This window comes from Equus caballus, chromosome 20, assembly GCF_041296265.1.
Source record: "Equus caballus isolate H_3958 breed thoroughbred chromosome 20, TB-T2T, whole genome shotgun sequence".
Classification (NCBI taxonomy): Eukaryota; Metazoa; Chordata; class Mammalia; order Perissodactyla; family Equidae; genus Equus; species Equus caballus.
Window position 1 is genome coordinate 8,720,137 of NC_091703.1, and position 231,256 is coordinate 8,951,392.

General features: G+C 45.2%; 1 protein-coding gene, 1 long non-coding RNA gene and 1 other non-coding gene across 22 annotated transcripts; all 3 read left to right on the top strand.

The window, feature by feature from the left end:
• The first annotated feature begins 42,962 nt into the window (after positions 1 to 42,962).
• RREB1 (ras responsive element binding protein 1) lies at positions 42,963 to 216,044 on the top strand. 20 transcript variants are annotated; one of them, XR_011429472.1, is made up of 14 exons: positions 86,844 to 87,163; positions 146,145 to 146,262; positions 149,972 to 150,094; positions 150,724 to 150,936; positions 155,620 to 155,709; positions 156,971 to 157,134; positions 178,411 to 178,555; positions 179,104 to 179,240; positions 193,740 to 193,929; positions 194,953 to 197,866; positions 205,233 to 205,397; positions 206,844 to 206,954; positions 210,355 to 211,179; positions 212,639 to 216,044. XR_011429472.1 is itself a non-coding variant. In XM_070244056.1 (14 exons), exons 5-14 carry the CDS (start codon positions 150,766 to 150,768, stop codon positions 213,157 to 213,159), a joined length of 5,322 nt encoding a protein of 1,773 aa, XP_070100157.1. In that variant the 5' UTR covers positions 125,213 to 125,379; positions 127,495 to 127,636; positions 146,145 to 146,262; positions 149,972 to 150,094; positions 150,724 to 150,765; the 3' UTR covers positions 213,160 to 216,044. The 20 variants fall into 20 exon arrangements, 19 of the variants coding, with proteins under 19 accessions (XP_023480173.2, XP_070100162.1, XP_070100165.1 ...); XM_070244056.1 differs by lacking the exons at positions 86,844 to 87,163; positions 206,844 to 206,954 and adding exons at positions 125,213 to 125,379; positions 127,495 to 127,636; XM_023624405.2 differs by lacking the exons at positions 86,844 to 87,163; positions 206,844 to 206,954 and adding an exon at positions 42,963 to 43,097.
• Positions 115,535 to 115,675, top strand: MIR8916 (microRNA mir-8916). Its single transcript, NR_127902.1, has one exon. It is a non-coding gene; the product is annotated as a microRNA mir-8916 (primary transcript).
• Positions 216,045 to 226,265: 10,221 nt separating the features above from the next.
• On the top strand, positions 226,266 to 229,496 carry LOC138919590 (uncharacterized). Its single transcript, XR_011429888.1, has 3 exons — positions 226,266 to 226,895; positions 228,344 to 228,648; positions 228,735 to 229,496. It is a non-coding gene; the product is annotated as an uncharacterized lncRNA (long non-coding RNA).
• The last annotated feature ends 1,760 nt before the right edge of the window (positions 229,497 to 231,256 follow it).

Here is a 231,256-nt window from a genome sequence, read left to right on the forward strand (position 1 = left end):
AAAAGATGTTTTAACTGTTCACAGTAATTCCATTTGTGGTGATGGTAGCGGTATCGTTAGTCTGAGAATTTCGTGTCTTCAATATGAGATAAAATAAATGAGTAATTATAGGACATTCTAATTACATCATCCCCTGTATTTGGGGGGATCAAGATGTTCAGTATGAAAGAAAGAACATATAGATTTAACGTAGAAAACATTAAGTAAATTTGAATTGGAAGTACCAGTTATAAACTCATGACTGCTTTCTTATCTTTTATCTTAAAAATATATTATTTATGTATATATTATATATATATTGTATCTCTCTATATATCTCCTGGCTGTGACCACTGAAGAGATCTAGAAACAATGGCCAATCCAGTAGCAACGAACATTATTAGTGGCCAGATCATGGTCTTGAAATGCCACTTCTCATTAAAAGAAACCAGGGCTTCTTGGAGAAATAACTGACTCTGGTCTGAGGCACAAAATGAGACTGAAACTTCTGTAATATCTGTTAGTGAGGAAACTATTAAAGACCACAAGTGCCATGTCAGAAGGACCCAAGAGCCAAGTGAACAGGCTTCCACTAGCAAAAGACAGAACAATCTGAGCCTCAGAAATTGCAGTTGCAGGGGTTGGCCCAGTGGAGCAGTGATTAAGGTCGAACATTCTGCTTTGGCAGCCTGCGGTTTGCTGGTTCAGATCCCAGGTACAGACCTACACGCCACTTGTCAAACCATGCTGTGGCAGGCGTCCCACATATAAAGTAGAGGAAGATGGGCACAGATGTTAGCTCAGGGTCAGTCTTCCTCAGCAAAAAGAGGAGGATTGGTGGCAGATGTTAGCTCAGGGCTAATCTTCCTCAAAAGAAAAAAAAGAGAACTTATAATTGCAATTGATTAAAACTCATCAAATGTGTTTTGATTCAGGAAGTCATGATGATATATTTTTTAAAAAACTAATTGGTCATCTTTAGAGAATGAAAGGGTGATAGGGAACCAATTCATTGAAAATTAATAAATAAAGGGAAAGAATCGAAAATCAAATATTTATCCTGGGGGCTGGCCCCGTGGCCGAGTGGTTAAGTTCGTGCGCTCCTCTTCAGCTGCCCAGGGCTTCGCCGGTTCGGATCCTGGGCGTGGACATGGCACTGCTCATCAAGCCATGCTAAGGCAGCATCCCACATGCCACAACTAGAAGGACCCACAACTAAAAATACATGACTATGTACTGGAGGGCTTTAGGGAGAAAAAGGAAAAATAAAATCTTAAAAAAAATATATATATATATATATATATATTTATCCTGCCTTTCCATTATGATCTGAACAATTGCATAACGCAGAAGTAGATAAGGGGAAGAATATCTTTTTAAAATTATTCCAACTAGGGGCTGGCCCCGTGGCCGAGTGGTTAAGTTTGTGCGCTCCGCTGCAGAAGGCCCAATGTTTTGTTGGTTCGAATCCTGGGCACGGACATGGCACTGCTCATCAAACCACACTGAGGCAGCGTCCCACATGCCACAACCAGAAGGACCCACAGCGAAGAATATGCAACTGTGTACCGGGGAGCTTTGGGGAGAAAAAGGAAAAAATAAAATCTTTAAATTATTCCAACTAAAAATTTTTAAAGAAATAGTAAAATTAGAATATCACCATTTTGCAACCCCCAATGAATGAATGGATCTAGGCAATGATTACCAACAACTGCCATCATCACAAAAATAAAGACAACCAGACATCTATGCATCCTGATAAAAGAAGATTTCATAGGTGATGTTGTCGTATGTCATAATACATCACAGAGACAAGCTGTAGCAGATTTTGTCACTATTAGGGATGCGAATTTCATCATTTGGTTAAGGTGCTGAATGCATGAGATCCTGATTTGGAAAAAATTGTCTAAAAAATTAAAATAGAAGGAGGAACTCACTAGAATCCATTGCAGCAAAGTGGCAGAGCCCAGGGAGGGAAGGCATCTAGCTTTCAGGGACAACTTGGCAGAGGTTCTAGGAACAGCACCTCATGCCCAGTGTTGGCAGCAGTCAGTTTTCTACTGGAACAGTCTGGCAATGTAATCAATGTAATTCAGCCATTGTTTTTAAGTGCAAAACTCTCCTGGAAATTTTCTGAGATACCTAATTGCTGTTACTAGATTTCCTCCATAGAATGGATTCTGTTGTTTGTGACTAACAGACCCTGACTGATACAGGATCCAAAGGGTTGACAACTGTGTGTGTGTGTGTGTGTGTGTGTGTGCGCTTAAATTAATGAGTGCCCAAAATGCCATTAATTTCTCCAAATTTATTTTAAAAGCCTCTATTGGCTGACAAAAAGGAGCTATTTGCTTTGATCAATGTTTGCCTCTGAAAGCCTTCGAGAAGATAAACAGCAGCCTGGCTGCCATAGAACTCTGTGTATTTGACAACCGTTGAGGGAGTATGTACAGTAATCTTTGGTTTTACATAAACTTGACAAGAGAGTGACAATGACAATCCTTTCTCAGAAAATCCTCAAAGAATCGTTTACTCTGGAAGCAATTAAGCCTGAAAGCACACTCAGTGTTAATGTTTACTCAGCATTTACATGTCTTTTCTGTACCACACATTCTGGTACTTCCTACAGCTTATTTTGCATATATCTTGTGGTAAACCGTAATAGTGTTCAAAACCATTCGCTCCTTTGCCTAAAGGAGAATTATATATTTTCTCTTCCCAATCATGTCAGGCTTGGCCACGTGATTTGATTTGGCCAAGGGAAGGTGAGAAGTAACGCAGGGCACGGCAGCTCTAGGGCCAGCCTGCGCTTGGCCGAGCTCTCTGCTTCCTCTGCCCGGTGCTCCGGAGAGAAGCTTCTCAGTGAGCCCGAGTCCCCAGGAAAGGCGACTGGGAGCAGAGCTCCAGCTCACCCACAGTGGACGCAAAGCATAAATATGTAGAAGCGAAGGGATAAGCCACTGAGATTGGAGCCCTTTTCACCACAGTGTCACCTCGCTTGTTTGTTAATTATTGATATTAACTTAACTTATTAATTATTGATATTAACTTATTATGGATAACAGCTTCTACTTTGTAAGCACTGTTTATAAACCAGACACTGGCATTCTTACATCCTTAGGAGGTAGATATTCTTGTCTCCACTGGGGAGACAAGCCCTGTAGAGGATGAAGAACCTGACACCCAAGTAGAAGCAGCGTTGAGATCTAGACCTGAGTGAGTTTAATGCCAGAGGCTCCCGCTCTTAAAACCAGTACCAAGTTAAAAACTCCTGACGACACAGCCGTCTCTCTGTAGCCTCCTCAGCATTTCCAAAACCTTCCCTGGGCTCACGGAAGCACTCAGCAAATGCTTACAGCCTGCAGGCTGAGGGACCACGACTGAACCACAGTTCCAGAATGTCTGAATAAATGCATCCATATTTGTTGAATGCCAGTTGACAAACTGCATTGTCTAAAGTTGTTTAGGATCTTGCACAGAAGACAAAAAAGACGTAGACTGCAGCTTCAAAAACTAAGGAGAAGAACAGACCAAATATCAGATTTAGAAGCAGTGTTGGAAGTCGGCTGGGCAGCAGACAGAGCACAAGACCCAGAGTCCAAGGACCTGAGTTCTAGTCTCTCCCACCACTGTGTGATGTTGGCCATCACTGTAACCTCTTTGGGCCTGTTTCCTCACATAAAAAGATACTATAAAACTGGTTCTGGGGGCCAGCCCAGTGGCACAGCGGTTAAATTTGCACGTTCTGCTTCAGCAGCCCGGGGTTCACTGGTTCAGATCCCGGATGTGGAACGCACCACTTATCAAGCCATGCTGTGGCAGGCGTCCCACATATAAAGTAGAGGAAGATGGGCACAGATGTTAGCTCAGGCCCAGTCTTCCTCAGCAAAAAAGAGGAGGATTGGTGGCAGATGCTAATTCAGGGCTAATCTTCCTCAAAAAAAAAAACCCACCAAAAACTGGTTCTGTAATCCATAGAAATCACTTTAAATTCTATAATGGTCTGAAACATTGAAATGGGAGGTGGCTGGACAGGGAAGTGAATCCAGAAGAAGTCTGGAAAGATTTCTCATCCAGGGACATTAACCCCAGACTTCTGTGGCAAGGCACTTTGGAAGTAATAAGATTTTTGAGTTACTGAAATGTCTCTTTTACAGAATATGTAAAACACATTGATTTTTTTTTATTTTATTAAAACTTCTTGATTAAAAGATACCACATCTTAAAGTGTTATAAAATTCGAAAAAATTAAGGGGTTGCTAGATTGAGGCATTTCACACACAATCTAAAATTCAAGACCTCTTATAGGTGGGCGTGGTGAGAGGTCGTTTTCTCCCTGTTGTCACGGAGAGGCATGGAGCTCACGTGTAAACATAAACACTCTAAGCACACATATGGACATTTGCAATTAGGGTGAAGAGTATGCTGAAGCCAGCCTAAAGGCTTCGTGCAGAAATGGACTTGGCGCTCCGGGTTACTGAACTCCAGTTTGGGAAAGAGCCTCAAGGGGAAGAAAAAGGAACTAGCATGTATGGAGTACCCTCCGCATGTCGGAAACTTTACCTAAGTTATCTCTAATGTTCCACACCAACCCTGCAAAGTCTGAAGTTTAAGAGGGTTGTATAACCTGTCCAGGTCACACAGCTAGCAAGTGACAAAAGCCACTCCAATCCTTATCTGTCTGACCCCAAAGAACAGTCTCTTACCACTAGACCAGGGGTTGGCAAACGACAGCCCACGGGCCGAATTCGGCCCCCCACATTTAGTTTTGTTCCCCATGTGAGTCAGGAATGGTTTTTACATTTTTAAATGGTTAAAAATAAGTAAATGAAAGGGAGAATGTTTTGTGACATGTAAAAACAATGTGAAATTCAAATTTCAGTGACCATAAATAAAGTTTTACTGGAACACAACCACGCCTATTTATTTACACATTGTCTATGGCTAATTTTGCGCTACAACAGTGGAATTGAGTGGTCGTGACAGAAACCATACAGCCCTCAAAGTCTAAAATATTTTCTACCTGGCCCTTTGCAGAAAAGTGTGCTCACCCTGCTTTCGACCGTGTAGCCTTGTAGGTGATCCAGCCCTCTCCTTTTACAGACGAGGAAACAGAAGTCCATACAGATTGAATAAATGTGCCCTGAATTAACAATTTTGGGAGAGACACAGTTCTGGCAGAGGAGAAATGCTAAATGGTAAGCGTGCAGGGTGAGGAGGGGATCACAGATCCGTCCGTCCACGAGGCTGGCTGCGATGGAGAGGGTGAGCGGGGTGCAGGGGAAAGCGGAGAAGCCAGCCCGCTAAAGAGGGTCCTGGAGTTTACAGTGGAAATCTAGACCCTCGTGGAAAATGACAGAATCATTTTGGGAAAACGGAATGACAAGGATGCAGGGTACTCAGGGAAGACAATCCCCTTGCAGCATGGAGGCGGGACTAAAGGGGAGCTAAAGGGGAGGATAGTCACCGACGGGGGCAGAGGAGTCCCCCTCAGAACCTTCTATTTCAGTCAGCAAAATGACAACAAATGAGAAAGAACACAACCACAAAAGGATGTTTATAACATAGTAATGAGACAAATGGTTTACAAATATGATTTTTTAAGAAGTTACATACGTATATCTCCGTACAAAAAAAGCAGAGAGATTCCCATTGAACTTCTAACAGTAGTTAATTCCACCGAGTGACAGAGAAAGGAGGAAGCTTTCACACGCTACACAATTATACACAATTGTATTGTTTGAATTCTTATCTTGACAATGTAATATTTGCAAAAACTTTAAAATGAAAGCCCTATCATCTACAAAATAAATGGAGCCTGAAAGATTGTTAAATGTGTCACCGTGGAAGTAACTCGGAGCAGCCCCCTAAGCTATTAGGTTGGGGAAATCCAAGTACGACCTGTAAACTCGTCAAGTGCACAGTGCCAACGTCAGCGTCCTGGTTTTGATAGAGAACCATATCATGTAAGATGCCACCACTGGGGGAAGCTGGGTGATGGGGACATGGGACTTCTATTTTTGCAACTTCTTGCTCATCTATAATTAAATTAAAATTAAAAGTTTAAAAACCTATTAGGTCGAACTATGTGAAGTTGTCAACACCGGGCTGTTTTTGACCCACAAAAATGGCAATTTTATATAGTTAACTGTATAATTAATCTAACGGAAAGCTTTAACCTGATCAATTGTATTTGACCCTGTCTGGAGAATTTGGTAACAGATGTAAGCTGGTCTGTGCAGAATATGAGGACTTAACGGCTTTGTGGGGCAGGAGTGGTCATGAGACTTTCTCAGAGGCACCAGCTCCCTTTGTTCCGACCCAGCTCTTGCTACGCAGCATCGGCACTAGCGGCGTGGATACCCCAATTCTCAGGCAGATACACACCTCTTGACATGCAGGCTCACATGTCCTTTTGCTAAGAGTTTCATTCTCACAAAGCAGTTAGAACAGTTCTGAACGAGGGGACAAAGCTAAGTTTCAGGATCTACAAAGGCAAGCATAGCCCTGACGCGTGTGATGGTCCCCTGCCAGGCCACCCCTGTGAGGACTTGACTGCAGAGGGCAGCTCGACTGTCTGTGACATGGCTTCTGACTGGTCAGCTCAGGCCAAGGACATCACTAGGAGAGTGGACCTTGAAGGGATCCACCACAAGAGGTGGGAACTTTTAGCAGCTACTCTACAGAACAAATGATCCTGGTGCTCTGGGAGCGCTTCTGACATGGCTAGGAAGGGAGGGCAGTAATCAGGGCAAAAAAAAAGGAGTTCATTGTCTGTTAGGGAGAGTTTGACACAAATCTCACAGGTAATATAAACTCTGGGACCAAATTGATGGATAAATGACCCTAGGTCTGTAGGCTAAACAGGAGAATGCCAATAAAGTCCTTGACAAAATTGTTAAAGAAATTGCTTTAGAGAATGTTTTTCATTCTGTGTCCAAAAAAACCTAAAACTAAAAGTCTTTAAAATTAAATTGGATGCTTACTTTTTCCCTAAGTTTTTTCCCCGTTACCAAGCTCTTTTCAGTACTAAGAAAAATATTTTCAAGAGCATTAAATACATGGGTAGGAGAAAAAGCTGACAAAGACCACACGATGGACAACCAGCGCGGTGCTCATCTGAGAAGGGCACCAGGTGAGGAGAGCACGTGCGTCTGCTGGGGCTGCTCCAACCAAGCACCACAGACCGGGTGCCTTAAACAGCAGAAACTTGTTGCACAGTTCTGGAGGCCAGCAGTCCAAAACCGAGGTGCCAGCAGGATTGTTTCCCTCTGAGGATGTGAGGGAGAATCTGTTCCAGGCTCTCTCCTGGCGTCCGGTGGTTTACTGGCCACCTTTGGCGCATAGGAGTACCACCCGGATCTGTGCCTTCATCTTCACACGACGTGCTCCCTGTGTGCGAGTCTGTGTCCAGGTTTCTCTCTTTCTAAGGACACTAGTCACGTGGGATTGGGGACCACCTGCTGCAGTATGACTTCATCTTAACTCATCACATGTGCAGTGACCCTATTTCCAAATAAGGTCACATTCTGAGGTGCTGAAGGTTGAGAGTTCAACACATGAACTTGGGGGAGCAACACACTTCAACCCAGAACGAGGGGCAAAGGTCAATACTCACACCGAAACCTCCCAAACTCCTTCTCTTGTATTGACTTTTTTTGTGGTTGTCTCTAGTTACACCTCCATCATTACATATGAAATGTATTAAAAGTAGCATATCTGAAGCTCCAGGAAAGCTGCCAAAGAAGAAGAGAAAATTTGACAGAGGAGTACTGAACTTCGATGATTTCAAGTATTAGAAAGCATCCTGGCCGGGACATCAAAACGTGTGAGTTGTAGTCCTGGTTCTCACTCCAATCATCTGGAGGACTCGAGCAAGCCCCTGTGCTTGCTGAGCTGCGCTTTTCTACTCTGTAAGACGGAGGGGCTGCCCCAGCTGCCGTGCAGAGGCTCTGAGGGGGTCCACCCACCCGCTGTGTCAGGACCAGGACTAGAGCCCAGATTTTTGCCTGGAGCTCTTTCCACCCTGTATCTCTCTGAGACTCCAGGCCTGGTCTCTTGAACTCTGAGATTCCAAACCCAGTCTTTTCAACTCTAACTACATGCTTTAAATCTAAGCTTCCCTCAAAACCCCTGACCCACCTAAAGATCAGTAAGTCACCCCATAATCTTTTCAGAAGGTCTGGTGGCTGGGCAGCCTATAATTTCCTTGACTCGCATCACCCATCCCCACAGAGCACAGAACTGTTCTCGGCAGGACAATTGCTGGTATTTAGTAGACTCTGGATTTGCTCGTCTCAGCAGATGGTTTTCCACGGCCACAGTCCACAGAAGGCTGTCTGGACATCTCATGCTGAAACCAAGTGTGGGCAGTATTACAGGTTTGTATAAAATCAGTTCCAGCACACCAAAGATTGGTTACTCCCGCTCCTATGCCCAACAAGGATCTCCACAGGGGTTCCACACATCTGAAAATGGAAAAAGCACTCGAACTTTAACCATTTGTCTTTCCTTAGACTGTCTGCCATTTTCCACTCACAAATAGCATAAGACGTTCTTTTTCTCGCTCCCCATGAGGACAGTCTGAAAATGGTTAACATAGATTGCTAGTTAGCATTAACCACAGTGAGGGAAAATGTAAGATATTAATGTCACTTTTTTATATGGCAGTGTGAGCAGTTGAGGATAATAATAAACTCTTATTTACAGGGTCAAACACCACAATATGTACATATCACTCAAGTGTGTTTGCAAAATAGGCAATAAGTGCTCTAAATAGGCTGTCTCGGAATGACTAATAAATAATAAGCGTCTTGCCTTCAAAATTAACAACAGAGAAGCAGCATATTATTTTGGGTACTACCGTCAGAAGTAGCTTTCCCTGGCCGGGGCGGGGGGGTTGGGGTGGGTGCTGCAGCAGGAGGTGCTCAGGACTCAGTTCTTGTCCTCACATTACTTCCCGTACAGCGGGGAGGCAGGGCCACAGAAAGTGGTGGCGAGAGAAAAACCTGCAGAGTAAACACTGCCTGAAGAGGTCACGTCAGAGAACTTCAGAATCTAGATCTGGAAAGAACCTTCCCGTCTGCTGAGCTCCAACCTGCCTGGTCCTCAGTGTGCGGTACCTCGTCCAAGTTCACAGAAGGTAAAGCAGGAAATACCCACGGACTCTTCCTATCCAAGGACGTTCAGATTCCTGGGTTTGGTAGAGAGACACTGGCCTTGAATGCAGGAGTCTTGCATTCCAGCCTCAGCTCTGCTGCTGTGTGACCTGGGATAAATCACAACTGCGTGGGACATCATGTGCGTCGGTATTAGAGGTGGCAGCACCTACTTCATGGGGTTGCTGTAGGGATTAAACGAGACAACATACGTAACAGAACTGTGTAAACACAAAATGATATTAAATGAAATGCATTAAGCAATAATATGAGTAAGAAATGCTGTATTTTTTAAATGATACTGTTATGATGATAATAAAATCTGAAAGCCAGCTGCTTTCAAAGTTGATAAACATCACCATCTCTGCAGCACTAAATAATTGCCCTTGGACTAATAATAACACCGGATATTTATTTAGAGGTTTTCTAGTTTCCAGGTCCCTTTAATACAGTCATCTGAATTGATTCTCCATGGGGAAACCAAAGCCCAAAGAAGCCAGTGACGTCTCCAAGGTCACTGAGTTAATGAATGGCAGGGCTGGACTTTCAATGCTAAATGAGGTGCTCCACTGAAAACACCATGTTGCCTCTGGACAGAAACTGACTTGTCTGGGCGGCCTGGTATCTCTAAGTGGTTGCCCATTGTTGACAAAGATTCATCAGGACCGTTGCTAGGCTAGTTTGTCACATCACACAGAGAGTTCCCAAGGGGGAGGCTGAGTGCCCAGCCTTCCGCCTACGCAGCACAGACCTCACACCAAGCATTCAAGTGGGAGACACTCCATCTCAGCTTCACTCTCAGGGCAGCAGGAAGTGAGGCTAGACACAGCCCACGTGATGGCCCAGATCTCACATCCTCCCTCTGGCTGTCATCACCTCACACAAATCAGCACAAATCCCTGAGCCCTCTCCAGTCCCTGATCCCAACTGGACACTCACGTAGGAGCATTAGTTCTATTCCCAGGTGAAGAGAAATGTTCAAAGTACCAAATCTCTGATAGATCCTAGGGGAAAAGAAATCAAACATCCAGTATTTTATTTGTGTGGTACCAATAATATGCACATGTGAAATTACTTAGTGGATATGTAAATTCAATTTTTATCAGAATATTTTTTCACTGTAAAGAGAGCCACAAAGACACAAGGAAACCCCTCAGCTCCTCAGTTTCCTTGGGTTAAAATTACAGTTATTCCTGGACGGTGGTTTTGGCATTATCCATCAAGTGCTTTGAAAACGTTTACACCCATTGGCCCAGTGATTCCCTTTCTAATAAACATTATCAAAAATTGATGGGGGGCCGGCCCGGTGGTGCAGTGATTAAGTTTGCAAGTTCCACTTTGGCTGCCTGGGGTTCGCAGGTTCCGATCCCGGATGGGGACATGACACCGCATGGCAAGCCATGCTGTTGTAGGCGTCCCACGTATAAAGTAGAGGAAGATGGGCACGGATATTAGCTCAGGGCCAGGCTTCCTCAGCAAAAAGAGGAGGATTGGCAGCAGATGTGAGCTCAGGGCTAATCTTCCTCCAAAAAAAAAAAATCAGACAGAGAGACATGTATGAAGGTATCATCTCTTATGATTGGGAAGAGCTAGCCATAAATGCCACTGTTCCCCACTAAAAGGAAGTGTGCCAAAATGTTAACAACAATTGCCTCTCAGCAGTGGGATTATGCTAGAACTTCATTTTTTTCTTTTTCTTTATATGTCTCTGCATTTTCCAAAATTATCTGTAATGAGAAACAACCCAAATATCCACTGACAGAGGAATGGATAAACAAAACGTAGTATATACATACAATGGAACATTATTCTGACACATGTTACAACATGGATGAACCTTGAGGACATTATGCTAAGTGAAATAAGCCAGACACAAAAGGACAGATACTGTGTGATTCCACTTATGTGAGGTTCCTAGAGTAGGCAAATTCCTAGAGACAGATAGTAGAGTGGTGGTTGCCAAGGGGTGAGAGAGGAGGGATGTGGAGTTAGTGTTTGACGGGTACAGAGTCTCAGCTGGGGAAAATGAAAAAGTTCTAGAGATGGATGGTGAGGATGGTCATATAACAAGGTAAAGGTACTTAGTGCCACTGAACTGTACACTTTAAAAAATGGTTAGTGGTCGGCCCGGTGGCACAGTGGTTAAGTTCCGCTTTGGCAGCCCGGGGTCTGCCAGTTCAGATCCCGAGTACAGACATGGCATGGCTTGGCAAGCCATGCTGAGGTAGGCATCCCACATACAAACTAGAGGAAGATGGGCACGGATGTTACCTCAAGGCTAATCTTCCTCAAAAAAAAAGGTTAAAATGGTAAATTTTATGTTATATATATTTTACAAAATAAAAAATTTTAAAGAAAAAATCTATAATAATTATGTGTTTTACTCTCATACTCAGGGGAAAAAAAATTAAAGGGAAATTAAATTAAAATGCTGTTTTTGACATCCCTTCCAGCTTTAGCCTGCTATGCCTTAATGCCACGTTCAACCTTCAGCTTCAGCACAAACGTGCTGAGTGCGCCAAGGCTGAGCTACAGAGAGATCTCAGGGTCAAACCTCAGAGGCATGGAGAGGCTCTTATTTAGGTAGAAAGAATTAAGCCTAATTGTTTCTTTTTAATAAGTTGCTTTATGTTTTATCCTAAGTATCAGCCAAAAAAGAAGAAGAAATTCCAAATTTAAACTCTGTTCTTTGGGGGTACAAGATATACTTGCCTTTTTAAAAAAATTTCTTTCATAATCACAAGAAAGAGAAATTGAGGAGAAGGTCACATTACCTGTGAATTTCCTGTGCTATGTCACATTTGTTCCATTTAGATGAGTGACAATACTTAGCAAAACGTGCTACATCTTCCTGTTCAATGATCTGCAAAACACAGATGTGGCAAAGTCCTGACTGTGTCCATACCCGTGTCTTCCCGCATCAACCACGGCTCAAGAAGCTGCTGTTTAAAAACCAGCTGAAGAGTTGTGGTAACGTGGTTCAACTACATTGAGCAGGTGCAAACCAATACAGTAAAATAAGATGACTACACACTGAAGTATGATGCATTTGTGTTCACATGTTGATCCATTACCAAGTATTGAGTACTCACTCTAAGTTCAATGTAAATTTTTTTTATTGTGGTAAAATACACATAAGATAAAATTTACCATTTTAACCGTTTTTAAGAGTACAGTTCAGTGGCATTAAACACATTCACATGGTTGTACAACCATCACCCCCATCCATCTCCAGAACTTTTTCATCTTCCCAACTTAAACTCTGTACCCACCAAACACTAACTCCCCTTTCCTCCCTCTCCCCAGTGCCTGGCAACGCCTTTCTACCTTCTGTCTCTATGAATTTGCTTACTCTAGGTACCTCATATAAGTGGAATTGTCCAGTATTTGTTCTTTCGTGACTGACTTATTTCATGTAGCATAATGTCCTCAAGGTTCATCATGCAGTAGCATGTATCAGAATTTCCTTCCTTTGTACAGCTAAACAATATCCCTTTATATGGGTAGGCCACATTTTGTTTATCCATTTATCTCTTGATTACCACTTGGGGTGCTTCCACCTCTTGGCTATTGTGAAACATGTTGCTATGAACATGGGAGTCCAAATACTCAATGCAGGTTTCAAGAATTGGTGAGCCATATGTGTCCAGGAAAATTAAGTGGGTGACCTCCATCTCACTGGTGCCAACAAATCACTCATTTCATGGAATCAGAAAATGGCAGGGCAGGAAACTTATAAAATCAGTAACTATATTTATTTACAGATGAGGAAACAGCCATGAAGCGACTTAACGAGGACGGTTCATAAAATGTTCAGTTCCTATTTTGGGGAGGAGAACCCCTCTCCAGGGCAAAAATATCTACCCGACTTGTCACGCCACATGCCTCAAATTCCCAACACCGGAGAATTATTTACTTAGATGAAGGCACTGGTACTTTTACCAGGAATCTCCTAGTAAAATGAAAATAGCTCTGAGGGAAAGTCATTATTGACCCACACCCCTTTGTCTTGAAAGACTGGTTTTCCAGAGAACAATAAGCTTAGAGTGAGGTTTTCAGGGAATGGAACGTGGACAGGTGAGCTCAAAAGGAGAGCAGGCTGTGGTATCACCAGGAATTTTAAGCAGAGATACTCCACAAGGAGACAGTTATCTCTTGAGGAGCTCCAGGCAGCCAGGGGTAGGCAATACCAGTGTGGAGAGTCTGAAGGCCCAGAAAAGTGAAGTTAGAAAAGGCTAAAGACCAACTCAGACAACATTACAATTTACTCTCTGGCTAGCTCATTGCTATATATTGTACTTTGTGCTAAAGTATAGGTCTTCTATAAATGACTGGGGGCCATGACTTAGTTCTGAATGTTAATAAAATATTTTGCTTGGTTTTCTCAGCCATATCAGGAAAGGCTTTTTCTCCTTTTAGCAAGAATGGAGGATGTCCAAATGTGTCACCAAGTGAGGAAACCATTTTGTTTCAACAGCTTTCAATCTCTCCAGCTGCCAGGTGTGTTTCATGATGGAGTTGAGGTAGCTCTGTCAGTAACAGGTAGTGCTCAAAGACAGGGAGAACTCCATTACAACACAGCTCATTAGCACAAGCATCTGAACATTCCCCAGGTCAGAAGGTGCTCTCTATAAACACAGCAACTATATTGGCTCCATAATAACAAGGTTGACGCTTAAGGGGCCCGTTATTTCTACCTCTAATTCCAACACTGTGAAGTGTCTCCTCTACACCTGTGGAAGAGCAATGAGGGTTGAAAGAATTATGGTAGCCCAGGGAAAGCATACATCTACAAACGTATTTAACAATAACCACAAATGACGTATAGAGCCTTTTGCAATCCTAAAAATCAAGGTCACTGACACCAGAAACCATTCTATTTGTTCAAATAACAACAACAACTAATTGGGCAATAGGACATGAGATTTACTTTATTTCTGCAGAGAAGTCAAGAGGATAGAGAAATTGAGTAGTTAAATCAAAGCCAGATATTAGAATTAGGGAAGTTTATACACATTGGTTATATAGTTCATGAAACTAGGAATCTATCACACTCTGATGAAAATCCAGAAGACAGTATTTCCAGGGTCTTGCCATTGTGATGTGTATAGTATCTGATAACTAAAGTCCACACTAAAAAACTAAGTTCGCACCAAATTAACCTGAACGATAAAAATAAAATAATAACATTAATCCAATTCCCATTGTGGTGATGTTTGGCTTGCCTTATTGGCGAGTTAATTGAGACAACATCTGTTTTATTTCTTCACATTTCCCAGTAGACCAAGCTCATACTACTTATTAAAATCCTCCCCAGAGGTCTTCTCACCCTGTCTCGTACAGCCGAAGGAAGCACGCTGGACAGTTTCTAGCTAATCCCTCCCTGCCAGAGCCCAGAGTACGGTCCGCCCTGTGGATCCCATCATGGTGTTAACAGCTACCAAGGACCATGTCAGGCTTGTTAGAGATGCCGATAAATGTTAGCCTCTCCAGCACTGGTATGCTGGGTTTTATTTTTCCATTAAAAATATATATAAATACAAAGCACATTATCTTAGTACATTCTGGTTATAAAAGATGATAGGAGGAAGCACAGAATACTCCTCTTATCGGTTTGGTATATATTCTTCTAGCACCTTGTCTAAACACTTATACCTGCCTTATTCACAGTTCTACAACCAATGTGTTTTAAGAAATTTGGCTCAATCATAGGTCTTCCAGAGGTTCCCTGTAGGCTTTTTAGCAGAAATATGAGAGGGGGTTTGGCCTCGATACTGCCCTTCCAGAACCTGTCCCTTCAACCTGTCCTCTCAATCTAGCTCCTCTCACTTGAGTAAAAGTCACATAAAAGCAAAGGAACCGCCTAGCTCGACAAAATGCTGTGCCAGGAGGGACTGGCTCTGGCCAAACCAGAAACCATGCCGGAGACAAGAGGTCCAAATAGAGGTGAGAAAGTACCACATCTAGGAAGGCCAGAGGGAGATAGTGTTGACCAAGCTGGAGTTCAGAGTCAAGGGCTCAGAACCAAAAGGAGAGACGGAGCACAAACACGAGCAAGGTGTGATGTACAGACTGCTCCGCCAGATTTAAAGAGTCCAGGATGCGACAGGCTAGAGTGCAGGCCACTGGAAGCTGGGGAAGGGGACGATCGAGTAATGAAGCAGGAAAGTGAGGAAAGAAGACAGCTGTGAGAGAGAATCTACTGGACCTGCCCAGTGGGCTCTGGGGAAGAGAGAGCAGCAAGGAGGCCCACATGACCCACGAAGGGGAGAAGGTGATGTCCCCATAGGCAGGTTTGGAGGGTATGGATGAGACAAGCATGCTGGATGGGGAAGATAATGGTAGATTTTCCCTTCTGGTTCCTTTTCTGTCCCTGACACTTTTTGCTATGGTGAGTCCACGAAGGAAAGGGGTGTCTAGTGAGAAGTAAAGGACTTGCACCGCCCTAGTAGCTGCCGACACACCTTCCTTTGGGTTGTCATCCTTGCTTAACTTCTCTCACCCCCTGCTGTGCTCTGTGCTCCCTAAGGGAAGCCCATCTGTCTTGTCACTCCTGCAGCACTTGATAGAGAATTCAAAGGCAGTTTCAGGTTTGGAAAAACAGCCAGCCCCATCTTTCATACCTAATGTAGAGATTCAGTTAGAGTTGTAGTCAGAATAGCAGAGGCTCTGAAGCCAACCTAAGCTTTCCAAGGGCCACCCACTCAGGCAACTGCACCCGGGCAGGCAAGTTGCAGGCTGCTCAGAGAAGTATCTAGCAATGATCAGAGGCGTGGAGTCTGTCCAAGATGTCCTCGTAACAGCCGAGCCACAGAAAGGAGGAGGGAACAAAAGAGGACAGATGGGGAAAGGCTATATAGAAGAGACAGAAATAGGAAATTCCAGGCCCTTTTCACGGAGAACCTTTACAAAATATGGTGAAGCTTATACCTCAGGGAGAAAAAAAATGAGGAACAAAATCCTCATAGCTTAGCAGTATCAGAAGCCACATAAAAACCTTTGGAACCACCGTGACTCCTCTTTGGCATAGGAGCATACGTGAAAATCGAAAGGTTAAATTAGGACCTTGAGTGGCATAATGCAGACTCTACTCTGGAAGGAGCCTCCACAATGTCCCTGGAGGGACCTGGGCACGAGGTCGACCAGAAGGCTCATCTGAGAAGCCAGGCTAAAGGTGTCCTCAGTACCATTCATCTCAGCCAAGGCCTGGGACAGTAAAGGTCAGGAGTAAAGATGAAGTAAAGACACTTGTCAAGGAAAAAGCAGACTCTGGCAGGGTGGGGATTAGGGCCTCTGAGAACCTTCGTCCCACCCGACTCTGCCCAGCCTGTCTAAAACACAAGTAAACATAAAGGTGGGGAGGGGTACTGTTGGACGTGCTTTGCAATGTAACAAGAGTAACATAATGAGGCTACTTTGCTGCCTACACTTTTGGAAATGCATTGAGGAGCCTACCACAGAAGGGCCTTCCTATGGCATCGCAGCACATGGAGATGAGCCGCCGGTCCCCTGGAGTTCTGGGACACCCCGTCTCTCCCAGCACCGCTGCCCATGCCCCGGTGGGAGGGCCTGGTCAGCTCTGGGGTCAGTTGTCTCTGGGCAGTTGTGTGCTGCTATCCAACCCTAGATAAATAATAAAGCTACCTTATTTTGCTATTTTCTCTCTCATGGCTGCAATCTACCACAAACGTTTTTCCCTTGCTTCTGTCACAGCGAGACTCACAGCCTGAATTCCAGCTGTCGAGGTTGTCCCTGGGCTCTAATTTTGAACAAGGAAGTGTGACTTGGAATCAAACTGTTTTTGAGGTGTTGGAGGTAAGAATTGGGGGAGGCGGGGAAGAAAAGGGGTGGAGATGGTTAGAAGAGAGAATGATGGACGGGGAATGAGAAAGGCCAAAGCACACGCATTTCATTGGCTCTACTTTTCTTTACCTCCTTCATGCGTATGCTCTGCTTAATTGTATTTCCCCTGATCAATAAGAACCGAATATCTCCCACCCCACATTATATAATTTTACCACCTCCGTTTTAGCACCACACTTAGGAGGTAATGTGGTCAATGCCCAAGGGTGGCATGTTTTTTAAAAAAGCAATCTAAAAAGCTGTATTTTAGTGATACTAATTCTTAAACAATGTTTGGCACTTAAAACCAGGTATTTGACTTTTAAAGTGTTCATGATTACTTCACCAAAATCAGGTTGCATGGAATGGTTCTACAGATGGTCATTGTTAAGCAACTGTACTGTTCGATTTCGCACTATACAATTTCACTGAAAGGCCCATGGATAAAAATCAGCCAGGCTGGTTTCTGGGCATTACCATCTACCCTCCAGGACAGGCCTCCAGGGCAATCTGTACCTTTTGACCTATCCTCCCAGGGACATTCCACCCACCTGGCTTTCCCAGGAAGATTTGCTGGTATTGCCCGGAGCAGTCACGCGGGAACATGGCGTGGCCAGGGGTGTAGGTGGGGCCTTGGCTTTGGAAGAATGGCTGCCTCCTGCTTCAGCCTGGAGGAGGGAGCTGCGGGGGCCCACATGTCTTCCTGGAGTCCCAAGGAGAGGGGACTCCTCTCTTGGAGCTGCTCTCACTTCCCCCTTCCTCCTTCACTCAAAATCCAAAAGACATTGGCTGCAGGTCTGTGCTGGGCAAGGAGCTCGGCCACACACTGGGAATAGCAAGATGAGCTATCCTGGGCCTCCAGGCTCACTGGGCAGTGGGGCAGTCAGACAGGAAGACAGTTACAACCCAGTGTAGAAGGTGTTGGACCCAAGAGAAGTCCAGACTCCATGTGAGCACATCAGAGCAGAGCCTATACCAGGCTGGGGTGGGGCAGGAGTCAGAGAAGACTGCCTGCAGAGGCAACCCTGGCACCTACATCCATTCAACTGATATTGAGTGCTTATCACGTGCCCAAGCCACTCTGGTCCTCCTCACTAGAAGCTCACATTCCAGGAGGGAGAGACTCGCTAATGCACAGAGAGTGTCTGCAGGACCTGGGTGGCTGGAGGAGGTAACATTTAAGCTGAGACCTTCATGATAAGATGGAGGGAGGGGTCTTTCAAGCAGAGGAAATGGCCTGCAACGACAAGCCCGGTGTGCTGTTAGAGTAGGAAAAAAGACCAGTGTGGCTAGAATTTAGTGGGCAAGGAGCAGCATGACGGGACAGAGGCCAGAGAGGTAAGCAAGAACCAGATCACTCAAGGCTTTCTAGATTATGGTGACAAGTTTGGATTTTATTCTATGCACCGTGGGAAATTATTAAGGGATTTTAAGCCAGAAAGTGACATGATCAGATTCATGTTTTAAAGTGACCATCCCAGCTGCTTGGTCAGGAGAGGGAGCAGGGAGGAGAGAGAGTGCTTGAAAGAAGCAGCACACACAAAGGCCCTTGAGAGGTGGCTCGTTACAGGAGGTTCGAGGCCTTCTGTGTGGCCAGGTGCAGAGCCCAGGTGGGATGGAGAGAAGTGAGGCTGGAGGCGCATGCCAGGGCCAGACCACCAAGCTTCTCACTTAGCCCTGGAAGCCTTCCAGCAGGGCTGACGCAACCTGGATTTACTAGACCCACTCAATGGCTTTTGGATTGGTGGGTGGTGGTAAAGTCCTGGATTCCCCAAATAGCAAGAACTTAGCTTGTGGAATGAATACTGTCTTCAAAGACCCAAAATGCACACTGTCTTTCAGAGTTCCTAAAATGTGTTAATAGTCTTCACACTCTTACACACGAAACACTGGTTTTCTCATTCTCCACAGTTCGGTGGTAAAGCAGGAGTAATAAGCCACTATGCGATTGATGACATTATTTTATTCTTGCTGCTATTTACTTTCCTGCTGCATTTCACACTTATCACTTACTTCCCTCTTCAAATGCTGGGTTACTCCGATTTTCCTACTTCTTCCTTGGCTGCTCCCTCTCAGATTGTTTTCTGGCTTCCTCTTCATCCTCTCCCTCCCTCGGAGTTCCTCAAAGCTCTGGCCTGCATCCCTTCCTTGGGAGCCCCACCCACATGGCTGTCTCCAGCTGTTCCTTCTCTAAAACAAGTCCCAAACCCTCCTCTGCGGTTCCACCCTCCACGCTGAGTGCCACACCCACGTTTCCAACCTTGCTGCTCCATTTGATGTCACAGGGGTCTTTTGGTTGGGACAAACTGCTCACCATCTTCCCCAAACCATTTTCTTCTACAGTTCTTCTTGATAGTGTGGCCCTCATTCACCCAGAAACAGTCCTCAATCATTCTCGACTCTTCCCTCTCCCTAGTGCTCCACATCCAACTGATCAACTACACCCCATTTATGTTATTTCCTCACTGTCTTTAGAATATGTCCCCTCCTTTTCTTTTCCACGGCCACCATCCTAATTATAGCCGTCATTCACCTATCCTATTGCAAGAGTTCACAACTGGTTTCCTAGTCTACGATATTTATTATCTCTACATTCTCTCCTCAAGCGCGAACACCATATCTAAACTGGCCTTATTCTGCTCAGAGTAAAAAGAGGCCACTAGATTTGAATTTTCTCAACTTTCCATCCCAAAATATGAAGCCAACAGAGATTAAACCATGGAAGTCAAGAAACAGCAGCAAGCGAAACAATAGTTTTACTCTGGTAAACCTTATGGTAAAATCTAATTACGTACTGTCCAACATGGTAGACAAGGGCCACCTGACGTTACTGAGCACTCGTAATGTGGCCAGTCGGAATTGAGAAGTGCTGTGAATATACCCTTAAAATATACCTTAAAAGACCTTATACAAGAAAAAAGAATGTGAATAATTTTTGTATAGAGTACATATTGAAATGATAGTACTCTGGATATTTTAGGTTAAGTAATATATATATACTGTTAAATAAAACATACTATTAAAATTAATATATTTGTTTCTTGTTTGTTTTTAATTTGGCTACTAGAAAATGTTAAATTATATGTGCAGCTTGCATTTTTAGCTAGCATTGTGTTTCAATTGGACAGCGCTGGTCTACATAATTGGGGATAGTATGGCTATGAAGCTTAATGCAATTGTCTAGAAATTGTCCCTAAGAAAGCAATGGAATGCAACAATGAGAAGACAGCCCACTGGAAAAATGGGCAAAGGATGCGAACACACATTTCTCCAAAGAAGACATACAAATGGCCATCATTACTCATTAGGAAAATGCAAATCAAAGTCATAATAATATACCACATCATACTCACCAGAATGGCCATAATGAAAAAAATTAAAAATTACAAGTGTTAGGGAGGATGTGAAGAAATCGGAACCCTTGTACATTGGTGGTAGGAATGTACAATGGTGCAGCCACTGTGGAAACAGTTTGGCAGTTCCTCAAAATATTGAACATGGAGTTACCACATGACCCAGCATTTCCACTCCTAGAAAAATGAAAACATATTCACACAAAAAGCTGTACGGGAATATTCAAGGCAACATCATTCAGAATAGCCAAAAAGTGGAAACAACCAAATATCCGTCACCTGATGAATGGATAAACAAAATGTGGTATACTCATACAATGGAATATTATTTGGCAATAAAAAATGGAGTACTGATATGTGGGGCAACATGGATGAACCTTGAAAACATTGTGCTAAGAAGCTGGTCACAAAAGGCCACATATGTATGACCCTTTTATATGAAATGTCCAGAATGGGCAAATCTAGAAACAGAAAGATTAGTGTACAAGGTTTCTTTTTGGGATGATGAAAATGTTCTAAAATCAATTGTGGTGGAGGTTGCACAAGAAATGTTACAATTGTTTCTGGGAAAGGGAACTTGACAGCTGGGGGACAGGGGTGTCCCTGTATATATATTTTTACTATATATCCTGTGCACACATTGTATTTTGTATCACATGTATAATAATCTATTCACAAATAAATAAAATAATATTTTACAAAGAAATTACATTAGGAATGACAAAAGGGTCATAACTATAGATATGATAGAGATTCAAAAGGTATCAGAGAACTTCATTTAAATATTTATACCAACACATATGCAAATCTAGATGAAAAGGGTAATTTCTAAAAATGTATAAACATCAAAAATTGACTCAGGGGCCAGCCCCGTGGCCAAGTGGTTAAGTTTTCGCGCTCCGCTTCGGAGGCCCAGGGTTTCACTGGTTCGGATCCTGGGCACGGACATGGTGCCGCTCGCCAGGCCATGTTGAGGCGGCGTCCCACATAGCACAACCAGAGGCACTCACAACTACAATATACAACTATGTACTGGGGAGATTTGGGGAGAAAAAGCAGAAAAAGAAAAAGATTGGCAACAGTTGTTAGCTCAGGTGCCAATCTTTAAAAACAAAAAAAAGTGACTCAAGAAAAGGGTAGAAAATCAGACCACGCTGTTGGCCAGATAGGAAATTTTAAATAGATAGTCAAAAATACACCTCATTCCCCACTCCCCAGAAAAGAACATCGAACGTAGACGGGTTTACAGGTGAGTTCTTCCAATCTTTCAAAAAACAGCTAATTCTTACTTATAAACTGTTTCCAAACATAGGAAAATATCCAAGCCTTCCCCATTCATTTAAGAGGAATGAATATCACTGTACTAAAAAATGAGTGATAACAGCAAAATGGAAGGGAGGGAGTAGGGGGGAGAGCACACAAGCGGTTTCATTTGACCCACACTATTGGCTCTACCTATTAACTTTAATTGGCTGAATTCGTTGCCAATATTTAAAAACTGGGATGTTTTTTCATCAAAATCACACTGAAATAAAACACATGTAACAATTGTAATAAAAGATTAATAGAATATTTTTAATTCTTATAAACCAGTAACAACGATAATGATGGTGGTGATGACCACTGACATTTATCCACTACTTAGCAGACACCAGCACCTTCTTATCCTTTTTTTCACAGAAGAAAAAGACAAGCAACTTTATAGAGTGAAAAGCAAAGGATATTTTTGTCAAAAACAAAAATGAGATTCTATTTTTACCCGTCAGATTGGCAAAACTTAAAAACTGATAATAATCAGCGAGAGTCTGGGAAAATAAGACACTTTTATTCTCCACTGGTGGGAATGTGAGTTGGTGCAGCTTTGGGGGGAACAGTTTGAAAATACTTATTAAAAATGTAAAGGTGCATACCTTCGAACTCCAGGAAATCCATCTCTCCATCCTAGAGAAATACTGGAAAACGTGTTCAAATAGTCATGGTATTAGTTTTCTACGGCTGCATGACAAATTAGCACAAATGTAGCAGCTCAAGACAACGCAAAATCATCTCATGGTTTCTGAGGGTCAGAGGGAGGCACCTTTCCGTTGAGTCCTCTGCCCAGGATGCCACAAGACTGCGGTCAAGATGTCAGCCCAGTGCATGCTCACCTGGACATTCAACTCGGGAAAGATGTATTTCCAGGCTCCCTCACATTGTTGGCAGAATGCATTCCCATGCAGTTGTACAGGGACATTCTGTTTTCTTGCTAGCTCTCAGAGAGTGACACTCTCAACAACTAGAGGTCACTCTCAGGTCCTGGAGGTCACCTGACCTTGCCACCGTCAGTCCCTTTACATTTCGAATTTCTCCCTTCAGGGACCCACTTTCACAGGATCCCCTGTTTAAGCCAGGCCTACCCAGGATAATCCAAGTTGGTTACCCCAATCCAGGAGCTATATCCCACCCTACTCACAGGGCTCGCCCACACTCAAGGGGAGGGCATCACACAGGGCAGGTGCAGCAAGGGTGGGAATCTTGGGGCTATCTCAGAATTCCACCTGCCACACCCATGTTCAAGGATGTTCCTGCCACTAGAGCTTTAACAATGAAAAATTAGAAACAACGTAGAAACAGACGGAATGGTTACACAGACTGTACATCTATACTACAGAATATTGGGCGCATTGTTAAGTTGAATGAGATAGATCAAAATGACATAAGTTTAAAAAAAAGGCACGTTACAAAACAATACATACAATAGGATCCCATTATGTATAAATAAATAAATACCAACTTCCTGCCATGACTCTTGTTCTCTGTAATCCTCTATTCTGCTGCCAGAGAGGCCTTTTCAAAATTCAGATCTGATCTTGTCACCAGCCCTGGGCCCACCCTACCGCCCCAGCCCCAAGCTTAAAACTCGACCTTGGATTCCCATCATTCTTAGGAGAACTCCTAAACAAATTCTTATCCTAGCCTACCCCACCTTTGCTGTGTGCTCCGCCCCAGCTCCCTGGATGTAGGTCTCCAAGTCCTAACCAGCACCTCTGTCTCAAATGCTCTCCAGTCACCACTTTTCGCCTAACGCCAATTCATTCTTCACATCTCAATTCAAATGACACTCACCTTTCCCCAGTGCCTCCTCTGGCTCCCTAGACCAGCCAGGTCCTGTGTCACAAGCTCTCCCTGTGCTCCCTCCCCCTCACCACAGTTTGTAAGTACTCGTGTACATTTGTGCTATTTGATTGCGTCTGTCTCCTCCAAAAGACACTAAACTCCACAAAGGCAGGACCTAATCTGGTTTTGCTTATCATTGCATCCCCCAGGGCCTGGGACACAGTCTGACACAAAGTAAGGGCTCAAGCAATATTTACTTCATGAAACGACAAATGAATCTCCTTCTCAGTCCCCCGGATCCCTCTTCGCCGTTCCATTTCTGTACATTGGATGATCCCTGATCTGTGTCTCTCCGTCTCCTAGCACCCAGTGTTCTGTACCAGATCATTTGCTCACAGACCAAGCTTCCTCACCAAACTGGGAGCTCCCCCGCATCGCAACCAGCCCAGCACTCCGCCCACAGACGGGCTGGGGCACTGGGCGATGGGTGAACAAATGGACAACATGTCTGCCTGCTCCCACATCTCCACTACCCCTCCATGGATGTCCTGGGTGGGGGTGGCCCCGTGCAGATGAAGCTCACTGCTGCGGGCTGGCACCCCTGCTGCGTGGAGGGTGGAGCAGGCTCTGGGAGAGGCAGCTGCTGCCACAGCTGGAAAGCAGGGAGGCCCTCTCAGGAGGAAGAACATGGTCAGTGGCTAGTGTGGCAACAGGCCATGGGAAGTGTAGTCAGCATCGAGGAGGCCCAATGCAAAGGGCAAGGTGTCTCACCAGGCAGGAGAGCCCTGAGAGCAGACCCTGTTCTGAGTAAGAGATCAGAGAGGGATCCCACAGGGCTATCCCAGGAGAGGACTCTGCACTGCTGCCCAGCTGGACCACAGCCCATATCCCAACCCCACACACACATTTGCAAATACTGTCCTCTGTGCCTCAAATGGCACCCCACGTACTCAAATGGGTGACCTTGGGGAAGGGGTTCTGAGGCCAAGTCCAACCAGGAGCCTTGTTTTCTCAAGACAGTGCAGAGGGAGAAGGGGCCTGAGCAGGTGGAGAGAAGACCAAGGTGGGTGTCCACATGGCTGAGTGTCCTGCCCCAGGCTAGGCTGTAATGCTCAGAGTTGAGAGCAAGAAATCAGTGGGAGTAAGCAGCTCAGAAGGAAGCCTGTGAACACAACGACAGTGCTGGGGGTGCCCTACCACAGGGTACCTGATACTCAGCGGGGTGGCTACTTAAGGGCCTTCTGCCATGGTGGGCAGCTACCCTCCTACTAAGCATTCCCCAGCCTCGGCTAGAAACATCTCCCTCCTCCCCCTCCTGCCGCCAGGACGAACCACACGACACTGCCGACAGCCACTCTGTTCGTCCTACAAAAATGGCAATTTCATATGGTTCAACGTAATAGACCAAGAGCTTCTGATGGCAGAGCCGCTGTTGATTTCATCTGTTTCTCCACAAGTCTTGCCATGTAGTGGATAAAATGAATATGAACCAAAGCAGTCGTTGGTTTTATGAATTTAATTTTACTTTGCCAAGTAGTTTTTTAGAGAGTTACTCTAAAGCCCTTAAGTAAAAACTGGTGTGTACACAACCCTTTCGTGTAAATTGGTGCTGCCCACCTGCAGTCCAGGTACAGCAAGCACAAAAAGAAAGGGAACCGAGATCAGCGAAGACTCTACTGGTGCCACTCATGGCACTTTCATTCAGTCACTGTTCTGTCATTGACTCTGTCATTGACTCACAATAACAATCTCGAAAGGAGGATATTGTAGGTCCCATTGCAAAAATTAAGGAACATGCCTCACAGACCAATCTTAAATATAATAAATCACACATTCCATTAAAAAAAATAGGGGGCCCCATGGCCAAGTGGTTAACTTTGTGCACTCTGCTTCGGCGGTCCGCTGCTTCAGATCCTGGGTGCGGACCTACACACCGCTCATCAGGCCATGCTGAGGCGGCATCCCACGTAGCAGAGCCAGAAGGACCTACAACTAGAATATACAACTAGTTACTGTGGGGGAGAGGGGGGAGCCTTGGGGAGAAGAAGAAAAAAAAGAAGACTGGCAACAGATGTTAGCTCAGGGCCAATCTTGAAAAAAAAGACCAGGGGCTGGCTCTGTGGCTGGGTGGTTAAGTTCGCATGCTCCGCTGTGGCGGCCCAGGGTTCGGATCCTGGGGGCGGACATGGCACCACTCATCAGGCCACGTTGAGGTGGCATCCCACATCCCACAAATAGAAGGACCTGCAACTAAGATATACAACTGTGTACAAGGGGGTTTGGGGAGATAAAGCAGAAAAAAAAATATATTGGCAACAGTTGTTAGCCCAGGTGACAATCTTTAAAAAAAAAAAAAAAGACCAAACAAAAGAGAGTACAGAGTTTCTTTAAAAAAAAAATAAAATGGGGAGCTGAGGATCCCAGATATCAAGAAATATATTGCACATCCCACAGCTGGTATGAATGACAGTTCTAATTCAGGTCTGTACTGTTCTTAGGCTGATGATCTTTCCACCCACCACTAAAGAGACTTTCTTTTAAAGCGTTTCGTTCATACCTAGTGAATGAACACACTCTGAAAAAGACAAGTTCGTCTGAGAGGAAACAAATACACAAACGCAAAGCTTAGGAAGAAGAAATCATTGAAAAGTAACAAAATGCCTCTTAAAGATTCTGAGAGTATTATAGTTTCCTTGCTTTTGTAAAAATATTCCGTTCTGGTGTAAAATGTGCATGGCTCCTGTGTGCTTGTGTCAGGGTATCATTGCTCTACTTTTGTCCTGTTCCATTTTGTGTGATTTTCCTTGTCATTCTTTGGTACTTGGGAACTACAGGCTTGTCAAGCATTTCTGGAAAGGAGGCAGCTTTCAAGGAAACATAGTCTAATACGCCATGTAGATTGAGGTGCTTTAAATAATACTGATGCGTTTACAAACTGGGGGCCTTGTTTCCGAGGCAGCCCACATTTTTGCACCTGTTAATGTTGAAAATATCCCCGGTCTCCCCTCTGCACACAGCAAGAAGCTCTCTCTTGTGCTTGTTAGCGCCTGTCAGTGAAGGACAAGGAATGGAACCTTGACCCTGAATTCTAAGCCCTCTAGGCCACTGTCTTCTGAGCAGTTTCACCTGCTCTCTCCTGGATCTGTGTTCTCTTCCTCCTGGGCTGCCCGAGTCTGAGAAACGAAGAGCCACTGCAGCAATACGGGGCGGGAAGTAAAAGGAAAATAATCAAGTGCAGAGCAGAAAAACCAACAAATAAAAACCTTAAGGGGTGAAAACGAAAACATACCTTGCAAACTGTTGAGAGGGGTGGCCTCCAGTCAAGACAGGCAGGTCATCAGCACACAGGTGCGAGTTACCCAAGTCACTTCAAACACTTACTGGGCACCACGTGCAAGGTGCCCTGGGCCAAGTGCCAGGCCCTGGATCATGCTGTTCCATTGTGCAGTCATTCAGATAGACGTGACTTCTGGAATCCAGACCCAGAATTTACAAAATGAAAAGAAGGCAAAAACTAGGAGAACACAACTTAACTTTTTCAAAGGAACTGTCAAAATAAGAACTCCCGTCTAATAAGAGCATTTGGGTTTTCAAGAACATTGGCCCTTGCCTTCCCAGCCGTTATTGGACAATAAGGAGGAAACATTGGGAGGCGTGTGAGCAGCAAGCCTACAAGGGATCGCAGAAGAGGAGTCAGCGCCAAGGGATAAAGGGGAAGGAGAGGGGAAAAGAGCCTTCCCACAACTTAAAAGCAGAAAACAAATCATGTCCCCACCGCCTCCCTCCATCTCTAAATTCTCTTAGTAAAATACAATTGGAATTGGGGTTAAATAAAGCCATCCGAGTTCCTCCCCCTATTCCGTCCATGCCACAAATAATCCATTGGTTGCCTGGGACCTTATCTGAAGTTTCTGTGTTAAATTATCTGTATGGGGGAGAAGAGAATCAAAGGAAATTTAGTTACTGGGATTATACAGAAAGTTGGACTTCATTTCTGCAAAATAAAGTAGCTACAGGGAATTTGTCTAAGGGAAAATTTCCCTTTGGAAGAATTAAAAGGAAAAAAAACACTGATGCTTTGGAAAATAACAAAGCACAAGGAAAGCCATCAGGAGAGGAACATAATGGAGGGGGGGTGGAGTGGGAGCCCCCTCAGTCACACTGGAAACTGCATCTGGCAGAGGAAGTAGCTCAGGGATTCCTGGGACTTATTTGCATAAATCTCATCATTTCTATCATCATCTTAGGGAATTGTAATACGGTTCTAGCAACAAATAAAATTATTCTTAATTAGCTTCAATTGAAAAACAATACTGGCAGAGGTAAAGTCACTAATCAAACAGAAAACAACATGACAAAGAAACTTCAAAAATTTAGAGAATTGTTGACGTAGTTTATGTTTCCTTTCTCAGATGCTGATATCCAACCTAAAAAAATTCCCTTCTCCTTTCTCTCCTTATGCAAATAGTTAAGGAGAAAGTGCCCCATCCTTTCCCCTTTCACTCTCCATGACTCTTGCAATAAATAATCAGTCTCTGTTCCAGCCTAAGTGTTCACCAGTAATCAGGCAAATTCACAAAGAACCCACCTCTTTCTCTTTCTCTCAGTGGTACAGGCCTAGGACAGGAGTCTCCAATGGGCTCATCTCAGAGGAAGAGCTCCACCCACACAGTCTCATAACCAAAAGCTGACAGTGAGGAACTTTCTGCAAAATATCAAGAAAATAGTACACATACACACACACCACCTTAATCTTAAACCATCCAAACTGCTCCTGGCAAGGTTTCTACTTCAGGGAAGCAAAAAGTATATTGTACTAAAAAAAATTTTGTTTTAACCATTTGGATTTAACCATTTTGATTTAGGATACAAAAATGAGGAAATGTAGATCCTCAGCTGACGTGGGTAATAAGGAATATTTTCCGTTTGCCTACCCCCCCCCCCAATAAAATATAGGCAAGGATGGCGTAATAATTGCTAATATTTACTGAGCACTTATCATATGCCAAGATCTGCATGGATTATCTCATTTAAGCCTCACAACAGTTCTGTGAGGTGGGTACTATTATCATTCCCATTTTACAGATGATCAACTAAGGCTTAAAGTGTCTAGCAAGGGGCAGCACCAAGCGATACACCCAGACAGTCTTCCTACAGGGCCCATATTCTTAACATCTAAGCCCTGCTGCCGCCGTGTAGAGAATGGGGGACAGGGGCTGGCCTGGTAGCTCAGCGATTAAGTTCACACGTTCCGCTTCAGCAGCCCAGGGTTTGCTGGTTCGGATCCCAGGTACAGACCTCTGCATCGCTTGTCAAGCCATGCTGTGGTAGGCGTCCCACGTATAAAGTAGAGGGAGATGGGCATTGACGTTAGCTCAGCAAAAAGAGGAGGATTGGTGGTGGATGTTAGCTCAGGGCTAATCTTCCTAAAACAAAAATAAAATAAAGAAAGGGGGACAGGGCACAGAAGAGGAGTCAGGAGACTGACCTGACCTGAGTACTACTTTTGTTACTTGCCACCAGCTCATTCTCAGACGTCAAGTAAAATGGAGGAAGCTCTGAAAATGTTTCGCCAAACCATGTTCTACTGCAATTTTCTAGCCCTTCCATTCTGATTTTCCGGAAAGCTCAAGTCTGCCTTCCCTGAGTCTTAGGGATTTCTGGAGAAGGAAATGAGGCAATCTTTGCAAAGGAGGATTAAAAAGTAGAAAGGGCTATGTCAGAGGTTGGCAACCTATCAAAAAGTGAAGTCAAGGTTCTGACACTTTACACGGGGCCTGAGGGATAGGGGCCGGGTGGGAGAAGGCTATGGATGGGTCCCCAATTCTCCACGCAACGACAGCAGCAGCAGCCCCCTGCGCTGTATAAACCAAAGCCACTAAAAAGTGTACACGCTCGTGCATGAGAGTTACACCCACACTGTCCGTTAACAGTGACCAGTGTGTGCAAAACTCTGTACTAAACATGATACACGTCAGCTTTGTCTTCCAAGAGCTGATGATCCAAGGAGATGTGGGACAAACTATCATGAAAATGGCTCCAAAATATACCTTAGAAAATAAAAAGAAGAAAGAGCTGTTATTAAAGGTAACGTGAGAGGAACAAACAATGGAGATGGTAAAGTCAGGATAGGAATTGGGATAGTCTAGGGTCAGTGATGGCAGGGCTCCTGGGGTAGAGCGGCCCTTTGGACTTTGTCACACACCTGTTTGAGAGATGAAGCACCAGTGCCACCTCGACTTTTATGTTTTCCACTCTTCCAGGGGAATTCTTGGCCTTCTACCCAGGGGAACTCCTGCAGCAATAAACGCTCAGCAAGTATCCAGCTGAATCAGTGAATGGAGGAGTCTTATCTTGGTGCATTTATCCAACACGTCTTCATTTATTCGACAAGTCCTGCAGTGGTTTTAAAATATGTCCACGAATTCTTTGATATTCCTCCCCTTCAAAGAGTGGAACCTAATTCCTCTCCCATTAAGTGTGACTGTATTCAGTGATGTCTAATGAATACAGTGTGGCCAATATGGCCAAAATAACGGTCCACCTCAGATTAGGACATACAAGGCTTAGCAATTTCCTTGTTCTTTCTCTTGGATCACCTTCTCTGGGGGAAATCAGCTGCCACGTTATGAGGACCCTCAAACAGGCATTTGGAGAAGCTCACCAGGTGTGAGCAGCTAAGGCCTCCTTCCAACAGCCATATGTGGGAGCCATCCTGGAAGAAGAGCCTCTATCCTCAGTCAAGCCTTCAGATGACTGGGTGACATCTTAACTGCAACCTCATGAGAGAACCACCCAGTCAAGCTGCTGATGAACTCCTGATGTAATAAATATTTGTTTTCTTAGGCCATTAAAGTGTGGGGTCATTTTTTATGCAGCAATAAATACCTACTATAGGCCTCTACCCCATTACATGCAAGGCTCTGGAGATACAATGGCCTGTAAGATTGCTCTGTCCCTGCCCTCACAGGTCTATTAGCCAACACAGACAAAAAACAATTAATATAGAGTGACACATGCTCTAATAGAAAGAATGAGGTACCAATGAGTGGGAGATTCAGGGGAACAGAAGAGGGTCATCTAGCTCCATCTAGGAGGTCACAGCTGAGTGATACCTGAATTTTAGATCTAGAAGATAAGCAGAAATTATCCAGGTGTACTAGTTGCTAAGGCTGCCATAACAAAGCATCACAGTCTGGGCCACTTAAACAACAGGAATGTATTATCTCCCAGTTCTGCAGGCTGAAGTCCAAGATCATGGTATCGGCAGGGTTGGTTCCTCCTGAGTCCGTGAGGGAAGGATCTGTTCCAGGCCTCTCCCCTTGGCTTAGAGACAGCCATCTTCTCTCTGTATGTCTTCACATTGTCTTCTCTCTATACATATCTCTGTGTCCAAATTTCCCCTTTTTATAAGGACACTAATATTATTGGAACAGGGCCCATCCTAATGAATTCACTTCAACTTGACTACCTCTGTAAAGACCCTGTCTCCAAACAAGGTCATGCTCTGAGGAACTGGAGGATAGAACACCAACATATGAAGGGAGGGGCTGGCCCGGTGGCGCAGCGGTTAAGTTCACATGGTCCGCTTTGGTGGCCTGGGGTTCGCCGGTTCAGATCCTGGGTGAAGACGTGGCACCACCTGGCAAGCCATGCTGTGGCAGGCATCCCACATGTAGAGGAAAGCGGGCGTGGATGTTAGCTCAGGGCCAATCTTCCTCAGAAAAAGGAGGAGGATTGGCAGCAGATGTTAGCTCAGTGCTAATCTTCCTCAGAAAACAAAACAAAACAAAAAAACATATGAAGGGAGGTGGAGAGGATGACACAATTCAGCCCATAATGCCAGGTAAAAGCATACGAGGAGAGGGAAGAATAGCCCAGGCAGATGGATTTGCATGTACTAAACACTATATAGGCAAGAGGTAGCATGTTAAGTTGGAGAATTATGAATGCGAAGTGAGGGAATATAGCAAAAGCTGGAGTCAGATCCTATAGGGTCTCACAAGCCATGTCAAAGCATTTAAATTTTATCCTAAGAGCAGCAGCGATCAGTGGAAAGCTTTAAGTGGAGGAGTCGCATCATCAGATTTGCATTTTAGAAAATTCACTCTGGCTGCCTAGCTGAGACGGCTGGGCAGGAGCAAGAATTCACTCAGGGAGGACTGGGTAGGAGCTTTCTGCAGGAAGCAGCCACAAATGATAGGAGCATGAATACAGCGGTAGCGATGGGGCGGAGAGAAGTAAAAGATTCAGGTAATTATAGAATAAGAAACAGCAGAACTTGCTGAAGGAAGAGCTGCTGTGGGGAGAGGGAAAGGGAAGAATCAGGATGACGCCAAGGCAAATGGATGGATGGCCAGTGGCACCCGTCACAGAGAGAGGATGCAAGAAGAGTGAGGGGGAAAGAGGACAAGTTCACTATTTATCCTTTTGAGTTTGAGGTTACTGTGAGCCACACAACTAGTTGGGCAAATGTTCCATACCTTAGAAGAAAGACCCAGCCTGGAGATAGAGACTTGAGAGAAATTCACATCAAGCTGATAATTGAAGCCCTGATAATGAAAGAACTCTCTGAAAATGAGAGGGCCCTGGAACAAGAGAAGATGTCTTTGGAGAGCACCAACACTGAAGAGACAAACGAAGCATTGCCCAAAGAGATAGGAAGAAAATTAGGAAAACAAGAAAAGAGATTCATTCGAAGGACGGCAGTCAGCAGCAAACGATGCCGAAAGTCGAGTAATAAGCACTGTGATGTGCCCCTTGAACATAGCAGATGACCTTGGCAAGCACAGCAGCTTCAGGAATGCTCATCTGAGGTCTACAAGGTAATCTTACTAGTTTTAAACACATGAGAAAGAATTTCTTTTCTTTGTGAATAGATAAAAGGGGAGTTACTCAGCCCCTGATATCATCCCAAAAAATCCCTTTCTAAGCAGGTACCTCTCACTGGGCCGGCAGAATAGCCCACAGTTTCCCCTAAGTCCAACAGAGAGCTTGCTAAGACAACCCTGAGGTAGGAATATAGTAGAGGAGCATCGATGCGCTTCACGGCAGAGCAACTCCACCAACAATCTTCCTGGGACACAAGAAACAAGCTCTTTCTTTCCAGGGAAACAGGTAAGAGATGACTTAATTTCCAGCGTGGTCACAGGTACAGGCAGGACCCTGTCCCAAAGGGCCCTGACAAGCCTTTATTTCTCTGGACAGCATAGCCTTGCTGCCTAAGTGAGAAATACCCTGCACTCATCACTTCACCTCCCCAATTCTCTGCTTCCTCGTGGGAAAATAAGGATGACAATAGAATCCAGCACAAACGGCCGAGTGAGGATTAAACGAGATTACTTGGCATAGCGCTTGACACGCTGTAAGAGCTCAGGGAAGTATTTTTGTTATAATAAACAATAATATCATGCTATGAATATTATTAGTACTGGATCCCAGGAACCTGCAGAAATCTTTCCCTTTGCACTGTAACTTACGAGTCCGTGGGTCTTTCTCAACCTTCCCCATCACCACCTGCACCTCCACCCCCTTCCCTGCCGGCGAAACAGCTCTCAGAGCGCAGGAACTCAGTCTCCCTACCCCATCACACACCCAGAGTCTAGTGTGCCTGGCACATGGCGGTAAGTAAATAATGCTTGTGGAATGAGTTAATAAATTTCACGTGTATCTAGCAAAATCTACGTAGGAGAGCAGAGAAACGCTGCTTCCAGGAATGGAAAAAGTCATCTCTGAAGAGGCACGGAAAGGTTGGTAAGTCTGAAGAGGGAAAGATCTGAGGTTTGCACATATCGTGGATGAGAGGCAAGGAGATCCACTCTTCAATGAAGTTCAGACAATGAGAAAGCAAAAGAGCAGCCTGGCTGCACAGCAGGAAGAAAAGATAACAGCAGTGTGGGGCTTTGTTGGTTTTTTGCCCTTGCAGGGGAACTCCCTTTATAGGCAACAGAACCAAGAGAGCAGTTACAGACAAATACATATCTCTTGGTAAATACTGAGGGCTGCAAATTTCTATCACATCATTAATCAGGAGGCAGAAGTGGCGAGGGTTCTGGTGACCAGTGACGACTTTGGGAACAGCAAAAAACAAACAAACTCCCAACATAATCCAGGAAAACCCAACAAATTACATGACATTTCAGACCCAGCAGGAGACAAAACACAGACCCCCCAAAGAGGAAGTGATGTATTCACTCTAGCCAAACAATGAAGTCAACACTTTGAAAGGGGAAAAGAAAATCAAGTACAAAGGGACAGCCGAAATTCCTTAAAAGAACATGGAGAGTTGTGTCTGAAAGGGCTGCCGTTAGCAGCAGCCTATCTCTTTCCTGGAAAACCTTTCTTTCTCTGTCTCTCTGTCTCTCTCTCTCATCTAATCAGCCCTGTGGCAGACATTTATGGGCTACCAGGTTCTGCAACGAGCACTGGGAAATTAAAGTCTCCTTCCCTTTAGAAACAACTTCATGCAAATCACATAACTCAAAGTCAACGTGGAAGAGAATCAAAGAGGAGGGACATCATGGAGTGGATAGTCAGAAAGGTGACCTGAGAAGAGACTCTGAATGCTATTTATGCAGACGGATGCCTAGAGCTGACAATACAGATGTGATCTTCCATGTAATGATGCTTTGAAGTAATAGGACCTCTTAATCCCAGTTATCTCAAGAAACGTAAACATTAATTAGGTGTTCCCAACGCCTCTAGGTGAATTCTATTTTCATTCTTCATTTAACTGAGAAACTGAGGTACAGAGAAATGAAGGAAATCACCCGAAGGATGACAGTGTGAGTCAGCAGCCCAACCAGGAAGCTGGGGCTTCGACTCCTCACTTCCTGCTTCCCTCTATAAAAGAGTACATTCCCCTGGAGAGGCAGCTTTCCAGGAGAGAAGGCATGGAAATTCAGGTCATTCTCGGGAGGGGCAGGATACCTGACATCAGGCACACAGCTCGGCGGATACTGAAATTTCTTCCCACATGGGGCTTTCCCCTTCCTTCGCCAGCGTTACTTAGCCTGGAAAATCAATTCACGCCAATACCCTGACTTCCTGCTCCTTAAATGAGTGTCCTTCCCGCTCACCATTCTGAAGCAGCGGCTGCACAAATTAGCAGCGCTCTTTGTCCCTAGAGCTCCAGAACCCAATTGCACCCCAGCGTGTGCCAAGAGCTTCTGATGTGTGCCATGCATTGTAAAACGTTGGCCTGTGCTTCAGCAAAGAATTTTGTCCTTCTTAATGGCCACCAGAAAGTTTGTTTGGCGATCTGTCCCTCTAAAGCGAAAAAGGAAAGGAAAGACAAGAAAAGCCTGTGAACTGCTTACTACAAGCTTCCGAAGCTGAGTGGAAGTTTAACCAACTTCAAGGAAAGCACACACACACTAAACCCCCAACTGTCTGAGGACTTTCCACTTTTTAATGCACTAGAGCTGGATTCTGGAGCAAAGGGCAGCAGCGATTATTCCAGAAGTCAGGTCATGGATGGTGTAAGCTTACCTTCTGCCCACTGGGATCTTATCAACCGTGTGTGCCTGGACTATTTTGAGACCCATCTGAGCCTGCTACCTGGGACACGGGTAGCGTTAACAAATCAACGTACGGCTGACAAGGGTTTAACCAGCCTCATCTGGTCAAGAACAACAGCCAGAGCAAACTGTCTCTTGGCAGCTGAATCTGTGGTTTGAAATACTGCTTTTTCTTGAATATGAAATTTAGAGGCACAGTGCAAACTGCAACTGTAACCCAAATTAACCAACTAAAGGGCGGTGGGGGGGGGGGACACAGATGTGCCTTTTTCCTTCGATTTCTTTGTTATTCAGGCAAGAGGACAAACAGTATTAAAAAGTTGAGCTCTTTTCACAAGGCAGGACTGAGAGCCGGAATCCCGGGCGTGCAAAGGCCCTGTTCATTGTCCTCATCTTCTGTGCGGGAGACCCTGGCTTCTGCCTTTGCCACTGGCAGGTGGCCAGTTCTCAGGGCCTCACCTCACGCTATATTTTCAGCCATTTCCACAAAGCATGCAGCCTCTCAGTCTCACCGAGGGGAGTCAGCTGCTTTAAGAGGGAGTGTTCCGGTCTTCCCGCTGTCCAGTCCCCCCGACTCCAACCCCGCTCCCCTAGGGCCAGCGGAGGCTTCTACCTGACGCTTAGCACACACTCTCTGCAGTGCTGCCTCACGGCTCCCTCGGGCCTGGAAACCACTGTTGCTGGCCTTGCCGAGACACGTCCCTTCCTCCCCACTCCCAAATATAAGAGGTTTCCCCTTATTTCTGTACCAAGGGAATGGTGACAGTTTATACAGTACACGGGAGATGTTTTAAGGTGTCAGCCCATCCGACTGCCTACATTTGGGTTTTGTCTTCCTAATGAGAGAGGGGGAAGAGTTTATTTCTGGCAGACAATCCTACTGGATTAGAAAGGCTTCATCTCCATCCATCTCAAAATGAGAGGTACACTGAGGAAAACCACCAGATAGTCCTCAGCTGATGGTAAAACAGCCTGGGGTCGTGACAAGAGTTTAGGAGGTGAGAGCGTGGGTTCCGCCTCAAAGCACTCAAGAGAGGCGAGGGGCGAAGTCAAACCAAGAAGAGGCCCCATTTTTTGAGCCACCATATGTGTTGAGTAGTGGGATCCTCCAGCTTCCACATGTCCTCACTGACTTAATAGCTATTGTGTGCAATATCCTCTTAATTATCTTCTTCTTAGACAAATAATAAATATCTCCCTTTCCACAGGAAAACTAGGACTCATTTGCCTCAGAATTAATTTCCCTCTTCTTTAAGGTAGGAAGACCTAAATAAGTCTTTCCAAGTCTTCCCTTTTTTGATGACTATTTCTAGAAGTGAAAAGTTAGACAGGCCAGAGTAATTAGGTTAAGTTAGAACTAGCCCAGTGCCATCTGTGCATAGAATGTGCCCATCATCTTGGTAACAGTTAAGCCACTTACTAACCTACTATTCGCTGGGAAGCGATAAAGGAACTGACAAATGATGGATGGTTCAAGGAAACAGCTGTCTTTATTTTGGTTCAGTTTACAGTCATTCTTGCCTTTCTAAAGATAAGAAAATGCAGGTGCTTAAGGCATTGGACCCAAGAGCTGGCGAGGAGGCCCACCATGAGTTTAAATTCCTCTCTGAGAAGGAATGAGTAGTCTGTGCTGGTTAAGGGTTTGGAGTCACACACATAGGTTCAGATTCTAAGTCTATCACTCACTGGCTGCTTAGATTATTTACTGCTTTAAGTGTCAAATTCTTCATCCGTAAAATGGAAGAATAAGAGTAGATTCGTTGTGAAGATTACTGTAATACACCAGGTGCAGAGGAAGGGCTTCGTTCAGCGGCAAATAATTATCGGAGAATAAATGAAATGAAGAGGATTCATTAACAAACAAGACTTCCACCTAATCCCACCTCCAATTATGATCTGGGAGCTCAGTGCATCATCCTTCATGCTGGAACCTCTCTCAGCAGTGATGCCATCTGCTTGCCCGCTGGCTGTAACAATCCAATACTAAAGTACCTTTTAAAAAGAAAAAGACACCGTGCTAAGGGAGAGCGTACAAAGAGCAAGCAGAAATTTAGAGAATAAACGTTTACTCTGTATTGAGAGCCTTCTGAGATACTCTGAACATTTGCGTTTCTAAGTACCACCCACTTTTTTTTTTTTTAAGATTTTATTTTTCCTTTTTCTCCCCAAAGCCCCCCGGTACATAGTCGTATATTTTTAGTTGTGGGTCCTTCTAGTTGTGGCACGTGGGATGCTGCCTCAGCATGGCCTGATGAGCAATGCCCTGTCCACGCCCAGGATCCGAACGGGTGAACCTAATCGCTTGGTCACGGGGCTGGCCCCCAGCACCACCCACTTTTAAGTTTCCATTATTGTAAAAAGTTCCCACAGGGATTCAGATCCTGGGTGTTTCATGTCTGATAGTGCGCACAGATAGTGAAAACTTTTCTTGGCTATGGACACTACAGCGAGTAGATTAGGTAAGTATAAAAAAGTAGCAAGGAAGGTATGCCCAGGACACCAGTTCTGGTAGCCAAATAATAAGACAAATCCGATGAGCGCACTGAATTATCCCCGGCACCATTTTATCTCTTAGGTCATATACATACAATAAAACAAAAAAAAGTTATTATCTGTTACACGGAATAAGGCGAGAGAGTGAATTTGCTTTGCCAAATTGATGAGGAGCTTCTCACCTAGAGTTGGCTCTTCTTTTCTGCCCTCCTCCATACGTAAGATGGTAGTTGTGTTTCTAATACTCATTGATTTAAAAGATGCATAAGGACAAAGTGACAATATAAATTTAGAGAGCTTTTACATGAATTTGTAGTTTATTAAGTAATGACAAACACATACACTGGGACAGAGTCCATTTCTCTGCCAGTCATTTTATTACTCAGTCTACACAAAGTGTTTGTTGTATGTAAAGCACTCTGAGCCCTTGCAATAACTCAGTGTCCCTGAGCGGGTATTCAGCCACCAACTGGGAACCGCTGACTTAGAGCAGAAACATGATGTGAAAGCAGGAAGGGATGCGCGACACGTCCTTAAAGTGCCTTCTGTAATTTAAGCAAGGTGAGAGAAAACTACTTTCCCCTAAACATCTGAGCACGTGAAGTCAGTCTCATCTTGAAATTAGTTTCATTTCTATGCGCTTGGAAATCCCACCCATGTTACAGTTTTCCAGCTCTCTAAAAAACAAGAAGTATTGCCAATAAAATATTTATTGAACAATAGTGATTTTGTTATAACCTCCATGGTGTCTATCCCTTTAATTAACCATATTCATTGTGCTGTCTTTGTGATATTTTGATAGCTTCCAGATGCAGGTACACCTTACATGAACAGAAAGGAGAAAAAACCCAAAGTCACTCAAAATAGAACCAGAACTGTAGCTACCACATGTGTTTTAAATATATTACCCATACAATTAAGAATACAGTATCATAAACCAGTTCTATAAATCTTATAATAAAAACAGTAACGCACCAACTCTTCTTAGCCACAAAGAGGCCCTTAATAATACTATAGATTCCATGATGATGTGGCTTTGGGAGTGACTTAATGATATTCTGTAGGAAGAACATTAGCTGGCTGAAATAAATCATAGCACATCTCCTTCTGCGTACCTAAAATGAAGGCGAAAAAAATCCTCTTGCGAGGCAGACGCAGCCTAATATATGCTAATCTTCAGAATTCCTGGAAATCCTGCAGATTTTTACTATCTTCTAAAAGTGCTAAGAAAATTTAATTTTCAGACAGGGCTTCGGGCACTGTTCTTTTCATGTGTGTGTGTGAGCTAACAGCTGTGCCAATCTTCCTCTTTTTGCTTGAGGAAGATTGGCCCTGAGCTAACATCCATGACAATCTTCCTCTATTTTGTATGTGGGGTGCCTCCACAGCATGATGAGCAGTGCAGAGGTTGGTGCCTAGGATCCGAACCCGCTAACCACCACTACGCCACGGTCCCGGCACTCAGACACTGTTCTGTAGAGAACACAGTAAAGGGCCTTTGCTTTAACTTCAGGCCTAAGCTCATCAGGAGAGTGAGGAAAGGTCTGTGTGGATGTGAATATGGTTTGTAAATTATAAGGCGCTAGCCTATGCAAATGTTAGCAATTAAAATAACTGATTATGCTTCTCCCTAACTTTGACTCAACTGTTAGGAAAAATACCTTTCTGAAACTTCCAACAAGAAGGTATTTCAGCACGATGAAGAGATTTTTTTCCGGGGCGAGGGGAGGACTAATAAATTTTTCTTTTATATGGACACAAAAAGTCTTTTTATTTTGGAAAATTTTGAAGATACATAAAAGCAGAGGAATAATAGTCTAATGAACTTTCCCATACCTACCCCCTGGTTTCAGTATATGACATCGTATTTCATTTATAGGCTTCGTTTCCCCCCATCCTGCACCAAAAGAAAGCTGGATTATTTTAATACCAGACATCATAAAATTTCAGTGCAAATATTTCACTATACATGTCTAAGACATGACAACTCCTTTTTAAAATAGCATAATCGCAAATCTACTCGTACTTAAACGAGCAAGAATAATTCCTTAATGTTCTTTAATATGTAGTTGTCAGCGTTCACATTTTCCCCAAATGTCCCATATTTGTTTTTTTTTATCAAATATATCTTCAATTTTTAAGGATAGTGGCCGTTTTTAAGGAACTCACACAGCTGAAATCCCCTTGCAGTTCCTCTTAGAAACATTTCTTTAAATAAGTGCTTAGTCATGGGGCGTTTTATCACAGATTCAACAATCGCTCTAGGCCTTCACTGAGATGGGCCCACGCCCGACACCACAGTAGAATCAGGCTCCACCACAGCTTTTTCTCACTCTCTCTCAGTGCAGGACAGCATCTTACAGCACAAAGAGCTGGGGGTCACCTGGGAGGCCCGAAACCTTGATTCTAATCTTAATTCAGTCATTATCTAACTGTGTAACCTTGAGCAAATCCATTTTCTTCTCTGTGTCTCAGTTTCCAGGCCTGTAAAATGAATGGGTTAGCCTATATAATCCCTAAATTTCTTTCTGGCTCTTAAAGTTTAACATGTATGATTTTATGCCTAATTAATTTCAAATACTATATCTACATGGTGTTATTTGCGAAGATGAGAGCATGTCTATTATAGAAGACAGCAAGGTATTTCAAATCCTAAGACCAGTCAGATCCTGACTCTAGTTTCCTTGGGTAAGTCATTAACCCTTTTAAGCCTCAATGTCATACTGTACTACAATTATTTATTTTACTTATCTATCTCTCCTACTAGACTTGAACTTCTAGAGAGCAGGGTATTCTCATATTCATCTTTCTATCATCAAAGCCTAGTGTCATGTCTGGAGTCTGGTAGGTACTCAATATAGGCTTATTACATAGATGAAGGGATGGCTACAATCTGAGGGTAAGAATGACAGCTCCATCTACCTTACAGAATTATTGTATCGTGAAATGAGCTAATAAATGAAAACATATCTTTTAGATTCATACTAAAAAATTAAATGTTATTATTTGTATTTGAAATAGTCCAAGTAGAACATTTTATTCATTTATAAAGATCTGATCTGGCCTCCAACTTTTGGTAAAGGATGAATGATAGGCATTTTTTTCTTGCCTATGCTAAATTTCACCTTTCTTTGGAAATTTTTATACGCTTTTCTTCTTCTCTTTTTAAAATTTAACTGAAAGTATACTTCTATACACTCACCATTTTTTATTTTTCCATAACTTTTGGGGGAATGTTTTGGAGTAATTGGCCAGTAGCTTAGCGCCAGTCTAATTTAAATAAGGCATTTTTATTAACTTCTACAAATCAAAACAACGCAGGAGATAGTGTCTCAGCAATTGTATACATCAGACGCGTGAATTTTCTGATGAGCTCAGTGTTCACTAGACTAGTTCCCTAAAGATGCTCCTGATTCAGTTTCTACTACAGCTGAATGCCAACAGTTCTGCCTTTGCATATTTCCTCAAATGGTCTCTCTCTTTTTAGTAATGAGACTAAATTTTTCTAAATTTAGTGTATCATTTAATAATTCCTGATTACACTTGGGTACCATTTTAAAATGTGAACATTTCCCTTAACTGAGTTTAAATCTAGTCCAACTTGAGCAGCGTTTCCTGAAAGGAATACTACTCCTAAGCAATAATGCTCACAAAAAACAGCCATGGGACAAACACATTTAGGAAAGTTTGCATATTATAACCTCTCCCCAGTGATTCACAAACCCCTCAGCACACTGAAGATTCTGAAAGGCCTTTATAAAGCCACGTGTTCCATTTCTTTGTTGTATAGCAAATAAACTTGATTTAACTTGCTTAACTCAGCATTTCTCAAACTTCCTTATTTCATGTGCCACTAAAAAAGAAAAACTGCCAATTAAACTGGGACTCCATGCTAAGATGCCATCAAATGTGACATCAGAAAGGTTAAAATTAGAAATATATGTGCATCTTGGAATCGATGAAATCTATGCCCACAGAACCCTTTTTCTCAAACATCACCTATGGACATCCGGAGGATCTAGCGTTCTCTGGAAACCGAAGCTCTAGCGGAGAACTTTCACAATTATTTCAGAGGAAGAGGGTAAAAGGCTGTTTTTTCCTATTAAGAAGTAAAAGAACTAAAAATTTTGAAGTAGAAATAAGAAAGAAAGAAATACTGGTCACTCATTTTCAGTATGAAATAGACCTCGTCCAGTTAAAGAGTAATTTCCAGGTCCACACCGGCATGTAACTGTCCAGCTGTCCTCACGCGCACGTAAATCTCTTTAAATCAAGATGGCATGTAATTAAATCGTTCAGCTGGTGGACAGGCTTCTCCGCCAAGGTAGTTCACTTTCACTCGGCGTGACCCCTCTGCCTCTGAAGAGCCCCACACCCTGAAGTGACTCAACTTCATAAAACCCCCATTAAAATCGCCAGCACTTTACAGGCAATAGACTTGGGCGTAAAGGATCAGTGACCTCACAGTGAGTCAGATGAGGTACGTGAGTGTCAGGGGAGGCTGGAGGATTAGCAAATCAGCTTCCAGGGCAAGGGTGCGGTGGACGCCTGGCTCTTCAGGCTTCCCGCGCAGGAGGGCACCCGCGTGGCCCAAGTCAACCCATTTACATCCCTCTCCATCTTGCCAATCCGAGTCCTGACGGGGATGTGGGCATGACTTTGGGGACAGCCTGTGCCACTTCAGGCTGGTCCAGGTCCCGTTGTCGTCGTCACCCCTCCCCCACCCCCCCTCCGCTTACGCCAAGGTTTAGCTCTTCGTTAGTTCTGAGTGTCTGAACTGGGCGAATCCATCTTTCTGAACACGAATCTAGAGGTTTCCCCAGGCTCTTCGGGTTGCCAGAACCCGCCAGGGCCTCGTGCCGTCATTCGGGCTGGTAACAAACAGCCGATGACCTCGGGAGGCCCGAAGTCACCTTCACACTCTCCTTTGCCCCACACCTCGCAGCTCTCTCCCCTCCCCCGGGGCCAGTCTCCACCACCAGCCTTCCTCCGAGCCGGGGCCTGCCTCTCCAGGAAGCGCCCACTTCCCCAGCCCGGAGCTGCAGGGCGGGAGGAAAAACTTGTAGGAGTTCGGCCGCGCTTCCAGAGCGCTGCATCCGCCGCCGAGATGCTGGCAGCCTGGGGACGGCCTCGGGCGGCCCTCTCCTTATTTATCCACCCGGCACAGTTTCCATGGCTCCGCCGCCATCCTCCGCCCCCTTCCTCGCGCTGAGCCCGGCAGCAGGCGCGGGCCCGGCCCGGTGGGGGCCGCGGGGGGCGGGGGCCGCGCGTCCTTTCCAAGCCCCGCGGCGCGTGGAGGCGCACCCCTAGTCCTACTCCCCTGGCAGCTGTGCCACTTCTGCCGCCCCTGCCCGGCCCCCTCCCTGCTCGCCTGAGCCCCCGATCTGTCCCCCGTCGGGCCCGGCGCCGGGGCCCCCAGGCACCGCGCAGCCCCCGGCCCAGCCCGGCGGCGCGGGGGAGGGGCGCGGCGCAGGCAAAGTTGCTGAGTTGCTTTGCACGCTCAGAAGTTGCAGCTGAGACGGCAGCTTCCCGCCCCCTTCCTGGACTCGGCGGCTCGGAACGCACACCCAACCCGTCACCACCCGCTACCTGCCCTCGCCCCTGCGGCCCCGGCCCAACCCGGCAGCATCCCCGCCCGGCGCTCGCCAGGAGCCCAGGTTTCCAGCGGAGTCGGGCTGGGGGCGGGCGCACCCACCTCCCCGCTCCGCCGGCGGTGGTGGGGGGAGGGGCAGAGTACGGGGGTGGGTAGGGTCCCCTCCACCCAGTCGCCGCGCGGCCGGGGCGCTTTTGCACTTTGCAAAGCTGAGCAGCTGGGCAGGCGTCGCCCGCCGGCCCCCGCGCCCTCCTTGAGCAAAGCAGGGTTTGCAAAACGTGAACGGGGCAGTGTTCCCATCTCCTCCCGCAGGGGGCTTCGCCGGGGCGGCGGGAGGGGCTCCGCTAGGGACTGTGGTCGCCAACAGGTGCTCGCGAGCCCATGTGACCAGGGAGGGGCCGCGCAGGGGAAGCCGGGGTTGGGGGTGGGGGCGGGCTGCCTCCGGGTCCCCTGCAGAGCCCGACGCCGGGTGCGCCCCGCCCGCGGAGGCCTAGGGAGTGCTGGCGGCTGACTCTCCGAGCATTGGTGCCCTCGCGGCCTGCCCGAGAGGAGGAGGAAGAGGAGGGGCAGGGAGGGGATGCGAAAGTGGGTCAGGAATGTAACTGGACGCTGCGCACCCACCCCCCCCTCATCTCCCCCCCCCCCCCCGCACCCCTCGCCGTTGCCTGCGGAGGCGGCCAGCACCAGCCTTGGAAAGCGAGTCTTTTGCTGTTGTGGTTCCCCAGCATTATCGGTGGACGGTTACCAGGGGATCCCGAGGGATGTGTTTCCCTGTGACCCTTTGGGAAGAAAAACTTAGTTGCCTCAGTAACCAAGTCTGGCTTGGATGCAATGATGCAGTGAATGTTCTAGGTGAGCCTGACCGGGAGGAGGCTGCCCTTGTTGCACTGGGGAGTGGATTAACTTTTCTCATTACTGAACCAAGACGTGAAAGGAACGCTGGGGAGGAGTGGGTTTTTGCCCTGTTCCGTGTTTGTTTTTCAGTTTTTCAGAAAAGATAAACGTTTTTGCGTTAAGAGTTTGAATCTCTCAAATGCGGCCCGGCCTGCCATAAATTGACCTAAGTTCCTAACAAACGCTGACTTGGTTGATACAGAGGTTTGAAGTTGATATCCTAGAGTTGGAAGGAGCAGGGGACAGTGACAGTTTTGTGTTTGGGAAAGGCCTGAGAAACAAACATGAAAAGGCCTTTATTGAAAGAAGAAGAAGAAGAAGAAGAAAAAACCCAAAAAACCCAGCCCTGGTCAAAGCAGAAGAAGTGAGAAACGCCGAGTTAGTTCCCCCCTGAGCGCAGTGGCACCTCACCCACCAGGCATGTGATTAGGGAAGGAAGGAATCAAGCTTATAAGTGATGGGCTTTGGGTTTGAATACCAGTGACAGGAGCAGAGTCAAGGAAAAAAAATTAAAAGAATTTGGAAAAGGAAAGCTCAGCCTTACTGAGTTTGCAGCCTAGACTCTTCCTGAGCACCCTTCCTGAGTATTATCCTGTGTGTGCTTGTGTCTGGCTTTGTCCGGTGGACCTGAGTCACAGAGTGCAGGGGAGCGCTGCAGAAGCAAGGGGCATGGAGCCAGGAAGCTGCAGACTTGGAGGAAATGTGCGATTGCTAGAGTTTTATTCGGAAGCAAAAAGGGGTGTGTTATCCTCTGAAGAGATCTTGAGAGTTATCTGAAAAGCTGACTTAGAAATCAACGTAAATTTGTTTCCAAGGCAACCTTAGATGAAGAATCCTAGATTGAGATATGTATTACATTAAGAGTATATATTCATAGGAAGCAACAATTGGTAACTTGGATCATATTCTAAGTATAAAAAAGAGGAGGTTATTTTGTTGTGGTGATCTATCCATCCTCAGTTTACTTTTGTTTTTTTTTACTTCACTGAGTTTTCTCATTAGTAAAATGGGAATAATAATAATAGTTGGTCTTTGGGGTATTAGACTGTATTTCCTACATTACTTTCTAGATATAGGATCTTCAGTTCAACTGGCAGAAGTCTTTATTTTCACTTATGGTGTTTGCCTAAACCGTAGAACAGCTATAGTTGGAAGCTGACAAATGCTACTCTTTACGTTGAATAGTCTTGCATTCTGAGTGAAAATGGCAGAGTTATACAAACGTTTTCTGGAAAGCTGAAAAGAATGAACACGTTCATGATCTTGGATTTTGTCACTGTATTAAGGAGCATGATTTCCTTCTGAGATGATTAGACTTTAAGATCTTGGTTCAAACCAGAATTGTTGCTAGAGAAGCAGATTGAAAGTTTAGGTAAAAAAGGAAGTGACTAACTTGCTTTTTCTTCCCACCTCTCCCCCCGCCACCAAATTTCATCTGAATTCACATTTATATATAGGGTGATCTTCATTTTAGTTACATATCAGGTTTATAAAGCAAATTAAATTAAGGAATGAGTATCTGTTAAGACAGGATTAACAATAGGGTCCTTAATATTATGAAGTGTTCTTGTATATTTAAAACATTTGTTGCATAAATTTTGAGGCACTTTTCAAGACATTATCTAAGTGTAGCAGGTTTTTACATAGATTATTTTGGACAATGCATTTATAACCATTTACTCACTGCCACCCCCCCAGATATTTTTTTGAGTGAACATATGCTTTAAACGTCTTAGTCACCTACTTTGTGTACAGAACTGTGTTGAGCACTGTGGGGATTATGGAGAAGCATATTCATGTTCCTAAAAGAGTTCAGTCTAATATGGTTTTGTTAGGGGTGACAACTAGATGACAAATATAAGTTTAACCTGGGGCCAGCCCCCCAGCCGAGTGATTGAGTTTGCGCGCTCTACTTCTGCGGCCCGGGGTTTCACTGGTTCGGATCCTGGGCGCGGACCTAGCACCGCTCCTCTGGCCATGCTGAGGTGGTGTCCCACATAGCACAACTAGAAGGACCTGCAACTAGAATATACAACTATGTACTGGGGGGCTTTGGAGAGAAGAAGGGAAAAAAAAAGATTGACAACAGATGTTAGCTCAGGTGCCAATCTTTAAAAAAAAAAAAAAAAAAAAAAAATATATATATATATATATAAGTTTAAGTGTTCAGGAGTCAAAAACACCAGTAAAAAATATGTGGACATATGCATAAGAAGAGATGGTAGATTCATAGGTGAAAGTTATAATGAGCTGAGAAGTATAATGATATGAGATTTAAAACATTTTTTTCTTCTATTTATTCTCTAAAATGTTAGCAATGAACCTGTATTGCTTCTGTGCAAGAATAAAGGTTTGCTCTTTTTAGGGAGATGTTGCCAGGCAGTCAGTGGAGAGGCCAGACTGTCAAGGAGAGGTCGGTCATAAAGTGCCCTGGGAGCTTCCGGGGGTGGGGCAGAGAGCAGAGGGTGAAAGGGAAAGTAGGACAGGACACACCCTTACTTAGGAAAGGCTCCTATGTTGCAGGGTGCTGGGCGGATTCTGGGAGGGTAGCTGTCAGGTGGTAGCCATCAGGAAGTGCTCCACAGGGAGATCTTGAACTTAGGCCTTAAAGGATGTCCGTGATTTTAGAGCTAGAAAGAGAAAGACTTTCCCAGTGGTAGATGTGAGATAAGCCAAGAGACAGAAAGTTGCAGGGCACATTGGGGCAATTTGAATAGGTCCACTTTGCTACAGGAGATGGATCAAGTATGAAATTAGTCATTTGAATGATAGGTTAAGGACAGACCACTTAGGGACCATGACTCCCTGGCCAAGTTTAGTGTTAGGACTTTATCTGCAGGTAATGGAGAATTATGACAGGATGTTGGCAAGGGAAATACATGGTCAAAGTTGGATTTGGGGGAGGTTAATCTTGTAAGTTAGGCTGAAGTGGGAGTTTAGGGACCATGAGTGGCTGTCACAGGGATCCAAGGGGGCCTGGATAAGAGTAGTGTTAATGGGAATTGGTTGGAAGGCAATGCTTCTGAGTTATTATAAAAGGAAAATCGACAGTGTTTTATAGTGTTTGGATATGGAGGGCACTGGACTTAGAGAGTCCAAGATGACTGAGGATTTAACTCGAGATGCCTTGAGAGGTGGTACTGTCAACAGAAATTGGAACAGGAAGCCAGTGTTGAAGGTAAATTGAAGGGTTGATTTGAGAAACGGAATTTGAAGCCGTGATTGGCAGCTGGGTTTAGGTGATTTAGGGAAGATGGATGGGTTTTGGCTGAAAGTAGAGATGCAAGATATCTACATAGAAGTAGGTGGTGGTTGGTCAGAGGTGGGGAATGAACTCCTAAATTTGAACTTGGTGACAAAGGACCAGTTTTAGGGAACATTCACAATTAGAATTTATATATATAATTTTTCAAAATTCTCCTCCTTGCTCATAAAGCTCGACAAGGTAGTCATTCCTGGGGCTCTAGTGAGAGCTGGTCTACTGACTCAGCACTGTTCTAACCCAAGTGCTTTAACTCAGCAGTTCCTGAACTTGGCTCATCAGGTTAAGGGGTCCACGCATAGGCACTGAATCAGAATCTCCTGGGCTGGCAGTCCGTATTTTTAATAACCTTTCCAGGCCACTCTGATATGGATTCCTTTTGGGCAACCAGTGCCTTAGCCAGTTTGTTCTACAGTCCTCCCCCCTGTGCCTTCTGTCTCTCCTTGGGAGAGCAAGAGTTCTTACTTTTCGTGTGTTGGTTTCAACTTCTTTTGCCTTTATATCTGATGGACAGTCATTGATAGGCAGTGCTTGAAGCTGTTTTTATCCAGATGACCTGCAGTTTTCCAAATTTAGCACTGGTTTGGAAGCGTGGATGGATGTGTCAGAAGTCCTCTGCCCTGCTAGGTAGGCAGGAGATGTGGGGTGAAGAGCTATGTATGGTGCTGAGTGACTCACGCTCTGTCCATCCAAGCATGTTGAGGATGACGCAATAACCCAGGCTCTGGGCACACCACTTCCTGCACCTTTGGATACGCAGACCAGGGTGTGGTATTTGACAGCATTCTCAGAAGACTATTGGCTGATCCTCTTCAAGGGAGCTGAGCAGTCAGAGGTCAGGCAAGGCCAGCTGTAGGCTCTAAACACACATCCTCTAGCTTAGACGGAAAGGGGTAGACAGAAATGTAGGGTTGGTTTCCTCAAATGCGACAACTATTAACACCTTTTTAAAGGAATACCTGTGTATTTATGTATCTGTTTCTGTCTTCATTCAAACAAATATCTGTCCTATTGGGTAGCAGTCAAACACTTTGTCACAGCTAACTTTCAGTTAGCCTGGTGCTACTTATCTGAGTACAGATTATCATTTGCTCTTCCTTTTCCTTTCTCGTTTCTAAGTTATAAAGAGACAAGGTCACGTTTCCATATTATTACATGTCTGGTGGACTAGCAGGCAGAGACGAGTGATAAACATTCATAGTGGAAGTTGTAGGAGCAGCATCCTCTGCTCCTCTCCCCTGTACACAGGATTTAAACTATCCATTTTTCTAAGTCTCAACTGTTGAAGCCAACGGTGGATTGTTTTGTTGTTGAGCCTCTTTTCCCCCACTGAAGAAGAGTAGATGATAGAATATGGTGCTTTTTAAAAGAAAATTGTGGTGAAATACATATCACGTAAAATTTACCATCTTAACCACTTTTAAGTGTACAGTTCTGTACTGTTAAGTGTATTCATATTGTTATGCAATTGAATCTAGATTTCTTAAATTCATTTAGAATATAAGAGAGCATTCGGAAAATGTCAGAAAGTGAAACCCAGGTTACATAAAAAACTGGGAATGAGCGCGAGTGGCATTAGGTGCAAACACTTAGAGCATTCACACCCTCTCCTAGAGAAGCGGATGGATGCTCTTCTCGTGGGGTGGGCTTGCCGAGTGTGTCCTTCACAGAAGCGAGTTGTGCAGTTAATAGAACAGAGGATAAAGACAGGTGTGTGCTTGAGGTTCCTTTAGGAAGCCAGAAATAGTGCTAGCTTCTTGATAGAGATTTTAAAGTTTTCTTGAAGTTGTGAGTGTAGAGTGAGAGAAGGCGCTCAGTCAAATGTGAATTTACGGAATGTGATTTACACAACTTCCTAGAGTTTTTGTATTCTGTGGAGTACATAAAGTTTTGTATACTCCGTGTTTTGTATTCTCTTGCTGCACACTGAGGGATAGGTACTATTTGCTGCTGTTGTCTTAGTTTTTCTAGTGAAATACATCTTATTGTTATTTGTGAAAATATGGGCATTAACAGCCCAGAAAATTCTAAATGAGCGAGAACCTCTAAATTTATTATCATGTACACGATCACATGATTAAATGAAACAAGTTTTAAGTTAAGTAGTGAAGTGAGATTCACAAGAAAGATTGGAAACATTATTGCTTTTCACGGAAGTTCTTAGTCAAAGCAAACCTATGAACAGTTCACTGCTTTTTTTTTACACTATAAAATTTCTTTTCACAACTCCTCAGTGTTTGCACTCAGTTATTCATGATACTCACAAAACAGGTTTGAAGCTGGTCAGTCCAACAGGATGCCAACGGCAGTTCCAAAGAAGTCGTGGGTTCGTGTTTTACCAAAAGAGAAATGCCTTCACTTCTCTCTCGTGGCTTTGGAAATCCATAGCTCATTTAACGAGCTTCCATTAAAAAGTGCTGCCAAATTTGAGAAAACTTATAGAATCGTTCTGAGTTTATCTTACTCAAAACTGCTTTAGTAAACTGTTGCTTATCAGTCCTGAGAAGATGTGTTAAAACCAGTTTGGCAGCTTTTTTAATATAGCATGCTAGAGGGCCTTGAGAAAAGTGTTTTGAAACAATATCAGTGTTGGAACTAAAACTGGGTGCTTTTAAACAAGAATATTCCTGATATATATGTTTCTATGTTTGGAGGACTCATCGTTTAAAAGCCAAGATTTCATGACAGGGCTTGATTACCTATGGAAGCTTTTCTGATGGTAGCAGTGCCATGCGTCAGCAATTTAGTTTCCCCAAGAACTTGGGGGAGAGTGTATTTTGTACGAATACCTAAGTATTCACAATCAATCCTGTGCCCACACACCCCTCCAAATATCATTTACTGAATTCTATTTAGAAGCAGACTTTCTGTAGACTTTTGGATTCTTGGGACTCTAATGGTATAGAAATACAGATTTCAGATGAGAGCTCTCTCTAAAGGATGAATTTGAGAGTCACGGAGTTATTTTTAATAAGATCCTGTCACTCGAGCGATTTGAAGGGTATCAATCGACTATTGCATCTTGCAGTCGTGGCATATGTTTGTCCTTCCCTATGCAGTGTAGTCATGAGCTTAAACTGATTTGTCACAGGAAAGTGGCAGTTAATTCATTTTGCTGCACCACAGATCTATAGAAAACCTAAGTCCAGATGGTCCTGGGAGTCTAGCATATCTCCATTTTGACTTTTCTTTTAAAGCTGAGGTCTTATATTTTACTAGAAGAATACTCCAGCTTTTAAAATCAAAGAGTCCAGCAATCTACAAGAGCCTGTTTTCACGGTGAAACTCTGTGGTGAAAGTGTAGGAAATTACTGTCCTTCGTGTTAGTACAGAAATATAGTGTTCTACAGCTCTGCCCCTTTGCGTTGTCATTCCTCTGCTTCAGCAGGCCTTCTGCCTCCTGAAATGTCAGCCTAGCCCTCCAACTCCCGTGTGTTTTACTTTTGATTACTTTGGTCCTCCGCCAGCCTCCTATTTGACACTTTGGGCATCAGCAGTGTAGGTGCTTCTTGATGTTGAGCTGTTAATCTTTTTATTATTTCCTGTCACTTTTTCCCATGATTGATGCTCTTGAGCTTGAGGCGAGGGGAAGTGATGAAAATGACTTTGAAAACAGCTTTGAAAAGGAGTATGTTAAATTGGACTTGAGTCTTACCTGAGAGCATAAATTGAGTGAAACAGCAGTCTGTTTTGTAAGGCAGGCACTTGCAATGAGTGAGCTGCCATTGCAATGGATGCCTTGTAGTAGAAGAGAAGGAGGGGGTTCCTGGTGTTTTTGCAGTGATTGGGATCTCCAGGTCTGTGGAATGAGGTATGACGAGAACTCACGTATTTAGTTCTATGGAAAGGTTACAGGAAGGGTTCCTCTTTCCTTTGGAATTAAAAATGAAATTCTTGGGCCGGCCTGGTGGCACAGCGGTTAAGTTCACATGTTCTGCTTTGGCGGCCCGGGGTTCGCTGGGTCGGATCCCAGGTGCGGACATGGCACCGCTTGTCAAGCCATGCTGTGGCAGGCGTCCCACATATAAAGTAGAGGAAGATGGGCACGGATGTTAGCTCAGGGCCAGTCTTCCTCAGCAAAAAGAGGAGGGTTGGTGGCAGATGTGAGCTCAGAGCTAATCTTCCTCAAAAAAAAAAAAGAAAGAGAAATTCTTTTTGAGGTGTAGGCATCACCAAAACTCGGACCCTGTTGTCTCCCCTGTATTCCCTCTACCCTGTATCCAGTTCACTAATTTTTATTCTGTCTTTGGAACCGCACCCTCCCCACCCACCACCCCACCCCCAGCCCCGTAGCATGCAAGGTGACCCACTGAAATGTGAGACCAAAATATTAGAACCTCTATTGTATTCTTATCTTGTCTTGTTTTTTTACTTTGTTAAAATATGGTAAAATAGATATAATGTAAAATTTGCCATTGTAATCATTTTTAAGCCTATAATTCAGTGGTATTAATTACATTCACAATGTTGTGCAACCATCACCATTTCCAAAACTTTTTATCACCCTAAACAGGAACCCCATACCCACTAAGCAATAACTCCCCATATCCACCTTTACCCTCTAAACTACTTTCTGCATTTTATACCCATTTTAAATATTTCATATAAGTGGATCATACAGTATATGTCGTTTTGGGCCTGACTTACTTCGTTTAGCATAATGTTTTCAAAGTTCATCCATGTTGTAGCACGTGTCAGTACTTCGTTCCTTTTTATGGCTGAATAATATTCCGCTGTCTGTGTATACCACATTTTGTTTATCCATTCATCTGTTGATGGACATTGCATTGTTTCCCCACTTTGGCTATTGTGGATAACGCTGCTGTGAACGTGAGTGTACAAGTATCAGTTTGAATCCCTGTTTTGAATTCTTTTGAGTATATACCTAAAAGTAGAATTGCTTTGTCATGTGGTAACTCCATGTTTTAACATTTTGAGGAACCACCAAACTTTTTTTTACAATGGCTGCACCATTTTACCTTCCCACCGTCAAGATTTGAGAGTTCTAGTTTCTCTCTGTCTTTACCAGCCCTTGTTATTTTCCGTTTGTTTTGATTAGAGCCACCCTAGTAGATGTGAAGTGGTATCTCATGGTTGTGATATTCATTCTCTGAGGACAGTGATGTTGAGCATCTTTTCATGTGCTTATTGGCTGTTTGTATACAGTCATGCATTGCTTAAGATGGGGACACATTCTGAGAAATGTGTCAGGAGATTTTGTCATTGTTTGAACATCATAGAGGCTACTACACAAACCTAGATGGTATAGCCTACTACACACCTAGGCTATATGGTACTAATCTTATGAGACCACCGTCACATATGCGGTCCATTGTTGACCAAAACGTCATTATGCAGCACATGACTATCTTCCTTGGAGAAATGTCTATTAAGTCTTTCGCATTGTCCATTTGTGTATATGTTTTATAATGTCTAATAGTAGTATATAAATAAAAATATGCATATTTTTGGATATATGCAAAATGTTTTTTAAAGATGGGGGATGCACTTTTAAAGTTTGGAGGCCATTATTATGGCCTATGACAATGATCCAGTTTATTTCTTACAGCCTAACATTAGCAGGAAACTATTGATGAATATTCATAAGCTTGGTCGGGGGAATCTTATTTGGTCAAAAGTAATGTGTTTACTGGTGCCTCCTTATGAAACTAACCTCAAGGTCCCAAGGCTATCTTTTAGGACGTTTCCTTTTGGCACTTAAGAAAGTAAATCTCCTTGGAAGGGCTTCAAGTTAGATTTGCCTTCTGCTCAATCCCATTTTGTGGTAATAATGGCATTTCAGAGTTCAGAGTTCTCTATTAACAGAGAAATGGTTTTTCATACCATGTCACATATGAGAGCCAAAAGGCATAGAATAAATTGAAAGGGAGAGGCTTGGCTCTAAAATAATAATCCTAATTATTACTGTTATCATTATTAGAATGTCATTTATTAGACTCATTTGATTATTTAGAGATTAGCTTTGGGGGGATGGAACCGGCCTGTTTAATGACTCAGTAAGAGCATTTTAGGTCTGGGGTGTTGATTTTTTTTAACAGATTGGTTTTCCCATTGTTCTTCTATTTTCTGAAGGTAAACTTTGTGAAGTTACACTAAAATGCCCGCTTTTATCAAGGGCATGACATCACCATCCTAGCCCATCCTGGTGTATTTCTTGGAAAGTGTCCACACTGGCAGGCGTTTTCCAAATAAAACAGTTGTTTCAGTAAACAAGTGTTTTATCCAGCAGCCCAAGTGGAGAATTTTAAAACCAGTGTTTGTTTTGCCAGCAAACATTTTGTTTCAATCTTTGCAGCTAAACAAGTGGGTGAGGTTTAAGTGGCCTCCTGGTAACAACAAATGCAGAACCATTTTCAGAAAATTCCGCTCTGGCAGAGCGAAATTTATTTGCTGTCAGAGTATGAATTTAGACTTTCGGGGAAATAATTTGTACTTTTTGTATAGTTCTGTGCTTAGTTGCAGTCACAGTGGAAAGTCTTAGGTTTGGGTAAGGTCTGTTAATTCTTTTTGAAGGCAAAAAATGAAGAAATATAAAAGTTATTAAATAAGAAGTGTTGTTATAGTGGTATATTTAAATTTTATAGCTTGCCTTTACAATGTGACTGAAATGTCATCAGGTATTTGCTCTGCTCTGCATTTCTTACCTCTTTTCTAATTATTTTCATGGTGATTCCTTTAGTGTATAATACAGTACAACATCCATGTTAATTATCAGCTTTTATCTTTTAGCTTTTATAAAAATAGTTGTAAAATCAGATTTTGGTGAACTATAGTTGCCTTTACTCAGGGTTCCTGTAGTTGAACGGTCTTGCTGTCTTTAATGGTTTATCTTTGGAAATGTGTCCTTGAATTTTTAAATTTGAAAGTTTGATTGTGGCGTGCTTTTCTTTTTAAAAGGCAGGCCTCTTTCCTATCCAGGAAGATGCAATTGCAATTTCTCAAGGGAATAGTGAGAAATTATGCACATAGCGTATGTGCAGAAGAGTGTAGGAAATAAATATATATGGTTTAAAGACTAATTAGCAAGTGGACATGCAAGTAACCCCATCCAGATTAAGAAATAGAACAGTGCCTTAGAACCTTCTCTACTTCAAACCCACCTCCCTCTTCTCTCCAAGGAAGTTCACAGCTATGTAGATATCCTTAAATGACATCACTTAGTTTTGCAAATGTCTGGTATGTATTAAATACTTAAACATGTAAATTGTTTGTTTTTACCAACAATATGATTGCAAGACTTAGCCACGTTGATGCCTTTGGCTGTGATTTGTTCCTTTTCATTGGTTAGTATTCCTCTGCGCTACGACGATGCGTTTATCCATTTTACTGTTGATGGACATTTGAACTGTTTCTACCTTTTGGCTCTTATGACAAAGGCTGCCGAGGACATTCTTATATGTATATATATCTGCTAGTACAGTTGTGCAAAAGTTTTTCTAGAGTGTCTTGGGAGGTAGATTGTTCAGTCATTGGGTGTAGTTTTAACTTGATGCTCTAATTCCAAATGACTTTCCAGAGTGCTTGTTCCAGTTTGTCCTCCCTTTAACAGTGAGTGAGAGTCCTTACTGCTTCACGTCTTCACCACAACTTGGTATTGTTAGATTTTTAAATTTTTGCCAATCTAGTCAATATGAAGTGATGTCTCATTGTGGTTTTAACTTGCTTTTCCTTGATTAATTATAAGGCTTATTGGCCTTTTGGATACCCTTTTCTCGGAAGTGTTTATTCAAACTTTTTGCCCATTTTTCTATGGATTGTCTTTTTCTTGCCAATTCTTTACTGATTTGTAGGACTCTTTTATTCTAGTATGAATCTTTTGTCAATTGTATGTGTTGCAAATATCTTCTCCCACTTTGTGACTCGTCTTTTTACCCTGTTTATGATGCTTTTGGATGCACACAAACTCTTAATTTTAATATCATTGGGTTTATCAGTCTTTTCCTTTATGGTCAATACTTTTGTATCTTGTTTGAGAAATTCTTCTCTTTCCCAGGTTCATGAAGATTTCTCCTGTATTCTCTATAGTTTTTCCTTTCACATTTTATTTTATTGTATTTCACTTATCTGAAACTGATTTTTGTGAATGTTGTAAGGTAGGGGTCCCTCTTCTTTATGTTTTCCTCCCCAAAGCCCCAGCACATGGTTGTATATCCTAGTTGGAAGTCGTTCTGGTTCTTCTATGTGAGCTGCTGCCACAGCATGGCAACTGATGGTTGATGGGTGGTGGGTGTGGTTCTGTGACCGGGAAGTGAACCCAGGCTGCCAAAGCAGTGAGCACTGAACTTTAACCGCCAGGCCATTAGAGCATTTTTTAAAAATCTAAATAGATATTTTGTTGTCCAGGCACTATTTATTGAAATGTCCATCTTTTCCACTTCATCTGGAATACTGTACGTGTCATATATCGATTGGCCATTTGTATTATGTCTGTTTCTGTGCTCTCTATTCTGTTCCTTTGGTCTCTTCATCAATCCCCGATCCAACCGTACGCTATCTTAATGATCACAGCTTCATAGTGAATTTGCGATATATCTGGGAGGGCCTGTTCTTCTATCTAGTGCTTCAAGCACGTCTTGGTGCTCCTGTTTTTTTGCCCCTCTATATAAATTTTAGAAACAGCTCAAATTCCCTAACAAAACATTCTGGAATTTTTATTAGGACTGCATTGAATCCATAGACCAGTTTGGGGAGAACTAACACGTTTACAACAGAGAGTCTACCACATGGAAAGGCAGCGTGCCTTTTAAAGGATGGTGCCCAGCTTCCTGGCTTCAGATCCTGGTTCCAGATCCTGGTTCCACTCCCCATTGGCCACAGGACCCTGAAGCATTTATTTAACCTCAGTGTGCCTCAGTTTCTTTACTTGTAAAAAGGGATCATAATAGTACCTGTCTTTTATAGGATAATTGAAAGGATTAAATGATTAAATGTTGTATATAATATGTATAAAGTGCTTAGAATAGTGTCTGGCACATAGTAGGCATTACATAAGTGCATGAATGCTGATTTCTTTATATCTTCTTCAATGTCCCAAGAAAGTTTTATAATTTTCTTTATAAAACTATATATAATATATATAAAATATATTGCTATATATGCAGATCTTCCTTGACTTACAATGGGGTTACGTCCCGATAAACCCATTTTAAGTGAAAATATCCTAAGTCGAAAATGCATTTAATCCACCTAACCTACTAAATATCACAGCTTAGCCTCACCTACCTTAAATATGCTCAGAACTCTCACACTAGCCTGCAGATGGGCAAAATCATCTAACACAAAACCTATTTTATAATAAAGTGTTGAATATCTCATGTAATTTGTCGAATACGGTACTGAAAATGACAAACAGCGTGGGTGTCTGGGTGCAGAATGCTTATAAGTCTGTTGGTTGTTCACCCTTGTGATCTCAGGGCTGCCTGGGAGCTGCAGCTCCTGCCACTGGCCCAGCATCAGGAGAGAATCCCACTGCATAGTGCTAGCCCAGGAAAAGAGCACAATTCAAAGTTCGAAGTGCGATTTCCACTGAATTCGAATTACTTCTTTTTTTTTTTAAAGATTTTATTTTTTTCCTTTTTCTCCCCAAAGCCCCCCCAGTACGTAGTTGTATATTCTTCGTTGTGGGTCCTTCTAGTTGTGGCATGTGGGACGCTGCCTCAGCGTGGTTTGATGAGCAGTGCATGTCCGCGCCCAGGATGCGAACCAACGAAACACTGGGCCGCCTGCAGCGGAGCGTGCAAACCTAACCACTCGGCCACGGGGCCAGCCCCTCGAATTACTTTTGTACCATTGTAAAGTTGAAAAATTATAAGTTGACCCATCATAAGTCCGAGATCGTCTGTACATATAACATATAGAAATATATATAATATATATATATATCTAGGAATCTTAATATTTTTGATGATGTTGAAATAGTATTTTAAATGTTTCTTGGGGTGTGTACAATATTGTGTTTTTATTTAGTATATTTTATGAGCCAATTATCATAATCTTTGATTAATAATTATTAAGTGCTTGTATGGCATAAGATGCTGCTTAGGGCAGACAAGAAATATGGACACTTCCGTTTGGGTGTTTGCCCATCACAATTACTGCTCTGGTCTCATGGGATTGAACATTTTACCCATTTTGCATAATTTTGAACTGTTGTATCCCATTGACTTCTGTTGTTGAACCCCGTCTGAGCATTTTGGCAGTCTGGTTCATTGTATCTTGTATATCAAGCAGCTTTCAGGTCATTATTTCTTTTAAATTTATGAGATTAATATATTTCAGTATTTGTTTATAGACCACCCACAGTGTGCTTGAGACCCTTCTAGGTTTTCTTTTCTTTTCTTTTTTTTAAGATTGGCACCCGAGCTAACAATTGTTGCCAATCTTCTTCTTTTTTTTTTTTTTCTGTTTTTTCTCCCCCAATCCCTCCAGTACGTAGTTGTATATGTTAGTTGTGGGTCCTTCTCGTTGTGGCATGTGGGATGCTGCCTCAATGTGTCCCGACGAGTGGTGCCATGTCGGCACCTAGGATCCGAACCATCGAAACCCTGGGCCGCTGAAGCAGAGCACAGGAACTTAACTGCTCGGCCATGGGGCCGGCTCCTAAGTTTTATTTCCGCTGCTCTTATTTTCCCCCAAGTTCTGTACTCACGATGCCACACCCCATGAGAGTGGAGTCCCATCTTCATACATTGACTTGCATCCAGTGTAAGTCATCTTTCTCTGGACAAAATCTTATATTGTTCCTTTTCCATTTGTCACAGACATCTCTATGGAGTTATAATATTTTTTTTTTTTACCAGAATGTTGATTTTCATTTGGTCTTCATTTATTCTCCTTAGAAAAGGCAGTAGTCAGTCCATGTCTAGCTGTAGCTTCACCACCCAACTGATTTGGATATTCGCCAGCTCTCTGATGGTAGATGCGCGCTGAACTGATTCATCCGCACGAATTCTGACGGAAGGAGTGTCAAGATTTTATAATTTTTTTAAAAGAAAGAAAGTAAAAGAAAAAAATATATCTGCACATCTACAGGTTCCCCTCGCCTTGTGTCTCCTCTGGTTTCAGTTCTGAGCTTTCTGGTCATGCGGTACCCCGCCTCACGTGGGAGGCGGAGACCCAAGCTGCGAGGCCCTGGGTGATTTCACTTTGTATTGCAGGAGGCAGAAACTCAAAGTGAAACCAATGAAAAAACCAATGTGTTCTTAATGGTTTTTACCCAAACCATAAATCCGTCTCTTGGAGGGAGAGGGAAATCACCCAAAATTTGATCCGGTTTCTTCAGCATGTTCCAGGCGGTATTTATCAGTTCAATGACCGTCTGCTGGGACTCACTCAACGGGTTCGTTGAAAGTGCAGATTCCTGGGCGTGACCTAGACAAGGGGTGGGGAGGAGGTAGGGATTTGAATATTTTAAAAGCTCCGCTAGGACCGACTGGCCCGGTGGCGCAGCGGTTAAGTTTGCACCTTCCACTTTGGCTGCCTGGGGTTCGCTGGTTCGGATCCCAGGTGCGGACACGGCACTGCTTGGCAAAAGCCATACTGTGGTAGGCGTCCCACGTATAAAGTAGAGGAAGAAGGGCACGGATGTTAGCTCAGGGCCAGTCTTCCTCAGCAAAATGAGGAGGATTGGCGGCAGATGCTACCTCAGGGCTAATCTTTCTCAAAAATAAATAAATTAATTAAAAGAATTAAAACATAAAAGCTCCCCTGGTGATTCTGACCGTCAGACAGGACCTGATGACAATTCCAAAGGTATGGGCTCAGGCTTTCATTGATCACGTGTTGCTTGGTGGAGAAATTTCATAAGAGATTTAATCTAACATAGCCAACATCTGTTAAGTGCCATGTGTCAAGCACTTCACATTTAAACTTACGAGTAGACTAGTATTATTAGCCCCATTTTATAAAAGAGGAAACTGAGGCACAGAGAGGTTAAATAACATGCCCAGAGTGAAACAGCTGATGCAGAATTAGCACGGTGTTTGTGGATCCTCAAAGCAAAATCCTGACTCTTCGTTAATTACAGATAAACTGGGCTCCAGCAGATATGGGCCCAAAGGGTCTACTCGGATCATAATCCTGTGTTGGGATTGTGTGTGCCTTATAAATTATTCATTGCATTAGTAAGTCTTTACTGAGCATTTAGAGTCCCCATGGCTTCGGGTAGGGATTCCACAAAAGGAAGGCATATACAGGAAATTGTGGTGTAGCAGAGAAACTAGTAGCTTTTCAGCAGATGCCCGTGCATACATGAGAGGGCTTTGGGGTGGAGTGGGGGAACTGCTGGCCTTTGAGCTGTTACCTTGTACCAAGCTCTGTGCTAAGTGTTTTACGTGTATTTTCCCATTTATTCCTCACAAGCGCCCTCTTCATTAACTTCTATTAATAATCTATTGAACAGGGAACTAAGGCTTAGAGACAGGAAGAAACTTGCCTGTGGTCATACAGCTTCTGCGTCGTGGTTGTGATAGGAAGATAATGCCTGTCCCTCTCCAGAAACTAGCTTTCATCCTCTGTATTTTCTGCTTTTCACTATGCAATTAAATAGGATTTTCTGTTTTCTAGAGGAGAATTGCTGTTCATCTGATAGTGACCCAGACAGCCCAGTCACTAAGATCACTCTGGGGTTTAAAGAGATCCTTTCAATGGCTTATAGTGTTATTCTTCGTTTGCTTGGCCTCCCCATTTTGTCCCCTGGTTCTCTTGTCCTTGCTGGCCCTTGGGCCAGGGAAGAATCCTTCAGAGCTGATATTATCACGGCCAGGTTCATGGCCTACAACAAGGCTGACGGATGCCTCGGGTCCGGAGGAGGCCCAGAGCTGTTCCTGAAGGAACGTCATGGCTTTGTCCCTAGGTGCTCCCTCTCCTTAACCCTGTGCGGCGGGGTCGCCGTCTTGCCCTCATCGGGATCCTTAATTTTCACGGAAGATGTTCAGTGTCTGGTACTGTGCCCTACGAAGGTGGGAATTCAATATAATTGTTTTGAACCACTTCAGAATTGCAGAGTGTTTGGTCGTGAAGAAACCTTAGAAGTCATCTAGCTCACTTTCTCCATCGTACTGAAAATCAAGTGACCGATTAAAAATAACTAGTTAGTGGCCAGACTACAACACCTTCCTTCTGCTCCTTTAATCTGATTTTATGCTCGCACTGCCCTCATCAAGCTGAATCATGTCATGAATAAGCCATAAGAATTTTAACTTCAACATGATTCGTATGGTAGGGCTTTCTTTTTAAAGGCAGATTTACCTTCTGTATTATGTATTATTTAGGCCGGTGACTCTCTTCAAATGTTACCAGGCCTGCCAGAGAGTATAATATCCAGCAAAGTGGAAAAGCCACTTATGGGTATTCCAGTTGCTCATACGTCATTTTTTTTTTTGAGGAAGATTAGCCTTGAGCTAACATCTGCTGCCAATCCTCCTCTTTTTGCTGAGGAAGACTGGCCCTGAGCTAATGTTCGTGCCCATCTTCCTCTACTTTATATGTGGGACGCCTGCCACAGCATGGTGTGATAAACAGTGTGTAGGTCTGCACCTGGGATCCAAACCAGCGAACCCTGGGCTGCGGAAGCAGAACGTGCGAACTTAATGGCTGCGCCACCGGGCTGGCCCCTGCTTACACATCTTCTTAATGCTGAAGAAGAAAACCTAACAAAAAGATAATAAAAGGAAAGGGTACATATTGTTGTTATTATTATTATTATTATTACTTTTTAATCTATTCCAGGCCTCCTACCTTATTGTCAGTGCCTCAGACACACAGACGTGGGTTGTAACTTATGCCATCCCTTGGACCTAATGTCCTTGGAGAATGGGCATATGAGTGGAGATATGGAGATTCTAATAAAGAATCCATTCATTAAACTGACTATTTCCTTCTTTAAAAATAACCCCATCAGTATCGAATAATTAAGGCAGTAACATCAGGGCCCAGGCCTCTGACCCTTTGCTTTGTCCTTCCACTCTGCTCCATTCTAATTTTGTCACATTGACTTCACACTGAGAAATAGTAGAAGAGCCCCATGGCCTTTTTCTTTTCTTTTCAATATTTTATTGAAGAAGTATAATATCCTCATAGAAAAGTGCACATATCATAGATAAATAGCTCCCTGAATTTTCACAAAATGAACACCCGTGGGAGCTTTTGAGTCCTGCCGACCTGGTTTCATAATCTGACTTCTCCACTTGCCATCTGTGTAACCTTAGGCAAGTTACTTAACCTTTCTGAGCCTCAGTTTTCTCACACGTCAAATGGGGAAGAGATAATAGCATTTCATAGGTATTTGTGGAGAGGGAAAATATAATACGGACATATAACTTACCTGGCGTTCTTCTTCCATTTCTCTAATCCCGGGGGAACTTCTGCCCACGAACACCCTCCAGGTGGATCAGAGTGTGGTAGGTAAGAGTGTGTAATGCTCAGTAACGGCTCATGTGTATCTGGAAACGCAGTAACAATATGGACAGAAAACACGTGGCCCCGGGCTTCCCTGCTTCTTACTTCGCTACAACTGATTTTGGCACCTTCTCCAGACCTCACCTGAGAAGGTTGGTTTCAAGTAGATTAAAGATTCACCCTGTTTACTTATTCATATATAACCTGCTTCATCCCAAAAAGCGATAATAGAAATACTCGTGGTACAACAGTATTTAAAACAAATACGTAAGTAGGTGATGGAGGCTAACGTGGAAATGTAAGCTAAAGCTTGGGGTAAGGTTGATACTCAAAATATGTCGTGAAAACCAGATCATTTGCTAGATGTGGGTTTCAGAGTTGGCTTTGAGCTTCCTAGTGCTCAAAGCAAAAAGGAGAAATGATTAGTAGTAAGATTCCGAGGGCCCTTCTAATATGACGACAAACCAGTTGTGCAGGAGAAATTCAGTTTTGTTCTGGGCACCAGGACCTTCCTTCCATGGGTCTTCACAAAGAGAACTTGATGTGAAGTGGCGGGATTCCCTGTAATAAAATTATCTGATTTATAATGCTGTGTCTTAGGCTCTGCTTCACTGTATACATGGGGCACAAAGCAAACGCCTGAGTTACTAAAAATAGTTTTATAAATGAACACGAACTGATAAAATTCTATTTTCCAGTTTATTTCAAGGATACAAAGAAACTTCATACAAGCTGGTTACATGTAACCAATAGATCCATTTATGAAGCTTCTAAATCTGCCCAGCAGTGGCTTGGTAAATGGGAATTCTGTGTTTAGGCTGGATGGGGAAAGAAGAATCTTCTACTACTCTTCCTAAAGAAGTCTCTAAGGAGGAAGCATGATTTTTAGGAAGTGCTTGGGAAAAGGAGGTCAGGAGAAGCCGAGGCAGCGTGGACTTTCTGGGTGAAAGCTACAGTCAGAGATAATGCAGGCTTGTGCCATGAAGGACTTGTCTTTGGGGAGATGAAAAATATGCTTACTTGAAAAAATTATAGTACCCTCACCACTGAGGAACAGGTTTGGGGGTACAATAAATGGTCAGTTTTGGACATGTTGGGTTCGCAGCTCCCCTGCTAGGGAAGTTCTGTTTTACACACACACACACAGGTATGCTTGTCATTGTAGGATCCAAGGATTACATCCTTGTTAGCTAGAGTGCTGGCAGATTCCAGCTGAACGAGGACGTATACATCGAGGCAAATGATTAAAAATAGGGTTCAGTTTTGAAATTTGAAATTCAGATATTTGTAAAAGAAGACCATCCTTAATAGAAACAAATATGGGGCTTTATTGTCATCATTGGTAGAACAGTGGGTCTCAGAGTCTGGTTTGGGGAACCCTAGGGATCCCTGACATCTTTTCAGCGGGTCCATGAGGTCAAGACCATTTTTACAACAATAAGATTTGTTTTTCCTCTGAACTAACCGAGAGGGTATGTGATGTGTGATATCTCCACAGATGTTGAGAATCCACTTATCTTCTGTAAAGTCAGCCTTTAAAAGGGATGTTCAGAAATGTAAAGCAATGTATTCTCACTAAATTTTCTTTTGGAAAATAGGGTTATTTTTCACAAAAATATGCTATTTATGTTAATATGTGATAGGTTTATCGTTGTTATTTTAGATAAATTAATAAATTTAACCTACCTTCAGTTTTCTTTTTTTGTGTGTGAGGAAGATGCACCTTGAGCTAATATCTGTGCCCGTCTTCCTCTACTTTGTATATGGGATGCCTCCACAGCATGGCTGATGAGTGGAGTAGGTCTACACCCGGGATTTGAACCCACAAACCAGGGCCACCAAAGTGCAGTGTGTGCAACTTTAACGACCTGGCCACAGGGCCAGCCCCAGTTTAAATTTCTAATATGGAAAATACCAATAGATGTAACCTTCATTAACAAAAGCTCTTTGGGGGTCATCGATAAGTTTAAATGTGTAAAGGAGTCCTGAGACCAAAAAGTTTGAGGACCCTTGTGTAAAAGGTGTGCTTACCATAGACTTTGTTGGTACCATGCACTAATAATGGTACACAGAGCAGTAATGTGGTCCCTGATATCTAAGAAATGTTCCTGCGTCACTGCCTGGACACAGACCTAGAAGTAAATACACAGAATTGTTCCAAATAGTGTTGGCATCTCCACTTTGTTTATCAGTGTGTTCATATAGCAGATATTTAGTTAACACTGAGATTATGGCAATTAATAAAAGAGACAAGATCTCTACTCTCCTGGTTACTTCTGATGAAAGTGTTGAGAAATCAGAATTGTTTATAGCATTTGCAGTATATAAAAGATCAGCATATACAGGTGGTATGCAGTTGCGACTCTGGAATTGGTAGAAAGTGAACCTCTGAGCAAATGAATACTGCTCTTTGCTATGGGCCAGGCCCTGTGCTGAGTGCCTGTGTGCGTGATTTCATTTTATGGCAATCCTATGTAGTATGTAATGTTGACATCTTTATAGGTGAAGAAATAGAAACTCAGGTTAGATAATTTGTCTAAGTTGTCAGCTAATGAGAAATAGAACCAGGGTTTGTGCATTTTTATAGCATCTTTGCTTTAGGTAGTCTTTCTCTTTTAAGGAAACAATAAACTTTCCCTTTAACAATCCCCACCTCCATGTTAGAGAAAGGGACTGGCCTTGCCATATGTTTTGCAGTGTATCTTTTGGACTGTGTTCTTGCCCAGGTGCAGAGAGCAGCAGTGAAGAAACTTCACATCCAGGGTGGGAATCTTCTATCACAAAAGCAGCCAGGTGAATCTAACTGACAATATCTACAGAGGAGTTACCAACAGCATGAAACAGAGAGCCCACCCACAGGGTACCAGACGCCAATAAGATAACCAGGGCAAGGCCTGTTTCCTTGTATCTTACTTCTGCTGCAGCCAATTAAGATTTGAAATCACTTCTTTCTTTGGCAGGGCAGATTATTGTCAAGCGTCTCTTAGAGGTGACCTTTCTGGGCCTATAAATGGTTTACTTTGGACCCTGAAAGGTGTGGCGGGCCCAGTCTACAGTGTGTTTGGATTCAAAGCCAGTAAGTTGCAGCCACTTGGGTTTTTGTGGGAGCTGCCGCGGTAGGTATTTCTGGTCCTGGAGGAGTCTCCTCTGAGCTGTCTGATGCACTAGGACCCCTCCCCCTTCCACCCTCCCAGAGAACTTTCCCCATCAACCATCAGAAAGACATTGTGACCTGTGGTCAGAGCCCAGTGTAGTGACCGCGTCTTGTATCAGCCCCTCCAGAAAACAGTGTAAAACCTGTGCCCAATTCTGGAGTCTTTCAGAAGCCTCAGGAACTGGAACTAAGTCTCTTCTAACTGGAGAGCACACGTGTACGTACCCACAGATGATCTTCATGTCAAGGTGCAATTAGGGCCCCTGTTTGCCAGGTTTTTGAGTTACATACTAACTCCGCTCATATCATTCTATGATTTGAAACCCTCGTTATAAGTGTAGCTGATGAAGCACGAAGAGGTAGCTGGTAATGGTAGACTGTGTGGAGAGGAACCACCAATTATCATGTATCTGAGTTCAAAATGTTCCGTTTTACCAGTTTCCTCTGGATGGTTTCTTCTGTTGAAAAATTACTAGCTCTAGCTAGCTTGCCCACGACGCCCTCTCCCTGTGCGTGTGATGGTTCATCTTCTCACATCCTCTCCTTTCCCGGGGCTGCTTACAGCGTTCACAGAGCTGCAGCAGCCTCAGCCGAGCTCTTGCCCAACGTGTCAACTGCTCCTAACCTTTGTTCTCTTAGCTTGGTGAAGTTTTGGTACATTCTCGGGGCAGGCAGGAAAACAATACCTCTCTGCTCAGAACAGTTGTTTCCTCCTTTCGTCCCACAGTCCTCCTTACCACTGTAACTTTTTAGAGCAGGGTTTAAATAAGGGCCGTTCTCCACCGTCCTCAGATCCGGTGCCTTGGTTTGCACGTGGGGAAAGGAAGAATAGCAATCCCAGTCCAGTATTTACAGCTCAGTGTGTTTTCGACTGGCAAGAGGCAATGGTGAGTTTACTTCCCTTTCTACCATCTCAGAAAATGGGTTGTCAGCTCCTCCTTCTGCCTGGCATTTCAGCAGCCCTCTTACTTCCCATCCTCAAGGTATCAGCAGACCAGTGCAGTTCAGGGTGGTGTGAACAAAGCAAGTCAGATTTTTTCATCTGTTTTAACCACCGCACCATTGAAGAGAGTCAGAATTCTTATCTCAAGTAGGGGCCAAGCCGGTCGGACAGACCCTCACTGGTGTGATGTCTGGATGGTGGTAGTAAAGCAGGGACTTGACGGGCTCACTCTGACCTTGAGCAATTTAACCTCTCTGAACCTCTCTTCTACAGAAGGGGGGGCATGTACCTGCCTCCAGGGGCAGTGGCAAGGGTTAAATGAGCTCGCCGAGGCAAACCACTCGGCTCCAGATTGAGTCAGGGCTTGTGGTACATATGAGCTTTTATTTGTGTCCAATTTCTTGATCCAAACGTGTTTCCAGTGCAAGTTTTTGTTGCTCTGAAATCCCCTACAATTAGCATTAATAAAGCCGAAGGAGACCATGTCCATGGGGGTATCCTCAGCTGCTTGGAAAGCTGGAAGGGAAACAGAACAGAGAAGGAAGTAAAAGCAATGCTTCAAGCAACTTGAGACGCAGTGAGAATTTCCCCAGAGAGAGGCTGGAGGCTGATGAGAGCACCCGCGAGATGCAAGCTGGGGAAGCCGTCCGTGTGTTTGCACCCTAGCCTGCTGGCCATTTGGGCGCTTGCCCCTCTTTTGCTGACTTCTTTTACTGCTGAACAGGCTGCCACCAGACAACTGGAGAGCTTGGCAGGGTTCCGGGGATCTGTACCAATGCCACGCCTCCTGATGACATAGCAGACACTGATGGTGCTTGCACACAGCAACGTGGCCTTGTCAAGCTCTTTCTGACTGATGCCAGCACCAGTGAGTACTTTCAGATCTCAAGTCCTGAGAAGAATACTCAGCTCGGTGCGTCGGGAGGCCCGCATCCAAATCCCAGCTTTGGATAGCTTTGGACCTTCAGCAAGTCTCGTCAGCTCTCTGAATCCAAGTTTCCTCATGCACGTATGAGTATTATGAGTATATAGATATGAGTATTACATTCATCGGGCCCTGAGATCCATCCCATGCTGACGTGTATGCATTTGAAACCTCCTCTGGGCCTTCTCCTTAGAAGCAGCACCACCCGTCAGGGTTAGCACCTGAGGCGCAGTCCCTGACTGCCAGCGCCTCTCAAACCCTGATCCATTTTTGAAAAATTATAGTTCTTGGACCCTGTGACACACAGCTGTGACCAAGGTTGCAGGAACAACTCAGCAGTTCCCAGCACACCCTGCAGCCCAGCTGCCCTACTGCTTCCCCGTCAGTCCAGCCCTTGTCAGCTTCCACCTCGAACGTACTTCTCCTCCACCACACACACGGTCTGAGAGCTAGAAACTCATCAATGAATCTTTCGCTTTCGGTGTGCTCTTCCTGAATGAGTCGTGACTTCCATTTTTTTCTAGCTTCCCTCTCTGATCTCAAGGGCCACATCTAACACAATGCTCGTGTTTAAAAAAAAAAAAGTGGGTTTTTTCAACATCTCTTTATTAATCAAAACGACTTCAGTTTAAATTAAACGCCTAACACAGAACTCGTTTAGAAGACTAGAGCTGTTCGTTAGAAAGTGAAAGTAGCTGATAATCCTTTTTGATATGTGAAAAAACTGACAAGTCATTTAAACCTCTTTCTTCCTGGTAACTTAGAAAAAATAAGCAAAGGTACTTGAATTTTGTCACCTTTGATTTTTCCCTCCTTGTGCCCAGGATAAAGATGTCATAAAAGCTTCTACGTTCCACACTCCTGCTAAACTCATAGGTAGGAGGAATAATTGGCTTTTTCCTTGAGAGGAGGGTAGTAACAGACTGTGTCTGAGCTATTCTCTTGCAAATCCCCACGGGTACTGAATAATAAAATCTGTCTAGCTTCGAGTCTGCAACTCTTCTCGCTTTCCTTTGAACAAGGGCAGTAAGTTGCTCTTTTTCTGCCCGGCTCTTGCACTGAAAAAATCCAGTAGGTGGCCAGAGAGTCTTTAGAAGACTAAAGACAGCTTCAGAGAGCCATTGGACCAGGTTTTAAAAAGAAAAGTGTGCTTGTATCTTTGTACGGCAAACAATGCTGAAGGAGTTGAATGGTGCTTCAGGACCCCGGCTTAGGGACAGGTGACTTATTTAGGCAAGTTACAAATTGACGTGTTTGACTGTAGCTAAATGAAGTTCTCAGAATAATCCCTGAAACAGGAGCTCAGAGCGCTGAAGCAAGGACTCAGACCAGACCTCTCAGCTGGCCTCATTTTTGCCTCTAATTTATGACGTGGTGTCATCCTTTGCAACTCCACACAAGAGCCCCTCGAGTATTCTCTATGGAACATGAAAGAACTCTGTCAGCACCACATGAGCCAAACCCCAGGAGTTCCCGTGGGCTGAGAACTTTGCCCTTTGTAAATCACTTTTTTAAAAATTCTAAGATGGGGAGATGGCGATAAGGAAATTGCTCTGCATTGTTTTATGGTTCTAGCATTCAGTTTCCTGTGGTGTCCCATGTTCTTTTTTGATTTGAGTCATACGAGCCTAAGGAGCAAGCCTGGCTGTGCTCTCAGTTACCCAGAACTGGCTGCGTGTACGGCTGAGTGTACATCCCGTTTACGCGGCCACGGAGTGTCCTCCGTCCCTGGGATGTTCCAGGAACTAGCTGCAAATCTGCGTTTTTGAATAAAATATTCACTGATGGTGACGGATGCCTTTAGTATTCATGAGGCAATGGTCTTTTCATATATATTATATATATGTGGTGGTAAAGTAAAATACACATTACATAAAATTTACTATTTTAACCATTTTTAAGTGTACAGTTCAGTGGCATGAGGTACCTTCACAATCACCACCATTCATCTCCAGAACTTCTTCATTTTCCCAAACTGAAACTTGGTACTCGTTAAACACGAACTCCCAGTCCTCCCTCCCCCAGCCCCTTGGCACCCACTATTCTACTTCCTGTCTCTGTAAATTTGGCTACTCTAGGAACCTCATATAACTGGAATCATACAGTGTTTATCCTTTTGTGACTGACTTATTTCACTCAGCACAACGTCTTCAAGGGTCATCCCTGCTCTAGTATGTGTCAGTGCTTCATTTCTTTTTAAGAATGAATAATATTTCATTGTATGTTTATACCACATTTTGTTTGTTCGTTCATCATCTATGAACACTTGTGTTGCTTCCAGTTTTTGGCTATTGTGAATTGTGGGTATACAAATATGTTTGAGACCTTGCTTTCAGTTCTTTTGGGTATATATGCAGAAATGGAATTGCTGGATCATGGCTGGATCATCACAGGGTAATTCTATTTTTAATTTTTTGAGGAACTGCATACCGTTTTCCATGGAGGCTGTGCTGTTTTAGATTCCCACCAGCGGTGCACAAGGATTCCATTTTCTCCACATCCTTGCCAACAGTTGTTGTTTTCTGGTTTTTTGATACTAGGCCTCCTAATGGGTGTGGGGTGGTATCTCACGATGGTTGTGGACAATGGTTGTTTTAATGTTGGTGTTTAGTGGCATGCACAGCTGAACTCTCCTACTGTGTTTCTGTGTGATGGAGCAGGCCACAAGGAGAAGGCTCCTTGCCCTTTTTGTTGCGTGGAGTTTAGAGATCTAAGCACTTGTTCTGGTCTGCTCCAGCTAAGCTCTGAGGCTCTTTGGGCAACTGCAGATAAGAGACGTGTGATCAGGACTTGCTCTTAGCTGTGTCCTGGAGAAAGGACGTTGTAGCGGCTTGGGGCGGGTTGGGATTCCTTAAAGATCTTCCTCCCCAGCACGTGGGCAGGGGCAGGGGTCCTTAATTTCCTGGTCCACTGAGGGGTGTGCTTTCACTGGCACATTTTTCAGTTTTACAAAGATATTCTACCCCTCCTGCTGCTTTAAAAAAAGACACTCACCTGCCACAAAGGCATTAGATTTCCAGAGTAAATGGAAAAATGCAAGACCTATTTATCGTAAGTTTATGTTTTAAGTAGAGTGATTGCTTTTTAGTTGATGTTGAAAATTGTGGCTCCAATTCCAGATTTTGGGTTTTATAAAAATCACTGAGATTCTGTAATCCAAGGATATAACACATGAAGTTCAATATGGGTAAGAATAAGTCCAATTAAATTAGTAAAATAATAAAGTGATACGGTTACATAAAATTTGGGAAATAGAAAAAGTATAACCTGTTCTCATCACTCTGACATTATTTCTTGATCATTTTGGTAAATTTTTTCCTGTCTGTTTTTACTTCTTTTTTTTAAAGAGATAATTGTAATAATATGTATGTAAAGTGTGTTAATTTACCCATTTGTATGTGCCCATTTACAATGCCATTTGCACTGTAGCATATGAAAGTATCCACTCATTTTGTGATATCCTGGTGGACTTTGGACTTTTTTTTCTTATTTAATAGAGAAAAATTAAAAACTGCTTAAGTTTTATTTCTTTTACAATTTTTGTTAGAGATGATTTTTTTTTTAGGTTTGTTTTTTGCTTTTTTATCTTTGACATAGAGAAGGTTCATGTTCATATTTCTATGTGGTCAGGTTATTTGTGGTCTTTCTTTTATTTATGTCTCTTTAATTTCTAATTTTATGTATGTCTAGTCCTTATTTGCATTTGAGTTTTAAAGACTCTTTCCCTTCCAGTGGTATGATACATTTTCTCTGTCCAAGAGTATGACAAATTTTGTTTTTATCTTATTTTTCTGTTTTCTGTTTTAAAAATACGTCTCTGTTTAATTAGTTCATTCACAAGGAATTTATTTTGGTGTATGGTATGAGGTAAGACTTTACTTTGATATTTTCCCCCAAATTGTTAACTAGTTATTCCAACAATAATTGACTACTGAATAGTTTTTTCCTTCTCTGATGATTATTGGTGCTTCCTTTATCATAAACTGACTTCTGGTAAGAATATTAGACAGATCTAGTCCTAGTTTATCTAATCTGTTCTGTTAATTCCTTTGTTTTTTCTTGCCCAGGCTCTTTTAATAATAGACTTATAACTGTTTTAATGTCTAGTATCTCTTCTTCCTATAATTCTGTAGCAAATTTTACTTTACTATTCTCACCTCATTGTTTCTTTTAGATGCACGTGGGAATTACTTTGTTACATTTCTCCTTATAAAATATTTTATCCAGTTGGAGTTTTGATCAGAATTGCATTTAACATGCAAATTAACTTAGAATATACGTTTTAGAAATGAAATTTTAGTCTTCCTATCTAAATCTTGCTTCATCTCTCTTTACTTATTATTAGATATATGTCCAGGTTGTGTCTGAGTGTCTTTTAAAATTTTATTGGTTACACACAAACCTTGTTGAATTTGTTGCTTTGTAAATGGGTTTTTAAAATTGTACTTCTGGATGTTTATTGCTTTCCTATAGGAAGTGTGCATGTGTGCGTGTGTGCATGCACACATTATAACTATCTACTTGACAGAGAAAAGCAGTAACATATTGGAAAGAACACAGCCTTTGGAGTCTTTGGAGTGGGTCAGAGTTGGGTTTGAATCCCAGCTCTACTACTAACCAGAGGCGTGGCTCTGAGAATACAGCGCTGCAGTGTTGGACATAGAGGATTTCAAGAAATGAAAGCTGTTAGGATTAGATTCCTCTTGAATATAGTTTTCCATTCATTTCTTTGGGATTTCTAGTTATACAATGATACCGTCTCTAATTAATGATAATTTTATCTTTTTCTTTCCAAACTTTAAATCTCTATCTGTTTCATGTCTTATTGCATTGGCCAAAAAAACTTACAGAACAATACTAAATAATTTTTTCTTTCTGAGAGCTTTTTATTCTTATTTTTAAAAGAATTCCTTTAGATTTTCACTGTGAAGTATAATCTTGGCTCTGGTTTGAAATGGATGCTCCATATGTTGGAGAAGTATATTTCAGTTCTTTTTAAGTGTTTTGAAATTAGAAATCAGTTATCTTGGAAGATTCATACAATTTGAACAACTTTATTTACAAATTACAGTATTAATGTTACCTAAGAGGAAGCATAGAAATTAAAGATCAATCCTGTCTTGAGTATACAGGTTATTATTTCCTCTAAAAATACTTGTCTCTGTATGAGGTCTTCATGAGTCCCCTTATGGATCTGAGTACTAAAAAGCAGTTAATCTCCTTGGAGGTGAGTTGGGGGCAGGGCGCATTTTCCTTTTAGTGGCCTAATCATCAGATTTTTATATACATAGAAATCTGTACTTTGCTTTTATATCTGGTTTGGGTCCCATGGGAACCTTTTAATCTTTGATTTTTACTTTGAATTCCTATGTATACTGAAACTTAGAACATTTAAGTTTTAAGTAGAAACCATATTTAAATTCTCTAATCTTAAACCAGGTATTCTTCTGGTTCAAGTTTATTGGTATTTTCATAACAATTGTTTTCCTGATGTAAAAGTAATATATATTCATTGTAGCAAATTTGGAAAATGTGGACAAGTGCAAAAACAAAAATTAGAAATAGCACGTACAGTTTTATAAGATTTTATTTTCCCTTAACTGTGTTTTGAACATTTCCCTCATTTTATGTAGCCTTCCACTTTATGACTGCTAATGGTTAACATGTTATTCCATCATGTGGATATTTTACCATTTCTGTACCAAAGCCCTATTAGTCGACCTTTAGCTTGTTTCCAGTTTTTCAGATGGCAAATAATCTAATGACAATCATCCTTATACAAATATCCTTATATACATCTCTTTAGGAAAGTTTCTAAAATTCTTTTTTTTTTTTTCCTAGAAGTAGAGTGGCTGGCTGAAAGAGGTACACATTTTTAAGGACATAATGCTTAAATTTTCAAATTTCTGTTCAGAGTAAGTGAAAACAATCATTCCCACAACAACATGTATCTTGTTTTCCTCAGCTTTGCCAAAATTAGATGTTGAAATTTGAAAACATTTTTTACCACTTTGATAGGGGGAAAAATCTTGCTGCATATTTTAATTTGCATTTCTTTTATTACTACTGAAGTTGAACATTTAAACTGTGTTATTAAGTATTTATGTTTCTTTTGTGAATTGCTCTTTTATATCCTTTGCCCATTTTGCAACTGAGGTATTCTTTTTATATTGACTCATAAGAGTCAAAGATCATAAAAATTGAGCGAAAGCATGGAACTCAGCTTTCTACATCCCGATCTCTGTTCTGCTACTTATTAGCTATGAGACTTGGGACATGTTACTTCTTAGCCACTCAGTGTCTCCATTTCTTTATTTTAAAAGTGGAACTAATTGTATCTGCCTATAGGATTGTAATGAGATATTGTGTGCAAAGTGCTTAGCATTCTTATACTTAATAAGGGCTCAATAAAGTGTAGCTTTTATTATATTGAGGCTCTTAACCACCTCTACCTGTAAATATGCTTTTTTCCTAGTTTGTAATTTCCCTTTCAATTTAGCTGATAGTGCTTTTTTAAAAAATGTATTTAAATTTAAATTTGTTGTGTAAATGAAAATGCACATCTTTTCCTTTATGGTTTATTCCTTTTCCCTAAAAAACCCTCTGTACTCCCAAAGATCAGATAAATAGTTAGCTATTTTTCTTCTGGTTCTTTTATCATTTTATATTTACATTTAATTCTTTAATCCATTTGGAATAAGTTTTAGCCTTTGGTATAAAGTTAGTTTGAAGTTGGTGTGAATTGTTTTCCCTTTCAATGGTTCCAACTATATTGACTAATCTATCCTTTTCCCCACTGATTTGAAGTGCCATCTTCATCATATACCAAACACTTTGAGGTGTTCTGTTTGATTCCATTGATAAATGGATCATTGCATTGGCACTATAGCATGGTATATAGCATAAATGCATTAGGTGCATTCTAGCTTTATTGCACGTTTAATATCTAGATGCACCCAACCCCTCTCCCTCCTGTCTATTTGTTTTGAAACTGCAAGTTTGTTTCTGTGTGTAACTACAGACATACAGACTGCTCACGGTATAAATTTTTTTGTCATCCTATACAGTGCAGTAGAAAGAACTTGGGCTATAGACTCAGAGGACTTGGATTCCAAACCTGGCCCCACCACTTACTAGCTGTTTAAGTTGGGCATATTATGCACTCTCCGTGTGCCTCAAGTTCTCTGTCAAAGTAATCACATGAAAAGCAGCACTTATTCCAAATTCATCTGAAATAACAGGACCAACTAGACCAATCATAGAGTCACATTACTCAGGTCTGTCCCTTTCTATAAAATAAGCCATTGTTTTAATGACTGCAGAACAGTTATAACTCAGTATTTTGGTTATAACTATTTTATTTTGTCTATAGTTACTATAATATAATTTAAATAACATTAAGAACGATTATGAGCAACTTTACTTTATAAGGATCTTATATGCACACACATGCACACACATATAAATCCACCTCTATAGACATAGTCATAAATGGATGATTATCACGTAGCAGTTAAGAAATAATGACCTTGATGTGGCACTATTCCGTTATTTTTCTTAAAACAAAAAAGATTGCATAGTGAATTTGATGTAACCTTAACACTTTTATTGAATTAAGATATATGTGTTTGATTGCAAAATGTCAATATTAAGCATCAAACTTTTAAATAGATAACAAGGGCTACAGTTTACTGTACACCTACCATGGCCCGGATGCCTTTTTTGAGTGCTTTCTACATGTCATCTCTTTTAATCCTCATGACAATGCCCAGGTGGTTATTACGTCTGTTTTATAGTTGAAGGACCTGAAGTTCACTAGAGTGAGACACCTGTGCTCATGACAGCTGGTAAGTGACAGAGCCAGGAGGGAACCCAGGGCTGTCTCCTGTCCTAATCCATGCTCTTTCCACTGTAACCTGCCACTTCCAAGTGTATTTGCAGTCCTTGTTTTGCTTTATAAAATCCAATTTCTGAGAAACTGGAGAAAAAAGAAAAACTCTTCTTTTAGTTGAAGCCTAAAACTTGGATTTCAATTTAGGAATAAAACATGATCCACTACACAACGTTGTGGCTGGAATGCCTAGGAAATATGAAGAGCAGATATAGTGTGGTGATAAACTGGCGGGAAGAGGACTGGATCTGATGTGGAGAGAGCCGTGTATTTTAAAATTTGAATGACCTATGTTGTCTGTTACATTCTGTACATAATTGCTCCACGTCCTTGACTTTGATAGAAATACTTATGACACTAAAGACAGTCACTTCATGTAATGGATTCAATGAAACTGTTTCATTTTCTTCCTTGTAACAAAATCATTGCATGTTTATTGCAGAAAAGTGAGAAAATAGATATAAGCCGAATGGCAAAACATAAAAATCCCTCATAATCTCACTACTCCAAAATAACCACTGTTTAATTTTTTGGTGTTTACTCCTTGTGTCTTTTTTTATTTGCATGTGAGTATAACTTTTTGTTGTTGCTTACAAAAATGGGATTATCTATAGGTAGCCAGCTTTTTTTACTTAAAAGTAAATCATGAACTTTTTAAATGAAATTAAGCATTCTTCTCCAGGGTTATTTTAATAGGTGTAAGGTCTTCTTTTCATGGATGTATAATAGTTTTAGTAGTTAATTTTGAATTCCTAAACAGATTGCTTCCAATTGGCTTTACTTTTAGGATGATCACAAATTTGTCTTGCCATAATATCTTCTAATCCTGTCTTGCTGCTCTGAGGTCTTCTCATTCTATTGTGTCTCCACATAGGCGCTTGTATCCCAACATCCTAGCTTATGGTTCTGATGAAATTGTTCTAGTTTACAAATATTCCCTATACTTGGGCAGATGAAGTTTAGGCTTTGGATGCTGTATTAGTCTGTTACAGCTGGGTAGCTTAAACAACAGACATTTATTTCCTCACAGCTCTGGAGGTTAAAAGTACAAGATCAAGGTGTCAGCAGGGTTGGTTTCTTCTGAGGCCCCTCTGCTGGGCTTGTAGATGGTCATCTTCACCCTGTGTCTTCACATGTTCTTCTGTCTGTGTGTTAATCTCCTCTTCTTATAAGGACACCAAGCCATATTGGATTAGGCCCCACCCTGATGACCTCACTTTACCTTAATTATCTCTCTGAAGGTCCTGTCTCCAAATACGGTCACATTATCAGGTGCTGGGGGCTAGGACTTCAACATATGAATTTGTGGGGACACAATTCAGCCCACAACAGAGGCATACACTGGCTTTATTGTAAAAGGTCCCACTGAGGAAGCAACTTGCAGTGTAGCTTTTAAAGTTTTCATGACATTGTATTGTTTGAAACCCAACAGACCTTTAGTCTGTAAAACCCACCAGGGCAAGGATCTTATGTGCTTTGTTTACTGTTATACGTGAAGCCTGGAACATCATCAGTGTCTACCAATTGCTGGTTGACTGAATGGGTAAATGAATGTCAAGTTTCTTTAGTAACATAAAGAAGTAACATAAGTCAGCCTCCATACTTTAAAATATCTTTTTTTTTTTAAAGATTGGCACCTGAGCTAACAGCTGTTGCCAATCTTCTTTTTTTTTTCTGCTTTTTCTCCCCAAATCCCCCCAGTACATAGTTGTATATTTTAGTTGTGGGTCCTTCTAGTTGTGGCATGTGGGACACCACCTCAACGTGGCCTGATGAGTGGTGCCATGTCCACGCCCAGGGTCCAAACCGGCGAAACCCTGGGCCGCTGAAGCAGAACATGCGAACTTAACCACTCAGCCACGGGGCCGGCCCCTAAAATATGTTATTTTTTGAGCGTGTACTCCTTTACTTACCTGAGGTGTGTATAAGATTGTGTGTGAAACTGCTAAGTCCATTGCCTTATGGAAGTCGGAGGCAGTGGGTAAAATTGTCCTAATTCCCTAGTCACTGTGCTAACAAGCAAGCACTAGATAATGACTTTCTTTCTTTCTGAGGGAAAGAGAGAGAATTTTCTGTCTGTTAGGATATACACATTGTTATTTTCAGTGTTCACAAATTGTCAGGGTTTTTCACGGCTATTGAGTTGTGTGATTTACTACAACTTCTTCAGCACTTTTTACCCTTGAAAATTCTTGTCTGATCCTTTGACCTGGGAACATAGGGACCTATTCTGTGAGCAAGATGACCAGTGGCCTGGCAGTGTGGACAGAGTCATTGGGAATACTAAAGCAGTGTCAGTGGTCTCCACTTACACGTACGGTTTGGGGCTCTACTTAACTGAAACCGAGAAATTTTCCTTTGGTTCTGTGCAGTCTCAATTTTACACACAAAGGTACACATGCATGCTACTTTGAAGACTACTTTGAAGAAGTATTCATTTCACTTACTTATACTCTGGTTTGTGAATGAAGAGCTCTGTCCTACAAAGAAACAAATATTGAATTATAAGTACAAGTCTTTTAGGCAAAGAAAGAAACTTCATCCAGTGAGAGTGGAGCAGTTTTTTCTAACATCTGCCTTCTTGTCTTAAGGCAGGAGGAGGGATGGCTGGCCCTTTCTGAGGTTACATCATTTTAAAATTCTAGTAAGCAATAAACTTATGTCATGGAAGGAAGGTTGGCTTAGATGAGTTATTTAACCTTCCCTCATATTCTGATATCTTTGAAACAACTTTTATAGTTTAGAAGTATGCTAACAACTCATCAATCTGAAACCCAACTGGGAACAGGAATAAGCAACTTTTGGCTTCTGGGCAGCAAAAGGAGATGCTGGTCCTCACACTTATGTTGACACATTTCTAACAATGTTGGTTATCCAGTTTCCTAACCACTGTAGATTAGAAACGCTCAATAAGAAAGGGAAGAGGAGATTGCTATGGGCAGGCACACTGAGTTCAGAAAGAAGTAACAGGGAATAGCCAGATAGTGAGGGAGGAAAAATAACAAAAAGCAGACCAAAAACTCAAATTGGAACTAGGATATGCTAGCAAATAGCTGTTACATACCTCAAGGATGAATAGTTTCTTAATGGATGTGACCATTTTGTGGCCTAGTATAAATCTTGCTTATAAAAAGTTATCTTTGTATGACAATCCAATGTAATATTTGAGGTTTATGATGTCATTTTCTTCATATGTTAACATTCTGATTTTTTAGAAAAGGGAGAAAAAGCAAGGGAGTTATAATACATTTTAGAAAAATTTCTACTCCAATTGGTTAACATGTAAAGGGAAAACCATCAAGCACCAGAAATAATTCATTCCTCAAGGTATCTGGGTAGCTAAAGTAATAACGTGTTTACAATGACAGAAGTTGTGTCAAGGTGTTCTTGGTAACCCATCCCTCTGACTGCACTGCTTGTCTGAGAGGGAGAGTTTAATTGGCCTCATTACTAAGGGGGTTTGGAAATTCTAAGTGACATTTCACCACCTGCGCCTCAGCCTTCTGCTATACTCACGACTCCTGGGCAAACACCTTCCTCCAGCAACTTCCCCTACGCCCCCAATCCTTTCCAGCGCATTCCCACCCCTCCTCCATGCCTCTTCCACCTCAGCACACTTCGAAAAATGGATTTATTGAGAACCTAAATATCCCAGTCCCTGTGCTAGCGCTGGGATGCAGAAATCGTCAGCCGAGACAAGTCCCTACTTTCAAGAGATGTCCCATCCATCTCTTGTTCTAAGACACTCTAATTCTCAGCCTTCTCCACAGCACTTCCCCTACCTCTGCACCCCAACGGAAGCTTGGTGTGTCCTTGGAGATACCACTTCCTTCAAAAGCCTTTTCTCAAGAAGACTCTCCCAGTTCACAGGGGAGGCCATGGAGTCTATGAACATATTTTCTACTGTCCCTTTCACACCAAGCTCACCATCTTCTTTGTGTCCCTCCTTCCTGTATCAATCAGCTCAGGCTGCCATAACAAAGTACCACAGGCTGAGTGGCTTAAACTACAGAAATTTATTTCCTCACAGTTCTGGAGGCTGGAAGTCCAAGAACAAGGTGTTGGCAGGGCTGGTTTCTTCTGAGGCCTCTCTTCTAGGCTTGTAGATGCTGCCTTCTTGCTGTGTCCTCACATGGTCTTCCCTCTTGTGTGTATGTGTCCTAATCTCTTCTTCTTCTTCTTCTTCTTCTTCTTCTTCTTCTTCTTTTGGTGAGGAAGATTAGCCCTGAGCTAACATCCGTTGCCAATCTTCCTCTTTTTGCTTGAGGAAGATTGTTGCTGAGCTAACATCTGTGCTGATCTTCCTCTATTTTTTTTTCGTATGTGGGACGCCACCACAGCATGGCTTGATGAGCGGTATGTAGGTCCACACCCGGGATCCAAACCCGCAAACCCTAGGCCACCGAAGTGGAGCATGTGAACTTAACCACTATGCCTCCAGGCTGGCCCCCCTAATTGCTTCTTATGGTGACACTGGTCATATTGGCTAGGGCCGACCCTAATGTCCTCATTTTAACTTAATTACCTTTGTAAAGGCCCTATCTCCAAAAACAGTCACATTCTGAGGTACTAGGGGCTACAACTTCAGCATAAGAATTTGAGGGGACACAGTTCAGCCCATAACACCTCCTCTGACATTGGTGCTGTCTGTTGATGCCTGCCTCTTCTCATCTGCGCCCCAGTCATCTACTGATCTCTAAGACACACTTCCTTCACAATGGCCTAAGTGACCAACTTCACATTTTCCCTCTCAAGCCATCCCCTTCTTCATTTTCAATGACAGGACCACGCATGTCAAGGACTCATGTCCTGTCCTTGCTTCATAATTTTCTCCATTTCCTCCATGCTGTGATTAGGATTTCTGCTCCATCTCACACAAGTCTTTTGGTTCTCTCTCTCCTGAGGTCTTCATCCGTTTCCCTGCTCTCAGCCCCCTTCTTTCCCTTGCCCCTTGCCTCACCCTCCCAGCCACTGAACCCGCTTTTCTTCCTCGTCTTCGTGTCCCTTGACCACGCCCAGTGCTTACAGTCTCAGCCCCCTTCCAATGTCAGCCCCTTGTGATGGATTTTATTCACTTCAATTTCCAACTGTCAGTAATCCCTACCATATGTTGTCTCTTCTCTGTGGCTCCAAGGCACTGAAGCTAAAACACAGCTGAATTTTTCTACCACCAATGCCTGATTTCTTCTCTCTTTAAGCCTGAGCCCCATGCTGCTCTCCTGCACTGCTCCTTTTCCATATTCAAAGCCATCAGAGCCGGGGCCGGCCCTGTGGCCGAGTGGTTAAGTGCATGTGCTCCGCTTCCACAGCCCAGGGTTTTGCTAGTTCGGATACTGGGCATGGACATGGCACTGCTCATCAGGCCATGCTGAGGTGGCGTCCCACATGCCACAACTAGAAGGACCTACAACTAGAATATACAACTGTGTACTGGGGGGCTTTGAGGAGAAGAAGAAAAAAAAAAGGATTGGCAACAGATGTTAGCTCAGGTGCCAATCTTGAAAAAAAAAAAAGGTGAACTCCCAGAACTTGTCTTTTCCCCCACTAATGTTTCTCAGTATGTGCCTACTATTCTTTTTCCTTCCCACCTGTATAGAATATGAATTATCCCTCTTTTTCTCCAAGGCTGATCTCTTTATTATTTCTCCTCTGCCTCATAGGCAGACAAACAGAAACACACACACACTTTCCTTCAATAGCTGTCTTCTGTTTCATATATCTGTATTCCCTCCCTGTCTGGATCTGCATTCCTTTCCTGTTGACATCAATGGTCTGGGTGGTGCACTCATTCTAAAACCCCTTTCCCAGACTCTGATGTTCCTAGAGGTGATTGTCAAGGCACTGTCAAGCAGAGTTTATCAACCTCGGCACTACTGCCATTTGGAGCTGGATAAGTCTTTGTTGTGGGTGCTGTCCTGTGCACTGCAGGATGTTAAGCAGCATCCCTGGCCTCTAGCCATAGATACTAGTGGTACCCCTCCCCCAACCAAAAATGTCTCTAGACATTGCTGAACATCCCCGGGGGTTAGAATCACCTCAGTTGAGAACCACCAGTGTAGACATTCAGAGTGTGGACTCTGCTAGGTCATCTCTAGCCTCACCATACTAGGTGTATTGGAATCCATAAGATATCCAGCTACAGCTTCAGATTGTAGTCTGCACATATGGAACATAACTCTTGGGGAAGAGGAAGAGGCTTGTGCCTTAGATTTATGTGAAGGAGGGATGGTTATAAACCAAATTAGCAATACTTAAAGATGCACATTCATTTATCTTTCCTATTAAATCCTTGGTAAACAACTGCACAGACAATAATGGCCTTTCAGCAAAACTCCGATCAAGACTGTTTTATTGAGGTTAGTCAAGACATCAAGTAGCTATTTTTTTTATTAGCAAACTATGTAATTCTCAGTTGACTAACAACACTAATAGAAGAGTGGGTTCTGGGTCTGCTGTGCAGCTCAGCTCTGCTGCGTCCCTGCTGTGTGATGTTGGGACTTCGTGTCAGTTTCACCCCTTGTAGAATGGGATGGTAACAGCACCTACCAGATTGGAGGGTGGAGGGGATTGAGCAAGATAAGACATGTAAGGCCCTTAGAACAGTGCCTGGCATGTAGTAGGTGTCCAGCAACTATTAGCTGCTGTTACTGCTGCTGGTGGTGTTTTCCTTTCTCTCCCTTCTTTTATGACCTCACTTCTCAGCAGAGCATGGCCTTCACTTCCTCTTCCTCCAGTCTTTCTTTACCCCCATGTTTTCTGGCCCCTGCCTGGTGCTCTCAAATCAATTTACTTTCTCAGATCGCACCCTTTCTTCAGAGACTTGCCTTGCTTTCTCTGTATTGTTAACAGTGTTGACCACCTTTTTGCTTGACAAGCCCCACTTCTTTGGCTGTTCTGCTTCTTTAGAGGAAAAAGAGAGAGAGCATTTGCCACTCCCCCCTCTTCATCCACCTGATTGCAGGCATTTCCCTGGGTTCAGCCCCTAGCCTTTTACTGTCCATCATCTCTGTCCTTTAGATGTCTCTCCAGGCCTTTTTCCTGGGTCCAACCTCCTCTCACCGTCCACACTCCACTCTCCTCTCCCCATGACTCATGCCACTGGGAAATGCCCCCACCACCGTCCAGGTACCCAAATCTGAGAGCAGGTTTGCTGCCACACCGCTTGGTCAGTGCTCCAGAGAGATTTTCCTTTTTCCTTTTATCAAATTGGTCAAATTCTACTGATCCTACTTCCTAATTATGTCTCAGATCAATCCATTCCTCTCCACCTCTACGGCCAGTGGCTTACTATGTCCTTTGTATTTCTTAGAGAGACCGTTCTATTAATTCCTAACTAGGCTTCCTGTATCCAGTCTTTCAGACCCTTCTCCACAGTGCCATGAGGGAGGCTCTGTCTACCTTCCTCCGTAAGCCCTTCCAGGGCCTCACCGGTGGATAAAGTCCAAGTCAGGTGCGAGGTGCGCAGAGCTCTGGGCAGTCTGGCCCACTGGCTGTTTCTCCAGCCCCATCTCTGGCTGCCTCCCCTCCTCCCTCTGCTCCAGCCACAGACTGAGGTATTTGCAGTTCAGGAAGCTGACCTTGTTTCACGCCTCTGTGCCCTTGTGCTTACTACTCACAGCTCCCTCTGTCTGGAGTGCCCTGCCCATCCCCACCCCCCACCCCCATCCCGACCTGGGAGACATCTACACATCTTGTGAGATTAAGAGGATTGTGTCACTGCATCCAAGCGGCCGTCTCCAACACCCACATCCTTTTTCTTTGTGATTCTCTTCCATGGCATAGCTCAATGTTTCCATTTATTTTACTTTGAGCTCAGTATCACCTACTCTGTCACCTTCCAACTCAAATGGCTTCGACCTCTGACTTTCTCATTTCGTCATTCTCTCAGTCACTTGGCTAAGACTCAGCCATCATCTTGGCCCTCAATTCATCAACCCCCATTTCTGATCCACCAGTTGCTTTTCTGTCAGTTCTTCCTCTGAAGTGGTTCTTGATCTTCGATTCTCCATTCCCTCTCTCCCTGCCCTAGTTCAGGCCCTCAAACCTGAGGTTTGCCGTGGATGGTATTCAAAGTTCTTAATGGTATAGCCTCAGCTTCTTTACCTTGTGGTCTCATCGCCTGTGTATTCCTTATATGTTATAATCCAGCCACACTAGAATCCTTGCTGATCTCTGAACAGGCCCCACGGCTTGCTGCAATCATGCCTTTGCATCTGCTGCTTCCAATTCCAATCTCCATCTACAAAATTCCTGGCCATTCTCATGGCTCAACTCCATTGCTTTCTCTTCCAGGAAGCTTTCCCCGATTACCTTTTCTTTTCCTCCCCAAAGGCCCAGTGCATGGTTGTATATCCTAGTTGTAAGTCCTTTTAGTTCTTCCTTGTGAGCTGCCACCACAGCATGGCAACTGACAGATACGAGTAGTGTGGTTCCACAACCAGGAAATGATTGCGGGCCGTGGAAGCAGTGAGAGTGCTGACCTTTAACCACTAGACCATCAGGGCTGGCTCCCTGATTACTCTTTTTTTTTTTAAAGATTGGCACCTGAACTAACATCTGTTGCCAATCTTGGTTTTTTTTTTTCTTCTCCCCAAAGCTCCCCTCTGCCCAGCACCAGTACATAGTTGTATATTTTTAGGTGTGGGTCCTTCTAATTGTGGCATGTGGGATGCCGCCTCAGCATGGCCTGATGAGCGGTGCCATGTCCATGCCCAAGATTTGAACCAGTGAAATCCCGGGCCACCAAGGCCCAAGCATGTGAACTTAACCACTCAGCCACAGGGCCGGCCCCTCCCTGGTTACTCTTAATAGAAGTGATCTCTTTTCTCTAACCCCCTGAATTTTGTACCTATTTAATGGTTCTTTTCACATGTTGGTTGATATTTCATGATTACTTCATGTGGATGCAGAGATTAGATTATAAACTCTTTTAAGGCACCAATCATAAATTTACCAATTTTGTATCACTTCTCCACTATAGAACCTAACACAATTTCACATATGTATATACATATCAGCTTTATTGAGATATAACTTGCATACCATACAATTCACTCATTTAAAGTATACGATTCAGTGGTTTTTAGTATATTCAGAGCTGTGCAACCATCACCACAATCAGTTTTAGAACAGTTTTACCACGCACAAAAAGAAACCCTCTACACATTAGCAGTCGATCCCTGTTTTCCCCCAAACCCTCAGCCCCAGGCAACATTAATCTACTTTCTGTCTCTATAGATTCGGCTATTCTGGACATTTCATATAAACAGAATCATATAATACTTGTCCTTTTCAGTCTGGCTTATTTCATTTAGCATATTTTCAAGGGTGATCCATGTTGTAGCATGGATCAGTAATTTGTTCCTTTTTATGGCTGAATAATATTCCATGCATGGATATACCACGTTTTGTTCATCCATTCATTAGTTAATGGGTATCTGGATTGTTTCCACTTTTTAGCTATTATGAATAATACGGCTGTGAACATTGGTGTAGAAGTTCTTGTGTGGACATATGTTTTCGTTCCTTGTGTATGTACCCAGGAGTGGAATGGCTGGGTCATAGACTAACTCTATGTTTAACATTTTGAGGGGCCGGCCCAGTGGCGCAGGGGTTAAGGTCGCATGTTCTGCTTCTCAGCGGCCTGGGGTTCGCTGGCCCAGATCCCGGGTGCGGACATGGCACTGCTTGGCACAGCATGCTGTGGTAGGCGTCCCACATATAAAGTAGAGGAAGATGGGCACAATGTTAGCTCAGGGCCAGTCTTCCTCAGCATAAAAGAGGAGGACTGGCAGTAGTTAGCTCAGAGCTAATCTTCTTCTTCAAAAAAACAAAACATTTTGAGGAGCTGCCAAGCTTTTTAAAAGTGGCTGCACTATTTTGCATTCCCACAAGCAGTGTGTGAGGGTTCCAATTTCTCTACATCCTCTCCAACGCTTGTTATTATCTGTCCTTTTAATTATAGCCATCCTAGTGTGCATGAAATGGTATCTCATCGTGGTTTTGATAGCATGACTTTTTTTACTTATAAGATGTTCAATAAATATTTGTCAGATAAATGATATTTATATGTAATATGAACAAACAGACCTTTGAACAGGTCGTTTGTCTTCCAAATTAATTAGCTAGAAAAGATGAACACAGGGCCCCCATATCATTAGAATTCAATTTATAAAAGAGACTTTTAAACTGTTTCCTCTCTTTTTAGTTGCCAGTATTATCTAAGTGACATTATAAAGGTGGTGACTTGTCATGAAAACTCATGTAGCTTTGCAGGTTTTAATGTATTTTACAGAATAAGCTAAATGACAAGCAAAATTCCAACTTTGATGTTGTTCCTACTCAAAACTTACCACTGAATGGAGAGACCAGGAAAGGCTAACTCCTGTATCCGAGGCAGGGCAAGGAAATGAAGTAGCATCCTTCCATGCCCCTTCCTGTGCCTTCTCATTGGAACGCGCTACAGCACGGGAGCTCCAGGCACTGATTCTCTGGTGACTGTGTGAACTATTGCTCCTGTTTAGAGGCCTGCCCATTTCCTCCACAGGCAGGCCTGTCTTCAAAAAAGCATTTGATAACATACTTAGGACATGGCGGGGGGGCGGGGTGGTGAGGCTTAGAAAAATGCAAGTGCTAAAGTTTCTGTGGGTAGAGTTTTCCTCAGTAAACAGTAGACCCTGGGAAACATAACAGGTTCTGAATACTTAATTTTGATGACTCTGGACGTGGAGAAACAGCCAGCTGAATCAGTTCCCTCTTGGGCAGTGGTTTAGCCTACTTATCTCAAGTCAGAGGTAATGGTCCAACTGCTTTTGCTTGGTTCTAGAGAGTTCTGTCTTGGCCAGAATCCATCCATTTAGTCCATCCCTAGATAGACACTACTGTCTGCAGCCTTGAAAACCAGAGTTCCATTGAAAGTGGAAAATTAAAGGCCCAAGATTGGGCTTGCAACTTTGTATGGTGTACAAGCATCTCCTCTGAGGAGCTGGTGTGACAGAGCCAAGGTCAAAGGTCATAGTAAGTGGCGAGTAGCCAGCTTTCGGTATGTATAACATCATCTTGCCAAACTAGTCTCAAATGCATAATTCTACAGTAGTATTCTCTGCAACTAGTAAGAGGCACATTCATCTTTAGAATTTGGGGTGTGTGTGATGTTTATTTTCCACAACCTCACTCACCTTTATTTGTCTGAAGATGTTTCCAAAGGCCGAGAACAGGCCACTTTTCAGAACCTCGGTAGGAAAAGTATTAACAGTTGGAAACATGTCAGCTGCTTTATGGAGGAAGCACAGCCCGGGCCTGGTTTCTCTCGGCTGGATGATACCTTGGGCCACTGCAGCTAGGGCGAAGCGCGGTAGCCGGAACATAGAGCTGGAGAGCAGCTCAGAGGAGGGCCCCTGCTTTTCGGCGTTGAAAGAGGAGCTCTCTGAGAAAAAGAGATACTGCGTGTGGCTTCCCTGACGCCTTGGAGGGCGACGTGGATGACACAGCATCAGCCGTGCCATCGAAGGGTGGGGACACAGTGGTGGTAGGGGCCTCTGCCATCCTCGGCCTCTTGGGGGCAAGGCAGCCGCCGCTTAAGCATCAGTTGTGGAGTGTGGGGAAGGGAAGGTGACAAAAGCCGAGTCAGCGTTGAATTTGTTGGACGGAGAACATGCTCCCAGGCGGCAGCCCCAGAGCTGGAAGGTCGGGGCCCTGGGAGAGAAACAGCCCAAAGTTGGGGGCGGGGTGAAGCGCGGGTTCCTTAATCTCATGCCCCATCATCTACGCGCCCCACCTGGCTGCAGTGCGAGGACCGCGTGGAAGGGAGCCGCGCGGGTGGGGCTCAAGGACTGCCGGGCCAGGGACCCCGATCCCTACGCCACCCCCTCCCGGCCTCCGGAGCATCCCTGCCTCTCCCCCTCCGCCGTTAAAATAGTGAAACAAACCGTGGAGTGAAGTGATGGAAAGCCGGGGGCGGGGAGTCGCCCGCAGTGAGGGGCTGGAGGGGAGGGGGCGCAGTGGTCCAAGAAGGTGGCCAGCCGACGAGCGCTGGGCTGATCGGGATCGCGCTCAGCTGCAGCGACCGAGACCCTTCCCCTGGGGCGGCCCTGCCCTCCCCTGGCCCGGGGCGCCTGCGGAGGGCATGGGGCAAACCTGGGGCTGCGGTGGGGGTGGGGTGGGGGACTCCACCTCCATCCATCCCTGGATGGAAACTGCGGTCACCCCGCTAAAATCGGGGCGGGGGCGGTGGTGGGGACAGGCGGGTACCGCGGTCCCCCCACCCCCCAGCCGGAGCCGCCGCCGCCGCCGCTCAGTAACACGTCCCCAGGAGACTCGCAGGAGCAACACGTGATGTGTCTACTTATCAGGGTGAGAGGGGGAGAGCGAGTCTCCGAGCGTGCGGGCGAGGAAGCGGGGCGGGGGGCCGAGGCGGGGGCCGGGACGACCGCTGGGGCGCCGGGGTCGCCAGATCCTCGCCCACCTCCCTCCCTGTGGGAGAAGAGGAGGAGGGGAAGTGACTGCGGAGTTGATGAACTTTGCACATCCAGAAACGCCATTTTGATTCCTTTTCCGGAACAAGTTTGCATCTCTCCTCGTTCTCTCCCCGAAGCCCACCGGTCCCCACTGCATCATGCCTGGGAGCCAAGCGCCCTGCCCCTCCGTAAGTACGCGCCCGGGGTTCCGGCTCGCGGTCCTTGGGTGGCAGCGAGATGTCTGGGGCTGAGCGGGAGCGACCTTTTAAAGAACTTTTGGGGATGGGGAGGGTGAAGTCTGCAGAGCGCGTTGTACTTTTTAAACTCGGCGTTTCCCGGAGCAGAGGACCCGAGCGCCCCACACCGCGCTACGTGCGCTCGGGGCGGTGGGGCCGGCCCGGGATGAGCTGGGCAGCCCTCTCCCCTCGGGCTGCGCGCCGGGCCGCTCCTCCTCCTCCTCCTCCTCCCCCCTCCTCCTCCTCCCCTTCCTCTGCTCCTTTTCCCCTTCCCGAGCTGCCGGCTCTGCCAACCAGCTCCCAGCGCGAGCCGCCGCGGCCGCCGCAGCGCCCCGCCGCTAGGACCTGATGCGCATCCATATTAGCCGTCCGAGCACAGGAATCCGGCCCGACCCGCGCCGCTGCTCCCGCCGCGGAGTTTATTTTTAACCAGCACCGCCGGGACTCGGATGGTGCGCGCACCGCGGGCCAGAGACATCTTCCCAGCGCTGCTCTCCATCTTCCGCCCTCTCTCCCCCGACATCCTCCCCCCCATGTGGGAGGGGAAACTTTTCTCCTACATACTTTCGAGTCCCTCCCGGGCCGAGAAGCGCGGAGATGACGGCGCCCGTCTGCCGCCGCAAGGTATCCGGGGTGCCCGCCTGGGGTGCTCGCTTGGGGGTGCCCGCTCGGGGCTGCGCGGTGGGAGCATCCGCCGCGCCCTGCTCTGCGGACTTTGATCCTCCCCGGCGGACGGCGCCGGCCGGGAGGGGGCCGCGGGCAGCCCTGCGCCCTTGCCCGTTCCCAGCTCGTGGCTGGTGGCTACACCGACCACGGCCCCCGGGTGACCAGGGGAGGAGGGGGCTGGGGCCGGAGCTGTGTCTGCGCGTATTGTTCCCTTGCCCTTCCGTTGGCGGTGTACGTGTTTTCGTGGGAGCCATCGGTGTGGAGCGGAGCCTGCATCGCTGGGGGTGGGGGGGAACCTCGGCGCCCGGCGCCGTCACGAGCACAGGAAGGAGGCCGGGAGCATCCGAGGCGGGGCCGGCCGCCGGGGCCCGCTTCGCCGCCCAGCTGTGGAGCGCTCTCGGAAACTTTTGTCCGCCGCCCGCTGGACCAATTTTTAGCGAGTTCTTCCTCCTCCCATCCCGGCCTGCAGCGCCGAGCTGGGGGCGGGGGGGTGAGCCGGGCAGACGTCGAGGAGCAGGGGACTCTTGCGCTCCCCCCACTCTGGCAGCCTCGGGCCGGGCCCCCCGCACCCCCCTCCCCACTCGCGGTCTCTTAGGAAACTGCGACCTTAATGGTTGCTAAGGAGCAGGGGAGGTCCTTCCCGTCGCCGGCCCCCTCCCTGGGAAGCGGCGTGTTTTCTGGACGGGGCCGAGGGTCGCGTCGAGGATGTGGTGACTCGCTCCCCGGCCGCTCGCGGGGCCCGCGAGGCGCGTGAGTGCGGGGCACGGCGGCCGGGCCCACTCCTCAGCGGGGCCACTTTTCTTTTCGGGGAGGGGGACGGGGGCGGCCCCGGGCTGAGGAGGGAGGTGGGGGGCGCGAGGACCCCGGGGTCGCGGGCACGGCCGGCCGGCTGGCGGGCCGGTTGACAGGCGCCGCGTGCAGCTCGCGTTCAGGTCCGTGGTGCATCGGTGATGGGTTATAAAAGAGGAGGAAAGTATTTCTCCTTGCTCAGCAGATTTGCCCTCCCTCGCTCCTTACTGGTTAGAAGATAGAACGTGAGCCCAGATCCGGACGAGCAGTTCACATTCCATTACGAAATTCTACACGGCTTCAGAGCCAGCAGCAGCACACATTCGGGGCACTTTAGAGTTTTTTCTTCTTTTTTTGGGTGGTGGTGGTGGTGGAGAGAGGTGGGGGTGAATAAAAAATATAGTTTTTTGACATGCTGAAAAACCTGTCTGAGGGTTTTCAGGAGTATAAAAAATTAAGCCTCATGCTTATTTTAGAGTTTAGATTTAAGCTTAGCCCTTTAAAAGCCAGTGGAAATAAAGTTTGCCTGTTGGATAGGGATGCTGGAAATAGCGAGGTATTTCTGTCTTGAAGAGGAGACAAGATGATTTCTGCAAAGGCTGAGTTGCTAACGCGCATCCTATATTTTTGAGATCTTTATTCTGTGCATGCGCACGAGTGTATTCCGAAATAAGTTTAATTGAAGTGGAACGTAGAGAAAAGGGAACTGCAAAGAACAGAATAGTTTTTGTTTTATTTTGGGAGGTGATTTCTCTCCATGGGCTTTGAAAGCATCCTCTAGATCTAGTGCTTTTTGGAGTAGGCAGGTATGGTTCTAAAACGTAATGTAACCCGGAAGTCTAAGTTAGAGGCTGAAGTCTTGGCTGAAACTTTTTTTTTTTCCTTCTTTTGAAGACATTTAGTTCTGTGCTTCCTTCAAGAGTCACATAGAACTTTTGAAGGAATGGGTTTGAAATTATTCCTCAAATAATTTATGCGAAGATGAGCCACTAATTTTTTTTTTTTTTTTTTTTTACTTCTGCCCTTTGGAGGGAGCCTTCTGGGTACCGGCTGATGGATCCTGCTTTGATGTGTTTTGAGCTTTGGTTACACTGATGAATTAAACATTTGAATGGCTTTTATCAAGTTTTAAATGTGTGAAAAAATACCTTCCCTCCCACCCCCCCTTTTACAAAAGAAAGGGAGAACTCTTTGATTTAGTTATTTGTTTAGGTAGTGCTCCATTTTAGGTTGTTAATGAACTTACCCTGTTTTATCATCCTTATACTACACGGGTTGCATTTTAGGATTTTTTGTTTTTAAAGAGGATTTGCTGGTTATGTGATACTCTTAAATGTCGCTGATGCTTACTGTTATATGCATATCATTCTCTGGATTTTTCTAGGTACTACTTTATTTCTCATCAGAAATTCAGTCTAAGCCCTTATGGCAGACAAGTGTTTGTTATGTGATGGGGAAGATGGGTCTGACTCAGCTGGCACAGGTGGTGCATCCATTCCTAACTATTTACATCATCCAGCAAGTGACCTTTTGATTGAGGGTCTTTTATTTTAGATTTCTTCAGGCAGAGTCCTGAAATCTCATTTGCCTCCAACACAGGCACAGAACGTTGGAGGAAGAAAATAAATCTAACCTTATTAGTCCTGCATCTGATCAACAGCTATTTGTTGGTTACCTGCTTTCATTTTTCACTCTTCAATTTTGAACTGCTGTGTTGGGGTCTACTTCCTTAGGTCAGTTTGGAAATCTTTGTTTACTATCTTAGGCTCACTTGTCAACATCATTTATTACCCCCAGCTAAGGAAACTTCCTGGTTAATGACGTTTAAAAAATTCTAGCCTTTTAGGGTTTTGTATGGCATAATTAATAATAAATTTAACTCCTTCAAAAATTGGTTAAATGTGCTCACTAGAGACAGTCAGAAGTGAAACCTTTTGATGTTTCTATTCATTATCCTTCTGAAAAGTAGGTGGTGCTTAAAAGGTCATAGGATAAGTGTTGCTAAGCAGCTAAACAGAAGGATGCTAAAATTAACCAAAGCATTTTTGAAAGAGAGTCCTTCCCTGTTTTACATTATTTGCTAGATTTAATTAATTTCCTGAATCCTCCATGTCCTTTGACCTTGGAAGGTAGGATGTTAAGTTTGTTTTCTTTTTGTTATCATATTTAAATAATCTCTCTCTCTTTTGTAAGTGTTTTTTAATTGAAGTTCGTGCTCTCTTGACCAACTCTGGTATCAGATGGCACCTTCTCTGGGCGGACTTCTTGTCTATTTGTCGAGTGTTCAGGTTAAGCCTTCCCTTCCCGAGGATATGTGTGGTTGAGGATATGTGTGGGTAACGTCACCTTATTTCATTTATGAGTAACAGGTTGTTTAGTTTGTTTTGGAAAATCTACCTCATCCATAAAGTGATGCCTTACTTTATGTCTTTATGTCTCTTTATTAGATAGATTTGCATTCAAAAGATAAAAATGCAATATAGTATCAACAGGACGATAGTTTTCTTCCCCTTTGCTGAGATTATCATTCCCTTAGATCAGGTTTTTGATACTCCTCCTGTCCTTTTCACTCTACCTCCTCGTCTACGTTTATTCAGTCCAGTTCTTTTTAAAAATAATTATATTAGGCTTAGAGTATCTTTGACCAAATGTTAGAAAACAAACAAAAAGGATTGTGATTTACATTTCATGTCTGCTATGAGTATGTTTAAGGATGTTGAAATTTTTCGTTGAAATAAAGTGGTTGAAATCTAACTGAAGCCAGGGTTGAAAGGCAAACCCACTGTAAGTCAGATGTTCCCCTGCCTCCGGGTTACTTGTGTACGTCTGACCTACTGAACAGGCAAAGTTGAGTAATATTTTTATATCGAAATATAATTAAGAAATTGGATGGGTTCTTGGGGGGGGCAGGATAAATGAGTTTTCTTTTTCTCTCTCTTTTAGACATAGGAAGTGATTTTTGGGTAGAAAAAGCCATGGCTTTCTTCAAAAAGCAGGGGTCAGATTGTGATTTCCACGCCCTGGGGGGCCTCGCTGTAAATCAGAGGTAAAAGGTGTACCATATGAAACACAGAGGGAGGCATGCGATGTGCCTCCTGAAATGCACCACTTATTTTTAATTTCCCCCACTCCTGTAGACGGCAGAATACAGAGAGGAAAACCGTCTGCTGTGCTTTCATTTCGACTGAGGTGGAAGAATGAGGAAGATGGGGAGTGAGGGTGACTGCCTTTTTCCTTTTCTGCTAGCCGTTCTGTGGGACAGTGTCATTGACGGGCCTGATCTCGGTTTCTCTTGTCACCTTCCCTGGGTGTTTCCTGTCCGGTCTGAAGTGAAGCCGGAGTGTAGCTGGAGCCTCGTGTAGCTGGAGCCTCATGTAGCTGGAGCCTCGTTGCTTGGTGGAGATGGGGTGGGGTGGAGAGGAAGGAAGGCACTGGGAGGAGGGCGCAGGGAGCTGTTCCTTCCAGCTACTGGTGCATCTTGTTTCTGATGGTACTTCAGGGTACAGGTGAGCCAGTCTGCCCATCAATAAAGGTGGCTGCCTGTGAATAGGTGTTTCAGACAAAAGAAGTGGGAGAGGGTGGGGACTGTTTGTTCAGTGTGATTCAAGCAAGTAATGCTAGGAGAATTTGAAAGCCTCTGTAAAGTCTGCGAGACTGGAGACTGGGTCCTGACTGCTGCTGCGGGACTCACCTGAGGCCTTTCAGACTCGGAGAGGGAGAGGGTGACGGCGAGGGCGAGGGCGGGTGGTCCTGGTGGGGTGGAGAAAGCTCATTGAAAACCCCTACATTCTTTGTCAGCAGGCCAGACTGCAGCGAAACAGTGTCAGTGGGGGTAATGAGATAAAGCTGTTAAATGGCTCTATTTGTTTTTCCCCTGGCTTGCTTGGTTTCTCATCTCGTTTGCCCCCCTTTTCAGAGACTGTGGGAGAGGATAGTTATAAGAATGTTTGAGACTTTTAGTGGTTTAATTACTTTCACAATTTCATTTTTCATTAGGGTGTACCTTGGACAAAGTTAACTTCACCCTGCTCTTGTGAAGGCCTTTCGAAAGATTCGAATTTTATCCTCAGAGAAACCCAGTGAGGGTGGCTGAGTATGTTAACCCATTTTACAGCTGTGCCAGTGTGCACCCGGTGGCCGGTAATAAATCAAACCTAGGACCCAGCACCCCTAACCCGGGCCAGGCTCCTACAACACCTGCTTTTTAAAGTCAACTTGGCCTCAGAAGACTTAGCACTAAGTATACAGTGCCAGGTTATCTGCGTTAAATTAGACCAGATCCTTTTCACAAAAGAAACTTTTTAGCCTTTGGTGACACTTCTGTTGATGAATGTGATTATATACATTTTTTTCAGTAGGTTTTCTACCTCATGGGGTTGTTATAAGGATAAAATAAGTGTTCCAGAAAGTCAAAATCTATATATGGAAGAAAGTGGCATATTTTGAGCTCAGGAAGCTTTGTGGGTATCCACTCTGGATTTCCTTTCCAGAACTGTGCACTGCTCCATTACTTTAGGCAGAATTTGCTTAGGGGTTTGTATTTAAATTAGGGAGATACAGAACTTTCTTTTTGCTTTGAGTGCCCAGAGACAAACAGAATTAGCAAATTATTATTAATGAATTTCACTTAGGGATGGATTTAAAGGAAAAGGCAGGTCATAAGGTTTGGTTGACCTTTAAAGCAGGGCTTCTCAACCTGGTGCGTTTGCCCCCAGGGGGCATTTGGCAATGTCTGGAGACAGTTTTGATTGCCTTCCTCTGGGGAGGGGTGCTACTGGCCTTTATTGGGTAGAGGATAATGCTCCCCATCCCACGGTACACCGGAGGGCCCCACAACAAAGGAGTACACAGTCCAGAATGTTAGTAGGTGGAGGTTGAGAAAGCCTGCTTTTAAAGATACAGTAGTTGTGGCCTGGGTCGTCTGCTGCGCAAGGAGCCTGGGTGTCCTCACTGTATTGCATGTGATATATTTGGAGATCTGAAATTTCATGAAGCAAGTAAGCTCTTATTACATGCCTGTGAGGTACCATGGTTGGCAGGGTGAAGATTTCACAGAAAATTTTCGGTTGGGGAAAACATTAAGTGGCGTTAAATATATTTTAAAACCCCGTAGTAAATAAAAGTTCTAGAACTCATCTGCTTCTAAAACAAACCAGATTCATTGGCACTGGGAGGCTGTTCTGATAGGTGGCTCAGCTTTCCGAGTCGCTTCTTCAGTTATGTAGGAAACTTGCTCTGGTGCTGTATCTGCTGGTTCTCCCTCATGTTTGAAATCATGTGGAGTGTACCCCCCCCACCCGCTTTTTTTTAGTGTTTGAACTAGCCCTTACTCGCTTCACAGTTAATGTTTCTGTACTCCTCATCTCCCTTATTTTGTTTTCTCAAGTTTTTGCAAAATCCTTATGTGACTCTCCACCTTTTCCGCAAGGCAGTGTTTTGGTGCCTGGTCTTCTGTCCATACATCTCCTTTGAGAGGATGGATGACAGACTGCTGCCACGGCTGGAAGGGCTGGAAGGGATGGCGAGGGAATGAAGGGGAAGAGACTCTGGCTATTTTTATGTTCTTGGGACTCCCAGACCTCAAATACTTGAAAAGGTGGTTGATCTAAAGAAAAATATGTGGCATACAAACATAAAACTGAATTTCCCCAGATCAGAAACGTCCAGGATAGTGACAGGAGTGATCTTTTAGCTACAGGTGCCCCCACCCCTCGTGTGCAATCCGGGAAGGAGGGAGACTGGATTCCAGAAAAGAAAGGGCTGCCGATGGTGGGAAGTGATAGTTGTCCCCAAAGTGACCTGGGCTCCCTCTTACCTTATAGAAATGTGTAACTCTTGAAGGTAGCTTTTTTTACTTCCTAAACCAGTGGCAGACTGTCAGGGTCCCATTTACGTCCATTTGTGCTGGGGGTGCTCCGTGCCCTCCTCTAAAGCCGCCTTCGCCTTCCTGTACCTGGTCAGAAGAGTTCTAGAGTTCTAGTGCTTTTCTGCCCTTCCCTCTAAACCTGTGAACCGGTGGCTGCCTGCTCTCTATCACCATTTACAGCTTTTCCCAAGCTGGGACCTTTGGCACTGGATCACCCTGCAGGTAGCTCAGAAGTAACTTGTAAGAATACAAGTCATCTCTTGCACTCCTAGAAGGTGATCTGAAATGCACCATCCGCCCGGTCTTCTAGGCCAGAAAGCACTTTGGTGTCCTTGACTTGTGCCTCTCTCAGCCAGTCACCAGACCCTCCCTGAAGCTTCTTTCCAGGCCGGCTCTGATATGGGTGGTCCCATTGCCCCTAAGGGCCCCATCACGTTGGAAACGCCTTCTAAGTTAATTTCCTGCCCCCAGTGCCTCCCTACTCCAGTTCATCCTCCGCTCTGCTCAAAAACTAAAGCAGCACATGGTGTTTGCCTGCTGAAAACATCTCTTGGCTCCCTGTTGTCTGCAGGAAGAAGTCCAAACTCCTCAGCTTGGCACACGAGGACCTTCGTCGTCAGCTTCCAAACTGTCTTTCTAGTTTCAGCTCTTGTCACTCTCTCTTCCCTGCTCTGCGGCACTGAATAGTTTCTTACTGCTTCTGCCTTTGCGTGGATTCTTCATTCTGTTTTGTCCCCATCCACGTCTAGCAAACATTTCTTAACTCTTGCAAGACGCATCTCAAATACCTTGCGGGGAGAGTTAGGTCCTCCATCCAGAAAAACTCTCACCCCATCTATCCACTCTGTCTGTATTGTAATTTACCTGTTGACATGTGTTCCTCACCTCAAGAATAGGGAGGGACTTTTACTCATATTTTTCCATCTTCTTCACCTAGCTCTAAGATGGCATAGTTGGTGCTTGTTTGATAATATGTGTCGATGGGATTTGTTTTCTAATACAAAAATGAGAGTTTTTGAAGAGTTGCAGGTTATCTTTGGAGAAGAGCACATATAATTTGGAAGCTAAGTCCTAAACATCAGCACAAATTAGGAGGAGGAAACAGAAGTAAACTAACGACTTCAGTACACCCATCATGCAGAAATTTGGTGCTAAGTGCACACTGGTGGGAAAGAATTTTAAATTACAGAAATTTTAAAATAAAACTTTGCTTAATTTACTCGGAATTAAAGAGAAAAAAAATCTTTGTTAATGCCTGATTGCACTAAAAGCTGTCACACTAGGGCCCTTACTAATTATAACCACTTTTTATGGCTCTTGGTTTGAAGTTTATATTAAATAGGAGAGATGGGCACACAGATCAAAGACCAGAATCATTTCAGAGCTCCAATGTGTGGGCCCATTTTCTCTGCTTAGTTAGATTTTTGTTTCATTAGTGGTATGAGTTAATAGGAGTGTTGGTCTGTGTATAATTTAACTTTTCTTTCTTCCGTTACTCCTTGGATTTAAGACAGAATACCAAACCAGAAACCTAGAGGGTATAGATCTTGCTTTGTTTGTGTGTATGTGCACACAGTATACATACTCGATAGATCATATTTATAGAAAGAATCATTTTCATTGTTTGAGGGGGGCCTCCTTTTTGCTGAGACTTTATTGTAAAAAAAGAAAAAAACTTCTGAATACAGGAAATCATCTTAAAATGTTAATTTTCTTTTAAAAGAGGTACATAAATCTTCAGAAACAGGGGCGATAGCAGAAAAATGCAGTGAGAGAGAGGCATTTTGCTTGTGGATCCTCCTGTACCCTGACATTTTGAATCATGTGAATGGGTTCCCATTTCAAACAAGGATTTAAAAAAAAAAAAAATTTTAGCTGCATGCTGGAAAGTCTTGGTATCCTTTATGTAAGATGAAATCCTAGTTGATTAAAAATACATTACTGTCTTGAAATATTTCTTAATATGCTTACCTGATAACTAATGTTTAGGCTCAGATCTGGCAGATGCATTCAGACATAATATTCTAATTTTATTTCTGTGGAGGCTTGTATATTTTCCTTTCTGATGTGAAAAACAGATTTTTTAAAAGCCATTTTCTCTTCCACTTTAGGGCTTTTAATTGTTTTGAGGGATAATTTCCTAAATCTGTTTAGTGAACATCTCAAGCAGGTTTCCCATGACTTGGTTGAAATCTATATTGGATTAAACTGTTCTACTTAAAAGTTTAAACCAAGTATAATTTAAAGGAAGCTTAACTTGCAGGTCTCTGAATTTAATTTGCACTAAAATCATGAAAATAAGGTTTCGGAGAACCGTTATTTATTCAGGAGCGTAGTAAGGCTTCACAACCCCCTTTTCCTAAAATACTACATCAAGTTGGATTCAGTATCAGATTCAGTCTCCTTTTGGAAACAGGCATTTTATTCACCCCCAAATTTGCTTGCTATGTAGTGTTATTTTTTTAACATCTACAGGTCTTTATTGATTGATTTTTATTTATTCGATAAATATGTGAATATTTACTACGTGAGGGCTGGGATAACCACCAAGGGTCCTAGTATGAGAAAGAGAGTTGCTAGCTTCGTGGAGGTTGAAAGAGACACATTCAACCACTAAGTCATTTACATCCGTGCTGAGTGCTAAAAGTTAAGCCTGACAAGAACATATGCAGTTAAGTTTGTCCTCTGTGTGTTGGGGGAGGAGTGGGAGATGCTGGGAGGCAGGTCAAGGAAGAGATCCCACAGAAGTGGCATTTGAGCTAATATCTGAAGGATGGTGAAGAAAGGGAAAGAGTGTGTTGGAGAACAAACAGCTTGTACAGAGGCTCTGGGGTTGGAGAGGAAGGTGTGTCCACTAAAGTGTGAGAAGCCTGGTGTGTGTGTGTGGAGGAAGAAAAGGCACAGAAGGAGTGAATGACATGCATGGTGAGGTAGCCAGGGGCTAGAGCATGCTGCTTGTAGCTCACAGGTATTTGGAATTTTTTGAAGAATTTGGGGAAGCCATAAAGGGTATTAGGCCAAGGACTGGCAATGATGAGATTTGCATTTTTAAAAATTACTCTTGACCAGAGTGGAGAATGGACTACACTAGAAGGAAGCAACTATTTGGCCTTCAGTTTGCAAGATTGGTGAGAAGACTAGTTTTTCAGAACTTTGAAAACCAGTGGCTGCTTGGAGTATGGTAGCAGTAAAGATGGGGAGCCTAGATGGGTTTGATAGAGATTTAAGCCATAAGGTGTAGGAAGGACTTGTTGCTGCTTAGGGTGGAGTAGGGTGGGTTAGGGAGGGGAGGGGAGGGGTGAGAGGGTGGGGGAAGAGAGAGATGACTTCCAGGTCTCTGGCTTTGTAGTGGGTGGATGGTGATGGCTTTCTTTGAGATTAGAATTCCGGATAGAGCAAGCTTCATGAACGAGGTATGTTCCCCACCCTTTAAAGAGTTGTATTTTTATGTTTTCGAGTTTTTTCAGCATTTTCTCTGCTTGTGCTGTGTTTTCATGGGTTAATGATACACCTAGCATGGATGAGGCATGAAAAGTACTTACATAAAAGTGAGAAAGATATTATGTTCTTTCCTACAGGAACAAATGAACGGCTTCCTCCTTCCCTTCCCTCCTCTCCTTTTCCTTCTTTCCTTTTAATTTCCTGATGCCAAAGGGAACCTGGAAGATTTCTTGTAGATGGCCTGAGTTTCTGAGTGATGTTCAGATGAGATATGCAACTAAAGCTTAAGAGCATTTAACTTTTTGTTTGTTTTAGTGATGGATAAACCATTGTTTATTTGTTTGACTTGTGAGCATGGAGGTTGGGAACAGGCTTCGGGAAGAACCAATTTAGAACTCTTAAAATTGCTCAAGCCTTTTACTTAGGAGTGTCAGGATTCCTTTCATGACCTGCTTTTCCAACTTATTTCTTAGTTCCTCAGTGGTCAGCTGACATTCTGGTTGTCTTAGAACTACATCAGTATTTTGCTCGACCAGTATGTGTGAAAACAAAGTTCATTCGGTAAACATTGTTGTGTATCTACTACGTGCTGGGCTTTACGCTAGATTGGTGGGTGCCAAAGGAAAGATTTAATCCTTTCCACAAGGAATGGGACTTTTCCCCACTGAGCGATTCTCTAGCCTGTATTTGAGCACCTCTGGTGATGGCAGACTTGCTCTCCCCAGGCAGTCCTTGGGTTTTTACTGTGCTAATTAACTTTTTTTTTTTCCCAAGGCAAATAAAAATCTTTGTGGAACGAGTAGATAGAAAGTGACGTGGTTTCCGTTGAGTTGGTAAAAAGTAGAAGCTGGAGCACAGACATGCTGCCTTGTGCAATCTGACCCTCTGAGGGTTCCGTCAGGGAGTGCTCTGGGCCACTCAGCGAGTGACACCTTCAGTTACCTTCTCCTGCACTGGAAATCCTGCCTCCTGAGTGGGTGTCTGCCTCACTTGCCTGCACAGCCACCCCCTGTATGTGAACTGGGACACCATCCTTTAAGACGATCTCACAAGAAAGTCTTAGCAGCACTCTCAGATTTGGGTAATGCTTTTCTCTGATGTCATCCAAATGTCTCATCAAAACCTCAGGTGAGCCCCAGCATGCCCCAAAGACGCTTCTCTTTTATGGTATCAGTCCTGACTGATGTAACCCCAGCGTCTCATTGGACCCCAGATAGTGCTGGTCCTTTGCCCACACTGGGTAGAACATGACTTTCCATCTCTTGCTTAGGAGCATGGATGTTTCGCATCACCGCGCCCATGAAACCATTAGAACAGACACCACACATTATTCCAGCCCTATATTTGATAAGATCAACTAATTAGGGGAAAAAAACTTAGCAAAGACCTTGCCCCCTCCCACTTTTTTCTAAGTGAAATAGCTTGGTAAGGAGATGCTGGGAAGAAAACTTGTAAAACTGGGTTTAACCGTATTTTTTGAAAATTTAAATCTGAAAGTACTGTGCAAACAACTCAGAGTCTTTTCCCTTGCTGTGACCCAAGCAGAAGCATGGATTTGGAGGTCCAATAAGAAGTTTGTTGCAAAGATAGCTTACTAGATAATAGCCTTGTGATAAATATCCAGAATTGGTGTCAGTAGTACATGCAGTAGCCAATGTCTGGTGACAAATAATATGCTCACTTTTGGATAACCCATCCATACCCGCTAGATAGTGGTGACAGTGCACGCTGTGTGCTAGGTAATTTCTTTTTCTTTAAACAGTTGTGGATTTGCATCCCTGCTGTCACTTGTTGAAGGGCTTGGTGGTGTTGGGTTCCCTGGGCTTTAGACTGTGGGACATGGCTACGTTCTGGAGTTGTTAGACCGTCAGCTGTGTTAAGATGAAGTGAATGAAAGTTGAATGTATTTTCTGTAAAGCTCCTGAAGAGGTTAATGAAACAACTTAATAAAGAAATACACACTTTGGAATTTTAGTGGAGTTTCTTCAGGGAAGTTCAAAGGGCAGTTAGGCCAGGTCATGTGTTGCTGCCTCAGGGTGGCTGGGACGTGTCCCTTCTTTGAAGCTAAAGCCATTGTCCTCTTGCTAAGAATGTGGCATTGGGAGATGTGCTGTAAAGGTGACTTTTCCTCAGGAAAGCGGTTGCTCTCTTAGGATGGGCGAGTGTCATACACGTTTGGTCAAGTCATGGCAGGAAGTGCTGAGAATGGGGGTGGTCGCCCCTCTTACCATTTTTGTTGTTGTTTTTGTTTCTTCTTTTGAGCAGCTCTTGATGTCACTGTGGGTGAATAATTGTGGCACGTGTCTTCTGAAGCTTGGCCTGTGTCCTTATCCGTCCACTGGAGAGGAGATGGTGTGTGTGGTCATGTGTCCATGCTGTGGTATAGTCAAGGAAAAAAGGGGGTTTTGTGTCTTGGGGAGGCAGTATGGTTAGCACTGGCCAAACTGTTATATTTAGAGAACGTGATCAAAATGGCCCGGCAACTTTATTTCATTGTTATCTTAAGTGAAGTTCTGGAAGGGCCTCTCTGGCCGGCTTGTCTCTGGGAAGTCTGATAGTAGCCAGTGCTGCCTCCTGTGTCTCCACAGAAAATGGGATACATAGAAATCCAGCCTGAAACAGCAGAAACTGTGACATGGTTATTCATATTACAAATGAATCCACCCAGGGTGCATCTAAATAAATTCAACAGATGGCATTTGAGCTACAGACCACCTTTGGTGAAAAGCATCACTAGACAAAGCCCGCCCGTGTTTGCTTTAAGTCAGATAAACCAGAAGTTAAGCCTTTCAGTTTCTCTTCTGTCCTTGCTAGACATAATCCATATGACTCCACTCTGATAAGTCAAAAATCTCAAGTTATCCTCTTTAATTTTCACCCTTATTTGGTTGTTAGGCTTTTCAGGTGGAAAAATTCTCAGCACGAGAGCAGTGGGAACAGTAGTATAAGATCTTACACTTATTGAGCACCAGCTAGTTACCATTGTCCTCAATTCTTGACATGGGTCCTCTCATTCATTCCTCACGACTTTCTGACCCTGTGATGTAGGCACAATTATTATCCCCATTATTCAGATGAGGACATTGAGACCCAGAGAGGCAAGCAGCTTGTAGGAATCAGAAGTGCAGCCTGTGCTTGTAACCACCGCCACACTGCCTTCCATAGTGACAAGATATAGTCACCAAATAAATATCCCTGAAAACCTGCTGTGTGCAGATCCCTGTGGTACACGTCAAGGGGAAAGATGGGCAAGAACACGTGTGTCATGGGGTTGCTGGGTTAAATAGCAGATTAAAACCTACTCATGAAACAGCTCATTCTCTCTGGTATTTGACAAAATGAGTCAGATCGTACCTTCTGTGGAGTATCAGGAGGGGGATGGGGGTTGGCTGGCGTGAGAGGTTTGCAGAGGGAGGGTTAGTTCACAGAAGTGGTTGCCCCCAGAGTGTGTGGGGCCAGCAGTGTGAGAGAGACCCAGAGGTGAGGTGGATGAGGCCCTCAACAAATCCTCATATCTAGGCGAGGATGGGCTTTCCCCCCAGTTCCCATCAGAGGAGTTCTGGTAGAACAGAAGCTGTGGTGGGAGATGCCCCTAAAGTGGAAGAGGACGGGCTTGGACTTGGGGCTTCTGCTGGGCCTCTGTGTGGTGGGTAGTGGGGCGCGAGCCTGGGCCTTAAATTCTTCCTTGTGGACACCCACTTTTATCCTCACTAAAAGTGCCTGAGCTCCGATTCAGACTAAGCAGAGTGTGTCAGGCCCTCTTGAAGAGCTTGGAAACTAAGCTCTGTAAGCATTTGGGGGATTTAGTGTCACCTTGGGTTTCTGTAGGGCCAAGGCCTTGAAAACAGGTCCCTTGTTCAATATTATAATAGGTATTGTCATTTTATTTAATAGATAAATTCAAGATTTTGCCTCAGAATTGGTACTGGGGATCAGGATCGTTGATCGAAGAGACCTAGTGATCTGTGGTTCTGGTGAAGTCAGCACAGCAGTTGAATCGATCTAATTACTAACCTAATCTTAAAATTTGTCCATATTCAAAGGAGATAGCCTCTAGGAGGTGTTGTTTCTTTGTTGTTTTGCTTTTAAGCAGTAGGAGCCATGTGGGCTGGAGGACAGTGATGGAGGATGTCCCATCTCCCTTAGAATATTTTGGGGGGGTGGTCATCAGTGTGCACTGTGCCTGCCCTTTTGGGGGGAATGCCTGAGCAAGTTATGGAGCTGACAGATCTTGAATTGCCATGAGCACTTGATGGTCTGTTTCCTGTTTCTGGTGAGTCTGTGGATTGTTTTGAAATTAGGAACAAATAGAAAATTTCTGCCTTATGTGCTACCAGCTCAATTATAACTGACCTGTCTTCTATTGCCTACTACTTTCATTATTATCGTTGCTATTTTGCTCATGCAATTTTGATAGTTTCAGCAGAAGAGTAGTGAAAAGAGATCTGGATTAGGAGACTAGCATTCTGTGCTCTTTTCCGTCATTTGTGGAACACCACCATCAGCTTCCCCGCATCAAGAACTGCTTCTTGACACCTACCCCAGGTACCAGGCTCTGGGAACACAAGGATGAGTGAAACATGGTGTGGTCCCTGTCCTAAAACTCACCAGTGCATCACAGCCAGCAGAGATAGCAGGACAGGCAGAGGACCGGGGAGTGGGAAGTGGTCAGGGAAAGAGGAAGTGATGTTTTCAAATGTGAAGGGTTGGCCACGTGGAGAGGCATGTGGGGAAGGGAAAATGAACTTATAGGCAAAAGAACAGCATAAGTACAGGCCCTGGAGTATGAAAATACGAGGCTTATTTGGAGACAAGCTAGGGCAGGAAGTGGAGTGTGACTGGAGAATAGGATTGGGGGTGCTCTGTCAAGTTAGGGTGAGAGGCGTGTCGAGATGTGACTCTGGGAAAATAGACAGCTAGGTTGTGTAGGGAGTTGTGAGCCATCAAATGCTGTGAAGGAGGGCCGTGATGTGAGCGGCTCTGTCTCAGAGAAGGGATGCTGCTAACCCTTAGAAAAATTAGGCAGGGGAGGAGACAGTGTCTTCAGCAAAGTGCAATATGAACTTGGAATTTGGTGCCTTATTTAATGGAATAATTTCTTCTCTTTTTTTTTTTTCAAGAGATTTTCCAGCACGGGACATGTGGGCTGTCCTCTAAAGCGTTGTCTAATGTTCCTAATTAGGAGCTTTATTTCAGTTCAACAGTGTTTAAACTTCCTTAGCTGGGTTTTATCAATTGGTACTTATGTAAGCTCAGCTGGTAGTGGAATTAGCTAGAGGAGAGAGACTCATTTCTTTTCCCTTGAAAATATTGAGGGTGGACACTGGGTGTCGGAAGGGGACTGTTTATTTGGGAGCGAATGCTGGCTTGGAGAGGGAGCAGGCAGAGGGCTAGCTAATTTGCAGTCTTGCTAACCCTGTGGATGAAGCCTTCAGGGGCTGAAAGCCTCTGGTAGAAATAGAATCTGTTCATACCTGTGGAGCCGACTTTCAGCAGGGCCAGCTAGTTCCCCTCACTGCTCACCTGCATAGCATCTGCGCTCCCCCAGGGAACGGCTCTGCCCCTTAGATGCTCCCGGTCCTCGCCCGGGTTCCACCTCCCTCACTGCGGACGAATGAGGTCAGCCAGGAAAAGGAGTGTTCTGTGCCCAAGACTTAAAAAGTCTGCAGCAGGGAATATGAAGAAAATCAGATAGCAGGCCCCAAACACAAATAAGTGGTTTATTAATTATTGTAGAGACACACTATTGGCTTTTAGGTTTTCAGAGGCCTCTCTCTGGGGAGGACGTGCTCTTTTTTTTTTTTTTTTTTCCATGTGTGACTGTATACATTTCAAAGCCTGTGCTCGTAGACTAAGAGACCTGGCTGAGAGAGTCGTGAAAAATCGGGTAGGCCTCCTGTAGATTTGGTAGGTTGGACAGAACACATCCCTAAATCACTTTCATCACCTAAAACTGATTTTTATATGTTACGATTTAACGAGTTGTTGGCAACCTTTTTTTGTTTAGTTTTGTTTTCTAACGTGTTCTCTTTGAGCTAGAATTGTGCCGTGTGCCGGGGGGAGGTGGGATGCTGGCAAGCTGTGGTGGGGCTTTGTGGCTCCAGGAGGGCAATTGGGGTGGGGTGGCATCTGAAAGCGCTGGTGAGCGGGTTCCTTTTGCCTGCCTGAGCAGCCTGGACACAGGGTCAGGGAAGGCAGGCTCTGGGTGTGCCCAGGGCCTCGTGCTGGCTGGTTGTATATGTTAGTCCACAGTTGAGGGGTAGGTATTTTTAAGGACAGGAAACCGAGGCTGGAGATGTTCACCTTGAGATTGTGCAGCTGGTGTCAGACCACCAGGAGGCTTTATGGCCCATCTGCACAGTCTTCAGAGCCATTCTTTTCTTAGACAAAATCTCCTTACACTTGGTACCTTGGTACTTGGCTTGATCATTTGTCTTGATTCTTTAACAGTTTGCTTGGATTTGAGGATAACACATTATTTGAATGCCTCAGACTTTGTCTAGAATATCCTTAATGGAGCCACTCCTGCATTTAGGACACTAGCCTTCCGCGTGGTGTGGAGCATGGTGGTCCTTGCGTTCGGGAGTTTACATTGTGAAAGGTATTCTCAGCACAGGGTGGACCCTGTGGGAAGCCTGAGGCTTAGGGAAGAAGCAGAAGCATGGGCTGAGGTCCAGGCGGGAAGGGGCAGGGTGAGCTTGGAGTTTTGGGTGCAATTTGGGGTTGAGGACTGTGTACTAGAAGATGAGAGGGTTGGAGGGCCCCCTGGGGCGGGGCGGGGCGGGGCGGGGCGGGGCAGGATTGGGGCTTTTCTTCTGTGAGTGGGAGGGAGTCCTAAGGTTTTAAGCAGAGAAGTGACCCGTTGGCTTCGTGAGGCTTTGGCAACACCCTCCGAAGGGGGAGCGTGGCCGCGTCTGTGCTTTAGGTGCTGCCGTGGTTCACTTCACTGTTTATTTCTGGCCCGAGGCGGAGGGCGCATCCCACGTCAGCTGGTGCGGGATGAACCAGCAGTGCTCAGGATCTCTGAATTGCCCAGAGCCATGGCGTGATGTATACCACAGGAGGCTTTATTTCTTTACAGCCATAGACTTGTTTAAAAGCTGAATCACATACTCTGGCTTAATATTTGACTTCTTAGTTACCAACTCCAGGTGAGCCACCCTTGAGAGGGTGATGTGTGGGAGGAAGGGGGCACAGGGCAGCCGTTTGGGCCCTGACATGGAAGGTTTGGGTTTGGACCCTTTGGTCTGGTATATTTCTTTTGAGTGCTTCTTCATTTATATACCACTTCACGTTTATAATGTTGGCATGTTGGTTTATATGTTCCTACCACTGGTTTACTCAAGGTCGGGCGGAAAACTTTCTTGGCACGTGTGTGTCCTGAGATGTGGTGTGTGAGAGCATCTGCTCGTGGCCCCAGGTGTTGCAGCCTGGGGTGGGACTTGAGCCCAGTCCACCCACCCCCCACACCCAGTTCTCAAGTCCTGTCGAGTGTTTGGCATTCCTGGTGCTGACAGATAAGCTGATGTTGTCTGCTGCAGCCCAAACGGAGAGAAGGGTGCCCTCACCTGTCCTAATTGAGGGCAAGAGGAGGTCTGGCTGTGTGAGTTTTACTGATAATTCCCCCAAGTCGTTGTTACCCTCCGCAGCCAATACACCTTCCTCTCGAAACCCGCCGAGTATAAATCCCTTTCCGTTCTTTCCTTTGCTCTTTCAGCCTTCTGGAGAAGCTGAAACTGCCTGAAAGAGAGGCGACCGGAGCCAGGCCCTACATAATCCACACAATCCGGATGCCACCCTGGGTGACTCAGATTCGGTTGGTTTGTCATTTCACAACCACCTGCATCTGATCCCGCTCTGGGGACACTGAGCCCCTGGGTTAGGAGCAAAGCGTTCTTCCTGGCTCCTAACCCCAGGTGTGGCCTCCCCAGCTCTTTCTCTTCTGAGCTCTGGCCATAGGGATATGACGTCATCCCTGCCCCTTCCTCCTTCATTTGTGTTGTTAGTCATTTTTAAGAAGCAAACATGTGTACCCTCGTACGCCAGTTGTGTTAAACGCTTTACGTGCATTATCTCCGTAGCCCTCACAACAACCCTACCAAGCTGGTGTGATTTTCCACAAGATGGCGTTTGAAGAGATGGTCCGAATCATGCCAGGTGCCCTTAATATACAGGAGGCACTTACCTCCCTCCCCTCCTTTTGTACTTTGTCTCATTTAATCTTTGCATCGACCTTATGAGGTCATTGTTATCTCCATTTTACAGATGGGGAAGTTGACGCTTAGTGGAGTTTAAATAACTTGCCTGAGGTCACTCCAGCAAGAAGTGACAGAGTCAGAATTTGAGCCTAGGCCAGAGGACACCAGCACAAATGCTCTTAATCTTTGCTCTTTGGTATTTGTTTATTAGGTAAAAATTTCTGTTTCGGGGCTGACTTAACTGGCTTCTGTTGGATTTGTTTTCTAATGCTTTTTCCATTTCTGAAGGGGGAAGAGAGGGCGCTAAGGTTGATCAAGCACCCCCTGCGTTCTCAGCACGAATTATCTGCTTTCCTTGTTCGAGGTATTATAAGCAACACCATGATGGCTTTTTGTCCTTTTAATCCATTTTGTTCACCAAGATCCCAAGCACCTCCCACAGTGCCTGGCACATCTGGGGTGCTCAGTCACTGGTTGTTGAGTGAGTGAACGAGACGGGCTATTTTCCTGTTGCATAGGTGGAGGCATTGAGACAGAGCAGCTGGGTGGCTTGCCCTTAGGCACACACCACAGTGGAAAACAACTTTTGCTCTTCACACCACAAATCTTGTTTTTCTAACAGATCTTTTTTACACAAGTAAAATTTAGGGAGTAATCAGATCTATGTCATGGGATTGTAGGGCATGATATAAAACACTATAAATACTTAGCCAGGATCTGGCACAGTGCGAACATTTGATGAGCGGCGCTGGGTTTGCTGCGTTTCCAGCCTCTCGTCTGCATGCCTTCATTTGGGATAGTGTTGCCATACAAATTAGCCAAGCTGAAAATTTGCTAGCCTCTGAAACTTCTAAAAAGTGTTGTATTAATCCAATGTTCCTATCTTTGTTATACTGTCAAGTGATAAAAGTAGTAAAATTGGCGAAATCAGTTTAAAGCTACCGTGGGCAAGTGGTTATGACCAGCAAGATTTGATTAAACTGTATTTGCATCTTCTCTGCTTACAGTCAGAATGTTGTGCTGGACGGGGCCTCAGGGATCGTTGTCCAGTTTTCCTCCTTACACCCCCTTCATTTACAGGTGAGGAACATGAGGCCCCGGAGATGCAGGGGTGGGGCTGGGGGCAGCCTTGGTCTTGCATATTACATTCTCTTCAGTGTCAGCGGCCCTGCCAAGTCCAGATGCCTGGAGTTTTGTAGTCAGTGGGCTTGTCCGAACATGTGTGTGGTAGAGCCACTGTCCTTCCTGCTGAGGATGTTAGGGAGCAGATTGTATCAATACCCGACCAAGCCAGTAAATCAAAATCACAGTACTATGGAAACATTTTTTCTCATTATAAAATGTTCATTTTTACTGTAGATAATACGAGGGAGCATGAAGAAAATAAAAACCACCTGTCATCCTGTCAATCAGAGATTACAAAGGAAATTTTCCTAAGTATAAAAATTGTTTTTCCCATTCGATTTTTGTTATTTTGTTGCACATATAACTCATATTCACCAAAGAGAAATTCTAAATTAACAAAAAAGAAGAAAAATCTAAAAACAGCACAAAGGAAAAGAAAGTAAAAATATTTCCTCTCATGAGTCAGAAGTAACTTTCTATCTCCTAGGTGCTCTTCTGTGGATACATATACAAATTACAAAAACGAGATTTGTTACATTCATGGACAATAAAAAGCCCATTCTTGTACATGCCTTTAAATTATACCATATCCATTAAAAACTTAACGTGGTATAAGTATTTTCTGATGTATTCAAATGTTCTTTGACATGAAAATCACATAATTTTGATGTGCCATATTTTGTGAGGAGGGGTCATAGGCTAATGTAATTATTCTGCGTTCCCTGGACACTCACTGTGTAGGGCCAGGAAGGGTATTTTCCTAATTTAATGAAGCCAATCTAGGATTAAAATTTTTACTGTAAATTATGAATATGTAAACAGAAATGGATTTATTCTAAAGAGAAAAATACTGAACTGACAATATATATTTTTTGACTAGTATATTATCTGTCCTCTTATTATTCGAAAGAAAATGAGAGTCACCAATGAAAAACAAATCACGCAATTCAGAAAGTCCTTCCAAAGGGTCAAATTCCCTTGAGAGGGAGGTGTTTTCCATCTTACGGCGGACAGTGTTGTGAATGTTACGGATGATGCCATATGTTGTTTACCTGTGGTTGTATTTTTAAGTGGGTATTTTGCTTTAATCAATGTCATGTTACTTGGACATTTTAGAGCAGTTGTTCCCAATCTTTTCAAATGTAAGGACCTCTTTTAATGTAAAAAATTTTTCCAGACCAAGCATAATTTTAGTTATATTTTTAGAATCTGTTGGAAGCCCTGACAAAAAGTTCTTAGAAATGACACTTTTAGTGGAATTTATGTTTATTAATTACAACAGCCTCTTCATACACTTGCCAAGTAATAGTACATACATGTGTACGATTTACTGGGTGTATAGATGCTTGATGAACTTACGAATAAGTGGACCCCCTGAGATAGCTCCCTAGAGACCCCTTTCTACAGGAAGACAGATCCTGCACATGAGTCACTCAAGGTCTTTTAAAGTCAGGGAAATAACAATTAGATTGGTTCTGAAGGGCAAGTGGACTCCAGGAACGACTGTGTAGCTGGAGGATCTGAGGGCCATCAGATGACCAGTTAGGAAGATGCTTCTCGTTCCCACCTGCTCACTAGTGAAGTTTCCAGAGCTGCCCACCCCACCGTGTTCTCTTTATCATTTCAAAGGAAGGAATGTTGTTGGAGAAGTGAATTGAATCAGAAACGGTTCAACATACCTCATGACATATCTCCCTGGCCCTTTTAATTAATTTCGTATATTCTCTTAGAGAAAAGCCTGGATTTTTAACTAGGAGACTAAGGTCCTAAATGCAAGCCCAACCTTGGTTACCATTAACTCAAAGACGTTACACTTTGTGCCTTGGTTCTTCCATCTGTAAAATGGGCAGTATCTCCTTCCGTTATGATATTCTTAGGAGGTGACATGATGTTGCCCCGGGCAGCATTTTCTTTCTATTTAATCAGTAAAAGCAAACAGAAAAACCTTTGTGAGGTCCTAGGCACTATTGTCCTTTTGTATAAAGGAAAAGTACCATAAAACTAGGGGAATTCTAAGCATCCTGCAAGCTGCTTTAAGGCTTAAGGGCAGCAGCCCAAAGACCTGCCAGTGAAGTGAGACCTTCCTCCAAAACCTTATCTTCATCCTCCTGTGGTCCTCTTTTTTTCTCTTTAAAATGGGAGTGTGAGTGGCTTAGTAATTGTTATGCAACAGCGATGCCTTTTATAACGCTATTCTTGGGCTCTGACAACGAAGTTCTTGCACTGCTTTACCCCCTCAAGATGCAGGTAGGAGAAGCTGCCTCATTTCTCATCCCTCCTTTTTATCTGAAGGAAAATCATCCCTACATTCCACCTTTTTCTAGGAGTCAGGGCTTGGCACAGGTATTCTGTTCACGTTTCATGTGGTGCCTCTGTATTTTCAAAAAATGCTGCGTGTAATCTTTATGTCAAACTTTATAGCTTTTTCAAGTTGTTCTAGGCAATCTTCAGCAGTTTCTTAGCAAAACAGGGTGTACAATAAGCACTTACCAGCCGAGCCCAGGAAAGAGCAGGGTTTGAAAGGAAGCTACCAGCCTGAAAAGGCCATGCCGTTTGTATTTTCTGCAAAGAATAAAACTGGATTTTTACAAAGCAGGCAGGAGGAACTACATTCATTAAGTGGAGCGGGTTAGAGAGGCAGCATGTGACTGGAGTCAGCTGACCTCATCACAGGGATGGGGCCTTCTGTACAATGGGACCAGGACGTCCCCAGACTGGTGCACTTAGACTCGGGGAGACTCCCGGGTGCGCGTTCAAGGTGATGGTTACTTTTGACGGATGCTCACCTCACAAGGGTTTCCAGGGAAAAAACCCTCCAAACATAATTTCAAGAATTCCAAAGCAGTTTTACAATTCTGATTCTAAGAGAGGTCTGTTTTGAATGGGAACTCCCTCAGTGCCTTCTCTTGCCTTTGTTTTATGGATGTTAGTAATTATCTTTAAAAAATAGAAAGGAGCTAGAAATTATATCTTAAGGATTTTAGTTTAGTTTATTTTGAAGAATTATTTAATCAGCTGGGGGTTTTCCCCCTTCAGTAGCTGGCACCAGGTCCCAGTGACTAGGCAGTATGGAGATAATAGTAAATAACTATGCTTTTTGTAAGGGATGTTATTTGAGGAGGGAGTTATGAATACATAATAGACTTAGGAATACAGGAGAAAAGATGATTTTTAGGTGTTATAGTGCACAAAGTAGTGAATGACAGTCTCTAAAGACAAATCTGTAAACAAAGCATAAATATCTTTATTCAAAATGGATTGAGTTCTGACCCTGATGCTTTCAGGAGTACCTTATTATCAGGTAGCTTCGGAAAAGCATGTTGTTAAACCTGTTGGTTTCCCACAGAATTTCATTAAAAAGGTGTGCAGTCAGTCACATAGCCCTTCCTTGAGGGGCAGTGAAACAGAAACTTGATAGAAACACTGAGGAGGGGAAAGATACAGCCGCTACAGCACCTGGGCCTCCATCTTTCACTTCCTTTCCCAACTCTGCCCCTTTGAGATGTACTTTGAGAAGATGGAGGAAGCTGCTGCGGTTGGGGTCATCACCCTGGATCTCGCTGCTCCTCTGGATCTGGAGATGGGAGTGGCTCAGCACTGGGAGTTCCTTCCCCAAAGCCCAGTGCTGACTCTTCACATTCAGTCCTGTCCCCCAGCTTTCCCAGGACAGCAGTGCGGGAGAGGAGGCAGGAGCAAGGAGGGACTAAGAAAGTGCCTGCCTTGGTCCAGGCTGCCCCCACCCCCCTACCCACCCTGGGCCACCAGGGAAGGAGCCGCCGTCTGGAATGGGTGCAGGGAGAAGGAGGGGGGACAGGGAGTTGGAATCCAGAGCAGAGGGTGGAGAGGCTGACAGCAGTTACTGCCATTGTTTTGGTACAGACTAAGCTATGGTTCAGAAGTTGTTGTCTGGCTGTTGGCTTTTTCTCTTCAGTTCTGGCATTCAGTGAATGCATTCGATAAATTTATGGTTTGCTAATATGAGTGTGATATGCATGTGCATTTTTTTTTTTTGGCTACTGAATAGGCAATAAAACTAAGAAGCCAAATGCTAAGATGGTTATTGTTTTACTGATTAATTGAAAGTAGCCTAACTGTGGGAGGCACTTGCCCACACTACTCCAGGTAGTAATTTTTGTTTGGTCTACTAAAAAAAACTACTTGGAAAGGTGCAATATCAGATAAAGGACTGGAAGGCTCCAGTTCTGCTTTCACTGGGCACCCGCTCGCTCACTCTGAGATGCTGGAAGGAAAGGATGGGAGAGGAGAGTCACTTCTCAGCGGCCTGCCTGACTCCTCCTCTTCCTCTCCCTGCCTGGAGCCACAGGTTCAGTTTTTAGAGTATGGGGCCTGGTGCTACGCCTAGCAGTGGTATTTTAAAGTATTTCTCAGTAGTTTTTACGATTATCAGTCTTCACTTGCAGAGTTTCTTTTTATTTTCAAGGGCACCCAGGATAACCATTTAGCTCCCTTTCAGTCGCCCCCTCACTCACTCATGCCCAGTCAGGAAGATTAATAATGTTAACTGATTTACTGTCACTGCAAAAAAAGCATTAGTTAATTAGACTTTTACACCTCAGTCAGATGGCATTAGACACCCTTTGTGCACTTTAACTCAAGGATGTTAAAGACCTAAATCTTTGAGAAAAGAGAAAAGAAAGGAAAAGGACAGGCACTTTTCCAGTTTAAGCTGCATGTTGGTCCATGTTAATTAGGCATTTGTCCCTTAGTCTGGAGGTGATAGAAAATGCCAGTTACTGTGGTATTTAACTGACATCAAACTCCTGTCCAAATAATTCAGTTGGGCCCAGCCTTCTCTCTTAATTGGTGGGAAGGAAAACGTCGGCACACACCCAGAAGAAGGAGGAAACTGTTACTTACATTTAACATTTAAAAATTTCATTCTGAAAGGATCGGAAGAACACTTGTATATTTTTTTTATTAACTCTCCAGTTGGGCTTTTTTAAAAACAGAAACAACAGAATCTTTCCTAAAACTTAAGCTACCCTAGATAATTAGCTTTTGTAAGTCTTCAATAAATGAAAGTTTAGTAATTGTTATCCAAGGTCAAAAAGTAGTTATTGTCATCCAGGGGCCCTTGTAGATTTATGTGTATGTTTGGCAGTGTTTTAAAAAATTGACATTTAATTTTCTAGCTTATGGTCAGATTTCTTTATCAATATCAGAAATTCATAGTGGGTTAAGGTGCCAAGCAATATACATGTTTTAAAAACCAGTAGATGGTGGCATATTAAAAGAAAAATGACTTGATGGTTTTGTAGGAATAATTAGATGTGAAACACGCTTTTTTTTTTTTTTTTAAGATTTTAAGCAACTTCTTCCTAGTTGCTGGAGAAGATAATGCTCAGTGACAAGAGCATAGTTTACCTTATTTATTAGGTATATAAAACAATTCCAAAAATAATGAAAAGATTTTTTTCTCAGCAGGGGTAGCCTTATTTGACTTTAAACCTTAGTCATTTTGTCTATGGTTCCTAGCCAAAGATTCACACATTTGAGAGCACTTCATTTTCAGTCTTGAACTACTTTTTCGTGCACTGAATGAATGCAATATGTTAACACTCCTGTACAGCCCAGAGTTGCTCGGCTGCCCCTTGGCCTGCCTGCCCGGTACTGGCTGAAAAGGTACCATTGTTTGTTCTGCAAACACTGGGTGATGTTTGTTTCCAAGGTGACTGGTTCTATTGCTGCCCTTTAAGCAAGGGGGGATGGGGGAGAGAGAAAGTTGGCGTTAAAACACCTGAGAGCATCCTGTTCTGGATACAGTCTGTGTGTGTGTATGTGTGTAAGTTGAAATAGTATTTTAACTGAAGTATTGGGAGAAAAGGGGATAGTGTGGAAATGGGGAAAAAAGAGATTATCAGTAAGTTAAAAATATCAGTAAGTTCTGATATTTAACTCCGTATACTCAGAACGAATGTAATGGTAAGAAGTGTTAGAATTAAACATCTGATTAGACTGAAATTAACTGTTTTTACATTTGAAAAACTAGAGTCAAGGGAAGAAAAAATATTTTAGATGGTAACCATTGAAATGTTAAATTTGTTTTTGCATGAAATAGTTCTTCAGCTATAACCTGTAAGCAGCTATTCAGATGAACAAATGTTTGGGAGTATAATTAAAACTGGTTATTGATCAGATAGCTGGGCCCTCAAAAAAACTGTAAGAGAACATGAGATATAAAGAAATTGGTTTCACTTTTAAGTTCTGTAAAAAAAAATTAGAAAAATGTTAAATAATTGAAGTATATTCGTGTCAAAAATTTTCCAAAAAAATAACAAAATAGATTTAAAAGCATTTTGGTGATGTATATGGACTCATTCATCAGTGAGAAATTTTAGGTTCAAACTAAGAAAAAGAAGATTCCTCCCTTCTTGGGCCCCCACCCCCTCTTTTTTTTTTTTTTTTTATTGTACGTGGATCCTGTTAACAGAACTTTGCCTTTTCACTCCTATCGGGTTTAGTACAGTTCATGCGCAGGTTTCAGTAAACATTAACTACTTTTATCAGGGCTTGCAGTGTGCTGAATGGTTAGCAAAGAGAGTGTACTGCAAGAGACAGATGAAAATGAGAGAGTCCAAGGTCACATGGACGTTGAATTTTTTTTTTAATTATTGAGAACATAGAGAAAAGACACCAAGTTTCACGCTTTAAGTATCTTCTCTTTGGTCATGTGGGCCTAAGACAAGGTTACTTTGCCTAGGCTTTCTATGTACTAGGGTTAAAACAGAGTTCTTCAGATGCTGCTTCTGAATGGCAAGGCACAAGTGATTTTAAAACATTGTTTTTTCTTTCCTTTCATTAAAAAAAAGTCTCAGCTTTATTCAGGGCCTCCTTCTAGGATGAAAGGTTCTCAGGTCCCAAAAAAGAACTACTGTAACTTTTCTTATGGTTTCTCTGAAAATCTCTTTCAGTTTTATAGGGATTTCCTTTTTTTCCTTTCTCAGATTATCTGGGATTGCCCTCTGATAACCAATTTCGTTTCTGGAGTCAGCACAGTCGGTCAGAAACCAAGGGCTAGAATGAAATATTGCCAAATACAGAATAAACATGCTTGTTTGGGAAATCATGTAATATTCTAAAACTTTCGCCTCTGTGTATCCTTTTCGAAAATAGGAATGTGATTTGTGCTCCTTTTTAGTTAAAGGACATGCAAGTTTTACAATTGCTGACTCACAATAAAAATTACCCTCTTCCCGCCCTTAACGCCGTCTGTGTGGCAGCCCTCGAAGTTCGCACGGGGCGCCGTGTCTGCGTCTGCCCTGGCGACCATGCCGCCAGCCCTGAAGGGCAGAGCTGCGACGAGGGAACTTGGCCCGCGCCTTAGGTCGTGTCCCTTCCCTGGAAGCCCTGCACTGAGGCGGTCGGGATGGATTTGGTCCGAGCCGCGGGCTCAGGGGTGGCCGGCCGGGCCCGGGGAGACCGCCGGGGCGGAGGGCGGCCTGGGCACGCTGGCCCTTGCCCAGGGTCGAGGAGCCTTTGTGCATAGGAGAGGCCGTCTAAGCAGAAGTGCCTTCGCACTGATGGAAGCGCGTCAGCTGCTGGCCCGGGGGACTCGCCCGTGCCCTTCCTCGCCGCGCGCTGCGACCGGGAAGCGAGCGGCCGTCGGCCAGGCCTGCCGGGGTCGGGGGGGCGCTGGTCCAGCCGGGGCCCTCTCGGGCTGCCCGCCCCATCTCGGCACCCGCGCTGGGCGGCCCCGTGAGCGGGCAGCGGCGCCGTCAGTCAGGGCGGCGGGCGCCGATTGGCCGGCCGCCGACGGGGGCGGGGCGGGGGCGGGGCTCGAGGCTGGCCTCCGGGTGGGCTGCGCCGGCGGCTCTTCCTAGAAGACCTTGATGCGTTCTTCTCAGCTGGCGGCGGCTGAGCGGCGACGTAAAGAACCGCCGGAGATTTGCGAAGAGCCCGTTTAGTAATTGAGCTAGTTTTTAAAAAGTGAATTCGTCTCAGGGAGAGATTAGGAAATGTATGTGTCCCGAGCGCCGTCCTCCCCCTCCTTTTTGGGGGGCGGGGGGGCGGCTGCTGTGAGGCCAGTTAGCCTGTGCCCACTTGGAAAGTTTCCGAGGTTTTGCATAGGCGTGAGCTTGCCCGGCCGCCTTCTGTCTGTATTTCCCAGAATAAGTCCGCGTTAGAACCGCGGATGTACCTGATGGCTGTTAAGGAGCTAGGAAATCCTCCTCAGAGCCCTTGTACAGGGAGGAGGGGCTGGAAGGAAGAGGGATGGGGGAGGAGACGAGGATGCAGGCAGGACCGTTCTGGTCCTTTCTGTGCGCTCCCGCAGTCTTGGGCGGCGTTCTGAAACGACCCGCCTTTTGAGAAAGGAGGCAGCGGGCCAGAGAGAACCGAGCCCGGCCGGGGCGTCGGGCCGGGAGTCCCCGCGCTGCCCACGGAGCTGCAGCTGCAGCTGCGCCTCTCCTGGAGGGCGGCGTCTCCCCGGTCCCCTCCGGAGCAGGGTGCTGATAGTCATACCGAGCCCTCGTCTGGCACGCGGTTCTTGGTGGTGTGTACTTCAAGTACGTGACCAGTGAGCACGACAGCTTGTGGGATCGCCATCAGCCTCTCTTGTGCCACCGGGGCGCCGGCGGAGTGTGCCCTGGCCTCCCCGGCAGGCCCCGCTCTGGGAGCTGGCCCTGGATGGTGCACGTGGCTCCTGCCCACCCGCGTCGCGTGGCCTGCTCTCTGAACCGGGGGCCCCGCCGCCTGCGCGGGAGACTTCGCCCCCGCCCTATGAGCGTCGTAGGCCAGCTCCAGTGGCGTCCATCGCACAGTCCCTCCACTTTGTGACTTGCTTCATTTTTGGTGTGCCTTCTCTGGTAATCAGTTTTTGCTGAGCCATAGCGTCCAAAACAGTGATGCTTGAGCGGGGGAAAAACGTTCCCCTGACACACGTGCCTGGCACACTCGAGGAGACTCACATTCAGTAGGCCTGTTGTAAGGCTGGCGTTTGTCCAGTCGAAAAAGCTTCCCTGGCGATTCTAATGAATACCCCTAATCTTTCAAAACTGTATGTATAAACAGGTTACTTGTACATTTATGTCTGATGAGACGAATACGTTTGAGTTACTGGAGATTTTTTTGAAAAGAGAGTTAGGAAACGATGCCTTAAAATTCTCCCATCTGATGCTTGTTGCAACCTCGAGTTTCCTATTAAGCGAGGAATTGTGGTACCTGTGCTAGAACCCTGATGGGCCGTCTGCACGGGCAGGTGTAAATGCCACTAATTAATTTTTTAAGAAATCGGCACTCTGACAGAATTATCAGGGATGCTGAGTAGCTGGTACCAGATGTTTCTTTTGTTAAGGCCGTGGAGAGGTTATGTCACGGGGAATAAGGCTATGGACATTTAATCCTTGGTCTGAGGCTGTGGATTTGGGGATGCTGAATATTTTCTTTAAAAAGGGTTGGGCAGGGTGTATGTTCTGGTTTTTAGTCAGCCTTTCCCCCTACACAGCTCTTGCAGTATTATCGAACGTGGAGGTGTTTACTCAATTATCATCAGGCCCAGCTCCTGTTAGGAGACGGTAAATGGTGCTTGAGGCCTCTTTATCTAGACTCTCTTGCTCACCATTTTGCCACAGCTGAAGGGACAGTCTGTGCCTCTAACTGAATTCAGTCCTTTTTTACTCCTTTACTGTGGAACAACAGGAAAGTCGACCGCTCATCATTTCGTGTGCAGACTTTACAGCCTCTGAACAGCCTCTGCTTTTGCAGTTTATGAATGCACCATTTGTTGTTTCGAGCACAACTGTTAGATACAACTGGCATTGCAGCCCACTCTGCCTGTGACCAGAGTACATCACTGCCGCCTTTTTTTTCCTTTTTTTTTTTTTTTTGTTTCTACATAGGCCAGATTTTTGCTTTAAATACCACCATTTTGTCCACACTATAGTTTCTTTGACCTAACTTAATTTTTGAAATGTAGGTTTCAGAAATGAGTTTTAACTTGCTCAAGCTGTTAGTACAGGGGTTCTAAATAAGTGTGTTTTACTTTATTAAAGAAGATTATTTTTGTGGCTTGGTTTTGCATACATGTTTTTTAAAAAATAATCTCAAAGAAGCATGGTGACTTTGAAATTTTATTTTAAATTGTGTTGCAGTTAGAAAGTTTTGTCTTTTCCTGGGGCATTATATTTCCTTCTTTTTAAGCTTTACACACAATCTCTTTGTCACCAAGTATTGCTAGGTATTGTCTTCAGTCTAGAGTTTAAAGGAAGCTATCAAAACTTTTAATGTGGTTTTCTAGAGTATTTTGAATATCATCATTACAAATAACAATTTATCATTATTTTCTCCTCTTGAAAAAGGGTCCTATCCAAGAATGATACCATTAACGTTAAAAAATTTTCACTTCTGGCTTTTTTTTTTGTTTCTCCTATATATTCTTGGGCCTTGTAATTATATATATTATATCTATATATACCTTGACATTATTCCTTCTTTACATTTTATTTAATCGTGTTTTAGTCAAAAGAGTGTATTAACATTTTTCTGCTGTGTTTTACATGTTCGACACCTGCACAAAATTGTTATTTCTGTTTTTAGGCCTTGCTCTGGCTAAGGAGACATATTTCTGTTAAAACAGCAGTAAACATCCTATAACAACTAACTCTACAAGACTCGGCATCCTGGAGCTTCCAAAAATGAAATAGTCATTTGCTGAATGTGCAGCAACTTTTCTGTATTTGAATTTTAAAGTAGATATTTGGGTTTCAAGAAATGTATTTATTTGTTGTCTTTCAAAGAAGTTATGCAGGCCTAGGGTTACATTTACATTTTTGTTAAGATTGTGACATACAAACGTGTTTAAGGAAAAAAGTGTAATCTTTTGTGAGATTCATCCTTTCCTTTTCGTCTCACTGTTTAGAGGGGGCAATCTGCCTTTCTGTGAAGATTAAGTCTTCCACGACCTGAAGAGTCCTTCAGGTTGATGTAAAGACTAAACGGCTACAAACAACTTCACTAGAAAGGGAGCCCCGGTTTTACTGCTTCCAAGAGCAGTTTTCTCAAGCTGGAGTCTGCTCTTAACTTTTAGAGCACATTTTCCATACACGGTCCTGCATTTTCACGCTTGGTTTTGAGCTGCACCTTTAAGGTGGGTAAACTCTCATTGGACCTTTCTCCCTTTACCGTAGTTTCTTGGCTGCTCATCTCATGTGATTAATATGTGTGTTGCTTAAAATGGCAAGTGAAACATCACCAGGTATTTTCACCAGGTAGAAACTGCTTTTCCTGTGTCAAAACAACCAGTGTGGCTTAGTTGATGCTCCTGTTGCTAAGCAGGTAAATTTCTGGTCTGCAGGTTGTCTGTTAACCCCGTAAATGCCTAATGTCAAGCAAAAAACATCAAGAGGAAGAAAAATCCCAGCAACTTGATGCTTTCTTCTTACATAGTGCTTCGTTCAAGTGCATGAAACTGGGCCTACCTCATCCTAACATTGACTTACCTAAATCGGAGGATTTACATATTTTCAGGGGGAAGAGGAGGGTTAGGAGCTGCAGAGGGCTGGGAAGTTGGTAGTTTACAGTGAGACAACAGTCCAGGGAGCTGTTAGTGAAGAGCTCATGCTATATGGTGAAAATTGTGCGTTTGAGTTCAGTTAGTAATGGGCTAGCGTTTTTCTTTGAGACTTTTCTCTACAAGTCTGCCTTAAATTGCACTATGGCTGTGGGGAAGACATGAGGAAAGAAAGGGGTTGCTGTTTGCATCCATTTGCCAGAAAGGAGTTAACAGAACATACCGCAGAACAGGTTGGGCAAGACTGTTAAAGCCAGTGATGAAGCCTTTCTCTCCCCCTCTCTTCACCTCCCCTCCCCCCTTCCCACTTTCCTCTCCCAGGAGTAAAACATCTTCAGACTGTCCCCTGCTCCCCCAGTCCCTCTCCCCACTTTGGTGTCTGACGTTCCTTCTCCGTGGCAGAACACTTGATGTGATGAAAATACTTTGTGGAGACGAGAGAGCCTGTGCGAGAGGCCTCAGCCTTGCCAGCTGTTTCTTGAGAAATCGATGGCGTGCTTGTCCTTGCCCTTCGTCATGTAACATAGGCCCCATTCAGCAGAGACATTCTTCACTGTGCAGTTATGCCTCTGTGGGCCTGTGGGGTGGATGGCCTGTGGGGGTGGGGAGTGGGAGGGGAGGAGGCGAGGTTAGGATGGAGACATGGAGGGCAGTGAGGGGGAGTCCCTCACTCTGAGTGCCAGCATGTCATGAGACCGTTGCTTCTTGAAGCTTCCGAAGTTAGCTTGGGCTTAGGGAATATCTTATGGCCATAAATGCAGAGAAAGCAAGCTCTTTCAAAGCCAGTTCTGGTCTGATATAAGTTCTGCGTGGTGTTTGTGTCTAATCCCTCTGTAAACATACCATATATAGTCATGCTTGAGCACACTATAACACATTGCAGGGAACTCTCCTAATGCACAGATCCTCTGGCGCTTAGAAGCCAACTCGGGCTATTTCTGGTGTGTCATGGCTTGCTTTTTTCCTTTTTGGAAGGAGGGGGAAGGGGCTTTTTCCTTTCCATCTTCACACTGTTTGAAACATGTTTCTGATCCTAGTGTGTCTGGCACTCTGAAAACTAAAGAAACTACTGTCACGTGAAAAGAAACTGAATTCTCTTTTTACATCTGTTTTAGAATAAAAACCTTGTTTCTCTTAGTGTCTTTCACACCACATGCGTTTTGTGTTTTATGGTCCCCGGTCTTCAACTGTTTGTTTTTGGAGCATCTTTTAATACTGTGAGGGTGAGCTCTGCTCTGTACCGTGCATTGTTGGTGGCCAGTGGAGAAGTGGCTTTTGTATACCCCTCTGTTTCCTCTCTGATCCTCCCTGAGCTGTCGTCGTGTGTTTACAACACTCCACCTTCGGATTGCCAGGGCAGAACACGCAGCTCTCTGCAGAACTGATGGCAGCCGTTTTCCACTTGGCAGGCCTGGGTCTGTGGAGTGGAGAGGAGACAGTAATAAGAAAGAAATGCAGTTGTTTTTTTTTTTCTTGGAATACCTAGGATACAGCTTGTTGGAGTGAGCAGCGGGAGGCATTTGTGGTTCAGATAAGGGACTTCTTCCTTTTCCTCCTCTTATTTTCTTTTCCTTCTTTCCCTGCTTCCTCCAAAGGCTATTGCTTTTATTCTTAGGCCACGTGTATAGGTAACCCGTGAAGAAAAAGTGGTTTGCGACGCTGGGATATTTGGGTATCACATAAAGAGACAAGATGGGCACTTTCTTTGCTTTGTTTTTTCATTGGCCTCATCAGAGTGAATTATATCTGACTGTGTGACAGTTAATTGTACCATCCTTCCCTTTTCTTAAGCTGATAAGCCCCTTTCTGTCTGCCTTCATCAAGCTTCTTTGTTTGAGAAGTTCCTAATGCAGTAGAAGAACAAAGTGACAGTTTTCTTATTTACTGAAGTCTCTAAAGCACGTTCATTATGCTCTTTATCATATCTTTTTTAGAACTTTCTTCCTTTAACTTATATAATTGAATCATTCCAAGTAGTACAAGTGACTGATAAGTTAAAACTTCCTTAAAAATACCAATGAGTCCAGAAAAGAAAAATTAAATTTTTTTTAGGCTATGTGTATTCATTTCAAACTATTAACAGTGTTTGATAGATGGTGTTCAGAGTAAGACACTGGGTACTGCCAGAGTGTCATTTACAAGTTTGGACACAGCAATTGATTAGTATTCAGTTGACTCAAAAGTAATATATCACTTATGTGGAGGTCACTGATTTCGAATTCTTAGGTGCAGAATATTCATGTGAGGGAGGGAGAACCAGCAGGGTGTGTGTTGGGGGGGTTGGGCGGGGCAGCGCTGAGCATGTAAAATAAAGCTTTCAAAAACCAGACAGGAGTAGGAGGTCCTGGATCTGACACTCCTACCCCTGGTTACCATTGGGGGAAATGGGGCAAAGTGATCAAGGAGCCCTGTTATTTTTTGCAATTGCATGGGTACCCACCATGATCTCAGTTAAAAAAAAAGCGTGGCCAACTAAGGCCATGTGGTGTAGGGGCAAAACTGAAGTAGAAGGGACGTTACACTAGTTTCCGAAGGCACCTTGTGTAATAGTTGTTCATTGTAATGATCCTGAGTCATCACCCAAAAAGGTTAGATTAATCATACGTTGATTCACTATGCTCTGCTTAAGGAGATGGGGAAGTTTGAAAGATACTTTAGAATGATTTACACCCAGGAGTTTTATATGGAAAATTAATTTCTGAATACTTCCCCCTACAATTCCTCTCAGTGATGTGCAGCTGCTTTATGAGTTAACATGAAGTGTTAGAATAAACCTTCCAGTGTCTTCAGATGTATACTAAAATATTATTTATTTTGTCCAGATTTGCAGGGAAAAAAGTGATTCGCTAACAGAGTCAAATGACGTCCAAATACCTCACTAGGTTATCTGTATTCCTAATGTGAGTTGTTCTTTCCCTTTTTTGGAGGTGAGGAAGATTAGCCTTGAACTAACATCTATTGCCAATTTTCCTCTTTTTGCTTGAGGAAGATTGTCACTGAGCTAATATCTGTGCTGGTCTTCCTCTATTTTATGTGGGATGCCGCGACAGCATGGCTTGACGAGTGGTGCTAGGTCTGTGCCTGGGATCCGAACCTGCAAACCCAAACACTACACCATTGGGCCGGCCCCTATTCTTTCATATTTTTAACTGACAAAATACACAAAATGTCATGGATTTTTAAATGCAGGTGATAAGAGAAGACCCAACAAATCATGGATACCCTGGGAGACACAGTCTCTGTAGAAAAGGAGTTCCAAGCTTAAAGGAAGCCTTAGAAAACTTAAATATTTAACAAATTAACTTTAAACCATCAAATGACAAATGGAAGGAAGGAGTGGATTTTTACCCCTCGTCTCAACTATAGGCTCATTCTAAGAACCTTAGAATTTAGAGCTGGAAGGGACTTTCTAGGTCACTTGGTCTGTTTTTGTGAGTTTGCCTTCATTTTACTCCATATTCTTCCACAATTCATGTGTGTGTCCATGTCACCTGGAGTAGTGTCCATGTGGCTTTTTTGGCTGTGAGGAATAATCTTAAATTGAAAAATTAAATGTGCTTACTCAGCAGAGACTGTTATATTTTTTAGGTTATTTGTTAATTTTATTCTTCTCAGTATCTCCATTTTACAAATGAAGACCCCCATCGCATTCCATGGTGGTGGTACACCAAAATCTCTCTTGGCATTGCTAAGTATTTTTTGACATTTTTGTGGAAATCCTGGGGTTGAAACTCTCCTGGGTAGCTAATACTTACTGATGGTTCTCAGGCATTTTGATTTTATCTGTTTAAATATCAAGCATTTCGGGGCCTAAGTTTATTAATCATACTCATAGATGTGTTTTAAATACTCACATATTAGCTTATAACAGTATGAGATTTGTTTAAGTCTTTTGTGCACTTTCTTGCTGTAATGCATTGTTAACATATGAATAAGGGTGGTATAAACTTCTGCTCCTGATTCAAGTAGGGTGTGTGTGTGTGTGTGTTTTAACTAAGAGAAATCGTTCCCTTTGAAAGTGTAATTAGTTTTGAAATTTGTCTTCTGAATATCTTTGGAAACTATACCTCCTGATTGCCATGCTGAAGGTGGAAAGTATTCCCTTATGGTTAGATGTTTGTGACTGTCAGGAAAGGAAAATGTATATGAATTGCATATAAGAAATATGAATTACTTCTCTGGATGTTAGATGCTCACAGCACATGGAAAAGTAATAAAAACCACTGCTTCCCAGGAAGCAAGGAGCAAGTCTTCATGCTGACTTCTTAGGGTGGGGACAGCACAGAGAGGGCTTGCAGGAGGGATGTGGCAAAGGGTGCAAGGGTTTGTGTCTCATTCTGTGTGAAGCGATTGTAGCTTCCTGCTCTGGCTCTGTTTGAGATGATGTGCTTGCAGCATCCACTGGGTAGGCGGGCCTCAAGGACAACTGTTGAGAGATTGGGGTGGTGGAGCTGGAGGTGCAGGGGAGGGAAACACCCAGGCATGGATTGGAACAGCTGCTGGCTGCCTGGAGATCAGCCTCCATGAATCATAGGCACAGAGAATTCATCTGTGTGACTGGTGGCCAAACGTGAAGAAGGAAGGGAGCATGCTTTCAGTTAATACTCTGATGCCCCCAGAGCACTTTAAAGGCATGGCAGAAATTTGTTGGGCAGTTATTAGCATCTCAGTCCATAGCATTCATTGTTTGTTTAAAACCTTTTCCCCCTTCAACTAATCTTAATCTTTTATTTAAAGTAAATGCTGTCAGTCTGCTTTAAAAGCTGACTGAAATGGCTTTTACTGGACATTGCCTTATTTATAAGGGGTGGAGTTGAGACTCAAGGAGAAGAATTTGATCAATTGATTTAAGGTTGTTGGAGGATTGAAATGTTACTTGATTGCTGGTCTTATCCAGGATTTTGAGATTTCAAGGAAAAGTGGACAATGCCTGCTTTTATCCGAGGGATTTCAGCAGTCATATGATCTGCAAACCAGCCCCCAGGAGCAGCAAGTGCAGGCAGTCTCTGTGCTGAGGAGTCCGTGGAGAGAAGGAACTTCAGAGTGCGTGGGATATGCTGGTTTGGGAGTCATTTAGCCAAGAACTGATTTTGGTCATGGCCTTAGGTCTGCATAAAAGTTGCACATTGCAGGGACATGACATTTCTGTGGCCTAAGATTTATTTGGATGCAAGTTGGAGGAGGCAGCAGCAGTGAGAGCAAAGATGAGCAGCTGTGCTGATGAGTGCACTGCAATTCCCTGCTCTAGGAGAAGGTGGCCGGCCCGGCTAGGCGAGGGAATAGAGAGAACCATCTTGTTAAGCTCTCAAATAAATTCCTGACATGTGGACATGTGTAGAAGTCTGCAGACTCTCTTATGCTCTTTGGGCATAAGTAAATGGAAGGGAGCTTTTGGCTTTATAAAGCATAATGTTTATAAACTCCCAGGAATTTTACTTTATAGCTTGATTCTCTCATTATGAACATAAGTATGGAAGAAATGAACTGAGCAAGTTAGATTACAAAAATCACACGAGGTCACTTTTGTATGGATTTCGTTTTCTAAATGTGGATATTGCTATTACATTTCTCTTGCAGAATCACACACAATGACTCTGATTTGAGGATACATTATGAGTGTTGTAAAATGAACTTGCTAAATAACGGAGTTATCAGGGGCCTTACAGGAGAGTACTAGCAAGATGTGATGCTGAGTTTCTTTAGCTCTGTGATTTTTTTTTCCTGCTTTTTCTCCCCAAACCCCCCCCCCCAGTACTTAGTTGTATATTTTTTTGTTGTTGTGGGTCCTTCTAGTTGTAGCATGTGGGACGTGGCCTCAGTGTGGCCTAACAAGTGGTACCATGTCCACGCCCGGGATCCCAATCCGCGAAACCCTGGGCCGCCAAAGTAGAGCGTGCGAACTTAACGACTCAGCCACGGGGCCGGCCCCAGCTCTGTGATTATTAATAAACCCAGCTATTATCTGATTGCTCATTATTCCTGTTATCTCTGGTATCCTGAGAAAATGTGCCCTAGTGATAGCTGCTTAATGAAAAGTAAAGAAGTAGCCTTGTTTTAGTCTGTACAGGGAGACTTCATTGGTCTCCGTAATGTCTTAAAGGTAGTATGTCATATGAGTTTTTTGAAAATAGAAATGTTTAGTTTTTCAAGTTTTCTTTTTTTTTGATGATTTTTTTCATGTCTCCTGAAAGAAATGAAAAAAGAAAAAAATCCACTCACCAAAAAAACCCAATAGCTGAATAGCTATAAAACGTATTAGAGAAATTCAGCTTTTAGCATGGGGGCCTTTTTATTATTTTCAACTCTGATTTTACAGCTGAGTTAGAATATGTGACCAAATGCATCACGTGAATGTTTACTTTTTTTTTTTCTTTTTGGCCACATTGAAGTACCTAAAGAGATGGAATGTGACACACCCAGAGAATGAGGCGCTCAAGGGGCCTAGGAACTTGAGAAGGCCAGAAGCAGCGGGATCCCTTCTTGTCAACCTGAGCTTTGTCAGTGCTAATTGGGGAGGAGAGAGCTGCTGAACTCCTTTGGAGATGAGTTTTCAAATGTGTGTGTGTGTGTGTTTGTGTGTACACAAAGGGCTTGTTCTCCTGCCCTCTGTAGAAAGAGTTAGGGAGAATTCCAACAAGAAATTCCCCCACCCTTGAGATTGTTGTAGGTCCCACTCACCTCAAGTCCTCCTCATAGAGGGCCCTCCAGAGAAGTGCTGTTTTGTTCTAGAGACCAGAAAGGACCTATGTGATTCTAGCACATATTTCTAAATGCTGTCTACCTAGTTCTTTTAATTTTGTGTATTTCATACATTTCTAGTTTGTTGTTGAGTTGTTCTAGATTACAGTTTGTTTTGGCTGTCTGTGTGTTGGGGGGGTGGTGGTAATTTTTGTGGGAGGAGAATCTTTATTATGCTTAATTCCATATAGTCTGGAAGGTAGTATACTGTGGACAGCTCATTACCTGCATGTCTCACAGCTCTCTGGTATAGCTCCCTTCCAAGCAGTGACCCAGGGATCCAGGCTGCCCTTATCCTATATCTGCTTCCAGATTGCCACAGTAAGGAAAGAGCTAGCAGGTCACACGTCAGCTTTTAAAAGCTTCAGCCTGGAATTAAGTCACATCATCTTGGCTCACAGCCCTTGGCCAGAACTTTTCATGTGGTCTGCCACATGCAGAGGTATAGGGGTGCTACACAGTGTGGAAGAACATATGGATATTCTCTGAGCAGCAAACCTCTTTGCCATGGGCATATTTGCTACTCTCCTTTCTAATTTTATCTCCTTAAGGCTCACTGTACACATTTGGGTAAGGCTTAGGCTTGAAGCATAGAACATAAGGAGTTAACTGTTCCACAGAGCAGTAGTTATCAAAGTGTGATCCCCAGACCAGCAGCATCCACATCACCTGGGAACTTGTTAGAAACACAGATTCCTAGGACCCGCCCCAGACCTTCTAAATCAGAAAGTCTGGAGATGGAGCCTAGAAAGCTTTTGTAGTAAGCTCTCTAGATGCATGCTAAAGTTGGAGAACCACTGCCCTGGATGAATGGAGTGTCTTTAGCACCTGTTGAACTGATCATTAGTGAATCAACCCTGAAATGCCGATATGCACTTGCCAGTATATTTGTGCAGTAATCATATGGTCGCTTGTGAACACAGATATGATAGTAGGAAGCACTTAGGGAGTCTTCACTATATGTCCCAGACCGTGTTTAAGCACTTTACAGATTTAAGTCATCTGTTTTCTCACAGCAACCATACGAACTATGTATTATCATTGTCTCCATCTTACAGATAAGGAAACTGAGGCAGGGAGAGGTTCCATTAACTGTGTAAGGGCGATGCTGCAAGATCAAGCCACTCATCACAGCTGGACAGTGGAAGATGCAGGTTTTGAACCCGGGCAGTGTGGCTCCCAAGTCCACTCCTTAACTGCTCTGCAGCTCTGCTTACTGATCTGGTAACCCACCAGGTCATGTGGTACTTTTTAACTTTTTCCTGAATGGAGACAGTCTGTCAGAATTAGCAGGAAGTGTGGTGTGTTGGTGGCAGTTCACATTACGAGTTAAGCCGCCTCACTACCAGCTTCAGTCGTTGGTGGTTTACGTGTGTGATGGGCTGGCTATGGTATTGGTCAATCCTGGAGATGCGTGGCTAGACAGCAGTGGCCCAGTTATTTAAAACTGAACAATAAATAGAATAGGGTTGTTAAGGGTAGAATTAAGTTGCTAGTGGGAAGTGTTTCTCAGAGTGAGGTAGTTGTCACACCAGAAGAGCATTTTCTTCAGTTAACCTACGTGTAAGCTTCAAGCTTATGAGAGAAGCCCTGTTCTCGTCACCTTCCCTTTTGATTCTTAGGTCTTTCATGTTTCATCATCTGCCCTCTGAGACACTGATCTGAGGCCTGATTCCATGAGGTGGTCTGAAGAAGGTTTCTGTTAAGTTTTTATGAGCAGGACTTGAGTCTTAATAAAGAAAATGTGTTTTTCCTTCCAAGAAAATTGATAAAGTTCTCCCCCTTCCACAGAGTTAGACACAATCTAATCTTTTGAATTTTGGACTGATTTAAAAGCATTTCCAAATGACATTGAGAACTGCTTTTCAAGCAGTTCTGTTTCCTTGCGTCCTTTAAATTTTTTTAATTATTAACTGCATTTTCTCTCTTCCAGGTGGGTCATTATTTGTTGCTGTTTGGGTGTACTTTGCTGGCCCATGCATCCCCTTGCCTTCTTTGTCTGTTGTGCTCAGCAGACTAGAACTGAGACAGCTCCTTGGCAGCTCTGTCCCGGACGGTACCAGCTTTGACTCTAGGTAGAGGATAAAGATAGCATCACCCCTTTCGGTTTTCATGTTGGCTGGGAACAGCTGCTACGCTTTGTATAGCTCTACACATAACATTTCATTCCAGAATTGCTGAAATTTTTAGTTTTCTGCAAGCCAGGGCTTAACCACGGGGTTTTCACATTCAGACTTAGAGTCTAGAATTTTCCTTTGAGAAACAGTTGCTTGTCTAGGAGTTTAGTAATTTAAGGGAATAGAGACGGTACAGGGGAGAGGAAGGAGGCTATTTGCACATGTTATTTGAAAGATCCAGTTCCTTCCTTTCCTCTCCCCTCATCACTTCCTTTCCCTTCATCACTTTAAATGGTTTAATTTGCTTAGGTGCGCTAACAGAGGTATAGATAATTGAAGTAAATCTTGAGTCAGATCTAAACAAAAGAAAGAACTGACCTAAAAAAGAGCAACTGAACTCACACTAATTGAATCACGGAGCCCTGTGCACAGATTTGCCCAGACCAGCCTACCCTGGAGAAAGGCGAGGACCCTTTGCTCTCGGTGGGCTCTATGCCTCCTAAGAACCAACTCCAGCACTTCCCTTGCGGATTTCCCAGCTGCATTCCTCACTGAGGCGCATCTGGGTTAGAGTTGCAAAGTTCAGCTTCAAAGAAAAAAAAACGTGAAAGCCATTTTGGGCTGGGTGTTTGGAAAACGTTTTCTCTTCTCTCGGAGACCTGGTGCCTTTGGTATTTGTAGATAGAATCTACTTGTTTACTGTTTAGGAGAGCAGCTACATGTGTGAATTGGGCATCTGTTGGAAGAAACGTAATAGGCTTGCCTCAAATAGCAGGAATAAAAGATGCAACCATTTGAAATAACACGGTTTTCCTCCCTTCTCCTAACCCAGCCATCCAGAGTAGGAAACAGGATGCCAGACTCACCCTGAGTAGGAGAGACTTACAGAGGGCCCCTTAGCTGCTTCCATGAGCCCATTCTTGTTCAAGAGCACCTTGAGATCACATGGTTATAAATACCTACACTAACTGAGGGCCCCCCTCTGTTAAGCGTCATCTTCCCTGGCTGCTGGGGAGGCCTTTATTTATCTCTGACTGCCACTGTGCTCCCTCCCACCAGCTCTCTAGGGTCCTTTGCTCCTTTTGTCTTCCTCCTACTCACAGCATAAGACCCGACTGCCTCTTTTCTTGATGTTACTAACCAGTAAAATATTGGAGTGCCTACTGTGTTGTCAAGATTAAGACCATCTAACTTTGAGCTTCCTTGAGCAATGCCTCAAATGTTCTTCTTTTTACTCTTTCATGTTTCCAGACTCAGAGAGTGATGCCCCTTCATTGCTAATGCTTTCACATTTATCTGGACACTCTCCTCCCTCCTGGAGACCTTATTCCTACCAGCCCTTATTCCTATCTCTGTGGCTTAAAATGGGTCTTCATTCTGGACCTTCTTATCTCTGAATTACATCAGCTCACCTGGCTTAGGCCTTACCTCCCTACAGAGGGAGGGATCAATCCCACGTGTACCCATTAGCCCCGATCTCCCACCCATATACTAATATCATAGCACTAAGACCTTCCCTTCTGAGTCCTCTCTCTTTCTTTACTTTCCAAGTGTTTAAAAAAGAAATTAGCCCAACCACTTACTGCTTAGCTCCCTCCAGTCTTTCCATTGTATATCCAGCCTGCTTCCAGGTCTCTGCAGGTCTTTGAAAGGTTTTGAGGTTTACCTGTCCCTCTCTATTCCCTTTGTTCCCATTTCTAGTCTCCCTCCCCTGCAGTACTATACCATGTTCAGACAAGTTTGCTTAAAACTCTGACATCATCCTCTCAGGCCTACACAGAGCTGACACCCCCTGCTGCCCCAGTCCCAGCTGTGCCAGCTCCCTGTGATTTGCCCCCATGCACCCTCTGTAAGCAGGACCTGGCCCCAGGGCTTCTGGTCTTTTCTGGGTATCAGCTCCTTGCAGCCTCTCTTCCACCTCTGATACCCCTCCAGTTACACATGCCAGTGTTTTTTTCTGGATTTAAAATTAGTATTGCATAGACAACATGTCATTCTCTTACCTTCCCGTGTTTTCTTCTTTTTTTTCCCTCACCTAGGTGGTGAGCTCTTGGAACTCCTCCCCCAACCCCCGGCCCTAAGACTAGTAGTACATCTATAGGACATGCATTTTTATCATGAAGTATTTGAGGGCCTTAGGTAGAGTATTTCCCCCCCAAATCATTTGAAGGGAGAGTACAGGTCCAATTTGTTTATTTTTTCAGACAGGTGGTTTTAAAAAAAAAAAAACGAAACACAAAAAACTTCTGACATTTTGAAGGCCGGAAAAAATTGGTTGGTTTTCAGCTTCAAAGGACACGTGAGAAAACAAGGACCAAAACAGTTTACCCCAACCAACACCTTTTAATCACAGTCCCTTTTCTCACTCCCCTGGTTGACTCTTGAATTTTATAGTTGATATAATCCTCCCTTTTATAGCCGATTTATTTTATTTATGCATTGCAATTTAAATAAAAACTGTTCCGTGCATAGACAGCCTCAGTTTTAATTCTTGGCTTCTATTTAAAAGGCTCGCTAACGCCCCCATTTCCTTTTGTTAATTGCAAAACAAACATCCTCCACAAGGCTACCCTCTATTCTGGGACCCCTTTGAGATTCCCAGGAATTGCTGTGCTTGGGCCACATTTACACCCAGACGTGGATCTTACAGAAAACCTCCTTGCTGCCTTTGATGGCCTAGGGATGGTGATACTACACACTCAGAAAGTTTTAACCTTATAGTCAGCATCAGAAAATGAACTTGGTTCCAACAGTTGTTTCTAGAATAACTGGGGTACAGCAAAATACAACTGGGGTACATAAATGCAGTGACATAGATGGGGCACACAATGATCTCTTTACCTCTGCTTCCTTTCCGTAGGATGAATTCTGTTCTAAAATTATAATTGTTTATAGCAGGCATTGGGAAATTGGGGGATTGATTTCACTAATTTTTATTGAGCTATTGCCATGTGTCAAATACTATTCGAAGTGATTTACATGGTTGCTCTCATCTTCGACAAGAAAAAGGAAGGTTTGAAATCTGATCAAATATATGAATTCTTTTCCCAAAAAAGTGAATACCACATAAAAATACAGTTTCAAGGGTATGAATCTTGTACTTGTCTGTAGAACAAGGCTTATCAGCTTGAGCATACCACCCCTAATTGTATAGAAGGAGCTAGACAGATGCCTACTGTGCCAGGCTCTGGGCTATGACTAAAGATACGTAAAGTGGGGGAGGGAGGGAGGAGAACAGTTTCACATCTTAAGAAGGGATGCAGTTTGATTATTTTCTTTTTTGTATATTTAAAAAAATTTTAAATAACAAGAATTAAATTTATAGTGATATTAATTTATGCTTTATTTTTTAAAAATCACTATAGTCCCATCACACATATTTCAGGTTGCATCTTCCATACTCTATCCTTAAATAACGTTATCATAACATCATAGAATGCTTAAATGTACTAACTTCTTTTTAAACTTGATCTAACTTTATAAACATTTCCTATGTTTTCACACACTGACCTTCATGTTTAAGGTGGGACCAGGGCTGAGCAGGTTTGGGGTAGATGGGACAGGGTGGGGATGACTCACCTAGGAGAAGTCAGTCTAGTTTAGGAGATGTCCTTCTATTGTTAGTTTCATGGGTTATTTCCCTTTATAGTTGAAACTGATAAACACTGGGAAGAATGAAGAATCATAGCATAGTAAGTTACTTCAGGGATCAGCTCACTCCCCTCCCATGCCTGCAGGTAAAACTATTCTCTGTCATCTTTATTCTGACCTTTGGGTTTAAAAACCCCAGGAAGCAAACAAATTAAGGACTACAATCTAGTAACCCAAGATTACTGGAGAAAAAAAAAGACCATGGACCTACACTATCCAGTACAACAGCCAGACAGCTGCTAGCCATGTGTAGGTATTTAAATTTAAATGGAACTTAAATAAAAATTTAAAATTTAGTTCCTTAGTCACACTAGCTTAATGTCAAGTGCTCAGTGGCCATGTGTGGCTAACAGAGAAGATAGGGATTATTTTCATCGTTGCGGAGCTTTGAACTGGACGTTGCTGCTCTGGATCTTATCAATTCAATAAAATATTTTACCTAGTATCTAACATGTTAGTTTTATATGATAGGCTCTTTGAAAGATAGAAAAAGATGGATTTTGTTTTTCTTTTGTTTTATATTTCTTAAAGTTTTGTGTAGGCTTGTAACCTGTAAACTAAGGCTTTTTAAGCACTTTCCGGCCCATCAGCCACTTGTGGCGATCAGTTTTGTTAGCAGAGTCCAATTTGACAGTGAATGAGTATGTGTACATGGCTACCTATGTTAGGTATTCTGTCAACCACAGTGTTTCATCTCCCGGGGCCTGGCAGCCCCCTGGCCCTCCTTTCCACCTCCCCTAGAACCCCATCTCCTTTTTCCCATCTGCTCCTTTCTGTCTATGGACATTCTTAGGTTTTCTTTTAAAGAGAACTCCTCGCTTAATTTTGCTCCTCTATAACTAGTCCCTTCCTGCTGTATTCTCTTTACTCTCTCCTGTCCTGCGAATTTTTTCTGCAACTCAGTTAAGTGCCTTGCCATCCACTCTGTTGCCAATGCAGGAAGCCCGGAGTCTCCTCACAGCCAGGTTGGTCCGTGGACCCCTGTGCTCCTCATATCTGTCCTTTAGACTGTATTGTAGTAGCCTCCTAACTGGGTTATATCCCTCTAATCGTCCATTTTTCAAATTGTTGCCAAGAACTTTTTAAAATATGGATATGATTATTTCATCCCACGGTTTAAAAAAAAGTGGGGGACCCTTCAATTGGTTCCCACAGCCACAGGATCAAGTTCATCCCTCTGAGATGGAACCTTGACCTCAGCATAATTGTGCTGGCCCCATCTTTGCCATTTCCCCCACTCTGCCCTCCCTCCTTTCTACAATGCACTGGTATCATCCCGTGGCTCCCAAGGGCTTTGTTTTCATGGCCAGAAACCTAAGACAAAACTTTGGCAGTTAGACACAGGATTGCCATGTTTTTTCTTTTGCCAAGTAAGGGCATTAAAAAACAGTCTCAACCATCTACTGTCTTTATCATCTCATTTTAAAAGGGGGCATTTTAACCTAAAAAAAATTAATAAATTCATCATTGTGAGAATTTCAGTAAATCGTCTGGTTTTTCTCATTTCGCTGGAGAAGGGAGAAAATGTAGGAATTTAGGAGCTAATGCTTTCGAAACACTGCATTCCACGCAGTCATACCTCTTGGGTCTCGGTGCTTTTCCCCCATGCATTTCCTTATAACTAGAATGCACTGTCTTCTGAAAGCCCATCTCTCTTTCAAGCTCAGGTTTGTTTTTACTTTCCTGTCCTCACACTCGATGACTTACCGCTGGGGAGCCCCGCAGCCCTTAAAGTGTTTGGCTCATAATCCATTTTCCCTGGGATTAGAATTTATCTCTTTGTTTCCTGCCTACTCTACCTCTCCAGCCTAAGTACCAGCCTTTGAGGCCAGGGGCTCTGTCTTCCAGCTGTTGGTGGTTCTAACATCTGGGACATCAGTAAACTAATGTCTGAGAATGATCATCCTATTTCAGGTTTTCACATTGATAGAGAATCTTGCCCTGCATCTGGGGTACAAAAAGAGTAGAGAATGTCTTAAGCGACTCGTTTTAACCCTGAGCAGAGAACGCATATTTTCTGTGCACTCTCCTAGGCTTTGGCTCAAGCACACTGAAAGGAGCAAGGGTGAGCCTGGAACTCACACTGCAGGAAACTAAAGAGACCTAGTTTTTAAATGAAACCTGTTTGGTGGCTGAAGCCATAGACATGATAAGTGCAAAGAAGCTGTGAAAGTTTTAAGGGCTGGCAACTTTGATGGATCAGTGGGTCCTTTTGTTTTCTCTTTCTCTAAGCTAAAAAAAATTAAAGAAGCATTTGTGTAATGTTATGAATGGGAATAACAATATTTGACTATAAATCTGGGATGTACAGAATACCTGACTAGAACAAATAGCATGGTGCTATTTCCATGTAAAGTAGGTGGAACTAGAATTACTTTACATATCTGTCTTCCAAACTCCTAGGCCATTAAATGAATCTTGTAGGCTAAAACCTAGTAGGGTAAAAAACAGTTATCAGCACAGTTAGTAGTTTCTTGTGGGTAAAGCCATAAAAGGATTATTCTTGCCTTGCCCAGAGCACAGCATTAGGGGTTAACTATAAGAAATAAAGAGACGATAAAGTTTTCTCTTACATCTCTGTCTTTCCTGCAAGCATCATTTGCACCATAGACAGGTAGCAAATTGTTATATAATCTGTTAGTCCTTTTTTTTTTTTCTTAGGAAAATTCTGTTTCCAGATTGGGAACATGCCAGGATATAACTGGCCTCTAATATAATATAGTTTATGGAAAGGTGTCAGTTACAATTCCAAATCTGTGAAGTAACTGGGGCCACTCTCTTGAGTTATATTTTGACTTCTGCATTTTAGTTGTGGGGCCGGCAGAGCATGAAATTCGGTTTGTGTGAACATGTGCGTGCCTGGGTGTAGTGGACTGTATTTTCTTTTCAGAATTATAATGAAGCATCTTAAAGAGCTTTGAAAAAATTTCCTCGGGCATATTCAGTGAGCACGGTAGATGCCGTTGTTTTGCAAGTTTTCTATTTTCTTTGTCTGTACAGGTTGTTCCTGGCTTCATGGCTGGGAGGAAATTGAGGATGTTGAAGAGTGCTTGCCGTTTGGCCGGTGGGGCTGAACCGGTTAGCTGGCTCCTGTGCTCAGATGGGCTAACGGCAGGGCTGAGTCCTGTGGCTATAGGAGAGGGGCCACACAGAAGGCAATGTTCTCAATTTTGCATGAAGACAGCATGGCTGCTCTGCTCTCTACACACCTTTTTTCATTCTACTATCTAGCCTCATAAAAAAAGATCCTAAAAATACCAGCTTCGTTTTGGAGTGTTGGCATAGAAGTTGGTGTCCTGGATTTAATCTGTAACCTGGCTTCTGTCTCTCGTTTGCCACCATTTTCCCCATGGCTTTGCCTACTATTATCACTCAGTCTCCTTTCTCCTCCCTAGCCCTCTTACCTCTGAGATTGTAAAAGGTTAAGAGATATTCAGGCAAGGGAGTTTTTCTTTGCTTTAATTGACTTTGGAAAGATTCCTTACAGCCCAGAAAGGAACTCTGGGGGACTGTTTTAAACATCTGATCCTATCATCCTCTGAACCCATTAACTTCACATATGCTGGTGTGATACCAAGAAAGTGGAACTCCTGGCCTTGAATGACAGGGAGTCAGGGTCCTCTGTGCGCTGATGTGGGAACTCCCTCACATCATCCCATGCTGTTAGTGGCACATGATCCTACAGACACCTTGATTCACTAATGAGTGGAGTTTGCTGCTATTCTTGTTGCTGGATATTCACAGGAATGCTCATAGTGTTAGGTAGGTGGAAGTGCTTTTGAGACCCGACATAAAAACACCCGGGCATCCCAGCAGGGTTGAGTCTCATACACAGTTAGGCCTGGGAGGGACTCAAAGATCATGGCCTGTGCTCACTCTGCAGACGAGGGGGCCAATGTATTACAGGCCATTTGCTTACCCAAGGAAGCACATGGGGTACTGCTCTGTGTTCCAGTGGTTAGAGGATGTTATTAAATGCTACTGAATTATTTTAATAATGGTGGTATAAACTCAGAGTTTACCTTGAGCTACTGTAACTAACTTCTGGGGTTTCTGGACTGTGATGAAGATAGCTCTCATGTTTGCTGCAGGCAGAAAGCAAATATATATGTGAGCCCAGAGAGTGAGTTCTCTTTCTTGGAAGCATCAAGGCTCTCCCACACTGAGGTGCAGGGAGTGCTGGTAGGTTGGACTTGGAAGCTTTTAAAGTTGGAGCTGAAATGGATGCCGGGTAGGTGTTGATTGGGCATTGTTCCAGGGTTCTGGAGGCCGGTAATATTTAAACAAGCCAAACAGCCCCTCCAGGCGAGCTGCAGGAAATCCAGCCCTGTGCTCCGTGCTGTTGCGTGGTCAGCAGGAGATAAAAGTGCGGACTGTTGGAGGCGAGGCCCCTCCTATCACTGGATGGCAAACTGTTAAGGGAAGATAAAAGGAAAGAGTGGGGTTGTTCTTCTAGAACAACAGGAGGTGCCTTTATCACAGGCATTCAAGTAAAATGGAGGTGGTGAGCAAGAGATCCTCAGCTTTATGATTGCAAGTGTGTTAAGGAACTCTATCTGAGAAGCAGGACGTGGTTTCATGAACACACTTTCATGTCATGAAAATGTTAGTAGAGGCCGGTCTTTTTTCAACCCAGAGTCCGTTTGACTGGAAATGTTGCATTACATACTGCTTCAGTTAAATTGGTGTCTGTTTGCCCTTCCAAATCTTTGTGCTCCAGAGATTTTCCCTGGGGAGGTCTCTGACCCATTGGGACTGGTGGAAGTGTCAGGCTGTGCTTGGACTGAGCAGATGAACAGAACAGCCCCGTGCGCACAGTGATGGTGTACCCAGTATCCTTGATTTCTCAGCTGTGTGTCTGTCTCCTCTCAGGTTTTCTTCTAGTACTGGCTGAATTATCACGCAGGTGTGAGAGAGTTTAAGAGAAGGGTTCCGTCAGACTAGTGTTGATCTCCCCTTTTAGATTTTCCCTCCTGTTCTTCGCAACTTTGGGGAGAAGTTTAGGAGCTTACAAAGAGGTTGTCTGTTTCAGGGTGGGGATTGTGAAATGTGAACCCACATCGAAGAGCCTCGTCGTGGTCAGTGCGAATGTGAGCTCAGTCAGACCAAAGGAACCCGTGTGCTTTGGGCCCATTATGCTGTTTCAGACCCTGCTGGGCTGGGGGGCTCAGCCCTTTGTGTTGGTGCAGCAGCAGCGCAATTAGACAGCCGGTGGAGTGCAGTTGTCGTGAACTAATCACCGCCCGGCGGCTTAGGGGAGACACGCCAAGAGGAACTGTGCGCGTCAGACTTGCTCCAGCTCCAGGATGGCTCTAATCGCCCCCACACGCCACCTTCCCTCCGAGGTGCCTCTGCTCCTTAGTGCTGGGGGTGTTGGGCAGAAACCGACCCCCTGCGCCACCTCCCTCCCAGCGCCCCATCCTGCCCTGTAATAGCTTTTGGGTTTCGCTCAGTTTACTTTAAGAAACACCATTTTCTTCCTAGTGTTTTTGGTTGGTTGGCTTGTGATAAACACTTATCAACCACTTATATCTCAGAGTATTTGTTTTTCTTCATAGATACAGCATGGTGAATAATTTTCTTAAAGGCAAAACAGAGGTTAAAAAAAGGTCACCCGTTACTTGGCACAGAGGGCGGCCGGCAGAGCTCCTGGTCGTTTGGGCATGGTAATTTCACCAAGCACAGTCACTCTCAGCTGACAGTTTGTAATGTCTGATTACCCACTGTGAAATTTCAACCACAGCTGACCACTTTTCCAGGGGGCAAGGAAAGATGTGATCTCCTCCTTCCACTGCCTTCTCTGAGCTGTCAGGGTAGAAGCATTTTGAACAACACTTTTATCTTCCACAAAGTAATTTTAGTTTTTTAAGGGGTGTCGTCCTGCACAGACTCCATTCTGGGAATCTGAAGCCTAGATCCTAGGTTAACCACCTGCCCTTGGGGTGGTTAGCTTGCGTCCAGCTCCTCCTCAGGGGAAAAGTAGAGAATCCTGTTTCTGCAGCCTCTGCTGCCAACCCTTTACCGAGCATGCTGGGAAGGCCAGCCCCACAACCTCAGAGCCTGTGAAAGAGTTGCAGGATATTGCCTAAAACGCTCTACAAACTGCTACTGAACTTTACCCCAGCTTCCTTCCCAAAGCTGTAAATGTGACTGGAGTCACTGAGATCTACTTCAGAGGAGTGTCCAGAGCAATCCACTGACTAGGGTCCAGTTGCCTGAGAGTCTGGAACAAGTTGCTGAGTGTCAGCCACAGTATGTCCAGGTTCTGTAGCTGGGAGGGAGGAGGTGATGGAGAATATGGGGAAGAGTGAGGTCCCTGTGGAGCCAGCAGTGAGGACTTCCTTGATGAAGCAAATATCAAGCTGACCAGGATTTGTTTCAGCAGGAACTGAATCTGAGGCGGTTTTGTTTCCTGGGCGCCAAACAGCATTGCAAGTGTGGCAGCAGCTGTTCTGCTCCTTATTGTCAGTGGGATTGCATTTGTCATAAGCTAAATTATATTTGTATTTCGTTACTAATCTTGGAGGCTGGAGCAGAATTTTGTTTTAAAAGTCATCAAACTGTCCCTTGCCCTCAAAGCTTTGGCAGTGCAATAGGGGAGGTCCGTGGGTGAATCGAGGAGCTGGGCAGAGCCAGCCCAGGGGCCACATAGACTGGAACGTTGGGAGGTAAATAGCATCAGTAGCTCATACTGGGGGTTGCTATACCATTTGCAGTGTTCTAATGAATAGTCCTTTGATTTCTGTACTGTAAGTTAAGGAGAGCTAGTATTAGCTTCATTTTCCAGATGAGAGAGCTGAGGCTCTGAAACTTAAAGTTGCTCCATTGGTGGCAAGCTGAATTTCCAGTCCAAGGTTTAAGACTCCACATCTCATGCTCTTTAAGTTACACTGCTGTGGTTTGTTCTCCTGGTGCGTGCTTCTGAATCTTACAGTATTATGGAAAAGGGACTGTCCTCTTAGAAGTACACAATCTGGAAGTCAGAAGAATGATCTGATTTGGTTACCACCCACTGCAGGACTGAGTTATGGTTATCCACCCTCTGCATGAATACTCCCAGGGGCAGCAAACTCATTACCCCTGGGGCCTTGTGACATCTGTGGACAGCTCTAGTTGTTCAAAGCTCTGGTGTAGAGAATTATGGAGTTCCAGACCGGCTTCTTTGTGCCCTGTACCCAAACGTCGTTCCTGCTGTGGTGAACACATGGGAGTGTGCCCCCCTTTCACGTGCCAGGCCTTTAGGTGTTTTCGGCCCACCTTGTGTGTCTCCTGTTCTTTCTCTTCAGTGGGCTCAGCATCTCTGGTTCCTTCAGCCACTTCTTGTTTTCCCCTGGACTTGGTCTCCTAGTCCTCTGGTTTGCTAATGACCCTTCTCTGAATGGTTTTTCAATGATCCTCTTTGTGGTGCAGCAGAAAGTACAAGAATTTTGGAGTCAGACAACCCCTAGCTAGCATCTTGGTCCTGCCCTTAAGAGCTGTGTAATATCCAGCAAATAATCTGATCATTACCTTGTGGGATTTGGGGAAGGATTAAATGTGTGTAAAGTGCCTAACACATTTTCTGGCCCAGAGTTTGTCACAAATAGCTAATGCCCCCTAGTTACTGGGAAGGGGTACTCTGCAAGGCATGTAATTGGATATATACTAGACTTCTGACATACTCTGATTTAAATCCTGTTTTCTGTTAAAGCAATATCCTTTTCTATTTTTAAATTCTTCAGCCAAGGTGTGATGTGGAAGCCTCTCTCCACCCTTTCCCGATAAGCCAGGAGAGCAGATTTTTAGGGTGGGCACTCTTAGTGACACATCTAAGCCTAGAAGACTCTGCCCTGCCCCTGGGGTAGGTGAGGGGGCCTGGTGGACCCTCTGCCCAGTGTGAGCGCTCCCTTATTCAGGCCTTCTTGGCCACCTGCCCCCTTTCTCACTGGCTTCCTCAGGCAGAGTAGAGAACCATACAGGTTTCTACTAAGTTGGGCAAGAAGGTGATGAAATACCAGATCCTGGTGGCCAGGCAGAAAAACAGTGTTTAAGAAAAGACTGGCTCACCTAGGGAGAGGGACGTGGCCACGTACTGAGGGCCGCTGTAGCCCCTCCTGGAAGAGCAGGGCCCTGGGTAACAAATGGCTGCTATGTAGCAGCTGCGTCTTGGCTTCATGAGTCTGGCAGTAGTTAGATCCTGTCAGTAAGACATGCTCCCTGGAGAAGGGCTGCAAGGAGTGGAGTCAGCTTCTTCACAGTCTTGTTTACCGACAGAAAAGCTTATAATCAAGACTTTGTCCCATTTCCTCACTCTAAAGAAGCCAAGAGCCCTGTGGAGAGATGCAGGAAGAACGATGGGGTACCATAGGATGGTTTTATCTTGCCTGTACCAGAAAAATCTCTCCACCTTTCCAGCAGTTCATATTGTAAATAGTAAATTTAATCTGACTCACATAGATAAGTTTGTTAAGCAAGAAGCCTGTCTTCCGAGTCAACACTTGCCTCCCTGCTGAAATTCTATGTAATGTAACAATTAAAACATCCAAGTGGTTTTTATTTTTAAGAGAGAAGCGGTCCCTCAGCCCTAAGCCCCTCCTTGCCCCCACACTTTACTGAATATTAAGATGTCCCCTTACCTAACAACAGTGAATGTGTGAATGTTCATGGCGTATTTTTTTTTTTTTGCTATTTTTGAAGAAGATGGGCTCTGAGCTAACACCTGTTGCCAATCTTCCTCTTTTTTTTCTCTCCAAAGCCCCAGTACATAATCATGTATCCTAGTTGTAAGTCATTCTAGTTCTTCTATGTGGGACACTGCCACAGCATGACTTGATGAGCAGTGTGTATGTCCACGCCCAGGATCCAAACCAATAAACCCCAGGCCGCTGAAGTGGAGCACATGAACTTAACCACTCCACCATGGGACCAGCCCCTGAATGTTCCTTTTTTTTTTTTTTTTTTTTTTTAAAGATTTTGTTATTTCCTTTTTCTCCCCAAAGCACCCCGGTACATAGTTGTCTATTCTTCGTTGTGGGTTCCTCTAGCTGTGGCATGTGGGACGCTGCCTCAGCGTGGTCTGACGAGCAGTGCCATGTCTGCACCCAGGATTCGAACCAACGAAACCCTGGGCTGCCTGCAGCAGAGCGCGCGAACTCAACCACTCGGCCACGGGGCCAGCCCCCCCTGAATGTTCCTTTTGAAAAGTAGCATCAACTGCGATATTCCTGGTCGCCACTGGGTACGTGAAACATAATCAGTAAGGGACAGCCGCCTAGGCTGTAGGGATGATCTCCGTTCAGTTCTCTTTCATCCATGGGTCCCACTGAGGGACCAGCTCCAGCAGACAGTGAACTAGTTCTGAGGCTGTGAGGGGAGCTGTAGGGCTGCCTTCCCTCGGAGTCATTCTCCCTAACTCTTCCTCCTCACCCGCCTCTTGTGGTACATTTACTGCCCTGGAACAGCAGAGAAGGGGAGAGATTTGGGGGGACCATGTGGGTATCCAGAGCCATCAGAAATCCTGGCTGAAGGGCTCAGCATTAGAGACCATCCCATGGCACCCTCAAGGGAGCTTTTCCACTAGTGACACAAGCTTGAGAAATGCTTTTTGCTGGAGAGATGGCTTTGAGGATCCAGAGCCACGTAGAGGCCCGGGCTGAGTGGTTTTGCTTCCTGTGCACTGCCGGCTGGCCCTGCCCTGTCTGGAGCTCATATTTGACCCATTCCTGTTCCTGAGGAAGCTCAGTAGGCCCTCATAGATTAATCTTAACCCCTCCCCTTTATTTATTATTGTTTTATTATGATAAGTAAAGCTCAATTAGAACTGGCATCTGAGTCTCTGCTCTAGCACCTGGATTTTTGCTCTGGGGGTGTGATAAACCAGTGGCTCCTTCCAAATCTTCATGGAAGGAAAGTTTTTCAGGGAGATCCTTGGTTTTGTGTCACCCTTCTTTCAGAATCCTGTATAAAGACAAGTTCTGGTTCTCAAGGCTGAATCAGAATCCCCTGGGAGCTAGCAAGACTGCAGGGCCCACACCCGGAGGAGTTTCTGATGCTGTAATTCTGGGGTGGGGCCTGAGAATATGAATTTCTTTTTTCTTTCAGTTTTATTGAGATATAATTGACATAGAGTACTGTGTAAGTTTAAGGTGTACAACGTAGTGACTTATGTATATTGAGAATCTGCAGTTCTCACAAAGGTCCATGATGCTGCTGGACAGGGACTGCTCTTTGGGGTGGCTGTTTTGGAGGGTCAGTAGTAGTTAACTTCTCGCTGACTAGATTAGACTGTAAGATTTCCTTTGCATGGTGTTTGCTTAATTCTTGATCTGTGCAGTTCTGGCTACTCACTCCCCACCCTCTATGCTGTCTATCTCTTACCCCCACTCCCCCCCATTACTACACACACACCTTGTTGGAACTCAGGACCTGAGAGTGTGGGCCCCCTTGTCTAGAGCTTCCTCTTGCTCCAGGTCTGCATTCAATTTCCATGGAAGCAGAAGTGACCCAGAGGACACAGGTCACTTCTGAGCTTGAGTTTACATCGGTGGGTCAGTTTGAGCCAGCCATTCCGACAGGACTGGGCTGTTTGGGATTTCAGGCAGAGCTGAGTGGCTTCCCTCCAGTCTGCTTGCTGGCTACTTTTAGAACACAAGAGTGTAGGACGTGGCGTTCCCCATTGCTTTATACAACAAGGGCAGTGAGTGGTTGCAAACTCTTGCCCTGTGCAGTGAACTTTCTAGTTTGAGGTGGAAGTCCAATCAAGCCTCCTGCCAGAGAGAGGAAGGCAGAGGTAAAGGTGGGAGGAGAGAGCTCCTTTTTCCTGCCTAGAAACAGGCGGACATGGGAGGCCAGGCGCTGAGCCATCTGTCGGGGCAGAAGTGACTCAGTATGATTGTTAGAAGTCAGAGAACATGACGGAGGGAGTGCATCTATTCTCTCAAGCCCTGTGCCAGGAGTTGCAAATTTTGTCCAAAAGAAACTTAACAGAGGTTAAAAACTGGATTCACTTTGCTCTACCACCCTGATCTTGGGGGCAAGTTACATAACCCCTACTCTTAGTTTTCTCATCTGTACAGTGGGACTGATCCTCATAGAGGATTAAATGAGATAATACACTTAGTATGTGGCACGGAGTGTTCAAAAACATTATTATTACTATTAATACTATTATTATTATTACTAATACTACTACTACAGAGATAGAGTTTGAAACAAAGAGCCTTGGGTGAGTGGGAATCAGGAAACCTGCATGTGGAAAGTGGCCCCTGAGGGATGGAATGGGGAGAGGAGTCCAGGTGGATGTTCTAGGGGAAATAATTGAACAGAGAGGTAGCTGTGGGGACTGGTGGGCAAGATGGCCAGAAGGTAAACTGAGGCCAGAGCATGGAGGGCTTTGAATAGCAATTTAAAAAGTCTGAACACTTCCTGTAGTATTGAGGTGGAAATCAGAAGACAACCCAAGTCAGGGAGGCCCACATACGTGGTCTTGGGTCCCCTCCGCACCTTGCTGTCTTGAACGTGGTCTGTGCCAAGGGGTGCATCCCTCTCTGCTTAGTGGTCCCACCTCACCCAAGGGGGAAGATCCAGAACTGGCTGGAGCAGTTCATGGTGCCTGATTGTGCCAGGCCTGCTCGAATGCTCTACGTGACACTCCAAGGCTCTCTCCAGTTGACCAAGGTCCGTGCCAGTGAGCAGGGAGGGTGACTTGCACGGGTTGCCGCCCTATCCAAGGCATAGAGTGAACCCTAAGCCGAGAAACACATCAACTTCCTGGAACTCAGAGCTGTCATCACAGCTGTCTTAGCCTTCAGAGCACTAGCGAGGTTGTCCTGGGTATTGAGATGGTTTTGCCCTGAGCTTTGCAGGCAGGGGAGAGCAGCCATTGCTCGGGTGGGACACTAGTCTGGTTTGGTTTTGTCTCTGGCATAGCCAAGACTGAGGAAGAATAGTTCCTCTCTGCCTCAGGCTGTCCTTCAGAGATGTCCTTGCTTCCTTGCTGCTTGTTAAGCTTTGTGGTAATTCAGAGCATTTTAGTATCTGAACTCCTCTTAACTCAGACTATTTTAGCCTGTTTTGGGTTGGCCAGAACTAGCCAGTTAGGCTGTTCCAGTCAGTGGATCCAGCATCCCAAGTATTAGCAGACATCTGTGTAGGCTCTGCACTGTGCCTATCCTATCCTGGTTCAGTGTTGTAAAGCTCACTGTAACATTGTCTGGGGGCATCTACTGTCATCCCATGCATCAAAACTTACCCCATCCTTCCTGGGGGCCTTAGGACAGATTTTAGATTTCATTCCAAATCCTCCACGTTTTCAGAAGCTGGAAAGCTTTGTTTCTAGACCATCTTACCTCTTATCTTTCATCTCTTCTTTGCTATCTTGTTGGACCTGGAGATGGGCTCCTTAATCTTTTCTTTCTGGCTTTGCATAGCATTGTCGCTTATCTCCTCAAAGGCTGGGGGCTGATCTTCCCCTCCCCCTCATCCTCAGTGATGGACCTCTGCCCTCTTCAAGTTAGCCTGCTTCCACTGGATCTGGGCAGAGCTTGTGTGGGAATGCAAATGCAGAAATGCAGCATCTTCCCTCAGGAGCCCCGAGACCCACCCCTCCAACTTCCCAGCCTATGTTCTGTCACATTTCCCCTACAGGAGTCATATTCTAGGACACAGCCTCTCCTCACTGGTCTTTTCTTTCTTTCTTTCTTTTTCTGAGGCAGTGGTGATAGAAGTAAGGGGTATCTTGAATTTTCTTCCAGGAACTGTCCTGTATTTTCCACTCTCTGAGTTCTGTGAATCCTTCGGACCTGGTGGAACCAACACAAGCAGGGTAGTGGCTCTTGTTACTCAGCTTCATTGCAAGATATTCTCAATATCCAAATCATTTACAGCCAAGATCAGAGGATGGAAGCTTCAGGGTCATGTCTGTCAGGTTGGCCCTCTCTTCCCCTTGGTTCCCTGTGTATATTGAGGAGATTACTTGATGGACTTCTCACAGTATCTTTTCTAAATGATGGGAAGGAGCGAGTCCAAATTTTAATAAGATTCTTGGTAAGATTCTGAAAAAATTTTAATTCCAGAGACTTGTCTCTCTGATGTGTTTTTATTAACTGTGTATAGAACTGTAGTTAACTTTACTTATTCGGAGATCTTGGCAGTTTCTAGAAAAAAAAAACTATGGAGCTCTTTCTCTCCAGGCTTCCTAATAAAATTTGCCATTAAATAAAAAATAAATAATAACAGAGGGAAACTTTGCTTTTTTTTTTTTTTTTTTTTTTTCAGTGTTTAGTTTCACCTTAGGCATCTTTTAAGTTTGGATGAATGGGGATAATCTCAAAGGATGTTTTGTCTGTGTATTTCTGAAACCTCATAGGAATTTTAAATAAAATTGACTAGATTCATAGTTTAAAAGGAAGGTGGCTTCCATATCAAGTAAAACCAGTATTTTTATCCTACTTATCCTGGGATGAACTTCTGGGGTCCCTGACCCTCTTGATGCTGAAGGAAAATGCTGGATGTAGAGTTCTGTGCATTTCTCTATGGGAAGGTCCATAATTTTCATCAGATCCTCAAGGAGGGTCTTGCCACCAAGAAACACTGAGAATTTCTGGGTTGTAATAAGGGTTCCTCTAGGCTTAAGAGATCACTGTTTCTATGAGTTTCTCCTTATTTCTTGATACTTCATTCAAAATACAAAGAACTTTTCAAAAGAGAAAGGGGCAAAGAAAAATGATGGAGCAATTGAACCAATGAGATATAAAGAGTGAGAAACTGTTTACAGTGTCAGAAATTGTTGAGCTGCTTCTCATAGAAAGAGTTGGTGGGGCCTTCTCACCCCAACAGACCGGTCTAGCAGGGGTTTGCCTGCCTTCAGTGCTCAATAACTGTGTGTGGACAAAGTGAGTAAGATTCAAGATGATAACGGGGTGTGTGACATGATTGGGCAGCTTTCCTCCAGACACTCTGAAAGGGGATAAAAAATGAGAAAATAACGCCATGCAAATCTTTCTTGACAGGTTTTGTCCACGTGGCAGTTTATTTCACTTCTTTAGTCTTCTCCCAGTTTTGCACTCTTCAGTTTAGCTACAGGATGCTGTTTTCAGAGACCGAGAGAATGTGACTGAGGCTTGTAGCTCTGCGAAATGCTGCATTCCAGTTTTTTCTGACTTTGTAGAGGGCCAAACACAGCTTTCTCCCAGGTCAGGATTTGAGGCCTCTGGCACCCCAGAGCAGACTTTCTCAAACTCTTGAAGGCCGTATGTAGTTTGAGAAATTTTCTGTAATCTTCCCTCTAGAAAGGAAAAGATTTGCTTTGGTCCTTTTTGAGCTGTGTTATGGACACTCCCTCATCATTCAGGAAAAGATGTAATAATATCTCCTTTACGTTGAGGGACTGTTTAGTTCCATATTTTTTACTTTCTTCGGCTCTCTTCTTTTTTCCTGTCTGTCTTTGACAGCACTTATTGCTGTCTTGTTCTTCTCTTCCCCTTATCCTGGCGTCCGTCAGCCTCTGCTATTAGCATGCCATTCAGATGCTCAAAGCTCCACCTGGAGCCAGTGATCCAAGCATTCATGGGTGATGTTGCCGTCTACGTTGTTGGAGCGTGTTTTGGGGATTCCTGTCTGTCTAAGGGACACCTGACTCTAGTCCCTCTTGCTCAGCTGACTCTGGGTAGAATCAATGTAGGAACTGGAAGCTTACTTATAAGTGCAGGCAGGGGATAGCAAATGTTCTCTTGTCCTTAATTTGTGATTCCGAGTGGTGTTAAGTGGAGAAAATGGAGAGACAGGATCATTTCTGGTCTTGACTCCCTCTTAATGTCACATTTTCTCATTTTTGTAGGTTGCTCCGACTCTGCTCCAGAGGTGGTGGCTTTGAGGTGTGACCCCGCCCACGTTTGGGCCTGGCCAGCGCCAGCTCCTCAGTAAGGAGGGCCAGCTTGATAAGACGAAGAAAACAGGTCAGTTAAACATGATTGACTTTCCTTGAGTCACAATAGCACTGAGTGTTGAGTCTTCCTGGCCCCTCCTCTCCCTCACCACATTCTCTTTGAGTTGCCCTCCTTCTTCTCCAGATCCTTCAGAGGCTTTGATGCACAACCACAGTGAAATTGTAACTGTGTATGGCTAGTTCTTCCTGATCTAATGGGCCTGAGGTGTGGGATGAGAAATTTCGGAAGGAGTGCTTAGTGTTTGTCTCAAGGAAACAACGCTTAAGACATCCCCAGTGCCTGCTTCTCCCTTCCCACCCCCAGATTCAGACTGTTTGGTAAAAACTGGAACACCATGGGGGCCGGCCTGGTGGCGCAGCCGTTAAGTGTGCACCTTCCACTTCAGTGGCCCGGGGTTTGCCAGTTCAGATCCCGGGTATGGACATGGCACCGCTTGGCAAGCTATGCTGTGGCAGGCGTCCCACATATATAAAGTAGAGGAAAGATGGGCACGATGTTAGCTCAGGGCCAGTCTTCCTCAGCAAAAAGAGAAGAATTGGCAGCAGATGTTAGCTCAGGGCTAATCTCCCCCCACAAAAAAACCTGAAACACTAGGCCAGTCCACTTGGCCATTCAATGAAGACGACCATTTCTTTTCATATCTGTGACTTTGAGAGCTTCATCAGGGTTCCCAGTCCTCTCTGGTTCCAGTTGGAGATTGTATTAGAATAGGGCCAGTGGTTTTTGTTTTTATTTTGTTTATTATTATTATTATTATTATTATTTGCAATGGTGGGGCTGTTGAATAGGATAGTGTCAGGGAACAAAGAAGAGAATGAAAATACCAAGACTATGAATATCCATAAAGAAAAATATGCTTTGTAAGGACCTTAAATTGTTAAACTTGTCTTTCATCCCCCCCTGAGATGGATTATCAGATGGTTGGGTTATTGCCCCAGTACAGTCCAGGGTCAGGCATGGGTTAGGTAGACTTGACTAATACTGGCCAATTGACTTCTGGATAAATTAGCCCACAGATGCACCTTAATGTTAAGGTGGATTTTTTTTTTCTAACATGAAACAATGAGCTACATTGTGTTTCACACTAGATTCTTTGCCTTCTTCTCTGCTCCATCATCCCAGAGAGAGAACTCAAGAGTAAGACACAAGAGCAGACTGGAGTAAAATCTTGTAATAGCTCCAAGGGGCTGGTTTGGGTTGGTTTTGAAACAGCTTTTCAGGGAGGAGTCCAGTTGACTCTGTTCTTCTTTTGAAACGTGTAGCTGTAAATTTCATTTTGTTAATTGCACTTTCTGATCAGAGATGAGAAGAGTCTCTTAAAAAAATACTGCTGTTTACTTACACTTAAACTAAGAAAAGGAAGTAAATGTAGGTGATCTTGGCATCATCAGTGGGTAGTGTCACACTTTACACTTTATCCTAAAGCAGGAAATAAATTTAGCAAATGCCTTCCTGTCCAGACAAGATGGGAAACAACAAGTTTCCATGACTTTTCTCTTTTTCCAGTTGGCATAGGCCCTTGCAGTTTTCAGCCTTTATGTTGATTAGCGATCATGACAATTGCTGGTATTGTACATTTAAGATACTTAGGTAGTTTGCAAGAATGTATCTTTGATGTTACAGTGACTGTGATAAAATTTCTTAACTGGCAATTTGGCTCTGTTTAGTGAATATATGTTTGTTAATTTTTGTATTGTCTGTTTCTCTCCTCTCCATTTTCTTTCCCTATTCAATGATAGAATCTATTTTTTGTGACATAATTTTACATTTGGTCCTAAAGGTGTTTAACCTGTTCCCAGATTTAAGTCAATTCTATCACCTTTTTCTTTTCTAAATGTAATAATAGGACAAAAGTAAGCTCATCTTCTTAACTCTGACTTATAAATCGGTAGAAAGGCTAACTTTCTTTTTACTGACATAATTGCAATAAAGAAGATTTCTAGTCAGTTATTTTATCATTTGCTGTACATTAAAACTATGGGGGAAATGCATTTAAAAGAATAAGATGAGTTTGGTATTGAAGGTATCCACTTATTTGAATCAAACAAATAATTATATCCCGATTGATTACAATAGTTCTAGGGAACTGATGAAACTTTTGTTAGAAATCCATCAAGAAAATGGCGTGTGTATGTGTGCACACTTACGTGTGTGCATACTTAATACTTAGGTCACATGTTTCTTCCTAGAGAGAAATCTCCCAAATAAACTCTCAAAGACAGTTAAAAACAGGAAGTTGAAGCACAGTTTTTAATAAGTTTAAATGGACGTCTAGCTTCAGGAAACTTCGTGGAAAGTCAGCAGTTTGATTTTTTTTTTTCTTTTTTTTTTTTTTTTAAAGATTTTATTTTTCCTTTTTCTCCCCAAAGCCCCCCAGTACATGGTTGTATATTTTTAGTTGTGGGTCCTTCTAGTTGTGGCTTGTGGGATGCCACCTCGGCATGGCCTGATGAGCGATGCCATGTCCGTGCCCAGGATCCGAACCAGCGAAACCCTGGGCCGCCGAAGCAAAGCATGTGAACTTAACCAGTTGGCCACGGGGCCAGCCCCTGATGTTTTCTTTAATTCTAGACATAGCTGTCGTCTCTTTATGGGGAAGATGTGAGGGGTGAGGCTGGCTCAGTTGTCTTCAGTTGTATGTTTCTGTAGTTAGTCCTTTTACTACCCTCTGGAAAACCATTAGGTTCCTATCTTCAAAATGTCTGTTAACAAGGAAGGCACAGTTTGTCTCTTGACAAGAAAAGTACTGTTCCTGAGATTCTCTTCGGCTCTTTTGGTAAGATTTTAGCTTGGGAATTCTCAGCTGATGGCAGGCTCATTTAATAAAGTCATATCCCCAGGCCTTTCCTGCTCTGCTGCAGGACACATTTATAGCTGCTCTGGCTGCTACCATGTGTCATCTCCTAGGTCATGTTCCCTAAAGTGGAAGGAGGAAACCACAAGAAATCATGTTCTTTCTGGTGTTGTTCCTGAGCATTCATTTTGCTGCTGAGATAATGAGCTGTAGTTGAGGCTGCCGTTGTAGACTTGTAGAATTTATTAATGCATGCTGTGGGATAACAGGGTATGTGGCTTACTGGCAGCGCTTTAGCTGTAGAATATCTTCCCAGATAAAATGTGGGAAAAGGTTTACCTGTAGACTCATTTCTGGCCATACTTACAACCATAGTACTTCCATTTGCAAGGACTGTAACTAGAAAAGGCTGGCAGAAGTAAATTTTGACATGGCCATGGCTGTAGTTTTCCTTTAGTCATTTTATTCATATTAGCAGGTTCCTTTTAGGTTTGACCTAATACCTTCTAGACTATGAACCTTTAGTGAATTCCTTTACCGCCTTTTCTTCGGTCACTTTTAGGTAGAGGTGGGAGGTGGGTCAAGTGGGAGTCTGGGAGTCCTTGTGAGGGACTGGGGTAGAGTATTAAAGAAAATTCAGTGTATGTGTATAAATATGAGCTTCAGAAAGTAAAATACCACAAAATCGTTTTGGCTGTTGGGAGTGAGGGTGACAGCTCTGTAGGGAACATCAGTTAAGGTTGAAAAACAACCACAGAATGTGGTTTTGGAAGAAGAAGACGACTTAGAAATCACCTCTCATTTGTGCTCCCTGTATTCTCGTGAATACGGTGGTCTGAGATGAGGGCAAATAAATGGTTTCAGTTTTTCTTCACTAAGTGAAAAGACATTCACTGAATCTTTTTGCCTTTGCTTCCCTTCCAGTGTCAACGAGACTTACTAAGAGAAGAAAAAAAAGAAGTGAACAGACTCATTTCCTACTCCACGTGGATGATAGCTATAGCAGGGGAAAATCTCATAGTATATCAATTGGGGCAGAAAATGGAGGTAATTGGCAGTGGGGGCTTGGTTTCTCTTCTGTCCATTTTCTGGGGTATAGGTATATTACCTACTTGTATCTTTTAAGAAACATCTTTTTTATGCTGATTTGAAATTTGGTTATAATTCTGGTAGGATTGGCTTCTCAATTGTCTTATACAATTTGGGCTTCCCATTAAAATCACTGTATTGTAGCAGTAAAGTTAAGTGAAACCTGAAGATTCTCATCGTTAGTTGTTAGGTCTAGAACATTCACGTAGAAGTAAATGAGTTAGGTTATTAGAAGGGCTCTGGCCGCATGGCATCTCCTGGGCTTTCTGATTATTGGCTTAGCCTTTCCCACTCTCTGTCTAATGAAAGATTAGGAAAGACAAAGACACCTGCCTCAGGTGGCTTTCTGAGTTGTGTCGGTGGCATACACTCAGAAAGGCAGCAAGTTTAGTCTTTGGTATGACAACACTTCATTTAGATGAAAGCTTAAATCATTATGGCACAAGTGTCAGCTGGAACTGAGGAAGAAGGGTTTTAGGCATTTTGACCTGACTTACAGTTAGTTATGACAGCCATGGCCAGTGCCGCTTGGCTCTGACAGAAGCCTAAACTTTCTGGTGATCACATGGGCAATTTCCAATTTTCAGTTCTATGGCAGAGGCTTCTTAGAAGCTTAAACGCTTGTCCCAATGACGTCAAGTTCGCCCGTTGGCTTGGAAGGTTCAGACTTGTCTTCCGTCAACACCATGATGTCAGCAGTAATGAGTGTAGGGAAGGTTGCCGAGAATGGCGGGAGCCCCCAGAGCATCAAGTCCCCCACGAAGCCTCCAGGACCAAATCGGATTGGCAGAAGGAACCAGGTAAGCTTTTGTGTGCTAGGTGTTGATGTCTGATGGTTTCAGTCTCTGAGACCGTTGGGAGAAGGATGTTCCCTTGAGCGAGCCCCAGCTTCCTAAGATAAAACCTTGGATTTGTTCACATCTAAACAGACATACCCAGAGGCCATAATCGTTTTTCAAGAGTGAACTTCTCATAGCTTATGTCAGTTTCTTTTCATGGAGAAAATTTTCTGTGCTCTGGTGTCGCTATTGGTCAAAGCGCCCTTATTCCGTGCCCCATACCTTGATTTGAATGCAGACTTTCTTCATTCATGGGATGGCCAAGGCAAAGAACTTGACATGTTCCTCTTCTGTTACTTGGTTCATTTCCTTATTCACACTGCCAGTTGATTGGGTTTTCAAAGCCACCCCCTTGATTTTTTTTTTTTTAAGTGTCTTCAGGTTAGGTAGCAAATAAGTTCTGGTTGTGCTGGAGCTGCTGTGCGCCTTTCTTCCATCCTTGACAAAGGACAGAATTTGGCTCCAGAGAATTCCACTTAAGATGAGATTTAGTCCTCTTTGAGTTTTTAGTGGGCATCAGATCAAGAGAAGTGGGAAAGAAAATGGGTGGGCAAGGATTGAAAGGATTAATGATGTTATAGAAGTCCACGTCTCCTCCATTGGGAAATAAGATGAATCTTTTAATTAGTTACAAATGGGGCACTTGGAAAGGTGTTGCTATCCCATTAGTAACATGTTCAACAAAGCTGGAGGAATGAGGCAGGGGGCAAATAGTTCTCATTTCTTCTCTGAATCCATATAATGTGAACTGATACTCCTTGTTTAGTTTTGGTTTAACTGATTTAATGGGATTATACCAAACCCTCCAGGAAAAGGCAGTCTTGTGAGTTTGTCTAGATACCAGAGATGGGCAGGAAAGTAAATCTGTTGGGTTTTTGTGAGTTAATTTTCTTTTTTATTAATAATCCTGTAGTGACCATCCTTATACAGAATTATCTGAGCACATCTATGATGGTTTTCTGTAAATTCTTAGAAGGAGAACATTAGTTAAGGCTTTTGATACAACTTGCCCTCCAGGAAAAGTTGTGCCAGCCTAACACCCCTCCAGTAGCATAAGAGAGAGTCTGTTTTCTCCACACCTTTCTCAAGGCTGAAGACTTGACAAAGTTAAATGATGTTTTAGGGTTGGAGCACTGATATCTTTTTCTCTTCTTTCCTTTTTCTCCACGTGCCTCTCTTCCTATGGGTACCTGAGAAAATACTCAGCCTGTATGACTGTGGCCTGGGTCAAGAAGGAGCACTAGCTCTGGATAGAAAAGGTTTATTTCCACTCTCACATGACTGTCTATCCATCCATCTATCTGTCCATCTCTCCATCCATCCACCCATTTCATAATATATACCCAGCTCCTACTTCCAGCCAGGTACTGTGTCAGGTGTCAAACATTTCTGGATGATGAGATAGATGAGGTCATTGTCTCCTCATTCTCCTCTGTTCTACCAGGAAAAAGTGGAGTGGGTAGGGACGAACTCTTCCTTAAATAGCCCAGCATTGCCCCAGCACAGGCAGAGTTGGCCCAAGCCCAGGCTCTGGTCCCTTCCCAGTGGTTCAGAGATAGTAGGCAGATCCATGGAGGGGACCCACAGTACCTTATCTCTGCATTTAAGTGGAAGTTGCTCTCCAGGTATGGGAAGCAAACGGTGCAGATGTGCCTGGGCCATTTTTCGTCTACCTTCTGTGTCCTCCAGGGTTCTTCACCGCACTGGTTTAGTTTTTGAAAGGGAAGTCTGGGCCAGGGTACCAGGAGAATGACAGTGCATTGAAAAAGAAACCAAAATACCCTGGGGGAGAGTGTGCAGCATCTTAGCTGTGAGTGGATGGGGAGGACCAAGAGAGGAGGCCCTGGGGAGAAGCCCCATCAATGCTAGCATTGACTTCCAGGACAGATTAGCCACAGCTGGACGCTGACAAGGGTGCCAAATTGTTTCATTATGGAAGGGTTAGTTATCACATTAGCTGCTAATTTTATCTGTCAGCTCAGGAAATGTGCTCCTTCCACCAGCATGGCTGCAATAACTGGATTCTCAATTCTCCACTGGGGCCTCTTCCAGCATCATGGCGCTCTCTCTTCTGTTTGGTTTGTTTTTAAAAATTAAACGTAAGTCTACAAACTTTCTTGGAACTCTCAGACCATGATGGATTTTGTGGACCCGTATTGTGGTCTGCAGTGGGTCACTGTCAGCCTCAGAGAGTGTTTGGGGTCCAGTTCATGATCAACCCCAGAGGCGGTACCAGTCAGCCCCAGAGCTTCCCAGTATGTCTGGGTTCTACCTCAAGGTGAATGCAAGATGATTTTTTTTTTTTTTTTAAATTGCCTCCTCAAGAGGCTGGCCACTTGGAGGCCTGGCTTTTTAACATTTATTTATGGCCTACCAGTGACCCTTTATTTAAAAAAAATTTTTTAAATATATATTATCACTAATCTAATAATTTAAGAAAAATACCCTAGAGACTGAGTTTTGGCCTGGCTATGAGATATCCCTCATCATTAGAGTGAGTGCTCTTATTTTGTTGTTACTTCGTTTGTTTTTGGTTTTCCTGTTTGGTGGTTCTTGGCCAGCTCCATTCTGATTGTAGTAGAATGGGCTGAGGTCTGACACCCCTACTCCCCTCACGAACGCACACACAGTATACCTCTGAGTGGAGTGGAAGTGTATGGATGACTGGGTGAGGTTTTTTTACCTGTCTCTAGGTTAGTCAACTTCCTTAGAGTTCTGATCTGTAATTTTTTAAAATTTGAGAGTGAAGAAAATGTGTAGCAGACCTAGTTCTCAGACCCAGTGCCACAGACTAGAGAAGGGTTTGTATTGCTTACAGTGAGGCTGGTTAGTCTTTCAGGAGGAGTGAGAGAGAACCAGTGCAGGCAGCTACGTACCAGACATCATCGTGCATTCACTCCACCCGTCTGGTTTATGGTGCCATTTGTTTTTATAGTCTTCAGGGTGACTTTTATTTTCATCATCTCTCATGAGCCAACCACAAGAGTGTTTCCTTTATGTGCCTTGGGGTTAATCCTTTTTTTGGTCAGACTTATATAGCATAGTGGTTTAGGGCATGGGCTGTCGAGCACCTGGCCTGCCTTTTAATCCTGGGTCTAATAGCTCTCTGGTTTGGGGCAGATTACTAGCCTCTCTCTACCCCAGTTTCCTTATCTAGAAAATGGGTTCTGCAATAGTGGCTGTGAAAAAATTTACATTTCTGTACATACAGCGTTTAGCACATAGTAAGTGCTCAATAATTGGTATTATTTTCAAGGAACAGAAACTCTTTCAAATGAGTGCAGGTGAAAAGAAGTCTATTGAAAAGACACCCAAGTGTCCAGCCCTAGAGACGATGGCTTTGTCTTTCTCAGGCTACCTGGTCTCCCGCTTCCAGCACCAGTGTCTTCCCCAGCTGCATTCTCATGGCTTGAGCTGACCCCAGTGCTGGGTCCAGCCCCAACTCTACATGAACTTCCAATTCAAGTGCTCATGATAACCTGACTTACTAATTTAGTCATCCCCAAACCTGGGCACATATTAGCATCTCCTGGGGAGCTTAGGAAACAAACCAATTTCTGCCTTTGACTACCCCCACTCCCACTGATTCTAATTCAGCATGTCATGAGTCCGTTCTAGAAATCTGTATTTCGGAAAGCTCCCCAGGTGATTCTACTGATCTTAGTCTCTAAGCACCTCAATTCCAAATTCCTGGGAAAGGTGTCTAAGCCTTGATCCTGTTAGTTTTGAGGGTGAGGATGGAGACCTGTGGTGCTTGGGGACTGAGGGTGAGGATGTGATGGCGGTCACATCCATGGCAACTCTCTATGACTTACTTGGAAAGAGGAGCTGTAGCATATGGTTAGTGAAGGACCTTGTCCTTTTCCTTAAAATGGTAGAATATATTGCTTGAAGGAAGCCTGTCCTGTGTGTTTTGAGGGAACACAAAGTGAGCCACCTCGCCAAGTAGTGATCTAGTTCTTTTGTCACCCTCTGTGGAAATCTTCAGTTTGGGTTTTCATTCCCTGTCACATACAGTTCAACGGGGGCAGCATTTTTATTTATTATTTATGAGCGGTGTCAAGCAAGTGCTAGCAGCAAGTAAAAGGGTCGTGTTGAGGCCCATTGGGCACACAGCTGGGCAGTGAGGTCTCCTATCATTCTGAGGGTGGGTTTTTGTCATGAGAACTTCATTACCTCTCATGTGTTCTTGGAGGTCTCAAGACGAGGTAGAAAATAGTGACTGGAGCCTGGGTTGGACTTAGAGAGAAATAGATTCCTTTTCTAACTCTGCCGTCACTTGATGCTTAGTTTTTCACCATCACTGATGATTAATTCAATGGTGTCTGTCTAACAGAACACTAATACTTATTGAGCACTTACCTGTACCCAGGCACTGTTCTAGTGCTATGCCTGTTAATTGATTTAATCCTCATCGCCATGTGACGTGGTAGGAGCTATTATTTTTCCCTTCTTACAAACGAGGAACCTGTGGGCAGACAAGATGGTGACTTGCCCAGGATCATACCCAGACAGGCTCCAGAGCCCATGCTCTCTGCTGTTTAATGGCTACAGCTCTTGAGTCACAGGTGCTTGTAACAGAAACAAGAGGCATGAGTTTACTATGAGTTGAAATTGATCCTCCCTTTTATTGTATCTTTTCAGGAAACGAAAGAGGAGAAGTCTTCCTATAACTGTCCCCTGTGTGAAAAGATTTGCACTACACAGCATCAGTTAACTATGCACATTCGTCAGGTTTGCTGCTGCTTTTATATTTTTGTTTTAAATCATTCTTTATTAAGAGAGGGCAAGGTGATTTGATCTTAATGAATGAATTGTGGCTGTGGGTTTTTTGTTTTTGTGTTTTTGGTGAGGAATATTGTCCCTCAGCTAACATCCTTGCCAGTCTTCCTCCATTTTGTATGTAGGACGCTGCCACAGCATGGCTTGATGAGCAGTGTGTAGGTCTGTGTCTGGGGTCTGAACCCACGAACCCTGGGCTACTGAAGCAGAGCGTGTGAACTTGACCACTATACCACCAGGCCAGCCCCCTGTCTCTAGCCCCCTGTGGCCCTGTTTAATTTAGATTTAATATTGTAATAATTTTGACAGGTGGTTATGAAATAAGTTTTGCGTGTCCATGTTTTTGTGACAAAGTCCCAGGTCAACACAGCATACCTTTACAGAATTTAGCAAACATCTGGTTAACTGACCACATATAACTGAAGACTTTTCTTCATACGTAACTTTTCAGTATGAACCAAATCTCCTTATAGTACAGTGAGATTGTATAGACCCCTTTTCTTTATATTGCTATAAACTTGGTCATGCAACAGGGAATTTACCTGATTTGGGATCTCTTTTGGCTTTCCTCCTGTATTATGAGATTTATCCTTCTCCCTCACCTGCTATGGCTGATTCATGACAAAGTATTGATGAACCTAGAACAAAGAAGGATTGACAATATTAAAATCATAACATGGTCCTGAGTAATAGTAACATCATTTAGTAACTTGGGTGTGGATAGAATGTTCCTCCTTAACACATTTCAGAGGCCAGAACTCTAAACTATGCAGGTTTCAGTTCTCTTTCTCTGACAGCAGAACTGAGTCATCAGACTTGAAGAATGGATGTTGACTTAATGTGAGGACCATATTTCACATGTTTGCTTCATAGTTGAGAGTCTTTCTGCTCATGTTAATAAATGTGGTCAGTGGATCTATATGTGTCTCCAGGAAAGACCTGCAAAGACTCCACCTCTCTCTGAGCCTTGCACGAGAGGTATATTTCAAAACTGGAACATGGGAATGGAAAAAGATCGTACAAAATATTTATTTGCCTGTGTTCCTGATAGATTTTGACATTCAAGAAGATATCACATGAAACAGAAAAAAATAGCTGACAAGCTTTACTGGTTTTTTTTTTTTTTTTTTGTAAAGCTCTGAATTCACATTTCAGAATAGCTGAGTTTTGACCCATATTCTTAAGTGACCACTCTGATAATTGCTTTCTGCAGCATAACACAGACACTGGAGGGGCAGACCATTCGTGCAGCATCTGCGGGAAGTCGCTGAGCTCGGCCAGCTCCCTGGACCGCCACATGCTGGTGCACTCTGGCGAGAGGCCTTACAAGTGTACTGTGTGTGGCCAGTCTTTTACCACCAATGGGAACATGCACAGGTGGGTAAGGACAGCCTTTGCCTAGTGGCAGGCATCTGGAGGTCAAGAAAGTAAAGGGGCCTCTGAGTCATCAGGGGACTTGCCTAAAGGCATAAAGAGTTCTCAAGTCCTGTTCACTGTATGGAAAAGCCAGAGATGGTTTTGTTTGCCTGTGCATACTATCTTCAGTGTATTAGAGATGTCTGTGGAAAACAGAAGTACCTGTGCTAGGTCTTTGGCCCTTTGGGGATCACTGGATGAAACACAGAATCCTTCCTCCTCTAGCAATTGGACTTTCTTTGGGGGCTGGAGGTGGGCAGCTTACTAGATACAGAGGAACCCTCAACGAATGGCCTTGTCTTTTAAAAACTATTTGCATATGCCTACCAGATTCCCCACGGGTCTTTTCCTTATGGAAAAATTTCTGGGGTCTTTGAATAAATAGTTAAGTGGGCTGGTCCTGGAGCTTCAGGATAAGATAGGATAAAATGAAGAAAAAGAAAATCTAATTAATGTCAGAAATTTACTTCCTGAGGCTCAGAAGTAGGAGAGAGCTCAAAGGTAGGCATATTAAAATTTCATGAGACAAACCCATGGAAAATATACTTTCTAGAATGATTACATATGTTTTAAGGGATTAGAACAGAAAGACTTTTTTTAAATGCTTTTTTTTTTTTTTTTTACACAAACATTTTAGGAACATTGGAACTCTGGGAAAACATTTTAAAGGGAATAAAAGTTTCACCTCAGAAAATAAGGCTATTTTTATTTCTCCATATTTTCTTTCAGGCATTAGAAATGCTGCTTTCTTTTTAAAAGTCGACTAACTTTTTTTTTTTTTACACATTTATTTCAAAAGAAAACTTGCTGTAGTTATCGTGAAATCAATATTTTATTGTATGTAAATACTAAAATGGCGGTCCAGTTTATTCCACCTAAAATCATTTTAGAACCACCGATGGTGTACATTCTTGGAACACACTGATATAGTGCTAAATGTCTGGATTTTAGATTTAAAATGAGAATTTTAATAGTATCTACTTCATTGGACTAGGACGAGGATTAGAAGATAATGAGTTTACACAGAGTTCCTGGCACATGGTAAGCACTCAGGAAGTGTTATCTGTTGTTATTTGCATTTCTAAGTAATGCTGCAGTCATTTGACGACTGTGGATTTCTTAGTCTGAACTCCAAGAAGTAAGGTATAGCATGACTTTATGAAAGGTATCAATATTTTAGAGAATTTTTACGGAGTGTTTTACTTTTCCTTTTTTCCACATAAATTTCACTCCTCTTCGCCCCTCATCTCCTCCTAGGAGTGTTTTTGGATACAAAGAAGGACGTGAATACTGTCACCTTTTTTTAATGTGATGTTTTACATGTTAGCTTTTTACCACCATATCAGCGTGTTAGTATCATTTTGTCTTCTGTTTGCCATTTTGTTTTGTTTTACCTGCTCCATCAACCCCAACTCCCTGCAAAAAAAAAAAGAAAAAAAAAAAAATCCTTTGTCCCTTACATATTTGCTCTCTCGAAATCTGGTCCTAGAGGTATTGCCTGTTCCCTTCTTGGGTGGTTTCCCTGCTTTCTCCTACCGAGCCCCCCGGTGATAGGGTGTATTGGTTTGAAGAACCCGCCTCGTGGTTGCTTTGGCTCTGACCACATATTGATTATGATCCTCCATGAGACATCTCTGGTCTTAGGCCCAATCACCCCTGATTTGGAAAATTTCCTTTTTGAGACAATATCTGTGATTGACTATGACACGTTAGACACACCTATAAAAGGTCTAGTTACTGCTTTCTACAGTGACGTCTCTGACGATGCATTTTACACAGTCATAGCTAAAGCTGTGGTGCACTGTGCATCAGGCATTAGACTAAGAACTTTCCATTTATTTTTTTTTTTTATCTCTATGAGATATAATTCATATGCCATACATTTCACCCATTTCAAAGGTATGTTTCAGTGGGTTTTAGTGTCTTCACAGAGTTATACAACCATCACTACAGTCAATTTTAGGGTGTTTTTATCACCATACTTATTAGCAGTCACTTCCCAGAACTTCTCACCCTCTAGCCTAGGAAAACACAATCTAATTTCTGTCTCTGGATTTGCCTATTCTGGACGTTTCATATAACTGGAATCATGTAATATGTGGTCTTTCATGACTGGCTTCTTTCACTTAGCATAATGTTTTCAAGATTCATCCATGTTGTAGAGTGTATCAGTGCTTCCTTCTTTTTTGTTGTCAAATAATAGTCCATTGTATGAATATACCACATTTTATTTATGTCTTCATCAGTTGAAAACATTTGAGTTGTTTTCACTTTTTGCCTATTATGAATAACACTGCTGTGAACATTCTTGTACAACTTTTTGTGTAGATAGAAGTTTTCATTTCTCTTGGATATGTACTTAGGAGTGGAATTTTGGGGTCACGTGGTAAGTCCATGGTTAGCGTTTGAGGAACTGCCACACTGTTTTCCAAAGCGGCTGCACCACTTACATTCCCACCAGCAGTGTGTAAGGGTTCCAGTTTTTCTACATCCTTGTCAACGCTTGTTACTGTCTTTTTCATTACAGCCATTCTAGCAGGTATGAAGTGGAATTTCATGAGTTTCATAATTTTAATTCTTACATTTAAGCCTGTAATCCATTTTGAGTTAATATTTGTGTATAGTGTAAGGAAGGGGGTCTAAGTTCAGTCTTTTGCACTGTTTGTTGAAAAGACTTTTCTTTCCCCATTGAATTGTCTGGCCATACTTGTCAAAATTCAGTTGACCATAAATGTAAGGATTTATTTCTGTGCTTTTAGTTCTGTTCCATTGATATATATATATATATATCTATCCTAAGACGTAACACTGTATTGATTACTGTAGCTTTTTCCTAAGTTTTGAAATCAGGGATTGTGGATCCTCCAATTTAGGTCTTTTTCAAGATTGCTTTGGCTATTATTCTGGATTGCCTGTATTTCCATATGAATTTTAGGATCAACTGGGATAATTATAGGAATTGTAAAATGTACATCCATTTAGGGGTATTGTCATCTTAACAATATTAAATCTTTGAACATGAGATATTTTCTGTTTATTTAGGTCTGAATGGATTTCTTTGAACTATGTTTTATAGTTTTCAGAATGCAAGTTTTATATTTATTTTGTTAAATATTCCTAAGTGTTTTATGCTTTTTGGTGGTATTGTAAATGCAATTGTTTTCTAATTTCATTTTTGACTGTTCATTGCTGGTGTATAAAAATATAAATCAAATGTTATATTGATCTTGTTTCTGCAACCTTGCTGACTTTGTTTATTCATCCTAATAGTTATTTTAGTGGATACCTTAGGATAATCTATATGTAAGATCATGTCATCTGCAAATAGAGATAATTTTACTTCTTCCTTTGAAACCAATCTGGATGCCTTTTTTTTTTTTTTCTTGCTTGCTAGCCCTGGCTAGACCCTCTAAAATGATGTTAAATAGAAGTGAAGAGAATGGACACCCTTGTCTTATTTCTGATCTTAGGGGGGAAGCATTCAGTCTTTCCCCATGAAATATGATGTTAGTGGTGGGTTTTTCATAAATGCCCTTTATCATTTTGGGGAAGTTCCCTTATATTCCTAGTTTGCTGAGTGTTTTTATCATGAAAGAGTGTTAGATTTTGTCAGAAGCTTTTTCTGCATCTATTGAGATGGTCAGGTTGCTTCTGTCCTTTATTCTATTCTGGTTGGGATATTAAACTAACCTTATTCCTAGGCTAAATCCCCCTTGGTCACAGTGTATAATCATTTTCATATGTTGATGGATTTGGTTTGCTAGTACTTTGTTAAAGATTTTTGCCTGTATTCATAAGAAATGTTGGTCTCTAGTTTTCTTTTCTTGTGATGTCTTTGTCTGATTTTAGTATTAGGGTAGTACTAGCCTCATAGAAAGAGTTGGGAAACATTCTCTCATCCTCTGGTTTTTGCAACAGTTTGTGAAGAGTTGGTATTAATTATTCTTTAAATATTTGGTAGAATTCACCAATGAAGCCATCTAGGCTTTTCTTATTGAGAAGTTTCTTAACTACTAACTCAGTCTTTTTGCTGTTCAGATTTTCTATGTCTTCTTGAGTCATTTTCACTAGTTTGTGTCTTTTCTAGGAATTTGGCCATTTTATCTAAGTTATCTAATTGTTTGGCATACTCTTGTTCATTGTATCCCTTATAATCCTTTTTTATGCTGTGAAGTCAGTAGTGATGTCCCCTCTTTCATTCCTGATTTTAGTAATTTGAGTCCTCTTTCTTTTTCTTTGTCAATCTCGCTAAACGTTTGTTAATTTTATCGGTCTTTTCAAAGAACCAACTTTTGGTTTTCTTGATTTTCCTCTATTACTTTTCTGTTTTTTATTTCATTAATTTTCCACTCTAAACATTATTTCCCTCTGTCTGCTTGCTTTAGCTTTAGTTTACTCTTCTTTTTTCAGTGTTTTAAGGTGTGGGAGATTATGTTATTGATTTGAGAATTTCCTTTTTAATACAGGCATTAACAGCTATAAATTTCCCTTTAATCATTGCTTTAGTTGGCATCCCATAAGTTTTTGTATGTTGTGTTTCCTTTTTCATTCATCTCAAAGTATGTTCTAATTTTTCTTGTAATTTCTTCTTTGACCTCTTGGTTATTTTAGGAGTATGTTGTTCAATTTCCACATATTTGTGACTTCCCAAATTTCTATTATTTCTAATTTCATTCCATTGTAGTAGGAAAACATACTTTGTATGATTTCGGTCCTTTTAAATTTATTGAGGCTTGTTTTATGGTCTAGCATATATATGGTCTGTCTTGGAGAATATTCCACGTCCATTTGTGAAGAATATGTACTCTGCTCTTGTTGGATGCAGTGCTCTCTAGATGTGCTATTAGGTTTCACTGGTTTATACGTTGTTCAGGTCTTTTATTTCCTCATTGATCTCCATTTGTTTTTATGTGTTCTACCTGTAAGGTTTGTAGAATTATCATCCCATCTTGCAGACGAGGAAACTTGCTTAGGATCAAAGTCACAGATAGTGCTCAGATTTGAACATGAGCTGTCGGGCTTCTGAGGCCATGCTTTTAACTATTATGTAAGAAATAATTGATGAAGCTTTTGTGTCATTTTTTGCATGTTAGCAAAAAAGTTCTCTTTCACTCTTTCCCCTCCGCTCAAAACAGTTCCATCTTTGTTCTAGAACATTGTTTTTAGCATTACACTATTTCAGCCATCCTACTAGTGTAGTACACTGTGTTTGATGAGCCTGGAATGACTTTTTTCTGAATTTTATTACGGTATATTCTTTGAGTATATGTGGATAGACTTACAAGTGATTTTGAATTTTTTATAGCACAGCCCTTGATATTACCCTAAGATACATTGCTTATTTATGAACAGTGTATATTGACATTGTTTGTAAATTATTGTTTATAAATATTTTTTAAAAGCCGGTCTTAGAGATGTTTCTGTTAATTTTAGGTTTTGTACTGATTCTAATTATTATAACTCATCTTGATTTGGAGGAGAGGACTAATTGTTGGGGGATGAATTCTAGCCCTAATTCTGCAGAACTTTGCAGCAACCTCTTGATTTTTCTATGCTTTAATGAAATGACATAGTAATACCTCATTTATAACTTGTGCTCAAACGCAGTAATGTTTATGAAAGCATTCTGAAGGCTTACAGTGTACTGTGGAATATCGCGGGTGGGAGGTGTTTCTGAGTTTATAGTTTTATAGCTGAAGGCACCCTTGTGATAGTCTGTGAGAAGTGGGCCACTCCTCAGCAGGTTATTGACCTCTCTGTGTCTCAGTTACTTCATCTGCAAAAGGCAGTGATATCTGTACCTTCATCATGGGAATTCATGAATTAATGCATGCAAAGCACTTGGGATAATATTTGCTAAATAAATAGTACTTATAAATAAATGGTCACTAATATTGTTGTATGTGGCACTGAAGGAAAATATACTGATTTAAACATTCATATAATGCCAGAAAATAAATTGAGGGGTTGGTTTTTTGTTTGTTTGTTTTTTGCATTTTGCTATACTAAATCTGTAATTTAAATTCCAAAAATTTATTAGAATATTTGAGTTTATCATGCCACATTTATTTTGTCTTCTCTGCAGAAAATGGCAAATAATGGGTTAAAAGAACATTTAGTTTTGGGTAATCAGTCAGTCATTACCACCTTCATTTGTTGGTGAAACTGTACTTTTGAAAAAAAAAAACTATACAAATGTGAAAACACTTAGAAAAATGTGCCAGAGAGAGTGGAATTAGATTTATTTGTCCCGGTGGATTCTCCTGGTGGATCTCTTCCAGAATCTGAGACTCAACTGGTGAGCTGTGATCTTTCCTAAGCACATACCTGTGTTACATTAATCAGGGGCCAGAGCAGCCCTGGGATGTGTATGCATGAATTAAAAAGAATAATGAAAACCCAAGTTCTATTAGCTGCACCCTCGCTTAGAAGGAAGTCAGTCAACTGTGAGTTTGGTGCTTGAGACTGAAGTTCTTCTTCTCATTTCCCTTCTGCTGCTTCTGTTCCCAAGGTGTATGGCACCGGCTAGGATCCAGTAGAGCCAGGAGCTCACTGGTGGCGGCTCTGGAGCCCATGCTGAGCTGAATGATTAGAGACCCTTGGCCTGTGTGCCCTGGGCACCCACCCCTACGTGTCCCCATTCTGTCTTGTTTACAACCTACTCTAGGCTCCTCTTTTCTTTGCCAGTTTCGTGTGACATGGACCTATGCTCTGATTTTCAGTCTCTCCCCTGAGGGGCACAGATACAGTAGGACCCCTGCTGAGACATGATTCCCTGTGTTGTGGATTTCTAGATCCATTTCTCTGATTCCACAAGGCTGGTTTGGAACACAGTGTCTTTTAGGAACACATAGTTCAGCTTCCTTTGCCCTCCTACTCACCCCCCTGTCCCGAAGGTCGTCTGCACAGGCACGCATGATGCGCATCTCTGTGTGTGAGCACATTCTTCCTGATAAGCCTTGCCTTCCTGGTGTTTACTGTTGAGCAGCGTGTGGTAGGAGGCAGATCTGGGTCCCACCCCAGATTTTTGTTGCTGCAGCACTCAGAGGACCTCATTATAGTCTCTCAACATGGACCCCAAGAACTATGTCCTTTTCAATTTCAGTTTACTCGTAAGTGATACTGGGGTATTCTTTGTAACACCCACTTGATAAAGCAATTCACTGTTTCCTTTGGCTACTAATCATTTTATGAGGATGTGTTTGTTACCTGTGTTTATAAGGCTAGTCACACCTTGTGTAGTTTCCTTTATCTTAGTTTTATGAGAGGACCCTCAGCACACAATCAACTCAGTAGATTGCTATATTAGTAAAAGAAAATAAACTTCAGAGACTTAGGTAGCATATTAAGTTACGTGTAATCACGTTGACAGGTGTGTTATAGCTCCGATAATGCCCATAACTTCTTATAATTTAATTCTAGTAAATAAACTTAAATGATATTTTGAAAGTAATTGTGTATTTGGTAAATAGGGTGACTAGTGATGCACATTTCAGCTCATTTTGGAAAAGGCCTGGGGGAGAGACCTTCTCAATTTATTACCCTATCTGGTGCAGTTTTTCTAGTTGCCACTTCCCTGTCTGCGGATTGTCATGTTTTTGAGGTTTGAAAATCCTTTATCCCAAACCTTTCTAACCACAGCTTCATTCCTGGGCAAAATAATAGGCTGCTATCAAGTGCAAAACATGCATCACGGAAACATCACCGTGGCTCCAGGTTGTAACTTCCCAGAACTCTTTATCAGCTGCTCCCACGTTGAAAATTTGGAGTGAGCAGTGCTTGTCTTCCAAAACAAGCTTGGGAAACTGAGCCAGAGCACGCCCTCTGGGAAAGCTCAATGTAGGAAAAAGGGCATTGAGCTTTGCAGTTGTAAAACTTTGCAAAAAGTGCTGGACTGCAAAGCTGTGAAGAAGTGATGATACTTGAAAGAGAAGATTGAAATGAACTCATTGGGAAGAAATCCTATTTCTGAAATGGGTATTTTCCTTTGCAGATCGTGATTGCCTTGGAAAAATAGGAAATTAATTTTCACTTTATTCTTCATTTTATAAACTATAGACTTTTAAGCTATAAAGAGAGTTGTGGAGTATAGTCATGTGTCACTTAACAACGGGGATGCGTTCTGAGAAATGTACCATTAGGTGATTTTGTTGTGCGAACATCATGGAGTCTACTTACACAAACCTAGATGGTATAGCCTACTACACACCTAGGCTATATGGTACTAATCTTATGGGACCACTGTTGTGTATGTGGTTCATTGTTGACCAAAATGTCATTATGCAGCACATGACTATATGCATTATGTTAAGGACATGCTGAAGACTCTGGCGGGAGCAAGCTTTCCTGACTAACTTCTCCATTCGTTCTCCAGAGAGCAGGGATGTGTTCTCATTTCAGCTGTGTCATTAGAAGAGTGAAGATGAGGAAGGGAAATCCCTGGAACATCATCTAGTTGTTTCGCCACAGGCTTTCTTTCCTACTGCAATGAGCATGACTGTTTCTGTTGCTAAGTACAGGAGACATAGACCCTGAGGATGCCACTGGATAATGGACAGTCTTCAGGAACAGGGGCTTATGTGTTCCTATTATGCTGGAAGAAACCCTTCACTGCACAGAAATTTGACCTACTCCATGATAAATGAGACCATGAAGGCTCCGAATTTAGCACACTACTCTCAAATGCTTAGGCGGAGCCAGCTTTGGTGCACATGACTAAACTTGGGTGTTTGAACAGGTGGCCAGCATTAAAGGACACAAGGAGCAGAGGTAGGAAGTAGAGGTTAGTCACTTCTTTACCCTTGGAGCCTAACAAGAGGAAGGGCCCTGTGAACTTCTGTCATGGTGATAACGAGTTTCTGAGGACATCTGTAACTAGTTTTGGTACTTGCTACTTCTCAAGGGTGGAGGTGGGCACTCAGAGCCTCAGCTAGTCCCATCTTGAAATGAGTCTTAGTTACCAGGTGCCTGCTTCCGTGACATATTCCTTGGAGGGAAGGAAGGTATCAGATCAGTTTGCATGGGAAGAAGTTATTTATAGGATAAAAATCTGTAGGACACGTTGCCCAAGACTGTATGGGTGTTTTGTTTCCTTTGAAAATTTTCTGTAAAAAAGAAGGAAAAAATGATTATACAATAACATTTCTTTTATCTACAACTAAGTATCTTTCCCTTAGTGGGGATAACAGATCAGAAGAAAATGTTTTCCTGGGATGCTCAGAGATCTTAACACATTCAGCTCCACTTAGAAGATGAAAAATGTTCATGCAGCTCTCTACAAAGATTGTTGAGTGGTTTGTGTAAATGAGATTTTAGTGATATATACACTGTCAGCATCAGTATAAGCTGTGCTGGACATATGATCCTTACACATGGGGGGTGTTGAGTGAATATTTGGTAGTTTCATGATGATAGTACTTGCGTATCAAGCAGTTGCCAGATATTTAGTACTCTGTGTACTGAAATAGTCAGACATACTTCAGGTCTAGTTTAGAAATGTCTTCCTTAACTAGTGTTGAAACTTTTTTCTTTTTAACCAGAAAAAAAAAATCATTTAAGTATAGTACCAGTTAATATGCTTTGTACTCTCTTGAGAGTTCACATCATTAAGATGCCCAGAATTTTCCCCTTGAGAGTGAACATTTACAAATCTGTTTATCACAGCAAAATGTCTGTTACTCGTTCCCTCAATAGCATTATTAAGCTTTCACCAAATGAGTTTACTGTTTAATTATATTTCAATGTTCTTAGCATTTCTTTACATCTCATTGGCTAGAACTGAAACCTGTATGCTTTTATTTTAACTTCAGTAGTGGTTTCCATAAAGGCAGCCTCTCTGTGTGGCTTCTAAGAACTCTTCCTTCCTCTCTGGCTAGGGCTGATAAAGGATGCTCCACAGAATGGCGAAGGGAGCCTCTCTTTCATCGTCTGTAATGGGGCTGACATTTTGCTCACAGAATTTGTTATGAGAATTAAACGCTATAAAAATACCCAAGCCTCTGGCTCACATGAGATGTTCAACAAATTGTGGTTCCCTTCCTTTCTTTTCTCCCTTAAGAAATTTAACCCACCAGTCCCTTCTACATGCTGGTAAGCATGTGTATTTACAAAACCAAGAAAACAGATTCTGCGACTTTCAACCACAAAGGTACCATAAGCTTCGTTCTAAGAACCGGACAGTCTGAGCACTGTTTTGTAGAGAATCTGTGTGCCATATACCTAAATTTCCTTTTCCAAGTTGAACACTTCTTTTGCGGGGATTGCTTGTTCTGTAGTGTTTTTATATTTTTCGTGTGGATTTCCATTCGCACTATTAGATGAGAGTCTGTGGTCCTTTTCAGAACTCTTACTTTATGTTTTAGAAATCTGCAAATGATAGAAAGCTGTTCTCTGAGACAACAGGTTAGAGTGATTTGTTACAGCATTTTATTCTTCAAGTAAGATAAAAAAGCATAAGAAAATAGCAAAGCTGAAAGTTGACCCATTTTGATGGCTAGTCTCTTGTATAGCCTGTTTTGTGTTTGCTAGACTGACATTCTGGAAAACATTCTCCCTTCTCCTTAGTGTTGTTTTTTTTCTTTTCTAATACCCCATAGCAACCAGCATGGCTTATTTTGTTTTTTTGCAAGGATATTTAAAAAATATACTTGTGGCTGGTGCTCACTTCTTATTCTGCATTTTTCTCTGAAGGACCAGTTTGAGTTCAGTTATGCCAAAAAGAGCTCACTCATAGAACTACCCCAGTGTGAGGATGTGTTCAACACCAGTCCAGCCTTCTTTGTCCTGTCACTGTTTCTCAAGTTTCTAATCTGCTCCAGAATTAAATAGTTTATTATCATTTGGCCGACTGGATGCCGATGTTTATAACTTAAGTTTTCTTCTGTTTGGGCAGAGGTCATGTTTGTCTATTAGTTTGTTTTTGGAATTAAGCAGATGCAAAAGAAATGTTCTCTTGAGTGCAGGCAGTAGAGTGTTTTTGACATATATTGTTGAGATATTTTGAAAGCTCAGTTGAACCAGGTAAAACTGGTGAATAGCATCAAAATCTGGAGCATCCCTGCTTGCCCACACTTGAACAACCTGGTAATTGTGAGAGCAAGAAATTAGGTCACAGAAGGTAAGGTATGTGCTTGCTAGGGGTGAGATGACGAGTGGAGGGCTGGCCTCTGCTAGGAGTACGACACGCCCCCTTCTCTTCTCTCCCTACTCCACATATCTAATGTCTTGAGAACTTTGAACAGGTCCTTAGGGTATGTCCCGTTTAGTTTTATAATATGAAAGTAGCAATATGAAGAGGAAGGGGAGGAGGAGAGCGGGCCTGATGGCCAGTATTAGATCACAAACGTAAACCTGCCGGGTGCTGGCTGCAGTTCCTGCGCAGCACGTCCTGCTTTATACCTTGCGTTTTTCCGCCTTTGTCTAAATATTCAACCTGTCCAACCTGTTTGGGCTGAACAAGCTGGTGCTAGCAAACATCGAAACGTGCCCACTCACTGTCAGTGTTTTTCAGATTTGTGAAGGAAGGTGATTAGCAGCAAAATCTGCCCCCCTTCCCTCCCACTAAAAAGTGAACAAGCAGCACAGAAATCGTAGCACACGTATTTATCACACTGGCTCCTCACTCGCCTCCCCTTGGGCATGTGTGTGTGTGCTGGTGGGCCTTTCTCCTCTGCTTCTTCCAGGGCTCTGGGTTGGTAGCTTGTTGGCCTTCAGTGGGGAGAGATTTTATATTTCCTTAAACCAGAGATTCAGTTTCATAATGGGTTCCTGGGTATGTGGTGTCAGCACTTAATTCTTATTCCTCATGCTTATATAACCCAGCTTGCTCAAGAGGACTGTTCCAGTTTAACAGGTGGGAAAACTGAGATCTGCGATGTTAGGGGGTTCAGCTAAGAATGTAAGCAAGTCTTGGACCCTTCTTCTTGGGCTCCCTCTCTCCCTGGGTTGCTGTAGATGGGGCAGCGTGGTACTCTCTCTTGCAGCGCATCGTTTGATTGTTTGTTTCACCTCTGCCCAGCAAGGATGAGCGGTGACTAAACTGCAGTCACAGACAAGGGCCTCTGTGGCCTAGTTGGTTTTCAGGTGATGTTTCTCTTGGGACTCATTTTCGTTTTTTCTCTCCCAAATCAGAGGTGACCTGATCTTGGTACCCCCTTCCCTCTCAGCTGTTTTTCACTGGCCCCTAAGTAATGTAATATGGTGACTCTCCTTTTCACAGTGCTCCTGCCCGCACCCTCCGTTTCCCGCTTTGGCTTGCGGCAGGCCATCTCAAACAGCCCGGCCTAAGCAGTTCTTGTTCCTCTTTTGGAAGAGCCTGAGGAGCAGCAAACAGTGACTTGGCACTACCTTATTGTGGAGATAGTCATCTCTTCCTCCTCTGCAAGAAGAAAAAGGATGTGAATAACTGGGTTCTGCCATCTCTGAGAAAGCTAAAGCCAGCTCCCCTCAGGGCTGAAGTGAAAAAGGGTCTGGTGACTTGAGCATTTCCATTCTACCTTGAAGCTTAGGTTTTGGGGATTGGCAGTGTAAAGGCATTCTCTGAGGAGCAGGGGTTTGGTGGGGCGATTGCTTCCCTGAGAGGTAATGGCTTTGGGCTGGTGAGGCCACTTGGGGAGTGTCAACTTCAGATGGGCTTCATCACCTACAGATACAGGAGTCACTCCTGGGATAGGGCCAGCATTGGGATGTGGGGTTGGGACCCCGGGTGTATGGGAATGTTGAAGAAATGGAAGGAGTTTAGCCCAGGGAAGGGAAAGAGTCCATTACAAGATGGCGGCTGCCCTGAGTATCTAAGGGACTGGCAGAGGGGAAGTGGTAACTTTCTCCTTATTGTGTCTCTGGATTAACACAGGGACTGTCCAAGCAGGCCAATTTCAGTTCTCCATGAATTAGAGAATTCTCTCTGGGTGAGAGAGAGGTCAACTCATCCAACCTCTGAGGTTTTTTTGTTTGTTTTTTAAGAATCTGTGATTTTATGGAAATATGTAGTATGTATTCTGTGCATATTATAAACATGTATCGAGGGAGCCAAATAACGTGTGGAGAGTATTATAACAAATGAAAAATTACTTTAGCAAAATAAGGGCAGGCCGAGGGGGAAAACTTACAAGAAGGTTTCGGGTGTATTGATTCAGAGGCATAGTGGTTAGGAACAGGGTCTAGAATAAAGATTTTTAAAGGTTGATATTTATTGACGTGGGCCGACTGCCAAGCTCCCCTATGCTGTGTTTGAAAGTTAAGAGAGGAGGAAGGAGCTTTAGAATGAACAGTGAAGGGCCCTCTATTCTCTAAGTAGACAGTCAATAACTAGAGAATGTTGGACCTTGAGTGTGTTCTGAGGTCAGCAGCTTCCAGTCTCACATGAAGTAGGGGACAAGAATGCAGTAGCCAAAAGGTTGTCTTTTTCCTACCTGAAGGATGGCTGGGAGATTGGAGACATTGAGGGAAAAATAATCTTCAGGCATCATAGTCCCAGCTCTGTCCCTCAGTGAGGAAGTATTTGTACCAAGGTCTTACATGAGACCAAGATGGAGATGGAACTGCTTTCTCCAACACTGCAAAGGAACCCAGAGACAGGAGACAATGGGACAAGAGAGCGAAAATTGGCGTCCAGCTAGAACTGTGCACCTGAGTCAGGGTTGGAAAGCAGCTCAGGGCTGAGGAGCTGTGGAGGTAGATAGTGTAAAGGCAATTGATAATGAGTAATATGAAACTGAACCCCTGGTACATCCTACTCTGGGTTAAAATTTCTTAACTTCTTATATAGTTTCAATTTATCTTTACACTGACACCACCAGAACACTAGGCTACAGTCAACAAGATGAGAGAAATTATCTACTCTTGGGATACATTTTCCTAATTCTGCAGAGGAAGAGGAGCTTGTGGAGAAAAAATGGTGTGTGGGATGTGGTCTTTAAAGACATCTTGCTCATCTTTTGCCCCTGAGCAGAGGCAGTAGGAGTAAATGTCTATATTAGGACTGAGGTGCAAAATTCTCTTTGTCGTACTCTCCGCTGGTCACATGGCCCATGTCAGAGGACATGGAATCTCACTGGCCCATGGTGGGGTGGGTGCAGTATCCGAACATTTTACCACGAGCATCTCGAGAGCCCTGGGAGCAGCCTGTTAGAGGCATTCCCACAGCCAGCCTGCAGACAGTGGGAAACGCCTCTCTGAGGTTTGTACCTCACGCTAGGCTGACTTCTAGACTTTTCTGAGAGTTCTGTCTCTACAGTCAGAGAGGCTGCTTACACCACTGTCAAACCTTCCTCCACACCCCGACACAGCTGGCGTGACCTGCCTTCTGGATAAGCATGACTGAACCTGAACAACAGCCGAATTACTAGAAGGTGCCTTTGAGCTCACAGGTGGAGCCACACTGGGAATCGCTTGGTTGATGCCTTGCCAGCCTCTCCCCAACCCCTCATCCACCTCTGTCTTCACTCCCCATCCCCTGATTAACTGGCACAGGACTCAATTAATGTTACAAGCATCACTCAGAGCTCTTCACCCTTAAACCCCCCACCCCCCCACACACATACAAAATCTGTTATGGAAACGTACACAAATCTTTCTGGAAACTTAATATTCTTTGGCCCCAAATGTAAGGTATAGAACAGTGGTGGTTCTTAATCTCATTCATTCCCTCTTTGCTTATCACAAGGCTTTGTTGGAAAAGCAAAGCTAAGCACCCATACAGATGGGTATGGGTCTATAATCAGGCTGTGAAAACCTGTTGGAACCTGTTGACCTCAGTTTGCAGGGCCCCCAAGTGGTGCTGAGTGCTATTTCTGTATGGTTTGTGTCCTGTGTACTGAATGAGTGACCTTCCTTATAATGCCATTCATTCAGAGGATCAAATAATTTAGCTCCTAGACTAATAAAACCTATGAGGAAGTTAAGATGGAAAAGTTAACAAATACTGGAAGCATCTAGATCTTGCCTGAGCTTTGACCTTCACAGGTAAATTAGATGAGAGTACTTGAAGCATGTTTGAGACCTGCCACGAAGATACCTTCTACTAGGTGATCCTGTAAACTTGTTGAGAGTTTTCCAAAGGATTTTACGCCCCCAAAAATTTTGAGAATGTTAAATTTCCCAGCTTTTTTTGTTAATGTATTTATTGGTAAACTTGTGCAGGGACTGCTGGTATATTGTAAGGTGAGCCTGAGAGAGGTTTAATGCTTATGTCCAACAAATGTCAACATCCTAGTCAGATAGTTAAACAAACCTGTGAACAGTATGAAGGGTTGAAGAATTTCACACTTGAGCAGGCATGAATATCACCTGGAAGGCTTGTGGAAACCCAGGGTTCTGGGGGTGGGGCTGAGAATTTGCATTTGTAACAGGCTCCCAGGTGATGCTACTGCTTCTTGTTGGAGGATTACAGTTGGAAAACCAGTGCTCTGGGAAATTGTTAGTATTATCCCCATTTTACATATGTGGAAACTGAAGCTGTGGAGTCTTCCGTGGTTACTAGATAATAGAACCAGAATGTATAGCCTAAAATGTCTCAGTGCTCTGAGACCACCCTAAGTCTTCATTGCCATCACATGGTCTCTCTATCTACTGCACTATCTTCCCACCCTAATTTGCTTTTTGTCTACCTGAATTCCTGCTGGCTTCTCAGAGCAAGCCAGTACTTGAATGGTTAAGAGTTTACCTCCATCTCCAAATCTGTTGACTTCGATACCTAAGAAAGGTCAGCAGAAAGTTCCTGTATTTGGAGCTGGGAACAAGGAGATTCAGGGAAGAAGGGAGAGACGTGCTGTAGGAGTTGGTCTGTCTCCTATGAGTTACTAGATTGGCCTTCAGCTCTTGTACAAGGTGTATTTGTTTCACCTTTGATATGTGCAGTATTCTGACAGCCCACTCTAGCTAAAATGGATCTTTTCACATTTTAGAAAATAAATTATTACATTTACAGGAGGAAAACTTTGAGTTGAAAATCAGCACCCATTCTAAGATTCAAAGTAGGCTCCTGTCAGTGCTAAAAAGTACTCAGGTTTAGATTTTTTTCCTAGTTTAAAAAACATTTGCAGTATTTTTGTTCATTACTGTAAAAGCCCCCCTGGGCGTTATAAATGGGAGAAAACTTCACCTGACTCCTGAAAGAGTTCTGCTTAGACCCCAGTGTGGCAGGATTTCTTCTGTTGAAGTGGTATGCCTCCAAAGGAAAATTCTAGAATTTTATGCCAAAAGCAGAAGCTTACTTTGACTTTACATTGATTTCTCTCTACTATGAATGTAGGTGTAGTTTTGAATGTATGAACACAGATTAATTCCAATAAGTGAAGAAAATAGCGTGTATCCTTAGTGTTCATCTTCAAGGTGTTTTTCATTAAAGTCCCTTCAGTACAGCACTGTTTACTATACAATCTCATGTCAAGTTTGCTCACATTAAATCCTAGTAAGGTAAATTATAAGATGTCTTAGAAACTGAGGACACGGGGCCGGCCTGGTGGTGCAGCGGTTAAGTTTGCACGTTCCGCTTCTTGGCGGTGCAGGGTTCGCCAGTTCGGATCCTGGGTGCAGACATGGCACCACTTGACACGCCACGCTGTGGTAGGCGTCCTACACATAAAGTAGAGGGAGATGGGCACGGATGTTAGCTCAGGGCCAGGCTTCCTTGGCAAAAAAGAGGAGGACTGGCAGTAGTTAGCTCAGGGCTAATCTTCCTCAAAAAAAAAGAAACAGGACATACATTGTAGTGATACTGCAAGTGTAACAGATTCTCTGCATATGCTTCATTCATCCATCCATTTAGCCATTTGTCAGATATTTAATGACCACGTACTATGTACCAGGGAATGGTACAGAGAATAAGAGAGACAATGTTCTTGCTATAATGGACCTTAATTTTCAATTGAGACTGAGGAGACAGTCAAACAAGTCAATACATGATATTTTTCAGTTACTGGTATGTGCTGTGAAGAAAGTAAAACTGGGTAGTAGGCTTGAGAGCATCTCCATGAGTTGGGTGAGACGCTTGGTGTGAGACCTGAATGTCAGGAGCCAGCCCTAGAAGGTCTGGGGTGGGGCAGCTGAGGGAGAAGGAGCAGCAAGTGCGCTGGCCACGGGGCTGGACTAGTTGGGTGAGTTTGAGGAACCCAGAGGGAGCTAGCATGTCTGAAAAGGCCTTGGGATCAGGGTAGGGGGCCAACAAATGAGGTCCAAGAAGTAGGCAGAGGCTAGATTTAATTCTAAGAACAGACCGTCAGAGGCATTTAATCAAGGGAGTGGTATGATTTGATCCATATTTTAGAAGCTCACTGTGGCTGCTGTGTAGAGAATGGATACTAGAAAGAAGGACAAGAGAGAAAGCAGGGTGACCAGTTCAAAATATCAAGACCAGTCGGTTGAAAATCCTGAAATTGTCAGTATTTTTGCAGTGTATCTGTCTGTGAATTATACTCATACATCAGTCCTTGTGTGTAGATCTTTGCACATTCGTCCAATTATTCTTTAAGACAAATTTCTAGAAGCAGAATTACTGGGATAAAGGGCATACATATTTAAAATTCTGATTGCTGATACTCAGCCGCTTTGCAGACAGGTTGTTACCAATTTTCACTCCCATTGACAGTGAGTGAGAGAACCAGTTTTCTGAACCACACCAGCACTGCACATTTCTCATCCTTGCCAACCTGGAAAGTGAAAAGATGTTAACTGCTCAAGTGCAGAATAGAAGAGACAGGCTTGACAGCAGTTTGAACAAAGAAATCATGGCAATCTTAGCAGGAACTGAGGGTGTGACATTGCTGTCAAACACGCACAAGGGAACCCTAGCTCTGTTTACATAGCCCCTGGGGGTAGTCATCCCAGTCCTGTGCCCAGTGCGCTCAGGCCATATCCACATTGGTGGTCACTTCTGATCCAACGTTTCATGGATATTCACAAGCCGGAGAGTATTCCAAGATTAGCAGCGACCAGTATAATTCAACCCACTTGAAAGCAGAGCTTGAGGGGGTTGGCTGAAGGAGTGCTGGAGTTGTTCAGTTCGAGAACAGAAACTTTGGAGAAATGCAGTAGTTGTCTTGAACTATTTGAAGAGCTGCCACATAGAAGAGAATGTAGACTGATTCTGTGTTGCCCACGAGGACAGACAGACATTTAAAGAAAGGATGGAATTTTTGACTCAACCTGGAGAAGATGGTTTTAACAATTAGCGCTGTTGAAAATGGAGAGGTCCTTATTGCTGGAAGTATTCAAGCAGAACTCAGTGATGATCTCTCCAGCGTGCTGTGGAGAGGGACTTTCTGTGCTGAGTGGGAGGCTGGATAGCATCTCGGCTCCCTTTCAGTTCTGAGGCTTGTGGTAATTTATCGACTCTTAGGGTACATGGAAATTAGATAAATTTAGCCCTTGAAATAAAACCTGAGAGAAAAACAGACCCAGGCCTTCTAAAGAGGGGAGAGAGAATTGTCTCCTCCCACCAGCCCTCCTCTCTGTTTTGGCTGTGCTCTTCAGGAGGAGGCCATTGCTGGCTCATCATGGTGACTTGCCCCACTTCCTGTGAGTGTTTAGGAGGAAATGGACAGCTAATGTCACCACTCCTGCTGTCAGAGGCCAGGGAAGAAGAGAAGGGGTCGGAGTAGGGAGAATCTTTAACTACAGATCACATCCGTCTTCAGAAGTGGCTGGAGCTCCCAGATCTTTGCAGCTCAGCTATTGACTGAATTGAGTCCTTAAATGAGGCTGCAGCAGTTGGTCACCATGTAGCTGAAAAGACGGATTGGGAACTCCCCGTGTCTTAGCCAACAACCAGAGATTTAACCCTAGAATGGAGCATTGCTTGAGCTTTGAACCTGGGGCTTCAGCTGGGCTTCGTTGGAGAAGTGGAGTGGGGTGATGTGTTCGGCAGCCTCGTACTTGCCACCAAGCCCTTGAGACTGTTTTGATCTGGTCTCCGCTCCCCACGTCTAGCAATGATGCAGTTCACGGGCAGGCCCAGCTTTTCAGAATAAGACAGGCAATACTGCAGGTGGGAATGTTCTGTGCCTGACCGTGGGCCCTTTGTTCTCCTGTTGAAATTTAGTTAGAGTTTGGTACCAGCTGCTAGACCTTGGGCCACAGTCACTCGGAGAGGAAGTGTTTGGGTTCAGGTGAGAGCCCTAAGATTCCAGCCTTCAATCCAGAACACAGATCCAAAGGCTTGGCCTCTGGAGGCAGTTTGGGGAAAAATCGTGAACTCTGGAGTTGGCTCACCTGGGTCTGTCCCAGCTGTGAGGCCCTGGGCATGTCGGCCTCTCTACACGTCAGTGGCCTCATCTGCAAAATGGAGATAGTGATCTGTGTAAAGTTGCCACCAGATCCTCACTGAGTGCTCACTCTAGTCCCTCCTCTTCCTCTGCACTGTGAAAACAGCTTCTGTCAGGAATCCCAAGAACTAGATAATAAAGCATCGTTTTGTAAATGTTATTATCATGTGATAGAGAAGATGCAGCTTGCAGTAAGCTAGTGAACTGCTCCCAGTTGCCAGTCTCTGACTTCCAGCATTCTCACGGGTTATCGTAGCCTCACGTTCATCTGCATAATTCATCTATCGGCTGTAGAAAAGGGTATTCATGTTTCAAATTAATTTTGAGCAATTTATTGAAAGCCAGCCTTTCTTTTTTCCCTCCAAACCCTGATATTAAATCCCAATCACCTTAGAATAGACGGGGCACTTACAACAAGGCTGTTTATTTCCATTAACTTTTCCAAGGTTTTAGGTGACCAAAGACTGGTGATAAAGCATCCTTACCTAATCTAAGCAGGGAATTATGTGGAGGTGGGCATGATAGTTGTCTGTGATTTTTTTCCGTTTTCTCCCACTAGATCTTTCTGCTCCACCACACTGATTCCCCCTAAGAGAACAGAGGTTTGGCCTGAGCCTCCTTCCCTGAGGTCCATTTCCTCAAAGGTTAGGCCACATCTAACCCGCTGGTGGGTGGTTGGGGTGGTGCTCTTTGCGTAGGGAGACAGTATGACCAGAAGTTAATGTCTGCAGAGTCAGAACAAGTCCAGCATCTTACTTTCACTCACTCATAGAAGAGAAGACTTGCAGGTATCCTGGGGCAGGGGTCATGTGTGGGAAAGGCATCTTAGCCATCTCATTGAATCATTGGCCTGAGAGCCTGAATGGTTGCTGCTCCTGGTTCACAAGCTTCTCAGCCTTTGCATCCTTACCCTGTCTCTAAAGAAGTCACAGCACGAAGTGAGCTGAGCTGAGCTTCTTTCTAGAAGTGCGGTAGGATAGTTTATGAAAACTTTGCTGTCTTTTCCCATTCCTAAGAACTTCTCCAGTAAGATAATCCTATAACAGAATTATTTATAAAAAGCTGTGACTACATTCCTACATCTGGCATAGTTTAACCCCAGTCAAGGATGATGGTGGTGATGATGATTGTCATTGAGGAAAACTAAACCTTTTATGTCACAAAGTAAGGAAATTACAAAAAGACTGACTGTCTTTTTGTAATGTCATTCTTTCTTTCCCTGTAGATCTAGGGACCTTGTTCTTAGGATGTTTCTTTTAGAACTTGGTAACATAAGTCACTTAAATCAGGTCACCCATAAAACTCTCTTTTGGGAACATAAACATACTATATGTAATACTTTCTTATATGTGTGTTCCTCGTCTGTAGACATTAGGGTTGCAACATGTAACTTACTCATTCCGTTGTCCCAGCTACTCTCATGATCTATAAATCCAAGTAATACCATGAACAAAATGGAATGGCTTTCAGATCTTAAGCACTCCAGACATTTGCTCTGTCAGCATTTCTCAAGTTTGACCCCCAACATGCAAAAGAGAGAGAATACGTAGTAGTGGTAGATGGGAGGGCGTTGGGTTCTGGGGGCAAATACAGAGTGATTACTTGGTTTGTGAACTAGCAGTATCTGGGAGTTCTTTAGTCCATAGAATTATGTGTCCTTAAAATAGTACATTTTGTCCAAATAAGGTGAACAGGTCATCACATGGTTTGTTTTCATCTCATTAGCACCAGTGAAGTTCATGAATGTCTTCCAACAGACAGCAACATTTTTGGATAGCACTTGCAAGAGCTTTAAGAGGAGTTCAAGGAGATTATACGGTTTTAGAAAGAGAGATGTCACTGTATAAATTATACCCCGTATCTCTTAACTAAAGAAAATTTAAGTACCAACCCCTAAATAAAATATAAGAAATGTAGAAGAAATAAACCAACTCAGTTTTTTGCTAAATCACATTTTGTGTGTGTATGTTCTTTCTAGGCATATGAAGATTCATGAGAAAGACCCTAACAGTGCGACGGCTGCAGCCCCTCCATCCCCACTGAAGCGCAGGCGGCTGTCCTCCAAAAGGAAACTGAGTCACGATGCCGACTCGGAGAAAGAAGACCCAGCACCTGCTAAAAAGGTCCTCTCTGCTCCCAGCGCAGATGTGTCTACCCACGGGACTCTTGGCAGAAATAGCTCTAGTCTTTATTTTCGCGGTTCGGGGACTTGGCAGACATCCATCCTAAGCTTTTCTCCTGTGTTTTCCCACCCTGTTTTGTAAGGTGTCTGCAGAAAAGAGTACCTGTGTGTGCCTCCTCTGTGGAGCCCCCTCGCTGAGCCCACTGATGGCATGAAGAGCTTTCTCATTGTTCCCCTGCTTGTTTCTCCAGCTAGAATGGAGGCTTCCTAAGTGTTGAAGAGTCTCTTGTCCTTACTCTTTCATTCTCAGTGCCTGTCCATTACCTGCTGCTCCATAAATATCTGTTGAATGGATGGGTAGATGGATGGATGGATGGTATCATTCAGTGAGTATTTTTTTCTGTGAATGAAAGAGTGGTCATTAGCATCCTTAATATGTAGGAGGGAGAATCCTTTTATATAGTCTCTGGATTTAGTGTTGGCTTCTTTTCTGAAGCAAACCCATGTGGGAGGCCCCTTTCACAATCTCACTTTTTTCTTTGCCCTCAGATGGTGGAAGATGGGCAATCGGGTGACTTGGAGAAGAAGGCTGATGAAGTGTTTCACTGCCCAGTATGTTTCAAGGAGTTTGTTTGCAAGTATGGACTGGAGACCCACATGGAGACTCACTCAGATAACCCACTAAGGTAGGAGAAAGGGCGGAATATACCTCTACCCTGGAAAGCTCTTTTCATTCCTCTTTCTCCTGGCATCTGACATAATCCTATTTCCCTTACTCCAAACTGGGCTGAAATGATTTAACTTGGGTGTGATGACGTTAATAAGGCAGTTAAGAATGGTGTGTGTTGTAGAGAAGAAGTTAGGCTGAGAAGTGTCAGAGAGAAGGTGGCTGTAGCCACAGGATGTGCTCACTGTGTTTCACTCTGCTTCCTTCGCTCCTGGCGAGGCCCCTGGAGCAATCACCATGAGCCCCCCATGCACAGGGAGTCTCCTATCACAAGGGGTCTTTGGGCAGCAGATGCATTTTCTTCACAGAAGGTGTTGCAACCCAAATGATGGTTAGCTGTGCTCCAGTGTGTGGTCAGCACAGGAAGGGCCTATCTGGTGTGCGTGACTGGATTATGCTGGTAGCACAGAAACATAAGAAAGCCTTTTGAGGGGCTGGCATAGTGGTGTACTGGTTAGGTTTGCGTGCTCCGCTTCGGTGGCCCAGGGTTCACAAGTTCAGATCCCAGGCGTGGACCTAGCACCACTTGTCAAGCCACACTGTGGCAGCATCCCACATAAAATATGGGAGGATTGGCAACAGATGTTAGCTCAGGGCCAGTCTTCCTCACAAAAAGAAAAAAAAAAGGCAAGACAAATTTCTACTTCGTGCAAGACCCTTGACCTATAGTGAAGCCAGTCACAGTAAAACCAGGGATAGGTGATTGTTCTGCTGGTCCAGGTTCAATTTTAGGTCTTTGCTGGCTCCAGTTTTTCTGATCCTCAGCCTTCTCAGGCAGAAAACGTGGATAGTAATCTGACTTTTCAGCAGAATTCAGGGTTGGGGCTTGGGAGGGCTCAGCTTTCTTTCTTTACCTTCTCTGAGAACTTTTTCCTCAGGCGCAAAGTCCTGTGCTCTTGGTGAACAGATAGGCTTGAAACCTTTTCCTATGGAATCCCCACTTTTCAAATGCTACTGCCATAGTTTTTAGGCTTTGAAGAGAACAAGGCACCTAGGGGAGCGTCTGGTGGACTTGAAAGTAGCACATCCTGAAGGGCACAGCTGAAGGTTCACCCTGAGCAGAGGCCAGCACATGCGTGGTTGCAGCTTTGGGTTTCGGAAGGCAGCTCGGGAGTGTAGAAATCTGGACATCTGTTCGTCTGACTCATCGATACACGGACCAGGTTTCCTTCCTCAGGACACGAGTTTGGTTGTGACTTAGAAGTGAAAAGATCTGAGCAAGCTAAAGACTTTTGTGTTGGGGGAAAAAGCCTAATTGTATGGTAACTGAAAGCCATGTCAAATATCATTATCCTTAATCACAGTAACTTGACATTTTTCCATGAGGGGGAAAAAAGAATTTATGAAGAGTTTAAACTACTGAGCAATTGAAGTGCTATAAAATGTCTATGTAACTCCTCTGTCTCAGGAACGCGTAGGAGTGGGCATGTACTGGCGGTCAGGACCCTGGGATCCCAGTCCTGTCTCCGCTCACATGGGACCTCGACCAGCTGTATCTGAGCCTTGAGGAAGAGCTGGACCAGTTAATCCCTCTGTTCCCTTTCAGGCCTTAAATTCTGCAATTATGTCTCTTAATAGCTGTTCCTCTGTCTACTGAGAGAAAGCATTGGCGCTTCCTTTTGTAGGCCCTGTAGTTCTGAGAGATTCAGGAACTTGACTTCATGGTTTCATTAACGTCCACAGCATCTCCAGGATGTGGGCTTGTGGCGGGTGGTAAATATTGAAATAGCTCTGTCGACCGAGGACCTGAGCAAACAGAGGTGAAGTTACCAGATGAGCCTCACGTGGCGAGTCATGGGCAGAGGCAGAATAGCATGTGGGACCCCCCACTCCTGGCTAGCATTCCTGCCAAAATAGTCGTCTGACCCGGCAGTACAAGAATGAAGGCACTGCCTGCCCCTGAGCTCCTCCATATGTTTTATTTCACTTCATGCTTTATTCTGTGATCAGATATCATCTCAGGAACTACCCATTTGCCCCCTTCTAGATAATTCTGTCCAACAGGGAAAATAATTTGACTCTCACAAGAGATTTCTGGGCAGCTGGAGCCTGCACAGCACAGTGTATGGCAGTGATAGAGGAAGATCAAGTGTCACTTCTTAAATGCTGGCCTGCACGAGGGTGTGGGTTCTCCTGGAACGGGGCCTTTTGAACAAGCACCTACTCCAAGGACAGGCTGGGTTGGCTACTCAGAGCGGATGAAGATGGGAATTGCATTGGACACTGGTTGTCCCGTTCTGCACGATTTGGTGGATAATTCACTCACCATGACTCCAAGGCTGACAGGGCAGACAGGCTGTGAAGTGGAACCTCAAGCTCTGCTGGTTTCCTTGCCTACTCAGTAATAACGCCCTTTGTCTGGTGAGGGGTTTACTGGAGAAGTTTGTAGCCTGGCGGAGACTCAGCCCCTCCTGGCAGGCTTCCATCCCACTAGAGCCCCAGGATGCTGTACCCACAGCATCGGGCAGTTGCCATAAGAAGAGGCTGTTTCACATCCATTGTAGGGGGCAAGCAGGCCATTCCCTGTCTAGTGGCTGTTGCTATGTGGGGTGGGGCTTGCGTCTAGAAACCAAAAGGAGTTGATTACAGAACATAATTTCCCTTTTCTCCTCTCTGCTCTGCCGTTGCACATAATAGTCTGCTATCAGAGGAGGCCATGGGGCAGGCATGAGCTGGCAGGGCCCAGATGGGCAGTGAACTGTGACAGTAGTTGGTGGGAGAGACTGCTTGTTAACCCAGAGCTAAAAGAGACACCAACTCCATTTGCAAACCCCAGAGGCAGCAGAACCACAGTGGGATGCTACCAGTTTAGATAGCAAGTTTATAACTCAAAACAGCTGTTGGCTTCTCTCTCCTGCCCTTGCTCCCCACCCCCAATGCTGGCAAGGTGCCTGTTGTTCCTTAATAAAAAGCTTTGGAAATCCAAACTCGTGTAAACGCTGAGGCCGCTCTCTTCCATTCCTGTGTTTCAAATTAATGATGTGTTAGGGTAGAGCAAAAGGAGGACACGAAGCCACTTGTAGCAATTCTAGTTCTTAGTGTCAGGTGTTACTTGCGCCCTGGCGTGACCAGCGGTATATTGGCCCCTCTTTACAGCCCCCTAGACAAGGAGAAGTGCTGGGCTTATTGAGAGCTGGCATTTGGAACTGGAAGTGATAGACAGAGTATTCAGCAAGCAGGTGGATGCAAAGAGGACAACATCCCTGTGTGAGGGTGTTTCGGGGTGTTAGATATCTTACTTGGTTATAAGAATAGAACAGAGTAACAAGCCGTACACTGCCACGAGTCAAGTTAGCTGAGAGGGAAGTCCAGGTCAGCGCTGACCAATACAAATAGGATGTGAGCCACATATGTCATTTAAAATTTTCTAGTAGCCACATTTTAAAAAGTAAAAAGAAACAGGTGAAATTGATCTTGCTTTGTTGATTATACCACTGTATCCAAAACATGATGTCAGCATATAATCATTATAAGAATTGTCAGCAATATATTTTACATTCTTGTGTATCTGTGAAGTCTTTGCAATCCTGCATGTGGTACTATTGCAGCCCATCTCATGTGAACTAGCCACCTTTGCAGTGCTCAGCTGCCCACTGCGCAGGTGCAGGTCTAGGACAAGCCCACCTGTGGCAGGGGTGGGAGCCAAGTCAGCGCTTTGCTGCAGAGGCCCCTGGTTTCATGTCTGAGTAATTGTCTCAGGCTCACCAGAGCTAGGCTGGGAGGGGCGACAGCTGGACAGTCACCATGGCTCTGTGGCTGCTGCTGAGGGTGAAATTTGGCAAAAGTTATTGTATAATCTTAATACAGCTTCTTGATTAAAGGAGATCAGGTAATAAATAATTTTTAAATTATTTCAGTTAAAATGTATCCAGCGAATGATTAAGTACTCATTTTGTGCCAGTCACTTGCCCAGACTTGAGAAAAAAATCGTGATGTTGGAGATAGGGTCCCTCAGGCCAGTCAGAGAACAAGAGAAAGGGTGGTTATAAAACAGAGTGAAGGGGGTAGACTCAGGGCCCAGTGGTCCAGGCAGAGGGAGCCTCATCCCGTCGGTGTATGGCGTCCCTCCACGTTCACCTCCAGTATGGCGGCGCTTCACTGTTTCCTCGGGGTCGAGGCCCTCCTCCGTCTGATTGAATTTTGATCTTGGTTGTCTGTAAGAAAAACTTGAAGGCGATGCCCTTAAATCTGTGTCAGGAATTTGGATGGGGGAACCCGAGTGGGCTCTGACCAGCACACTCTGTGTGAGGCAGGGTTAGTGCTGCTGCAGGCGTGGAGGGTGGGCTGAGGAACCTCCCTTGTCCTGGCGGTAGAGAGGTGCCAGAACCTTCTTTCTTCTGGATTCTCAAGTGTTCCAAAGAATGTTCAACTCCCTTCACTGCACATTCCCCCCCCCCCCCCCGACACACACACACACACCCATCATCTGCAGGGAGACACTAAGACAATTCACATAGCATTGGTCCTACACTTGTTAAATGTCATCCTACAAATAGGGAAAGGATATAACAAAATATTCATCAGCATCTTGTCTTTAAGTGTCCCAGGGGTCTGAGGCTCTGCCAGTTGGAGGCAGATTCAAAACAATGCTGGGGCCTGGTGGTGGAGGGGAGGACACTTCCCCCTGGCTGGCCTGGAAGTCGGAGGTGCCTTTGTCAAATCTGCCCCCACTCCACTCGGCCCAAGGGAGCCTCTCTGGCCCAAGGAAGCCTCTCTGGGACTTCTGGGCTCACCCCAGCCCACCAGTTGTGAAGTCCCTCAGACCTGCCCTGGCTTCACGCCACGCTGGTTTGGTTGAACAGTTTGAGCAGGGTCGGGACGCAGTGTGCAGCCTGGTGGCTTCCTGGGTGTGGGGAGGGCAGCCCCTGTCACAGAGCCGCACTGTTGCTCCCAGCAACTGGGAGAGATTAGTGCAGCTGTTGGATGTCAGTTCTCTGGCTGGGAGGGGAGGGAGGTGGAGGGAGGGGAGGGTGGGCACAGGGGAGAGGAATGTCTGAACCGGGTGGGGCTCTGAGGAAAGGTTGTTTGTGCTTACCCCTTCTTGCCTCTGGAGACAGAGCAGGAAAAATGAAGCATGAAATCCCTTTGAAAAAGGAATGTCAGTCTCTCAATTAAAATACTATAATGAGCAAGAAATTCAGTATTTCAAGCAAGTAGCTGGGGTGATCTACAGCTTTCTCAGCAAGGTATTTCACAGATCCTGATGACAGGGGCTGGCCTGCTGGCAGCTCAGGAGTGGTAGTGGTAGGAAAGGCTCCCCGTTGAGCCACTGTCCAGTGTCCAGGCATTAAGAATGTGACATGGGTTTTAGAAGGAGCAGGGCCACCTGCAAATAACTGTCCTCTGAACCGTCAGCATAGCAATGTAGCAGAGTGGAGTTACACCTGCCGGCTCCATCCCAGCCTGCCGTCAGGCATCCCCATAGCCTTGAGTGAGTTGAGGGTCAGTTTGCCCGTCTAGAAAATGGACTTGAGGACTGCTATGAGGATCAAGAGGGCAATCCACAGTCCTCCCACTGTAACGAACACGAAATGAACACTTCTGATACTATTATTTAGAATGTGCGTCCCTTTTGATATTTTAAACCTTGCAACATGTACAGTTAGAGATTTGTGCTATTCTTTGGGTATCCCATCCCAATGAAATTAAGAAGGAGTCAGATTCTGGGCTTCTCCCTGGTACTGTTTACTTGACAGAGAACATGAAAGCAGTTTGTGCTTTAGTCTTCATTGTTATAAAGAGCCGCCTTTATCTAGTTTTGTTTTTGTAAAGATTGAGAAACTGAATGGCTATTTAGACTTGGTTTGAGTCCTACCTACCAAATTTTGTAATCCAGCTGTGAAAGCCAGAGAGTTGGAAACTTGAAGGGACTGATACCTTTAAATAATAGAACTGCACATCATTTTCCTTAGATTGTTGGGGAAACCTGAGATTCTAAAGAAATGCATTTCTTGATGTTTGCTATTTGCCAAAACAGTCTTTCAAAAATATGTTTAGCTTTTTTAACCCTTTCTTGATAGTGGGGGTCATCTGCCTGTCCCTTAACTACCATGAAGGTAGACTTGATGGAATGATGTAAAAGTAAAGTACCCTGAGAAAGCACCTGAGTAGGGGGATATCTCTTTGGGCTGCTCTTAAGCTTTTTTGTTAACTTCAGGGTTTTCATCTTGATCTGGAGGGTTAAGATCACCAGATGAATACAATATTAGTGTGGCAAGCACTGGGAGGAGCTAATCCCAAAATTGTTGTATGCACAAAGTTAAAAAAACAAAAAAGAAAAGCTTTTTGGTGGCCTTGTTTTCCATTTCTACAAATCCCATTGCTAATAAATTTGCCTCCAAATTTATCTTGGCTTGACTCTTAATCTTCGATGTGTATGCGTGCTCCCCTCCCATTTTAGGTACTACAAGAAGGTTATTTGGGAAATCCACTCCAGTCAGTAGCTACACATTCCTTATTTCAGGGCTGGTGGCTTTAATGATGAGAGTTATTCCTGAGAAGTAGCTGGTAGCCTACTATGAGCCATCAAAACTGCTGCCTCCATTTAGGTTTTCTTGTACCTTCCTCCCTACACGGAATGCCCATACCATAATAGCACATTTATCACACCACATTTCAACCCCAGGCCAGATTACACCGTTTTCTTTAAAAAAATAAATAAGAAAGAAGGATGTAGTGCCTTCTTACAAGAATATTTGTCATATAAGAACAGATATCTTGGTACCTGCCCATTCGACGAGCTGTGGTTCATGTCAGTCCTCAATTCAATGACTTTTTTAAATGTTAACTTTTGTTTTTTTAAGACTAGTGATGGATCTGGGTATGAACAAGAACATCATTCATTTGCATTCAAGTCCGCTGAGATTTGAAAGGACAAACTCACAGCTAAGGAAGGGGAGTATTTCCTTGACGTAGCAGAGCTGGCTCCTTCTAGCAGTTGCCGTCCCTTCTGCCTGTGGCAGTCGGAGGCAGAGGTTGAGCACTGGCTGGCAGGTCGGGTGTCTCTGTGGCTTCAGGACAGTGCAGTTTGCCACTGCTGTGGGAGTCGGTCTTCTCTGACTACATTAGCAATGTGCTCTTTCCAGCCCAGCCAACCTCTAGGCCAGAGCCTGTGTGCTGTGGGATTTGGCTCATTTGTTTCATTTCTGAAGAAGGAACAGGAAGGGCTTGGATAAAGTATATGTTGAAGGCTCTCTGATCGTGCTGCCTCCCTCTGGCCCCCAGCTTTGCAGCCCCCAATCCTGTCATCTGTTTCTTGGCGTACCAGGGGCCACAGTGGAAACTTGGCTCACTCACTGCATGCTTCCAGGAGTCATCTCCCTCCCTCCCTGGGGACCCCCACCCCAGCCCTCTCCTATCTGTGCTCACACCTCACCATACCCCATCAGTGACATTACAAATGGTGCTGAGGCAGACAGGGGAGAGGAGATAAGCTGGAGGCAGCTGCTTTTCCCCTCTGCTGTTGAGAGCTCCTGCTCTGCTTACCCCAAATCTACAGCTCCTCCCTCACCACTACCCCTAAGAGAACCACTAGAGCCCCTGCCCCAGGAATAAGCAGGCCTGCAGGATCCACAGTTCAGGGGCTGGGATGTCACATGTCCAGGAGTCTGGAGTGGTACAATCCACTCCAGTATTCCAAATTAAATTTTCTTACTGTCTTACAGAAGCATTTGCTACATGTGCTGGAATTCAGGTGTTCTCTGGGTCACATAGGCTCTGGTGATCTGCCTCAGGGTACAGAAACACTATTTTTGTGAGCAAAATGATTTGAGTTCACATGCAGGTGATCATCCTTCTGTGAGCTGAGGAGGGGCTGAGTGTTGATGTTAGCATTCATCCCAGTGTTTCATATGTAATCTCAACTTAAATTGGCCTTTGGAATTTTTTCCACTGATGAATTTTTTTTTCTTTAATCTATTTCAATATGTGATTTTTTTTTTTAAAAAAAGGAAATTTTGTTTTTAGAAGAGGTAGTAGGCTTCTATTAGCTTCTTTTATATACTTCTCTCATTAAATGCATTTATCTTACTGAAAGCAAAGTTAGGTTCCATTTGGAAAAGTTATTCTCAGTTTCCAACATAGAACCACCTCTGTTGCCAGAAAATCAGAAAGCAGCTTCTCAGATTTGTGAAATTTCCCTCTGGCATATCGTCAAAATCACTTGCAAAATGAAATCACCCTACATCACTCCCCCTCTCCTACAACTCTAAGTACAGTTCCACTCCATCTCAATATTTTGCAATCATAAGTTCCTGGCAGGGTTGAGATATCCTCCAAACCAGGGGTGAGGGGAGAGTTGCAGGGACCACCCAACCAATGGCTGTGGCCTTAATGAAGACTGACAAGCCCAAGTGAGGTTAGCACATACCCCAAGATTGGTGCCTGCAGCCGGCTCTGCATCCAGCAGCATCGCCCTCAGATTTACAATGACCTCCATTGTCCTTGAAGAGCTGCTCAGAAACAAAGTGCAAAGCGTTCTTCCCAGGCCTTGGGGGGGCTGGTTACCCCGGGGGTCTCCTGCTGACAAAGGCCAATCCAAATGTTTCTGGGTGCTGGTTTTATTGAAGACCTGTCAGCAGGTGCCGAGTGTGAAATGGAAGGCAGTGTTTCGGAGTGTTTTTTTTCTTCCTTTTAACCAGCCTCACAATGTGCTTCTGGTTTCAAAGCAGAATTTTTTTTCTCTGCCACTTTCGAGCAGTTTGCTTGTGAGATGACATTCTTTATCTTTTTAGAAGTGAAATAGGAGCATCTTGGTTGAAATCCTATGAAAACAGAGGTGTGAGGTTTTGCATCTAGGCCTTATCTGGACTTTATTAAAAGGCTCTGCGTGCGCTTGCGCGCTGGGATGGTCTGCGCTTCTCTTCCCAGCTTTGGCTGCAGGGGAAGTGGCAGGAGCTGATGAGGAAGCAGGTGGTGTAAAACAGAGGGCTGGCCAGGAAGAGCACACGTTTCTCCCACTGGGTCTCAAGATTAAACAGAAGTAGTAGAGTCTATGGTGAAGTTGTTGAGAGTGAAAAGAGAGAACACATCCTTTTGAAATTAAAAGTCCATTTTTCCTGCATTTTCATGTTTGCGGTAATTGCCAGGAAATGGACTATTCCTGATTTTTTTGTCCTTGCAATATAAAACATTGGTTACATTTGGAATAGCAGCTTGCAGTTTTCTAAGCATTTTATTACCTGTTACTCGCCGTAGCTCTAAAGATCCCCATCTTACAGATGAGAAAGAAAGCTGAGGCCTAGGGAAGGAAAGGGAAAGAGCCCCCACAGACTTGTAGCTTAAGGTGTGTATAGATTTGAGATCCTCTCACTTAATTTTTACTATTATTTGTTTTCCAAACTCGTTCAACTAGAGAGTCACCTGGTGTACTTGTTCATATACAGATTCCTAGACCCATCCTGTAGTTATTCTGATTATAGTAGATCTGAAGTGGGCCCCAAGACTGATTTTTTTAACAAGGTCACGAGGGGATTCTTATCTCAGGATGTTTGGGGAATCTGACATAGCAGGCAACTGAAATGCAAATGATAGAAGTTGTCCAAGGTCACAGTCTGAACTCCCCCTCCCAGTGTCTCTGGTCCTGAGCCCGTGCCCCCACTGCTCCAAGTCTGCCTTGTACAGAGGACACAGAGCTTGTGGCTGGCGCTGGTTAGTTCTACCATGTGTGAAATTCTGTCCTACATGCCAGAAACAGGAGGGATTTGAAAGTGAATGAGAGAATGGAGGAGGAGATAAGTGATGAAAACTGCTTATGATGCCTCTCACACTGAATATTCATGGCCAATAGGCTATGCACTAGTGCAGTAGTCTCAAAGGTATAAGGTGTTCAGAACGATCTCTGGGGTACAAGAAAAAAATAATAGAACTTTTCTTACCTCACCCTTTAAACATTTCTATTTTTATATTTTATAATGTACCTGGCATATTATATATGCGTGCAAGTATGTATCATACATAATACACACACGTGTCTCTGGACACATGCTCCAAAATGTTTACTTATAAGGTGTTGTACAGTTCACAGAGTTTGCAGCCCAATTCTCAGGCCCACCTGCTCACCTTTTGCAGTTGACTTACATGCTACCAAGAGTCGGTATTATTTCTTCCCAGCCTGTTTATGTCAGTAATATTTGTAATCATTTACTGTAATTTAATTAAATTTTATATAAGCCAGTGAAATATTGTTTAAAAAAAAAGAATTGTCTCTGAAAACTAAGTTGGGCAGACTTGTTTATAGTGCAGATTGGATAGAGTGTTTTGGGAGTTTTTTTGCTGTCAGATTTATGGTAGGCAAAACACCTGTGAACAGTAGGGAGAAGTAATCATAAAAATCTAGGATTCTACTTTAGTTTGGTTTGCAAGAATCTGAGTTCTTGCTCTACCATAAAGACTCTAAAACTGGAAGTCAGAGATGTATCATGAATATGATTCATGCAGTAACGACAACATGCAATTCATTCAGTGGAACTAAGCTCACACATAAGTCCTTGGCCCTCCCTTCATGAAAACATGGGTGAATGAATTTCCAGCCGATTCTTGTCATTTGCAGTAGTTGTGTTCTCTAAAGGCGCCATAAACACAGGACTAGTGAATGCTAAACCATTGTTCCTAGAGGAAATACAAGGTTAGGTTCCTACAAGCCTCAGGTCACAACATGTTAATCGACTAATCAATACATAACCTTGTTTTATGTGTTTCTGTTTAAAGACACCTTATTTAATAAATACTATAGACTCATTAACATTGAACTCATGGACAACAGCATTATAACTCTTGCCTGAACAAAGCTTATCTGACACAGGTATTTCTTCCCTAAGGCACACCACAGCCTTCCTGCGCTTAGGTCCTCTAGACTGCACTTCAGCACTACTCTTGGGTGCCATTGTAAACAGTGAGATCACCAGCAATAAGCACTAAAATGTTAGAAATGTGGCACTAAATAGACTGCAAAAAGGACCCTTGTTTACAATGAGAGCTGAAACGAATGCAGAAGGTCACCTTGTTCTACCTCAGCTGGGAACATGCGCATAGGGCAACTCAGCTTTTCTATGCATGTCCACAAATGTGCTGCCAGTATTGATTTGGGGATTTACAAATAAATTTTAGCAAGTAGGCAAATTCACAAATATAGAATCCACGAATAATGAGAGTCAACTGTATATGTTTTAGGTTGAATAAAACATTTAATATGTACATGAAGTTTTTTTTATGAGCCTTTCCATTTCCTGACTTTGATTAATGAGCCCCTCTCTGCAAGGTGCAGTAAGCCCTGCTGTCTTCACAGGGGAAAGGTGAACAAGGAACAGGCCTCCACCTTCAGGTGTGACTGAATCCTTCTTACTAGTGCTGTTTCTCTCGCTGGGTCGTTAGGATGAAATGAGTTTGTGTTGCAATGTTCCAGCATCCAAGACAGTGCCCAACTCTGGTAAAAATTAATTTAAAACACTCTGCAAATATTCTACTCAAAATATATGTAATCAGTGCTAATTATTAATTTGGGAAGAGTGAGTTATTGTCAACTTCAGGTGGAAAATGCCTGTAGGGCTTACTGGCTGATAGCTCTCTACAGCCTTTGCACTGGTCCCAGTCTGTCTTACCTCCTCTTGTTCTCAGCTCTCAGGGAAGGCACTGACCAGCTTCCATCTCCCACAACTCCCCAGACTTCACCTGCTCGTAGCCCAGACAGGACACAGGGAGGAGAAGGGAGACAATCTGAATTATCTTGTGTTCATAAAAGCACCAAACCAGATGGGCCATAGGCTTGACCACCCAGCTTACCCTGGGTGGCTCGCTCTGCCTGTGTGTAAATCCCATGTGTGGTGGCTTCCTGAGCCCTGGGCGCCTCCCTCCAGACCCCAGCCCCTCCATCTTTGCCTAGATGCTCTGACTATCCAGTAGTTCTACTGGGGAAATGCCCTCTTCGCACTGCCTGTGTCACAAGACTGGCTGTGGGGGCTTCTCTTCTGGAGTTTTTATAAATCAAGCTCCCCCAACATGCACCTGCCACAAATAGTGGTTCCGACATTGTTGAAACTTGGAGAAAGAAGCAAAATGGTCAGCCCACTCTCATTAGCCATTTGTAATGAGATGTTCCTCTCTTTTAAATATATTAAAAAAACATTTCAAACATATGCAAAAATAGAACAGTGTAATGAACTCCCATGTACCCATCACCCAGTTTTAGGAATTATCAACTCATGACCAGTTGGGTTTCATCTCTTCATTTATAAATATTTCATTATAGATCTGTAAAGGAAAAAGTCTTTAAAAAAAAAAAAGCATAGCCAAAATATTATCGATATAACTAAAAAATGAACAGTGATTTCTCAATATCATGAAATATCTGGTCAGTGTTAAATTTCCTTGATTCAGACATTGCTCTCATCCTTTCAGTTCAGTACAGAGCTTTCAGCTGACCAGTGGTGTGGTGATGGGTTGGTGACCACGTGGAGTGCAGTTGAACTTGAGCCTGGGAGGACTAAAGTTAGGGTGATAGAAAGAGTGCCGTTTCCAGGGCAGTAGAACAGAAGAGAGCTTCCATGAGGTGCAGCCCACCCTGCGTGTGCAGTGTGGAGCTTGAGTGTGTTCTGGCCAGAAAGAACCTCACCAAGAGTAGCTGCGACCATTCTGCTTCCCTGCTGAACTGTCTCGTAGCCTGTGACTTAGCCCTCTGTGTATTTAAGACAGGGAATGGTTTCTGTGGTTTGGGGTCTGTCCCCCCAGAACATGGCCTGCATGCAAGGGATCACCGGGGAGCAGGGCCATGGGGAGAGAGGGAAGCTGTGCTGTCTGGGCCTATGGCTGTGAGAACTTCCAGAAGGTGTTCTGGGTTCTCTGAAGTCATCCCTTCCCGGAGCCTTTGTCACAGTTGCTGAGCTTAAACAGAATTCCCTCAAAAGGAGTTTTGCATTTTGAGCGACTCGTGGGAACCCAGTATTCTAAATTTAATTGAATGATGACAGGAATCTTGATGGCGAGATGTAGCCGAGTTAGCAGTGGAGATAGGCGAGCTGGATAGACGGCAGGAACATGTTTGCTGTGTCCTGCCACAGCGTGATAAGAAAAGCAGAGTTGCACATACTTGGCACTTCTCTCTTTCAACGCTAGATGAAAATGAGCTCAGCTGCTTCACGGGTGATTTCATTATCTCTTTATTTCCAGAGAAGAATTTCAAAGCAAAAAAAAATTTCCATTAAGGTGCACGCAGTGTAAAATTGAGCAGGTTGCTTCACCCCTCTGTGCCCCAAGTTCTTTCTCTGTAAAACAATAACAGGACCAACCTTCGAGGTTTTGTGAGGGTCAGAGGCATTTGTACATGTACATACTTGGAATGATACTACCACGTAGCACTGTCCAATAGAGCTTTCTGCGATCCTGGAAATGTGCTAGCTCTGCACTGCCTGATGCTATTGAGCCCATGAAATGAGGCCAGTGTGACTGAGGAAATTTTAATTAATTTAAATTTAAACAGCCACGAGTGACTCTAGTAGCTGCTGTATTCAGTCTAGGGCATGTTAATAATATCATAATGGTTCTGTGGTTTTTAAATTGTTCTCAGTGAAGACCTGGAAGACAATATTGGTATGAAAAGTGGAGAAAATGGAGACACGCCGTTTTAAAATGGTGTTTGTTACACATCTTTGTGGCCCAGGACATTTAAGGTGTGGGAGGTCATCTCTGAAGTGAAGAGTGATGACCTTTGGATGGACTGCCTTTGTGGGAGTCTTTCTGAAAAAGGGAGTCAGGCTTGGGATAGGTGAGGGTGGAAGGACTCACATTTTGTCCTTGCTTCTTACTGCTGTGTGACCTCAGCCATGTTGCCTGATGTCCTGGGGCCTCACTGGTTTCATCTGTGAGATGAAGGTCAGGATGCCCAGCTGCCTGCAGGGGCGTGCACAGTGCCCCTATAGGGTGCTTTGCACTTGGTGTGCCTTCAGTACTTGGAACTACCATTATTTTTCAGATAGATGGTAACAATGTCAGAATTGAACACATAATCACTGTCACGTGCTACTAATTCAGTTGGAGAATTTATTATTTTGTCCTGATCAGATGCCAGGATTGTTGATTTGATTGCTGTAGATGCTGTGTAAATTCATTCTTTTTGACTTTTAAACATTTTTGATGATTAGAGCCCATTGAGCTGAGGGAGGGAAATGATCACTCCACATTGTGTGATTCAGGTAAAAACAAGTGGGCCTGCACCAGTGGCTTCAGGTTCCCAGCTAGCTTCTTACTGGACACACCTGTGCTGTCTGCAAAGCTTGGCTGTCTCGAAGTTGGTAGAATATAATTTGTCTTAAAGGGAGAATTTTTGTTGTAGGAGCAAGCTAGCTTCTTGATGTCATAGTGTTTTTATTTTGCTCAAGTGAAATGAAGCAACATAAAATAATAAGGCTAATGGATGGGTGGAAGCTCTGACTTGTCTGCCGCCTCATATCCTGTCCCTTTCTTCTAGATGTGACATTTGCTGCGTCACCTTTCGAACACATCGAGGATTGCTACGCCACAATGCTCTTGTCCACAAACAACTTCCCAGGGACGCAATGGGAAGGCCTTTCATACAGAACAACCCTTCCATTCCTGCTGGCCTCCATGACTTAGGGTTCACCGACTTCTCCTGCAGGAAGTTTCCTCGGATTTCTCAGGTATTGTGATTGGCCCAAGGAGCTGCAGCCACCTCCACGGTCTGCGTAGTTGGACTAAACTTCCTCATCCTGAGCTATTCCTTCCCTTAAAATGTTGTCAGTTGGGTTTTGTCTTCTGATAGCACCTTTTCTATTGAAATTCAACTTGGTCGTTTCAGTCTTCATTGGCTTGTTGAGTTGGGAGGGGTAGGTAACCTTTTATGTTTTGTGTTGAATTTTATACTAATTTGCATGAGTCTTGCTCATCAGTGCTTTTGCCCATTCTTGGGGCATTTGGGTTTAAAGTTGTGAATTGTTCACCACTTCCACCCCAGCCCTATCTGAACTGAATTTGTATTTTTCAAATATTTGATTAATATCTGTGTTACAGCTAAATATTTCCAATATTGTAGTTGTTTGTATTTAAAATGTTTTGGGTCATTATTAACCTGAGCTGTATTTGTTCTCAGCTCATAAAAGACCTGCTAAAACTACTTCGAAACTCTTTTTTTTCCAATTTTAAAAAATTAAGCTAGAAGATAATCAACAGTGAAATTCTTCAAGCACAGAAGCCTCAAGTTCATTGAATTATTCCATATGTATACACCCATATATGTACACTCACATAACCCCCCAGGGTTCCCTTGTGCCCCTCTCCAGGCCCCGCCCTCTCTCCCACAATCACAGAGATAGCTGGATCTCCCCTAATGGCAGATAGTCACCTTCGGTTAGTTTTGCAAGGCACCCATTTTTAAAAAGAGGATTAATCCTACCTTCATGGTATTACTACTTAACCATACTTCAGTGCTTCCCTGCTGAGATACCCTTGGGATCGATGTCATTCATCAAGCAAACATGATTCTTCAGCTGCTTGGTGGTTTTCCTTATTCAGTCTGGGAGTTAGCAAGCAGGGAAGAGTCAGCTATTTACATATGGAGAAAGGCCGGCTGCTCCTACAACAGAGACTTTCGCATCTCAGCTGAGTGATTATTTTTACATCCTCTTCTTTATTTCCTTCCTTTTGCCAACCTGGCTTCTGTGCAGGCCTGGTGCGAAACAAACCTGCGAAGGTGCATCAGCGAGCAGCACCGTTTCGTCTGCGACACGTGTGACAAGGCGTTCCCCATGCTCTCCTCGCTTGCCCTACACAAGCAGACCCATGTTGCCGTGGACCAGGGACGGGAAAGGCTGCAGGCCAAGACCCTGCCTGGTGACATCCTGGACCAGAAGGTCTTCCTGGCCTTGCTGGGCCTGCAGCACACCAAAGACGTCAGGCCTGCCCCAACTGAGGAGCCCCTGCCGGATGACAACCAAGCAATACAGCTCCAGACGCTCAAGTGTCAGCTACCTCAGGACCCCGGCTGCACCAACATGCTGAGCCTGTCTCCTTTTGAAACTGCTTCCCTGGGCGGTTCTCTCACGGTCCTCCCTGCTACCAAGGAGAGCATGAAGCATCTGTCCCTGCAGCCCTTCCAGAAGGGCTTCATCATCCAGCCAGACAGTAGTATTGTGGTCAAGCCCATCTCTGGGGAGTCGGCCATCGAGCTGGCAGACATCCAGCAGATTCTGAAGATGGCAGCCTCGGCTCCCCCTCAAATCAGTCTTCCGCCTCTCTCCAAGGCCCCCGCCACCCCTCTGCAGGCGATTTTCAAGCACATGCCCCCTCTCAAGCCAAAGCCCCTGGTCGCCCCACGGACAGTGGTAGCCACCTCCACACCCCCGCCTCTCATCAATGCCCAGCAGGCCTCCCCGGGCTGCATCAGCCCCAGCCTCCCCCCACCACCCCTGAAGCTCCTCAAAGGCTCCGTGGAGGCGGCCTCCAACGCCCACCTGCTGCAGTCCAAGTCCGGGGCCCAGCCAAACACGGCTGCGCAGCTCTTCCTGCAGCAGCCAGGTGTGGAGCTGCCGGGCCAGGCCGAGATGAAGACGCAGCTGGAGCAGGACAGCATCATCGAGGCCCTGCTGCCCCTGAGCATGGATGCCAAGATCAAGCAGGAGATAACGGAGGGAGACCTTAAGGCCATCATGACGGGCCCTGGCAGCAAGAAGACGCCGGCCATGCGTAAAGTTCTTTACCCCTGCCGCTTCTGCAACCAGGTGTTCGCCTTCTCGGGGGTGCTACGCGCACATGTGCGCTCCCACCTGGGCATCTCGCCATACCAGTGCAACATATGCGACTACATCGCCGCCGACAAGGCCGCGCTCATCCGCCACCTGCGCACACACAGCGGTGAGCGGCCCTACATCTGCAAGATCTGCCACTACCCCTTCACCGTCAAGGCCAACTGCGAGCGGCACCTGCGCAAAAAGCATCTCAAGGCCACCCGCAAGGACATCGAGAAGAACATTGAGTACGTGACCAGCAGCGCGGCCGAGATGGTGGATGCCTTCTGCTCCCCGGACACGGTGTGCCGGTTGTGCGGCGACGACTTGAAGCACTACCGCGCGCTGCGCATCCACATGCGCACGCACTGCGGCCGTGGCCTGGGCGGCTGCCCCAAGGGCCGCAAGCCCTTCGAGTGCAAGGAGTGCAGCGCCGCCTTCTCGGCCAAGCGCAACTGCGTCCACCACATCCTCAAGCAGCACCTGCACGTGCCCGAGCATGACATCGAGAGCTACGTCCTAGCGGCTGAAGGCCTGGGCCCTGCGGAAGCGCCTGCCGAGGCCTCAGGGAGGTTAGAGGAGGGCAGCGGGGCCTTTGGCGAGCGCAAGCCCCTCGCCACCTTCCTGGAGCCCCAGAATGGCTTTCTTCACGGGGGCCCCACCCAGCCTCCGCCTCCCCACATCTCGGTCAAGTTGGAGCCCGTTAGCAGCTTGGCAGTGGACTTCAACGAACCCCTGGACTTTTCCCAGAAGGGCCTGGCCCTGGTGCAAGTGAAGCAGGAAAACGCCGCCTCCTTCCTGAGCCCTTCTTCTTCAGCCCCCTATGACTGCTCCATGGAGCCCATCGACCTGTCCATCCCTAAGAACTTCAGGAGAGGAGATAAGGATACAGCTGCTCCTGGTGAAGCCAAGAAGCCTGAGCAGGAATCAGGGAGTGGGGAGCAGCCCTCACCCTGTCCACCACCATGCCCTACCCTGCCGGTGCCCGTGGGGCCCAGCGGGATCCTGGATAAACCCATGGCCCCTGCAGTGGGGACCTCGGCAACCACCATCCTGGAAACCCACACTCAGCCCTTGCAGGGCTCTGTTCAGCTTGCGGTCCCCATCTACTCCTCAGCCGTGGTCAACAGTTCTCCACTCTTGAGCAACTCTACCCTCATAAGCAGCCCAGCCTTGTTGCGGCCATTGCGCCCCAAGCCCCCCCTGCTCTTGCCAAAGCCCTCTATGACAGAAGAGCTGCCTCCGCTGGCCTCTATTGCCCAGATCATCTCATCTGTGTCCTCTGCCCCCACCTTGCTCAAAACCAAGGTGGCTGACCCAGGGCCTACCAGCACTGGCAGTAACACCACAGTTTCCGACAGCTTAGGAGGCACCATCCCCAAAGCTGCCACCGCTCCCACCGACACCGCAAGTCCAAAAGAATCCAGTGACTCACCCCCTGCTGCCAACAGCCCAGAGGCGGCCTCGCCCACCGAGCAGGGGCCAGCTGGCTTGTCAAAGAAGAGGGGCCGGAAGAAGGGGGTGAGGAGCCGGCCCCAAGCCAGCAGCGGCGGCATGGACCTGGACTCCAGTGGGGAGTTTGCCAGCATCGAGAAGATGCTGGCTACTACAGACACCAACAAGTTCAGTCCGTTTCTGCAGACCGCGGAGGACGACACTCAGGATGAGGTGGCTGGAGCGCCTGCTGAGCACAACGGGCCCAGTGATGAAGAGCAGGGCAGCCCCCCAGAAGATAAGCTGCTAAGGGCAAAGCGCAACTCCTACGCCAACTGCCTGCAGAAGATCAACTGTCCTCACTGCCCCCGGGTCTTCCCCTGGGCCAGCTCCCTCCAGAGGCACATGCTCACACACACTGGTAAGAGGATCCTGCCAGGCTGTGGGTCCTCCTCCCCTGCGGGGAGGCTGTGGCCTGGCCAGCCGGGTGAGGGAGAAGCAGGGGTGGGAGTCGAAAGCACGGGACTGTTTGCCTATGACCCCATTCTTACCTTCTCTCCTTCCTCAGTCTCAGAGGCCGGGCTCTTGCCTGATGCTGCTGTCGGTTTTTCCGCTTGTGGTCTTGTAACCAGAATGACCTGTTCCTGTTGTCTGAGCTCTCCAGGGGTGGCTGGTAAAGGGAGGGGTGAAACGTAAGGTGTTTGTAGGTGAACGTGGTCGTAGGCCAGTCGGATCGCTTACTTCCATCCGCCTCATTCCTTCTGGAGAAGGTAGCAAGGTTATGTACTGGGTACGCACGGGAGGCAGCCAGGGAGAAGTGGAACTTGGTCTTGAGGTGTTGGGCCAGAATCAACTTGGTGCTTTGGCAGGAGAAATTGCGCGTCGACATCCTCAAGGCAGCTTTTAAAATGTTAAACATTCTGTGATGTTGTGTTGACCACCAGGTATTCTTAAAGGGAAATATTGCAAATTTTGCTCTTATCTTTCAGTTCACTAAGGTGGTCGCATTTTCCCCTATATATTGTAAAAATCAGTGACGAGTAGTTTTGGAATTCTTTTAAAGTTTTATTTATACTAAAATTGTCAGCTATTCCAGAGAAACACGCACATATAAATAGTCTAAGAAGCAGACTGAAATTACCAAAAAGGCATCCGAAAGTATTTTTCAAATGTTAGTTTCCATATGTTGATTTTTAAAGAGAAGTTTAAGATAAGGAGTGCACTTTAAATAATTTTATACTCGCAACTTCTAGTAGTCAAATGACTGCGTAGTTCTCAATTTAATTTTAATTTACTGAATATTCATACAAGATTTATATCATTGGACTCCAAGGATAAATTAGGTGAGATCTTAACTGCGATCCTTAACATTTTGGAGATACTACCCAAATATTAATAGGACCTAAAACCAAATAAAGAGCTGTGTGGTACAGGATTGCCAGATACAATACAGAATGCCAGTTAAATTTGAATTTCACATAAGCAACAATTTTTAGTATAAATATTTTCCATGCAATATTTGGGGTGTACTAAAAACTTATTTGTTGTTTATCTAAAATTCAGATTTAATTGGGCATCCTGGTATTTTTGGTTGCTAAATCTGGCAACCCTACGTTCACGAAGCTTACATGTGGTGAGGGGAAGGCAGTGGGGACTGGGTGTGTGCCGCGCCTTATTTCCAGGTGCAAACGCTTCCTTCAGGCTTGAGGGTCACTTGAAGCTCTGAAGAAGCCTGTTTCTGCTAAGGAGGTGGAACAGCAGGAGTGAGGTCAGAGTCATCCCTGTGAAAGAAAAGTGAGCAGAGAGTAGATGGGGAGGGGAGAGCAAGCTGTGGAGTCTCTGAAGCTGGGTGCAGCATAGACGCGGCATTTGTTTTTGGTGTGGTAGGGCCTCAAATCCAGGAATTGAATGGCAGCAGGCGTGTGAGCATTGAATGGCGTGCCTGTCCATGGAGGACTCAATTAACAGGACACAGAATTTGTAGATGTCTGAAGTGTATGCTGCATTTTCAGGCCATCATTTTCTATCCATTTGAAATCATTTAAGCCTGACAAAGTAACAGTTCTGATGAAGAAAGCCTTTCAGAAAGAAGATGCATCTTCAAAAGAAGGTGCTCCACACAGCAGTGTCTTTTGCTACCCTTTTTGGGTGACACCTGTTTGTTGCCTGCAGAGTCTCTGGAGAAGTGAGTATTTCTGTTACCGCTTTTCAGAAAGCAGATGGTCTGGATCTGATGATGAGGGCGGCTCTTGCCCTGCCTCACCCTCTGCTCTCCCCCCGCTGTCACCCAGCCTCTCCACCACCCTCCTCCAGCTAGGAGCCGTGTGCTAGGAGATCCCGTGCATGTTTCCCCAGATGAGGCCATTTATTCCTGGACGTTGTCTGCTTGGCAAGCTGACAGCCTCCCTAAGAGGGCTGGAGCAGACAGTCTTTCCTTTCAAGGGTTGTACCTGTGTCTTTGCAGATGCTTGATGTAAGTTCCCACTTGTGAATCCAGTCGTTTGGATTGCCTAGCTTTTGAATGCCAAAATGTCCTAGTTGGTTTAAAATTTGGTAGCATCAGAAACTGAGCAAGGAAGATGGGAAGTTTGTTTAAGGCAGGTAGGATGGAGTGGATGTAAATATGAACACGTTCTGCCCCTTTTCCCTTCACAGTTACTGCACCCGTAATGGCTATGTCTGTCTCAGCCCCATCCCTGACATGCTATCACATTATGATCTTGTAGTGGGGGTTGCAGGCCTTGACTCATGGGGTCATCCCTGTGTACAGGGTTGGGAGAGAGAGCTTTCAGAGCTAGTCTTCGTGACCGTCCCATAAGGGCAGTGTTGTCCACATTTTGCCATGAGGAAATGGAGGCTCACAGAGGCTGAGTAATTTGCCTACTCAATGAGCAGCAGAGGTGGAGTTCAAAGACAGGGTCAGATTCCCTGTAGCTGCCCCACAGTCAGGCTGGTGTGGCTACTGGTGCTCTATCTGAAGGTGTATAGAGTGTACCTCCTTTGGCCTGCCTGTATCCTGACATGTCCCGATGCAGAAGATTGGGAAGTGGTTTGAGATAAGATAGAACACAGATGTGGACCAGAATACCATTCATCAAAGACTTAAGGGCCACAGAGTGGTATTAGCCACATGCTTAGACATTGTATAAAGGTCGGCTCTCATTGGGCTCTGTTAACTTCCTTTGCTGTCGCCCTGCTTCAGCTTCCAGCAACAATCTCAGCATCACCTCTATTAAATAATTTTGTAGAGCACTTGGCGGTGTCTGGTGCTATGTTAGAACATTTTCCGTACATCAAGCGCTAGAGCTGGACGGAGCTTGGGAAATCATCTGATCCACTCGCTCTTCCCACACACTGGTGTTTTCCTGGTAGATGCTTCTGCTATTGAAGAATCTCTGAGCTGCCTGTCTCCTGGCTGCCTAGCTTTCTGTGAGATGCTCCCTCCAGAAACTTTGAAGTAAGACCAAGGCACATATGAAAGAGTACAGAAATTAAACACGGACTCTGAAATGATCCTGTAAACAGGTGTTATACAGGGGAGAGGCGTTTTTTTCCATTGTAGCATTAAAATCGAGCTGCATTCCAGCCAGAAGCTTGAGCAGGGTCCAGTTTTAGATTGCATTTAGGCAAACTGTCTGGGTCTTGAGACTCAGCTTTCTCCTGATCTCTCAGCAAATGTGTAGAATTATCGTCATGTGTGTACATTGTCTCATAGACATGTTTCCGGTTCACTCCACCCCCTAAACGGGCAGCATTAAGTAGACCTGATGTCAAGTGTCCATCTAGGGCCTCACTGTTGCTGCAGGCAAGGGGCACATGGTTTCAGGCCTTTCTCTGTGTGTGGCTCTAGTTCTAGGAGTTGTGTTTTATGAGGAAGCTGGTGTCTGCTGTCATATTTCATATCCCCCAGCGTGCTCTCCACACACAGCTGTATTTCCTTTTTCACTCCTCTCCGCCCTCTCCCAGCCCATAGCGTCCTGTTGATCGGAGACAGTTACCTTTCTCTGGCTGAACAGTATTGCCTCTTCAGGAGAGGCTAGTTCACGGTTTCTTCCTTTTCCCCTCGTGAGCGTCTCGTGTGTTTTTAGGCCACAAGTGGAGGAGCGAGTGCCAGAAAACACAGCCAGTCAGTTCCCGCCTCTGTCCTAATCCTCTTCCTCCTCTCTTCCCTTTCCTCATAAAAAGAAAGGGTTGGGACCTGGGGATGCCTGAGGTGCCCCCTGGCTCTGACATTCTGGGGGTCCCTGGCTCGCTCACTTTCTCACGGTTGGTTTTAACTGCTTTTCTTTGCCAGCCTGGGGCCCTCCCCACTCACCTCTCCTACGCACTTGCTCACAGGCAACAGGCTTTGGAGTTGAAATCAGTAAGATGTGCAAAGCTAAGTGTGGAAGGCACTCTGACACTGGTTGTGTTTGGCTACTTTTAACTCTCTTAAGTGGCAACTTTGGACATTTTTACACAGCCAGCCTTGTGTACACCCCTGCCAAATAGAGAAAGAAAGAAAATATGGAAAGAAACCTTCACTGAGAGGGTGCAAGGGCGATGGAGAGAAGTCTGAAGGTGTGAGGCCATGTCATCATTGTTCGTTCTTCTGCTTGCTGTTTCCCCAGTCCCTGGCAGATAACATCATTTAGTATAAAATTTCCCTCTTCATTTCTTGACTGTTCTATGAGAGTGAAAACTGGCCAGCTGATGACTTTTACCAGTCAATTTGGAAGTGGAGGGATATCATAGGTCTTTGATATCCTGTGGTTACACTTAAAAACACCCCACTAAATCAGTAATTTGTGGCAGTTACCAAATAAATAAAATCATTTGAAACTTTCCATATAGATTACCAGTCAACAAGTTTTATTGACACCTGTACGATTATAAAATATGGAAAGGGCTCATCTTCTCCTCTGTCCATGCAATCTAGAGCACGCTGCTGTTTCAGATGTAAAACTTACGCGATAAAATGTAAACTTGTAAAGACTCCTGTTAGTTGTCACTTTGGGACTCTTCATAATGTGATGCAATACTTTCGCGTCATTGAATTGTTTTTTGAATTGAGCCTTAATAGGAATCTTCATCATCATGGCACATCAGCCTAGCATCCACACTAGCTGTAAAAGTGAAGCATTTACCAGTGTGAAAATTACAGAGTAAATCATGTAGAAGCAAGAAACCAGTTGTTTCATTTGAAATCAAGACTTGTATCCCAGTTCATAGTCAGAGCTTCTGACTTGTCTTCCTCGCAGTCTAGCCTGACTTAGAGAAGCTGTGATGTTGCCTTTTGACAATAAAATGTTAAAGGAAAAAGTTTTGTTTTTTTTTTTTACTTAAAATGGAGCCCAAATAATTATTATGTCCAATTTTTAGCAAAAAGAAGAAATTTGAAAAGTACGCAATAAAAGTTAAAATACTTTACAACTTGACACAAAAATGTGGGGTTTTTTTTAACGTGGGCATTTTTATAAATTTAGCAGGAAACGCCCGCTGAACTTTGTAAGGCACCACTGTAAGGCAGGTGGTGGGTTCGCCACTTCATCCTGCAGGGCCCTTGTGAAGCTCCTTACAGGCTCACATGCTGGGTTTCTGGGTTTCCGGGCTTCTGATTCCACCCTTCCCAGGTTTCTGATTCCTTGGTCTTTTTTTTCCCCCTCCCCAAAGCCCCATCATATAGTTGTATATCCTAGTTGTAAGTCCTTCTAGTTCTTCTATGTGGGACGCCTGCCACAGCATGGCTTGATGAGGTGCCCAGGATCTGAACCAGTGAGCCCCAGGCCACTGAAGCAGAGTGCACAAACTTAACCACTACCCCACTGGACCAGCCCCTGATTCCCTAGTCTTTGATCATTCCAGGCATCTGTATTCTTTTTTTTTTTTTTTTAAGATTTTGTTTTTTCCTTTTTCTCCCCAAGTGACCTTGGCCAGAGGTCATTGCAGGACGACTCAGCAGGTTAGACAGGAGGAGTCCTGAGAAGTCAGACTCCCCAGTACATAGTTGTATATTCTTCGTTGTGGGCCCTTCTAGTTGTGGCATGTGGGACGCTGCCTCAGCGTGGTTTGATGAGCAGTGCCATGTCCGCACCCAGGATTCGAACCAACGAAACACGGGGCCGCCTGCAGCGGAGCACGCGAACTTAACCACTCGGCCACGGGGCCAGCCCCAGGCATCTGTATTCTTGAATAGCTCCACTGGTGACTTGGAACCATCCCCTGAGAGGGTCTCTCAGCTCAGGAGGGAATGAACGTCCCCTTTCTTTGATTACTACTGATGCTCAAACTTGGCAGTACCGTGATTCCAGCCATGAAGGGTTGCACACCAGCATGCTTGGGGGGTGAATGGCACCCCCCAAAGTTGTGTGACTTGGCAGTGCTAGACCTTCCTTCCCCTTCTGCAAACCCCAGGCTCGGGCCCATGGTGTTCGCAGTAAGTGCCTGGACTTAGGCGTCGTTCGATGGTGATCTAGACGGAAGGTTGAAGGCCCTGCAATTGGTGTTTCAAAGGAGCTGTGCGTGTTTGACTTTCCTGCCAGTTCTGGACATGTATGTGATTGTAGCAGCCCCAAGATTATGAGACAGAAGTGCTAGGCTGCAGTGCCGAAGTTGTGTCTGTTAGTACATGAACCTTTTCCCCTGTAAAATCAGAAACTGGAAGCTTAGAATCTGGTATGGGGGAAAACAGAAGAATCTAGTGATCCAGTAAATGATTGACCCTTTTCTCTCTCCTGAAACCCACCTACTCCCTTCCCTTCTCCCCTGTCCTCCTCCCTCCCTTCTTTCCATCCACACTCTGTCTGCCCTGGCCCTTGCTTGCCCCTCACACCATCCCCACAAACACAGGATGATTGCAGAAGAGCCTAGCTTGCGTTTTGAAATATTGTGTTTACAGTACAGAAGGAATGCAAATAAAAGGAGAGGCAGGCACACCAGAGCAGATAACTGCTGGGGGTGGGGGATACACTCCTCTCTCAGCAGTTTACCCCATTCGTGGAGCTGGGGTGGGAGGGGGCTGCTCAGCGGCTTCTCTTCAGGCGCAGCCTGTTGAGTGGAGCAGCAATCTCCTAACCAGACTCAGTTATTTGTTGGTCACTTATTTACTCCTGAGCAGGACCTTAGAGCAGGGGAACAAAGAAGCTTTAATGCTTCTTAGAGCAGACCTCTGTCATGCCAACCAGGACCACAGTGACCTTGGCCAGAGGTCATTGCAGGACGACTCAGCAGGTTAGACAGGAGGAGTCCTGAGAAGTCAGACTCCCCACTTCCGGTCTGCTGTGGGAGGCCAGCCCCACCCAGGTCAGCAGGAGGGGGTTGGCCCCAAAGACATCAAGGGTTTCAGGATTCCTCTAGGAGGGCCCCTGGGCATGTTCCTTCATCCCATTTGATTCCCAGCATCCATAGTCCTTGCCGTGCTGGGAGTTCTATAAGTGTCTTCTCTTTGTGACAGACTCCAGGTTTTTCTTGCTGTGCTTCAAAATCGCTTTACTCACTTTGTTGTTATTTAAGGTTTTAGATATAATACTGTTATTTTACTTTAAACGTATGTATCTTGGTCTCATTGTTAACTTTTAGTATTTTGAAGACAAAACCTTCTTTCTATTCCACTGAGGATAAGGGAAAATGAGCACCTGAGTGGTTGATATTCTCAGTATTTTTTTTAATGTGTTTTGTTTATTTTATTAAAGGGGTGGAGGAGGGGAGGGAACAAATGCTGATAATCCCAGGAAAATGAATCGAAAGCAACTTTTCTTTTTCATTGCAGTAGAAAGCCAGATAAATATATATTTTTTTTCCTGCTTCAGGTCAGAAACCCTTCCCTTGTCAAAAATGCGATGCCTTCTTTTCTACCAAATCTAACTGTGAACGCCACCAGTTGCGCAAACACGGAGTTACCAACTGTTCCCTGAGAAGAAACGGGCTTATCCCCCAGTCAAAAGAGAGTGATGTTGGACCCCATGATAGCACAGGTAGTGCTTCCAGGTGATGGAGAGGAGGAGAGGGAGAGAGGAGGGCCGCTCGGAGTACTCGGTTAGCATCGTAGCCAACTTCGGCCCTCCGAGCTATGGCGGGGCTGCCTTTTCCTCTTCTCTGTAGGACTCCGCAGTCCAGCAAGGTGCGCCCTGCCAAGGATTGGGAGCATGAGCAGGATTGGGTTTTGGGAAACAGGGACAGCGCCCCTAGGTTGCTTTTCTGAGCCACTAGGGAAGATGTCACCCTCCCAGCGGACGTCTGTTCCTGCTGTTGGGCCGGCTGGAGGAGGGGTGTGAGGGAGGGTGAACAGTCCTAGCTCTTGGTAGGATCACATCTAAAAGGGATGTGAAACCTTCAAGGCTCAGGGTGTTGTTTTCTCCAATCCCAGCCTCTGCTGCATCCTACAGAGCAGGGATGGGCTTGCTCAGATGTCAGGGTATTGCAGGAACTCATGGTGCCCAGCCCTTGACAGGGAGGGGCAGGGTGGGGTGGGGGTGTTTTTCTTTTCAATAACTCTCTTCCCGGTAGAAAACTTTGTCTTGTTTGAAAAAGCACTCTGCATGTCCTTTCTTTAATCACATCTCTGCTTGACCTGAATCCGGGTATTATTCTCATGTGCTGATATGTGCTTCCTTCCTCCAGCCCCCTACAGAGCAATTAACGGCTGCCCAGTGCGTCTCCTGCCACCTTTTTTTTTTCCTTACAGCTTCTGTATTTACTCATGTCCTCTATTCAGCACATTCCGTCATCTCCAACTGCTGGGGTTCTGTGCCCCCCACCCCCCAAAACAAACAAAACAAAAAATTGGCTGCTGCAGTTTACTTAGACACACGGCTGGTTGGCCATTGGTTGGTAGCAGTATTACAGGTAGGGATTCACTTTGGCAAATCTTGAAATCTTGACCTTTCCCCATTGCTTGAAGCCGAGGAGATGCCCCCTAAATGTGCTTTTCTAGGGTTGTAATGGTGCCCTGTGGTTCTCTCCCTCAGACTTGGGTAGGGGTAGGGTGCTGTCTGGGAGCCCCCCCTCACCCCCTCTGGGAGTCAGTGTTGGGTTTTAATCCCAGCCCCCTTGTCTCTGTGTCAGTTACAGGGGGAGTGGGCACATCTGAACAGGTAGGGTTTCCAGGAAGAGGAATTGATCTGGAACCCTCTGCCCACCCGTGGGCCCCCCACCACCACCCTGGTGAAGCAAGCCCGTGAACTGCCAGGCCCTTTGGTTAAGATCCAACCCTCTAGGAACGTAAAAGTGTAGGCCAGTTTGCTGGCTCCTCCCTCCAGCTTCCTGTTCCACAAAATTTGCCAGGATCTTTGAGTAAAGAAAGGCATAGACGCCCACAGACTCTTGCCACGACTTGGATCCTCTGGCACCAAAGGTCACTGGGTGAGCTGCTGTTCAACCCCGAGGAAACCCACAGTGACATGTTTTCTCTCGGCCTCTAGGAAAGCGCCTGTGATCCCACCCCTAGTGGCTCTGAAGGAGGGAAAGCAGCAGATAATTGAGGGAGTCCACGGGAGCCCTTGGTTTCCTGGTTTGCAGACAAGTCTTAAAGGGTAATAACCGTGTGCTGGATGCACATTTTGGGTTCAACTTCTTGATCATATGGAGGAACACCAGACCTGGGACCCCTGCTGACGTCCGAGGGGGCATCTGAAGAAGCCTGCAGACACAAAGCTAGTTGGAATTTCTATCTTAGCTTCGATTGAGCACCAAGTTTTACGTTGAAGCTGTATTTATTTTTTTAATTTGCAGCTCCCGGTTTTGTTTTTCCAAATCCCATCAGAGCCTCCCCCACCTCCGCCCTGCCCCAGAAGCTGTGTAGGTTTTCTTTAAGGGACAAAGCCTCTGAAAAACGAAAATTCACTGAAAGTTGTAATGTAAAACCAGCAAAGAGAAAATATATGTTTGGTTTAATTGTATTCGCAATCCGTCAGAGATTCAAGAGAGGGAGAATGGGGATGGGGGAGTGATTTCAAGGAGAGTTTTAAAACCAGGTGAGCGTGGTGGGGGGACTGGAAGTTTCTTTCGGGGCTCCCTCCCATGAAGTTAAAGGTGAGGCCTTGGAGGAAGACCGTACAAAAACAAAGGCAGGAAATGACCAAGGAAGTTCTTGGGTTTTTTGGGTTTATATGCCTAGATTACATTTTCTTAAAATCCCTAAACATGTTTTATGATGTAGGTCTGACTTTTCCACTCACATAAGGCCTTTCACAGAAATGTACCCTAGAGTTTCCCCCAAGGAATGCTAAAAATGCTCCGATGGGGCATTTCCAGCCTAGAGGGGCACATTGGCCATTCAGAGTTAGACTGAAACTCTTCATTCACTCTCTAGTGGGCAGAGAGGTGCCCTGGCCCCTCCTCCGAAGATGCCTGTAGGAGCCTTCATATTTGTGGCCACCTACCTGTGACTTTTTAAATCAGTATGCATGTTATAAACGTGGAGGTTTTTTTAAACCATCCCTTAATGGTGGCTTCCCTTACCAGCCCAGAAGCCCCACGTGCCAGCGTGGACTGCACCACAGGAAGTGCTGCTCTGCTGCTCGGTAGGTGAAGAGCAGACAGAGCAACTTCCTGCACAGCTGTGCCCCTGCCCAATCAGATTAGGTATTTAGCTTGGTCGTTTGTCACATCAGTTGAGTAACATGGAATTTCTAGGAAGCAATAGCTACTTCATTGTTGAGCTGACGTGAAAGTCTGCACTTTCCCGCAGGAGGAGCTCTGGGCTTATTATCTACTAGTGACTTCAGGATTCCGTCTGCTTCCTCAAGCGGTTTCTTAGATTTAGCATCACAAATGAGGGACTGATGGGGACAGAGAATTAACACTTGAAGGTAGGTAGCACCGAGTAAGAGAGTCATCAGCTCACTTCTTGCATTTGGAAGTGTGGGTGGCCAAGGACTGCGGAATCCAAATAGGACTTGATGTTATAAGCTGGATATTCGTGAGATAAGAAGAGGGTAAGTCTCTTGCTCCCAAGAATCGCTAATAAGAATTGTTGGAGTTGCTTGGAACTCGAAGGGCACGGGCTGCCCTGCTAGACCACTCCCCCTAGTGGAAGTTGGGTAGAGCACAGCCAAGCCCCCTCTGCTCACCAGAAGCAGCAAGTTGGCCTCTCGTTGCATTTAGGGTGAACTCTCCATTATTCATGCCAGGGAACGGCCCGAGAGTGAGAGCAGTCTGGTCTTACTATATTTACTTGGGTTTGGTTTCAGAATTCATTATTTTTTTTTTCAAGATCATCTTAAATATGTTCTACTACAGTTAAACTTTATGTTCTTTGGTGAAAAAAATTTAATAATTAAGAGTGACGGCCTAGAATATACTGTGACAAATAGGTAGTAACCAGAGATTAAGCCTTTTTTTCCAATGTAACTACCCCCAAAGCCAGCAAATAAGAAACTGAGCATTCTGTATTTTTTTATTACAGAGTTTATACCAAGACCCATTTAATAGGTGCTCTGTATTAGAGTGATTCAAGAAAATGATATCTAGTTTTTCCTTAGACTGGGACCTAGACGTTGGTGTATATATCTCAAAATTCATCTTTTTTAAACTTTTTGGATAATTTTCAAAAATCGTTTATTGTTAGAAATATTATATTCACACCATAATTACTTGTTTCCTTCTGAAACCTTTTGAGATACTCAAACAGAAGCTGCCAAAAAGTACAGTCAGAATAAAACCAATGAAATGATGTGAGTGGAAGTGCTGCTTCCACTTGGTTGTAGGTAAACCAAAAGTCTCAGGTAGATGTGACCATGGGAGGGGTGGTGCCAGCTCCTCTGTCCCCAGCCCGGGGACTGCCTTGATGGCAAATAAGCATGTGACTCAGAGAGTGATGGGCTTGGGTGGACACTGTGGTACGTGTTGTCCCATCAGGTGAGGGTCTGGGTCACATGCCTGGATCTCCTGGCTCCAGCACTGTAATCAGAGACCTGGCGTAACGAGGGAGGTGCATCTAACGTATGTGCCATGAAACAACTTCGTCAGCCTGATTCTCGGAGGAGCTGCTGAGTCCCTGCAGTGATAAATTGGCCTTTGGATCTGTAGTTAAATGGTAGGTCTCGGCAGATAGCGTCACTGTCATAGCACATAATAGAAAAGTCATTAAGTCCTCATTCAAAAACGTTGCTTTTGATAAATACTGTCCTCTGTTGAGTGTTGTTAGTGTTGCCACAGTGCCATCCCTTAAGAAGGTCGGTACAAACTGTGGTGGACTGTCCACCTCTGGGTTTGCTGTGGAGAGTGGACAGGTAGGAACAAACAGAAGGAAATGTTTCCACTCCCTACATGGGGTCCTAATAGCAGCCAGGGAGGCCCCCAGGTGTGCATGGGGCCGCTTTCGCCTTGGAACTCTGCCTGGAAATCAGCCGTCAGGCGGGAGCGCGTGCCCCATAGCACAGAACACATGCTTTGAGCCATTTCTCAGAGCTGCTCACCAGATGCCGTCTTTGGGGGTAGTCCTGTGTATGTCGCATGTTTGTATAATCTCTCTGCACTGGAAAATAACTTACAGCTCAGCTTCCTCAATCTCCCTAGTGCTGCAAGTCTGGAATGCACCCACTCTCCTCTCGCCGTCCCTCTGTCTGCACTGCCCTGCGTCGCTCTCACCTTCCTGGGGGCCTCACCATCCCTGTGTGTGGCAGTGAAGGGCGCCGGGCATGGCTAGTGGGCAGTAAAAGGGGAGGGCAGGAGTTCCGAGGCACGGTCAGCCCTGTGACCCCCAATCTGTGTGTATGTGGAGGCTCTTTTTTGCCTTTTGTGAATTAACCCCAGATTCATCTTGGCCCTCCGGCATGTAAGGGGTGACGAGGATTTGGGGTGAGAGAAATCCTTGCTGGGGTTGGGGTACAGGCTTCGGGGGTGTGTTCAGCTGAGTCATGACAGAGCCCTTGAAAGTGGCATGTTTGGTGGCATTCAGTCTCACCCTATGCCCTGTGTTTGCTCACACAGACAGCCAGTCAGATGTGGAGATGTTGGCCACAGGAGGCGAGGTGCTGGACCTCACCTCTCGGGAGAAAGAGCAGCCAACAATGGAGGGAACCTCTGAGCCCAGCCAGGTCAAAGAAGAGCTCCCCGAAGAGGAGGTGAAGGCTGTGGACAGGGAGGAGAAGGCAGCCGAGGAGAGCCAGGAGCAGGAGGAAAAGCCTGGGGTGGAGGAGACGGACGAGGATGCAGATGGCCCAGAGGAAGACACCGTCAGCAACAAGAGCCTGGACCTCAATCTCGCCAGCAAGCTGATGGGCTTCAAGCTGGCAGAGGGCGATGCTGGCAATGTGGGCAGCGGAGGCTCCACCCAGCAGGACCAGAAGCACGCCTGCGACATCTGTGGCAAGAGCTTCAAGTTCCTTGGGACCCTGAGCCGCCACAGGAAGGCCCACGGCCGCGAGGAGCCCAAGGAGGAAGGCGCGCTTCCTCGGGAGGGCCAGGAGTTGAGCAGAGCAGCCGAGGGGCCTCTGCTCATCCCCACCACCTCCCCTCCGCCTGAGCCAGAGGAGAAGCCTGCCCACACCTTGGCAGTGGAGCCGCCGGCTGAGGGAGAGGCCTCGTCAGAAGCCTCCACTGAGAAGCAGAGCGAGGAGGTGGAGGGTGCCTCCGATGGGGAGGGCACAACCGAGAAGAAGTCCTCGGAGAAGAGTGACGATGACAAGAAGCCAAAGACAGACTCCCCCCGAAGCGTGGCCAGCAAGGCCGACAAGAGGAAGAAGGTCTGCAGCGTGTGCAACAAGAGGTTCTGGTCCCTGCAGGACTTGACCCGGCACATGCGGTCCCACACAGGTAGGGGCGGCCGGCCTCCTGCAGAGCCTGGGGTGGCCACGGGGCGTCGTTTCGGGAAGGCCCTGGTTTCCAAGCCTGCCAAGGGGGGCGACTTTGATTCTGTCCCTTCCCTCCAGCCCACCTCAGTCTGTAGGAGGAGCCTCCCCTGAAGCAGTGATGGAAACCCGGCCAGAGGGAATTTCCTGAGCTCGCACACGTGCGCCTTAAGCCCGGGAAACAGGGATTTAACGAGTTCTTTTCTTAGCACTTGAAACTGCAGGCTTCTTGCAGCGAAGCCACAGAGCGTCCCTCGGCATTGGGGCTCTGAGAACGTCTGGTCCGTCCCTCCGTCCTCTGAGCCTCGGTCTTCCTCTCCCCAGAATGGAGACGATGGCTGCCCTGTCTCTTGAGTATCTGGAAGAAGTAGGTGCTGGGCAGTTGGGGCGTGTGGTCTCGTCAAGTCCTGAGCAGGCAGCAGGGACAGGCGCTCTGTGGCGCTCGCCACCCCAGGCTCTGCCGGGCGCCTGGGCAGCTGTGTTGCCGTCGGGCAGGCAGTTTGCGGCAGAGCCGCCCAGCAGCGGGAGGGGCTTTCCCCGTGGCTCTGCAGCAGCTGGGGTGACACAACTGAGAGGGCTCTTCACCTGGCTGCTGCACGGCACATCAGGGCGCCCCTGCTCACGCGTCCCTGCTCCTCCCGGAACTCACCACCCCGTGGGGTCGAGGCCACAAACCCCAAGGCAGGGACCGCTGTTTCGGTAAAGAGGAGACCTGGATAAAATCATGAAGCCAAAAGACGCAAACATATCCTCCCCAAAAATAAAAAACCCTGTGTCCTGCTCTCGGCCTTCCTCCTCCCTCTCTGCCACAGCCGGCAGTGCACATGCTCCCCGCACACTACCCCCGCCTCGTGCAGTCAGCTCGGCCCTGCGCTCAGGGGATTTGGAGGCTCCTGTGCTTGGCTCCCAACAGAGAGATATTCTTGGGCTCCTGGCAGCTGGTCTTCTCAGCTGCTCACAGGTCCGCGTTGTGAGCAGGAGGGAAAGCCCCAGCTGCTCCGTATCAGGACACAGAGTGTCTGGACCTTTGACTTAGGAGGGGCCACTGTTGGGCAGAGCTCTGGGAAATGGTGCCTGTCCCTGTGGGAGGGACGCCACCGCTGTCCTTCCACGAGATTCTTTTCAGGCCAGTCTGGATGTCCCTGAGGACTCCACTTCTGAGATTCTGGTCCCTGGATCAGTATGTGAAAAGCCTGGGTTGAGAGAGAAAGGGAGAAAGAAATCGGGGCCGGCCCCTCACACTTCTGCTTCCCCTTTTGACAGTTTGCACAACAGAGAGTTTCCCCTGTAGGAGGGAGTCCTGGCCCCTGCCACCCTCTGCCCCTTTGCTCGTTCGCATGGCTGCTGCCCTCACACCGAGCAGGGAGGTGGATGCTGGCGGCCTTACCGTTAACAGACATAATTTCTTTCTCCCGTCGTTCCAGGAGAAAGGCCGTACAAATGTCAGACCTGCGAGCGAACCTTCACCTTGAAGCACAGCCTGGTTCGCCATCAGCGGGTCCACCAGAAAGCCAGGCATGCCAAACACCACGGGAAGGACAGCGACAAGGACGAGCGGGGTGAGGAGGACAGTGAGAGCGAGTCCACCCACAGTGGCAACAACCCCATCTCGGAGAACGAGGCAGATTCAGCTCTACCGGCCAGCAACCACGTGACAGTCACCCGGAGCCGGAAGGAGAGCCTGGCCAACGCCACCAAGGATTCCGGCCACAGGGAAGAGAGGGCGACGGGTCGGATGGCTGGTGCCGGCCAGGCTGAAGCGGGCCGGAGTGCTCCCAAGGCCACTCCAGTGGGTAGCCCCACGGAGCGGGCGTCTCAGGGTGACCCTGAGCGGGAGAACCCGGGGCCCCTGGTGCAAGACCTGCTGGAGCTGCACAGCAAGAGGCCGTCCCACCCCATCCTGGCCGCAGCCGACGGCGCCTCACCACTCCTGGGGCTGGAGTGACCGCTCGTCGTGGCCCCCAGCACACAGATGAAAGCCAGCAGAGCAAAGTGTCCTGAATCTATGTTTCATGAGGTTTCCTCAGTGCCCTTCAGCTTTGGGGAGTGAGAGAGATTGAGAGAGCGAGGGCCGAGCAGGAGCAGGCCATCTCGCCCGGTGCCATAGCCTGACCACGTCCCTGCGCGGGAGGCGCAGCCGTCAACTCGAGTGCCTTAACTACTTACCAGTCCCCCGGCGTCAGCCTGGGTGTTGTGTTTTCCCAAAATGACTTTTTAAAAAACAAAGCAAATATTTTAATGAATTACTTGGAGATGACCTTTTCATTTAAGCATTAACGTTACCTTCTGTATTGGTGTGTGTGAGCTCGTTCTTGTGAATCTGTGATAGTAACGTTTGTTCTGTGAGCTGGAAACAGAAGACAAAAACATGCCCTTGGATACCCGTAGCCAATAACTGGAAGAAAATGATGTGAATTTCATGTAAATTACCACAGGAAGTATGGATAAGATGCTCTTTTCTCAAATAGACCTTTTCTTTTGTTCTGTTTGCTACGCGGTGGAGCTGTAATTCGGTCCTCAGTATTGCCGGATGTGGTTGATTAAGGTGTCCAATTTGGCTCAAGCCAAAACCAGGGAAGAGTCTAGCTTCAGCCTCATTCATGTGTCCACTTTTTCAGCATTAGACCTGCTGTCACTGTCCAAGTCTCAGAACTTCCGTTCTTAACTTCCAGAGAAGAATTACCCTGGCAACCTGACCTATAGAGAACAGGCACAGAGGTCACGTAGCGGAGTCCCCCTCTCGGTATATGTATTAATAATATTATTATTATTATTATTTTTAGTTGATCGGTTTGCTGGTCTCTGTAGTCAGCAGAAACAAATGGGCAATATTTGTCCTGGGAGACCTGGGCCGCCCAGTCCCCGTGTGAGCGTCTGCCCGCAGCTGTCCCTGGCGCCCTCGGGCGGTGGCTGTTCTACTGTACTTAGACAAGCCTTTCCTCCGGGACTGCAGAATCCAGCAGGGGCCACGACGGTCCTCCTGCCCGCGGCCCAGGAGCAGCTCAGAGGGGCGAGCGAGGGCACGTGCGCCCGGGGCTTCTGAGAAAGCCAGGCAGAGAGGAGACCTGTTACTCACTGGTCTCCCTGCCACATCAGCCCAAGCCTTACCCACCTGTGCTACTGTCATTTGCAAAGCGAGGAAATACTACTACTACTGGTAATAAAACTGCACGTGCAAGACGGAAGATGAGATGTAGATGGATATTTACCTTCCTGTGTGTTGGGGCTGGTGCTGGAAGATAAACGTGCTGTTTCTAGTTGCTTTAAATCGCCTGAATCCCTGGGTGCAAAAAGGCAGTGTTTTTTCCGCGAGCATCCGTCCTATGCAGGCAATAGACTTCCCTCACGGTAGCCACCAGCAGTGAAGAGAAACAGATCCTACTGTAGCTGAGCTTGGGTTCAGCATCCTGTCCTTCAGCCAAGACCTCTAGGACGCCCGAGCCTTCGTGCTGCGGGGCCTCCTGCGCTGCTTCACCTCTCAGCCCCTCCTGCCTTCCCCAGGGAGCTGCCCCTACCAGGCCCCTTGCCCCAGGCAGCTCTCAGTGCCACTATGCACAGACACACACAGACCCTTTTCTCTCCACTTCCACACCAATTTCTGGTGGCCAAAATCCAACCGCCCACACTTCAAAGGAAGGTAGATATTCTTGAGATAATGAAAAGTGATACCGTTGCATGTGAAAGGAAAAGGTTGAGGTATATATGATTTTTAACTGTATTAGGGATGTATGAACCAGTTTCAAAACAAGGTGTTATTTACTCTAGATGAACACAAATCAGAACCAATGATCCCGTCTCCCTTCCTGCCGCGCGTGGTCTGCTGCATCAGAACCAGTTTGTGCATCCATGAACTTTTTATGACGATTGTTGTTATTTTCGTTGTTATTATTATTTGGGGTTTCTTGTGTTTGTTTTTCTCTGCAACTCCCCACACTAAAACTCGAGACACTGTGGGGAGAAGCCACGACCTAACTCTACGCTGCGCTGAAATGTAGCAGGTGCAGCCGACGGCACGGCCAGGCTGCGGCTCGCAATCATCACTCTTGATTCAAAGCTTTATCCAGGCTTCCTCTGTCCCCTCGTAGTCGATAAGGTCTTGCCACATTTTATTAGTGAGGTTGAGAAATGTATTATTTGTTTGTTGTTCTGCCCCCTCCCCCGATATTAAACTGTGAAATTTGTGATTTGTTTAAACTCTGGGTGAATCATAGCTTAGTTTGCATGTCCCGCTCATTTGTTTCTACACATTTTGTTTGATTCTCTTTCTCCTTCTCTCAGGGCTTTTACAAAAAAATTATATATATATGGATCTTCTGAAAAGTTTTTTGAGGTGCAACTTCTCTTTTGTTTTTCTCTTTGATTTATGGACACAGTGCTGAGATTCAATCACTACATGAAACTCCTGGCTGTGAAAACAAAACAGACACCCCAGAGGGCGTGTGCGGACAGCCCCAGGGAAGCTCTGCGCAGCCGGGTGCGCTTCAGGAAGAGTCGTCGTCCCTTCCGCCCTCCGTTCCTCTCTGTCCTCCTCTCTTTCTTCAAGAAGGAAGTTGATCCTAGTGATTTCAGCCCATGCATTAAACAGGAAACAATAATAAATGTGTAGAATTCATATTTTTCTAAAGGGAACTTACAAACTGCTGCTACAGGTTATGTACAAAACTGGTTTATGCCACACGAACAGAATCACACGTTTGGTTTTGGTACTTTTTGTTCCTCTTTGTATTCAGTTGTATAGTACTTCCAAATTCAGAATGAGAAGAAAAGCTATTCTGTATCAAACCATCTAAGCAATAAATGTTATATTTCAAAACGGCAGATTGCCGGTCACGCAGCCGTCCTGTTATTTGCTGTCATCCTGTCAGCTTCTCCTGCCCCCAGACTGCAGCCTGCTCCGGCAGGTCACGGGTGCCAGGGCGTCCGGGGAGTCTCACAACAACTCCCTGTCAGCATGGGCTCCCAGGAACCGCTCGTCACCCCAGCAGGTGGCGTCTTTAGAAAGAAGCTTCTTGTGTTCGCCCGTGGAGTTGGAAGCACACGCTGTGGCCTGTTGTTGGACTTCTCGGAGCACCGGGCTGGCTCTTCCAGGGTGGCCGGCGGCCCATGGGCCTGCAGCAGCGTCATGGTTTAGAAACAGCTAAAGCCAGGAGTTCTCTTTCCTAGGCAGCAGCTCTGGCGAAGTCTGCTCGGCCTTCTCCTTCTCCCAGTGTTAAGGGGTCTAGTTGCCCCTGGGTAGAGGGGGACTCCCTTCACTCAAACAGTGATCATGCGGGTGGCGGTGGGGAGACCTTGACGTTACAGTGACCCCAGGGCTCGATGGAGCAGGTCCAAAGTCCTGTTTGGGGGAGGCCTGCCATCATAAAGCAGCAAATGGGCGAAGTCTCCAATCTTCCACGGCAGTTCTCAGCAACTGTGAAGGCAGCTGGGTTCAGGGAAGCTAATTATAGACGATGCTTAAAATGTGCTGACCGTTCTCAGCTCTAAGCGCCGGGTCACAGCAAGAGGAGAGTTGCAGTGCTCTGGTCCTTCAGGCTTCCTCCCCTGGGCCCCCTGCTGCCCACACACACACACACACACAACCACACGCCCCTCCCTCACCAGCCCCAGGAGCCGAGCTGTGATGAAACAGCAATGGGGGGGCCTGAACTTGTGTTAGATGAAACAGCCAAATAACTTGGGAATGGTAAAATGAACAAGGAGCTCACAAAGAGACAAGGCCCCCAACCTCTCCAATTATAGGAGGTGGGTGCTGCCAGTCACCGACAAGCAACATTTACAGCCCCCGACGTAGGCAGAAAAGTTGTCCTGACAGAATTTGGACTGTACCTGGTCAATGTGAAGAGCAAAGGGGCGGCCCCAGAGGCAAGTGATAGAAAAGACACAAGAGTGCAGACCTGCGGGAAAGGCCTCTCCACCCTCCCAGCGGCGGCGTGTATCCAGCCCAACCCTACCGCACCTCACCCCACCCCCACCCCCAGTCTGGGTTAGGAGAGAGGAGGCATATAGGAGGGGAGAAGGTGGAATTTGCCAAAAGAGTTCTGCCTGTCACTTACGAAGAGGTCTGATGTCCAGCAAATGCAGTGCCTCTGGGCTGCTGCTTCTCCCACTTCCAGATGTGAGACCACTCTGGCCTCCCGGGAATAAGCTGCCCTCTCCTGCAGACTCCCCTCCCTCTGGGGCCATCCATCTCTCTACCCCACGGTTGAGCCTATTCTGAACTTGTGTGCCCAGGGATGAGCTGGCTGAAATCCTGGATAGATGGTGGAGAAACCCTGGTCTCAGGTGGGGTCCAGTTCTCCAGGCAGCTGTGCTGGAAGAGAAAGGGACTTAGGCACGTGCAGAGAGGACCTTTTTTACAGAATTTATTTTTTGGCTCCAATAGTGATTTACATAAGCCTCATCATTAAGAATAATCTTGTTTTGGGGCAGGCCCTGTGGCCTAATGGTTAAGTTCAGCACACTCTGCTTCAGCAGCCTGGGGTTCGTGGGTTCAGATCCCAGGCACGGACCTACACCACTTGTCAGCCATGCTGTGGCAGCATCCCACATACAAAACAGAGGAAGATTAACACAGATGTTAGTTCAGGGCGAATCTTCCTCACCAAAACAAAAGAAGAAGAACAATCTGTTTATTAGGGAAAAAATCAGGTTTGGGTTTTCTCTTCTGTTGTGCCTTCAGAGAATCCAGGTCAGGCAGAGGTGACCCTCACGTGACCAAGTGCCATCTTCAGCAGACGCTGTGCTCTCTTTCTGCGTCCCCTCCACCCTCTTCTCGACGTTTCCTTTCCCTTTTAGAAGGGGAAAATGAAAGGAGTTACGTTAAAAATCAGTTTTACTTTTGTAATTGTCAAGAGGCAGCTCAGGCCTGTGAACTAAACTGAGCTTCAGTGGTGTTTTGTTTTCTGTTCTTTCCCAGGATCCAGGCCTCCTCGGTTATGCATTTAGTACACAGCGTTTGCTGGCCAGCCACGGTGAGCCAGGCACTGTCCTAGGCACGGAGAACACAGCATGGAACAAAACAGGCTTCTCTCCTTGTGGAACTTAGGTTTTGACGGTGGGAGGTAGTAAACAGACTAGACAAGGAAGATAGATGCACAGTTGATGCAACTCCAAGGGCAAGAGTGGGCCATGAACGGGCGGGGCTCGGGAGGGATCGGGGAGATGACCAGACAGGTCCCAGGACAGCAAGCAGTAAGAAAGACCCATGCAGGTGTCTGGGAAGGGCCTCGGAGAGAAAGGCCCTCGGGGAGCATGCCGGGCCTCGCAGGAGCCGCTGTGCCTGGAGTGGAATGAGCAAGGGGTGGGCCCCTAGTGGAGGAGGAGAGGGGGCATGCTGGCTGCATGCTGACAGTGGGGTGGGGGCCAAGGACGCATGAAGGGAGACCATCGAGGGGCGTCCCAGTAATGCAGGCAGGAGATGGCCGTGGCCTAGAGCAGAGTGACGGGGCGCAGGGCTTGCGAAGTGGTTGGATTTGGGGTCTTTTCAAGGAGAGCCAACAGATCAGATGACTGATCAGGTGAGTGAGCCACAGAAGCCGAAGCTTTGAGAGTCCACCCAGAGCAAAGGCTCGGAGGTGAGCTGGGACTGCCAGATGTTCAGGATTCACTTTTAAAAAGGGAGGCTTCACTCCTGAAAAATAATCTTGGTAAAGGATATGTTGCCAAGGAAAAGAAAAGAAAAAGGGAAAAAAATCCTCGATCCTTTCTGTCCACCCACATAAGCATCCTATTTCTAGGAAGTGGCTGCTGACGTCCCTGTGGCCAGGGGCACTCGAGTTTTTCTGTGGTGGGTCCCAAAGAAACAGCAGCCTCCCTCCATCCCTGACACCGGCCTCATCCTTATCCAGGCCCACCATGGGGACCGGCCTGCCTGCCTGTCCTCTGAAGTGCACAGTCCTGAGGATGAGTGAGGGACAAACGGCAGTGCAGAACAGCCAAGCACCAGACCCCTCAACGGGACTCTTCCTGGAGGCTGGGGAACCTCAGGATTTCGAGTCCCTGACTGAGTGCAGCCTGGCGGCTCTGCCTGGACAACACGAGCTTTGATGGGCTGAGTGGCCATTAATCCCAATGGCCCTGCCCTCAATTTCTGACTCCCGTTCCCGAGGCAGAGTGGGCACGTGATAGCAGACAGACACGAGCACATCGATCACCTGTTCCTGCTGATTGCGCCCTCACACGGTATCTGATTTGGCTTTTGCTGGAGGAGCCACAATTGGTCAATGGTGGAGCTGGGCTTGACCTTGACTCGCTTGACTCCAAGGTCAGTGCTCCTGACCCACAAGGGGACCATCAGCCCCTCTGTGCCTGGAGAATTTAGGTCAAAGCGGGGCCTTTTGTTACTGTCCGCTCTCCCCCTGGAAATAGTGTTAAGGAATTTACCTCTTGCTGCTGATTTCACGTGTTATTTTTGTGCGTGTGATAAAATACGCTGCACAGAATTTGCCTTCTCAAACTTGTTCCGGTGTCCAGTTCAGTGCATTACGTACCTTCACGCTGTTGTGCAGCCATCACCACCACGCATCCCAAGAACTCTTCTCTCATCTTCCCGATCTGGAACTCTGTCCCCGTTAAACACTAACTCCCCACCCCCTCCCCCAGCCCCTGGCAGCCCCATTCTACCTTGTGTCTCTGTGAATGTGACTCCTCTAGGGACGTCCTATCAGTGGAAAGAACATCATTATGTTTGAAAGACAGAATTTACTCAGCACACGTTGGCCGGGACTAGGGACATGCCCTCATGGAATTTCCCCGGGGGGCAGGTGGAGGTGAGCAGCCCAGAGGGCAGCCGGCCTCTGCGGTCCAGTCACCTGCCCCCTCCAAGCCCCGGGCCTCCATGCCGGCCTTGGTGCTCACTCGCGCCTGCCTGGCGTTGGGGGGAGGCCCTTCTCCACAGGCTGTGAAGGCGGGCTCAGCACCGGGGGAGGCCCAGGCCTGGCTCCCCTGCTACTCAAAATGTGCGCTGAGGACTGGTGCCGTCAGCATCCCCGGAGCCGCTTGGAACTGAGCCCAGCCCCACCAACCCGGCTAATCAGCACCTGGACGGTCCCGGGAGCCCCCAGGGACCCGGTGCACAAGGAAGTGTGACAAGTCTGGTCCGGAGCCCAGAGCCCAGTTCCCAAGAAGATGCCCCAGCGGTCGGTTGCTGCTGAGCCAGCCGCACTCCTCACTCAGAGAGCAAGCATCTCGCAGGAGGGAGGTGCAGCCCCGGGCTTTTAGAGCATGTGGATTCTGGAGGCAACTCCAGGTCCCCGTCAGTCACGGAGCACACATGCCACCCGAAGCCTCCCAAAGCCCCCGTCGGGGTTGCTGCGTGTTGGCCCTGCTCGGGGGTTCCCACAGCCTCCTCGAAGGGTCAAGCGGCGAGAAGGACGTGCCAGCGGGCTGTGGACAGCTCTTGTCCGGGGGCCGGGAGGCCTGGGCCTCTCCTTTTCCACCACCAGCCCCCCGAGAGGCCAGGAACCAAGGAGGATGACTGGGTTTATTTTAAACTTAAAATTGAAGGTTGCCCTTTAACAACAACAAAACGGTCCCCTCCAACTCTGGGCTGCCGAAGTTAGTGTCCTAAATAAGAAACCAGCAGACGCTCGTTTCCCGTGTGACTTTGGCGGGGAGGACGCCACAGCTGTGTGGAGCGATGTCCCTGTCCCTGCCTGTTCTCTGCCTCCATCCTCACCCAGCAGCCAGGGCAGGAGCTGACGTTTCGGGCTGAGGCATCGGCGTGGGGTGCAGCTGCTCTCCAGCCTGCCTCTGTCTGTGGTCCTGGGACAGCTCTTTTATGGGATTTCTAAGTAAAAGTGATAACCTGCTCAGTTAGGAAATTTGAGGAAAATAAGAAGAAAAAATTAGAATAGTCATTTCGCCTCTCCGATACTATTTTAATTCGTGGAACATCCCTGTTTTAGCTAGGCCCAACTTCCTTTCCTTCCTCTTTCTCGAATGTGTTTATACAGCACTCGCATGTTGCTGAGCGTCTTCCTGTGGTTTTTGTTTCTTGTCTTCACCCGAGTCCAGTGAGCTGAGAAGGAAAGAAATCCTTATCTCCTTGGAACAGAGACAAGCACCGAAGTGGTTTGCCCAGGGCAGCCCGTGAATGAGTGGCCTTAAGATGGCCTTGCCCACCTGAAAAATTCTAGAACAGAACGTGGGTGTCGTGGGGTGTCTGTGATGATGCATGTTGTCCACTGAAAGGACAGTTACTAAAAACTAGGAGCACAGGCTGTTGGTTCATGAACTGGCCCCATGCACGGAGGGCAGGGAGAGACAGAGAACGAGGCGGAACCCCTAGATGGGCAGGTGGCAGGTTTAACAACAAGGGGACTTACATACAAGGCTCGTCTTGGGTGCTGCAAGATGAGCAGACCTCCTCACCTCCAGCCACATCTTAAAAGTTTCTACAGAGGCCTCAGCTGGGTTCAGCCACATACACGGCCCGGATGCTCTCAGGAACACTTACTGTCTCCAGGCCGCGGCCTTGAAACGGCGCCCACCGTGGGCACCTTGGGCAGGACGTCCATTCCAAGGGCGGGCCCTAGTGAGGAGCCTCCGATAGCCCGGGTCCAGCTCACGGTCAACAGGCGGCCAGTCCTCTCGATGACCTCCTACAGCACATGCTCCTGTGGAACGTGGAATCAGGTGGCGTCCACATTCCCAAGTTCGCTCGGTGAATTCCCAGCCATGCCAGCTCTTTGGCTGCAAGACAGACGACGCCAAAACTGAGGGTCAGGCAGGGCTCGGTCTGCAGGGATGGCTCACCCTGCTCCACAGGGCATCTGCTGGGGCAGAACCTCCAAGACGGTCTCTCCTCCTCAGGCTGGGCGCCTCAGTGTGGATAACCCACCCACTGAAAAGAATTCCCTGGAATGCTTGTTAAATTTCAGGGTGGGCCTGGTGGCACAGGATTTAAGTTCACACACTACACTTTGTCTGCCCAGGGTTGGCAGGTTCAGATCCCAGGTGCAGACTTAGCACTGCTCATCAAGCCGTGCTGTGGTGGTGCCCCACATAAAATAGAGGAAGATTGGCACAGATGTTAGCTCAGGACCAATCTTCCTCACACACACACACACAAATTCAATTTCAGACCTACTGATTCAGGACTTCAGGAAGTAGGACCCAGCCATTTGCATTCTTAGGAAATTTCCAGAGAATTCTGAAGCCCAGGAAAGTTTGAAAACCACTGCTCCAGAAATTAAAGACTGTCCCAGACCCCTGCCCCCAGCCATGGCCTGACAGTGCACTCTGGAGTAGGTGCCCTCCTGACTTGCCTTCCTGGAACGTTGGGCAGCCTGTCCTCGGATGAGCCCTTGGCTCTCAGCCAGAGCTGGCTGTGTCATTTGTGGGCCTCGGTGCAAAATGAAAATGTGGAGCCCTGTTCTAAAAGCAGGAAAACCCTTTTTTCTCTCACTTTCTCTCATCATGATGCTTTTTATTTCCTTTTTAAGGTTGAACTCCCTTTGGCAGGAGGGTCCTTGTGAGTAGGTGCCCACTCACCGATGATGCCCTTTCTCCAGCTCTGGGACCTGTGGGTCAAAAGTGGTCATACCAGTCAGCAGAACTGCCCCGCCCCTGCCTTGCCCATGTCCTTCCAGAATCTTCCGGATCATTCCCACCTGCCTTTCTTTCCCAGCTCATTCCCAAGGTGGCAGCCTAGCCCTCCCTCGCCTGGGAAGTCCTGATTCTCAAGGGTTTGGATCCTGCTGGAGAAAGGTGGGACTGACTGACACATGAAGGCTTGGTGACCTGAGCGCAGGGAGGAGGCAGGACAGAGAGGACTCTGGGCGCGAAGGAGACAGAAAGCAAAGTCACGGAGGCTATGGGCAGAGGGGACGGGGGACACGGGAGCAAGAATAAAAAGAGGGAAACACCTAGTAATTTTTATTGAACCTGAATTACACCACGCCCGTTCTTCCTGTCATGTACTGTCTTCGTGTGTGTGCGCTTCAGTTTTTTAGAGCAGTTTTAGGTTCACAGCAAAACAGAGAGGAAGGTACAGAGATTTCTCACACCCCCCCGACACACATGCACAGCCTCCCCCATTATCAGCATCCCCACCAAAGTGGGACTTGCAATGCGACAGGTGAACCTGCACTGACACCTTGTCGTCCCCAGAGTGCAGAGTTCACCTGAGGGCCCTCTGGGAGCTGTGCATTCTGTGGGTTTGGACAACTGTGTAAGGACGTGCATCCACCCCTGTAGCATCATACAGAGGTGTCACTGCCCTAAAAGGCCGCTGTGCTCCGCCTGCTCAGCCCTCCCACCCTGCGCTGTTTTTTAAGTTTTTTGATTAATTAGGGGAAAAGAAAGGAGCAAGAAAAGTGTTTGCAATTGGCTTCTTGAAGGTGAGTTTTGCAATTCTCTCTGAAAGCAGGGGCAGGGAGCCGGGCCAGGCAGGTGAGAAACGGGCTTCCTGGCCTGTCAGCACCACCTGGAAGGAGACCGGGGAATCACGGGGCGGGGGGCTGAGCCCAGGAGGCGTGGAGGTCAGGCATGTCCATTCCCCTGGTCATTCAGCCAGTCCCTGGGGGTGCCCGGATGTGCAGGCACTGGCAGCAAACCCGCAGACGAGTGAGGCGCACACTCTGCTCGCCCAAAGTCTAGGAGGGAAGGACGCATGTGAGGACCTGGGCGGGAGAAGGATGCCGGCCGAGCGCAGAGCCCGTGGGTGCTCGGGGGCCAGAGGACACTTCTGGTCGGGGACCCAGTGGCTCTGGAGAGAGGCCCCTTGAAGGGCTTGAACAGGTGGGGCGTGGGGGTGGGGCATGGGAGGCCTGGCCTGGCGCAGAGAGAGGGAGTACAGGGTGCGGGCTGCCCCAGTGCAGAGGGCTAATTGCCACAGGCAGTGGGGCCACTCCTGACCCCCACGGCGGACCGTGAGAAATGCATGAGTAAGTGCATTAGGGAGTCCGGAGAGCTGCAAACACTTGGGCTAGTTTCTGGTCACAGATGGAGTCATCGAAGGTCCTTGAGCATATCACATAGCATATCAGAGCTGCACTCAACAAACATCCGAGCAGGGGAGCATAGGGTAGAGCAGAGACAGGAAGCCCCGTGAGGACATTAAATAGTGTGGGCAACAGGTAAGGAGGGTCTGAAGTGGGACGGAGAAGAGAGGAGCGATGGAGAGAGACAACTTGGCACTGCGTGTGATGGAAGCTGGGAAAGTCAGATTTGCAGTCTGGGTGATGGAGGAGGTGGTGCCCTGAAGGAAGTGGGAAAGCCCGGCAAGGAGCTGGTCTGCTGGGTGGTAGAGCTCCTGGGTTCTATCTTGGTTGAGGTGCCTATAGGAGGCTTTTGCTGGCAACTAAAAAAATCCAACGCAGACCAGCTCATGCAAAAATGGGACATGTTAGCCCACATCGCTGAGAGTCCAGGAGTGGGAGCTTCACGCACAGCCAGATCCAGATACTCAAGGGACAATGTTAGAATGTCCTTGTCCCTTCTCCCCATTCTGCTTTCTTGGTGTCGCTTTCATCCTCAAGGAGGGGCCCCTAGGGGGCAGCAATAGTGTCCCCAGCAGCACATGCTCATTTTCAACAGTTTGGCATACCCAGCTGCTGGTTCTAACGAGGGACCCAGGATTTAATCTTTCTGGCCGGTCTGAGCCACATGCCCATCTCTGGGTCACACGCCATTCTTGGAGCAGTGGGCAAGTCAGATGTCCCTGAACTGCCTGGGTGGAAAGTTCTCCAGAGGAGAACTCAGGGGCTGCCACCAGGAGGAGGGGGAGGGTTTCTGGGCCCACTACAGACGTCCAGGTGGGGACGGCTGTAGCTTAGGGCGCAGGTGAGAGCTAGAGCCGGATGTGAGTCACCAGGGACCTGCAGCTCAGGAGTGAATGAGATCCCAAACTGGGAGGGAAGCAGGGCTGGGGTGGGGGTGCTGGAGAGTGAGCCAGAAAGAGACACCATACCCAGGGAAGAAAGCCTCCACGGAGAAGAGGATGAGAAGCTCCGAGAAGTAGCTGAGAACAGCGCTGCCAAACAAAGAGGGAGGCCGGTGACCGTGCCCAGTCCGGGACGGGCAGGATGAAGTCCGGCTGCCGGGTTTGGTGATGGCGCTGGCTGCCGCCCTACGGGGCAGGTGGTGGAGGCAGAAGCCTGATGGAAGGAGCTGGGACGTGGGGGTGGAGGTGAGGCTGTGAAGACAAGAGTTCGGCAAAGATGGGCAGGAGCCAGATAATACTGTCACCAGAAGGGACTACAGGGGCCTGGGAGACTTCTAAGGGTAAAGGAAAAGAGCATGTTCTGGGTGAGGGAAATTCCTGCTCCCAGAGGGGAGGGATGCATTGCTAAGGCAGGGGTTGCCCGGGGTCCTGGAGGAGGGGAAGGAGAAGGGATTAAAAGCGCAGGCAGGAGGGATGACCTGGCTCTGACGAACAGGTGCCCTGTCCTCTGAGATGGGGACCCAGGGAGAGAGGAAAACGCAGGACGGTGACAGGGCGCTGGGAGGGAAGGAGGACCCTTGGGAAGCCCCGCTGAGGAGGCTGCCCTGTTTCAGCTCAGGCGGAGATTACCTGCCAAGGACAAGGTTGGGAGCAGGAAGCTGCGGCAGCGGGGGTGCAGAGCAGCTACATGGAGACCCGGTGACAGGGACCAGCTGGGTCTGAGCCATGGTGACACAGGGGAGCACTGAGGACCCTGCTTAGCTTTGCAACACAAAATGCGGCTCAGTTCAGCCCTGTCTCACAGACCTCTGTCCATCTTGGAGTGTCCAGGGACAGGGCCTTTGGTCAGGGCCCCACAGCTAGTGCTTGAGGTCACCCAGGCCTGGGAGGGCAGGGAGGGCCCGGGGTGGTCAGAGGAGAGGCAGCGAGCCCACCAGGGAGGGAAAGGCGGGCTGGCCCAGCAGCAGGCGGGGACCAGACCCTGGGGTTGGCTGAGCTCTTCTGAAGGCAAACAGCGGGAACAGGCTGGCTGCCTTACGGCGGAGGGCGGGGTCCAGGCTGTCCTGCCGGCTGGGTGCTGGGGCTCTAGGGCTCTCCCTGCCGGCCATGAATCCTCGGCACGGGTATCTGATTGGCCTGGCCGGGTGGGCGGCCCCGGATCAATCAGCTGTGGTCAGGGACAGGAACTCAAGTCAGGACAGGGCCAACCCCTTGGTATTTGGATGTTTTCAGGGAGGGGAGGAGCAGAGTGAGAAGGCCAGCTGCTCAGAGGGGACTGTCCCATTGGGAGAGGGGAGAGTGAGGGGGCACAGGACTGCAGAACTCACGTGAGGGCTGGAGCAGCTGGCCAGTGAAGCAGACCCAAAGGGCAGCTCTTGTCTTCACCAAAGACAGGCCAGCCCCACGGTCGGGGTCGGGGTCAGTGTCGGGGTCAGGGCCATGTCAGGGTCAGGCGTGAGAGCCATTTGATGTGGGTGCTTCACCCGCAGTCCCGCCCTCAGGTAGGGAGCTGGAGTCTGAAGCAGCTTTCCCCGGTCCCTGGGGGCAGAGGAACCGGGATGCTCTCCCCGCGAAGCAGCAGGAAGGCGCCTTCTTCTGTCCCCAAGAAGTGAATGACTCTGCGCTGATGATGTGGCCAGAGTGCATGTTGCAGTGCGACACAGACCCGGCCCAGAGTCGCCTGTCTCCGGAGAGCGGACGCCTCCCAGTGCCCATCCATCACCACGGGTGAGCGCTCGGCTGCAGAGGGCCCTAAGGACGGGACACCAGGACGAACTAAAGCTGGCACGCAGCCCGTGAGTCATCCCTGCCTGACACCTCCCATGGCCCCAGGGCCTTGGAGAATGACACCCAAACTCTACTTCCCAAACCTGACCCAGCCCACCCTGTCTGCTGGGCCACCACACCCCTGAATGGCCACGCCCTCTTCTGCTCCATCTTCTGAGGAACCCTCCAGACATCCTGACTCTGCCAGGTTCTTCCCAGACCCATTCTGCTTCCTTGGTCTCACCCTCTCCTGGAAGCCCTCCCTGACTGCTGTGGCTCTTCTCGGAAGATATTCACTTGGTTGTTATCATACATCGGAGTGTATTTGTCCTTTTTTCTCCAGTTTCTTTTCTTAGTTGAGCTGTGTCTCCTCGGCCATTCTGAAGGACAGGACAGAGGCAGTCACTGTTTCCTGTGTCCCCTCCAAACCTTAGCCCAGTGCCCTGCACATTTTAGCTTCTCAGTATCTGTATTTTCAGAGACGGAACAAGGTCCCAGTTGGCAGCCCCTGCAGGGCTGTGTGTCTGTGCAGTGGGTGGGGACACCAGGTGTGGGCCTCGTCCCTCAGGCGGGCCAGTGCCTGGCCTGGTGTTTGTGCCCAAGCCAAGCTGACGCAAGTTTTCCCTCAGTGACCCCTGCTGCCCCACGGAGCCCACTGTGGGCTCCGCAGAAGGTGGTGCTCTGCCTTGGCAGCTCCTGAGAGCCACCTGGGCACTGTTTAGATGGGGGGATGGGGGACCCTCCCCAGGACAATTTAATCAGAGTCCCTGGGGTGGGGCTACACACTGGGAATTTTCAAAGCTCCCGGAGCCTTCCCCAGTGCCGAGGGCTGGGGCCCGCCGTTGCTGGGTATCCTGGATGGTGTTGATACAGTGCAAAGCTTACAGGATTTGGAGCCAAAGAGCCCCACTCTCTGCGTGCGATTGGGCTCCTCCGGACCTCGATGTCTTTATCTCCAAAATGGGTATAAAAGGCCCATCCCCAGAATGCAAGCTGCATACAGAGCTCCAGACAAGTAGGAGCCCCTAAAGTGACAGTCCCCAGCCATCTCAAGTGCTTATGGCTGTCGCTGAGAGACCCTCCATCTCCCACATCCAGGGACATGTGGGGACAACGAAGCCCTTTCAAAAGGGTAGAGTGACTCAGATGATGGCCTCTGTAGTCATTTCACAGAGCTGGGACAGGAAAAGTCTTAATTTTCCTTCTGCTTCTAGGGAAAAGGAGTCACAGGCTCCCTCACTTGACCTAAGTGCTTCTATATGTTATACAAAATTCTCACCTATTAGCTATTCACTTTAGAACTTTCGCTTTTCTAAAAGGCAGTGGGAGACCCCGGCGGGGGAGGCGGGTGCCGGGCCAGCGTGTTGTGAGGCCCGGGCTGAGCCTCTGTGGGTAGTTCCTGGCAGCACTCCTCACCAGGCCGGGAGGGGCCGTGGGCCGTGATGAGAACCCCGCTACTGTCCCTTCCTCTCCCCAGGTCCGCACTGTCTGCGGGAAGCAGCAAGTCCCTCCACTGGCGGCTGTGCAAGAAGCAGCGGCAGAGCGTCATGGATCTCCTCTGAGTCCGGGTCGTTTGACGAGGTCCTCTGCATTGTCTCACACCACGGTAGTGGCGACAGCTGGGAAATTCGGCCCAGAGTTCAATTTTTTATTGATGCTAGAGAGAGGCTCACCAAGAAGCCGCTTAGAGTTCTAAATGGAAGGAGTGCCTCATAGTTTCAAGAGTTTGGAGGTTGCAAATATTACATGTTTATCTGAAGACAAAATTAACCGGCTGGTGAGGTAAGGAAGGACAGTTAAATGGGACAGATGGTACTTCTTAAATTCTTAGTCAAAGCCCTTAACCACGTCTCTACTTGAGGTTACAGTGAAGGGAACTCTGCCTGCGATGGACTGAGCTGTGTCCCCCGAATCCAGCCCCAGCACCTCAGAACGAGACTGTATTTGGAGACAGGGCTTTAAAGAAGTACCTAGTTAACCCGAGGCTGTTAAGTGGCCCTTCTCCCATCTGACTGGTGTCCTTATAAGCAGCGGAAACCTGGACATGCAGAGACACCAGGGACGTGCGTGCACAGAGGAAGGACCGGGGAAGATGGAGGGAGCAGGCAGCATCGAGCCCAGGAGAGAGGCCTCAGAAGAAACCAACCCTGCCGGCGCCTTGATCTTGCACTTCCAGCCTCCAGACTGGTGAGGAAACATACTCCTGTCATTTCAGCCCCCGGCCCATGGTACTTTGTTAGGATAGCTCTAGCAAACAAACACGCCACCCTGGCCTGATTTTGTGAGTACCTACCACCACTAACTGACAAGTGGATTACTGCAGGGTTAGTGGAGGAAACAGAAAAGGGAGTTTCATGGACTCCTGCTTGCAAATCACGTAGCAGAGGGCCGGGTACAAAGGAAGCACTCAGTAAATGTTGGGGCTGTACCTAGCATTACTATGAAATGGTTACCTTGATACTCACAAGGGGAACATGGCCCATGTTCCAAGGACTGCGCCAGGTGTTATAAATCAAGTCGACAAATCTCTGTGGCCCCACAGTGCCCAAACTGGGTGTGTAACGGGCTGTGTTCCTCACACTGTCTTTTTCTCACATTTCATTAAACATATCTTTATAGAATTCAGAAAATGAGAAAGTGTGGTTTTGTTTGTTTTTGAAAGGCAGGAAATTCCCCTGGCCTATAACTAGACACCTGTGACTTGAACTCTCTTTGGGGTGGGAGTATTTATCCATTCAGAGGAGGTTTTTCGACTCTGGGTGCCTAGCTGTAAAATGGACACCAAGAGTCTGCTTGCCCATCTCAAAGGCAAACGCCCTGTGGACGGCAGAGTGAGGAAGCAAGGAGAACGGGGTTCAGCTGCCACACTGCGCCACCCTCATAACCCCCACTAGCTGTGTGGCCTTCATCAAGGCATTTGGCATCTAGAATGTGAGGGGATTTGACAGAGGAGCTTTTAAGGCCTCTTCTGATTCCCCCATTCAACTTCCCTGATCAGAGAATAGGGTTGCCCAACTCCTATGCTCTGGGCTCTGTCAGGAACCAGACAATCTCTGAGAATTGTGCCTCTTCTCACTTTAGTGTTGTGCAGCTCCAAGTTCACCCTTCATTGGCAGCTTTGAAAAAACGGACCTGGGCCCTTTAAATGTTTGCCTTTGCTGGCTGCACAGTGTTAAATTCCGTCAGCAGAGGACAGTGGGGAGACCCTGGACGAGGAGAGGTTCCTTGTGCTCACTGGGCTGACTCCTGCAGGGCTCGGGCATCCCCAGGGCCAGGCTCCTGCAGCGTGGTGGGCAGCTGTACCCAGCAGCCAGTGCTTCCTTGGCATCCCCCTCAAATGGTGTGTAGCAAGCTTCCTCCAGTAAGGCAATTCCCGGGAACAGCGGAGCCTGGTCCCCCAGAGGCTGGATTTCCAGCAAGCCCCACCAGTGTGGCACCAACAGCAACCTGTCAGCCATTCAGGGAGTTGCAGCAGAGCTGTCTCACAGGAGATGACCTCAGCCCTGGGGTGGGGGGCTCTCCCTCCAGTGCTCCATCTCAGCCCCGGGGGAGTAGCTGCTCCTTGCGTCTTTTATTCCTATATTATTTAGAGTCCCCTTTACTTCTTACTAGCCAATCCCTCATTATTCTAACCCTGTTATAGTCACATCAAACTTACCCTGTTCAAATTAACATAGGGGTCCACCTCTCTTGGCTGGACCCTGATTGACACAGAGTTGGTACCAGGAGTCGTCCCAGGAGACAGACCCACAAAGATGGGATTTGGGAATTAGTTTGGTGGTGCCTTTGGGCCTGAGAGCTCCTTGCCAGTGGGAAATGGGACGCTAGTAAGACAGACTTGTCATATCAAGAGGAGCCTTATTTCAATCCTTTGTAGATTGCTAATAAAGAAACCCCTCCAGACCCAGACAGGGCCCAGGCTCCCAGAGAGACAGCAGGCACAGCCCTTCCAAGGGGCAGCTGGGGATTTCAGCTGTGACCTTGGGGAAAACTGGAACCATTTCTGGTTGCAGGAATCTAGGCATTGCAGAGAGTCCTAGAAATGCGTCTAAGTGGCCTCAGAGCCCTGGGCGTCAGCAGGGTCTGCTTGGGAGATGGCATAACCCTGGGCACGGGACCCGAGAATGCCCCAGTTGGGGCTACTAGGCAGCTCGGCTCAGGCTCGCCCACTTTTGGAGCACTGAGCACTGGAATCTGTCACACGCCCAGGGTACCCTACTTCTGTCGCAGACGGTCTGAAACCTAGGATGGCTATCTAGATAAGAAAGATGCTTCTGGTCCTCAGAGCGTCAGAGAGCCAGTGGGGCTTTCTTCGGTCTGGCCGGCTTCCTCAAAATGCCTCCCAGGTCAGTATCCCTCAGAATGCCCTGTGTCCCGGCAGCATCCGCAT

What these genes read in the sequence shown, in the direction of transcription:
- RREB1 (XM_023624405.2), top strand. Translation starts at nt 150,766, where the DNA reads ATGACGTCAAGTTCGCCCGTTGGCTTGGAAGGTTCAGACTTGTCTTCC. An exon ending in GGATTGGCAGAAGGAACCAG is followed by an intron (nt 150,937 to 155,619) that starts GTAAGCTTTTGT and finishes GTATCTTTTCAG; the next exon opens with GAAACGAAAGAGGAGAAGTC. An exon ending in GCACATGCGGTCCCACACAG is followed by an intron (nt 211,180 to 212,638) that starts GTAGGGGCGGCC and finishes CCGTCGTTCCAG; the next exon opens with GAGAAAGGCCGTACAAATGT.